Consider the following 238971-nt stretch of genomic DNA (forward strand, 5'->3'; position numbering starts at 1 on the left):
AGATGTTGGTCCATGAAGTGGTGGGAGATGGAAGTGTATAAACCTCTTTCAAGAAATTTCTTTTGTGAAGGGAGGAAAAAATAGAAGGGTAGCTGGAGGATTTTTCATAGAAAATAGAAACATCCACCAATTCTTCCCAGAGAAGTGTGAAAAATCAGCATCTACATCTATGATGAGTCCTTATCTGCTTCAGGTATTTAGCTCAGATTTTATATCGAATGTCGGGGCACACCACCTCACAGCACAAGACACACGGATGCTTGAATACATAAGAATATGATTCCAGAGACATGTCACATCACACTTGCTACTACTTGTAGACAATCAACATTTTAATTGGGTTTTTAATACTGAATGAGTAATGACTGATTACACGTTGGCTCATTAAAAGCCTCCACTGGCAGTGAGTGGGTAGGCGTGGCAATCCGCTTAAGGGCATAGAGGTAACACGAGGCAGACCCCAGAACTCAAAAATCAGAGAAATAGGGTTGCTATTAGGAAACAGACTTGAGCATTAGACTGTTCCTGGATGGTAGATAGATTTTCAGTTACCTTAATGAGACAGAATGGCTTTCAGGCTAGAGTAGAATGCAAAGAAAAAAAGACTTTTAATAAGTCATGAGCATGTTGTTCAGAAATGCAGTGCAGTAGGAGTTACCAAGGGAAGCAGTGGCTCTCCTCATCCTTTCCAGCACCACCTGAAAGAAGGCAGGCAGGGCACACTCTGTTGGGCCACACGTTCTCAGAACCCTTATCATATTGTGAAGATAAGCCGTCAGACCATCTGAGCCTAATGATAATGAATTCAAACTTACCCCTCTAACTCCATGCTCACCAAGCAACTGTTTGGATGGTAATTCTCCTTCCTTTGTAGCTTGCTGTAAAACCATATTCACATTTTAGGTAGTGATTAGTTTCAACAACATGTCATCTGACACATTGACAAATGCTGATAAGTATAATTTTATTGGTTTTGTTTCTCTCTGGTTTGCAGTTTTTTTGTTTCCTAATTTTATAAACATAATGGACTTATATTTAGTTTAATATTTGCATACATTTATCAAGTATTAAAAAATAATAAATTAAAAATTCTTGGGACCTGCAATATTTCTCTCTTAATAGGTTTGTTTATTATTAAACAGTGTCACAAATTAAAAATCTAAATGATGCTTAGAACAATCAATCCACTTTATGCCTAGGAACCACAATTTGACTAGATTTCACTTTTTTATTACTTCAAAAATTAGTGTTTTTTTCTTTTCAAATCCATTGAAAAAATTAATAGACTTTATTTTTTAGAGGAGTTTTAGGTTTACAAAAATATTAAGAGGAAAGTACTGAGAGTTTCCATATACTCCTTTCCCACACACACCTTGCTTTAGCGTTGTACGTTTGTCACAACCGATAAGCCAGTATTCCAGGCCCTACAGTGTGGAATCAAACCTCCTTCCTGGAGGTGGGCGGGCCCAACACTTTCTAGAAATGCTGGAATTTTGTCTAGTACTAAAAAAGAAAAAGGTATTTGTAATTGCTGATAGAAGCTACACATATGCTGTATTTTAAACATGTTCATTTTCAGAAGTATTTATAAACAATAACAACTTTCTTTTTACTGCAACCTTCCAGCATCTAGCAACCACCAATAGGTTCCCTGAATTTAAAAAAACAAAAGCAAAAGTAAAAATAAAACCTATTAAGGTAACTTCCTGTCAAGACTCTTGACTACAGTCATCTTGTTAAATTCTATTTTCTTCACATAGAGGGGTGAGAGAAGGAACTGACAGGAGAAGAAACTTGTTTTTAAGCTACAAATTCTCATGCTTTATGGTGGATTTTGTCAGAGTACGGATTTCCAGACTAAACAGCCACATCCTTAGAGAGTATACTATAGGCACAGATTTAAACAGAATTAATATCGATGACATTTAGAAGTGTACATGTAGACTTCGATGGCAAATGGACCTAGCCTCCCTACCAAAAAATGATATTCTCCACATTTTTTTCCTCTCAAATTCCAGGAGGATGTAGACTCCAATCTGATGAATGTTGTGGGCTTCTATCTGACATATTTGATTGAACATCATCATTATACTGGGGGGAGGGTGAGAAGCTGGAAATTTCAGCTCTCATAACAAATTTGTTAAACTAAAACCTTAGTAATCTATCCAGGATAGTAGTAATCCATTTAAGAAAAAAAGCTGATAAAAGAAAAGGTTAAATAAAGAAACAAGAGTAAAAGTGTGTGAAGGCCACATTAATTGCTGGATTTTATTTCCTAAATTTTGCTAACAAAGCAGTATTGTTTGATCCTGACCAAGGCTGTGCTAACTTGTTCTTTAGAACAGTGGTTGCCAGCTGAGGATGATTTTATGCTGGGGATATCTGGTGATATCTGGAGACATTTTAGTTGTCACAACTGAGGGTGGGTGTGCTAATGTTGTCTAGCGGGTAGAAGCTGCGCGTGCTGCCGAACATTCTACAATGCACAGGACTGTCCCCGCAACAAAGATGTATCTGGACCCAAATGTTAATTGTGCAGAGGTTGAGAAGCCCAGCCTTAGAGGAATACACCACGAAAACCACATTTTCCTTATCTTTAAGTAACTTTGGTAAGAATATAGATATCCTATGGAATGCTCTTCTCAAAACCCAAGCAAAATGCAGTTTCCACACAGAACATGTTCTGGTCAATGTACATATAAGCTGAATATTTTTTTTAAAAAGCTTTCTATTAAATTAAAAGACATAGTAGAATATATTTATTGCATCTGTTTATGAAGCATCTGCATAAGCATATTCACCAAGTAAAGCACACCAATGATACCCCCCCCTTGTTTATGGGATACATAACAGGACACTGAGTCATGATTTACTGCAGTTTATGTTCTATCACAGGGTAACTGATTAGAAAGTTGTAGTTACTTCTGTTTAAATATATAGCTATTGCTCTGTCCTCTGGCTCACTTTAAAAACTGGTGCTTCTGAAAGCTTAAGGTTCTATTTTTATTCTTCTTATTTGGCTCTGACTTGTGTGACTGTGTTCCTGCCCCTCATTCTCCTTGGCTTGGTCACACTGGACTGGTAGAGAATGAGAGAGAGAGAGAGCGAGAGCGAGAGCGAGAGCGAGAGCGAGAGAGAGAGAGAGAGAGAGAGAGAGAGAGAGAGAGAGAGAGAGAGTGTGTGTGTGTGTGTGTGTGTGTGTGTGTGTGTCTGGGATGGGTGGCAGGGTTGCAGATAAGGCTCAGATAATTTCTCTCTCAGGAGTATCTTCACTCTGAAAACCAGAATTTATAATCTCACAAAATCAGATTTTCCTTTTAGATATGTATTCTTAATTAAACGCACAATCTCTTCCTAGTAAAACTTAAAAAACAAGGAAAATGATATCTGAACATGTTGGGTACTTAAAAATGTTTTTGTCCAGGCTTTAGCTCAATTTAGAATAAAATTATTAAGTGTTCTAGTTGTAATTACTCTAAATGCAATAAAAAATATTGTTTAAAACAGTGACTTTAACTCAGTTGTTTCTCCCTGAGAATGAGAGCTAAAGTAGATCAAAGTGAAATCAAATAATATATTTTTTTAAAAAAGCATTAATTTATATGAACCATTTAGAAGAAATCATTAGAAATATGTAAAAGCTTATTTCAAAAGAGATCATAACAGAAAAATAATTTGACTTCATTTCAATATAATAAAAGCTAAAATTTGTTAATTGCTTGAAACTGACATAGAGCTTTCCTTGAAAGCAGATATTGTGTGGGTGGACATGTTGATAACCCTGTTTGGAGTGCTACAGTCTTATGAGGTTGCCTACCTATGAAGTTCAAGATTCCACATGCTAAACATGTCCAAATGACCTTTTATGTTCTATTTCGCCACTACACAATTTCATACTCATTCCATACAAAGAGAATGTCCAACTACGGTTGCATTTTTCTAGAGAATGACAAGATCTATGCCAATTAACTGTCTCTTTTCTAACATAGGGATAATTTGTCAACAACTACTATGTGCTATATTCTCAATTATTTTATCATTCAGCTGAATCATAGACTGCTAACAGCATTTCTATATTAAAGGGCATTGAGGCTGGGACTTTTAGGGGCTGAATAAGAGCCTGTGCTTGGGTATACCATGTTTTTAACTGACTCTATTTGGAGTCCTACCGTAATATTTTTCTTTTCTTCTCTGTGGAATAAAGAGAACATTTTATGACCGCCAAGTGTGTACTATTCCCAGCAAAGAAAGTTCTTATTTGCCTTCTTCTTCCCAGGAAATTTTCTTTAAATTTTATCCTGAAACTTGGCTGGCCTCTTGGTCACTTGGCCCCCAAACACCAAGTCCTTGGTAATATCATCTGCCTGTTCTAATGAGAAAACCAAGGACATACTTGTGTATTTAATACCCCTTAGTGATCAGTGAGAGCTGGTAGCACTTTTAGAGATGGTTTAATTTATAAAATCATTCACAGGTAAGGAACATGAGGGATAGAGATTTTAGTTGCCATAATCCTCAGAGCTCTTCTGTATCAGAGCTAGGATTAGAATTCAGGTCTTTAGCACTTCAAAATAGTAACGTTTAAGAGGAGTAATACAGAATAGCCCATATATTTAAAACAAGTGCTAATTTCTATTTCTGTTTGAATGCAAGATGATTAAAACAGGCTCAAATGCATGATATATTTTTATAAAATCAATGTTCCACTATTTTAATAAACATTATTAAAGGATTTCAATTAACCTGTAAAAAGATACAAGACAACCTCAACAAAAAGCCTATGTTTATCCAATTAAAAAAAAGAGTTCTATGCCTCTAGGTTCCTCAGAGCAACATCAGAATAGGGGCTGAGTTTTATCTCATCTACTTTATCTGCAAATGGCAAATCTACAGAGGACATGTAAAGTCACATCCATCATTAAAAAATTAAAATGGCAGTGAACCTTGGTTATAATTTGCTTATTTCCAATAATGTACTATACAGCCAATGTCATATAATTTAAATATCAATGATACTAATTTTTAATATACGTGTCAGTGTTATTAAAATAGCCATATAAACTTCGTACTGTGTTTGGAGTCAAAAATATACTTTAATGCTTCTAACATGAACAACAAAGTTTCCTTGGTAATCTCTACTTACAGAAATGGCAGCAATAAACATTAATAATCGTCTAAAATTTAGATTACTTTCATTGCAAAACGTTTAAGTGATCACACTGTAACTCAAGTTTTTAGGTCACTTGAAACAGTATGCTCTGGGAACTCATTGGTAAACTTTCCAAAGGGCATTTAATGCTGGCATTGACTTGTTGGCTATTTATGCTCGTTGGCGGGACATACAACTCTGAGTATAATTGCAAGTGGTTTCTGATTTCCCGCCGCCCCCCCCCCCCCCCGCCCTGCTCCACCCTGCCAAAAGAAGCTCTTAATGCAGAGAATGTTGTCTCCATTCTGAATAAATCTTTGGCATATTTTCAAACAGAAAAGCACTTTAGTCATTATAATCTGCCTGACCTACTATGGCCCTAAGAAACTTTGTTGGCTAGCACTATGGGCTTAGAACATAGAATAGAACATACTCTTCCGGAAACTATTTTGCAGAGTTCTTGGTGGCATTGCTTAAATACCACACGTTGTCAAAACTGTCTGATTAAACATGTAATCCCTGAACCTAAATTCATTCTCAAACAGGACTCTACGGATTTCAGAATGATCCCTACCACTCTTCTTTTACTGTTTCTACTATAGAAATCTGTCAACCTATCTCAATATTCCTATGACAGTGTTGAATTTTTCCATTTTGAATCTTATAAATTTGGAGCACAGATGTCACCAACGTGAAGTTACTGCATACAAGGCTTGAAGTCTTTAGAAACCAAAGTATTCTCTAAAACAATGTTCCTCAAACTTTAATATGCATAAAAATGACCTGAGAATCTTGCTAAGACGTAGATTCTGATTCAGTAGGGCTGGGGTGAAATCTGAGATTCTTCATTTTCAACAAGCTCCTAGGTGATGCTGACACTGCTAGTCTTCTATAGCAAGGCTCTAAAAGACACACCAGATAAAATCAAGCAGTTGACTTATGGCAACTTATTCTTTAAGATGTGTAGTTCTAAAGCATTTGTGAAAAATAGTTTCCTCCTACCTTATACTAACTCTTCACTTAAAGAGAATCAGGTGGGAAGGGGAGGGGTTGCCAAGTGTGGACACACAATGGAGAAATGTTCCTCTTTTCTACCAATCTGAAACTTTGCAGGTCGGTTCAAAGAGGCTAAGTCTTAGAGGTTTACATGACCATGTCTGCATACTAAACTGGAGGAGTCATTCCTGAAGCTATGCCAGGTTTATCAGCGTCAGCTCCGATGGAATGGTCATATGGAGACAGATGATGATGCCTGGGATGACCTTCTATACCAAGTCTTTGTAAGATTTTCAGAAGATACCCATTATGAATATAGATACAATTAGATGCATTTATATGCAAGTTTGTAGATACATATGGATGTGTATGCATATGTACATTTACGTGTGTTTACTCCAGAAGAAAGGAAGAGGACACAATTTTTTTAAACCAACATCACAGAGAAGACTACTAACATAATTATAACTGGGTTTGCATTTCCTTCAATGGTTTCCATCCTTGGTCCCATCTGTTATTTAATCATATTGTTATAGCTATTGCTTGACATCTTGTCTTTATCATCTCACCTATTTATTGCCTTAGACAATATTTCCTGTTTGTGGCTGTCATGGAATTCAATTTCAGTGAATTTCACCAGCTAAGTTCCATGAAACTAAAAAATGTTTAATATGACCATTGGGTTAAATTATCTATGCAGTATACAGTTAGTTACTTAGTGCCAGGCAAAACAAATTCTTTATTATTTCATACCTTCTAAACTTTTTCCCATTAAAATTAATGACATGGTAAGAAAGTATAGGAGAAACGAATTCAACAGCTAGTTCTTTTTTCATGGTGAAAGACTATACCATAGTGAGAAACGATTATATTTGACTTTGGAAAACTGTCTTCATTTAATTTGATTACTGTCCTGTTATAATAGTGTCCTGCAGATCACTATTCTGCAATGGGATGTTAAATAGGAGTATATTCCCTATCAAATATTAAATACCATGAAAATTTTCTCTCTCGAATTGGAGCCACTGCATTCCTTAAGAGCATTTATGAATCAATATTCATACAAGAATAAATATCCCCTATCTGCAAAAGGTGTATAAGAAAATCAGATTAAAGTTATTACCTTTACAAGAATTTAACGTTAAATTACATTTTAAAGAATTCTCAGTGGAGCTAAGAATCAGGCAGGTAAATTCTACATTGTTTCCACGTACTTAGTAGACATAATATACATTTCATTATTTGCATGTATAAACCATTAGCAGTAAAAAAGAAATGAACACACAAAACATTTGTCCCTGCAGTAATCATACATGCTGTATAACCTTGAAAAATGAACTAGAAAAATCCATTTTTAAGAAGCCACATTCAGTACTTTATATGGAAGATACAAATACAATAGCCAATGGATTAAAAAAAAAACAACTGCTGCCTCCCAAGCATGATTTATGATATTGTTATTACATTTAAATAAAAGTAACCTCTAAGTTCTATTTAGAAATAACTCTCTGAATTGCTACCTAGGAGGAATTTAAATGGATTTATATTCGGAGCTGATATATTTGTATACAGACCTGAAGAGTATTTTCCCCTTGTTTATCAGTAATCTGGGAATACTGTTTGGAAACACCGGTTTTTAATCATACGTTTAAAAAACTGGAGAGTTGTGTTGAGTATTTTATCTTGTGGCATGCACATAAATATATGTCTGTATTATACCACTGTTAAAATAAGAAATGTCTATTTTAACTCTTGGTCATCAGTTCCTCATGGCACTGGTACCATTAACAAGAGGTGTTTTCCTAACCTGATTAATCATACATCACCTGGGAATTTTATATATTACCTAATTCATATGGATAAGAACTCATACTAAGAAATAGGTGTACACACACACACACACACACACACACACACACAAACACATACAAAGCACCAAGATCCAAAACTCTTGAAAAGGTTTTTATTAATTCACAATGACATTAATGACATGTGACACACTGTGCTGCATAACTGCTACCAACAATTTCTCACATTTAAAGAAACCGTATAGATTTTCCTAATTCTGAGGTTCTTTGTGAGATGGTGCCATCCCTTAACTTACTGAATTTTTACCTATGATGGGATAGAGTCAGAGCACAGAAGAATGGGATTCAACTGTCAAGAAAACCAGCCCCATAACCTTAGACTGTGGTCATGACTCCCACATGTACATTCTGTTAAGCCTGAGTCATTCTTCATGGTTCATGATCCATTTTTAATTGTAATAGTAAATCAATATTTGTGCAATTATATAATATGCTGCCATAGATTTGAACTAAAACTATGACTGCTTTGCTTGCATATCCATTTATAAGTCCTGGATGGAGTCGTAACAGGGCTTCATTGTTTATATGATTAAATTTATAAAGCATTTGATAAAATGTAAGTTTAATACTTGGCCTTTGTGGTATGTCAGTTAGTTTTCTTTTAAGTGGTAATGTATAACACCAATTACGTTTTAGACAAATGATATATATGACCAAAAATTACCTTCAAGAACATGGAAATGAAGAAAGTACTTACAGTTACCATCTAGAAAATACAAAATGATTAGTTTCATTGAAGTTTCCTGTTAGATGTAGGTACCAAAGTAGTCATTTGTTTTCCATCTTTTAATTAATTAATAGACCAATATATGACTTTATGAAACTGATTACTTTTGAAAGTATAATATAATGGCTGACATATTTTAGCTCTGATTTCTATCAAGAAACCTTAGAAATATACTAGCAGCGTGAGTCCATCCTTGCTGATAGGAAAAGCACTTATCCACGGGAGATACATTCATTCTTGTAGTGCAGCACAGTACCAACTGATAAATCATCCACTCTGGGATTTGATGTCAGAGGCTAAAAGGACTCCTTTTGTTCTAACATTAATATGTTATTGTTGGGGAAAGCTCAGCTTTACAACATTGTAATTACAATGTCTTTCTAATTTTTCTCTTTCAGTGATAATGACAATGGCAGCAAACGATAAAGTTTATGTTCCACATCAAATATTCCCTTGCTCTGTTGAGCACTGTCTCCTTCTAATAATTTACCTCTCTCAAAACCCCCCAAAATAATGCAGGAAGCTGCAAGAAAAATAAAGTGTGAGATGTTGCAACTAGATTACAAGTATCCATGATGTCTGTAATCAATTGTTGGAAAGAGACAAATTCAGGTTGCCCACCTTTTGCCTTGGCCTCAAAAGATGCCTGATTCACCATGATTCTTTTATTGCTAACTCCCTGCCTTTCTCCTGGATACCATTGGTGCAGGCCTTCTGCTTTTGGTGAACTTGCTATATTTATTTATTAGTTCTAAGAGTTTTTGGAAGATTCTTTGAGATTTTATAGATAGAAAATCATGCTTTCTGTAAACAAAAGCATTTTATTTCTTCTTTTCCAATCTACAGAACTTTTGTTTCCTTTTCTTGTCTTATTCACTAGGTAGGACTTCCAGTACAATGTGGGCTGAGAGTGATGAGAGAGGACATTCTTACCTTCTTCCCAGTCTTGGGGTGAAAGTGTCCAGTCTCTCACCATTAAGTATGATGTTAGTTATAGTTTTTTTGTAGATGCTCTTTATCAAGTTGAGGAAATTTCTTCTGTTACTAGTTTTCTGTGAGTTTTAAAAAAATTATCATGAACACATATTGAATTTTCTCAAATGTCATTCCTGAAGCAATTGATATAATCATATGATTTTTCTTCTCTTGCCTGTAGATGTGGTGGATTGATTGATTTTTGAATATTGGACCAGCTTGCATACCTGGAAAAAATTCCACTTGTATGTGTACGTTTATTTATTCACTGTTGGATTGGATTTGTTAGTACTGTGTTGAGAATTTTTGTGTCTACATTCATGAGTGATATTGGCCTATAGTTGTATTTTAATATCTTTATCTGGTTTTAGTACACTGTGGTATACTTAGGGGACAATGTTCATGTAGAAGATAAATAGTTGCTGATTGACTGAAATATACCAAGATGATCCCCTAAACCAAGAAGAGAACTGAGGCCTTGCAGCACAACCTGGGAGTGCTTATTGGCAGCACTGGTTGCTGCCTATTAGTGAATGTCTCTGGGAATTTTTTTTCCAGAGAAAGACGTGTATGGATTTTTCTAAAACATTTTGCATTGGTTTCCTCAGGCTGCTGTAACAAAGAACAGTCGGTCTTCAGTAGCTGCTGATGCAGAACCTGTGGATAAAGGAGGGTCCCACTGCACCATGCTATTTTATGTAAGGGATTTGAGCACTGGTGGATTTTGGTATCTGTGGGGGGAGGAGGTATCCTGGAACCAATCCCCCAGGGATACTGAAGGAGGACTATACCACAAACTGGATGGCTTAAAACAACAGAAATTTCTTCTTTCTCAGTTCTAAAGACTAGAAGTCCAAAATGAAGGCATCAGTAGGACCAGGCTTTCTCTGAAGTCTCTAGGGAAGAATGCTTCGTTGCTCCTCTCCCTTCTGGTGGTGGCCACCTCTGGTGTTGTACGGCTTGCAGCAGCTGCATTACACCAACCTGCTTCTGTCATCACTTGGCCTTTTCCCATGTGTCTCTTCTGTGTCTCCAGGTCTGTCATGGCCTTCTTACAAGAACACCAGTTGTGGATTTAGGGCTCACCCTGACACTTCAACCAGTACAGTCGTCTAATTGAATAACAAAAAATGTCATGCAGACACATTTTATTGTGGCCTCTAACTTCCTCTCAGGGAGCTCCCCACATATGTTTCCTAGATGTGTAGAAAATTCATACTGCAAGGAAGGATAACAAAGCTGACTCAGTTTCCTCATCCCGATGTTTGGCTCTTTTTCCCCTCTGGTCCTATATTTCCCAACACTTAGTGGAACACAGCAGACAAATCTTTCAGGTTCCCACATACCCCATTTCCTCACAAGAATCTGTCGGGGATTTTTGGTGGGGGAAATGTTCTTATTTAATCTGATAACCTAGACCAGGATGTGAGGAGAAATTCTATTACTCCTTTAAAAAGAATAGAAATGAATAAATGTGCGTTTAGGAGGCATCTTCTAGAGCTGCGTTAACTTGAATCAAAGGTAGGCCTTTGAGGGTCGGCATGGCAATGGCTGCTAGAAAAGACACTTTGGAGCAGATGGGCCTTTAGCCTTTCTGATCCTGCCAGGTACCTGGTTTCCTACTTTGCATTTCCAGCTGCCCTGCTTGCCAACAGCCTGTTTGTATGGAGGTTTGCATAATACTTATTACAAAGAAAGGAGGCTTTCTGGCATCATTAGAATAACAAGGGTTAGAGATTATTTGCCATGGATAAGCTTCCTTTGTATTTCATCTTGTGAATTTTTATCTTCAGAAGATTTTATTATATGATTTTTAATACTAATATAAGATAAAATGTCATTTTGTAGTTATTGGATCAATAAAGTTCTTGCAAAAGAACAGTTGCTGAATGACAAAGGGAAAAGTTTATTTCATTAGCCAGCTCTGGAGCTGTTATTTCACAAGTATTGTTATTAAGTGAGTTCTAAATGGGAAAAGAGACATAGCAGGGAGCCATCAGAATACAGATGGGAAACTTCAAATTATGTACCTATTATTGTTTTGGTTTAAAGAAAAGTCATCAATTTTTCCAGCAATGCCTATAGTTAAAATATGTTTTAATTTCACTAGGTTTTTATTACGTTAACTGGAAATATATGCACACAAACGTTCTTGTCTATACAATTCTTTCTGTCCCCTTGTCCTCTAAGGAGGATAGGGTGTTAATTTTATGGTATAAAAAAGAGGATCCAAAGAAGTGGATTTGCCAAGTCCTGGCTTAAACAAATGAAATTTCTGTTGAACAGAAGGAAGAGCTATCTGGCCAAGCAGCCTCCAGAATCAAAGACTTGTTCATCTGGAGGAGTGTCATGCATCCAACTTTCACCCCCAATTTTGGGTGGTTCATGATGTTATATAAACTCTCACCCACATAAGGAATAATGGTGTGGGGATTCTTGAGGAAAAGCCAAATTAGCAGCTTTGTGTTTCCATTTTGAGGCTGAATTCATGCACAGCTGATAACATTCAAATCTCATCTCATGTGAAGACAGAGGAGAAAATGAATTGTTGTTGCTTTGAGCAGGACACTGTTTCATTTCGTGAATACAAATTTTTTGGCTGTTTGATGCAGCTCAAGATTCTGCTTATTATAAATGGAAAACAGTCTGTCATGCTTTGGCATTTGCATTGACATGCACAATATCAGAGTGTACTAGGAGGAGATATTTTATTTTGTTTCAGCTAACTTACTTCATGGACACGCTTAAAATACTGTACCTACAACAGGAATGTCAAAAGCTTCAGATGGCAATTTCTAGTAAGGCACGGTCATGAATAAAAATAAACAGAGTGGAACAAGATGCAATATTTTTTCCTTCCTTCATTTGGAATTCAAATAATCTAATTTTTTGGATTTGGCTGTTTTTAGATTTACACTTATGAATGAAAAGCCGGTTTTAAATAAGATCTGTTCGCAACCAGATGACTGAGCTCCAGCTACAATAAAATATTGATAATTTGTGCAATGTTCTAAAGAAGTACATAAATTCTGGTTTTGGCAGTTGGGACTTAGTCACTGAGAGGGGAGACACCCACTTCTCCACTCCACTGCCAGAGCCAGCCTATATCTTTAAGTTTAAAGTTTCAACTGGGGTGCAGCCCAGAGGCTCTGGAGGATTCTCACTTAAGTGTGGTAGGCTAGGTGAGGTTAGAACCTGATTCTGACTGGTCAATGTCCATAACAAGAAAGAATAATCAGGCGACAAATAATATCTTTCTCTTTTGACATTCCCCCACCCATCTCTCCAAAAAAAAAAAAAAAAAAGAAGAGACAAATCAAGCTATGCTTATCTTTGCTTACCTCTGACAACAATTCAAGAAATATTGAGTGTGTGACTATGTCTTAAGTGCTGGGAGTATGATGACGAACGGGGCTGTCACAGATTCTGCTGATAAGGATCTCTTGCTCTAGCCAGGAGACAGATGCTCACATGTGCAATTCCAGTGCAACTATTAAGGGACGTGACATGGTCAGCTCAGGTGCTGACAGGGCACATAGCAGGAACATCTACACTGGACTTGATGGGTCAGAAGGCTTCCTGGGAAGGTTGTGTCTCCAAAGGACCTGGAAGGATAAGCAGGAGTTAAGCCACATGAAGTTGGGTAGAATAGAGTAAGGGAGTTCTGGGAAGGAGGGCTGGAGAGAAGTAAGATCATGACAGGGTAAAACCTGAAGTTAAGTATCGCTTTATGGGGGGATTGGAAGGGATGGAACAGAGGCTGGGAATGGAAGCATAGGTACTAAAGGACCTTGTGTGCTACTTGAAGAAATTTAAGGGTGAAGTGGTTAGGAGGTTCTTGCAATAATTTACTTTAAGCCTGTGTCTTAACTATAAGTGATGGTTAGCATTATTGAATGAAACAGCTAAATTTTCCTGCTTCTTTTTCCAAATACTTTAGATATTATAGAATATGCAAAGATTCAAATGTAAGGATTCCTATGGTAAGTTTCTCCTGGAATTGAATGTAAAAAAACTTTACCATCAAATGTTTATACATCCTTTTATCAGAAAATAAAAACTGGAAAAAATAATTTTGCCTTATAGGAAGCTCAAAACACATTTTGTGTTGCATTCCTTCAAGGTATCGAGTATATATTCTTTAAAATTTCTTTTCATTTTCTTGTTGAAAAGTGTTTTGATATTGCTAACTGTCCAGAATTTACTCTAGAAGTAAACAGGTATAAATCATGTATATATCTCAAAATAGAAACACCATGTCCATTTCCTAAGTTTTTCATTTTTAACCAATACTTTTGGTTCATACTTTCATAGGGGGAATTTTTGATCAAGACAAAAATGTTAACAGAAAGGATAATCACACTGAAATTAAAGTATAACCAAAAGAATAACTGAATAGCTAATTATTCTTCACTGCTGTGGGGATTACTAGATAGTCAATAGCCCAGAAGAATATGTAGGTAGGTAAGTGGGTGGGTAGGTAAATGTATGGGTGGATGGATGGATAGATGATGGATAGATAAACAGACAGACAGATACACAGCTATCCGAACTATAACATGAATATCAGCATAATGTTTTATCCCAACATTTGAGCTCTCGGTGTATATGTATACAAATATATGATATATATAAGGTATATACATAAGTTATATATCTCAGATATATGTATAAACCTTAAGCTTGATATAGAATTCAAATATATCAGGGACTTTATATGCCTTCTTTGGTCATCACCATGGATATATGTATATCCCATCCTGCTCCCCAAAGGATTAACATGTACTGGCATGCAACAGGTAAAGCAAACCAGTAATTCCCAGGCCCTAACAACCCCAAACCAAAAATTCAGCCAAGCTGGAGTTACTCAGTTTTCCTGGGTCTCTCTGATGTACACATGCTATTAAACTTCTGTTTGATTTTCTCCTGTTAAAAGAAACTCAACCAAGCTGACAAAAAGGGATGGGAGATCCCACTAAATTAACAAGAAAGAGATAGAGTGAGACAAGAATTTGTTACCTGGTCCTGCTGGCCCTCTTTGGACATAAGTAGGTTTTACTCTTTAGCTTCAAATGGGAATAGCAATTTGGCAAGATATGCACAATACTTGAAACTGGACGAAAAGGACAGGAGAATTAAGAGACTATGAATTCCCTAGGATGCTGTATATATAAGCTTTTAATAGGTTTCTGTCAAAATTTTTAAGAAAATTAAGAGATTAAATTTTTTCATTAAATTGAATACACAGCACAAGAAAATATATGCCAACTTTTTACTTAGCCACACATTTCACATCTTTGGTTAATATCCAGTAACTTTTTAATACCAACTTGAATATATTAAATTTAAATATTTTTATTATTTGTAGACAGGCTTTACAGCAACATAATTAATGCCTCCCCTTCATCAGAAATCTATAATGAATATTCTTTCAACTAAAGATTTTACCCTAACATGACAAGACTACATTTAAAATCTAAAAACAAATGCCTCTCTTACACATGTTTATTTTTTAAAGGCACTAAAATGATGATCCTCTTTTCTGAATAATATATTTCAGAAAGGCATAGAACATTCTTCAATATTACAGTGGTAATTATAAGAAAAGGATAGAAGTTATCTTGTCATCCTATTATATACTTTTTCTCTCCCAAGATCTTACTAAATGTATCCCCCTGAGTTTAATTTCAAGTCTTTGAAAAAGATATAGTCTTAAGAAATTAGAAAGGAATTTAAGCTCCAATTCAGAAAACATCATTTTCCTATATGGAAATAGTTGGAAATCACATACTAACACCATCCTTTAAGTTAATATTCAAAAGAAACAATATCTGAAAGAAAACAGTGGGCAGAAGGCAGTGTGATGACAAATTACAGTAAGCAATACAATTACCCTTAGTCTTCATAGAGTACTTTCCATTTTCCAGATCTTTACAAGACATGAAATGAAAACCTTCAGTTGCCCAAGAGGTAGATGATGAATCCATTTGCCAAATGGGAAACTGAGGCACTACTATGCCTTCCCACAGGCTGTAAAAATGGTCAGCAACAGAATCAAGATTAGAAGCAGGAGAAGCCGGTTGCAGCTGTATACACATGGCTGCCCAAAACATGTCAACGGAAGGACAGGAATACTGTTGGTCCACCTCTGCGGCTATGCTCTATCTTGCTCTGTGACACACACAGCTGATGGAGGTTTCAAACTCCATTTAAGGCTAACAGCACATCTATTCTCCAATGTCAAACCCATGAGATGAACAGGAGGAATGATTATTTGCAGTGCCATCCTCAGACTCAGGAATGTAGGCTATGTTGAAACTATATAGAATGTATTTCAATAAATGAGATCAAGACATGAAAAGCAAAATTAAAGGACATCTTATGCAATAATGAAAATTACAATTTTAGTTCAACATTTCTACTCTTATTCTACAAAGAGATGTTTATGCGTACAATTAAAAATAGATTATCAAACAGTTGGATTTGAAATAAAACACATCTGCATGCTGATGTGAGACTTGATCTGAATGCTCTTAAATTAGGAGGGAATAAACATAGTATAATTTGACTGTGTTTTGTACTGAACACATCTCTTTTGAGAATACAAAATGTATCCTTATTCGCTGCTAATGATTTACTGAGCTCTTCAAATACATTAAAGCACTAAAGAAAATTGGATTATTTCACCAAGCAGTGGTATTCCAAAAAAGCAATACGGCCAGAATGGAGGTACACTGGGTGGGGGATACTTGGTTGGGGATGCTTGGTGGGAGATGCAGGAAAATAAACAGCAGTATTGTTGTCCTTTAGGCTCATAAGAATGACGCCCATTGGTGCCAACCGCGCAGTTACTGTGTGAGTAGCCAGTACATTAGGGACACGCTAACATAGATGACACTCAGCAGGATCCAGTTTATTCTGGTGATGGGCGGCCTGCGGTCACCTGTCACGTGGAGGATGATATTGGAAGAGAGAATGCCACTAGAGTTTTGGGCCCGAGCCACATAGAGGCCTGCATCTGCCTCGCATACCTTCGGAATGAACACCGAATGTCTTGTCTCCTTGTGTAAAACCTGCAAGTGCCCATCTGCAGACAATTTCTGGCCCTTCTTGTACCTGAAGCAGAGAGTCAGTTTTTAGAGTCAGGATCACTGTTTATTCACATCATTTCCAAGTTCTAATAAGCACTGCAATTCGGCCCATGACTACTGCAATATTCTCTAGCATTAGCAGGAACTCTGCAGCAACCACAAATCCCAGTGGGGCTGTGTATCCTTCAAGCAGAGGCTGTCAACTGGTAGCCATAGATGTGCTTGATGGGCTCAGACTGTGTTTTTTAAAAACTGAATTTTTGGACGTTTATCAATTAGAATATTGCATACGAAAATTCAGATATCCAACTCCTCTTAAAAAAACTGGGCCATCTGGTCACACTGGGCCACCATCTGCTCATGGCAACAATTACCCCAAATGGGAAATGGCACCTTCTATTTGACCTGTGTCATTCTTTCAGCCACTATGAAACAGCAGCTTGTGACTCCCCATCAGACTCATCCCGCAAGATCCGCAGGAGAATGCCAATGCGCCGCTTTAGAGGAAGGTACTTACATAGCACTTCCTGGCGAGATGAGTTCATTTAATTTTTGTGAATTAATTTCATTAGAAGAAAATAATTTCTAATTATAAAAGGCATTTATTCAATTGGATTACTACCGTTAATGACACGTTTCTAAGAGTTTCCTACGAATATGAGCACTTAGCTGCATCATTATACAAAGCAAATGATTTGTTTATTTTGTATACTCTAGGTTCTTGTTTATTTATTTATCCCCATGTTCTTCCACACAAGAAGTGGTGACAAACCTGAAGCATTTTCTATTCCCGTTGCCTAGGTGATAATTTTGCATTTTTCTGAGTGTCCTAAGAATGATTCCCTGATAATTTGCCAGTTGTTAACTGAGCAAAATTGTTGTAAATTCGAGGGCAAGGTATTTTTTCACAATACTGCAGCAGTTCTTCAACAGTAAATACTAATCAAGTCATTTTTCGTGTGGACCAAAACAAGAAACACTTCAGACAACATTTTTCTTTGGAGTGAACTAATATTTAATAATGAATTAAATGATAATATTAAATAATAAATTTACTGATATTTAAATTCCTAAATACAAAATTCCTGATCTGTAGAAAACATGCAATTGTAAAAACAACAAAATAAGATAAAAAGCATAAATGGCTGCACTGTAACCCAAGTGCAATTTCTTTTAATAATCTGAGAAACGAACATTTTCTCATAAACTCTTTAGAGAGCTGATCCACACTTCAAGTACCATCAACAGGCACACACAATAATTGAAAGAGTTAATTTAATGTTTACTGAAATAGTATGATAAATAAATGCTATTTTACTTAGTTTATAAGTATAAACTCATGCTCACGTATTTGTAACTTTGTCCTCAAATAAATATACTTAAGGTTGAAAACTTGAAAAATTTCTAAACGTTTAAAAGTAACCCACATATTAAGAAAGTTAGAACTGCTTTTATGATAACAGTGATATAAAACCTGTGTTCTGCCGTTTACTTTTATTAAAACAAATTGGCTAAAAATGGTGATGTGTCTAGAGTAAAACCACATTGTTCACAGCTCAATTATTACATCACCTTTCAAAAATGGCTTTATTACCTGTCACTAGAAGCAACTGGGAAAGAAATATTTTTATTCCATCTTTCACATTGAAGAAATGTAAAAGAAGAAATCTTAGTGAGATAACCAAATATTACAAAAGTGGCATGTGTGACTCTGTTGGAAGAGGGAAAAGATGGAATTGGTAAATTCCATTGGTAAATGAGAGAAAAGAGAAAAACCCAAATGCTTAAGTTTTTTAATTGGATGTTAAACCAAGTAAATGTCATGCTTATGTAGGAATAAACAATAGGAAAGAAGTTCAAGCACAACCTTTAGAAATGCGGAATGTTAAACTGAAACCAAAAAATAGCACAACTAAGTTGCAGTGCTTTTGGAGTTGGTTAAATCATTATTTTATATGGTTACCTTTTCTTTAAGGGTATCAGCCATGCGGCTACAAAAATGAGAGTTGGGGGTTCGATGTGAGATTGAATCATGCAGCGTTGCAGTGACCTAGAATATTAATCAGCTACCCCTAAACCTTTAAGTTAGTGCACACAGAATGATTTGCTCAGTGATTCAGTTTGTTTCTGTTTATGGCTTGTCGTTATAGGCTACCCACCATGTCAGTGTAGGCTCTGGAAATCCTGTTACTTCAACTTCCAAAGTCACTGGAGAACCTTCCATGACAGTTACATTAGACAAGAGCCTGGAGAAATTAGGGGCCTGGCCAGCTAGGCTGACCACGCTGTTCTTTGCTGAGGTAACTTTAATCTCTTCTCTGGGAACCATTTGCCTCTGACAGGCCTGGCTGGGGCCTGGCTGAAACCCGAGGCCCGAGCATGCATCCTGGGGAGCATGCAGCCTATGTCGGGTTTTAGTGACGTTATTATCAGCATGCGTTTTCTCCGGTGTTTCTAGCAAACTTCCCTGAGCCTGGGGGTGCTGTTGCAAAGCTCGCGCATGCACTTCACCGCACATGCTCTCTGGAGGTTTAACACTGATTCTGTGGAAGTCAGTACTCTCTTCCGGAAATCTTCGGGATGTTAACGGGGGCTCAGCTTGGAACTGGGGGGAAGGCTTCTCAAAATGACTCGAAAATGTTTCTCTCTTATCATCGCAAGCATCAGCAAAAGCAGCAGGTGGCGGAAGGCCAGATTCCGGGGCCTCCCCTGGACCGCTGGTCCCTGTCTGCATCCCGTGGCTGCTTAGGTGCCGGCGGAGAGACGGGAGGGCACGCGCCTCCAGCTCCATGTCAGACGGAGCAAGGAGGGAATTGGGGCTTCCCGGGAGCGGAGGCAGGGAGACGTCATCGGGCGAGACACAGTCATATTCTTCTCCTGAAAGCACATCCACGGGCAGGAGCAGGCCTTGGACAGCACCCTCTGGGCTGGGGACCAGCTGCTTCACTTCCCGTGGAAGCTGACCCTCTCCTGCTCTATTGACCGCCAAGTCGTCCGCTGGCTTGGCCTGCTCCTTCAAAATGGAAAAGTCAAAGCTTCCAGTTAGTGGTCGAGTTTTCTTTTTCCAGATCTCAAAGTCAACCTCAGAGAGACAACTTGAGAAGACCTGCAGTGAGTGACAGCTGGGGCCCTGGCTCTGGCCTTACAGAACTTGAAACTGTTTGTCTGCTGAAGCTCAGCACAGCGCCGTCCCATGACTAAGGAATCGGTGTAAACCGACCTCCAGCCTCTGAGTGAGAGGTGACAGACCTTGCGACACAGAAGAGAGAAAGCCCTGGTTCTCATCTCTCATGATGCGGTCTCGACTGGATCCACGTCTTTCCAATCATGATCTGAGGAGTCTTCCTCTGCCAGCAAGTTCTGGTTTGGTTTATTTATCTGTCTACACTTCACAGCATTCGTGGTTCCCAAATATCAGATGTTCCCTTTTAGGTGATCCTCAGACCCTCCTAGAATAACCCTCCTTTTTTCTCAGGAAAGCCATTCTTTGTTTTTTTTTTTTAAATTATTGTGGTAAAATATACACAACCTAAAATTTACCATTTTAACATTTTTTAAGTGTACAGTTTAGTGGCATTAAGGACATTCACGGTGTCGTGCAACCAACACCATTGTCCATCTCCAGAATCTTTTCATCTTTCCAAACTGAAACTCTGTGCCCAGTAAAGACTAACTTCCCCTTCTCCCATCCCCCAGTCGCTTCTACTTTCTGTCTCTATGAATTTGACAACTATAGGTATCTCATATAGAGAAAGCCAATTTTAATGACTGGTTTTATTTTCTAAAAGCCCCTTAGTTTTATTCTTACGATGAAAAATATCTATTGAGCACCTATTATATACTAGGTACTGTGCTAGGCATTGCAGAGATAAATGGTGAGTAAAAGTAAATATAATCCTTCCCTCTTGGAGATGACGGCCTAGCAGGGAGGTAGATATTAAGGGAACAATCCCATGTTGTGGACTTTCGCAGGAGAACACACCAACATACAGCAGAGGAACACTTGCCACTTGTCTTTCTGTCCCATGTGGAGCATAGGTCATTCTACGAGACTGAGAAAAACAGTGATCCATCTCACACTGCTCTAGTATTTCTCTCCACTTACTGACGTCCATCTCTGGTTTGAGAAGAGGTTCAAATAACCCTTCTGGCATAGACTCAAAAGAATATTGAAGCTGAAAGGGATCTCATTGATCCCAACCTACTTGTTTTATAACCACTTCATTCTTTGCCTTTCCTCAGCATTTTGGGCACATTTTTCCTTAATTAACAATTACTGGTTTTTGTCCTGTGGCTACTACTTGCACATGAGAAAGTTATGTCTTGCCTTGACTTTGAGTTCTTCATTTTAGCCCATAGTCCTGTTCTGGACATATACTTTACAGGTGATTTTTGAGAAATAAATGTGTTTTCAGATTGAAGACTAGAAGCAAACCAAAACAATGTTCCTTCTACTATCCCACAGATATGACTTACCCTCAGAGAAAGCATAATCCCAGCTGAGAGAAAGTGGTTTCCTTCAGCCATTTAGAAAAAGTTTAAACCCTGGGTCTAAAGTCAGAAGTTCTTAAAAGTTTTTCTCATTAAAAAAATTACCAACGGGATAAAATATTTGCAAATGATGTGATCAACAAGTGCTCATACAACTCAACAACAACACAACAAAAATCTCCCAATCGAAAAATGGGCAGAAGATCTTAACAGACATTTCTCCAAAGAAGACATACAGATGGCCAATAGGCACATGAAAAGATGCTCAACATTGCTAATTATTAGAGAAATGCAAATCAAAACTACAATGAGGTATCACCTCACACCAGTCAGCATGGCCATCATTAAAAAGTATACAAGTGGGCTTCCCTGGTGGCACAGTGGTTGAGAGTCCGCCTGCCAATGCAGGGGACACGGGTTCGTGCCCCTGTCCGGGAAGATCCCACATGCCGTGGAGCGGCTGGGCCCGTGAGCCACGGCGGCTGAGCCTACGTGTCCAGAGCCTGTGCTCCGCAACGGGAGAGGCCACAACAGTGAGAGGCCCACGTACTGCAAAAAAAAAAAGTATACAAGTAATAAATGCTGGAGTGGGTGTGGAGAAAAAGGGAACCCTCCTACACTGTTGGTAGGAATGTAAGTTGGTGTAGCCACTATGGAGAACAGTACGGAGGTTCATCAGAAAACTAAAAATAGAATTACCATATCATCCAGCAATCCCACTCCTGGGCATATATCCAGACAAAACTCTAATTCAAAAAGGTGCATGCACCCCTATGTTCATTGCAGCACAATAGCCAAGACACGGAAACAACCTAAATGTCCAGCGACAGATGAATGGATAAATAAGATGTGGTACATATATATACAATGAAATACTACTCAGCCATAAACAAGAATGAAATAGGGGCTTCCCTGGTGGCTCAGTGGTTAAGAATCCGCCTGCCAATGCAGGGGACACGGGTTCGAGCCCTGGTCCGGGAAGATCCCACATGCTGCGGAGCAACTAAGCCTGTGTGCCACAACTACTGAAGCCCACATGCCTAGAGCCCACGTGCCACAACAAGAGAAGCCTGCACACCTCAAAGAAGAATGGCCCCCACTCCCTGCAACTAGAGAAAGCCTGCGCAGAGCAACGAAGACCCAACACAGCCAAAAATAAATTAATTAAATAAAAATTTTAAAAAAAGAACGAAATAATGCCATTTGCAACAACATGGATGGACCTAGAGATTATCATACTAAGTGAAGTAAGTCAGAAGGAGAAGGACAAATACCACATGATATCACTTATATGTGGAATCTAAAATATGGCACAAATGAACTTATCTATGAAATGGAAACAGAATCACAGATATAGAGAACAGACTTATGGTTGCCAAGGGGGAGGGAGCTGGGGGGAGGGATGGAATGGGAGGTTGGGTTTACCAGACGTAAGCTATTATACATAGAATGGATAAACAACAAGGTCCTACTGCATAGCACAGGAAACTATATTCAATATCCTATGATAAATCAGAATGGAGAAGAATCTAAAAAAAAAAGAATGTATATATATGTATAACTGAATCACTTTGCTGTATAGCAGAAATTAACACAACATTGTAAATCAAATATACTTCAATAAAAAAATTACTAAATAAACACATATTCCGTAGGGAATGCCCCTCCTTCTTTTGGTTTTCCTACCACAGCTTAGTGCCTCTCCTTCCATCTCTCCCTGAATGTAGAATGTTTATTTTCCTTTTCTCAGAGACTTTGATCCTACAACCTCCTGTTCAGACTAAGGATCTCCTCTATGCCATTCTGACAGTCTCTGTTTGAACACTTTTTCTGAATGGGTGCTTTCTTTGAAAAGAAGTTTATGCTTTATTTGTGTTAAGAATAACTTCCTGTATTTATCACAGATCTGCCTTCACTCAGTATCCACCAATACATCAGAATTGGCCTCTTGGAATGACATAGAAGATGTCTGACTGCTCTCCTCTTTTAACAGCCCTTTGACTATTTAGAGAATTGGTCCTGCAACCTCCAGGTCTTATTCTGCCTTAATTCCTGGAACTTTCTTCATTCTGGTCACCTTCGGAGGTCCCACTTTAATGAGCTACAAACTCCTTCATGGGAGGGCAGGGACATTTGTTGATCTGAGGGTCATGCAGGGGCAGGCAACTCCTCAATGACTTCTATGGGTAACATAGGCTCCTCTGGAAAACAATAATGTGTAAAAATTGAAGTTTTGCAACAGGCTTAGGAGGAATTTGGATAAAAGTCTGGGCTAGTTTCCCTACTCCTCACTCGCTCCTGCGGAGGAAGTGACTTACCTAATTGTGGGTTTGGAAGAAGAGACTGAGCCTGCTCAGCTCTGTGTCTTTGAGTCCCTCTCTTTTGGATGTGCCTTCCATCAAGTGGGTGCATCCACACTGGCTCTAATGCATGAAAAACCTCTGTAAGGGAAGCCTCTGTTGTCTAGCTGTGCACCCAAGTGGCTGAGGAGACAAGTCTGTCTCAACAGAGATGAAGTTTGGGGAAACCCACTAGAAAAGTCCAAGCCCTGTCCTCCAGTCCAGCTTTTACTGGTTACTGATTCCTGACTCCTGTGTCTCACTTTCAAATGGTGCTAAACTCAAGAAGGTAATCCAAGGATATTACTTTTTTTCACTCCCTATAATTCCTGAAGTAGAAAAATACTTTCCACCAAAAATACACTACCGGATAACTTCCACTGACAATAAGAGAGAGTTTTCTCAAATCTTTTTCTAGAAACATTTCAACTTATCTTTATTTCCAGGATTTACTTACTTTTCAGGTGGAAAGTAATCAGTGGAATCATCTCCTTGATCTACATGATATGTTTTTATGAAAGTGACTTTATTAGTTTTTTGTTTGTTTTTATAAGAATCACACGGGACTATGGATTCACAATGTTTTTAATCAACTAAAATGTCCTATTTCCTCTGTCTATTAATACCACTGATAAAAGTGTTGAACACTGCAGAGTTTAGGACAAAGCCAACTGTCTCCCCAGGGCAAGGCAAACTGTCTTCCAGGTTGACACCGATGAACTATTTAACATGCTTGGGCACAATTTTAACCTGACCAAACGCCCATTCAATTCACATTTCTCCACTTACCTTAAGAGACATATCGTGAGTGTGTTTATCAAATGACTTCCTGAAACCACAATAAATTTTGTCTATGGCACCAACCTAGAGTTTTCTATTAAATAATCATCTCAGAAAGCAAAATAAGGTGAATTTAACACAAGTTTTTCTGAGTAAATCCATGTTGGCTTTTGACACTTCTGTCTTTATTCTCAAATGCAAATAGGCGTTCAGTTTTTAAGTCACTATGGAATTTTACAAAAATCACTTTTAGAACTCACTGAACTATAGTTTCCTGGATATACTAATTTTCCTTTATGAAAATGGTTTCCAGACATTCACATATACCAACTATCTTTTATATTTCTCCACCATAAAGCCATTTTTTGCTATTAGGAGAAAAAAGGTGTGTTTGTGTGTGTGTGTGTTTCCAGAAAGGGGTAGATAAATCTGTGTATCTCAGCACAGACAGGGAATATTTGCATCAATCTGATGAGTTCTGGCAAAGTGTCTGGGAAACTGATTTAACTCACCAAAACATCGCTCATTCTCAATTTCTTTCTCATATAGCCTTGGCTGCTCTTTGTCTTTGTTGATTCCTTTTTCTTTTCCCACCTTCTAAAAACATGAATGATGTGTAATCTTGTCTTTAAGTTCTCTAATCTTCTCTATATACTTTTCCACTCAAAGATCTCACCCTATGAGATCTAATGATCATTAACTTTTAATTAATCCTAAATCTATAGCCTGAGATCGTATCTCTGTCAGGATTTCTGAACTTTCATTTCCACTGATGGACATAATCACTTGACTCTACAATCATTGCCCTGTAGGCAAACAAAATGAGCATCTGGAAGAGAAAATATAATGATACTCTACATCCATTGAACTAAGTGTGTAGCACCAGTTCTCCAAGTCCGTAGGGTGGGGAGCCATGTTTGTGGTAAATTTAAGGGAATTCCACAAGGCTTTATCTTCTAAAATGTCTCCACAATAGGTAATCTTATCTTGGTTTATGATTTAATGAAGGTAAGTGCGAAGTGGATAAAGAAAGATATTGAACATAGGGCTTGGTCTATGAAAGGCTTTTCTGGGGAAGGCTCTTGGAAGGGGATTTGGGCAGTCAAGGAGTGACTTGGTACCCTTAAGCACTTGGGGAGGACAAGGTAAGAGAGAACAGAAAGGTGGTGAAGAACCTTTTGCCCTTCCCATTATTTTCCAAAGCAAATGTCTCAAGAACATCTTACTCCGCCTACCAGGTGATCAGGATTACTGGAAGAGGGCCCAGGGACTGTCCTCACCCACTTTGATAAGAGCACTCCACTGAATTGTTTGCTATGAAAGCACTTCCATGCTGCTACTTTATTAATCACTGTGTAATAGATGAATGGAAAGAGGGAAAAAATTTGGCATGGGAATCTACAGTATCATTACAAAACAGCTTATTTATATGCAGCAGTTTCTTGGAGCTCCCTTTTGGTCTTGTGGAAAAAGTTACATGGCTGAAATTCAGGAGAATTGGGCTGCCTGCCCAGTTTTGACACTACTTCCTGTGAATTTTGGAGGGCAAAATATTTAATCTCTTTGGGCCTCAGTTTCCTCAACTGTAAAATGAGATTTGATCAGATGATTGTTAAATCCCTTCTAGCACTAGAATTCTGTAACTCTAAATGCTGGTATCATAAGCCTTACATAGTTCTGTGATTTTAGGCAAGGCTTTTAATACTCTGTGCCTCTGTTTAACCTTAGGGGTTTTTAGATACTCCTGCGGATTCAGCTTCAGTGCTCACCTTAGGGAATAAAACACCATCACTAATCTGTTAGCAGTGCAATGGGCACTGCATTTACTGAATTGCTTAATTCTACCAACTGTATTTTTTGGGTCAGAAAAATGAGAAGCACTTTACTATCTCCAGGAAAAAATCCTGTGATGAACATTTTCTTGTAATAGTTTGGTGGAATTGTTCCTTCTGACTCAAATAATTTTCTGAGGAAGAACAATACCATTTAAGGGTATCACAATTGAATGCAGTGATTCCCACATAAGCTTTTCACTTGGTGCTTCTTGTTATCTGCCCACATGGTGTTTCATGAACTTGTTACAGCTGACCTATAATATAAATGATAGAGACAGTAAGAGGGTAAATGTGGTTGAGCTGTTTAAAAGTGAAGATTACTGCTGCCCTTTCATTTTGCCAATGGCACGAGAACATATACATGAAATGAGGTCAATGAGAGATCATAGTGTAATTATGGATTTTCACTTTTATCCTAAATATCTGATGATCTATCATGTCTTTTAATTTATGTTAAAGTAAAAGTGATTTCTCAATGAAAGAAAATCTTGCTTTTTTATTTAAAGGAATCTGTTTCTTTAATTTTTTTCTAAGAAAAATAAATAAAAACAAGAAAGCCATTTTTACTAAGTATAAATGAGTGTGTTTGCTTTGGCAGCAATCACTTTTGTTTCTAATCTTACTAAATGTGTGTGGTTGACAATGTAGAGAAGTGTGCAGAATTAAAAAAAATAAATAATATGTTGTTGGATTTAGTATCTCTTATAACTTAGTTAAGAAAATGTGATGCATTTAATGTTATTCTTTATTATTTCGACTAGTTAGTCTCAGTCATGGTTGATTTTGCTCCCCAGGGGCCATTTGATAGTTTCTATAGACATTTTTGGTTGTCACAACTGGGTGGAGAGCGGGTACTGCCGGCCAGGAGTGCTGCTAAACATCCTACAATGCACAGGACAGCACCCACAACAAAGGATTCTTTGGGCCAAAATGTCAGTAGTACCGAGGTTGAGTAATCCTGGTTTAGACAATCAGAGTAACCAAAGATCATTTGATATATAAGGCTAAAGTCCAACAAGATGATCAAGGGTGGCAGCTTTCCTTTGCCTCAGAGAGGAATCAGGGTTTAAATGCTACAAGCCCATCCCACGAAAAAAGCCAGCTTGCTTAATTAATGGTACTTGCTGCCTGGTGGTTGTGTAATTACACTAGACCTTGACATAGATTTAACCTGCAGAAAAGGACATATAAAGAAGCTCTTAAGTACTGTATTTAGTTTAAGAAAAGGTAAGTCTTTCTCCATGAGATGACTGCAACAAGTGGGGAGAAATTTTTTAAACTCTCATGTCACAGAGTATATTTTATTTTATTTGGGAGCAGTTGAGAAAAATGTCAACTCTGCTTGCTCTTTCAGTTCCTTGGGAGAGACACAAACATTGGGAGCAAACTTGGCAAAGCATAAAGTCAAGAGCTAATTATAGTCCAGCAGCTATGAATAGATAGTGAGCAACTTATACTGAAAATCCATCATGATGTGATTTAAATAATGCTTTTGAAATGCATATGCATTTTGTGAATATTTGCAGTTCTTGCTGCATGCTTAATTTATCTGTAATGCATAGGCTTTAAAATAATTTAACATTTCTCTAAATACTTTAGTATTTATATTTCAGTTGCATTCTATGTTTTAGTACATATGAAATATCATCTTAGAGGTAGATTCTATGGCAACAAGATACAATCTATCAATAATTTCATGTATTAAGGTTTTCCAGGGGGTAGTGTAAAACAACAAAGTCATAACTTGGTGGTATGATAAAGAGGGAGAAGTAAAATTTGAAGTTGGGATTGAAAGGCAGCTAAAGATGGGAGAAACAAAAATAGTTTGGGGACATGGTGTGGTGTTTGAATGGCTGTCCCAATGCCACTGTGAAATGCTATGGCTCCAGTATTCAGTGGGAGGGACTCAGAGGGAAAGAGCACAGATGAGAGACGAAGGACTAAGTAAGGGGTAGAAAAGAAGGGAAGAGGACACTCACATTTCATTTACACTGGAAGATTCAGATCGATAATAAGGCTTCAATTCATTTTTTTTCAATGCACAATGACTCTAACCTCAAAACAAAAGTAATGAATATCTGAGGGTACATAGTTTTCTTTACCTTATTCCTTCCTTTATTGAATATTGTCCGCTTATTTCTCCCTGGTTCTTTTAGTAGGTCAATGCAATCATCGTGGAAGCCTTCCAAATTCAGATTCATCTTTAAAACATTTCCCTGATGTACAAAGTGAAGGTTAGTGAGAGCCTGGGCCAGGAAAGTTGGGGGAACAGTGCCACACAATAACCACTTGGAAGAAAACATAGACCACTTGCAATCTTTCAGTAAATGTATTCCTCAAGAGACTGGCGTACTCCCACGATGTGATTTATAAAATTATCTCTTCAAGCTCACAGTTCCCTTCCTACCTCACTCCTTTGATAAAGTTGATTGCCAGTAAAAATAGGTTGTTCAAAGGCCCAGCTGGAAAAAAGTCATTGTTATAATAGGATGCACCTACAGGAGCATTCTCTAGAGAGAAAAATCATTGTGCGTGGCAGTTTAAACCATCGCAAAAATCTAGGGGAGCAGCCATGAGGAGGAAATGACTGAAGATTCTGATGGAGAACAAAGTAGGAAATTCAGAGTGTTTAGACAAGCAAAATGTTTGGGAGACTCATGAAAAGAGGAAGGTAATATAATTGAGTATGGTAAAGAAAAAAAAACAATTGAGAACAAACGATGCTTTGTGGGTGGTGATATTTTGCTCCTACAGTTCATGGGGCTCCGTTTTAGTCATGGAAGTAGAGGGTGTTTGCTAACTGCTGAGGAGCCAGTGTAAGAGCCTTGAAGACTTTGTGAAGATGAAAGGAGCCACAGGTACACCAAGTGACAGGACACCAGTTTAGGATGAGGTTATAGGGCAACAGAAGATACTCTATACCACCTGGAATACAGGCATTAGATGGGCCTTAAAGAAACAGGCATGCTTCTCAAAGTGTACATGTTACACCAACTTGGAAGATTTGGGGAGACATTTACTGGGGAGATTTAGCTTTTACTCCCAACTCTAAAAATTAAACTGGTTTGTATTACTGGATAAATTACTCTGCTTTAGTACACACTTGATACCTAATTCCAAAGTGGAACGTATATTGGTACAACCACTATGGAGAACAGTATAGAGGTTCCTTAAAAAACTAAAATTAGAACTACCATATGATCTAACAATCCCACTCCTGGGCATATATCCAGAGAAAACTATAATTCAGAAAGATACATGCACCCCAAATGTTCACTGCAGCACTATTTACAATAGCCAAGACATGGAAGCAACCTAAATGTCCATCGATGAATGACCGGATAAAGAAGATGTGGTACATATATACAATGGAATATTACTCAGCCACAAAAAAGAATGAAATAACGCCATTTACAACAACATGGATGGACCTAGAGATTATCACACTAACAGAAGTAAGCCAGACAGAGAAAGACAAATATCATATGATATTACTTATATGTGGAATCTTAAAATGAACTTATTTATAAAATAGAAAGAGGCTCACAGGCATGGAAAACAAATGTATGGTTACCAAAGGGGAAAGGGGGGTGGGGGGAAGGATAAATTCGGAAGTTGGGATTAACATATACACACTACTATATATAAAGTAGATAACCAACAAGGACCTGCTGTATAGCACAGGGAACTATACTCAATATTTTGTAACAACATATAAGGGAAAAGAATCTGAAAAGGAATACACACACACACACATTCAGTTATATATATACAAATGAATCACTGTGTTGTACACCTGAAACTAACATGATATTGTAAATCAACTAAACTTCAATAAATAAAATAAAATAAAATAAACCAAACTGGCAGTTGTGGAAGGAGTACTAGATTTTGAATTATAACTAAGTTCATACTGCAGACCCACCACTACTGAGTGTGGGTCCCCAAGCAAAGCACTTTTACCCTCTCTGAACTTCACTCTAAAACAAAGAAAACAACATCTACCTTATTACCATCACAAGGTTATTTGGAAATCACTGAGGCAATATTTATGAAAATCCTTTGTAAATCTCAAAATGATAAACAAATAGAAAGGATTATTATCACTGTCTCAGCCTTGACAGGGATTTCTAGGTCTGCTTTTTAATAACCCCCTGCAAAACAGAGCCACAGGATCAACCTTAAAAACATAAAAACCATACATGTATGCTCTCATAGAAACATCTGTAAAGTTTTAGCAAGCATCATTTGACAGGGTTTTTGTTTAGGCCGTAACTTGTAAGGGCAATGTTGTTTTGTTCTTTAATTAAAAAAAAATTTTTTTAACATCTTTATTGGAGTATAATTGTTTTACAATGGTGTGTTAGTTTCTGCTTTATAACAAAGTGAATCAGTTATACATATACATATGTTCCCATATCTCTGATGCCCATTTCTCTTGCCAAAGAGGCCATTCCTCATTTTAATGTCCACCCAAACCAAACTTTTTTGGGCTATTGAATGATTTTTTTTTTTTTCTGTACCAATCCTTTGAGCATTTACTACAAATGCCAAAACCCTTTCGGAAGAACCTGTTTTCAGCAAAGCATAGTGTTAAATGTTGTGTGGGATGCTAAACTGAACGGGGTTTCCTCAGGTATAATCAAGGAGAGAGGCTGGGATGATCATGGTAGTTATATGTGATGATTATGGTAGGAAGAAACACAGGAGCTATAGCACAGAGATCCCCAAGCTTTTTGGTACCAGGGACCGGTTTCGTGGAAGACAATTCTTCCACGGACTGGGGGGTGGGGGACGGTTTTGGGATGATTCAAGTGCATTACATTTATTGTGCACTTTATTTCTATTTATTATTACATTGTAATATTTAATGAAATAATTATACAACTCACCATAATGCAGAATCAGTGGGAGCCCTGAGCTTGTTTTCACTTGCCACTCACCGATAGGGTTTTGATATGAGTCTGCAAACAATTGATTTATTATGGTCTCTGTGCAGTCAAACCTCTCTGCTAATGATAATCTGTATTTGCAGCTACTCCCCAGCGCTAGCATCACTGCCTCAGCTCCACCTCAGATCATCAGGCATTAGATTCTCATAAGAAGCGCACAACCTAGATCCCTCGCATGAGCAGTTCACAGTAGGATTTGCGCTCCTATGAGAATCTCATGCCACTGATCTGACAGGAGGCGGAGCTCAGGCGGTAATGCGAGCGACAGGAAATGGCTGTAACTACAGGTGAAGCTTCACTCGCTCGCCCGCACTCGCTCCTGCTGTGCGGCCCGGTTCCCCTGCGAAGTGACACAGCTAAGGAAGGAATTGTGGAGGAGGCACTATTTGGGTCTGGCTTTGAGAGATGAACAATTTAGGTCAGAGAGATAGAAGGCCATGCACATGAGGTACAGTGGCCCGCCCTTACCCATGGAGAATATGTTCCAAGACCCCCAGTGGATGCCCGAAACCATAGATAGTACCAAACGTTATATATATGTACTATGTTTTTTTCCTATACATACACACTTATGATAAAGTTTAATCTATAAATTAGGTTGAGTAAGAGATTAATTAAAATAACTAATAATAAAATAGGATAAGTATAGCAATATACTGTAAAAAAGTTACATGAATATGGTCTCTCACAATTTAAAACTTACGAATTGTTTATTTTTGGAATTTTTCATCTAATATTTTCAGACTGAGGTTGTCTTCAGGTAATTGAAACTGAGGAAAGCAAAACTGTAGATAAGCGGGAACGACTGTAAAAGTTTAGAAGCAGGAGACCTGGGAATGTGCGGTAGGAGACCAGTGAGATAGGAACCTACAATGAATGTAGAAGCACAGTGGTTTGGAAAGACAATCGGCCCCAGAACATTGGAAGGCCTTGAGTCCGAACTTTATCTGGTAAACAAGGAAGAGTTTGTAGTGAAGAGTTCTGAATGTAAAAATGACACTAGCAGGCTCATCTAGCAGGAGTGAATAATTAGCAGGCTGCTGACTAGCGCAAAAGAGAATCCAAGTGATAGGTTAGGAATGAGAAAGAGAGGGTGCAATGCTGACTCCAGGGGTGTAGAAGGAAGGGGGAAAGTGGAAGGGGGCAGAGGGAATAGAAACAGCTTTCAGTAAGAATAGCCATGAAGGGGAAAAACTGGAAAGGGCTATCACTTTAAGAGAGTCGATTTTGTTTAGTGGAGCTCACTTGGAGATGTACAGCATAAATGGGAGGGATGCTGTAGATGAGACAGCAAAGAGTCAGAGGAAGCAGCCATTTTCAGGCTGCGAATCAGAAATCAGAAGAAACATATCCTCGGGGGTGGGGTGAAGGTGGGGAGGAAACGATTAATGCTGAAAAAGATAATACAAAATATATGGTGCATTCATACATTACTGGTGGCATTATAATTGTAAAACATCTATGAAAAGCAAAGAATTTTTGCGTAGGTAATAATACAAAAGAGAGAAAAAAGCTTCATGTACAAAGATGCTCACTACAGTGTTACTGAAAATGGTAAAGAATTTGAAAAATCTAGATTCTCAACCAAAGGAAAAAGATAATTTGATTGTGTGCCCACTGAATTAAAAGCTTAGCAAACCATTTAGGGACTTCCCTCGTGGTGCAGTGGTTGGGAGTCTGCCTGCCAATGCAGGGAACACAGGTTCAAGCCCTGGTCCGGGAGGATCCCATGTGCTGTGGAGTAACTGGGCCCGTGTGCCACAACTACTGAGCCTGTGCTCTAGAGCCCACGAGCTACAACTACTGAGCCTATGCACCTGGAGCCCATGCTCCGCAGCAAGAGAAGCCAGTGCAATGAGAAGCCCGCGCACCAAAATGAAGAGTAGCCCCTGCTCACCGCAACTAGAGAAAGCCCGCGCGCACCAACGAAGACCCAGCACAGCTATAAATAAATAAATAAATAAATAAATAAATAAGCAAGCTTAGCAAACCATTTTGAATGGAATGTCACTCAAATTTATGACATGGAAATTCATACAGAAAAAATAGTTGCTGAAAATAAATATAATTCTGCTCCAAGCTGCAAGAGCACCATTATGTCTCAATACCAACAGCAATCACAACAATAACCACAGGTGTCTTCACATTCAATCCTCAGGGCTATCCTGTTATTAGCTTCCTCTATTTCCTCCATTTTATAGATCAGGAAACTGAGACTCACGGCCATTAAGGAATTTACCCCAATTCATTCACAAATCCAATAATTTGGAGAGTTGGTATTCCTAGGGGGCTGTGTTTTATTCTAGAGCCTGTGCTCTTGATTACCTTGCCATTATCTCTATCCTAAACAACTGGTTCTTTCAGCCAGTTCTGAAAACAGCACTAATGAAACCAGTTTTGACACAACATAGACAAAAACAATATATATATACATACATATGTATATATATATACACACACACACACACACACATATATATATATACATACATTTCTCTCTTTTAACCAGATTTTACCTACACATAGTCATAAACATATTTTCTCTCTATTTTTTTTACCATCAATTTATTTATTCCATGAAAGATGCCAATGATTAGTTTAATATTTCCATGAAGCTAAATGTTCAATGACTATAATACCTGAAGATTAGTTTTATTTTCTCCAGGGCCACAATTTGGAGGAGAAAAAATAACATGTTCATTATTTATGAGTGAAAACGTAAAACTACTTAATATAGACTTTGATTTTAATGGCACACATTTATCCTTTAGGATATGATCCATGAAAATATAAACAAGACACCTTAATAGTTTAGTCCTTATTCTCCGCAATATTTTTCTCTGCAGTGACGGAAAAGAAACAGAATTAATTATCAGAAACCACCATATAATTATGTTAGAAAGCTGTGAAACAAATGTGCACATTATGTCCCTTGAGAATTTCCGTTAGAACATCTTTGTACCAGAAGACACTTGATAAACACATTTTTATTTATATCACTTAAAAATACATATTCTGGTAAGAAGAAATTACCTTTTTTTCTTCAAGCTCTGTGAGAGAGCTACATAATTCAGTAACAGATTCAAGAACCTCTTTGTGTTTGGCCACTATTTTCTCAGCATATTTCTGCCCTTCTTCAAAACCTGGGGAGGAGAAGGGTTAAATCTATTTTTAAAGCTCAAATCCTTAGCAGAAAAAAAAATCCCAGGCATTAATTGATCTCCCCAGTGTCCAGCATAAGGGCTGGTAAATAGTAAGTGCTTACTAAATACTTGCTGAACAGATAAATAAATAAAGGCATTACTGGAAAAACCAAGTATTCTAGAAAAATGGTTACATTTGCTGTGCCATGTCCCTCTTATATAACCTAAATAATGTTTCTATATTAATATTCTTAAAGCTCCATTCTAACCAGTTTTCTCCTTTTCAGAACATTCAGTGGTTCTTCACTACCTAGAAAAGTATACATTCAAGGCCCTCCATAATATGGTTTTAACCTGCCTCTCTCAAAGGTATGTCACCCTAATTCTCTCACATATTTAATCTCTGGACAAACTGAACCAGCAACTTTTCTCTCAAAACCCCCATAGCCACTGAGTATTCTTTTCTGTACTGGGAATGCCCTCACCATAACACCATCTCTGCTTGACAAATCCTACCCACTCTCCAAGGTCTACCTGAAATGCCAACATCTTTGTAAAAATGTTCTTAATCTTTCCCAACTGGATTTTACCTCTTCCTATTGGGATAATGATACAAATATCTATCACGTAGTGAGTGCTTATTATTTGCCTGTGGTTAGGCATTTTATATGCATTAGCTAACATAATCCTTCTCTGGTAGGTTCTACTGCATTTTCCAAATGAGGAATGCAAGGCTCAACAGAGCCTTTTCAGGTGACCCAGACAATAACTGGAGGAGAAGGGATTTAAATTTGGACTACTGGACTCCACAGTTCAGACCAAACTAGAATTATACATTGTTATGGGCTGAATTGTGCTCCTCTCAAAATTAATATGTTGAAGACTCAACCCCCAGTATCTCAGAATATAACCATATTTGGAGATGAGGTCTTTAAAGAGTGATAAAGTTAAAAAGAGGCCATTAGGGTAGGGTCCCAATCCAACATGACTGGTGTCCTTATAAGAAGGAGAGACACCAGCAAACCAGGGGTGCTTGTGCACAGAGGGATGCCCATATGAAGAGGCAGCAAGAGAAGAGAAGCCTCAGTAGAACCAACTCTGTGAGCACCTTAATCTTGGACCTCTAGCTTCCAGAACTGTGAGGAAATAAATTTTTGTTGTTGAAGCCACCCAGTCTGTGGTATTTTGTTATGGCAGCCCTAGAAAACTAATACACACATTTTATACCTTTCTCACTGCATTTACCATATTGTGATTTCTAGGTACAGACTGTCGATTCTTGAATGATGGAACTAAGTCTTATATGTCTTTATATCAAGCACAGCTCTGAGTACATAATAGGTACTCAAAATTTTTTTGCGATAAATTTATTTGCATTAAAATTCTGGGTTCAATAATGCTATAAGAATTGATATACTATTTCTAAATTATCTTACCTGATGCAAATTCTAAAAAATGCATAACTTCCATACTGAACAGATGAAGACTCATGCCATTCATTTATTCATTCAGTGATTCATTTATTCAGCAAATATTTGTTAAGCACTTAGTATATATCATAATGCAGTGAACTCCCTTTTCTCAAGGAGCTTACACTCTAGTAAGGAGAGCCAGACAACAGACAAATAACCATACAATATGTCAGTTGGTGATAAGGCCCTGGAATACAAACAAAGCAGGATGTGGGATCTTGCATGATGGGAGGGTAATGTAACTTTTATGGTGTCATGTGAGTACTTCCCATGTGCTGAAGTTGAGTGGCACTGAAACATAGTGATTAAATATACTTCTCTTACCCTCAAGGAGCTTATGGTCAGTTGAGAAGACAGACAAATGGAAAGGTAATTATGCTACAGCGTGAAGAATACAATAACAGAGGAAAACATAAACCATCTTATAGGAGCAGAGTGCCTCCAGAATTTTTTAGTACACTTATACGGTAACTATAGTAGGAATGAAACATCACATTAGTCTTCTTTAATTTTTCAATCTATATTTTATTGTTCTTATGTTTCTACCCTTTTCTCTGGAAAATCATTAATAATTCATTCTCAGTAATTTGATGTTAGGGAGTACAGTATATATTGTTCCACAAAATTTTTATGTCTATCCATGGATAGTGCTTCATGTAATAAGAGGAAATGTCCACCTGACAGCAGCTGTGGACAGCCAAATGAAGCACCTGGTGCTACCTTCCTTTGGGGCTAGATTTGCCCTGTCACTAGGAATTACTCTTGGCCTGTAGTTAACAATGTCAGGGAATTCATGAAAGTTATTCCTTTGCACCCTCAAGGACTGTCAACCCCCAGGGGCCTTTTAAATGGGGCCTTCCCTCAGATAGAAAGACTTCTCAGACTGACAAAGTCATGGATAAGAGGAAAGCACAACCAGTGAGATGGTCGTTTGAGTTCTCCCATTTATTCCACAAGTGAGAGGAAGACAAGGGAAAATCTTCCAGCTCTTTCTCATATCCACAAACCATAACCCTCATAGAAGTGAGAGGGCTGTAGACCTCAGTCTTAGCTTTCTACCTACTTTAAGTATAATATTATGGGAGTTTTGTATTTTTTTGAGGAATCACCCTAGTGGAAATTAGATTTTTTTTGTCTACATAAGCTGAGTATTGCTCTGGTTTTATTTCCCTGAAGATGAACAACAAGAATGGGGAAGAAAGCAGAATTTAGAAGGAGGGTTTACAAATGGTCATTAAAAATCCACAGGCTTCATCTCCTACAGCCAGGAGTTCCTTCCTCTATTCACTACAGTTCACTTTTGCTCTTATCTTTAAACTTTTCCTTGAATAGGTTGGGGTAGTGAGGACCCTGAGGGCTTGCTATGCTCTGCTTTCCGCTGGATTAGGTTCACTAGAGATGTGTTCAATAGTGAATCAGTGGGTATCTTAAAAGAGACCTCACCATATAAGTGCTGAGCCAGGTCACTGATTTCCTGAATCCTTTCTTCTTGCTGAGGCACTGAGGGTGTGATAAACTTTTTGAACTGCTGAAGGAGAATCTCCACAGCTTCCTTGGTCTTGCACTCTGTGGAATATTTTCTAACTCTTACAACTGTGGCACTTGCATCTTCATACCAAAAGTGACACTAAATTAAAATGGGACAAAGCATAGATTAAAGAGACACCATCCTTCCAAAGTTCTTCATTTTGATCACTGAAATATCAAATTTCAATTTCCTCAAACTTTATATTCACATTAGTGTGAACTCTTTAAGTCCTAAGAAGGAAAACATCACAACGTGATCATATACTTTTGCACTTGGAAATTAGAGTCAGGTAAGAAAGTAGAAGTATGGAAATCACTCTGATTTTCCTGCCTTCTTAGGTTTGCCTGAAGCATAATTCCTAAGAGGAATGTTGCAGACTTACAAGAACAGGCAGTCTAAAAAAGCATGTGGGAGGAGCTTCAAGATGGCGGAAGAGTAAGACGTGGAGATCACCTTCCTCCCCACAAATACATCAGAAATACATCTACATGTGGAACAACTCCTACAGAACACCTACTGAACGCTGGCAGAAGACCTCAGACCTCCCAAAAGGCAAGAAATACCCCACGTACCTGGGTAGGGCAAAAGAAAAAACAATAAACAGAGACAAAAGAATAGGGACGGGACCTGCACCAGTGGGAGGGAGCTCTGAAGAAGGAAAAGTTTCCACACACTAGGAAGCCCCTTCACTGGCGGGGACGGGGGTGGCAGCGGGGGGCGGGAAGCTTCGGGGCCACGGAGGAGAGCGCAGCAACAGGGGTGCAGAGGGCAAAGCGGAGAGATTCTCACACAGAGGATCAGGGCCGACCGGCACTCACCAGCCCGAGAGACTTGTTTGCTCACCTGCCAGGGCAGTTGGGGGCTGGGAGCTGAGGCTCGGGCTTCGGAGGTCGGACCCAGGGAGAGGACTGGGGTTGGCAGCATGAACACAGCCTGAAGGGGTTAGTGCGCCATGGAGGGCCGGGAGGGAGTCCGGGGAAAAGTCTGGACCTGCCGAAGAGGCAAGAGACTTTTTCTTCCCTCTTTGTTTCCTGGTGCGCGAGGAGAGGGGATTAAGAATGCTGCTTAAAGGAGCTCCAGAGACGGGCGCGAGCCGCGGCTATCAGCGTGGACCCCAGAGACGGGCATGGGATGCTAGGGCTGTTGCTGCAGCCACCAGGAAGCCTGTGTGCAAGCACAGGTCACTATCCACACCGCCCCTCTAGGAGCCTGTGCAGCCCGCCACTGCCAGGGTCCCGTGATACAGAGACAACTTCCCCGGGAGAACGCACGGCGTGCCTCAGGCTGGTGCAACATCATAATCGGCCTCTCTTGCCGCAGGCTCGCCCCGCAGTCCGTACCCCTTCCTGCCCCCGGCCTGACTGAGCCAGAGCTCCTGAATCAGCGGCTCCTTTAACCCCGTCTTGTCTGAGTGAAGAACAGACGCCCGCAGGCAACCTACACGCAGAGGCGGGGCCAAATCCAAAGCTGAACCCCAGGAGCTGTGCAAACAAAGAAGAGAAAGGGAAATTTCTCCCAGCAGCCTCAGGAGCAGCGGATTAAATCGCCACACTCAACTAGATGTACCCTGCATCTGTGGAATACCTGAATAGACAACGAATCATCCCAAATTGAGGGGGTGGACTTTGGGAGCAACGATATATATATATATTTTTTCCTTTTTCTCTTTTTGTGAGTGTGTATGTGTATGCTTCTCTGTGTGATTTTGTCTGTATAGCTTTGCTTTTACCATTTGTCCTAGGGTTCTGTCTGTCCGTTTTTTGTTTTTCTTTTTAGTATACTTTTTAGCACTTGTTATCAATGGTGGATTTGTTTCTTGGTTTGGTTGCTCTCTTCTTTCTTTCTTTTCCTTTTTTATTAGTTAAAAATTTTTTTTAACAATTATTTTTTATTTTAATAACTTTTTAATTTTGTTTTATCTTCTTCTTTTGTTCTTTCTTTTCTTTCTCCCTTTTATTCTGAGCCATGTGGATGACAGGCTCTTGGTGCTCCAGCCACGTGTCAGGGCTGTGCCTCTGAGGTGGGAGAGCCAAGTTCAGGACACTGGTCCACAAGAGACCTCCCAGCTCCACGTAATATCAGACGGCGAAAATCTCCCAGAGATCTCCATCTCAACGCCAATACCCAGCTCCACTCAATGACCAGCAAGCTCCAGAACAGGATACCCTATGCCAAACAACTAGCAAGACAGGAACACAACCCCACGCATTAGCAGAGAGGCTGCCTAAAATCATAATAAGTCCACAGACACCCCAAAACACACCACCAGATGTGGACCTGCCCACCAGAAAGACACGATCCAGCCTCATCCACCAGAACACAGGCACTAGTCCCCTCCACCAGGAAGCCTACACAACCCACTGAACCAACCTTAGCCACTGGGGACAGACACCAAAAACAATGGGAACTAGGAACTTGCAGCCTGTGAAAAGGAGACCCCAAACACAGTAAGTTAAGCAAAATGAGAAGACAGAGAAACACAGCAGATGAAGGAGCAAGGTAAAAACCCACCAGACCTAACAAATGAAGAGGAAACAGGCAGTCTACCTGAAAAAGAATTCAGAATAATGAGAGTAAAGATGATCCAAAATCTTGGAAATAGAATGGAGAAAATACAAGAAACATTTAACAAGGACCTAGAATAACTAAAGAGCAAACAAACAGTGATGAACAACACAATAAATGAAATTAAAAATTCTCTAAAAGGGATCAACAGAAGAATAACTGAGGCAGAAGAACAGATAAGTGACCTCAGAGATAAAATAGTGGAAATAACTACCTCAGAGCAGAATAAAGAAAATAGAATGAAAAGAATTGAAGACAGTCTCAGAGACCTCTGGGACAACATTAAACACACCAACATTCAAATTATAGGGGTCCCAGAAGAAGAAGAGAAAAAGAAAGGGACTGAGAAAATATTTGAAGAGATTATAGTTGAAAACTTCCCTAATATGGGAAAGGAAATAGTTAATCAAGTCCAGGAAGTGCAGAGAGTCCCATACAGGATAAATCCAAGGAGAAACACACCAAGACACATATTTCTCAAACTATCAAAAATTAAATACAAAGAAAAAATATTGAAAGCAGCAAGGGAAAAACAACAAATAACATACAAGGGAATCCCCGTAAGGTTAGCAGCTGACCTTTCAGCAGAAACTCTGCAAGCCAGAAGGGAGTGGCAGAACATATTTAAAGTGATGAAGGGGAAAAACCTACAACCAAGATTACTCTACCCAGCAAGGATCTCATTCAGATTTGACAGAGAAATTGAAACCTTTACAAACAAGCAAAAGCTAAGAGAATTCAGCACCACCAAACCAGCTTTACAACAAATGCTAAAGGAAACTCTCTAGGCAGGAAACAGAAGAGAAGGAAAACACCTACAATAACAAATCAACACAATTAAGAAAATAGTAATAGGAACATACATATCTATAATTACCTTAAATGTAAATGGATTAAATGCTCCAACCAAAAGACATAGAGTGGCTGAATGGATACAAAAACAAGACCCATATATATGCTGTCTACAAGAGACCAACTTCAGACCTAGGGACACATACAGACTGAAAGTGAGGGGATAGAAAATGATATTCCACGCATATGGAAATCAAAAGAAAGCTGGAGTAGCAAGTATCACATCAGACAAAATAAACTTTATAATAAAGGCTATTACAAGAGACAAAGAAGGACACTACATAGTGATCAAGGGATCAATCCAAGAAGAAGATATAACAATTGTAAATATTTATGCACCCAACATAGGAGCCCCTCAACACATAAGGCAAATACTAAAAGCCATAAAAGGGGAAATTGACAGGAACACAATCATAGTAGGGGACTTTAACACCCCAGTTTAACCAAAGGACAATCATCCAAAATGAAAATAAATAAGGAAACACAAGCTTTAAATGATACATTAAACAAGATAGACTTACTTGATATTTATAGGACATTCCATCCAAAAACAACAGAATACACATTCTTCTCAAGTGCTCATGGAACATTCTCCAGGATCATATCTTGGGTCACAAAGCAACCCTTGGTAAATTTAAGAAAATTGAAATCGTATCAAGTATCTTTTCCGACCACAATGCTATGAAACTAGATATCAATTACAGGAAAAGATCTGTAAAAAATACCAACACATGGAGGCTAAACAATACACTACTTAATAACCAAGAGATCACTGAAGAAATCAAAGAGGAAATCAAAAAATACCTAGAAACAAATGACAATGAAAACACGACGACCCAAAACCTATGGGATGCAGCAAAAGCAGTTCTAAGAAGGAATTTTATAGCAATACAATCCTACCTTAAGAAACATCTCAATTAAACTAACTTTACACCTAAAGCAATTAGAGAAAGAAGAATAAAAAAACCCCAAAGTTAGCAGAAGGAAAGGAATCATAAAGATCAGATCAGAAATAAATGAAAAAAATGAAGGAAACTATAGCAAAGATCAATTAAACTAAAAGCTGGTTCTTTGAGAAGATAAACAAAATTGATAAACCATTAGCCAGACTCATCAATAAAAAAAGGGAGAAGACTCAAATAAATAGAAATGAAAAAGGAGAAGTAACAACTGACACTACAGAAATACAAAGGAGAAGTAACAATTGACACGGCAGAAATACAAAGGATCATGAGAGATTACTACAAGCAACTATATGGCAATAAAATGGACAACCTGGAAGAAATGGACAAATTCTTAGAAATGCACAACCTTCCGAGACTGAACCAGGAAGAAATAGAAAATATGAACAGACCATTGACAAGCACTGAAATTGAAACTGTGATTAAAAATCTTCCAACAAACAAAAGCCCAGGACAAGATGGCTTCACAGGCGAATTCTATCAAACATATAGAGAAGAGCTAACACCTATCCTCTCAAACCCTTCCAAAATATGGCAGAGGGAGGAACATACCCAAACTCATTCTACGAGGCCACCATCACCCTGATACCAAAACCAGACAAAGATGTCACAAAGAAAGAAAACTATAGGCCAATATCACTGATGAACATAGATGGAAAAATTCTCAACAAAATACTAGCAAACAGAATCCAACAGCATTTTAAAAGGATCATACACCATGATGAAGTGGGGTTTATCACAGGAATGCAAGGATTCTTCAATATGTGCAAATCAATCAACACGATACACCATATTAACAAATTGAAGGATAAAAGCCATATGATCATCTCAATAGATGCAGAGAAAGCTATCAACAAAATTCAACACCCATTTATGATAAAAACCCTCCAGAAAGTAGGCATAGAGGGAACTTACCTCAACATAATAAAGGCCATATATGACAAACCCACAGCCAACATCGTTCTCAATGGTGAAAAAGTGAAACCATTTCCACTAAGATCAGGAGCAAGACAAGGTTGCCCACTCTCACTACTATTATTCAACATAGTGTTGGAAGTTTTAGCCACAGCAATCAGAGAAGAAAAAGAAATAAAAGGAATCCAAATCGGAAAAGAAGAAGTAAAGCTGTCACTGTTTGCAGATGACATGATACTATACATAGAGAATCCTAAAGGTGCTACCAGAAAACTACTAGAGCTAATCAATGAATTTAGTAAAGTAACAGTATACAAAATTAATGCACAGAAATCTCTGGCATTCCTATACACTAATGATGAAAAATCTGAAAGAGAAATTAATAAAACACTCCCATTTACCATTGCAACAAAAAGAATAAAATATCTAGGAATAAACCTACCTAAGGAGACAAAAGACCAGTATGCAGAAAATTATAAGACACTGATGAAAGAAATTAAAGGTGATACAAGTAGATGGAGAGATATACCATGTGCTTGGATTGGAAGAATCAACATTGTGAAAATGACTCTACTACCCAAAGCAATCTACAGATTCAGTGCAATCCCTATCAAACTACCACTGGCATTTTTCACAGAACTAGAACAAAAAATTTCGCAATTTGTATGGAAACACAATAGCCAAAGCAATCTTGAGAAAGAAAAACAGAGCTGGAGGAATCAGGCTCCCTGATTTCAGACTATACTACAAAGCTACATATGGTACTGGCACAGAACAGAGATATAAATCAATGGGACAGGATAGAAAGCCCAGAGATAAACCCACACACATATGGTCACCTTATAAAGGAGGCAAGAATATACAGTGGGTAAAAGATAGCCTCTTCAATAAGTGGTGCTGGGAAAACTGGACAGGTACATGTAAAATAATGAAATTAGAACACTCCCTAACACCATACACAAAAATAAACTCAAAATGGATTAAAGCCCTAAATGTAGTGCCAGACACTATAAAACTCTTAGAGGAAAACATAGGCAGAACATTCTATGACATAAATCACAGCAAGATCCTTTTTGACCCACTTCATAGAGAAATGGAAAGAAAAACAAAAATAAACAAATGGGACCTAATGAAACTTAAAAGCTTTTGCACAGCAAAGGAAACCATAAACAAGATGAAAAGACAACCCTCAGAATGGGAGAAAATATTTGCAAATGAACCAACTGACAAAGGATTAATCTCCAAAATTTACAAGCAGCTCATGCAGCTCAATATCAAGAAAACAAACAACCCAATCCAAAAATGGGCAGAAGACCTAAATAGACATTTCTCCAAAGAAGATACCCAGATTGCCAACAAACACATGAAAGAATGCTCAACATCATTAATCATTAGAGAAATGCAAATCAAAACTACAATGAGATATCATCTCACACCGGTCAGAATGGCCATCATCAAAAAATCTGCAAACAGTAAATGCTGGAGAGGGTGTGGAGAAAGTTGGTGGGAAGTTGAGCACTGTTGGTGGGAATGTAAATTTATATAGCCACTATGGAGAACAGTATGGAGGTTCTTTAAAAAACTAAAATTAGAGCTACCATATGACCCAGCAATCCCACTACTGGGCATATACCCTGAGAAAACTGTATTTCAAAAAGAGTCATGTACCACAATGTTCATTGCAGCTCTACTTACAATAGCCAGGTCATGGAAGCAACCTAAGTGTCCATCAACAGATGAATGGATAAAGAAGATGTGGCACATATATACAATGGAATATTACTCAGCCACAAAAAGAAATGAAATTGAGTTATTTGTAGTGAGGTGGATGGAACTAGAGTCTGTCATACAGAGTGAAGTAAATCAGAAAGAGAAAAACAAATACCATATACTAACACATATATATGGAATCTAAAAAAAAAAAAAAACTGATTGTGAAGAACCTAGGCGCAAGATGGGAATAAAGACGCAGACCTACTAGAGAATGGACTTGATGATATGGGGAGGGGAAGGGGTAAGCTGGGACAAAATGAGAGAGTGGCATGGACATATATACACTACCAAGTGTGTGGTGGATGGCTGGTGGGAAGCAGCCACGTGGCACGGTGAGATCAGCTTGGTGCTTTGTGACCACGTAGAGGGGTGGGATAGGGAGGGTGGGAGGGAGGGAGACGCAAGAGGGAAGAGATACGGGGATATATGTATATGTATAACTGATTCACTTTGTTATACAGCAGAAACTAACACACCATTGTAAAGCAATTATACTCCAATAAAGATGTTAAAAATAAATAAATAAATAAAAATAAAAAGCATATGGCACTGAAAAGAATCCAAATATCAGCTAAAGGGAAGAAAAAAGCTCAAACACACAAAATCCAGCCTATGTAATTGAGATCATTTACAATACATGGATAAATTATTGCCCAAATAACACTCTAATAAATAAATTCTCTTTTAAGAATAAGATTTAGTGTATAGATTGAGGAAATATCATTTGAAGAATAGCATTTGACCTTTTCTTGATAGAAGATAGTCATATTTTCAAGGGACAGTGGAGAATTGAGAGTTTCTCACTGAAAATAAATAACTGTGATGGAAGAAGTGTCTGACCAAGGCTAGAAACACTTATGCTGAGTGAGAAATAGAAACACATGACTCTGTTAGGAGCTGGCTTTAAATAAGTGCCACAGAAGTACAGTGAACCTATACATCAGTATAGAAGAATGATCATTTCAATCCTCCTTAATGTGGTGTTACATCTAAAAGCTCTATTGCGTTAGTGGGAGAGTCATTTTGTATCTCAGAATAATGGATTACAAAGAACGCTCAATAACTTCAAGTGTAGAGCTTCTTCACTATGAAGTATGCCAATAATAACCAACTTGCTACATTTCATGTAATCTGTGTATACTTTGCCATTTATCCTCTTGACAAAAACGAAATAATATCAATAACAATTTTTGTACCTGAAAAATCCAAGTATCACCTTTCTCTCTAAACATTTTCAAATTCTGTGAAATAAATGTCATTTTTGAGTGTTTTAGCAGATATCCAGCAGTGAACATAATTCCATAATGGTTAAAAATATCTTGAGTGGATGTGGTTATGGAGAAATGAGAAAGTCTCATATGTTGCTGGTAAAAAGAGTAAATTAGTAAAATCTTTCCGAAGAGCAATTGGACAATACAATCAAAACCTTATAACATGCATCCCCTTTGGTCCAGCAATTCTGCTTTAGGAAATTATCCTAAGGATATAATCATGAAAAGAGGCATGATGCATGAGTTTAATGACAATAATAGCCAATGCAGCATTGTTTTAAAGCAGCTGACTAATTTTTAAAAACAACATTACAACACAGATAACATTACAACAAGAAGAGGATACCTCTTCTATCAACTCCTGGAGATGCTCAGTCAGGTCCAAATTCTTCCTGTAATCTGTCACAACTTTGTCAAACTCATCCACATATTTCTGCAAATCCCTCATGGCTTCCAAAAGGACATTCACTTTATTATTTGGATAATTTAAGAAAAAAGTCTTATTCTCAACTTTTCCCATTTTCCTTTTCAAAGCCTGTGCAAAAAAAAAAATATTTAAGGACATTCAATTTTTATTTTTGAGGCTAGTTAGTGATTAAATATTGCGGGAAAAACTTTTGTAGCTTCCTCCATTTAATATGTTAATATTATAATTATTAAAACGCATTTTGGAAAGAATAGGTTTTGTTTCAGATAGTTTATTGATTCAGCAGCAAACAGAGAGAAAATTTACTGCATATCAGGATCTATACCATAGTTTGAGAATGCTACTAATGACTTAAAAAAAGACAGTGATCATAAAATCAAATATTTTATTGTCCTCAGTTAGCTCACTGTCTCCCGAGAAAGGCACTCAAATAATCTAGCCAGTATAAGTGACAAGGGGCTGCAGGAACAGGGGAGGAAGGTCCTGACATAGGTGGGTACAAGGAAAGAAAGAGGGGTATACAAGAGGGGGATGTGTGTGTGTGTGTGTGTGTGTGTGTGTGTGAGGGAGAGAGAGAGAGAGAGAAAGAGAGAGAGAGAGAGAGGAAGGGGAGAGGCTGGGTAGATTTGGCAGAAATCATTTTGGAGCTGCTTCAAGAGATAAATCAATTAATTATGTATTTTACATGAAGTACCCAATTGTTATAAAAATTAAGGATGATCTTTTCAGTCCTAATGCTATAAAAAAGCCCAGGGGTTAGGCATCTAGAATTGAAATGCAAAATAATTTTGCAATAATTGCAGTAGCATGCACACACACACGTACTTTCTCATTACCTGTAATTTTTCAGCATACATATCTACTTGTTGAATTTGATATTTCAGAGCTTTTAGATTTCGAGCTTTTTCATTTTTCTTAGTGTAGTTAAACTTCAAATTGTTGAATTTCTTTTTGATGTCTTTGAATGACTCTTTGAGCTGCAGTTCAATAAAAAGAAACAGGTGATTTCCTTAAAATGAGAACACTAATATTCACTTGAAATAAATCAAGATATCTACACTTCAAAATATTCATAACCTTCGAAATGTATCCAGAGTGATTTTCATAGAAGACAGGTCTGCTAAGTGAATATATAATGTGAATTTAAACATATCCCCCAAATATAGGTAATTATAAATTGTTCTTAGTAATTTTTGATTTGTAATTTATAATTAGGATTACAGTTACGGAACATCCTTTGACCTTCAAACAAGAAAGTTTTTAACATACGATAGATTTTAAGCAACTCTAATTTTCTTATTTGTATTTATTTATTTGACATCATTTTACAACTCATTCTGTTCTCTGTGTGCTAATATTTGTTCCATATTCCAATGCTCTTATAGCCATCAAGAATAAATTTATTAAGCCTCCAAGGAGCTGTCCATGTTGCAGAGGTCAATGGAGTGTTGACATTTAGACCAACGAGGACATTAGTGGGGTGGAAGAGGAGACCCAGTATGACAGTCAGTAGGAAAAGGACTGTATTTGTCCAAATCCAATTAAAAATTATTTTTCATGGGCAGTTTCCAGAAGAGATTTACTTCTTAGATATAAGCCATTAACTTCAGAGGTCCTTAAAAAATGGAATGTAAGGTGACAGTTGTTGCCTGTGGTGGCAATGCTAACTTGTATATAAACAGAGTGTATGGCTATACCCTGAAAATGGGGCATAGATGATGACTTTCTTAAGAACAAACAGTCAAACTTTACCAGTGAGCCAAAATTCTAAGCAGTCTAGTTCCATTAACAACAACGCTTTCTGTGCCCTTCTCCAGATTCAAGAAGGATAAACATATTGTTAGGCAATTCACTCTATATTATCAGCAAAGAGAAGTACAGAGAAAATATAAACCGTCTCAGATTATATGGAAGCATTTAACAGCCAAGAATAAACAATGTCATGGTTGATAAATTTGAGCTATGACAAGAAAAGTCAGGAAGACATTAAAATTGTTTTCAATGACAGCAAGTAAATTATTTGGGAGGGAATAAAGGCTGGGCCCATGCTGGATTTTAAACTTATAATGCAGAAAAACATATTTGCCCCAGAAAATGCTTGCTTTCTCAAAATGCTATTTCAAATTCTGCATATTGTAAAAACAGAACCGTGACCTTATCTTTAACATTTTCTGAAGACAACAATCTATAAAGCCCTAGCCTATTTGCATACATGGAAATTATTATACTGATGCAATTTTTGCATTTGCCACAACTATACTTCATCATCAGTGTTGTTTATTTTATATGGTAAATGAAATAGCTGAGCATTAGCTTTAAATTATAAGCACAGAGACCATGTAAAATATTTAAATTGATAAATCAGTAATATTATAAAGGAGTGGAAAGAACTGTAACTTCAAAATTTGAAAATGATTTCTCTGTTAGAACTCAGAAAAATATTTAAAAGATAATATTCAGTTGGTATATTTATGAAATAAACAATATTTAAATTTTTTGACATTTGTTGTTTTAATATGTATGTATTTGTTATTAGTGGGAAAGGACAAATGAAGTTGATTTTATGGGATTAAGATACAGACTTCCTCCTTTGGCAGGAACTTTTGGCAGGAACTTTTTTCCCTTGAAGTCATAATCTGCAACAATAGGTGCAATAACTACCACATCTGAGGAAACCAGAGATTTTTGTATTAAAAAACATGTCCTCAATAGGGAGTTATTGTAATGAGTACAGAGTTTCTGTTTGGGATGGTGAAAAAGTTCTGGAAATGAATAGTGGTGATAGTAGTGCAACACTGTGAACGTACATAATATCACTTAACTGTACTCTTAAAATGGTTAAGATAGTAAATTTTATGTTATGTGTCTTTTACTACAGCTAAAAATACAATTTTTATTTTTAATAAAAATAAGGTAAAATAAAATGAAAGGAAAAAATACGTCCAGTCGCTAACATGTATCCACTGGAAAATAAAATTTTATATTCTTTTTTCCCCCTTACTGTAACATGACATACATTATAAACTTCAGTCTAAAGAAAGGAAGAGGGGCTCTGTCATCAACCAGATAACCACTGGGTTACACCCGCTTGTTTCAGTGGGAAAAAATCAACATCTATTTGAAAACTCTATGATAAATGAAGAAAGGCTGAGCCTTAACACTTTAATTCTAAGACATGACATTTAAAATCTACTTTGGATTAAGAAATTTAAGACTGATAAATGATGAGTACAAGTTTATTTCTGTTTGCCTCAGAATGTATGCACTTCCACTGACGATGATTTATAAAGCCAAAGATGTTCAGGCGATATGGGTATGGGAAATGGGATCAGTTTCTGACACATGAGCTCCTTTGACAAGTTGCTGGCACTTTTCTCTTTTGGTCCCACTGGAAATCTATTTTAAATCCTGTACCTTTCCCAGCTCAAATTGAGGACTATGCAGATACAAGTGGAAGGCAGCAAGCATGAACTACCTTCAGCAACCAGATTTTCAGAAGACATCCAGCCATGCCTAAGTTTCTTACCTGCACATTCCAACACGAAAACTTAACTTCCCATCTAATCTCCACATAACTTGTGATCATATTTTTAAGGGAACTGAGTGCCATGGTTGCTCGGCTGTGGTATCATTGTTCACGCAGCTGTTTCTAACTTTAGTTAGCTTGTCAACAATGAGGAATGGTGTAGATGGCCAAGACAACTGCTCAACTGGAGCACAGAAGCAGGAAAAAACACCCAAAGCTTGGGGCAAGAAAAAGTTTACCCTATTCGAAATCTTTAAATGTTGTTTTAATTCATACTGATAAAATTTCTGAAAGTCTTAAGACAATCAGGAGAAAGATATTTTTTCAAATGAACAGTGCAATTTTCCTATCTTTCCATATGTTCAGCTCCTACATGTTTGCTGTGGAAGAAGCGGACTAATTTAATACAACTATAATTAGAAAAAAAAATCATTAAGACTTTAAAACTGCAGTTCTTTTGAAACTAGCATAATGAGCATCTTCACCAAATTTCCCAGGGAGCAGTAAGCCTCTCTCAGGGTTAGGCATAAACAAAAACCTCTTAGAGAAGAAGCAGAAGGGAACAAGATGGACAACAAGGAGGCTGGCTTGCTATTTTTAGTCTTGAGGAAGCTGGCTGAGGCAACTTCGGCACAAGAATGTATTATCTGTGAGTCTGTTGCTGGCAAGGCCAATTTACGTGAGGGACATGAGACATTTTAAAACTAAGAAAATGTATTTAAAACAAGAGCTTTTCTTAGAACTATGGCACACAATTGTCCAGAAGCAAAAATACAAAACAAATAGTCCATTTCTCTTAATGTCCATTTCACGAGCTTAATTTCTTGCCCACCATTTTGCCTACTCCAGAAAAAAAAAGCTTTCTGATTCTCATTTTCAGTAACAGAAAGAAGGCTGCAATGCCATCACTTCCCAGGGATGCCTGTATTTGAAATGAAGGGACCCAAAGACTCATAACTTAACCTGAATGATTTGCTACAATTATTAACAGTAGAATATTTAGGCTTAGTGCTGGAGAGATTTTGGGGACAAGACTTTTTGGGCCTCCATCTGTCCAGCAACCACACGGCTGTCTTCCTGTGCTTACCATCAGTCTTGTAGAAGCAGGAAATGGGGCCGCTTGGAAGGAGAAGACAATTGCTCCATTTTAAATTGCAGGTGGTAGCATATCTCAGTAACGGCTATTTTATCCACTCTGCAAGTTTTGTTTGTTCATAATATATTTACATTTTATTTTCTGGACATGATAACCACGATTTTAAACTTTAGCTTTCTGTCTTCTTCAGTAAGAAGAGTCATTTTGCAGATGTTAAACACAAAACTTCTAACAGATTCTAACCCTATGGGATGGACATTTTCAGAACAAATTATAATCTTTCCCATCCTCTTACATATACCAATGAAACAGACTCACAGTGGGGCCTGGTAATGAGCAGTTGTGACTGTGAAGTCCCTTGGGCTTTAAGGTGCCTAGACTCTTAGTTTCCTGAGGACTTTCCTGTTCTTATGGCCTGGCACACAGTAGTCATATTTGTTGAATGATGATACTTTAGTTTTTTTCTTAAAATGATGAATTAAGGTCATCAATTTGGAAAATAGTAATTATCTGTACTATACCATAGTGCTGCCTCATCTATATCCTCTTTTCCTGCTTCCTTTCTTACCAGATGGTGGTTGTCCACAGTCATTTTGTCAATAGCAAAGCAGTATACAATATCAGGAGGTTTAATGTCATTGGTTGTGTATTTGTCTAAGGCAGCAGCATTCCCCTATTCTACAATAATTTATTGCTGCTAATCTGCCTTATCTCCCTGGAACTTAGATGACTGTTTTATCCAAACTGACAAAAGAACAAAAGAATCTGTGTGACTAGAACAAGAGACTCTGACATATGGAATATATATATATATATATATATATACATATTTTTGTTTCCTTCCTGATGGGTAAGATATTGCTACAGTGTAGAAATTTCAGGCTGAAGTAATATAATTATATGAAAGCTCCATTTGCAAAATTTATTTTGGAAAAATGAATAGCAACCCAATTCTGTCATTACTATACTTTTTTTTTTTTTTTTTGCGGTAAGCGGGCCTCTCACTGTTGCGGCCTCTCCCATTGCGGAGCACAGGCTCTGGACGCGCAGGCTCAGCGGCCATGGCTCACAGGCCCAGCCTCTCAGCGGTATGTGGGATCCCCCTGGACTGGGGCACGAACCCGTGTGCCCTACATCGGCAGGCGGACTCCCAACCACTGCGCCACCAGGGAAGCCCCATTACTATACTTTTCATCAAAGTAATCGTTCGTGATCCATAATGAGACTCCAGTGACAAATTTCCATTAACGTCATGTAAATGTAAAGGTAATTTTTTTGGTCAGGTTGCAAGAAGAAAACATGCTTGATATTAAATTATTACATTTCTAAAGAAGACATGTAAAGAATAAGGAACTGATGATGTTCTGTCATGTAATATGGCAGAGAATATCTATAATGCTTTGTGTATTAAAAGCTTATTTATATTGCCAGGCAAGAAAATGTACAGTGAGATTCAACATTCATGCATACAAATATATCTTTGTGTGAAATGAGTGGGAAAAAACTCCACAAAATCTGGCAGTCTGAAGGGTGTGTTTTCTAGTACACATGGAGAAAATGAGTTTTGTTTGTTTGTTTGTTTTGTTTTGAGGTACGCGGGCCTCTCACTGCCGTGGCCTCTCCCGCTGCGGAGCACAGGCTCCGGACGCGCAGGCTCAGCAGCCATAGCTCACGGGCCCAGCCGCTCCGCAGCACGTGGGATCCTCCCGGACCGGGGCACGAACCCGTGTCCCCTGCATCGGCAGGCGGACTCTCAACCACTGCGCCACCAGGGAAGCCCAGAAAATGTTTTTACAATTAACTAACTATGGCTTATATAGTATATAAAATTAGAAAATAATAATATTTTACCCAAAGAGAATCAAGGCACAAAACCATGGTTCTTTGTCGTTAAGGAATATCACATCACATTAAAAAAAAAAAAAAATCACATTTAGAATACCTCACTTTACTTTATCTTGAGATACTGAGTCCTTTTCTTTTCTTTTTTTTTTCTGTTATTTTTTGCCACACGGCTTGTGGGATCTTAGTTCCCCAGTCAGGGATTAAACCCAGGCAACAGCGGTGAAAGCCCTGAGTCCTAACCACTGGACCACCAGGGAACTCCTGAGTCCTTTTCTAAGGGCCTTTAGTGCACTTAAAACCATGCAATAAAGTAATTTTAGTTGAAATAACCAAATGAACTGTGCTATTATATCAGATCATACAAAGAGCTTGTAACGAGTATTCGAGAAAACAAAGATAGAAGAAGAAAGCATAGTAAAAGGATACATTAACATCAGACCATGCAGTGGTTGAATGGGTTCAAACGTTAACTGAATGGTGAACTCTGAGTTTAGCAGGTGACAAGCTGGTGCCCAGTAAAAGTTGGTGCCCAGTAAATGAGCCTCTGGCCCAGAGCTGACTCCCTGAAACCCCACAGTCCTGAAGCACACTGCTCAAGTGAAAACTGTATACTCCTCAGTTTCCTCATCTGGAAAATGAAAGTCCTCCAAAGCCAATTTCAGCTCAGATCAGTGAACTTCCAAGAAGCACTTTAAATGCACTGGATGCAAAATAATGCATTTCAAAATCAACTGAACAAATCAAATGCTATGCTTCGTCTAGTTCCCTGGTGGGCTATCTGACTTTATTTTTTTATACAAAAAAAATTAGTGTAACATGCAGCTTTTAATTTTACATAATTTTTAAGCACTCATACCAAATACTAATAATGATAATAATAATTAAAATATCAAATATTATTACAACTTAGAATCTGGCTCTGACATTCACAATACAAACTAGACCACACATCTCTTTATTTTATTAATGGGCACTGAAAATATTCCTTTGGATTATTTTCCCATTAAGCTTGTAGTTGGAAAATCCAGGCTGTGCATGATACACTGTGACATGCCTTGTATATCTCTACGAGGAAGGAAAAGGGAAAAGGGCCAAAAGTTTTCAAAGATCCTTTGAATATGAAACTGTGACTTATATCAAACATTAGTTGGGTTTGAAGTAGAAGCAAATGGGAAGAATCACTCTCTTAATACTTAAGATCATGTTAAAGTGATGTTTGACTCCTATATCAAACTTGCACGTATCTGGTTTCTGGTTCCTGTTACAGTACAGACAATCCTGGTGTGTCCCTACTTTGACTGGAAGGGCCAGGCTGGCTCCCAGCAAAGGCTCATCACGAGGCAGCCCTGTAAACAGAACCACTGTGGAAAGGGCCTAAACAGGGAGACCCACCTCCATAAAGGCCACCATGCTTCAGGAAGAGGGAAAGTGAGCCATAGGCAGCTGGGAATAGCCCTTAGTCTGCTCTCTCGTGCTTTCAATAAAATATGGCTGAACATCACAGCAGAGAGAGAGATCTTCAGCAAAAAAAAAAAAAGGAAGAAGAGGAAGAAAAAGAAGAAAGAAAACAACTTTGGGGAAAGATAGTAAAAAAAATTATTTCCATGGCTGTGAATCTAAATTTTATAGCCTGAGGAGAATTAAGATTGTTTTCCTTAAAGTGATCTGGCTAAAGTGGTGCTAACTGCAGTACAGGACCCAGAAGAGGCCGTTCTACTACACAGAGGGCAGACTACACTAGGGGTTTAACACTGAGCAAATTAATGAGTGTCTCGCCCACAGTGACTCCTGAAACACAGACTCAGAGCAGAAACTCTACAGTCCTGTGGCACACTCAACTGAAAACCCTCCATGATGCTGCTTCCTGTTTCCCTCCCACTGAATGGGATCCACGCGGCCCCTCCTGCTCTCGCCCTCTTGCTTTCCTTCCAGCCATGCTCCTTTCCTGCACTTCTCTGTGGGCTATGAAAGGGCTAGACCACTTGCTAAGTTTAGTTACTCATACTTAAGTCCATGCTCTAATATTGTTTGATAATATTTGATACTCACTGGTCCTAAATTGTGTAAAGAGGGCATAAACAGAAAAATCAAGAAGGTTCACCACATCTTTTTCCCTCCGCTCACTTTCCTAATGGGTTTGTGATTAATGAACTTAGAAACGTCTTGCTCTAAACAGAGATAAATCTGGAATTGTGGTACCTTTTGTTCTGCTGTCAGTTCCAGTAAGGAACCAGGACCCTCGCTAAGCTATATTTTCCTCCTAGAACAAGTAAACCTTTAGATGGAAAGTTTAACTCTGGGAGGGTGTGGCTCAAGTTCAGCATGTGTCTGGGGGTTGGGGGTTGAGTAGAATTGAGGAAGAGGAGGTGGAATTAACTGTGTATGGAGGAGGGGGCATGGAGTCTAGGCGTTGTTTTGCCAGAGAAGTCACTCAGTTTGAGTAAATATGAAACCAGCCACTTGACTTTGGTGATAATACTTTGTAGCCTCTGAAGCAACAAGCCTGCTCCCCTTAGCACCCCCTTCATCATGAGTCAATGGTACTTAAATAGCATCTCCGCAGACGGGAGCTGGCTGAACCGGGATGCTATCGCTCTGCACTGATGATGTGTATCCTCTCAAGCAAAACAACTGCTGTGAGGGTTTGGGGTGGGTTGGGGAGGAGCAAACAATAAACCCTAATGCTACATTCTAGGTTCTTCCATGTGTTGACAATATACTGACCTCAAAAAGTTTGGGAGCTTAAAGTTTACTCAATCTTTCTGAGCCCTGAGGCCATTGCTTGGCAGATTAAAGGTCAAGGGTAAAAAGAAAGTCTCCTGATTCACTGTGCGTGTGTGTGTGCGCGTGCGCGTGTGCGTGTGCATGTGTGTGTGCATGTGTGCGTTCTCACCTCACTCATCTCATCCCTTGCGGTACAGAACTCCAGGCTGCGGGTCAGGGCCCGCTCGTGGTCTTCAGCCTGGGCACGCCAGTTCAGACTGTCCCCCTCAAGGATGTCCAGCTGCTGCTGCAGGTGCTTTGCAGAAACATTAGAGCAGTTCTAAAAATGAAAGAGAAGGGGAAGTGATGAAGGGAACTGGCAAAACAGCAATGAGAACAACATGCTATTTACCTGCATTGTGAAACTCATAAATGATATCAAAAAATATGACATCCTGATTTATTTCACCTTAAGCTTCTTTGAATATAATGATTTCAGAAAGAAGCCAGACACCGAACACCCGATGTTGGGAAAGACAAACCCTTACATTTCCAGTCTTGAAACTTCAGTTTTGAAGATTTGCTCACCACACCCAACGCCTCAGAGACGCTATTCATTATAAGGTATAATTTTTACTTCAAAAGGCATAAAATATGCATTAGAAACATTTGGCTTCTGCACTATAATTTTCCTGTCAACTTGAGCGTAACCTCAGGTTTATTATGCAAGTGCTCCAACCTCTACTCAACGCAGAGGGCTGCCGAGGCCAAGGCCAGATGCGGACTGGAGAACAATTTACATTATTTGTGCAAAGTGAGACGTCTTACTTGTTTTTTTTCTTTTTAAAATAAATTTACTAATAAAACAAAACTCTTTAAAAAGAAAGGTCCTTCCTGGGAAAAACATTCTGTTATAACAGAGACAGATATTTTGTATTTGTGTCTTTCAGTTAAGAAAATACTTTAGATCCATTGAATTCCATATAGTTTAGTGGGTATCTTAAATGAACTTTGAAATAAAATCAGCCATTACGATTTTTATTAATGTTATACATACTGGATAGAATTAACATAATCTTTTCTTCCCTCAAATTAAGAATTTGGAGAAGGAGTTTTTTTAAAATCAGAGCCCAGTGTGTTATTTAGGAGAATTTAATCTGGAATTATTTCCACCTCTTTTAGGCTCCTTTGGTAAGGTCAGTCCAGTGGAATAAAGCAGATCCAGTGATGAGTGCCCAGATCCCTGGGTGGAGCCAGGGTTCTCGAGCTTTTCTACCCTGGGGTTTTATGGATAAAGCAGCTTCTCTGGGATAAGACTCTTCACCTATAAAATGAGGGCCCTGGGCCTAACGGTCTCTCGGCTACCTTTTGGATCTGACGTGCTAAAGCAGCATTGTCCAACAGAAATACAACTGAGCCACGTAAATAATTTTAAATTTCTTCGTAGCCATATTAAAAAGTAAAAAAGAAACAGTGGAAATTAATTTTCATAATATAGTTTGTTTAACCGAGCACATACCCAACATGTAACCAAATATTAAAAAACATTAATAAGGTTTTTTTCATATTAAGTCTTTGAAATCAAGTCTGTATCTCACACTTAGAGCATATCTCAATTGTTGCTAAATTTCTATCAGAAATACTTGATCGGCACTTAAATCTCATAGAGTTTAGTAGACTCACATACCCAAATTGTTCCCAATATACTTAAAAGTTTTACAATTTGGGGTATCAGTTTTAAATTTAAATTAATTAAAGTTAAATAAAATTAAAAGTTGAGTCCCTTAATTGCATTAGGCATATTTCAAATGTGAAAAACTAACTGCCATTATAGATAGCACACCTCTATGATTTTTAAAAAATTAGCATGAGAATAGATGTATCAAACAAGGCTTTTAAAATCAGATTTTTCTCCTTAAAATGTTTTTCTCTGGATGTGGTAGAAACTTACCACAAATAAGTAGCCCAATGGTTTAATGTATTTTTTAATTTAACGTATACCAGGCAATGTGCCTGGTTTCTTTCATATTACAGGCCAACTGAGAGCTATATTAGGTATAAATGGTGGCGTTCTAAGTTGCTTACAGGCCGCTGAACTGACGAGATGATGTCCACCCCCAAGGAAAGAGCCAGTTTATGGAGATGGTCTATGTGTGCCTGCTTTTCCCGAGAGCGACTGAGGAGAACCTGGGCATCGTGAGCATCAACCATTTCCTTTGGCTGTTGTAGAAACTCCAGTTCTCTTGATCTGAAGAGTCGTCCCAGCTGGAATTTAGGCCATTAACAATTAACCTTCGTATTTTTATGAAGACAGATTTTTTTACATTGAGGTATAGTTGATGTACAATATTATATAACTGGCAGGGGTACAATATAGTGATTCACAATTTTTAAAGGTTATACTCCATTTATAGTTACTATAAAAATATTGACTATATTCCCTAAATTGTACAATATAACCTTGTAGCTTATTTTATACCTAATAGTTTGTACCTCTTAATCCCCTACCTCCGTACTGCCCCTCCCCCCTTCCCTCTCCCCACTGGTCACCACTAGTTCTCTATATTTGTGAGTCTGCTTCTTTTTTGTTGTATTCACTACATTGTTGTATTTTTCAGATTCCACATATAAGTGACATCATACAGTATTTGTCTTTCTCAAAGATAGCTTTTTTCAAAAAAAAAAACTTCTTTCCTATAACATATTTAACTAGCAGGTCAACACTGACAAGCCCATCTAAAATTATTAGTATTATAGACAAATAAGTGTTACAATGCTGCAAGTCAATAGGGTAAAATTGAGGGACTAACTCTGTCAGTTCTATTAAAGAAGAAAACACTGTTTGCTCACAGCCTAAAACTTTAGCAAGATGAGGCCTGTGATCTCAGTAAATTCAGAGGCTATTTTCAAGGGATTTCAATAAGTCTCCATTTTCTGTTAATAGAGGCTAAGGACTATGAAGTTTTACTGAGCACTCTACTGATATCTGAGATATAAAAGAAATTGTTTTCTTCCCTCAAAGAGCTTACACTTGAGTTAGGGGAACAAAAGTAATTAAGAATCAAGATGTTAAAGATGACAGATGTGTGGAATAAACAATAAGAGTTCGAGGAATTTTGAAGAGAGAAAAATCACTCCAAGGGAGGTGGATTTTTGGATGGAGGGACACAGGGCCTAGATGGTAGAGAGGAGACAGAAGGACCTGTCAGATAATGGCAGCCCAAGAGTCAAGACTTGGAATTAGGGATGTGGACGCCATCTTTGAGGGACCCAAGGAGAGCTCACTTTGGCTGGAACATGGGGCAGAATGGGGCCCAGTGAGAGAGAAGTCAGGGGCCAGACTGAGGAAAGCTTCTAATATCAGAATAAGCAATCTGGCCTTTATTTATTACACAATCATTTATTTTTAATTTCATAGTTTAAAACTGAGAGTCTTCCAAACATCCATGATAAGTCTTACCTCTTCTCTGACTTGGTGGAACTGGACAATCTTATACAGGATCTCCTCGTAATCTTGGATTCTCTCTTTCTGGTTTTGATGGAGGTGAATTAGGTCCTTCAGCTGTTGAGACTTCTCTTTCACAGGGGCTCCTTTGCCACTTAACTCTTCTGACTCTTTTATAATGTATTGAGCCTCATCATTCAGTTGCTAAAAAGTTGTAAGCAATAAAAGAAATACAGCTTTTAGAGAGCTTTTTACTTTACAACTGACTATATGAAGATCTCAATAACAAATCACTCTCTTATTTGTTAACAAATACTATTGTGAGCTTCACCCCCATCCCTGCAAATCCAGGCATTGTGCATGATGCTAGGGATATATTATTCCATCCTCATCTTCTCAGAACTTTTTTAAAAAATTAATTTAAATTAATTAAATTTTAAAAACACAAAAAAGTGTTTCAAAGTTAGGTGGTGAAATGGAAAGTCATATATTTCTATGACATACCAAATATTCCGGTCATCTGTTAAGTAAACATATTCTAGATACTCTATGAGGCTGTGACCATCTGTGATATTTAATACAACCAGAATCAGGTGGTATGATAAGAACACCAAAAGAAAACAAGCATAAAAATATATTGGGGGAATTATTTGTCCTCTGTGATAAAAGAATGATCAAAATGAACCACCAGCTGAGCAGCACAGTAGCTATGCTGCATTAAAAGCAGTCATCCCAGAATCCACAAATAGCCACCACTTGTAGGGAGGGATATGGCACCTTCTTTTTACCCAGAACTGCTCAGATAGCCCTTATAGGAATCTAGATCCTGGTGCACAGCTTAAAGAGGAAGCTGCTATAATTTCAGAGCTGGATTTTACGTCAAGGATAACAGTAATGGAAATGATTTAGGCTAAGGAGATAATTTGCAGAAGAGTGACCTAGTAAGGGTCTTCATGTTGAAATCAAGTACGTGGGCGTCAAATATACGCACATCACAGTGACAGAGCTAAAGAAACTTGACAACAGTTCCTGATTTAGAGGAATTTACACACATACACTTACTCATGTGCAGGGACATGTGCACACACGAAATGCAGATACATATGATACAGAGTGTAGCAAAGAAACCAACAGATAGGCTAGGAGAATTTTCTAAGAGTTTGGAGGAAAGAGTTCACTGTGGGCCACAGTGGTGTGTGTGCTTTTTGTGAGTGGGGGGTGGTTATGTATTACATTAGTTTTGTCTTAAAGGAACATAAATTAGATATTCCCTAAAGGAATCTTCAAACTTCTGTTTCGGGGTTTCTTTAAAGCCAATACTTGCAAAGTAGTGACAAACAGAAACACAGGTATCTTAACTCTGCAGCAAAGAACACGAATCCAGATAGGAGGATAACATGACTGGCAAACTTTTTCGGCAGCTGTGTCAAGCTCAGGAATGGCAAGAGGTGTGTGGGGGGGTATGGAATGCACTAGCAATCAGGGCCTGGGAACATGACTCATGGTTTTTTCTCTCACATTCTGAGGGCTCTCTGAGAGGGAGAAAGGGAGAGCACAGCAAAATTCTTGGAATTGTGGTAGGAGCCTGGGGTGCCAGTGGGTGATGACATCACAGTGATAATTTCAGGGACAGAGGACAGCAGAACCTCTGTGTCAGAGGTTGCCCATCCTTGTTTTGAGATGTCTGAATCGAAAACATGTCTATACCCCTCAGGAAAAGAATTAGAGTAAATATATATGATAAATACATTAATAAGGAACTAATTTAAATTAAAATAATCTAAGATAAGAATATATTAAGGACCTTTTGTAGCCCAAATGTTTGTGTATCATCAAATATAGCACACTGCAGTTAAACAGGAAGAAAAATGTGTTTTTAAAGTGGATTTTTAGACAAGCAATGCTGTTGTTTTTTAAAAATTGTAATTCATCAGACTGTAAAAATTAATTAGGTGAGCACTGACTGAACAGTTTTTAATACTTTTTCATTCACCCAAGGCCATCAGTTTGTTTCTTCACCTGGAACTGAGGTTTCATTTCATTCCATTTTTTCTGTAGACCTAAAATGGTCTGGAGACTCCCTCCAAGGTCAAGTGCAGACACAGGCATAAGTGCTTCCTGAAGAAGTTTTAAGTTGTGAGTAGTCTGAAATAGACGTTAGATAGTTATGCATATGTTTTCTTTGATACCACCAGCAAATACGTCATAATCATTCCAGTGATGACATGGTGTGTCATCAAACTTTTCAATTACCATGAAAGCACTCACTACCTAGACTGAGCCTGTGGTTCTAAACCACCAATGAACAAAAGCACAGGCCCTCTTTTTATTGTGGTAAGATATACATAACAAAATTTACCATTTGAACCTTTTTTTTTTTTTTTTTTTTTGCGGTACACGGACCTCTCACTGTTGTGGCCTCCCCCACTGCGGAGCACAGGCTCCGGACGCGCAGGCTCAGCGGCCATGGCCCACGGGCCCAGCCGCCGCTCCGCGGCATGTGGGATCTTCCCGGACAGGGGCACGAACCCGTGTCCCCTGCATCGGCAGGCGGACTCCCAACCACTGCGCCACCAGGGAAGCCCCTATTTGAACCATTTTTAAGTGTGCAACTTAGTGGCATTAGTACATTCATACTGGTGTGCCGCCATTACCACTATCCATCGCCAGAACTTTCTCATCTTCCCAAACAGAAACTCTGTATTGGTTAAACTCTTAACTCCCATTTCACCCTCCCCTCAGCCCCTGGTATCCTCTATTCTGCTTTCTGTCTCTGTGAATTTGACTACTCGAGGTTCCTCACATAAGTGGAATCACAATATTTATCCTTTTGTGTTCGTCTGATTTCACTTATGTTTCCAAGGTCCCTCCATGTTGCAGCATGTGTCAGAATTTCCTTCCCTTTTAAGGCGAATACTACCCATTTGCCTGTTCCCTCACCTTTCTAAGTTGCTCTTTGAACGCTCCCCACTGCTGTTTCACGGGCTTGCTTGCAGCGGCTTTAAGTTGCCAGGCTATCCGAAGGTGGCTGAGTTCTTCCCTTTCTGCTTTCTGGCTTTCCATAGTGTTCTCCATAATGTGTACTTCATTTTTCACATTTAATATTTCATTTGCTTTTGCCTGTGAAATTAATAATTATATAATGGCTTTTCTTTCCCAAGAAATAGAACATTTTGCATACAACTATTTGAGGAGGCAAATGCTTCATCATAGCCAAAGCAGAACACAGTTCTGATATCAAGACAAGGCTGAAAAGTCTGTGCACAGGCACAGCTGGGCTCTCAGAACCCATAATCTATGCTTGGACGTCAGCTCCCGAGCTCTTCATGACCCCACTGGTGTTTGAGTCCTCTCCTTTAGGATCTGTTCATTTCCTCGGGCTTAAAGGGTGACTGAATGAGCACAGGGATCCAGAAATTTTGAAGTTGAGATTATTTTAATGCATAAGTTTTGAAGTGGATTCCACCTTTTATTTTAACACACATTAGAATATGTCAATATCTGAGTATCAGGGACCATGAGGGGGCAGATTGTTGTGGGTCTGTGTTTCTTTCTAAACTATCCCATTGTATATATTGGGTGGGCCAAAAAGTCCCTTTGGTTTTTAAATAAAACTAAAAGACACATTTTTCATTTTCACCAAGAACGTTATTGAACAACGTATTCATCCTTTTGGTCCACTACCTTCTGCCATTTTTCAGGCAGCTTCATAATTCCGTCTTCCCAAAACTTTTTATCTTTTTGAGCAAAGAACTGTTCCAGGTGCCTTTTCCAGTCTTCAAGGGGACTGAAATTTTTTCCATTAAGAGAATTTTGTAAAGACCTAAATAAATGGAAATCCGAAGGTGCAATTTCTGGTGAATATGGCGGATGAATCAGAACTTCCCAGCCAAGCTGTAACAGTTTTTGCCTGGTCATCAAAGAGGCATGTGGTCTTGTGTTATCCTGATGGAAGATTATGTGTTTTCTGTTGACTAATTCTGGATGTTTTTCGTCAAGTGCTGCTTTCAGTTGGTCTAACTGGGAGCAGTACTTGTTGGAATTAATCATTTGGTTTTCCAGAAGGAGCTCATAATAGAGGACTCCCTTCCAATCCCACCATAGACACAACATCACCTTTTCTGGATGAAGACTAGCCTTTGGTGTGGTTCATCTCACTTGCCCCATGATCTCTTCTGTTCCACATTATTGTACAGTATCCAGTTTTCATCACCCGTAAAAATTTGTTTTAAAAATGGAACGTTTTTGTTATGTTTAAGTAGAGAATCACATGAGGAAATACAGTCAAGAAGGTTTTTTTCACTTAACTTATGTGGAACCCAAACATCAAAACGATTAACATAACCAAGTTGGTGCAAATGATTTTCAACCCTTGATTTGGATATTTTGAGTATGTCGGCTATCTCACATGTGGTATAACGTTGATTGTTCTCAACTAATGTCTAGATTTGATCGCTATCAACTTCAACTGGTCTACCCGACCATGGTGTAGCGTCCAGCGAGAAATCTCCAGCACAAAACTTTGCAGAACACTTTTGCCATGTTCCATCGGTCACAGCACCTTCTCCATACACTGCACAAATCTTTGTTTGTGTTTCAGTTGCGTTTTTACCTTTCTTGAAATAATAAAGCATAATGTGCCAAAAATGTTGCTTTTTTTCCATCTTCAGTATTAAAATGGCTACACAAAAATTCACCAATTTTGATAAGTATTTTTTTAAATGACGCTCATATGACAGCTGTCATATACAATCTAACAAAATTGTTTCAAATGAAGTTAAAGACAACTAAGTGCTACTAGAGCCATCTTACAGAAAAAACCGAACAAACCTTTTGGCTAACTCAATACAATTATTTAAAATTTTCCTTGTGAGCAGTTCCTCAAGTTACTCTGTTTTGTGAGAACTGAAATGTACCTCTATATACAGTTGTCCCTCGGTATTCATGGGAGCAGGGTGGGAGGCAGGGACTGGTTCCAGGACTCACCACGGATACCAAAACCAGTGGATGCTCAAGTCCCATTGTTGGCCCTCCATATCCGCAGGTTTCAACCAACTGTGGATGGTGTACTATGTTTAGCTCTGAGGTTGGTTGAATCCAGGGATTTGGAAGCAGTGGATATGGAGGGCCAACTGTATCTCTATATTTGTATCTCTATTGTGCACCAGAAGAACAATATCTAAATTCCAAGACTTCTCTTGCCAACTTTCATATGTTCTAGATCTCTGATTTGAAATCCTTTAAACAATGATTTTAAACTACTGGAAATTCAATCAGAGGCAGAAGGATAAGAGAGGTAGAGAGTAAGACAATAGGCTTTTTTTATGTCAAACATCAAAAAAATGCAGAAGAATATTTGTTTGGCAAAACAGCAATTTTTACTTTGATGGCCAGCTTTTCTCAGTAAATCCTTGAATTTCTAAGGAGCAATTGCACATGGATTTCTACAATGGCAATGACAGCTGGGTATCTAAAAGTCACGGGACTTTTTAAGATAGTCAGAAGATAGTGCCATGAATATGTAACAGGATATTTTAAATCACAGGCCATTTTATTTTAAAATTATTTTAAATGACATTAATATTGCACATTTATATTTTTATATTAATGTAGACATTATAAAGTGTCATTTAATTGAAAAAATACCTGCAGGTGCTAAATGTGACTTCTCCTATGAATTTGGGGATCTAGTAGTAAAATGATGTATTCTGTAATTATGATGAACAAGACACACATATTATGAAAGGCATTAGACAGCCACAGCAGGCCCTAAAGCAAATCATATTTTTATCTATGCTATAAATAAAGATAGGGTATCTTTCACATATTATTAAGAAAATATTAATCAAAATGTTATATAATACACAATTTAATGTAAACTTGGAATTTGCAGCATGTCAATGTCAACTACAATCGGAAGAGTATATGCTCTGAATGAAGCCTAGAAAAGAGAGCTATGGTAGGATCTGTTGATGCCTAGCTAGCAGGATTCAAGAAGAGTGATTATGCATTTGGCAAACAAATATTTTGGCCACTCAGAAAGATTAAATAATTTGCCTGAGGTCTAGTTAGTAAACACGCTACTCATTCTACTTCTGTATAAGGTCATTGGAAAATTTGCCATAATCTAAACAGGGCACTAAATTATCCATTTTCCATGTAGATTCACACACAATGAGTGGTCTTCTGACATCTTGCTTTTCAGCTATCTTGATAACTGGAAGGCAGTATTCCATGTAGCATTCTTGGTATTTGCCACTATAAATTAGTAAATTGGCACTTTCATCAAGATGTCTGCCAGATTTCTGCCCTAAATCAGTTTTTCTGATTGTGATGATTTTTAGATGCACTGAAACATTTTTTTTAATTTCAAGCTTGAAAATCTGAGCCTCGGCAACCCAATCAAGAGCAGAACACTCAGTGGGAAATGCCAGCGGGACTTCTTCCTTCTTAGTAACCAAACTGGTTACCACACTTCAGCAATAATGCTTGTTTAAAAGCCTAATGGTCCCAAAGATATGAAGAGAATAAAAATTGTGTTATAATATAATAAAAATATTATAAAAATAATATTAATATATTATATTATATTTATAATATAAATATTTATGATTTATATTATAAAAATAATTTTTATTATTATAATAAAAATATTTTATTATATTTATAATATAATAAAAATGGCTTTACCATTCATATCGCAGAATGTCACTGAACCAATAAAGTTAAGCATTATGTGGACCTTAATTCTCATCAATGAGGAGGAATTTATTTATCATATGACAGTGGTAAGGACCTTGGGGTAAAGTAGCCATGTTTATAATGTCAAGATACAAGACCACCAAGGTATGTAGTAAAATACACACTGTTGCTGAAAACTCTAAATGGACATTTGAATATCATGAAACCTAAGTTTATTTAGACAAAGATACAAAATATAATTTTGAATGGATTCCTGCTACAGATCTTAAATGAAAATCTGACTGTACAATCTTAAACATTCTAAATAAGTAATAAAGGACTTCTGTTTCTGGGTAGGATGGAGTAGATAGTGGCAGAGCAGTGCTTCTGCCTAGAACAACTAGAAAAGCTGGAATAAATGCAGAAAGCATCTATTTGAAGGCAAAAAGAACTAAAGAGGCCAAGACTCCAGAGAAGGACGAACCTGAGAGTGGTGAGCTCACCTGTCACCTCCCCTACCCCAGTCAGGGGCATTTCCCAATTCTGTATGCCAACAGGAGGCTGATCATGAGGCTTTACTGGGGAACAGAGGAAACAATAGAACTTCTGACAGACACTAGTGGGGATGGGGGTTCAAGCACACAGCTCATCTTCATCTCAGAACATTGACAAAATACTGGGGCTGAACAGGGCAGTGGATTAAAAAACCCAAGCAAAAGCCTCTGAAAAGCAGAGTGGAAGTTTTTCAGCTATCTCCCAAGACTCCCCAAATTGGAGACCTGCCAGGGGGAGAGACCTCAGAGAAGGCCCCAAGCTCTAACTTGAAAACGCTGAGAGCCCAAGGTCAACAGAATAGATGGAGCATTGACAGGACTGTACTCCGGACTCAACTCCACCAGCTCCTGATTGGCTTAAGTGATCTTCAACCAACACCCACCTAAGGAAAGAAGATAACACCATCTGGAACTCCTACAATTTTTTTATACATAATGCTTGGCATTTGATAGATATTCTCTCATCATCCCAAGATAGGACGACAGAGCTGGAAACCGAGAGAAAAAGTAGACAATAGAAACAATTCCAGATCCAGATGTTGGACTTAGCTGACAAACACTTTAAAATACCCATGATTAATACGGTCACGAAAGTATAGGAAAGATGGAGAAAGAGAAGATAAAAAAGGAGAATTTCACTGGCAATATAAATCTAATAAAAAAGAACCAACTGGAAATTCCAAAACTGAAAAATATAATTTCTCAAAAGGAAGTTAGTAAGAAAAAGGATAGACAAAAAAAGTGCAGTTTGCAAATATGTAAACTCCCTTATGAGTGCAAATTGGAGAAATACACAATGAAGAGATGGATATAAAGATATACTTAAAAAGAGTAAAAATATTAAAGATAGATAGATATGTTCTAAATGTTCCAAGTAAAAAATAACAATTTTTTTTAACAGTAAAGCACCAATATAACATAAGAACATAGGTAAAATACTCAGCAAATTTTCTCTGATGCATACGGATAGTATTAGATAAATTAGAATTATTTAATGCATATTTTGTTTCCATATAGATTTAAGAAGACCGGTCTTTAAACAACAAAGTTTGAAACAATGAAGATAAAGAGGAAATTGCAGCTCAAAGTAGATGAGGGTAGTTAGAGCCCAACTCTTCCAAATGAATTCAGGCTCCAGACTGAGATTCATCACATGTCAGAGTACTGAGAAAATTGCAGATGTCAGTCATCTTTGCAAATCTACAGAAAATAGGAGAAGGGCCAGAAAATTAGAGAAAGGAAAATGCCCTGATTTTCAAATGGGGGAAAAGATGGCCTATGTGATTTACCTGTCAGTAAGCTTGACATTGAAAACCAGGGCAATAAAGTCATCATTGATCAAGCAGATTGTGAGCACTTTGGAAAGAACCCTATGATCACTAGGAGTCAAACTAATTTTTGCCAAATTATATTATACAATTGATAGGATACTAGGTAGATAGACCTTCCTTCGAGCAGTGTCTTCCATTATAGACTTAAGAAAAAGTGGTTAAAATAAAGTACTATTGGGAATGTCCACGATTGTTTAAAAGACTGGTTAATCAACTGATTGCTTAATGGATTGGGGTAGCAATCTGCCCCTCAGACACTTTTATCAAAGATCTAATTGCAGCCACAAGAGGCTTACTTATTAATATACAGAATTAAACCCAGGAGAGATGGCTAATGCAATAGATAGCAGGCTCAAAATTAGTTTAACAAGATGGAATCATGAGTCAAAACTAACAAAGTGATATAAAATAGGAATAAATATAAAGGTTCACATTTGTATGTGAAAGATAAATAGGCGACATGGATATAAAATGGGAGAGACCTAGCCTGGCAGGAACTGCAATAAAAATGTAATGCAATTGCAGTTTTTCCATCACAGGCTTAATATGAACCAACAAAGTGAAATTATTGCTAAAAGTGCTAGTACAACCTTAGGTCTCATTAGTAAAGAATGACGTACACTTTGTACTCTGTGTTGAAGTTGTACTTTACTTCTTGTTTACATGTTATGAATGATATTGACAAATCATGGAAAATTCTGGGAGGAAGGATTAGGATGAAGAAAGAGAGAAAGCTACCTCCTAAATGATAGAAAGGATTTATATCTAGTTCACTGCAGAAAAGACTCAAATTAGATTTTGCAACTGTTTTCAAGGTTTGAAAAACTTTCGTGTGTAAGAGAAATGAAATATGCATACATTTTTCCCCCTGTGGAGCTACAGAGGGTTAGAATCAGATATGAAGACAGCTTCGACTTAACATTAAAAAATAAAAAACTTTCCTAGCAGCTGGCATTTTCTAACAATAAAATGAACAGTTTCGTAAGGAAGATACTTGAGATATTGAAGGAGAGGTGGATTAACCATCTTTCAAGAATTCTGTGGAGAACTTTATATGGGCCTGAGGTCGATTCTAGGATACTTTACAGACATAACTTAACAACTAAAGTTTAGGGTACATTTCTAAATATAATGGAGCTTTGCTATGAAAAGATCTGGTATTGTAAGAAATTCTTTGAAATGAAGATTCATCCTAGATGTTATCTTTCGCATCTGGAAATCTTGTAAGAATCTTGTTGCATGCTTTCAACATAACTCAGAACTTCTGGGTGATCTTCTGAGGACTCTATGTAATAATAATAATGTTACATTTGGATTATAGTCACTCTTTCTTGTTAATAGATAAACTAGCCTTCATGTGATAAACTCACAAGAGGTCTAGGAGCAAAGAAGCACATAAATGCTGGGCTTCAGGACTATTCTAGGTTGAATGGAGCTAAAAAGAACTTCCTAAACCAGCACAGCTGAATAACAGACAACTGAACTTTTAAATGTATGATTCTGACTTTGAAAAGTGATCCTTGAAGAAGGTATGACTCATTTAATGTTATTCTCACCATATTTATTAAATTAAGGAACTTGAGCCCGAGGTCTTGAGTTAAAAAGCTCCTCTTTAAAAACAGCTGCCACTGCTTCTCCACTGAGTCTGAGAGACGCTCAGCTTCAGCAACACCCTCTTCCTTTCGCAGGATATCAGTTTGGTAAAACTCCCTTAGGCCCTGACATTGCTCCTCTACCTTAAAAAAAAAAAAAAAGAATATAAATGAAAGTTAAGAACACTTAAAAACATTTTTAAAGACAAAAAATACTAGATTCCAATAAAAGCCTATATAAAACTTAATTGGAACCTACACTTCCGAATTCTTTAAATAATTATTAAATATTGTCAACTTACTGAAAAGACATGAAAATCTATTCAGGTTGTTGACAGATCAGACTGACTGCTACTGGGTAGTAACTTGACCTGACAAGTTTATTATCCAGAAGCCCTATTTACTGTAGCCAAAATCATATTTATGTATTATATATGTGTATGTTTTGCAATTGGAGACAGCTTATGTCAAAGACCAATGTGGTTCCATTTAAAGCTGAGTTTTATAATTCAGGAGAAAGATAAACATATACAATCAAGGAATACAAATCAGAAAGAAATGTAAGTCAGTGGAAAGTTATTCATAATTAGCAAATCACAATTTGCTTCTCATCAGTGATAAACCAGAACAAAAGAGTACAAATAATTATGAATTTTCTGTACATGTATTAATATTAAACTGCCTCCATGAGCAAATCTTACTGAGGTTCATTACTTCACCTCCCTAGAATTATATTTTCTCATTGGCTAACCAAGGTAAGCAATACTAGATTATTTTAAATCACTCTCTTTGGACAGAGCTTATATAAAATCAGATGTGCCTGCAGAACCAGATCATTTAACTGGGTATTGTAGAAATGGTAGAAAATTTTTGACACAAGTTTTTATGCATTTTGAATAATACTTAATGGCCAATAGGATAAGACTCAAAGAGCTCATAACTACTGAAAGCAATATAAATGGGATAAGAAATTTCAGGCAGTGGTTAGTCACTATATTTTCAAGATTTCAATATCATTCTTAATTTAATGAGTGCTGCAAAGGGCACTTAGAAACAGAAGTTGTCTCCTCTTTTTCCATAGTCCATTTATTCATGACTGTTTTCCTGATACTTGTTTCCTCAGCCCTGGATAATCTTTCCTCAGTTTTCTGCTCCTACATAATCCATCATGAGACAGTTAAAATACTACCTCCTCCATGGAGTCTCCTAAGATTCCGTAGTAAGAATTTAGCAGTTATTTCATTGGGTTCCCAAAGATAATTCTGGGAGAAAGAGAACCATAAACAGATTATTACAACACAAAGGCAAGTATGCCCACAGTGTTCTGGGCACACTGAGGAAGGACCACCAGCTCTACATAAAGTAAACAGGCAAGAATTTCCCAAAGGAAGCGACATTTGATCTGTGTCTTTCAGAATTGTCTAGGGTGAGAGGGAACAGGAGAAGGGGGCCCCAGATGGAAGGAATAACACGTGTGAAGGCACAAGTGTGAAACACTGGCTGGTTCAGAGCACGATAAATGATCTTGGTGTGGGTGACGTCCAGATAGCACAACCTGAGTGGTAAGAAAGAAGTGAGAGTGATCATTGTGTTGGCATAAAGCTGTCAGTAGGTTTCAACTCGTTTGCTACTATACTCAACAAACTGTGACACACCCTCGTTAGTTTGAAACAACTGACAGCTATCACAATGACTCGGAATCGGCATGACAGCCATCAGTACTTCAATGGGATAGTATGCTACAGGCGGGGGTGTCAATACCATGGGCTGTCGGTTAAGTGAAATTCTTAAAACATAAACTTTAATTCATCCTCCTTTTCCAACTGCTCAAAAAAGCCTCCTTGAATGTAAGTGAGCATGATGTCATTATAGGAATTTCCTTGAATCTGGACTAGTTTCTTTTTTTAAGTGAACTAATGATCAACTTTAATACATTACCCATTTTGGGGTAAAAGTTATAACTTGCTTCATAAATTACATTTGTCATATAACCTGAATTTCAGGAAGTGACATGATCAGATTTGCTTTAGAATGACCATTTTCTGAAAGGCATAAAGGGGAGAATTATAGGAGGCAGAGAGAACAGGCAGATACAATTTCTTTAAGCTGGGCAAGGGATGATGAGGACCTAAACTGAGAAGGTGATGGTACAAATGAAGAAGGGGAATTCAGAAATCTCTTAGGTTTTCTCTAAAGACAGACATGGGATAGCATGGCGTTTTTTTTTTTTTTTTAGATGTTGGGGGTAGGAGTTTATTAATTAATTTATTTATTTTTGTTGTGTTGGGTCTTCGTTTCTGTGCGAGGGCTTTCTCTAGTTGTGGCAAGCGGGGGCCACTCTTCATCACGGTGCGCGGGCCTCTCACAGTCGCGGCCTCTCTTTTTGCGGAGTACAGACTCCAGAGGTGCAGGCTCAGTAGTTGTGTCTCACAGGCCCAGTTGCTCCGCAGCATGTGGGATCCTCCCAGACCAGGGCTTGAACCCGTGTCCCCTGCATTAGCAGGCAGATTCTCAAATACTGCGCCACCAGGGAAGCCCCTAGCATGGCCTTTGATGTTTGAAAAAACAAAAGGGAGGAGATTGGGAATTAAACTTCAGCTCTGATGTTTACCACCTGTTTGGTCTTACATACCTAACTTCTCAGAGCCTCAGTTTCCCTCATTTGCAAAGTAGGGATAATAGTAAATAAACATAGGGATATTATAAGGATGAAATGAGATCAGGAATGAAAAGTTCAGGGCCTAGTACAAAAACAACTGCTCATTAAGAAAGGGATCGGAACGGACTTTGAGCTTCTACATAGGACTTTTGAAAGACAGTGGGGTCATTAATCCAATGCCAAAATACAGAAGGAAACACGTTTGAGGAAAAGATAACCAGTTGTGTTTTGTTGAGCTTCAGGAAGCTACAGAATACATAGGTAATTAGTATGATTGGAAGTTGAAAGCATTGGCCTGGAGCTCAGAAGAGCTGGGGTTGAGGAACCAGTTTTGAGTTACTGGGAAATTGAAACTATAGGTGTGTTTGTGGGAGGGTGGGTGATTTTTGTAGGGAACATGTATAGAATGTACAAAAGAGGGAGCACAGGCAAGAACTCTGTAACCCACCACACTTTAGGAGCAGAGAACTGAATCAGGAAAAAGAACAGATAAAGAAGTAGATGGGCTAATTTCACTTATGGGAAATAGCCAAATAAGGCACATCTATAGGGACAGAAAGCAGAGTAGGGCTTGCCTGAGGCTGGGGGCAGCGGGGAGGGGTGGTGGAAACCAGGATTGGTGAAAAGTGTACCCCACGCCTCTTTTTGGGGTGATGGAACTATACCAAAACTGGAGTGCAGTGATGGTTACACAACTCTATAAATATACCAAAAATCATTACATCCTAAAATAGGCGAATTTTATGCTACGTAAATTATACCTCAATAAATCTGTTTAAAGTCAAAGGAGGTGAATGTGAGTAACTGGGTTAAATAAATACAGCAGAGGGATTAAGTGGGATAAAGATTGACCGTTTCACCTGTCAACTGGTAAGTAGTAAGTATAAGCTCATAAGAATGGAGTGAAGAGGTGCACACGGCAGGATGGAAAAGGGGATAAACCAAATGGCAGTGGGATGAGGATTAGGGAGGATCAGGAAGAAGAGGAAAGAAATGTCATCTTCCCATCCCAAGAGTCCAGTTGTGAATGGAAGGAAAATTACAGAGTGGTAGCCTCAGTGAGGGCAAGACTATTTGGGCAGAACTGTAGACCAAAGAGAAGGAAGCAACAGAAAAAGCAAATTTTTAAAATTAGAGGATGGATGCTGAAGCCAGATTCTGAAGGATGTAGGAGCAGACAGGGAGGGACTGATGGCTGATTAGTGCAGCACACATGCAGAAGCTCCACTTTATTGGTGACAGTGGAGGAAGGGTGAATATGTCAGTGGGTTTGGAAGCTGAAGGAAGTCAAGGCAGTTAAGCTCAATGGACTCATGTTTTTCAGTCACATACAAGGTAAGGGCATAAGCTGACATTTAGGAATGGAAACTGCAGTAAGAAGTTTGCGACTCACTACTGAATGGGCATCAACTAGAGAGCATATGGGGGGCTCAGCTGAGCCAAAGACCCATAACTTTGTAAGAGCACCAATAAGCACAATTGTATGATTTTCCACAGGAGCGTCTGGAAGCTTGGAAAGAGAAGCTGAGTAAACAGAGTGTTGGAGTGATCTAGTATTGGGAGTTGGCAAGTCAGGGTAGAAGGCAGGGAGTTGAGGACATGGGGAATGGAATGGAATGGAATTGAATAAGCACAAGCTGGTGAGAAAAGAGAGAAAGACTGAAGGTGTAGGAGATTGACAGACTGAGAGCACTGCCAAGGTGAGGACACAAGACTCTGTCAGGTAAGAAAATAGATTAAGTGAAAGCTGGGAAGATGAAAGGACATGAGGTCCTTCTTGGGAAAGTTCTGTTTGCAAAGCTAAGGTTCCAGCCCTAGTCCCAAAAATCCTGGTCCCAGAGGCCAGAGGGGGCCATGGAAGTAGGCGCTGAGCTAGAAGCTAAGAAGGTACATTTTTGGCAATGAAGATGCAGAAAACCAAGCACTACTTTGTACCCTCTCCACCATTTCAAGTTGAGACAAAAATGTTCATCGAGGGACTTCCCTGGTGGCGCAGTGGTTAAGCAGCCACCTGCCAAGGCAGGGGACACGGGTTCAAGCCCTGGTCCAGGAAGATCCCACATGCCACAGAGCAACTAAGCCCATGCGCCACAACTACTGAGCCTGCACTCTAGAGCCTGCGAGCCACAACTACTGAGCCCACATGCCACAACTACTGAAGCCCGCGTACCTAGAGCCCGTGCTCTGCAACAAGAGAAGCCACCGCAATGAGAAGCCCGCACACCACAATGAAGAGTAGCCCCCGCTCACTTCAATTAGAGAAAGCCCACGTGCAGCAATGCAGACCCAACACAGCCACAAATAAATAAACCAGATTAAAAAAAAAAGATTCTTTCTTTTTTAAAAACAGTGTTCATTGACAGAACAACCTGTCGGCTATAATACCTCTGCCTAACCCTGAGAGTTCCAGGATAAGAAAAAATTTAAAAAATCCAGAATAAAGAAAGATGTGGAAAAGGAGGCAGTGGTTCCCTGAGATTTCCAGGGCCTGTGCGTGGCCTTCCTCCAGAGTGGTGAGAACTCAAGACTCTTAGAGAACGAGAGCTGGCAGAGGAATGTGGGCAGGCAGGATATGGTCGTGCGAGGTAAGGGTGAGAGTATTGGGAGGGTGGCGGGAGAATGCTACCTAACTTGGGTTGGCTTTACCCCTGAGTGAGCCTTGATGGCTCTACCTCCCACTCAACCAGCAGCCCCTCCCTGAAAGGAGAGTGAACACGCGCGCCTGGGAGCATTGGGACCAGAGTTAAATGAGGTGGGACTCCAGTGCTTTGCTATGACTGATGTCACCTTCAAGAACCTGGGACCTTTGAGAGATGGAATTCTAGTCTACCAGAGGGAATTTTACAGATTATTTAGTACAAACCAGTCAAAACAATGCCTCAGAAAAAGCTCTCAGAGGAAAATTATTAAAAAGCATCAAACAAGACAGATCTGAGACGGGACCCAACAGCCTATAACTTCCAATTGTGTGGATTTTAAACAAATCACACAAATTGCTTAAGTATTCAAAGAGATTCATGACTTATTTTTAAATAGAAAATGACTTATTTTTAAATAATTTTGTTTTATGTTTAGGATATTGTAAATATTTGTAGTCCAGGGGCTTCACTGGTAGCGCAGTGGTTGAGAGTCCGCCTGCTGATGCAGGGGACATGGGTTCGTGCCCCGGTCCGGGAAGATCCCACATGCCGCGGAGCGGCTGGGCCCGTGAGCCATGGCCGCTGAGCCTGCGCGTCCGGAGCCTGTGCTCTGCAGTGGGAGAGGCCACAACAGTGAGAGGCCCGCATACCGCAAAAAAAAAAAAAAAAAAAAAAAAAAAAAAAAAATATATATATATATATATATATATATATATTTGTAGGCCATAGTAAAAAGGGTTTCAACACAGCCACTTTGCTTATTTGTCTGTATCTACACATACACACTTGTATTATGTTTTTAGTAAAATAACTTACTCTTTGAGCCTGTGTATGGTGCCTTGGAGAATAAAGGAGCTCTAAGTGAGTATGTGCACTGGGGTGGAGGATCTGGAACGATCCACGAGGGTTCTATCCCCTTAGAAAGCAGGAAGATGGGCAGAGGCCATTCTGTCAAAGAGGTCAGCCCACAGGTACCGTACCTCCTCTGATGACTTTAGAAATGCCACATAAGTTTGCAGGACTCGTGACCTGGAGCTGAGGCTTTGGCCAAGTATGTTTAATTCTTCCTCTAGCCACTTAGCTTTAGAAGAAAGCGATGCCACTTCATCAGGTTCAAAATCATTTTTCTCTGTCAAGAGTTTTGCAGCTGCTTCTGATTCATGTGATGTCTCCTATAAAAACAAGGCACAGGAGGTCAGAAGCTGACAGGGAAATCATGAACACTCACATTCCAATACCTTCTGTACAGCCATCTATTACAATTATTAATTGAACTTGTACCAAAACTCTCCTCAATGAAAAAGGCACATATTTTAAAATTTGAAAAAAAAAGGCACCTTAAAATGAAAACTACCTCAAATTATTCTTTCAGTCTATCACCTATACGTCTTATTTAGAACATTCTATTTTCTGTGTCACAAATAGAAGAAAGTTTGTTTAGTAAGAAAGGTTGTAAAACACATTGGCAGAAATGTTTAAAATAATTTAAATAAAATAATTATACATGATGATTGCTTTATGAAATTTACCAGTAGCTCTAGAAAATTCTTAAACTAATTTTGTTATATAAGAGATGACAAGTTTATAGAAATTGTTCACTCATTTTTTAATTTACAAAAAATGCCATATCAAGTATGCAGTCTTCTTAAAGTCTCCATCTACAACAGTTTTTAAATAAGTGTAGGGAAAATGGTACAGATGAGGTGTGAATAACCTAAAGAGTCAGTGAATTTGACTTGCTAGGGTTGCTCTCCTATGTCTTCTTTTGAGTGCAGTTTTTGGCATGTGAAATCTAACCACTGATTCAACGGATGAGTAGGTATTGTAGGCACTATTTACACAACTGCCGCAGAGCTGTGTAAAATTTCACGTGAGACCAAGCTAGGATTCAAGCAAACATGAAAGACAGACGCTCCACTCTCATTTAGAGCAAGGAGGGATTGCTCTCCTACTTGTATTTAATATGCTTCCCAGGTACTCTACTGAATGGAGGTAATTTTAATTTACAGGAGCTGCTCCCAGAGAGCCCTCTGGAAGGAGGAAGTGGAGGAGTTTCTCCCCTTGAAATTTCCTCCTTCCCTCTAAAATTTTTTAAATAAGAAAATGAAGGGACTTCCCTGGTGGCGCAGTGGTTAAGAATCTGCCTGCCAATGCAGGGGACACGGGTTTGATCCCTGGTCCGGGAAGATCCCACATGCCACAGAGCAACTAAGCCCGTGTGCCACAACTACTGAGCCTGCGCTCTAGAGCCCTCGAGCCACAACTACTGAGCCTGCATGCCACAACTACTGAAGCCCTTGCTCCTAGAGCCCGTGCCCTGCAACAAAGAAGCCACCGCAATGAGAGGCCCACGCACCGCAACGAAGAGTAGCCTCCGCCCACTGCAACTAGAGAAAGCCCGTGCACAACAACGAAGACCCAACGCAGCCAAAAATAAATAAATAAAGAAATTTATAAAAAAAGAAAAAAGTACTTCTCTAAATAAAATATATGAGGCTTTCTTTTTTAAAAAAATGAACTTGAGTTCAGGCATGCATTTCATTTTAGACATTTTAAAAAATGAATTAAAAACAGCCCATTAATAATTGGTTCATCTGTGAGTTTCAGGTGGCAGTGCTGTCTGTGAAGGAGACTCTTGGATAAATTAGGAGTTTTGGATTAACATATATGCACTACTATATATAAAATAGATAATCAAGAAGGACCTACTGTAGAGCACAGGGAATTCTACTCAATATTCTGTAATACCTATATGGAAAAAGAATCTGAGAAAGAATGGATATATGTATATGTATAACTGAATCACTTTGCTGTATACCTGAAACTAACACAACACTGTAAATCAACTGTAGCCCAATATAAAATAAAAGTTAAATTAAAAAAAAAGAAATGATTGAATAGCGAGGCTGTTTCCTAGAGACCTGGGCACTTGCCTCACCTTCCTAACCACCTGCTGGGGCAGGCAGGGACTTCATGAAGGTTTGGAGCTGCTAGCAGGAATGTCTGAACCTAAGTCCCATGTGAAAGGGGTGAGAGGGTGCTAGAGAAGGTGCCAGGCAGAGGAGGGGGCAGTTTCTGTCTCTAAACATTGGGTGTGCAAACAACATTGTGATTTTTTTGCCTCCTGGAATCTAGCACTGATGCATGTTGCTCTTGGTAATTTTCTCTTGCAACTTACTCTAGCAGAAAATCACAAACAGCCTTGAAGAGGCGCTCTCCCGGCCTCAAGGAGCTGCTAACATCTCCTAGGCTAGGAAAGAGGGCCAAATGAGTGTTTAGCACCAGGCTATAATGCTGAGCTTCCGTGAGCTCAAACGCCCTAATAAATGCACCTGTAAATATACTTTAGATACACATAATGGTAGCCGTTTTTAAGTCATTATCTGCCAGAAGACTAATTTAGAATTGCAGCCCTCAAGGGAGTTAGGATTAAGTTTTATAGCTACTGAAAATAAAGAAAAATCATATTTACAAAACCATAACCACAATAATAACTCATTTTATTTACCTTAGCTTGTTTATCTAGTTCCAGATATGTACTCAAAATCTTCTCTGATTCAGAAAGGCTGGAACCGACATCCATTGCATTAGAAATTACTGGGCTGATTTTCTGAATGGACATTTCCACCTTTAGGAATAAAGAATATATTGCACCCTTAGTAATATATATTGGCATATATGTATGCATATGTGTAGAGGAGATAAATATTACTCTCTACATTCCCATTATACTTTAAATGTATATCAATTTTAATCTAAAAATAGTTTAATATTTCAGTATTTCCTACTTAAATTCATAATGCTGCTCTTCATATGAGGTAATACTACTGACTCACCAATAGAGGATATATGTTTACAGATATTTCTTTTATTAACAGCGATGAGATGTAGGCAATAATCCACATTCTCTAAGAATTTATTATCTATATTACGTAGAAAGGATAATTCACTTGTCAACACATCAGTAGAAATGAATTTTTCTGGTGCAGAAAGTCAAACACATCAGTAGAAATGAATTTTTCTGGTGCAAAAGTCATGATCATACACTGTACACTGAAAGGGGCCCAATTTACAGGTATATTTTGAAGCAGAGGTCCAGCATAGGTATTAGATCACTTTATCGATTACTATATTTAGGGCTGAGGGGCCCCGGGACAGCACCACATGCTGTACATGTAATAACAAAACAGAAACATGCTTAGGCATTTAATTGATGAACGTGGGGGATTATGATTTGATCTTCAGTACACATGAATTAGTGAATACAGTGAGGTTTAAGGGGTTCTATTCAATTCAAGTTACTGCCTTGCTCTGACTAGAGTTCATACTTCCCAAAGTCAAATTGGCTCTGACTTGGCAGTAGCCACACAAGCAACAGCAGCTGTTTGAGTTTCTACTGTGTTTTCCACCACCACCAAATTCGCTTGAATCTCAAGCTCCAGGGAATGCAGCACTACAGCTGCCGCCATGTTTGTAATCTCCCTGGACCCAGGCATCAGAACAAGGTTCCAATTCCCATCTCTGGATCAATAACAGGCAAGGAGGCAATTTAGATAGAGACTTGGTTATTTAATGACCTCTCCTGTGAAGTCTATTAATTCTACTTGTGTAAGTCAGGTATATAAGTCCATTGTAGCTAATGAAAAAACATCATTGAAAATTTGAGACCCAGACTTTACAACATGGTTCATTAGCATTAATGTAATTGAGATATTACTAGTTTTTGCTATAACCCCATCTACAGACAAGTAATTTTCTTTTAAATTTATTTATTTTATTTATTATTTATTTTTGGCTGCCTGGGGTCTTCGTTGCTGCGCACGGGCTTTCTCTAGTTGCAGCGAGCGGGGGCTACTCTTCATTGCGGTGCACGGGCTTCTCATTGTTGTGGCTTCTCTTGTGCAGGATAGGCTCTAGGCTCACGGGTTTCAGTAGTTGTGGCACGAGGGCTCAGTAGTTGTGGCTCACGGGCTTAGTTGCTCCGAGGCATGCGGGATCTTCCCAGACCAGAGCTTGAACCCGTGTCCTCTGCATTGGCAGGTGGATTCTTAACCACTGCGCCACCAGGGAAGCCCCCAGACAAGTAATTTTTTTATTTAGTCAAATAGTAGCTGCCTGGTTTCATTCCTCTTTGAAAATGGGAAATAAAATTCTTCAAACCACTATATTCACTTTGTAGAAAGGATTTTCACACATATGGTTTTATTCAGAGTGGCCATGTCCTTTGCACTGTCTTGGTTCAATAAATTATGATAATGGCAATTTATTCCTGGAACCCCTAAAACTCATCATTTTTGGTATCTACCTGCTGTTCTTGTGTTGTGTGGTGCCATGTTAACCAAAATGTGCATATTGGAGCCACGCACAGAACCACATAAATCAAAGAGGACACAATCACAATATACACATGGTTCAATTAACACAGTTCTGTGCAAAATGAGAACTGCCTTTGTGTAAACATGTTCTGGGCTGGGAGGCAGGGAGGATGACACTTTTAGTTTTGGCAACCTGGGGCAGGGATGGTTGATGAGCAGTAGTGAATTACAATTTCATTTTGTTTGAATATAAAGCCTAATGTGGGATGAAGGGAATCCTAAGGAGACACACCCCTATCCTCCCACCGTGCCCGCATGCTGCAGTTCCCATACCATCATCTATTATCACCAGGTAAGGAGCTGCATCTAAATAGTAGCTTATGCATAAAATAGATAACCAACAAGGATCTACTGTACAGCACAGGGAACTATACTCCACATTATGTAAAAACCTTTAATGGAAAAGAATCTGAAAAAGAGTATATATATATATATATATATATATATATATATATATATATATATATATAAAAAAAACTGAGGGCTTCCCTGGTGGCGCAGTTGTTGAGAGTCCGCCTGCCGATGCAGGGGACACGGGTTCGTGCCCCGGTCCGGGAAGATCCCACATGCCGCGGAGCGGCTGGGCCCGTGAGCCATGGCCGCTGGGCCTGCGCGTCCGGAGCCTGTGCTCTGCAACGGGAGAGGCCACGGCAGTGAGAGGCCCACGTACCACAAAAAAAAAAACTGAATCGCTGTGCTGTACACCTGAAATTTACATATCGTAAGTCAACTATACTTCAATGAAAAATTAAAAATAAAGAAACTTATGCAAACCAAGAAATAAATAGTAGCTTAAGGAGGACACATTTTATGAAATTACCTTTCTTAAATAGCCCTCCACTGAGGCTGTTAATTGCTGTCTATTAAGAGCAAATTCCCTGTGCGCTGAACACTGTTCAGTCAGATGATCAACTCGCCTCTTGATGCATTCCATCATCTCACGGACACCGGTCACCCGAGAGCTGAATGGAACAAACCAGCTGTTAGTTCACTCCACCCTCATAGAGAGGCCCCAGGAACAGGGAACATTTGAAAATGAACCTTTCATGATAAGTATGACTTGATAAAAGTTACTAAGCTTCAGGTTTTAGGATAATAGAAGTTAAGAAGCTGTAGTCCTGGTACAGCAGAGACCAAAACCAAATTATGTTGTTTTGTTTAAGTCGGTCAGTCCCGAGGGAAAAGATGAGTTATGGGTTTTTGTAACCAGGTCTAATCTTCTCTTCTAAAGGTTCACTTTTTAATATTTCTTTAAGATATTTTGAGAAGCTTAAGGCAAAAAATACAGTATGTTTGCCAAGAGTTTTCCTGGGGGTGTTATTTAAAAGCTTCATTTATCTAAAGATGCTCTTTGAATAGAAGTGTAGATCAGCCAATTAACAAAACACTGAATGATCCAATAGGGTAAAATATTTATGTAACACTAAGGTCCTTGTTCTGGATACTTACGAATGCTCAAGCCTGTAATCATTAGGTGAAAACCAAGGTATCACCAACAATGAGGAATCTGATGTACTTGTTCATAAAAAGAAACCAAGCCTCACACTGTCATTTTGTACCTGTGCTGGCCTCATGAGAAAATGAAAAGTGACATGACAGCTCATAAAATGAAAATGTCTTTAAAACAACAAATGAACTTTGAGTTGGACCCCATTTGCTGTGGTCTAAAGACACATTAGCAAGTTTCCTAACCATTTCCAACATAGGCTTACTAGCAATGCAAGACAATGAAAGGACATTGCTGATCCAGTGAGCACTTTAAAATTTTTCAACCTATCCCTGAGATAGAGCCTCTCCCTGCATATAAGAAGTTGAAGTCTTTAATCTCCTATCAGTCATTTCCTTCCAATACTCATAAAGATGAGCTGATAACTCTCACATTTAATTACCCAGAGCTTTAAAAGATCTTGAAACAAGATACAGATTTCAGTAGTTTTACCTCAAAAAATTAATTTATGACTCAGTAAAAATGAATTGAATTAGTAACGAAATGAAGGCAGGATCCCAACTGCCTGAGAGGGAACGGGACTTCACAGGAATGACAACGAGGCTGCCAAGAGTTTAGAGGTCATCAGGCGGCTTGAGAATCTTGTTGAATGCACATGGGATTCAAGTGTGTCCTGTGGGACCACCGGAGTCCCAGAGAAGTTTAACTGGAGGGGAAACCTTATTCCTGACGCCTAAGGTCCCACAGACATTACACTTGAAACAACTTGTTTCACATTTTAATAACTCAGAGACAGTGAAGAGTATAATCAAGAAATCAGGAGAGTTTAGCAAATAATCCTGTACTTATATCCACAAATTCTGTAAAAATATTATATTGGTAACAGTAATCATATTTTAACTACATTTTAGACTTTGCATGCTAAAAAGGCACTTAAAAGCCCAGCTGTCCTACATGTTATGGTTTTTCTGTAGAACATGCAAATTTGGAATGAGAAAGGTAAATAAAAAAGAAAAGGTGAATAAGCACTGTGGAAAATAGGTACAGAGAATAAAGCTTGTCATAGTAAATGGGTAAACATTTTCTAAAAATAATCCACTTACTGTGACAAGGAACCATTTTTAATGTTTTAAGTAATCTCTTCTAATTCTCATAACTACCCGATGATCTGGCTATAACTGTTATCTCTGTTTTGCAGATGAGCAAAGTGAGGTACAGAAATGCTCAGTAACTTGCCCAGGTCACATTTATTAAATGGCAGGGCTGGGATTTGAACCTATTCATCTGATCCCAGAGTCCACACTCTTTACCACCTCATAGTACCTTTTCTGGGTCCATGACACATGACAGGGGTGGGGGGGAGTATTCTAAAATTTCACTTTCCCTTGCACTCAGTGTTGATGGAAACAGGATTAGCCTGGCTGGCATGCTCTTTTGAAATTGGCTGGCTTCTCTAGGTAATGAAATGTCTGTCTGTAGTTTGCAAAGTGACCACTAGAGGGGCACGACATCTTATTCAAATTCACATCTTGAAGGCCCCTCCAGCAGAGAAAATGGAAACGGGGAAACAAAAACAAATCAAGCATTCCTTCCATAAATATATTGCTCTCTAGCAACTCACAATTTTAATTTAGATGAATCACAACGGGCCAAATAGGATCTCTTGCTGTCTTTGGATGGATCATTCATTTTTAATTTTCCAATGACCTACGAGATTAGTCTTATTTTGTGGTGATTTATGTCTTATCCTGTATATCTATTGCATTATAAATTAAGGGAAAATACAACATTCTTTTCATTCGTTTATCCTCTGTAGCCCTGAGCTACATAGCCTTGTAAGAAGCAGATCAATGCATATTTTCAAATTAAATAAAGTACACTTTGATCAATATTTAAGGGAAGACAAGACACAGATTTAAGGAAAAAGAACATATGCACAGATAGTTACTGTATTAAAAATGTCACTAGTAACGGTTTCTAATTGTTTTTAAACAAAGATGACTTTGCGGGCTTCCCTGGTGGCGCAGTGGTTGAGAGTCCGCCTGCCAATGCAGGGGACACGGGTTCGTGCCCCGGTCCAGGAAGATCCCACATGCCGCAGAGCGGCTGGGCCCATGAGACATGGCCGTTGAGCCTGCGCATCCGGAGCCTGTGCTCCGCAACGGGAGAGGCCACAACAGTGATAGGCTCACATACCGCAAAAAAAAAAAAAAAAAAAGATGACTTTGCCCTTTGCCCACTTACAGAAGTTTTAGGCTATCCAAAGACTGCCCAATTTCTTCTTCGATGGTTTAGGATTCATAGTTAGATTGACTGATACTTCCCTCCACTGTTTCAAGCCTTATAGGGACAGACTGAATTGCCTGTCCCATGTGCATTCCCTTCTTATTTGTCGCTTAGACCGCATCCTTAGTACAAGAAGTTCTCAATTATCTTGCTTACCCTAGCCAGCTCCTATCTTCCTCTGTCCTCAGCTAGATCATCTCTGTCTGATCAGGCATTAATCCCTTCCTTCTACCTGATTCCCAGTTGGAGTATATCTGTCACACTCCTAACCCCAGGGCCTCTCCCTCTCCATTCCTCCTTGGTGAAAACCTAGTCTGCAGCTTACAACCAGCCCTATTCTATCATTTTCAGTTGGAAACTTGAAACACTGATTCCAGACATTTCTTCTGAACATTCCAAAACATTTTAAAACATGTATAGCATGCATATTGCCAATTTCCTCAGAGAGTGAAATGCAGATGGTTTGATCAAAGGAAAAATATGACCTCACACTCTGCCAGCAATTCTTACATTAACTGAAAATAAATTAATAGAATTCCATCAGCCACCCAGAAATGAGTCCTATTACTTCACAGTAATATTAAATAAATGATGGGACAAGAACTGGGGACTGATAACAGAAACTTGGTTGACGGGAGTGCCCAGGCATTTTGTTCTGACTCTGATGAAGCCGCATTGCTCATGTGCTGCCTGATGGGGTGGGAGAGGAGCTACCAGTGGACCAGCTTTCTAGGCCCAACAATCTGTGGCTCTGTAACTTGCATTGGAAATACTGCTTGATCTTTGGGCTGCCTGTTTATGAATGGATTAGATGGTTCCTGCCTGTAGTATGAGCATGGGATACATCAGATTATTCCTGACATTGACTTTGACTTCTTCAAGCATCACAGATACTCTGGAGTGACAGACTGTGAAGGTTTCTTTAGACATTTGTTAGAAACTCCATCATGGGAGTATTTTCTCCCCTATTCATTGAGCCAGGAGAGGGGAGGGAAGGGGGAAAGAAAAATGATTGATTTTTTTTTTCCCTCCCAGAGAGCAGAGGCATATTGACTTCTGGCTCAAAAATAGACTGTTACATTTGCTCTATGGAAGCGGTTGCCCTGTCTTTGCATCTGTTACAAACCAGGGCTGCGAGAAGAGAGTAAATTCCAATGTTGATGTGTTCTAATGATTCTTTCCTGGGAGCAGCAAGTTGCTTTCAAACCTTTCACAAATTACTATTGGGAGCCCATCTGGATTAGCAGCTGAACCAGATGCTAAGCACGCGCCAGCTCACTCTATCTCATCAGAAGGGATCAGCTGATCATATTTTTCTTTCTGTCTATGGACAAATTATACTTTGAAAATGGGAAAAAATATCTTCCTGATCTCTGGACAGGAACGCTTCATGTTTATCATCTCTATTTTGGAGGAAACAATCGCCACCATCTAGTTTTCATCCCTACTTTGAAAAAGTGCCATTCGAACTGTGGAAGGGATATGTATGTTTTTACAATAATTTTTTTCTGACTTAAGTTGTACACATTGAGAATCACTGCCCACCAAACATCTCACACCCACATGTACCTCTTGTATACACATGACAATAAAGAAACAGCAAGTAGTAAGTGGGGCTGAAACTACAGGGTTCCTGGGTTCTGGTCCAGATCCATGCAGAGATGCCCACATGTTCCACTCCTATGAGGCCAGAGAGACCAAAACATGTCCTCCATGAAGGGTCCCATAGCTGGGATTCTCCCTGAAATCAGTAACAGGGATGGGATTCTCCCTCTTGTAAAAGGAGTTTGAAAAATGCTATAGCCCACTGCTGCTGAAGCCAAGGAATCAGACATAGCAGAGCAGTCAGGAACCCCGACTGTGCCCCAACCTGGATTTCTGGCTGCACCTCTGAGAGCCCCAGTAGCTCTATGGGAGCTCGGGTGACCCTGATCAAATAGCAGAAGACTGATTCTGGACAGGAGACCCTGTGAGTTCAGACGGAAGTCATTGCAAAGCTGCTAAGGAGGAAAAAAAAAAGAGTAGAGAACAAAGCAAGGAAAATAAAGCTGAAGAACAAACACTTCCCATCCAGAAGGACAATCTAAAATTTCAAAACACATGAGGAAAATGAATCCTAAGAAAAGACACTCAACAATCAAGAGCTAAATGTGCTCTACCGGAAATGAAAATAAGTAGAGCAATCTGAAAGTGACTTTATAAATATGTTTCACATCACCAGAAAGATAAAGGAAAAATGAGCACCCATAATAAAGAAACAAGAAACTCTGAAGCAAAAGCAGTCAGAAGTAAAACGAAATTGGATAGGAAAAAGAATGAGTTAGGAATCCTAGAAATGAAAACAGTATAGTTATGAAAACAAACAAAAGAATTCAATGGCTGAAAACAAAGGGAAAATTAACAGAAGAGAAAACTCAATATGAGGGATTCATTGGGAACGCAGTGCGAAGAGATAGAGGAATGAAAAATATGAAAGATAGTTCAGACATCTAAGACAGACTGGGAGCCTCCAACATTCTTCTACTGGGAGTTACAGGAGGAGAGAAAAGAGAGAAAAACAGAAAATCAATATTTAAATTGCTGAACATTTTCCCTGATTGATGACATAAATTCTCACATAAAAGGGGCACAGTAAAAGCTAACCAGACAAATATTCTCTTTTGAGGTAATTTAGAAGATATAAAAATACATTTTAATGTATTTCCTTCCAGAAAGTTTTTCTCTTGGCAGTCCTTTCCACCCCTTCCCCTCCAAAGTTAGTAAGATGCCATATATGTGATTTGGATCCTACTTTATCCTCTTAACATTTTATTGTGAGGATACTCTCTGTCTTCAAATATTCCTCAAAAACACTCTTCTGATATTGGCTTAGATTATTCCATACTGTGCTTGCCCTTAAACTACTGGAACAGTTTCCTATTTTCTGAAAATATTTAGGTGGTTGCACTATTATAAACAACACTGTAATGAGCAGTTTATTCATGTATTTGTCCACTCACATCTCTTCCTCTCTTCTTTCTGGTGTTCTTTCCTCTCTAAGCCCTCTCATTGGAGAGTACTCCCCCCCTCAGCTGTCCAAGGCACAGATTTCTGCCCCTTTAGTCAGGCTTCCTCTGTAGACCCTGCAGTTTCAGAACTTCTAACTCTGGGATCCTTGCTATTTCACATCACATCATCAGTATTATAAATGAATAAATTCATATTGCAATGAGTGACTCCTAGATATTTTACAAGAACCTAATCTAATTAGTCCTACATTTAATAGAAAGGGTAAACTTTGGGTGCATTCCATACTAAGAGTTTCAGAATTATACAAGCCTTAACAATGGTAACAGATTCAGACTGCAATTATGACATTTATTCAACCCCTAAAGAGAACAACTTAATACAGACATGAAAATATTTGGAAAGCGGCTGAGTTAACACTGTCATAACTCAACTTTGCAATTTCCTGAATTTCAGCATCTGATATTTACCATCTAAATATATCATCAAACTTTTTTAAGAAAAGTTATTTTAAGTTCTTAAATGTTTGGTAGAATTCCTACAAAATGTGACAATAGATGACTCTGATACAAAGGGATTTCTGATTTTGTTTCTTTGTTTTGTTTTATGTTGTTGGAGGGTGGGGATTATTTTTGTTTGTTTTCCACGTAAGATCTTTTAAAATATTTTTGCTATGACATAAACTTTCCTTTATGCCACACCAGCCCCTTAACATTTCAAATCAAGTCACCTAGTATGTAAATACTGAGATAAGGAGCATACAAGAGGCTTCCTACATGGTTGACCTTGAAGGCTGACCTCAAGTTGATGTCATGGTCTGGATGGGGAGATGATGCTGTCACAAGTCAAACAACTAAGAAATGAGTCAGAACACCACAGAGTAAAAAGTGAGATAGAGCTGACAAAGACAAAGGAATTAAAAAACTATTGTGTGGTAGGTTTTGATTAGGTTCATCCTGGCTGGAAGATGTAGACCCTTCTTCACCCATCTTAGATGATCAAATTCAACAATGGCCTTCTCAAGTCTCACTCCTTCACTTGACCCATCCTGGTCACAGGAGCTTGGGATTGTGTCTCTCTTCTCTGAAGATGTGGCCCAAACACCCACTGTCCCAAGGGCTTCCTCAGACCTAGATCACACTCCCTTGACATGTCATTCCCTTACTGGCCGTTAATGAGGTTCTGAAGACTCAGGGCCAGGTTTATGTATCTCTGACTATCCTTGAAGCCCAGTGCTGGTATGTCATATGGATGTTCAACAATGTTTCAAATAAACAGAAAGAAAGAAAAACTTTGCAGGGAAGGTGAGATTTGAGTTGAAATTAGAAGATAGATACAGCACATTTCAAGTGTGTTAGAATGAAAAAAAAAAATCCACATTCACTAAGTGGTCAGCCTCCTTGCTAATGACTGAAGTTGAAAGAAAGGAGACAGAGCTAGCAACCTAACAGAGCAGTTCAGACCTGAACTCCACCCCTTACCACTGTGTGACAGGTAGTAGGTAAGTTATTTGAACCTCTCTGAGCCCCAGCTTCTACACCTGCAAAACAGGAACAATGGTAATAGAAGTATCTGTATAACAGGGTGGCTTGAGGATAAAATTTGTTAATGTAGATAAAGCACACAAGCGTTGCCTTTATTGCCAATGAGCACTTGGATATAGTCTAACTCCCTCCTAACTATTTTATCTTGTCTTATGCCTTTTCCCCTTGTCACGCTCTCCTCCAGCCACACTGTCCTTCTTTCTGCTACACCTTTGCTGTTGTTCTTCCAGGTCCACTCATCTCCCAGCCACTTGCATGGTAGCTCCTCTCCTTAATCTTTCCCCGACTACAATGTCTAAAATGGTCCCCTCCCCACAGTCATTCTCTAGCCCATTTCACTTTTTTTTTTTTCACAGTTCTCATTGCTGTGTAAGAGCATCTCATCTGTTGATTTATTTGTTGGTTGACTCTTTCTTCCCAGCAGAATATAAACAGCATGAGGGCAGGCACTTCACCTATCACATTAGATGCTTGGGAGCACCTGATCTACAAAGACACTCAATAATATTTTGGGAATTAGCAAATGAATGACTGAATGAACCATGCTCTAAAGTTCATTATCATTCGCAATATCAAACAGGGTAAGTAGTGGTAGTCAACATAAAAGAAAATCGTGAAAAGAGAATGAAAAATCCCAACTTACCCCTGTTTCTATTTCTCTGTAAAATATGAAAAATCAACATTAAATGAATAACAATAAATGTTAGAGCAAAAGGGCAATACTTAAGGTTATATGAAAGCGAAGTATTCAGTCAGGATGTTTATAAGCTTAAGTTCACCACAGCAAGGTAGAATAAAAACTGGAACAGGGGCTTCCCTGGTGGTGCAGTGGTTGAGAGTCCACCTGCCGATGCAGGGGACACGGGTTCGTACCCTGGTCCGGGAAGATCCCACATGCCGCGGGGCGGCTGGGCCCGTGAGCCATGGCCGCTGAGCCTGCCCGTCCGGAGCCTGTGCTCCGCAACGGGAGAGGCCACAACAGTGAGAGGGCCGTGTACCACAAAAAAAAAACAAAAACAAAAAACTGGAACAGTCTTTTATGCAGGAGCAGAAATTGAGTCAATGCTGAAGCAAGTTTACCTGTAAATCTTAAATTAATTTTAGGGACAGGAAAAGCCAAATGAATACTTTATATAAAGTAGCCTGGTTTTAGTGGGTGTTTCTATGTTTTTGAGTTTTGTATCTTTTTGAATTATAGTTTTGTCTGGATATATGCCCAGGAGTGAGATTGCTGGATCATAAGGTAGCTTTTTTCTTTAGTTTTTTAAGGAACCTCCATACTGTTCTCCATAGTGGCTGCACCAATTTACATTCCCACCAACAGTGTAGGAGGGTTCCCTTTTCTCCACATCCTCTCCAGCATTTGTTATTTGTAGACTTTTTAAATGATGGCCATTCTGAATGGTGTGAGGTGGTAACTAATTGGAGTTTTGATTTGCATTTCTCTAATAATTAGCGATGTTGAACATCTTTTCATGTGCCTGTTGGCCATCTGTATGTCTTCTTTGGAGAAATGTCTATCTAGGTCTTCTGCCCATTTTTCGATTGGGTTGTTTGTTTTTTTGTTATCGAGTTGTATGAGCTGTTTGTATATTTTAGAAATTAAGCCCTTGTTGATCTCATTATTTGCAAACGTTTTTTCCCAGTTCATAGGTTGTCTTTTGTTTATGGTTTCCTTGTTTTTGAGTTCTGAACTGGTAGCTCACTGAGAACACAAAAAAGGAGGTTCCTCGTTTTTGCCCAATTATGGAAAACTTCACCCTCACACAAGGTCTCCGACCCAGCACTTCCAATCACCACAGCTTCCTGTGGCTTAATAAATGCATTATTCTGCTTGGCAGCAGGGTACCTTTGGGCTACCTTTACACTCAGTGCTCAGAGATGATGCCAAGCAAGGCCTAAGAGGAGGTGAGGGGGCCGGAATCCAGAGCTTTCAACCTCACTGTAAGCCTGGTTTGACCATTATCAGATCCCATGATAGGTAACTCGCATCATAACTAAATGCAAACGAATGAGCTAAAATGCCTTTGATGTTAAAGTGTACTTAGGTTATGTCACAGATATCACACTCTGAAAAGATAATAAACAATTTAACAATGACTCAGAATTATCACCTGAGCATTAGGGAGGAAATAGAAGGGCAAGGAGACAGGTAAATAACCATCATTTATCTTGTGAGGCTGCTCCAATTTCAAAGGTATTTGATTCCAGGTTAGAAAAACAATGTGGATCTGTTCCTAAAATAATTACAAAGTTCTCAGATTTACTGGGAAGCTTCATCTTAGATAAATGTGAACTTCTGAAGTCCTATTTTATTAACTAACTGGAAAAAAATTAGATCTAAGGGTCTCTGAAATTCCTATCTGCCCCAGTACTAAATTTTACCTTTATTACCTCAAGATAAATGTTTATCTGCTCTATTTCTAATATAACCTCCCCAGTTAGTGAAAATGAATATGATTTGGTACAGCTGACTCTGCCGTAGTCATATGAAGCAACCATGTAACTCTTAATATTTTGCTTTTAAAACTCTTTGTATAGAAGGTAAATAAATAAGTGAACCAGTTATTTATCGGGCACTTTCTATATGCCAGAGTGGTGTTATCGCATTTGATTAAAACATCCTCTATAAAATGCATATTTCCATTTTACCGATGAGGAAACTGAGGTTCAGAGAAGTTAAATGCATGGCATTATTTTGGCTCTCAGAATGCATGAAATAAAATTCCTTTGATACTAAGTCCTAAGCTTCTTATCCACACCAGTTTTCAAATGTCTGATAGTAGGAATTTTAGTGTTTTGTGTCCTAGTAGTGTGGCTGGCATTCAGAAGTCTAGGAAGCCATTGTGATGTTCAGTAACACATACTTTTCTCTGTGGAATTTATGTTTATTTCCATTGTCATTATTCTAAACTCCAACTTCACTCCAGCTGTGGCTGCAACTTGAAATCTCCTTCTGCTTCTCTCCCATGGCGGTGACCCAGGTCGTTGGACAGATAAATCATTAGATGAGGAAGGGAAGCAAGTCCCAAATGGTATGCATGGGATTGAGGTCAGTGACTATGTGTGGCTCTGGTTTGCGACTGAGATTCTAATGCGTTTCAATTCAGCTTCTAATGGATTTCTATTCTACATCTACCCTCTGAATCAAAAATGTCCTTTGCCAAGTAACAACTGCACTTTAACTTCAGTTCCTCCTGCAAAATGGAAATAGTATTGATTTGTAAAATATTGTGAAATCTCAGGGCAACCAAACACCTTGGAACTACTATGAACGCTCATATATCTAGGATGTTGACAGAAATCACACTGCTAATTTTTCTTTCTTTAATCCAGTTATCTACCATTAATTCAAGTTTCTTGAAATGGTCCCTAACTATTGCTTCTTCTATTAAGACTCAGTCTGCAACCTGACGAACAGAACTATAGATGTCCCTTTGAAAAACAATATATATGTAAAATTTAAGACTAGAAGGAGCAAGGAAGGCAAAAAGAATGAGACTAGCTAAGTAAACAAACATGTCGACCATTACAAAATGGATGGCCAAAAAGAATCACTAGAATCCTGAAAATAGACTGTAATGTAAAATAAAAGCACTTCTCTTATATTTAAGTATTGAAAATAAAGCATTACTGATTAGAACAAACAGGATAAAGTTTAGCAGTAATATGTTGTGACCAGCTTTCCTGCTCTTAAGACTTAAGCATCAAAACTAAATACGGAACTTCAGTTTCTGGTCAAGAAGCAGGGACTGGATTTACCCTCATGCCTTAAACAACTCAGACATTGAAGGACAGGTAGCACAGGACAGTCATCCCTGAGAGAAGGGAAATGAATGAGGTGAGCCTTATGATTGCATCAGCCTGCTGTCTGGGAGGTAATTTCCAGACCAAAGCTCAGGGAAGTGGAACAAAACAGAGTCCAAAGGATGTACTGTTTTGAAGATACAGAGATCAGACTTAGGGGAGGCCAAGGCATCTAGAATTTCTGGGGCGGCGTATCAGTGACAGATCTTCAGATCTGGGGAGGGGTCTCTGGCTGCTTCCTGATCCACCCACGCATGAAAGGAAACTGTCTAAGGTCAGGGAAAGTACCACAAGTAAAGAGTGGCCTGAACAGAGAAACAGTATGTATCTGTGCTTTGAGACCTACTTACTAAACTGACATGAGACCAATTACAACTGGAGACCTCACCACTTAATCCATCATCACATGACTCAGATCAATGTCAAACAGGTACACTGAGTCCAGGCACAACAAGTCCAGGCACCCCATAGGATATCTTCTGCCTGGTCCAAGATTCTTATACATTCTAGAAGACTGGACCTGTAGCAGGGGAGGGAAGAAAGGAGCTCTCATACCCATAGGGGCCAGACATGAGCACACTGGTTCTCCTAGAGCCCAGTGGACACACCATTACCTGATGCATGACATGGAGCCAAAGTAGGGAAACTTAGTAACTACAGCTATTGTTAGTTTTCCAAAGGTGAGAATTATTTGCCCTTTTCATAGCCTCAGCTTTTTAGCTCCTGCTGGAATATCTTGGATTATTTCTGATCTTGACTTTGCATGGTCCCAAAGCCCTGGTTAAATGTATCTGTCTGGACTCAGATTATCTTCTGAAAAGAAAATTCCCTAAACCCAAATTTACCAAATCAACACTTGTAAGCATGTCTAAAATAGAGCAGAATGAGGGTTTTAACAGAAATAAAATAATTTTTACCACATTTGACCTATTTCATTGTTCCTCAAATTGAATGTCTTTGAGTTTCAAGGGGATTGTGGATATGGAAGATAAAAACAGGGCTTACCCCATTTGCAGAATTTTTTTTGTCTCTCTCTGTCAAAACATAAGCCCTGCCATCATTTCTTCCCAGTCAGTATCTGTTCCATCATCTGCTCTTTCTGTCATCTCCATTTTTGTCTTCCAATCCCTATTCTTGATCATACGTTCTCACTGCATTCTCTTTCTGCTTCTCAAGGTCCTTCTCTCTCCTCATTCCCACCCATCTCTAAGATATACCAGAGTATATCACACCGATATACTCACTGAATGTGCTCATAAAAACAACCCACCCTAGCATACTGGTTAAGAGCAGGTGGTCTAGGATGCACTAGACCATTACTCTGGATCCATGCACTTGAATTCAAATTCTGGCTCTGCCACTAACTAACCAGCTGCATGACCTTTTGCAAGTTACTTAACCTCTCTGTGTCTCAGTTGCTTGTAAAAAGAGAACATTAATAGTATATTCTATGCCTTGTAGAGTTGCTGTGAGGATTAATGGGATAATGCTTCTAAGGCTGTTGAGACAGTGCCAGGCATGTGGTGGGCTCTCCATTTTTAAAAATGTAATTATTATTAATTAATAATAATGTCATCTTTTACTTAGGGTTTTGCTTGGTGAGCCATCAAGCTCAAAAATGAAAGGGAATTCTAGAACTTTATTTTTTCCAGAAAGCAACAAAGGGACAGAGTAGACTCAAGGCTTACGAATTAAAAGGGAGGAAGAAATCCCACGGAGATACTAGGATATAAAAAGTATACAGAAGGAAAGTTCTGTCTCTTCTTTTGTTCTTTCCCTCCTCCCTCCTCAGAAACTCATAGAAAGAAAGCTTTGGCATTTTCAGGTCCTCAGGTCAGAATATAGCCTCACTTCTGGATGAGCAATGCTGTGTTCTGAATTACTGTTGACCAAAATTCAATAGATACTTTTAAGCCATGTCATAATGCAGTAAAACATCAGAAGTAGGGGAAAAAAAATCATGCAACTTATTTTTTAACAGACTGTGGAAACTGTGAAAAAGCTTGTCACACTGAGGAAGAAATAGACTTCACTTACCTGCAGGAGGCTAGTTGGTTGATTAAGGCTTGTCCCTCCTGCAAAGCATCAGCTGTGCAGTCTTTAATTTCTCTGTGTAATTCCTCATGCCTCGCTGCCAAGACAGGCAGACTTAAACCCTCTGATTTAAGGAGCTTAAGGTAAGCTTCAACTCTTCCAAGTACATCAAATGCCTGCCAAAGAAAACATACTTTCATTTTCTGCTCATCTAGTTTAAAGTCTACATCAATGTGCACACAAAATACTAGAGATTAAACCAGCCTGTTTAATTTATTGGTTTGCACATAACCAAAAACAACAATCTGAGTCTTAGAAAATAGCTGTGTAGCTTTAAGGCTCCGTTTAGGGAAACTGATCGTAGTTTAGTTCAGCACAGATAAATGTCAACCCCATAAAATTACCAAAATGATTTACATTGAGAATGTACCTATACAACACAGTTATAACTATATAAAATTTGGAGAGCCAGGTTTATTTTTTGCACATTCTGTACTGGATACAACTAATGGATGAGATGTTTTAAAAATATTATGCAGACTTTCATAACCTGAACATCTCTGTAATCTTCTTTTAAAAAAATTCCCAATAAATTGCACTTTGAACCTGAAACACCATGGGGAAGTATTCAAAAAATTTTGGGACTTTTGTCCCTTGCCTTTCTGAGTAAAAGATCTTCTGCCTGCTCCATCCAAGGCATCCGTCTGTCTATAGAGAAGATTGGAATTTGGTTCTGAAACAGTGCAGAGACTAAGACCAAGGTAATATTTAGCTTCTGACATGTAAAACAGGATTATGCAGGAAGAAACATCACCTTGCAAACCAAGATACTGTCTTGAGAGAAGATTTTTGAATTTCTTTATTTTCTTCCTTTATTAGCAGATCAACAACCAGGTATGGGGGATTAAGCTTATAGAATGAACACAGTAGAGGCCTAGTTGGCATTAAGAAGGGGGAATATATGATATAAAAGCAGTAAAAGAAGACTGTGGCAATATGAGGAAAAGAGAGATCAGAGTGCCATGGTCTTCATAGATCCCTGATAGCCCACTTGTGAACTTCGGCCTGGAGAGCAGGAGATGAGTTAGGTAAGTTGAAGAGAAGATGAACAGCAAGGGAGCTCTTGCCACGTTGCCCTCTGGCTGTACTGGAAGAAGCCACCTTACAGGGTGTTCCACACCACTCTGAAGAACAGTCCTATCCCAGGAAGCTTGACTGGGCCACCGTCAGCAGAGGCGTGAAGCCTAGCCTTCCTGGGTTGTTACAGTGGAAGCCAGTGAGCTCATCAGGGGGCCACCAGGTGAACTAGGAAGACCCCACAATGAGAGCAATGGTCTCGTGAGTCGACTACCACTGAGAACTGAGAGAGACCAGAGAGGGGAGCAAGGCTGGGTTGATGCTGAGGGAACACAGTTTAAGCCAAATGTAGAGGTTACAGCCGTGGACCTGTGTAACAGCACCCATACCTCTGCACCTGGCCACCTTTGAAGGGAGTGAGTTTTTTTTTTTTTTTTTAACTTTATTGAAGTATAGTTGATTTACAATGTTGTGTCAATTTCTGCTGTTCAGCAAAGTGATTCAATTATATATATATATGGTTTATCACAGGATATTGAATATAGTTCCCTGTGTATATAGTAAGAACTTGCTTATCCATGCTATATACAATAGTTTGCATCTGCTAATCCCAAACTGCCAATCCTTCCCTCCTCCACCCCCCTTGCCCCTTGGTAACCACAAGTCTATTCTCTATGTCTTTGAGTCTGTTTCTGTCTCATAGATAAGTTCGTGTGTCGTATTTTACATTCCACATATCAGTGATATCATATGATATTTGTCTTTTTCTTACTTACTTCACTTAGTATGATAATCTCTAGGTCTATCCACATTGTTGTAAATGGCATTATTTCATTCTTTTTTATGGCTGAGTAATATTCCACTGTATATCTGTGCCACATCTTCTTTATCCATTCATCTGTCAATGGATATTTAGGTTGTTTCCATGACCTGGCTATTGTAAATAGTGCTGCTATGAACATTGGGGTGCACGTATCTTTTCAAATTATTGTTTTGTCTGGATATATGCCCAGGAGTGAGATTGCTGCATCAGATGGCAACTCTATTTTTAGTTTTTTAAGGAACCTCCATACTGTTCTCCATAGTGGCTGTACCAATTTACATTCCCACCAACATTAGGAGGGTTCCCTTTTCTCCACACCAAAGGGAGTGAGTTTTAATGGCAGAATTGGAACTGGAGAAAATTTGAATTTACAAATGAAATCTTTCAGATACTGTCATGTGACTTATATGTTGAGATTCTGTTTTCCCACCAATGCCCTCATGTCTTCTGAATCTGCATTTACTGAGAGTGTATAAAGCAAATTCATTCCCATTTATTTAGTAGATAGGAAATAATACAAATAATCACTACAGTTTAATGAGAACTATGTGCTTCTTCTCTACTTCATGTTTCACAATTACTTTTCATTTCGTCAACAAATATTTCTGATCGTCTGCTGAGTTCCAGGCATATTGTTCTTAAGAGCCATGGGAGGCAGCAAGAAATTATCCCCTTATATGACTGAGGAAACTGTGTCTCAGAGAAGTTAAATAAATTTCACCAAGTCATACCTGTGCTAAGGGACAGATTTGGTATTTGTACTCAATCTGTCTGGCCCCGAGGGCTCTGCTCTTAAATCCTGGGATATGGTGCTATGTAGCAAAGGATTTCTATGGCAGGCTTATGAGAGAGGGGCATTTCCAAGAAGACCGTTAATCTTAGGTGGAAAAGGTAGGATTTAAAAACTTACTTTTTGTAAACAGTGTCTACTTTTCCTTCTTACAGGTGAGAAAGGATACAGAGAAAGATCGAGCTATTTCTCTTATGTTTATAGGACTGTAAAAGAAAGATAGCTTTATTAAAGAAACTTTGAACCTGAAGAACTCTTCCTTATCTGATCCTTTTTCTTTCCTGCAGTTGGCAACACAGCCAAGTGTCTCAAGATGCTGATGTTAGAAAAGATGATTTGAATTGCTTCCTGGATCTTTCCATAACACACTGAAACACCACTAGGCAATAACCACTGTTTCTGGAATTTTGTTTTATATTTTTAATTTTATTGCTTATTTTGAATAAATTGGAGTCCCTTGTTAATCAAGGGTTAGTTTTAAAGCCCCTAAAGCAAAAATCTGGTGTAGTCAAAATAATCATGAACTCCCTTATGTCATGCTTAAAGTTTAATATATGCTTATAGTAATACATACCCACACCTAGGACTGAGAGCCACCAAGCTAGGATAAAGGAAGAAATAAGGATAAATCTATACTTAGATGTCAGGACATTCACTTCATTCTTTCTTTAAGATAATTCTCAAGTTCTTACTGTGAATGGGGAAGGGATACAGACTTCAAAAGTGCTTTTTCTTGCCTGTAAGTTTAAGTCCATTCTATCTTAATATTAAGCCATGATAACCTTAATAAATATCATGTTTATTGTTGAGAATTAAAGAAGGAAAACATATGAAAGTAACAAGGGCATGATGGTGGAAATGTAGTAAGTACTCAGAAAATATTTGCTGGTTCTTACTCTAAATCTTGATTGATCAGACACATCTTTGAAAAATCACTGAGAAGAGCATGGCCACCTGCTGCCTGTCACTCATCCTACGTGGCTTTTTCTCCTTGTGTCCCCACTGAACAGCTGCTACTCTCAGATCCTTGGTCACTGGTCTCATCTTCATAGGAGTTAGATTCTAAAGCCACTTGTACATTAAACGCATGTGTGATGTGACTCCACCCTATTCCTGAAGGTTGTCATAAAAGTATCATTTCCTAATGGCACGGAAATAAATTGAAGAGCTAAACATTCACTAGAAGGAGGAGGTGGTAGATCAAGGACCAGTATAACCCATAACTTAGAATTAAAATAGCCAGATTTTCTTCCAGAGCTTTTTCTCAGAAATATCAAAGTGTCAGGAAAGTATTTATGAATTCCTCTATGTGTCACACTTAAGAGAACTATAGCAGTAGAAAGGAGGTGAGCGATTTCTTTCCTTCATTAGCTCAACGAATATATTTACAAAGATCTACTATAGGTAAGATAGGCTGGATGCTGTAAGAGAGCTGATTCCTTACCCTTAATCCTAACTTAACCCTAATGGGAATAATCTACAGACACAGATATAGTTAAATTTCTTAATTTTAAGAGGAGACCTCTTTCAAGATTCTACTGTCTGTGATTGTCTGAATCATATGCAAAGCTTGTTTCTCTTATTCCCACATAGAAAATGATCTAAGTATCATTGTTCTCACTTAATCTACCCCCAGAATAGAACTGACTGCTTGTGTATTTACCAGATCCGTAAGGAACCTGATATACTGGATCCAGCCTGGAAAGAGTCTCTTTGTTGCACACATGGTACAGAACAGGTTATTTCCAGCAAGAACGCTGTGGCCTCCACATCAACACCTTTCGAATTCATAGTTTACGTTTAGGTTTTTGTCCTTCACATCCCCCTCTTTCTTCAAACCTTGTGTGAAGGTCAAATAGAGGTTTTATGAGTGGACTGGAATAAACAAGGATACAGGCACAAGGATAATAGTCTCTCCCTCTGGGTTCTAGCTCTTCTTGACCATTTTACATGGCACCACTCAGTTCTCAAGCAGACAAGGAGGAGATGAATCAGCTCTTTTGGCCCTGGCTTGGGAAAGAGTAAGGAGTTGCTTAGGTTTTGTGTTCTAAGATGCTAATAAATATCTTTCCTTTTTCCCTTGTGAAGCACAGGATCCCAAGCAGGCTGCAGCACATCACACAGAGATGATACCAAGACTTGGCACATTTGATTCCTTTAAAAACATCTATGAGATTAATATGTTTAGCAGGAACCATGAATCATGCAGCATAATTCTTATATCGTGCTGTTTCACAAAGATGTTTAATAAGTAATATTGTTTACTTCCTGCTAATTTGAAGAGAATCAACATTAAAAGAAAGAAAACAAAAACCACTGTAGAACCCTGAACATTTCCTTTCACGAATCCCAAGGCTGGAGAATGAGTTTGGTCAGAACCTTTATAATTACCAAGGATGCAAAACTTAACTCAGCTTCTAATTAGAGCACTGAACTCCACTATCTGCAGAGATTCAATTGTCCTCTGGGTTTAGTTTTTTAAAAGACCAAAAGCTTCAGTGTCTTTTCCTAAACATTACCTGAGATAACTTCTGGTGGCTCCCAGTTTGGCAAGCTGATTCCTAATTCAGGTCCTGTCCAAGATTTCAAATGCCATGAAGACGGGGGCAACAGGGTGATGTAATTTTCAGCTCCTCATACTTGCTGCCTCCCACTACTGCTCTGGCTTATTCCTTGCCTCTTCAAAGTTGTTGTATCTGGTCCCCAGAACTCCCTCCGTGTTATAAGTGTTACAAGGTTGATCGGTGATGTTACTGAGAGGTGTTTAAAATCACAAGTACCTAAAGCAGGGTTTTACCTCACAATTTGAAAAGCTAAAAAAAACACTGGACAAGAAGGCGTTTGGGATTGAAAGTGGAATGTATCTGAAGCCTTGATTAACAAGGAATTGGAGGAACTTTATATATTGACCATTTCTTACTTTTTCTGAGATAAGTCCATCTTAGAGATATATAAACTAGACCCATAAGTAGAACTTTAGCCAGCTAGTCACTTTATAATTTCTGGTTTTCTTTTACGTAAATTGACCCAAATGGTTTTAGGATGATCTTGGGAATATTAACATGGAATATGTCCATTTGCAATGTGCAAAGCACTTTTTTTTTCATTTATTCAACAAACGTTTATTGAAATCTATGGAGCAGGTATGAAAATGAACAAAAGCACTGAGGTCATGTTAGAGTGGCGAGTGCAGTATTAAATGCATATATAATGACAAATGATGGCTAGCACGTAGGAGTGCTTGGCTGTTCTATGCACTAGTCATGTATTAACTCATTTAGATAAAGCAAGGACTCTGTGAGGTACATATAATTGTTATTTCTATCTTACAGATTAGAAAGCCAGATGCACAGGAAAGTTAAGTAACTGCCCAAGGTCACAGAGCTAATAAATGTCTGAGACCAGATTCATACCTAGGCAGCCTGGCTCCAAAATCCATTATATTATGTTACAAAAGTGTCATCCTAGCAAATGTTTCTATATATTCACTTAATACTCCACAATTCCATTTATTTATTTACACTCCAATTCTCCCCTGCAAAGATTGTGTACATTTATCACTGATTTTAAGAACTTTCATTACTGAATGTTCCCTGAAGTAGAATTGTTAGACCATTTTATTTATTTTTATTTCTTTTCCTGTTGGGTGATACAGTTGATTGAAAGGCAAACTCACTTTCTCCAGGAGTTCACTTACACGGAGGTAGCTCCTTAAGAATATCTCTTCCCCATGACAAACCAAGGCAATCAAACCATACCCCAAAGCAGAAACCCAACAGAATAAGTCTATCGGCATTGTCAGATGACACTCAGAAGCAGGAAAAAAAATTATAAAGCTATATGATGACTGTCTCTTCAGCACTGCATTTGGCCACATACTTGTTTATTAAGTATTTTTTTTCTTTTTAAACTAGCTAAAGAAAATACTCTCGAGCAGGGTTAGTTCTTAAAGCAACAAACAGAAAAATATACGTATGTGTATATAGTAAAATCAAAGAGGGACAGCACGTCAGAGCTGGCGAGGACCTTGAGCCAGCTCAAGGCCAGTGGCAGGTGACGTCCTCATCAACGTCACCTGCCACTCCGAGCGCAGGACTCTCAAAGTCACCCCGTCAAGGTGTTAGACCATTTTAGAAAAGAGTAAACTCAAGCTCAAAATGTAAATTGATTCGTCACATTGCCAATCATTTATTCATTCATTCAACAAAATGTTTTGAACACTCGGTGTCATAAAGCTGATTAAGACAATATCTCTCTAAGGACCACAGAGAAATACTATGGGAATAATAAGAAATAAGCAATGAATGCTGCCTGAAGACCTCTCAGAGGAGGTGATACAGGTGATGACAAGTCTCTTTCTACATCAGTACCCTCCTTCTCAGATATGACACGGAGAATGAACTTGAAATTTGTGTTCCTGTGTATTAAAGTAATTAACCTCTTCTCTTTCAAAATGATCTAATCCCAACTACCTTGGATCAATATAATCTCTTATGAACAATATAATGTAGTTAGTTGGCCTTGAACCTCCACAGTTTCTAATATTCCACTGCTTTAACTCATTCAAATAATTATTGAGCATCTACTACCTGGAAGACACTGTTCTAGGTGTTCTGGGGAACACGAAGTAAAATGGACATGTTACTTACCCTGAAGGAATTTTAATTTAGCAAAGGGAAGTAAATCTACCCAGAAATATCTGTAATACAAGGAAGAATATACTTACTGCCAATGGAGGGGAGCAACAGACTGAAATTATGCATAGAAGGGAAACAAATTAATACATTCATACCTTAGAATTCAGTTGATAGCTTTATTGTGAAAGATATTCATGAGTGAGTGACAACAAAACTGATTGTCTGGATGATAAGACTATTAAATGTAGACTGAGTTGTGGGCTTTCATGAGAAATGTAAGATGTTAAAGGTATTCCTTGATTTTGATATTTTTTCTACTTTAGATAGATATTTAATAATTGTATGTTAACAGTTTAGCCATCTTTATCAAATGTTTACTGTGGTTTAAATAGCCTGTCCCTCGAAGTGAGAGTGTGGCATCGACATATATACATTACCAAATGTAAAACAGATAGCTAGTGGGAAGCAGCTGCATAGTACAGGGAGATCAGCTTGGTGCTTTGTGATCACCTAGAGGGGCAGGATAGGGATGGTGGGAGGGAGATGCAAGAGGGAGGAGATATGGGGATATATGTACACATATAGCTGATTCACTTTGTTATACAGCAGAAACTAACACAACATTGTAAAGCAATTATACTCCAAAAAAGATGTTAAATAAATAAATAAATAAATAGCCTGTCCTTGAGCTCAAAAACCATGAGTTTTGAAACCATACTCAGAGGGATCACAGGAGCAGATTAAATTAAGATATCATCTGCGTCTACAGGAGGAGGTTTGCCTCTTGATGATTTTTGCAAGACCTTAATATCTCTGCATATTTAAGGATAGGTTTAGCGTAAGATAGAAACTTCCTAGCATGCTATTCAAGACCGTTCCTGACCCCTTGCCTCTTCTACCACTTTTTGCCTCTCATCACTCCCAGCTTATACCCTACACTCCTGGCAAAATAAATTATCTGAGGTTCCCCAAACAACATTGTACCATGTAGCCTTCCCCTAATTCCTTCTTGCCCAGCCTTCCAAATTTAGCTCACTGGTCCCTCCTCTAAGAGAAGTCTTGCTTGACACTTTCCCTGGGTCAGGTTAAGGATCTCTTCTGTGTTCCCTAATGCTCTAGGCTTACTCCATCATGGCTTTTCCCACAGCACACAACACTTCTGTTTCCTTGTCTCTCCTCTAAACAAGGTTGATGGGGTCTTAAAGGCAAGGATTGTATCTTTCACTGCTTTAGCTCAAGCACCCATATGACGCATGACAACATACTAGCTGAAGGCAAAGGTGGAAGAAGGGAGGGAATAAAAGCAAGTTGCTTTTCTAAGAGAAACGGAAGTTGTTCTGGAAGTGAGAAGTTGGAGACAGGCTGCTTAAGAGTTATGAAACTGAAAGTAATTATACTTTCCTTGATGTCTAGTGACAATTAGCTTAATTTCTTGAATTCATTTCTGTCACTTCAAATTCCTTCTGGATAATATTTTTTGGATCTTCTACTTGGACAGGTTTCTTCTTTCAATCTGTAGTACAACTGGTCCATTTTAGTTAATTGTTTCTCACATCTTGGCTAAAATGTATCTATTTTGAAAAAGGTAGAATAGTGTGTATATAAATTTTTAAAAATGTATCAAACTCAGTGCTTAATTATTTTGTTTTTATCTGAAACAATAATGTTGCTGTAGGCATTACTGTTTTGTAACCCTGTAAATATCTTAAAAAAGCAACATCATCTTTTTAAAAGACATCAACTTTTCAGCAGTGATGGCAGAAGCAGTAGAAGCCATAACAATTATTATATTTCAAAGTGCTTCTGTTATGTTCCTCTGGCTGACCCAACTTTTGCTTCACCTGTGCTTTAAGGCTGATCACCCAAGAACCAGACCATGTAGTTTTGACCTCGGTCTCCCCTGCTTGCTTTCCCCAATGGAATCATATGGCTGGGAATGGAAAGCATGGGAATGAAACTTTGTGACCCATCAGTCATGTTTTACAGCTTAAGGTTCAATCATCGTTGTCATACAAATACAGGCTCATACTGTTCTTCTCTTGAAATATATATATATATTTATCTCTGATTCAAACCACATTCCCTAAACAATGATAAATAGATTTTGGGTGATCAATACATATTAACCACAGCTTCATTTTTGTGAACATGCTAGAAATATAATAAATGAGATCATCTATAATCATGAAAGATGAAAATTTGAGGGGATCAAGACGAGTTACGATAACAGGTGCTATGTTCACATTTCATGCATGTCCTCATAACTCTTAGCAACATCTGGTAACCAGAGAAACTCTTCTCCAATCAGCTATCATCCAGTGTTGACAATCAACCCGTACTTGTATTTGTGGCTAAGTGATTTAGCAAATAGGTTCACGGAATGCAGCAGATAACTCTAAAATGAAAAGGGAATATATCGGGTTCTTTGAGTTACATGGCTCAATCTCCACTTGAATCTGGTTTATGAAAAGCATCAGCAGCATTCAGTAAAGTTTCAGGAAACAAAATTAATACAGATAAATCTGTTGCTTTTCTATACACTAATAATGAACTATCAGAAAGAGAAAGCAAGAAAACAATCTCATTTAAAATCACATCAAAAAGAATAAAATACCTACGAATAAACTTAACCAAGGAGGTGAAAGACCTATACTCTGAAAACTATGAAACACTGATAAAGGAAATTGAAGATGCTACAAAGAAATGGAAAGACATTCCATTTTCTTGGATTGGAGGAATTAATATTATTAAAATGTCTATACTACCCAAGGCAATCTACAGATTTAATGTAATCAATATGACATTCTTCACAGAACTAGAACAAATAATCCTAAAATTTATACGAAACCACAAAAGACCCTGAATTGCCAAAGAAATCTTGAGAAAAAAGAACAAAGCTGGAAATATCATGCTCCCTGATTCGGACTACATGTTACAAAGCTGCGTAATCAAAACAGCATGATACTAGCACAAAAACAGATACATAGATCAATGGAACAGAATAGAGAGCCCAGAAATAAACCCACACACCGATGGTCAATTAATCTACAACAATGGAGACAAGAATATACAGTGGATAAAAGACAGTCTCTTTAATAAGTGGTGCTGGGAAAACTAAACAGCTGCATGCAAAAGAATGAGATTAGAACATTTCCTCACACCATATACAAAAATAAAATCAAAATGGATTAAAGGCCTAAATGTATGACCTGAAATCATAAAACTCCTGGAAGAGAACATAGGCAGAACACTCTTTGACATAAATCATAGCAATATTGTTTTGGATCTGTCTCCAAAGGCAAAGGAAACAAAAGCAAAAAAAAAAAAAAAAAAACAACCGAATTGGGACCTAATTAAACTTAAAAACTTTTACACAGAAAAGGAAACCATCAACAATAGAAAAAGGCAACTTACTGAATTTGGAAACGATATGATCGATATGAGATTCACATCCAAAATACATAAACAGCTGATATAATTCAATATCAAAATAATCTGATAATAAATGGGCAGAAGACCTGAATATACATTTTTCCAAAGAAGACATACAGATGGCCAACAGGCACATGAAAAGATGCTCAACATCACTAATCATCAGAGAAATGCAAATCAAAACTACAATGAGATATCACCTCACACCTGTTCAAATGGCCATCATCAAAAAGGCCACAAATAACAAAAGTTGGTGAGGATGTGGAGAAAAGGGAACTCCTGTGCACTGTTGGTGGGAATGTAAACTGGTGCAGCCACTATGGAAAACAGTATGGAGGGTTCCTCAAAAAACTAAAAATAGAAGATGGCAGAAGAGTAAGACGCGGAGATCACCTGCCTCCCCACAGATACATCAGAAATACATCCATACGTGGAACAGCTCCTACAGAACACCTACTGAACGCTGGCAGAAGACCTCAGACCTCCCAAAAGGCAAGAAACTCCCCCATGTACCTGGGTACCTGGGTAGGGCAAAAGAAAAAAAGAATAAACAGAGACAAAAGAATAGGGATGGGACCTGCACCAGTGGGAGGGAGCTGTGAAGGAGGAAAGGTTTCCACACACTAGGAAGGCCCTTCGCGGGCGGAGACTGCGGGTAGCGTAGGGGGAAAGCTTCGGAGCCGTGGAGGAGAGCACAGCAACAGGGGTGCGGACGGCAAAGCAGAGAGACTCCCACACAGAGGATCAGGGCCGACCGGCACTCACCAGCCCGAGAGGCTTGTCTGCTCCCCCACCGGGGCGGGCGGGGCTGGGAGCTGAGGCTCGGGCTTTGGTCGGAGTGCAGAGAGAGGACTGGGGTTGGCGGCGTGAACACAGCCTGCAGGGGGTTAGTGCACCACGGCTAGCCGGGACGGAGTCCGGGGAAAAGTCTGGACCTGCCGAAGAGGCAAGAGAGTTTTTCTTCCCTCCTTGTTTCCTGGTGCGCGAGGAGAGGGGATTAAGACCGCTGCTTAAAGGAGCTCCAGAGACGGATGCGAGAGCCGCGGGTAACAGCGTGGACCCCAGAGACGGGCATGAGACGCTAAGGCTGCTGCTGCCGCCACCAAGAAGCCTGTGTGCGAGCACAGGTCACTATCCACACCCCACTTCCAGGGAGCCTGTGCAGCCAGCCACTGCCAGGGTCCCGGGATCCAGGGACAACTTCCCCGGGAGAACGCACGGCGCGCCTCAGGCTGGTACAACGTCATAACCGGCTTCTGTCGCCGCAGGCCCACCCCGCACTCCATGACCCTCCCTCCCCCCACTGCCTGAGTGAGCCAGAGCCCCCGAATCAGCGGCTCCTTTAACCCCGTCCTGTCTGAGCGAAGAACAGACGCCCTCCGGTGACCTACATGCAGAGGTGGGGCCAAATCCAAAGCTGAACCCCGGAAGCTGTGCAAACAAAGAAGAGAAAGAGAAATCTCTCCCAGCAGCCTCAGGAGCAGCGGATTAAATCTCCACAATGAATTTGATATACCCTGCATCTGTGAAATACATGAATAGACAAGGAATCACCCAAATTGAGGAGGTGGACTTTGAGAGCAAGATTTATGATTTCTTCCCCTTTTCCTCTTTTTGTGAGTGTGTATGTTTCTGTGTGAGATTTTGTCTGTATAGCTTTGCTTTCACCATTTGTCCTAGGGTTCTATCCATCCGTTTTTTTGTTTTTTTACTTAAAAAAATTTTTTTTTCTTAATAATTATTTTATTTTAATAACTTTATTTTCTCTTTATTTTATTTCATCCTCTTTCTACTTTTTCTCCCTTTTATTCTGAGCCATGTGGATGAAAGGCTCTTGGTGCTGCAGCCAGGAGTCAGTGCTGTGCCTCTGAGGTGGGAGAGCCAACTTCAGGACACTGGTCCACAAGAGACCTCCCAGCTCCACGTAATATCAAACGGCAAAAATCTCCCAGAGATCTCCATCTCAACACCAACACCCAGCTTCACTCAACGACCAGCAAGCTACAGTGTTAGACACCCTATGCCAAACAAATAGCAAGACAGGAACACAACCCCACCCATTAGCAGAGAGGCTGCCTAAAACCATAATAAGTCCACAGACACCCCAAAACACACCACCATACGTGGACCTGCCCACCAGAAAGACAAGATCCAGCCTCATCCACCAGAACACAGTCACTAGTCCCCTCCACCAGGAAGCCTACACAACCCACTGAACCAACTTTAGACACTGGGGACACACACCAAAAACAACGGGAACTACGAACCTGCAGCCTGCAAAAAGGAGACCCCAAACACAGTAAGATAAACAAAATGAGAAGACAGAAAAACACACAGCAGATGAAGGAGCAAGATAAAAACCCACCAGACCTAACAAATGAAGAGGAGATAGGCAGTCCACCTGAAAAAGAATTCAGAATAATGATAGTAAAGATGATCCAAAATCTTGGAAATAGAATAGAGAAAATACAAGAAACATTTAACAAGGACCTAGAAGAACTAAAGATGAAACAAGCAATGATGAACAACACAATAAATGAAATAAAAAGTACTCTAGAAGGGATCAATACCAGAATAACTGAGGCAAAAGAACAGATAAGTAACCTGGAAGATAAAATAGTGGAAATAGCTACTGCAGAGCAGAATAAAGAAAAAAGAATGAAAAGAACTGAGGACAGTCTCAGAGACCTCTGGGACAACATTAAACGCACCAACATTTGAATTATAGGGGTTCCAGAAGAAGAAGAGAAAAAGAAAGGGACTGAGAAAATATTTGAAGAGATTATAGTTGAAAACTCCCCTAATATGGGAAAGGAAATAGTTATTCAAGTCCAGGAAGCACAGAGAGTCCCATACAGGATAAATCCAAGGAGAAACACGCCAAGACACATATTAATCAAACTGTCAGAAATTAAATACAAAGAAAACATATTAAAAGCAGCAAGGGAAAAACAACAAATAACACACAAGGGAATCCCCATAAGGTTAACAGCTGATCTTTCAGCAGAAACTCTGCAAGCCAGAAGGGGGTGGCAGGACATATTGAAAGTGTTGAAGGAGAAAAACCTGCAACCAAGATTACTCTACCCAGCAAGGATCTCATTCAGATTTGATGGAGAAATTAAAACCTTTAGAGACAAGCAAAAGCTGAGAGAGTTCAGCACCACCAAACCAGCTTTAAAACAAAAGCTAAAGGATCTTCTCTAGGCAAGAAACACAAGAGAAGGAAAAGACCTACAATAACAAACCCAAAACAATCAAGAAAATGGGAATAGGAACATACATATCGATAATTACCTTAAAAGTAAATGGATTAAATGCTCCCACCAAAAGACACAGACTGGCTGAATGGATACAAAAACAAGACCCATATATATGCTGTCTCCAAGAGATCCACTTCAGACCTAGAGACACATACAGACTGAAAGTGAGGGGATGGAAAATGATATTCCATGCAAATGGAAACCAAAAGAAAGCTGGAGTAGCAATTCTCATATCAGACAAAACAGACTTTAAAATAAAGACCATTAGAAGAGACAAAGAAGGACACTGCATAATGATCAAGGGATCGATCCAAGAAGAAGATATAACAATTGTAAATATTTATGCACCTAACATAGGAGCACCTCAATACATAAGGCAAATACTAACAGCCATAAAAGGGAAAATCTAAAGTAACACATTCATAGTAGGGGACTTTAACACCCCACTTTCACCAATGGACAGATCATCCAAAATGAAAATAAATAAGGAAACACAAGCTTTAAATGATACATTAAACAAGATGGACTTAATTGATATTTATAGGACATTCCATCCAAAAACAACAGAATACACATTTTTCTCAAGTGCTCATGGAACATTCTCCAGCATAGATCATATCTTGGGTCACAAATCAAGCCTTGGTAAATTTAAGAAAACTGAAATTGTATCAAGTATCTTTTCCAACCACTATGCTATGAGACTAGATATAAATTACAGGAAAATATCTGTAAAAAATACCAACACATGGAAGCTAAACAATACACTACTTAATAACGAAGTGATCACTGAAGAAATCAAAGAGGAAATCAAAAAATACCTAGAAACAAATGACAATGAAAACACAACGACCCAAAACCTATGGGATGCAGCAAAAGCAGTTCTAAGAGGGAAGTTTATAGCAATACAATACTACCTTAAGAAACAGGAAACATCTCAAATAAAGAACTTAAACTTGCACCTAAAGCAATTAGAGAAAGAAGAATAAAAAAACCCCAAAGTTAGCAGAAGGAAAGAAATCATAAAGATCAGATCAAAAATAAATGAAAAAGAAATGAGGGAAACAATAGCAAAGATCAATAAATCTAAAAGCTGGTTCTTTGAGAAGATAAACAAAATTAATAAACCATTAGCCAGACTCATCAAGAAAAAAAGGGAGAAGACTCAAATCGATAGAATTAGAAATGAAAAAGGAGAAGTAACAACTGACACTGCAGAAATACAAAAGATCACGAGAGATTTCTACAAGCAACTCTATGCCAATAAAATGGACAACCTGGAAGAAATGGACAAATTCTTAGAAATGCACAACCTGCCAAGACTGAATCAGGAAGAAATAGAAAATATGAACAGACCAATCACAAGCACTGAAATTGAAACTGTGATTAAAAATCTTCCAACAAACAAAAGCCCAGGACCAGATGGCTTCACAGGCAAATTCTATCAAACATATAGAGAAGAGCTAACACCTATCCTTCTAAAACTCTTCCAAAATATAGCAGAGGGAGGAACACTCCAAAACTCATTCTATGAGGCCACCATCACCCTGATACCAAAACCAGACAAGGATGTCACAAAGAAAGGCCAATGTCACTGATGAACATACATGCAAAAATCCTCAACAAAATACTAGCAAACAGAATCCAACAGCACATTAAAAGGATCATGCACCATTATCAAGTGGGGTTTATTCCAGAAATGCAACGATTCTTCAATATACGCAAATCAATCAATGGGATACACCATATTAACAAATTGAAGGAGAAAAACCATATGGTCATCTCAGTAGATGCAGAGAAAGCTTTCGACAGAATTCAACACCCATTTATGATAAAAACCCTCCAAAAAGTAGGCATAGAGGGAAGTTACCTGAACATAATAAAGGCCATATATGACAAACCCACAGCCAACATCGTCCTCAATGTTGAAAAACTGAAACCACTTCCACTAAGATCAGGAACAAGACAGGGTTGCCCACTCTCACCACTCTTATTCAACATAGTTTTGGAAGTTTTAGCCATAGCAATCAGAGAGGAAACGGAAATAAAAGGAATCCAAATCGGAAAAGAAGAAGTAAAGCTGTCACTGTTTGCAGATGACATGATGCTCTACATAGAGAATCCTAAAAATGCTACCAGAAAACTACTAGAGCTAATCAATGAATTTGGTAAAGTAGCAGGATACAAAATTAATGCACAGAAATCTCTGGCATTCCTATACACTAATGATGAAAAATCTGAAAGTGAAATCAAGAAAACACTCCCATTTACCACTGCAACAAAAAGAATAAAATATCTAGGAATAAACCTACTTAAGGAGATAAAAGACTTGTATGCAGAAAATTATAAGACACTAATGAAAGAAATTAAGGATGATACAAATAGATGGAGAGATATACCATGTTCTTGGATTGGAAGAATCAACATTGTGAAAATGACTCTACTACCCAAAGCAATCTACAGATTCAATGCAATCCCTATCAAACTACCACTGGCATTTTTCACAGAACTAGAACAAAAAATTTCACAATTTGTATGGAAACACAAAAGACCCCGAATAGCCAAAGCAATCTTGAGAATGAAAAACGGAGCTGGAGGAATCAGGCTCCCTGACTTCAGACTATACTACAAAGCTACAGTAATCAAGACAGTATGGTACTGGCACAAAAACAGAAAGATAGATCAATGGAACAGGATAGAAAGCTCAGAGATAAACCCACGCACATATGGTCAACTTATCTTTGATAAAGGAGGCAGGAATGTACAGTGGAGAAAGTACAGCCTCTTTAATAAGTGGTGCTGGGAAAACTGGACAGGTACATGTAAAAGTATGAGATTAGATCACTCCCTAACACCATACACAAAAATAAGCTCAAAATGGATTAAAGACCTAAATGTAAGGTCAGAAACTATCAAACTCTTAGAGGAAAATATAGGCAGAACACTCTATGACATAAATCACAGCAAGATCCTTTTTGACCCACCTTCTAGAGAAATGGAAATAAAAACAAAAATAAACAAATGGGACGTAATGAAACTTCAAAGCTTTTGCACAGCAAAGGAAACCATAAACACGACCAAAAGACAACCCTCAGAATGGGAGAAAATATTTGCAAATGAAGCAACTGACAAAGGATTAATTTCCAAAATTTACAAGCAGCTCATGCAGCTCAATAACAAAAAAACAAATAACCCAATCGAAAAATGGGCAGAAGACCTAAATAGACATTTCTCCAAAGAAGATATACAGACTGCCAACAAACACATGAAAGAATGCTCAACATCATTAACCATTAGGGAAATGCAAATCAGAACTACAATGAGATATCATCTCACACCAGTCAGAATGGCCATCATCAAGAAGTATAGAAACAATAAATATTGGATAGGGTGTGGAGAAAAGGGAACACTCTTGCACTGCTGGTGGGAATGTGAATTGGTACAGCCACTATGGAGAACAGTATGGAGGTTCCTTAAAAAACTACAAATACAACTACCATATGACCCAGCAATCCCACTCCTGGGCATATACCCTGAGAAAACCATAATTCAAAACGAGTCATGTACCAAAATGTTCATTGCAGTTCTATTTACAATAGCCCAGAGATGGAAACAACCTAAATGTCCATCATTGGATGAATGGATAAAGAAGATGTGGCACATATATACAATGGAATATTACTCAGCCATAAAAAGAAACGAAATTGAGCTATTTGTAATGAGGTGGATAGACCTAGAGTCTGTCATACAGAGTGAAGTAAGTTAGAGAAAGACAAATACCGTATGCTAACACATATATATGGAATTGAAGAAAAAAAATTGTCATGAAGAACCTAGGGTTTAGACAGGAATAAAGACACAGACCTACTAGAGAATGGACTTGAGGATATGGGGAAGGGGAAGGGTAAGCTCTGACAAGGTGAGAGAGTGGCTTGGACATATATACACTGTCAAACGTAAAACAGCTAGCTAGTGGGAAGCAGCCGCATAGCACAGGGAGATCAGCTCGGTGCTTTGTGACCACGTAGAGGGGTGGGATAGGGAGGGTGGGAGGGAGGGAGATGCAAGAGGGAAGAGATATGGGAACATATGTATATGTATAACTGATTCACTTTGTTATAAAGTAGAAACTAACACACCATTTTAAAGCAATTATACTCCAATAAAGATGTAAAAAAAATAATAAAAACTAAAAATAGAACTACTGCATGATCCAGCTATCCCACTCCTGGGTATATATCCAAAGAAAATAAAACAGTGTTTTGAAAAAATTCACACACCCTAATGTTCATAGCAGCATTATTTACAATATCCAAGATATGGAAGCAACTTAAGTGTCCATCAACAGATGAATGGATCAAGAAGATGTGGTATGTATATATAATGGAATACTACTCAGCCATAAAAAGAATGAAAGTCTGCCATTTCATCAATGTAGATGGATGTAGAGAGTACTATACTTAGTGAAATAAGTCAGAGATAGAAAGACAAATACTGTATGCTATCACTTATATGTGGAATCTAAAATGTTAAGCAAAGGAATGTATATAACAAAACAGAAGCAGACTCACAGATACAGAGAAAAAAACCAATGGTTACCAGTGGGGAGATGGAGGGGGACCGGCAAGATAGGAATATGAAATTAAGAGATACAAACTACTATGTATAAAACAGATAAGCAACAAGGATATATTGTACAGCACAGGCAAATATAGCCATTGTTTTGTAATAACTTTAAATGTAGTATAGTCTTGAAAAACGCTGAATCACTATGTTGTACACCTGAAAATAATATAATGTTGTAAATCACCTATACTTCAATTTAAAAAAAAGACAAGAAAAGCATCAGTAGCAACACTACTCCTGAGGTCCTATGTGCTAACATCGCCACCTATTGCTCATTCCAGGTACAAACGGTCACACCTCAAGCCAAAGACTAGACATTCTCTAGGTAAGAAACAGACTCTTGAGCTTTGGGTAATCATTAACCCCTAGCAGGATTAAAAGGTAATCAATTTCACTCCTGAAACTACAGAGTAAAGGCAGTGGGCACTCTTGCCAATGTGGACAATTAGGTGATAATTATATTTTATTGAATTTCACATATTGGAATTACATTGGCTTATCGATTTTTTTGTATGTTTTATTCTCTGCTATATCCCCAGCATTTAGAACAGTCCCTGACACATAGCAGTTGCTCAATAAATATTTATTAAATAAATGAATCCGTAAAGAAAAAGGGTAATTATTCTCATAAATTTGCCACACTACTTATTTAGCAACTTCAATTTAAAAACTTATTGTGACTTTTTTCTAGTAAATAACAATATCCCTAGATATTGATAGGATTGGTAGAGAGAGAGGGACAGGTGACAATAAAAGGAAAGAAGGGAAAAAGAGGAGGGTTTCCAGATGATTGCAACAGAAAATACCAGAAACATATGATAAAAATCTGGATGAAAAAGAAATAAATATGATACGGAAGACATACTAACAGTAGTCCATTCTGCAGATAAGATTATGACATTCATTTCTTTTTATTTTAACCAAATTTTAAAAAGTTAAAGGTTATCTTAAAAATCATATGTTTTGCATTTTACTGAGCAAAAACACTCAAGCTGTTACATTCACTAATTCATATATTACCCATGGCACTAACATTTTTTCACACTGGCATTTGACACAGAAATTGAAGAATATTGACCTAGCTTTAACAAATTTGGAACAAGACGTTGTTTGCTAAAAAATGATTCCATTTATCAAGAGTGAAATTGGTTTTCGAGGTACGTTTCTTTTTTTAAAGCCCTGACGCTCTCTTTTTTTTTTCACAGTGCTAACATCCTTATTTGCATGTGTGGGGCGAGTCTCCACTGCTCCTACCCATCTTACTGGTGTGTCAAGAATGCCTGGGGAACTGGGACTTGGGGAACTGATGTGACATTTGACACTCTGGTTACCTCTTTTGCTGGCTGGAAAGTTGGGTGAAAAGTCTCAGACACCTCACAACTGTTGGCAGCACGGCTTCACCAAGGATGTAGACGATCACAATCAGAAAAACCCAGCGCCCTCAAGGCACAATAAAGTGAATTCTCAAAAGGAAAGTTCAGTGCTTCGGAGATAAATTGAAGATGTAAACTGAAAATACTCCTTCACTAGTGAAAACAAAACTTTCAGACTAGAAAAAAATATTTTAAGGGATTTTGAATTTATATTAATACCTTAAATCCAGTGCTTTATTTTAACTAGGATTATTTATGAGTGTTATGCCCAGAAAGGGGTAAAATGGTAATTTTATAAAATTTGGAGATTCTACAATATAAATCAAAAAGAAAAATGCCATTTACAAGCCTTGAGAAGAATTTCCTTCTTTAATTTAAACGGATTTATTTACTATATTATTTCATCATTTATTGCTTCTTAATAATATGGTAAATAACTCATTTCAAGAGTCATGATTTAAACATCTACTTTCTAAACTCCAGCTTCCATTTTTGCTGAGGTAAAAGTATATATCATCTTTCAAACTGAATTCTTAGATTTGGAGTTGGAAATTATTTCCCTGATGCTTTGAAAAGGGAAAATAAATTCTAAACCTTTCTAAGTACTACTTGGTTACAAAGAATTCTATAGTATGGGTAAGTCCCAACTGAACTAATTATAATTTGAATGCCATGGGCATTCAAATGATGAAACAGGAACTAGAAGTCAAGTGTTTGGGGTTAAGAAACAGGATTTGTTAGGATTTGACCTTAATTATCGTATAAGCTTGAAAAAGTAACCACTCCGTTCTTCAATTTTTTAAAAATTACTATTGCAAGAGATATCATTCCTCCTCCTTCAAGGCCCAAGAATAATGTAAAAAGAAAAATTTCCCTGGCAAGCTACCAGATAATGACAGCAGAGAAAGCAAGAGTGAGGGAGTGAGAATGAGACAGAGAGAGAAAAATTCTCCATTTTGCAGGACTATAATGTATAGGGCTTATGCTAGAAGCATTTTATCATAGCAACATGTTCTATAACTGTTTTCCTTAGAAACAGCATTAACTAACTGGGATGACCCACTCATTTTGTAGAATGAGAGTATAATGTAAGTTTAAAAATCTTTTATTCAGGGCTTCCCTGGTGGTGCAGTCGTTGAGAGTCCGCCTGCCGATGCAGGGGACACGGGTTCGTGCCCTGGTCCGGGAGGATCCCACATGCCGCGGAGCGGCTGGTGAGCCATGGCCGCTGAGCCTGTGCGTCCGGAGCCTGTGCTCCGCAATGGGAGAGGCCATAACAGTGAGAGGCCGGCGTACCGCAAAAAAAAAAAAAAAAAAAAAAAATCTCTTATTCAAAATCAGGACTATTGAAGAGAAATTTAACCAGCACTTACCATTTACTTAGCTCAACAGATCCAGAAACTATGTGTTTCTTCTCTTAAAACAAAGAAATCCCAAACAATAATAATTTGACAAATATTTCTTTGACATGTGTTTTTTTCCTACCATAATTCTACCATCTCTATTTTGGAACTTTACTATTCAAGTTTTCCAAGTTTCCCATTAGTAAAAAATTAAAAATTAAGTAACAATTTTGATACCTACCAGGACACTGTATTCAGATTGCTGATGTTATTACTTTAAATCACAATATACCTACCCTCTGTAGGTTCCCATTCATTTTCTGTCACACTACCCAGTTTTACATCAGTGAAATTTAAGGTATTAATTCCAATAAGGCAGTTTGAAGGTGTATGTTCAATTGGGAAAGGCAGAAATTTTTTCAAACATTATCGCCATCCTCAGATACCCAAGTGATGTGAACACATGAACAGTACCACGCAGTAAGAACCACCTGCTACAATCAATCTTAAATGAAAATAGAGCACTTCTCCCACTCAAGAAGGCCTGGAAACAGTCCAAATCAAGATCTCCCTTTGGCTGATTTAAAGTGTGTGGGGAGAGATAAATTAGGAGTTTGGGATTAACATATACCCACTACTATATATAAAACAGATAACCAACAAGGACCTACTGTATAGCACAGGTAATTATATTCAGTATTTTTTAATAACCTATAAGGGAAAATAATCTGAAAAAAAAGATATATGTGTATGTATAACTGAATCACTCTGCTGTACACCTGAAACTAACACAACATTGTAAATCAACCATATTCCAATTTAAAAAAAAAGGCAAACCAAGGCAGGGCAGTCAACCAGAGCCTTGTGGTTCATGTGCCAAAAGCCTGCAATATTTATGTATCTTCACCTGATAAATGAAAGAGGATTTTTAAAAAGAGAAAGATTTTTTTGGTAAAAGTTTCAAGGTTGTTTTTTGGTTAACCTTGATATATTTTATGATAATTCCATTCCTCCGGGAGAAACACTACCATGTTGGCACAAATGTCCACCTCAAACAGAACAATGAGAGCTCTAAGATAAAAGTCTCCTGTTTTTTTTTTTTTTCAGTGACCTTTTACATGTCAAAGCACAGAATCTCTTAGTTTTGAGTACAAAATAATGGCCAGAGTAGGAATATATTTTAAAAGCTCCTTTTTGCTGCTATCAATTTTGAAACTCTAAGTGGAGTCGAGATTTCTGTGACGTGTTCCAGCCTGTTGAAGTCATGGGTCTCTTACTGGTTTGCCCTGATGACCTAAAATTACCAGCTTCACCTCACACTGACCTTGTTCGCGCTGTTAAAAAAATCATTTGCCTTTTTTAACCAGGTTTTCCTTTCCACCATGAGCCGACCAAATTCCTCTTGAAGCCAATTCAGTTTCTGGTTAGACAGCTGTAGGTGTTCTTTCTCCACATACTCCTTGGAGAGCAGAATCCCCAGTGCCTCACTCTTCAGCTTCTCCACTGCGGAATTCCATTCCTACAAGAGATCACTCTTCAGTTTATTTTACACATCCTCCCCTCTGGAATCTCTGGTAAGACTCAGAGGACATTTACATGTGTTGAATGTATCAGCAACCTGTCATTATTTTCAAATCATAAAGGAGTCAATGCTACATTCCAGGTTTGAGTAACAAGACGTAGGTAAAAAAAAGAAAGGGACACAGAAAAGAGGTTAAAAAGGGAGAGGGGATGATAGTAGAAAGGGGCAGGTCAACTGGGATGTGTCTGGTTGCCCTGAATTCAGGTCACTTGCCATTTCCCTTAAAAATACCTGAAAATATACCCAAAATATGGTCATCAGTGTTTTTCAATCTCTAACTCATTTTTACCTATTTTTATTCATTTAAGTATAAAAACATTTCTCTCCCACAATTTATTCTCACTGGCAATGTGGGCAAATATGCACAAGAAAGGAAGGGAAATCTCATAGTATATGGTTGTTTGTGCATCTGCCTACACTTAGAACTGAAATTAAGACCTGTTACTCTGCACAAAGTTAATAGCTGTTATTGTGCAGTATTCTCTCCATCCTGACCCCAGTTTCACCTCTCAATGTTTCACTATTAACGATTTATAAACATTTCAACAAAGGAAAAGAGGTAGTTTTTTACTTTCTGTTGCATGAGGGTGAAAAACAGTAAATAGAGAAGAAAGAAAATAATAAGAGTTGAAGTAAATCAAACATATTAACATTCAATTTATTTGAAGGGAAATTCAAATTTCTTGCAAAAGAACTGAAGACAGATCTAGTTTCATAATATAATGCTTATCTCTAACATAGGAGTCTTGTTAGCAAATTTTCTGGTACCCATCTTAGCTGAGACTGAGAAGTGAGCATATGCTGTTTGTTAAAGCATCAGAAATTTATCACCAAATTTAAAAAAATCACAGTCTGATTCCATCCTGGCTTGCTCCCCAGTGCAAAGTGTCCTATTATTAAGTTACATTTGTTACATTATATTGTATAAAATAATACAATTTTAGTGCAATTTACCGCTATCATTTCCATTCATTTATTTCACAAGACAACTAAATACTGTGTACCTGGGACCATGCTGGGATAGATGTCTTGGGGAATATAAAGAAAGAATAAAATATAGTTATTTTCTTTAACAATACATAAACTGCTATTTTATATAATTTTATATATACTGCATTATGAAGTGTATTAAATACATGCTGTTTCTACAAACACACAAATACACGTACATACACACAAAATGGTAGCATTTCAAATCACAGTTGGTAGATGCTGAAAATAGAAATTGTACATATTATTTTATGGACTTCATAGAATCTGTTCTAGTAATTGTGTAAGAGAAAAATATTTTCATCAATGGACGCAAGAATAAGTATGGTAGATTAAGGCATTGGCATTTTTTTGAGCACCAATTACGAGCTTATGTTTTGTAAGTAAAACCCTCACAAACTTAGGTTAGATGTTATTATTTTCCTAGTATTTACACAGGCTCAGAGGAGTATGTTATTCAAGGTTACATATCCAATACGTGGCAGAACTAGGACTATTCACAGGTTTGTATACAATGCTACATTCCAGGGAACTGAGGGTAGAGAGACTCCAGAATCTCCAAATTTCTCAGTGAGTGCAAAAGCAATACTCTTAGGCATGAAGATGGGCTACGTGAGTTCTCAAGATCCTTCATTTCTTAAAGAGCTATTTGTCCCCATTTAAGGACTGCTAATATGTGCCATGACATTATTTCGTAAAGCACTGTAAATATCCCTCCCACTTAAAAACCACTATTTAACCTTATCGGGAAAAAGCAAATATTTCTAAAGCAGTTAGCCTAATTTCTGGCATACATAATAGGCACTCACTAAATATTAGTCCCACTTGTCTTCCCGTCAGTTTTATCACGGTTCATTAGTGCCCCAAAATTTGTTCATTATTTATGGGAATTCCTGTTTCCCAGTTCTAAAATAACAATAGTGGAAGCCTTCTCCAAATGTACTGGTCAGTGTTATGTATTGATCAATAATATGAGATAAGCAAAATAAAGCAGGTTTCTTTACTGCAGTACTCCTTAGAATTTTTACTGTTAACATGCACTGAGACTCCTAGAGGAAAACGTGGTGTGAAACGTTTTGGACAAACTCCTTTGACCAAGAAACCATTTGTTTGCTAATCATCTCAGGGGACCAATGCTCTGGCTGGAACAATGCTGAGAAACACTACAGTTGTGGCTAAAAGGAGCTGAACCAGCTACAGGTTCATTTGCTTTCACAAGTCTTTGTTTCTTTTTTTGTTTTGTCCCAATCCCTCCAGCTACCCAGTTAGTCCGTTTCCTGTCTTTTGGATCCATACTCTATTTTCTGTCTGTTAAGATCTGTGGGGCATTAATCCTCAATGAACTCAAGTAAGAAATGCTCAATATGTGAAGACATAGAGTAAAGCAGGTAATTCTTTCAAAAAATTGGCATTGACCAGAATCTTCTGTGCTCGTTAGAGGAAGAACACTTAAATATGGAGAAACTAGGGGAGGCCCAGAGAGCTGGGGGAAGGAAAGTGGAGAGGAGGTTAGGATATGGAGAGATAGGTTACAGCCATTACGTGCTCAGTCTGGACAAAACTAAACTCTACAGTGTTGGTATCTTTAACTGTCTGCAAGAGCGTAAGGGTTGATTCTTCCTCCCGTATGCTAGCACTGTGCTAAATGCTTTACATATAGTATCTCACTTAATCTTCACCACACCCCTACAAGGTAGGAACTATTATTATCCTCATTTTACAGATGGGGTAACTGAGGCTCAGAAGGGTTAAGAACTTGCCCAAGGTCTCAACACTAGTAGGTGAAAGAGCCAGAACTCAAATTCAGGTAGTTTGACTCTAGAACCTGCTTTCTCAACCAGTATCCTGGCCTCAGCTCTGCAGAGAGGTGATAAACAGTGCTTTTTACACCACAGAAAGATTAAACACATTAACTTAGAATTACAGACATGAAACTTCCATAAGGTCTGGATAAGACCTGAAACTGATAAAAGTCCTTATATGACCCTGGGATTTTCTGATTTGAAATTAGAAGCCTTATTATTTCTAAATAAACACAATGCCTTACATATATAACTGAGAATTTACAGCCAAACTCAAGCTATATTTTGCAACTGGACCAAAATAATAAAGTTCTTCTCTATGAATAAGAAGAGAAATACTTGTTCTCTAACAGAGTTCATAAATCTGCCTTTAGTATAAATTTTGTAAACAACATTAAAGAGAGACTTCTGGAGTAGAGCCAAGTCTTTGAAAACCCACTGTAACCTTGTGCTTCATAATGTGTTATATAAAGTGGGCTGTGACCTTCCAAGGAAACTGTAAAGGACCATTTTGTGCCTCCTAACTTTTCTTATTCTCCATCCCCAGTCTTTTTAATTACATTTTCAAATGAACTCTGTGGGCAGTAGATGAAGCTAGGTCTACTCAATATTTCTATGCAATCTTCTCAGAAAATTGGTTCTGTTTTCTTTGGGCAATCTATAGGCAGTTTCTGATGCGCTTCCATACCGTTCTGATGACATATTTCCCCAGCCATTTTTCTTTGGGGATGCTTCGCCTATTTTATTTTTGAGACAAAACTTTCCAGAGTCATCTGAATCCAGCATGCTGTTTAAAAAACTTAGTTGTCCCTGTTGTCCAGGCTGGAGGAGCCCAACAGAGAAAATCTTGGTCCTTTTTCTCTAAGCCACTGCTGCCTGCCTGCTAAGTATTCAACCTCTGACTGGGTTTCAGTCACTTTGCAATAAAATATTTCCAGTACTTGTCCCCACCAGCAGAAAGTCAAAGACTGCCATTTCCTTGGCTTTTCAGTTTGACAGATGGACCTGTGTATCTCTGAGCCAATAAAGACGTGTGGCACTGTGTGTTCCTGGGCTCAGGGTGTGTCCACAGGTCACTCCATTACTTTCCTTCTTCACTCACAGTAGTAACCCTTTTAAACTGTACCTTTCAGTATTCCATTTGCCGAGGAAATGGAGCTTCTCTTGCATCCCTTGATTTTAAGGGTACTTTTAAGAGGATTAGCACTGATAGACAAGAAGGCAAAAACCGTTTCTTCTCCCCCCCACTTTTTTTTTTAACAGTCCCAGGTTAGCTTTTCAAATAAAATTATGGATTGGTATAAAAATTATCCAGCCATTCAATTTAAAAAATAAAAAAATATTAGCTACTCCAATGGAAAAGAAACAGAATACTCCCAATATGTTTAGTAAGCCTTTATTCACTTCCCTGATGAAGTGGATGGGGTGTGTTTAAATGACCCAGTACCACGTGGTAAATTATTTTCCTTATAAATTTGACTTCAGAATATAATTTTTAAGTGGGAGAAGATGGACAAGAAACAATAGGGAACATATTTATAAACTGCTAAGAAACTATCAGCTGTGGAGATGACTGGCCCAAATCACATGTGGCAGAAGCATGTGTCTGGCTCACGTGTAGGACATGGCCGCTTTGGAGGACATCTCATTAGATATAGCTCATTTCTCGTTCAGTCTTTTAAGTCTACAGTCCCATTTGGTTCAGCACCGAGAATTAACTCACTGACAGCACATCATAGAATTTTACATGACTGCATTAACAGATGGGACAAACAAAATAAACCTGGCGATTTTAATCAGAGAGTATTTGAAAGTCTGCTTTGAGCAGAGAATTTTTGAGAAGAAATGTTTACGCTTTTGGAGAGTGGCAGTGAGCCCTTGAAAAGCTGAAAGTCTCTGATCATGCCGAGCTGGATGGCCAGCTGGGCCACAGTTACTTCTTGTGCTCCTTTCCCAGGCATTTCTCGCCGACATACATAAAAGCAAGGGTCATCTCACTCTTGGATGAGTACCGAGTTCAGTGTCCACAGGCCATCTGAACTCTGCCCTCACTGTGGTGCATTTCAGCAGAGACACAGACAGACTGCAAACAGGGAAGAACTGTGATTTTGTGTATCACCTAGAGATGAAAGAATTGCGGTGTTTCGCTTCCCGGCCATAAGGAAGAAATCATAGCTACTGAATCAAGGAGAGCCTGTGGGCAAGAGCAGAGAAATGGAAATACACTTTTTACTCCAAACTTAGTAAGTGGCCTCCCGCAGGGCATTTTGCTTTCCTGAGCCTTACTTCTCTGCAGTGCAGTAAGAGTCACCACCATTTCACATATGCTTCGGCTTCTCTAGTGAATCAGATGTAAATTCAACGGTGAGTTGGCTGTGCTTCAAAGTCCTGGATTTCAGACCCTACTAAAATTTGGGTTTTTAGCTATATTTTCCATAATTACCCTACTGGATTTGGGACCGACAGTTTACAGCAGAAATGACAGATGTCACCAAAGCAATCTTTGAATAATAGTTGCTGCTTTCTTTCTTCTCAGTCCATTCAAATATTCCAAAAGAGGCAGGAAAAAACATGGCTTGGAAGCTTCTTGTTTCCTTTATTCTGTTCAGTGCTTGGCCACCAAGTGGAGCCTGTGGTTCAGGCACACAGAGCAGGGTGCTTGTTGCTAATACTGAAGCAAAAGGATGTGTGGCAGAATAAATTTTTTAAATCAAATAAAATCATAACAAATTACACTCATAAGCAAGTCTTCAAAATAACGTTTGGAGCAGAAATACATTTATTTCTTCCTCCTTGGTTCAACATAGTTTTTGGCTAAAAATTTAATTACACAGGAAGTCGGGAAGAAATTGTCCCAAGATTTGTGTTTTCTGAGAATCACTATTTTTTCTTTAGTGTCTTGCCCTTGTTTTTCTTAGATTTTTGTTCCTCTTAATCACATTTTCTTCAAGTTGATTAAGTAAGGAGTAGAGCCAGATTGGGGGCTATTGATGTTTCCAATTTTTAAATCAAAATTAATAAAGTCTAGCTGGCCAAATTATTTTCATCTAACACAATTTGCCTACAATCAGTGTGCCACTGGCTGACTAGGTGATTGCAGTTTATATTAATGTCATCAAAAGATTTACTTTTTAATTTTCTAGAGAATCTGTTGGAGATATCTTCAGGATCTCAACATGTAATTCAACCATGGGGAGAATTACTAGGTTTTGATGTTCACTTCTTATGAAGATTTCCCTAAGTCAAGCAGATTAAGTTGGGAAGGGCGTATCTGTATATCTTACCCATAAGGAACATCAGATATAGATTAGAACAATGACTTTTAGTTGTTATGTACAAGATCAATGTAAGAAAACCAATAACATTCCTAGATAGCAACAATAGCCAATTATCTTTTCTAATAAAGATCCCATTTATAAGGGCAATAAACATTATGAGGCAGTCATTTGTTCAACTATGTATTTGGCAGGTCTAGTCTATGCCAAGCATTCTTCTAAATACACCATCTAGGCCAGTGAATTTAGCTCCAGTGTTAGTGATGGTGGTGGTGCACCATGTATTTTATTTTGTTTATAACCAATAAACATGGTAAATCAGTACATTGTCTGGTGAGTTTGAAGATGACCGCACTGTAGAATAGAGACAAGTAGAGCAGGTTAGGGGACTCTCAGGTGCCACGCAGGGCGGGAGTTGTGTGCAGTATTAAATATGGTGGTCAGGGTAGGCTTTCTGAGTAGTGAGATTTCAGCAAAGATGGGCAGGAAGTGAGGGGATGAGCCAAGAGGATCTCTGGAGAAAGAACTTTCCAGGTTGAGGGCACAGCTACAGTAAAGGCTCCCAGGTGGGAGTTTTCCTGCTTGGGTGGAGGAACAGCAAGGACACAACGCGGTAGAGCTGAGTATGCCACGGAGGAAGCAGGGGGAGAAGCAGTAAGAGGGCCACGGTGGCGGCAGACTGGGAGGATCCAGAGGCAGGGCCTTGTAAACACTGAAGTCTTTTATTCTGAGAGAAGTGTGAAGCTGTTGGAAGGTCTGGGGCATAGGGTCTGACATAACTTTAAAAAAATAATAATAAATAAAAGTACAGGGCTGTCGTTTGAGAATACTTTGCTGGTGGAGGGGTGCAGGGTTGCATGCACAGTGATTCCTGAGGAGGCTACTGCAATTAGCCAGGAAAGATGGAGGTAGGTCATTCCCCAGGACAGCAGTGGAGGTCATGAGAAATGATAGGATATTCTGGATCTACTCAGATGACACAGCCCAGGTGATTTCCTATGAGTAAGAGGAAGAAGAATCAAGACTCTTTTCACCTGAGTAACTGGATGGATTGAGTTGCCCTTAACTGAGATATGAAGAACTAGGCAGAAGAGATTTTGAGTGGGAAGAAGAAGAATTCAGTTGCTGACATCCTCTTGAGCCTGTCTCTCTGGAAAGGCTGTGCATAAGCTCCTGAAGTCAGTACCCACCACCCACTTCTACACACACACACACACACACACACACACACACACACTCACACTCACACACACTCACAAACTGACATTCCATTAGCAAATACTCTCACAGATTCCTCCCAAATATGGCCTAAGCCTTTCAGACTGGAACAGTCTATTTAAAGGACTATGAAGAATAAAGGCTTCAAGTTGCCTATAAGGAAAATAAGATCCCAAAGCTAAAGTAGCAAGAAGAAACTAAATACCCAGGAGTTTCAAATACATTTTTAAATGCACAGACATGCGTGTAACATACACAGCCAGCGGTTCTTCTTGTTTCTGGAATGCAGAAGCAAAATGACTACAAAAGCCAGCTACCACGAGGTGATGCTGCACCTCAATCCCAGGTAGTAGGAATGTCTCAAAGAAATGGTGTCAAGCCAGTAACATATTCAACACACTCAGTTTTCAAAAGTACTGCATAGTGATAGGTAAGAAGTGACAGTACTTTTCAAAATGTGAGGGTTCGGGTAAAACATACTGGTGACATCAAACAATTTCCCTTTACTGTTTCTTGTGATAACTCATACAAAGTGAGATGTGTCTAACCTTTTCTGATTACCCCCTAAAAGCCCCCTTGTGAGCAGTTCCTTTTTGTCTTTCTCAGTCTGGGTTCTCAGGGGCTTACTGAATATGTGAAGAAAAAACTTTAAGTCTCTTCATCACTTAGATGTGGAGTCTAAAAAAGTCAAACTCATAGAAAAAGAGTAGAAAAGTGATTGCCAGGGACTGGGGGGTGGAGGAAATAAGGAGACATTGGTTGGAGAGTAAAAACTTTCATCTATGAGATGAATAAGTTCTGAGGATCTAATGTAAAACGTGGTGATTAGAGTTAACGCTGTACTATATAATTGAAATTACTAAGGGAATACACTGTACTATATAACTGAAATTTACATATCCACAAAGATAAATATGTGAGGTAATAGATGTGTTAATTAACTAGATGGAGGGAAATCCTTTCACAACATATACATATATGAAATCATTATGATAAACACTCCAAATAGCTTACAATTTTGTGTCAATTATACCTCAATAAAACTGAAAAAAGAAAAAGTTTAAATCTCTGGATTCATGATGCAGGGAATCCCTGTATACAACTACCAGGTTTACAAAGAATCCAAACAGCCTGCATCACCCTTTCTGTGCCTGTACTCCCCGTCAACACCCTGTTACCATCATGGGAGTGTGCAACCGTGCAGCTTCAGAAGAGAAAGTACCGTGGTGCTTTATCCTTAACAGCAGGTGCAACTCAGAGGCAGTGTTGGCTTTGGCCACTCTGCAGATCACTTTACTTTTCAACATTACCTGAAATTGCATTCTTGTGTTTGGGTTAATAAAACTTTCACTTCCAAAAATCGGCGGTGGGGTGGTGGAAAAGAAAAGAAAAACAGAAGTCAAGGATGGTTAAGAAGTGGGCAGACATTCACACATTAGTGTGAATAGATTGCTTTCCTCTTAACACTTGAGAACTGCAGCATTGCGTCCATCATCACAAAATTCTACCCATTATTTCTCTGTTGCCTCAGAATCCAGAGAGTTCCCATAGAACTGTGTTTAGTGTGTAGTCTCGATGATGACCATGCAGTAGACAGAGAGACACATGACTTCCTAGCCAAACTGAATGTCACTTATGAACAGCAGTTTAGAAGTCCAGCCAGGGCTGACTCAGGGTAACATTTTGCTGCCAGGTTCCTGTCCAATGGAGTCATCCACTGACCGAACTAACACTAGCTGCATTTAACTCATGTCCCAGACCCATCTACTGGGTGTTACGGGGAATCCAGAAATGAATACATCATGGCCCTTGTTTTTTAGAATTTCACAGCTGTGGGGAAATCAGACATGTGAACGACTGAAATGCTAGGAAGGCATTAATTGCTTTAACTGAGCAATAAGCAACACTCTAAGAAGGGAAAGACAAGTACTGGAGAGATCAACAACCATTTCAGAGAAGGAATCTGGACCAATGCTGAGCCTATAGATCATCAACTAAAATCACTCCCTAGGCTGAAGTAGATACACAGAGCTTTAGACAGACTCTCTCTGCCCAATGTACTGACCTCAAAATATTATCCAGACATCCTGAATGTGGGTGCTTTGTCTTGCTTCTTAGCCAGTTTCTGTTGGGTCCAATCTTGAACTACATACCAAATTCTGTCCACGGCTTCTGTTTCTGCTTAGATTTTCTGCCTCAGTTGCTAACACTTTGCCCTGACTTCTACTCCTCCCTCCTCCTTGGTAACCAAATTGTGACCTCAGGCTTGCCTGCTTTTTAGCTTTATTCTTCCCATGTCAACTCTAAGATTATAATTAGCAACTAACTTTGAAAAAGAAGAGGAAGAAAATAGGGGAAAAGAGATTCTCTGTGAGGGGTCCAACTAACCCAAGTCTCAGAGGTGAGAAAGTCTGTGGTATGCAAGGGAGTGATAAGCAGACCAAGGAAGCTTAGATTCACAGAGACGTACAGGCTTGGGGTCAGGCAAAGGGCAGGTCACGGGGGGCTTTAAAAGTCACAAGAGTCTGTATTTTATTTTGTATCCAAAGGGCATTTTAGGAGATGCTTGAGAAAAAACTGGCCTAGTCTCAGCTTGTCCAAAGGTAACTTTGATGATGTCATAAATGATTAACTGCAAAACAGAAAGACAGGAGGCCCAGATGCCAGTTAGGCGTGTGGCAGGATAATTTATTGTGTTCTTCCTATATTGTCCTATCTGCCCTGTTTCAAGAAGAAAGTCAATTATTTTCTATGCCCCTCTTGCCTTAGTGAAGTTTATATTAAGACCAAAAGCAGAACTTATCTGCAAGTCATTTTCCCTCCTGCCTTTTGTAAAAAGACTAAGTCCAATAAAGACATTATGAGAGATGTGGTAAATGACAAGGAGATAAAGGTGAGGGCCATACGAAGACAGGGAGATCTGGCTGGTGCCGGAGAGAAGCCTGGATGTGAGGTGAGGCATGTGGAGGAGATGCAGGGTCCTCTCAGGGCAGTGCCATGAACACACGCACGGCTTCCCTGGGGACGGCTGTGTATTCCCTCCAGGGAGACTGGAAGTCAGAACAGCCTGGCACCTCAAACAGGCACAGAAGCAGCAGAGCCACTAAAACTGCGGCCTCCATACAGGCTGAGACAATGATTGCCTCAGAGGGAAGCCAAGTGAATTGATGACCACAGTGGCTTTCCCAGTGCTGTGGTGCTATATGGACCCAGGCACATTCACAGAACCCTGGAAAGGGGCTCCAACAATGACAGATTGAATGTGTCGCCAGTCATATGATGGGAGCTCAGAATCAGGCTTAAGTTGACTAAAAAGCAGTTTTTTAAAAAAGCCAGAATTTCATACAAATATTATAGTTTGTAGGCTCAGATTCATAGTACTACACAATGTAATTGTAGTGGACCTAGTGAAAGATTCTGAGAAACTAAAGTAGTAGGCCTGGGATGAGAAGGCAAGAAGGAGATAGAGGTAAGAATTGACTAAATTTGAGAGATGATCTGAAGTGAGGGGAGAGGAAGAATAATGTGACTTTGAGGTCTCTAATCTGGATGACTGAAGGGCTGCAATTTCTTTAGCCAAGAAAGAAAAATGGGGGAAGGTTTGGAGGAGAAAATAATAATTTTAGTTGAGTTAAAGTGCTGGTAAGAAATCTATAAGTCAATCTTCCACAGGAACTTCTAAAAAGAAGACTGGAGTTGACAAGAGATGTAAGAGTTGGAGATCTTTAGATCTAGAAATCATTAAGATAAAACCTATATTGTCACTGTGGGATTGGATAGCTCCACATGAGCAAAGTATGAAATGAGAAGAGAAAAGAGCCAAAGGTTAAGCGTTTCATGTAAAGGGAGACTGGAGGAAGAGATGACATTGAAAGAGATTTAGAAGGAGCCAGGAACCATCAGACAGATGGGAGAACCAGAGAAGGTGGTGTCTCAGAGGCCAAGTGCACAGAGAGCTTCAAGTCATCTGTTACTTGAGAAAGAGCAGCTTCTCCTAATGCAGGTAAAGGATTAGTGGGTGGGGAGGCCAGGGAGGCAGAAAATGAAGTAGTTGTATTCATTTCCTAGGGTTCTTGTAACAAAGTACAGTTGACCCTTGAACAACATGGGTTTGAACTGCAAGGGTCCACTTAAACACAGGTTTTTTTTTAATACATATACTACTATGTTTATGATTTGTGGTTGGTTGACTCTGTGGATGGGGAAACCATGGATATGGAAGGCTGACTATGAGACTTGAGCATCCACAGATTCTGGTATCTGTGGGGGTCTTGGAAGAACCAATGCCCCAAGGATACTGAGGGACATCTGTACAACAAAGTCAGTGGCCTGAACAAGAGAAATATATCTTCTCACAGTCCTCTGGTTTAGATTTTAGAAGTCTAAAATCAAGGTATCAACAGTGTTGGTTCCTTCTTGGGGCTGTGAGGATATAACCTGTTCCAAGCACCTCTCTTGGCCGTGTAGATGGCTGTCTTCTCCCTTTGTCTCTTCACATCATCTTCCCTCTATGGGTGTCTGCCTCTGTGTTCAAATTTCTCCTTTTTATAAGTCATACTGAATTAGGGTACACTCTGATGACCCCATCTTAACTAATTACATCTGCAATAACACTATTTCCAAATAAATCACATTCTGAGACACTGGGGGTTAGGACTTTAACATATAAATGTTGGTAGACACAATTCAACCTGTTAGTCATGAAAAAGGTAGAATAGTGTCTTAAGGGTTGAGAAGCAATGTTTATGTTTTCTATTTTATGAGAGACTAAATGAGGTATTAAGAATGAAGAGAGAGGGGCTTCCCTGGTGGCGCAGTGGTTAAGAATCGCCTGCCAATGCAGGGGACACGGGTTTGATCCCTGGTCCGGGAAGATCCCACATGCTGCGGAGCAGCTAAGTCCGTGTGCTACAACTACTGAGCCTGTGCTCTAGAGTCCGTGAGCCACAACTACTGAGCCCGCATGCCACAACTACTGAAGCCCACGCACCTAGAACCCATGCTCCACAAGAGAAGCCACCGCAATGAGAAGCCCGTGCACCACAACGAAAAGTAGCCCCCGCTCACCACAACTAGAGAAAGCCCACGTGCAGCAACGAAGACCCAATGCAGCCAAAAATAAATAAATAAATAAATAAATTTATTAAAAAAATAATGAAGAGAGATACAAAATGAAGAGATGGAAAAGGTAGGACTTAGAAGAATGGATGAAAGCTTAAATTTGGAACAGAGGGGAATGGGAAACACACTGGGAGAAGAAAAGTGAAAAAGAGACAAAAAAGGACTGAGAAGAAAAGAGTCAAGTGATTTCGCTTTGAATGACTAAGTGACTGTGAAGTTAGGTTAAAGCCTCGTTGAGAATTTTAAAAGAGCCTGAAAGTTTTGTACTGGTTGTTATGGGGACAAAATAGGGAATTAATGGCTGATAAAGAAAAGAATTTGTAAGGCTAATTGATAATAGATCATTTGCTTTTTAAATAGATCTAATCAGAAAAAGTGTGCTAATTGTTTCATCTTCTTTGAGAAGTAGGAAGAAACAGAGACAATGGGTGATTGAGTTTACTCACAAATAGCCTTGGTCCATGCTGAATCGTACAAGGAGGGAAACCAGGAAAAGGTGAAAGGAAAGGGGGGTGGGAATAAGAGCACTTTTGGGTGATACCATGGACACAAGTGTGGCCACAGGAGTGGGAAACTGAAGTAAAGGCCTTTGGAGTAATGAATGTCACAGAAATCTAAGGCCACTGCACTGAATGCCACCAAGTGGACGCTAAAGAGTAGCACAGGAAGGTTGTAGGGATTTAAGGTGTGACTGGATTAAGACATAAGAAAATGTCTTTTTAGGTGTCCACCTCAAAGACTCAACTTCACTATTATTATTATCATAGTAATATTACCTTGAGTTGTGATAGCAACTACAAGAAGCCATGCTTTGTGGGAATTTTTATTTAAGGGCTGACAAATGACAAGAAGGAGGAGAAGCAGGAAAAGGAAGAGGAGTAGGAGGAAAAAGAAAAGGAAAGAATATATGTGAAGAATTTTTATAAAAGTCATAACTAAAAAGAAAAAATTTTTCTAAGCATTTAAACTTAACGAGCTGGTGAAGGTTTCATAAGCAGGTGATAGCAGGTAGATTTTCTGAACTCATCCCCTTCTTAGATGAGCATAAACATTCTGAGAGACTCTCTCAGTTAAATTTCTCTTGGAAATGAAAGCATATGGTTCACTAAGCTTTAAATTAACCCATAAGTTAAGGCGGAAGTAGGGTTACCAAGTGAGAAATCCCATCATTTTATAGATTCTTCCCAATGCTTGCAGGCAAATTCAATACTATTTAGACATGTTTTGCCTGCTAGTAATAAAATTGTTTATAATTTATGTTCTGTGAAAAATGACATCTGCTTTTAATTGGGAAGTTCATTAAAAAATCAGACAAGTAAAACAAATTATTTGTTAAAATGAAGACAGAGGATTTGAAATGCACTAATGCAGATGTCTCTACTGTTTAGAGACTCAGTTAATTTCTGCCTTGAGACATTTCAGATTCAGACCTCATTTTATTTTTTAAATTGGATGAAACATTATAAAAGTAACAAACTCTGCTTCATTTTGTAGATTTTCCTTAGAGATGCTGTGAGCTGATTTACTGAAGCAATATGTTTTAAAGTGGTTTTGCCATTTTTTTGCATACCTTCAGTGAAGGAATTTGGGGATGTAATGGAAGTTCAAATATCAGAATAGTCAGCTTCTTTATACAGGTTAATACATACTGAAATGAAAAGAAAATCACTCAACAATGATTGTGAAATACTCTGAAAATATTTGGACAACCTGGGAACTATAATTATACAAACTCTAGATATTGCTACACACTTCCTGAACCACCCAAGAGACCTACAAGTAGCTCCTTTTGTACTAAATAGTTCATGTAAGTGCTATTCCTGTGGAAATATTTCTATTTCAAAAAAAGGAACAACTGAGCAATTTAAACACTTGTCTTTTGATCTTCAATTACCTGAGTAATAAATACAAGCAACAAAAATAAATCAAGTTCTAAGCTCAGACAATCTTGTCTACACCTTAAGAGACTCAAAGATTTATTTAGACTTAAACCTTCCAAGTTCTTACAATGACCCAATATTTCAACTCCATCACTTAAACTCTCTTTCATTCTTCTGCAGTTCTTTCCTCCATAACCTTTGCTACCCAAAGGGTGATCCAGAGACCAACAGTATCAATGTTACATTGGAGTTTGTTAGAAATGCAGATACTCAAGCCCCACCCCAGACCTGGTGAATCAGAATCTGCATTTTAAGGTCCCCGGGTAATTCACGAGTACACTATAGTTTGAGAAGATCTGGTCTACAATACACTGAAAGAATGGCTTTTTACAATCAGATAGATGAATAAGAGAAAAATGATTACGGAAGGGGAAATTTGCAGATGGTATGATCTTATACATAGGGAATCCTTAAAAAACTATTAGAGCTAATAAATTAATTCAGCAGAGTTTCAGGACACACGATCGATGCACAAAAGTCAGTTGTGCCTCTATAGACTAGAAATGAATAATCTGAAAAGGAAATTAAGAAAAAACAATTTCGTTTACAATAGCACCAAAAAGAATAAAATACTTTAGAATAAATTTAACCAAGGGGGTTCAAGACCCATACACTGAAAATTATAAAACATTGTTGAAAAAAATAAAGAAGACCTAAACAACTGGAAAGACATCCTGTGATCATGGATCGGGAAACCTAATATTGTTAAGAAGGCAATACTCCCAAAGTCATCTACAAATACAATGCAATTCCTATCAGAACTCAATGGCATTTTTTAAAAGAAATGGCAAAGCTGATCCTAACGTTTTGAACTGCAAGGGAATCCTGAATAGCCAAAACAATCTTGGAAAAGAACAAAGTTAGAGAGCTCACAGTGTCTGATTTTAAAACTTACTACAAAAACTACAGTAATCAAAACAGTGTGATACTGGCATAAGGACGGACATATAGATCAATGGAATAGAAGTGAGAGTTCAGAAATAAACCTATACATCTGTGATCAATTAGTCTCAATAAGGGTGCCAAGACCATTCAATGGGGAAAGAATAGTCTCTTCAACGAATTGTGCTAGGGTAACCAGATACCCATATGTGAAGAATGACCCTTACTTCATACCATACACAAAAATTAACTCAAAATGGAGCAGGGCTTCCCTGGTGGTGCAGTGGTTAAGAATCCGCCTGCCAATGCAGGGGACATGGGTTCGAGCCCTGGTCCAGGAAGATCCCACATGCCACGGAGCAACTAGGCCCATGCACCACAACTACTGAGCCTGTGCTCTAGAACCATGAGCCACAACTGCTGAGCCCACATGCCGCAACTACTGAAGCCCATGCGCCTAGAGCCTGTGCTCCACAACAAGAGAAGTCATCGCAATGAGAAGCCCACGCACTGCAATGAAGAGTGGCCCCCGCTCGCCGCAACTAGAGAAAGCCCGCGCACAGCAATGAAGACCCAACACAGCCATAAATAAATAAATAAAATTGATTTTAAAAAAAGTTAATTAAAAAAAAATGGAGCAAAACCTAAATGTAAGAGCTAAAGCCACAAAATTCTTAGAACAACCACAGGAATAAATCTCCATGACCTTGGATTTAGCAATGGTTTCATAGCTTTGACATCAAAAGCAAAAACAAGAAAATTTAAAATAAATAAATTGGACTTCATCAAAATTAAAAACTTGTGTTCATCAAAGGACACTACAGGCAAAGGGGCTGAATAGACATTTCTTCAAAAAATATATTCAAATGGCCATGAAAAGATCTTCAACATCACAAGTTATTAGCTATTACGGAAATGCAAATAAAATACTACAACTGATAGTACTTTACACACACACTAGGATGGCTAGAAAAAAAATTTTTTTTAATATAAGAACAAACACAAAAAGTAAGTTTTAGCGAGGATGTGGAGAAATTGAAAGCATTGTACATTGCTGGTGGGAGCATGAAATGGTGCAGCTACTGTGAAAAACAGTATAGTGACTCCTCATTAAATTAAATGTAGATATATCATATGACCCAGCAATTTCACTCCTAGGGATATACTCAAAAGAACTTAATGCAGGTATTCAAACAAAAACTTCTATGTGAATGTTCATAGCAGCGTTATTCACAATGGCCAAAAGGTGGGAGCAACCCAAATGTCCATCAACTGATGGGTGGATAAACAAAATGTAGTATATTTATACAGTGGAATATTATGCAGCAGTAAAAAGCAATAATGTACCAGTACAGGCTACAACATGGATGAACCTTGAAAACATGCTAACTGAAAGAAATCACACACAAAAGGCCACTCATATGATTCCATTTATGACATATCCAGAATAAGTAAATCCATGGAAAGTTGATTAATGATTGTCAGAGGCAGAGAGAGAGAGGAATAAATTGACTGTTTAATGGGTATGGTGTCCCTTTTTAGGGTCATGGAAATGTTCTGGAACTACAACATTGTGAATTTACTAAATGTCACTAAAGTTAGATTTTATGTTATGTTTATTTTACCATCATTAAAAAAAAGTCTCTATTATGTTGTGCTTGTATGAGGCATTGTGCTAATTGTGTATTGCATGAGAATACAACTAATCCTCACGATGACTGCATGAATTAGGTACAATTATTACCTTCTTTCACAAAACGGGGAACCTAGGCTCAGATATACAAGAAGTTTGCCCAAGCGTACATCAGAAGTAAGCAGAGATGCTAGGATTTAACTCTAGGCACTGGGAGTGTACCATTCATTCCACTGCCATATTCTGAGATACTATGTATTGCTGCCTCAAATAATGTATGATATATCTACACAGTTTAATAACATGTAATCATTAAGAAAACATATTTAAAATATGCATTTGAATGGAGAAATGCTTATGACATAATGCTAATTGGAAAAATTACACTGCAAAACAATACATACACAACTTTGTACACAAACACACACATACAGTGTATACATACACACACAGGTTTGGAATACCCAATTTTTTGTATGTTTTATATTTCCTTCTCATTTTCATATACACCTATGCACTATGGGTGATTTTAATTTTCTTTAGTTTTACGTATTTTCTAATTTTTCCAAAATGAGAATGTATTATGTAATCAGAAAAATCAAACAATAAACACATTTTTAAAGAGCCACATTCCTGTAGTGGTTCTGTTGATGATAATTATGCATTTAAATTATTCAAATAAGCTTGCAAGAGACTCTTCTACTTCCTTATCTCATAGTTATAAATATTTTGTAACTTTAAACTTGACTTTTTCCTCTGAATAAAGTTTGCTTGGGACCTAAGCATTGGTATTTGTGTAAGATCTCCAAATAATATTATTTAAAGGAACCTGAGGCTAAGGTCACAAATCCAATTTATGAAATCACTCAGCAACAACTGGAAAATATTTTCAATGACTTGGAAAATCGGATTAGATGATGAATCATGGAAGATTATTTTAATCTTGAAGCTGAGGAATGTGAATTCTACTATAGTAAAACATTGAAGATGATGTTTCTTTACACTATTTTCAGTTTGTTTCTCTGGCAGAACTTCAAAGATTATTTGTTAATCAAGGAGTTTACAAAAAATATATAGCCATCTATGAAAATTAAGGAGAATATGGACATAAATGAAATATATGGGAAAATCCTCTAAGTCAGTGTCTCTTAAACTTTTGTGTCCATACAAATCTTCTGAGAGAAATTTGTTAAAATGCAGATTCTGACCCAATAGGTTTGGTGGGTGGAGTCTGAGATTCTGCACTTCTAATGACTTCCAGATACTGCTGTCTGGGAGCCACAACTGGAATAAGTCTTTTAAATGGGCATTAATAACCTCCATCTCAAAAGATATCATGCCCCATCTAAAGTTACTCTCATTCAAACTTCAGCAGTTTTCTAAAAGATTATTCTGTCTTCAATATCACTTCTTCCCATTCTTATCATTCACATTTTTTCCAAGGTAATCTTCTAAAATGCAAATCAGCTTAAGCTACTACTCCACTTAAATTGCACCTCACTGATCATCAGGTCTCAAACCCAAATGCTTACAGGGGACAGGCACGTAATGTAAGTGAGTAAAGCAAAGGTGGAAGAGGAGGTAATGAGGAACGGTGGGGACTGTGGCAAACCGAAGTACACATGCCTTTTCTCAAGGAAATAGCTATTGTTAGGCTCCAGCCAAGAGCTGCAATGTCTATAAGGAAAGATGAGGCTGACAATGCCAGGTCTTCCATTTTTTAGAAGGAACAGGAAATCTGGATTCCATTTTGATGAAAATATCAATATCTTAAGATTGGCAGTGAATTTTTTTTAATCCCGATTCCCCAAACAAACTACATAAAATCTCTGGGCATGAGATCCAGATGTCAGTATTTTTTTCAAAGCCCCTGTGCGAGTCTTGTGTGTACCAACTGTAAAGGGCCTGAACTGAAGCAAGAGTTGACACTACAGAAGTGTGGGGATTTATAGTCCACCATGGTGGTATGAAAATTACTTTAAATTGAAAACAGCTAAACAATTAGCAGCCACAGAAAGAAATACTACCTACACTTAAGTGGAGCCTCCTGAAAGTACAGTTGCCATTGACCTCCTCCCGGGGAGTTTCCTGATTTAAAGAAGATTGATACTTGGCATCAGGAAGTATAAATTCAACTGCCATATACCTTCCCACTGGGAAACCTCCAGCCAGGAAGAAGACAGACTGCTCATTCCTTTATCATCAAGAAGCCCAATAAAACCTTCCATACTCTCCCACTGAAGCCCTAAAAACTTTTCTTTTGTTGAATTGATCTTTGTAAGACTTTACTTCGGGCTATTCCATGAGTCGTCCATTACTGGGACTGCCCACGTATACTGTGTGAAAATAAACCTTGTCGTTACTCCTGTTAACCTGTCTATTGTCAGTTAATTTGCAGGGCCCCAATCACTGGAACCAAATTGGAAGAGGAAAAGTTTTCCTCCCAACAGAAGTAAAGGTTGACTCCTGAAGGCAGTTCTTCGATAGACATTATTTCTGATGTGCAGAAGAAGGAATGATTATGTCTCCTCAAAGGAGATAATAAGGAAGTGTTTGTTAACATATTTTAATATACCCTACAACCAACTCTGAACTCCAAACTTTTTTTTTTTTTTTTTTTTGCCGTACGCAGGCCTCTCACTGTTGTGGCCTCTCCCGTTGTGGAGCACAGGCTCCGGACGCGCAGGCCCAGCGGCCATGGCTCACGGGCCCAGCCGCTATGCGGCATGTGGGATCCTCCCGGACCGGGGCAGGAACCCGTGTCCCCTGCATCGGCAGGTGGACTCTCAACCACTGCGCCATCAGGGAAGCCCTGAACTGCAGACTTTGAATTCAAGCCTTGGAGCATCAAATTGATACAGGATAAAATCTAAGAGTATGTAAGATTCTTAACCGAAGGGTCGCTTATAATCATCCATGTCTGTTATTTCTTTAACTGTTACATATGTAAGAGGAAAATATTTTTTCATATTCAGTAAAGAAAGTATAATTTAATACAAAATTACTCATACTTAAAGGCTGTATTAAAAAATCTTTTAGTTCAGTTCTTTCAACACATTCTGAATAAGGTATCACAGTTATTAAGAGATATAAAAGTTGCCATATTTCTTATTTGAATGCGTTCCAGTAAGAAATGAGAGGAATTTTCAAAGATTATTTAGCAATAATTTACTGGTAGACTAACAAGCAATACAGAACAGCTTGCTACCATTGGACTTAGCTTACGTTCTCTATGTTACCAGATTATTTATATGTGTCTCACTAATGAATCCCCAGCTTGAGGCCTTATTTCTACTTTAAAACTTCTTTGAAAGAAACAATCCCCCTTCCTCTCCTCATACCCACACTCAAAAAAAAAAAAAAAAAAGTGTAATATGCTGCTCCCTGTTTAAGGAGATCTAAAATTGGATTCCTCCTCCAGGAACAAGGAATGATATTGTTGAAAAACCACAGACAAAAACTATTTGAATGTTTACACCATGGATGGGAAAGGAAACATTTTTGGATGCACTACTAAAATGTGGGCACCTTCACAAATATTTTCTAATTGAATTATTCATGACTCCTCTTTACAGGTCAGGAAGGTGAGGCTGAGAGAGGTCAGGTGTACCCAAGATTGCAAAGTGAGCGACAGCAGGAATTCAAACCTGTTTTTTCTTATGTAGATATAACCTGAGATAGTATTGCAATCTTTATTTTTAGAAAACTTGCTAATCCAGGTAGGCAGAGGTTAGTAAAGATGGTGAAGGAAAATGTTTGAAGCAAGGTTTCTAAGTCCTTTCAAAAATCCTAACATTGTAAATAGGACCAGCATCATGGGCAAGTGATCTGTATCATCACAGCGACATTTGTTTAGAAGTCCCCATGCTTGGTTTAAGGTTCTGCTGTTGCTGTATTGAAATCTCAATACCTTTTAAAGAAAGGCCTCCATATTTCCATTTTAAACTGGGTCTCACAAATTATGCAGCTTGTCCTTCCTGCAAGGGCCAACAAAGTGACGGTAAAGTTTATAGATAAGAGAACCTTCCTTGAGGAGACAACAGGTGGTTAGCTCTCAGTGTCAGGGCCACATGACTTTCTGGAGCAGAATAAGGTCGATGCCTTAGACAGGAGATATGCTAGGGGATAACTTTCTGGGTGTGTTGCTTTCTTTCCCCATCTGCCTGGTCACTGTTTGTCAATGTATCTTTTCAGGAAAGAAAATAGGAGCCCCAACCCAGCACCAGCCAGAGGAGAGAAACAACATTAGGACAGCACTGGAATCTGACCAGGTGGACAGCTAATATATGAGAGGGAAGCAACCTGACCTGTTTCTCAGTGCGCCCTCTTCAACTCTCCATCAAGTGAGCTGGGAAGAGTATGGGAAATGGGTCTTGGAACAAAGCAGGGTCCAGACTCCAATCAGTGGGAGGTTCTCCAAGGGGTCCCCCTCCTTTGTGTGTATCTGGGGTAGAGGGGCAAACCAGAAATGGTGGAGCCCTAATTCTAACAACAGAAGCACTCAGGGGCATCTCCCCGCACCTTGACCCCAATTCACCCAGAAGAGGACAAGTTAGAGAACTGGCTTTCACACCTCCCATGCCTTACCAAGTGAAGTTGCTGGTATCCAAGGGAATATTAACTCACAGGGAAAAATAACATCTGATGAGCACAAGCAACACACCGAAATACCTAAATCAGAATTAATGCACTGGACAGACCAACAATTTAATATATGAATAAAGCACACCTTAGGATATAACGAAGAACGTTAGACAGGTGAAGCAGGAAAAAAGTTATGAGGAAGAATCAGTGTGAGGAATGGGGTATGAAAAACGTAATAGCTGAAGTTAGGAACTCACCAGAAGGGCTAAATAGAAGAGTCAGTGGACTAGAAGCCCAGGTATTATAAGGGATAAAAAAATGGGAGGCTGTTAACATTATGAAGGATAGAAGTAGGACATCAATATCTACGTAATAGGACTTTCCAAAGTTATGCGGCATCTAGGAATTACCATAGTGAAGATCACAAACGACTACTTAAGATCACAAACAGCTACTAGATGCAACCAGTGTTGTGGGAAGAAACACAATGAAAGCTATGCCTTAATACCATCTATGCAAATTGAAAACATGTAACTCCATATATATTTTAAGAATGGGAATATGTCTAAAGACACATATTGAACCCATTAGAGTAGGTGCCTGTGAGAATGGGGATGTGAGGAAGATAGAGAATGAAGGGGGAAATAATAAAATAAGACAAGAGAATAGCTGACCCGGAGATCTAGGATGAATTAAAGAGTTTGTGTAACTCTATACTGAGGACCAAACATTTAAAAATAAATAAATAAAGATAATGAATGGCTAGGTAGGCAAAAGGAGGCTAAATCACTATCTAAAGTCATTAGAGTCACAGAAAGACACTAGAAGAATGTTTCTTTCTTCTGGAAAGAGGATTTAAAAAACAGACATGGATCAAACAGCCTTTTTTTAATACCAGGCACTGTCCTAGGTGCTGGGAATACCAAGATGAGTAAGATACTATCTCCACATTTAAGAAATGTTGCTATTTTCCCAATCTAGTCCTATCATTTCAGCCATCTGTGAAAAGGTGTTTTTCACACTCACATTGCTTTAAATTTAACAAGCATAACAGTTATTATAATCTAAATCCTGTCTCTTTTATGAGACTGAAACTTAAAGGGAGTTTTAAGGTCACTTAGGCCCACCTTCTGTGGCCTCAGAATTCTCTTCTATTTTCCAACCTGCAAAGTTTACTTCCCTGTAATGACCATGCACTGTTATCATTTCTTCTCTAGGGAATGGCTGTGGATAAGTATGACCTCTGAGACAACTCCCGTTGGTCTCTTGTCTCTGGGTTGAACATTGCTAGGACCTTTAACTCTCATCACAGACAAATTGGTCTGATCATTGTTTTCTCTTATTCTACCTTATTTAGGAATGATCACCCTTGCCTAACCAACCACTCATACTCCATCCATCTGCTCAAACCCCACCCTTCTAGAAAGCCAACCTGGATCACCCCAGAACAGAATGCCACTCCCTCTTCTGCATTTATACTGATGGGGTCTCTTTCAACCCATGTGACTCAGGGACCCCTGCTGCCTTGAATAACCAGTTATCTTGACATTGGACTATCTAGTGTCCCAAATTGATGACAATTATCTTAAAAAACCTTTTCATCAATAAGTTATGTTTGAACTTTCATCTCTAAATAGATACTCAATATTTGATAATCTCTAAAGATGCTATTGAGATTAGGGGTTCCAAAGGCCAGACCATAGTTGAAGGAAAATCTTATATCATACAGAATGCTTCATGGGAAGTAATAAAACATGAACTCCCAACAAAGCAAACATACAATTTTTTTTTTTAGAAAATAAATTTATTTGCAAGGATGCTATAGATGCTATAGGAAAATAGGCTTCTCTGCCTCAGTTTCCAAAACCAATTCAGCCCCAAAACTACTTACTGAGTACATGGGGCAATACACAGCTTCTGTATGAGATCTGTAACTGGCTCCTGAGTGGCTCAGGACCCTGAAAGGAAGTAGTCATCTTGTCTGAAATATAATGGTGTTTATCAGGAATTCATACCCTTTTCAAACAATATTTGCTTGGGTATTCATATGGCTTAGCTTATACATATAACCAAAATGTGTAACTCTGTTATATACATTTATCCATATAATGAAATATGCTGCAGTTAAAGGATATTAGTTTACATAGGAAAATATTTATGATAAAGTTGTAAATGAAATAAAGCATGACTCTAATGCTATGTTTCTAGGGTTGTGTATGGAAAGACTAAAAGGGAGTGCACAGAAATACTAATACCAGTTATCTTAATAATGATTATCTTTGGGTTGAAGAATTCACTATTATTTTTCTTATAGTTATGAAATTTTCTATGATGTACTTTAATAATAAAATATGTATTATTAAAAATTTATTTCTTAAACCACTTAGGTGTACAACAACATAGGAATAATGATGGAAAGAATATCTATGTTTTTCTATTTATACACATCATCAGAGCTACAAAGGTAAACTGTAAACTATGATATGAGCTAGACTGCGGTTATACATTAACAAATATTCTACTCCAAACTGTCCTCAGGGCTGTGAGAAACCATAATAAATCCACAGTTACAGTAAATATAAGCCCAAAGTATGTCCAAGTTATGTGAATATACCATTTTTATTTATATGTTTTAAGGAAGCAACCATCCTATGCAATTCAGGTCATCTCTTGTGCTTAGCATTTAGGAATTTTTATAGACTTTTCACTGATAAAACTTGAGTATCACACGCACAGAATAAAATGCTATATGACTTCAATGAAAAAAAAACTAATTTCTCAAACAGATAAACCAAATGCTGAAACATTTTAAAGAATTTAAAAAATCATCAGCCATAATAGTCTTTTGTAACCGAATCTTTATCAGTCAGGCAAATATTCAAACCATACACTGTGAGTACCAATGTATCCTGTAGTGTTCAAAGAGAAGCAAAAACCAGCAAATGAAAACATCATGATCCCTATGAGGAGATTTCGGTCTAGATAAACGCAACCTGCTGCCTCCCCTTCCCCCACCACTACAAATCCCATCCTCCCAAACATGTAAATATTTATTTGCTTTGTATTCCTTATGTTCAACCGTTGTCTGTTAGTGTTGGGCCACTGTTTTCCTGAGCTTCATGACCTAGCTGTACGTACAACTATCAACCACCCAAGATATTAACAACAGAAAGTTCTCTAAATCTTGAAACTGATTAAAGTATTCACTGCTCCCACTCAATCTACTACAACTGGACTTTCATTTTTCTGCAGATAAAAATGGAGCACCTGTAAGGAACTTTGGAAAATATTTATAGACCCCACATGTACAAATGAGTCAATTTCCAAATAACAAGACACAATGGCGAGAGGAGCACTGCTGTGTGTCTGCTTTGCTCCCCTGGCTCTCAGCACTTTATGGTTCCATTTTGCACATCCACACACCTACAAGTTGTTGCCTGGCTGGTAGTTATTACTTTTTGCAAAACTAAGGAATGTGAAGCAAGTTAAGGAACTAGGGAAATATAAATGGGAACAGCAAGCAAACTATACAAAGAGAGTTTTTTAGTACTCCACTAAATTACCTACAGAAGTGTATTCAAGAGAAGTCCATGCAGTTTTCAATTATTTTTTTAATGTGTCTCTTACCTTTGCTTTTATTATCAGTTCCTCATGCTTACGAATTAGTTCCTCATTGTCTGAAAGTGATGAACCTAGACTTTGTTCCTGTAAATCTCTTATGGTTTTCTGAAACCAACAAGTAACCTAGGTAAGAAGCAACACAGACAGATCAAATTTCAAATAATTAGAATAAATGAGTAAAAATCCAGAAATCCTTCCTTAAGCTTTCAAAACTTAAGCTACTTCAATTTCTTTTTATATAAACTCATGTGTTAAGTTAATATAATCAGGGTTTTTTTTTTCTTTATTTCAATCTCTACATGCTTAAGAGAAAAAACAAAATAATACCCTAAAATCATGAGAACAATATATCATTTCATTGGATTACATAGCATGAAGAAAATAATTCAAAATCTCCTAGCAAAGAAGAACCAAAATAGATTCCCAAATTTTGGGAATATAATTTCCCAAATTTATATTCCCCTATAAACCATGCATTCTTTTAGAATATAAGATTATGAATCTGAGTGTAGTTACACAGACTCACATGAAGATATTAAATAGCATATGTAGAATTATGTTTCTACTATTAAAAGACAATGCAGGGCTTCCCTGGTGGCGCAGTGGTTGAGATTCTGCCTGCCGATGCAGGGGACACGGGTTCGTGCCCCGGTCCGGGAAGATCCCACATGCCACGGACAGGCTGGGCCCATGAGCCATGGCCGCTGAACCTGCGTGTCCGGAGCCTGTGCTCCGCAACGGGAGAGGCCACAGCAGTGAGAGGCCGGCGTACCGCAAAAAAAAAAAAAAAAAAAAAAAAGACAATGCAAAAATACTTATTTTGTTGCAATTGCTGAAAATCTGTATTCAGAAAATGACATGGAGAAGTTATTAAAATTCCATTGACATTATAAATGTCTAAGGGCATAACTCACTTGATTTACAATACGTGCCTTACACAGTGTTAAAACAACAAATAACAAAAGACTTGAAAGAAGCTGTGCTTTTAAAAATGATGATGTAAGTTGACGTGAGACTGATAACATGTGGCCCCTGGATGCAGATTCCTTATCCCAATTAAAGAAAAGAGAGTTGGAGTTTTACTCTCAAATCTTATACAGCATTATTCTCATGATCACATCATAGCTACTGATTCGTAAGAACCCCACTACATGCTAAAAAGTTTGCTAGTTGATTTTCGGGCATCATCTCTTTTTCTCTCAACAACTCTATAACAAGTATGATATCGACACTGTAGAGATGAGGAGAGGTTAAGCAGCTTATCCAGGGCCATACAGTAAGTGGCAGAGCCAGGATCTGTCCCCACACCCACATTACTCCAAAGTCCATGCTCTTTCCACTGTGCCCTGCTACCATCCCTGGGTAACTTAAAGTCTGTGGTCATCAGGGGAAATTACTTCACATCTGAAAAATGAATCCCAGCAGCCCACTCAAAGTGGTGGCACTGCCCAGGATATGCACTAGGTCTTTCTCCAGCCTAGCTTGTCTTGTCTGTCACAGCCTCAGGATTTCTCTGAATTCTTATAACATGGAGAGACATGTGAAGCAGGTGGTCAAAGAGAAAGCTACGTTAGTCCTGAAGCTCCACACAGCAAACATACATCACAGGGCTTCCCTGGAGGTGCAGTGGTTAAGAACCCACCTGCCAATGCAGGGGACATGGGTTCGAGCCCTAGTCTGGGAATATCCCACATGTTGTGAAGCGACTAAGCCTGTGCACCACAACTACTCAGCCTGCGCTCTAGAGCCCGCGAGCCACAACTACTGAGCCCACGTGACGCAACTACTGAGCCCACGTGCTGCAACTACTGAACCTGTGCGACTAGAGCCTGTGCTCCACAACAAGAGGAGCCACCGTAATGAGAAGCCCGCGCACCACAAAGAAGAGTAGTCCCCGCTCACAACTAGAGGAAGCCCGCGCGCAGCAACTAAGACCCAACGCAGCCAAAAATAAATAAAATAAGATAAATAAATTTATTTTAAAAAAGATGGCAAACTTAATGGATAAATGTTAAAAAATAAACATACACCACAAACACACACACACACACACACACACACACACTACACACACTACACAGAAGTCGTTAGGGTTTACGGAGAATAATACACTCCTTTACCATTACAGGGCTGATATCACAAAGCTGATTATGAGATCAAATGTCTGTACCAACACTTAGCATTTTCCAGCATCGAACAGGCAGTAAAATAGGCAGCAACGGGGTTTCTCCAGCTTTCTGCTAATTGGAAATCTTTGTTGACCAGCATTTTAGGCTACTGTCAGTGCAAAGAAAAGAATAACGGTGACCCTGTAGCAGTTTTCATGTGAAGTACGCCTCATTCTCTTCAGAACATTTGGTGATCTGTGCACAATACACATATTAGCCGGTCCCCATATCTCAAGTATGGTGTTTATTTGCTTACAATTATTTGAGGATGGTTTGTCTTTCTGGTATCCCAATTAGAACTAAATGATATGTATTATGTGCATATCAGAACTCCCAGAGAGTATTTTATCAAGAGCTATAAAATTTGTACATTAATTTATTAAAATTTCTCACAAAAGAGGCAGTAGGCCCATATAAAAACACAACTAGAGGAATGATTTAAGGGTTTCATCAAAGAAAAATGGATCCTGAACATAACTAACTTTCAGAGATCCTTTATTTTATTAAGTACTGGGAGTGAGCTTTATTTTTAGCTAACGTGGTAGGAACTCAAAAATCTCAAGAATGCTTTAATAGGGAAAGTTAATATAGAATCTGAGTGAAGAAAACATGGATACAAACAGGTGTTCACTAATCTCTAAAAACAGGTGAGAAGTCTGAACCCTCAGATAATCTTATTAAATTCTGTGAGTCAAGGCTTGTTATCTAACATATGCCAGCAGTGATGAAAGCTGGGAAGGAGCAAGATGTTTTGATTTTTTAAAGGTATTTACTGACCTCATCCCCTAGATTTGGCAAATACTGTTTCAGCTCCCCCCAAAAGGATACTATCCCCTTGGGCATGGCAATACTAAATATTACCTATAAGAGAATGTAAGATCTTTGGTGGTATTCCATATATCCTGATCACATACCTGCCTGATAAAGCATACTGACTCTCTAGATCTACACATTTTTACTACCAAATGCACCCTGGGAAGAAACATAAAAACAGGTTGGCATAACACTCAGAAGAAAATGGTTCATCCTCAGGGTGTTACATCTCATCATGAGGCAGTCACATACATGAGCAGCCTCTTAGATCAGATTTACTTTGTGTGCTGGGAGATGCACGCAGAATAGACTCTCAGAGTCCATCTGATGTCAAAGCAAGACACCTTAAATAACCGACAGCATGTCAACCATAATGTAAATCAGTCATTGAATCCCGTGAGTAGCTATTGCAGACAGCTGCACAGATATTCCAAGAGCACTTTTTATAAGCGTTTAAATTATATCAGCTGCTGTTCGAAAGCCTCAGTGATAAGTACAGTAAATGATGCATCAGGACATTCTATTCTATAGAACACGGTCCCTGCAAAAGGATAAAAACATGAGCCAAGGGTTGGGGGCATGTGGAAAGAAAGGAAGAACACAAAGCATTCAGAGTATGGCCCGGAAATTGGTTCTGGGCAATGATGGATTAAAAGGGAAAACAAGAATATTTTTACTTTCTCTTCGCAGTTCCTACCTTTCAGATTGATCTAAGTGATATGTTTGTGGCCATCCCACCTGTCTGACATGACATTCTAAGTACTCAGTACTCAGAGGAGGTAGAACTAAGGTAGAGAAGGAGTGGGGTAGATCTGTTTTTGCGGAGAGGAGGTGGAGATTGGAGGGGAAACACTTACTAGAGGTTGAAGGGAGCCAGAGAGAAAGGGAAGGGAAATCAACAAAGACGCAAAGAAGGAGCAATCAGGGATGTTCAATGAAAACCAAGAGCTGCCTTGGAAGTTAAAGAGAGATGCCAGGAAGACTCAGTCAAATGGTGTAGATGTGCTTTTTCCTATACTGTAGCTACTAACCACAAATGGCTACTGAGTACTTGGAATGTGACAAATCCAAATTGAGATGTGTTCTAAGTATAAAATAGCTGATTTCATAGACTTAGTGTAAAAAATAATGAAAATATCTTGCTGATAGTTAATATTGATTAAACGTTGAAATACTATTTTAGATATGTTGGCTTAAACAAAATATATTACTGCTTTTCTTTTTTTACGTGACTTTTTTCTCTTTAAATTTTTTTTCACTTTTTTAATGTGGCTACTAGAAATTTAAAATCACATTTATGGCTTGTATCATATATTTTATTGGATGATTCTGTAATTCAAGGATATTCAGAATATCCTTATTTGTTAAATGTAGATCTACGGACTGAGTATTAATTAAGGGTAATTTAAAATAGCGGAGTCAAGACAATGGTGGGATGAGATTATGGTTGGTAAACATGAATAGACCACTGAGTGGTGGTGAGGAAGTAGAGCTAATGACTCTTTCAAAGAAGCTTATTGGATAAGGAAAGGGGGGATTGGTTGACAGCTTCAAGGAAAGCAGAGGTAACAGAGGGGTTCTTTCCAATTTTTTCATTTGACTAGATGAGACGTAAGCATTTTTTGTAGGTGCGGGGTACTGAAGATGCATTCAGGAAAGTTGAGGCAGGAATGTACTGATACCAGAAAGAGTGGGAAGGTGGGAAGAAAGCACTACTGATCTTATCAGCTTTGGGCAAGAAAAGGCTAGTTTTTTCTTGTTGAATGATCCAGTCTCACCTGACCCCTACTGGGAGATAAGAATGAGGAAAGTGAGAGAAGTGAATAGGACCTTCCCAGAGCGGTGTCAGGTACTATCGGCAGGTCTCAGGTTACCTCACCCAACCCTTATACCTCCTATGGTGGAGGCAGTTGCTTTTTCAACAGATAAGGAAACTGAGCCCCAGTCCCGGTAAGCAATTCATCTAAGGTCACACAACCAACAAGAGGAAAGTCCTACAGGTCAAGGCAGAAATGCCATAGTCAGAATTCATGCTTCCTTGTCTAGTGCTTTTTCTTCTCATCATATCCATCTGTAGAACAAAAGGATTCCAGGGAAGAGGAATGTTACTTATTAGACTATGTTCTTAAGATAAAACTAAAACGCAACACTATAGTTACAGAATCTAATTCTAACATGGAAGTAAGCCCTGTGAATAATCGCGGAGGCTCAGTGGACATACTGCGTTAGAGAGGAGAACGGACGTGTGGGCCAGGTCTGCCAGAAGGAGTGCCTTAGAGGAAGAGGCCAGCTGCGGGCAGAGGTGACAGCAAGGACAAACTGAGAATTCCAGTTCCCAAACAGCACGTGCCAAAGACAGGACTAAAACACGGGGGATACAAGCAATAGAAAAATGCTTTCTGACAATCAAGGATAAACAACTCAGGTGGCAAGAAGGTGAACTTTTGCTGCAGCCCAAAGCTAGGCATCACACTGCCATAAACCATCACGGTCTCTTTTTCTGCAATTTGTTCTACAATCCAAGATCAGATCTTATTTTTTGATCTTTGTTTAAAACTATGCTGGGGGAGGTGAACTAGCAATAAGTAATTCAAACATCTTAACAGAAATGCTTAAGGGAAGATGAAAATCTCTCCAAATCACTTTCATTTTCTTTTCCATGTGCAGAACAGTTGTTTTTGGTTTTGTTTTTTTTTGCGGTACGGGGGCCTCTCACTGTTGTGGCCTCTCCCGTTGCGGAGCACAGGCTCCGGACGCGCAGGCTCAGCTGCCGTGGCTCACGGGCCCAGCCGCTCCGCGGCATGTGGGATCTTCCCGGACTGGGGCACGAACCCGTGTCCCCTGCATCGGCAGGCGGAGTCTCAACCACTGCACCACCAGGGAAGCCCCAGAACAGTTTTTGACGAATAAACAGTTACTATTAGAGACAAAAAACTGATAAAGGAGGAAAAAGACATCAGTTATGTATCTTCTTTAACTCAAGATGTTTTGATAGTCTCTTTTCCAATTATCAAAGATGCACACATATACAAAGGTATTTTCAGTTATAGTTGATAGCCTCAGGTGACAGTTCTAACGTCTACTTTGATTTTGAAGGCATGTTAGTATTATAACAACTATTTTAGCTCCTGTAAGATTTTGTTCTTTTTCTTTTTTACAGTAGGGAAACCAGTTGTCATTATTTTGTATTAGGAAACCTGGTCAAATGTGCTCTGTATTTAACTAGGCAATAACCAGACTTCAAATAACCATTAGCTCCATTAGGTGATAACGCATATTAGGAGAAGAGGCATGGAAACGTGTCTCTGATGATTGTACTTGAGGGCCTGGGAGCAGAGAAAGAAAAAGAATTCCTGCCTAAAACGTGGCTTGGGATGTATTCTGGGACTGATCTAATTATTGGCTTGTTATTATTTGGACTTCATCTCAGAGACTCTAGGAGGACAAAGCTCACAATCTTCTTTTGTGGAACTTGAAAGCCCTCCATGACTTACTGAAGTCAACTGGAAGGTATTAGTATCTCCTCAACAAATGATCAGATCCCAGTATTCTCTACTGATGTGCAGTAGGAAAGCTAAAATATGTTGTTTGTCTTGAGGCAAAATTTTTGTTACTTTAACAGCTTCACAGATAATCTAGCTCCCTGTCTGGAACCATAATTTTATGTATTTAATTATTCTACTTGTGCTAACATATTTGTCTTCTGATTATTTTGACTTGGCTTAATATATCATTTCTCTTCTCACATCTATATTTCAAGAAAAATGGCACTAAGGGCTTCTTCCCTTCCCAAGATTGCCCTCAACTCTTGTTTGTGTTTAGGCAGCTTCTTAACCTCCAGCTACTTAAACAGTGGAAACTATTTAGTCCAATGAATAAAATCAATACAGTAGTAGTCTCTGGACCTAAATTCTATTTCTAGCATTAACTCTGAGTCATTGGTAAGAATCTTACCAGCAGTGGAAGGAAGTCTTTTTTTCAAGAAGGAAACAGAGACCCAGCCGACTGTCCTGTTGATGTGCATCTCTGCCTAAGATACCTAAGGCATGGTTTTCCCAGTATAACTTAGTGTTCCACCCTAAATGATCTGGAGCCATTCACTGTGTGTGTGTGCGTGTGTGATAGAGAGAAAGAGAGAGGGAGAGAGAGGAACATACAGGGCTACTTGGGAGTGAGACCAAAGTCTGACATTTTCATATTATCATCCCAGATCCTAGGTCATGCAGCCTAAGGGAGTTCATACTGAAGCTTTGGCCTAAACACCTAGTTGTCAGGAAAAATGAGAGCCAGAAACTATCATATTGACAGGATAAATAACTGTTACATTTTACAGGATGTTTTAATCCTTTTAAAGTGTGCCATTTAGTTTGTTTGCTTTTGAGTTGCCCTATAAAAAGCATTAAAATTAATTGGGCCTCTTTGCTTGTCTTTGGGAACCATGAAAATGAGGGCAGAGGAGAGAATGAGTCCCACTCCCTGCCCAGTATGGGGTGGCAGTGGTGTTGAGAAAAGGAAAGCCAACCATCTCCAGCACCAGAGGCAGGGAAGAAAAAGAGCTCAGGATGGTAGAAAGATACACAGGCAGCCCTGGGGCTTAGCAGACAGCTCAAGTAGCAGCTGCTAACTTTGTCACACAATGGAAGGTGCATACAATGGGAGCAGTGAAGAGCCTTTTCCAGGTAGCACACACGTCAAACAGCTTTGTCATCAGTCTTATCACTGCTGAGAAGGTAATTTAGTCACAGTGTGTGTCCCCCAACCCTCTTACCAACTTAAGTAACTGTGCCCAATTAAAATGTTGTGAAGCCATCAGTCCAACTGAATGGTATACTGAAGTGAAAAACTAAGCTTAATGAAAATGTAATCAATTACAATAGGTATAAATGAGCTAAAGAAATAGCTAAAGCGTGGAGAAAGGGAGAGGAAAATTGATTTTTAACTTAATCTTACAAATAAAGTTGACCTTTTGAATAAAGTAGGCTGGATACCAAGCCATGAAATGGCATTTATTCCCCCTCCACATAATTTTAGAAAGCTAAGATTATCTAGTGATTTAGAGAATTGGTATGGGATCTGGGTAATATGTAGGATTTTAATGTGCTGGTGATTATCCAGTAAAGCTCAGAAACTAACCATCGAAAGATGTAGTGATATGGTGAACATTTATTGAGCACTTACCATATGCCAAGCCATGCTCTAAGAATATTTACATATATAATCTTGTTTATTTTTATAACAAATTTATAAATAGACACTATTATTATTCCCATTTTACAGAAAAGGAAACTGGGGCACAGAGGCTGAGTAACTTGCCCAAAGTCATAAAGCAAGTAAATATAAAAGTTGGGATTGATATCCACACCATCTATACCAGAGTCCTCTGTTACTACCTTTGACATGCAGTGTCATTGAAAGTAATGGTAGTAGCAAGCATTCTAATTAGGAAGGGGTTCTATTGCTTTCAAAATCACATTTCTCCTACAGACACTTTAAGATACTTTGTATTTACCCTGGCATAACTTAGAGTGAATTCTAGAGGCAGCCTATGTGCTAAAATGAAATTCTGTGATAAATTTTAATCTATGAGTGGTTGGAAAGTCATGTATATCTGTTACTGGATTGAACTATCAGATACCAGTATCCAATAATAAGATAATTCAACCCTTATTTAAGTTTTATGCCCCCCAATGTTAAAAAGCTATATTCACGGGAAGCGGGGGGAAGATAAATTAGGGGTTTGGGATTAACATATACACACTACTATATATAAAACAGGTAAACAAGGACCTACTGTATAGCACAGGGAACTATACTCAATATCTTGTAATAACCTATAATGGAAAAGAAGCTGAAAAAGAATATATATATATAGAGAGAGAGATAGACATACACACATATATATGTGAATACCTTTGCTGTACACTTGAAATGAACAGAACATTGTAAATTAACTATACTTCAATTAAAAAATTAAAGCTAAATTCAAAGAAAGATAAAACTTTGCTATGTTGTAGCCACTAAGCTAGGCACTTTTGTTACCTCATATTAATTTAAGCTGGTCAACCATTCAAGCTCTAAATCCTAGTTAGAGGGTAGCATCATACAAAGGAGAATATACATGCATGTGCACACATCTGTGAGCACACACACACACAAACACACAGAGTTTTACAGTTGCCCAGCAGGTACAAGACTGGTGCTCTGAGGCTGTGCTTATACGAGTCATCATTGATATCATTTAAATTACCTATTAACAAAGAATATGATTACATATGGTTACATGATTATGATATACATGGTACTCAAATTATAAAAACGTCCAAATGTGAATTCTATTACCCATTTTTCCTCCCACAAAGATGGGTATCTTGTAAGCATATGTGATCTGGGTAGTAAAAATATTATCTGCCTTTATGTCTTATTTAATTCTCCTAGATGTCCTTGATACTGTCTTGTAAAAAGAGACCATGAATAACCTAGTTTTAATTTATTTGTTTGTCTCACTTATTCCTGACTGGAGCAATTGAGAAAAATTACATTCATAAATCTTCTTGCCAAGATAATTAATTATGCATGAAATACTCCAAGCTGCTTCTGATTTTCATTAATGAAGCAGATTATCTGCAAAATAAGACGAGGCTGGAGCTGGGAAAAAAGGTCAGCTGCTCATCTTTAAATGTAAAACAAGTGCACTTTTTTACATCTGAAAACAATGACAAAGAGAGGACATGCTATGATTATGTTTTTCAGGCTGTCACATCCCAATTAAGATAGAAAACTATGTGGTCTTCATTTGCCTTTTTTTCTGCAACTGATGTAAATCTTAAGTCGCCATCATTCTGGTCACCTAATTTCTTTTCCAAAGGAGAATTAGCTAAACTACTATAGTTCAAAAGCATTAGGCTATAAGCATTTAGAAACAGAGAAGCACTAAATGCATCTTTTAAATGGCTCTTATGAGAAGATGCATTAGATATTCAGACATCCACATTATTATTCATTAGCAATCTTTGCTCTAATTCTCCGTTTAATTTTCCTTATTTTTACATGGTTAAAATGATTGACAAAGCTGATATTTTATTAATGGAAGGTTTGACAGCTTCTATGTTCCCTTAAAAAGCAGTACAGGGGCTTCCCTGGTGGCGCAGAGGTTGAGAGTCCACCTGCCGATGCAGGGGACACGGGTTCGTGCCCCGGTCCGGGAAGATCCCACATGCCGCGGAGCGGCTGGGCCCGTGAGCCATGGCCGCTGAGCCTGCGTGTCCAGAGCCCGTGCTCCGCAACGGGAGAGGCCACAACAGTGAGAGGCCCACGTACCGCAAAAAAAAAAAAAAAAAAAAAAAAGCAGTACAGAACTGACAAAAATATCTTTACCCTCCAATGAAGCATGTGCCTCTGTGGTTCCACAATGTTCTAGGCTTATCAGGTAGATCTTCCGGGAACATGATAATCATAGAACTCAATTATTAACAGAGTTACACTCAATTTGGTGTCCCTGCTGCTATTCTTCCCCATTGCATCATCAACAAAACTTTAAAATAGAACATTCAGGAAAAACTTGAAAACTTAGGTAAGTTAATTATGCTTGTACCTATCTGGATTTAAAAATATTTCCTTGCTCACATAATTACCAACACAGTAAACGTTAATTATTGTTTCTAATATTGAGAAACTGAAGAGACTCTACTTCTTCATCAGTAAGATATTATTTAAATTGTGCTATATTCAAATAGTGACATACTACATGAAAATTATCTATGGTACTTCTGACATAAGACTATGTCTATGACGTGTTCAATTTGATATTAGGTAATAAGATAGTATGCATAGGTTAATTCCATTAGTTTTTGTTTGCTTGTTTTGTTTTTTCTTTAATAAATGTGTGTGTGCCTGTGACTACGATCATGCTTGGATAAAGGTCTAAAAGGTGGCAGCATGTCAAAGGCTAATCGCAATTATCTGTATGGATAGTAATCTCATCTACAGTTTTAACTCATTAATAAGTGAACATTATTAAGTCACAAGCAGAAAATAATACAACTATATTCTTGTTTTAAATCATTAATTGAGTGCCCATTGAACAGTATGGCTAAGATTATAAAAGTGACTTTTATTTGATCACACCTTGTGAATGCAAAATAAATAATGAAATTAGCCTTTAATGCGAGTGTTTATGTGAGCAAAGAAGGCTAGGACTGGGGGGGTATGTAATGGGTTGGGCCTTCACTGTTCTTTTCAGACATGATGATAAAAAATGTTAATACTAATATAGCAGTTTTCATGTGCCAGGTACAGTTCTAAGCACTTGACATATAATAACTCATTTGATGATTCTAACACTATGGTGCAGGTACTATTACATCACATTTTACAGAAAACAACCTCAGGGAGGTTAAATAATTGCTCAGTTACTCAGCTGGCAAATGGTGCAGTCAGGATTTGAACCCAGCAAACAATCTGGCCCCAGGATCTGTGCTCTTACAAGCACACAGAAACAACAGTGACAGTGATTATTTACTCGAGCTGCTGTCACTGGTATTAGCAAAAGAAAGTGTAACATGGGACGTTTTAAAATTAAGAGCCTTAAATTTTATATTTAAGGAAATGACTTATTTATTGACCAATTTTTAACATTTATTTATTTATTTGGTCTCATGATCTTTTAAAATTTTTTATTGAAATATATTTGATTTATAATGCTGTGTTAGTTTCAGATGTACAGCAAAGTGATTCAGTTATATATATATATTCTTTTTTAGATTCTTTTCCATTACAGGTTATTATAAGATATTGAGTATAGTTCCCTGTTCTATACAGTAGGTCCTTGTTTATCTATTTTATTAGTAGTGTGTGTATTTTATTTTATTTTATTTTATTTATTTATTTTTTGCGGTACGCGGGCCTCTCACTGTTGTGGCCTCTCCCGTTGCGCAGCACAGGCTCCGGACGTGCAGGCTCAGCGGCCATGGTTTACGGGCCCAGCCGCTCCGCGGCATGTGGGATCCTCCCGGACCGGGGCACGAACCCATGTCCCCTGCATCGGCAGACGGTCTCTCAACCACTGCGCCACCAGGGAAGCCCAGTAGTGTGTATATTTTAATACCAAACTCCTAATTTACCCCTCCTCCCCCACCTTTCCCTTTTGGTAACTGTAAGTTTGTTTTCTGTCTGTGAGTCTATTTCTGTTTTGTAAATAAGTTCATTCGCATCATTTTTTTAGATTCCACATATAAGTGATACCATATGATATTTGTCTTTCTCTGTCTGACTTACTTCACTTAGCATAATAATCTCTAGGTCCATCCACGTTGCTGCAAATGGCATTATTTCATTCTTTTTAAGGCTGAGTAATATTCCATTATGCATACGTATCACGTCTTCTTTATCCATTCATCTGTCGATGGACATTTAGATTGCTTCCATGTCTTGGCTACTGTAAATAGTGCTGCAATGAACACTGGGGTGCATGTATCTTTTTGAATCATAGTTTTCTCCCGATATATGCCCAGGAATGGGATTGCTGGATCATATGGTATCTCTGTTTTTAGTTTTTTAAGGAACCTCTACACTGTTCTCCATAGTGGCTGCACCAATTTACATTCTTAGCAACAGTGTAGGAGGGTTCCTTTTTTCCACACCCTCTCCAGTATTTATTATTTATAGACTTTTTGATGATGGCCGTTCTGACCGGTATGAGGTGATACCTCATTTGTAGTCTTGATTTGCATTTCTCTAATAATTAACGATGCTGAGCATCTTTTCATGTGCCTGTTGGCCATCTGTATGTCTTCTTTGGAGAAATGTCTATTTAGATCTTCTGCCCATTTTTTGATGGAGTTGTTTGTTTTTTTGATATCGAGCAATACGAGCTGTTGGTATATTTCTGAAATTGACCAATTTTATTTAAAATAATATTTATCCTTAAGATTATTACTAAATTGATTTTGGTTCTAGACTATTAGGAGTAGAGTCTAAGTGAAAGCCTGGTTCTTTTAACCACAACTGTGTATCTTAAAGCCTTACTATACCTATGGCAGCCTCCAAAAACTAAACAGTATTAAGAAACTTAACATGTATAACAACAGTAATGCTAAACTCAGGGGAAAGAATAGGAACCGAATGAGAAAGAATTCGTAAGTTTTAAGGTTTAACCAAGCAGAGGGAGGACAAGGAAACTAATATTTATTAAGCATCTTTTAAAATGGTAGGCATTGTACTACATGTTTTACACATGTTATTTCATTTAATCCTTAGAACAACTCTGTGAATTAAGTGTTATTATTTCCAATTTAAAGATGAGACTTATTAAAATAACAATGAGGTACCACAATGCACCTATCAGAGTGGCCAAAGTCCAAGACACTGATAACACCAAGTGCTGACAAGGATGTGGAGCAACAGAAACTCTCTTTTAAAAGTGGTACAGCCACTTTGGAAGGCCATTTGGCTGTTTCTTATAAATATACTCTTAGCATATACCATCCAGCAACTGTGTTCCTTGGTATTTACCCAAATGAATTAAAAATTTATGTCCACACAAAAACTTGCACATGGATGCTCATAACAGCTTTATTCATAATTGCCAAAACTTGGAAGCAACCAAGACGTCTTTCAGTAGGTGACTGGATAAATAAACTGTGGTCCATCCAGACAATGGAATATTATTCAGCACTACAAAGAAACGGTTATCAAGCCATGAAAAAACATGGAGGAATCTTAAATGCATATTAATAAGCAAAAGAAGACAATCTGAAAAGGTTACATACTGTACAATTTCAGTTATATGACATTCTGGAAAAGGCAAAACTATGGAAACAGTAAAAAGATCAGTTGTTGCCAAGAATTAGGCAGGGAGGGATGAAAAGGAGAACAGAGGATACGTAGGGCAGTAGAATTATTCTGTATACTGCAATGGTGGATACATGTCATTACACATTCTTTCAAACCTATAGAATGTACTGCACCAAGAGTGAACCCTAGTGTAAACTATGGATTTGGGGTGATAATGATGTGTCAATGCAGGTTCATCAATTGTAACAAATGTCCCACTCTGATGGGGAATGCTGATAATGGGAGAGGCTGTGCACCTGTGGGAACAGAGGGTACCATGTACTTTCCACTCAATTTCTCTGTGAATCTAAAACTGCTCTAAAAAATAAATTCTATTTTAAAAAAGCGCACACACTTTCACTGAAACATGAGACCCCATAAGTTAGAAAACTCACCAAGTCAAAAACCTTCTGTAATACCTTACTTTAGTTATTATCAAATCATCTTTCTGATTCTAGGGTTGGCAAGGTATCTAGATCTCCCTCAAGTATATGACTGGATTAGATAGTTCATTTTGAATCTTCATGTGATTTTTTTTTTTTTTTACTGCAGAGGATAAGTGGATGAGTATTGCCACAGTCTTGAAGCAGAATGGCAAAATTACTACCTTAAAAATAAATAAATAAAACTTACTGTAGCTGCTTTTTCAATCTTGGGAAATTGTCCTGTGTTTGGGAAGCCTCTTTGCAGATAGAATGTCTCTGAATAAGAGAGGTCGTGGTTTAAAAGGGATAAACTACTCTGTATGATAAAGTAAGAGGAGTTTTTAGTGTATTCTTGGAAGCACTAGAGGCAGGGGTTGGGGGTTATGAATTCAATAGAAAGAAATAAGAGGAAGGTTCTTTTTAAGGGGACAGCAGCTCTGGGAACATGGTGTCAGGTCAGGATTAGGGGAGAGAGAAAAGGACAAAGAGAGAGAAAGAAAGAGAGGGAGAGAGCGCCATATGATATGGAGGACAAGGAACTTTGGAAACAGTTGTCTGATAAACAACTTTAAGTTTATTCTTGTCCTGAGCATTAGTTCTCCTTTGTTATGCCAGAATCATCAGTTAAAGACTATTGCATTGGATAATAGCATTCTGGGTAATGAGCATATGAAGGTGGGGTGGGGGAAGAACTAAATTGGTGAGGCGCTATGGCTTGGCAGGCAAAGCACAGAAGAAGCAGGATAGTGAATGACAGCAGTCAAGACAAAAGGGCTGAAGGTGGAGGGGGGTTGGAAAGTATATAGTGTCTTAAAGGAGGAGATGACAAAATGCAAGCCGACTGTATGTCTGGAGGTGTCTGCATTGGGTGTCTGCTCTATGTCACCTCCTCAGAGAGGCCTTCTGTGATTCCTTCTCTGATTAAAAGTAGACCAACACAATCAAAATTCACTGCCCTAGTTGATCTTCTTTACGGCACTTGTCATTGTACATTTGTTTATCATAGGCCTTTCTCATCACACTAAAACAGTGGTTCACATCTGGGGGTAATTTGCCCCCCAGGGGACAGTCAGCAATGTCTGGAGACCTTTTTTGGTTGTTACAACTAGAGTATGTTCTACTGGCATGTGGTGGGTAGAGGCCCTGAACGTTGCTCAACACCCTAGAGTGCCCAGGACAGCCTCCCCAAAGAAGTTACCTAGCACTGGCTATCAATAGAGCTGAGGATGAGAAAATGCACTAGAAAGAAAATTCCTGGAGGAAAAGGACTTTATCTTGTGTGTTACGTATCCCTAGTACTTATAATAGGATCTGGGTACACAGTAGGTACTCAATAAGTATAAGTTGAAAGGTTAATCATTTAAATCCTCATTTTTCCAGCTTGAAAGAACCAGTTTCTCCTGGACTCATATTTGCTACCAGCTGTATGTCTATCTCTCCAGATCGGATCAGAGCAATAATATAAAATATATGAAGAGAGCCCTTTCCTATGCATCCAGACCAGGAGATGTCCTTCCACATCATTTCTCTCTGAAAATTCCCTCCAGTTAATCTGTACAGATTAAAGCATGGGCTTGGGGCAGTTATAAATATAGCCATAAATATCCTACCTATTTGAGTTGGGGGTTTGCAAAGAGAGTTCTATCCACGCTTACTCTCAAGTGATCGGGACACAAGGAACGCACAGCAAACACATTGACAACTGACCAGAGCTGGGCCTGCAGTCTGAGTAATGAGTTCTAACAAGCCTGCAAACTCATCAACCTCCCACCCCAAAGCCCTCTAACCACTGAGCATCCAGACATAGGCCAAGGTCATATTTCTTCATTGGTTCCAGGCTACTCTTCTAAGAACATTATCTCTATTTCGGGCTGACAGACTTTTTCACTGGCATTAGCAGCATCATGCCTCCCCAACATTCAAGAAAATTGCAATGAACTTTTCAGAATTTCAAAGAAATGTAACTAAAGGTAGTGACCTGGACAGAAGCACGAAAGAGAATCCAACAGTAGAACCTAGTCATTTTCAAAACCGCTAGGGGGTATTCTCCCATTTAAAAAATCAGTATTATAATGAGAAGAAATAAAATCTTTGTTTTTATATTACTTGCTTGGGAAAACAACATGGTAGTCTGAATCAAAGACCAAAAGATTTGACCATGATGACTGAAAAGCTGCCCCAGGAAATGGCTCATCCACATAACAAGCAAACTTCATTAGACAAGGTCAGGGCACCATCAGTGCCCCTTTGTGTTACCTGACTTTCTTGTTGGTCCCACTGACATATCTGCAGCACCTGACTCAATTCCTGCTGCTGTTGCTTCAGGTACTTGTCTAATTGCCGTCTCCTGTCTTGGAGAAGTTCAAGAAGACTGTCAATCTTCAGGCAGCTGTTTTGAGCTCCCTGAATCATCTCGGGATTCACAATAGGTCCATCACACTTGATTTTTTCTATGAAGTCAGTGAGTTGTTGACTTTTGTTTAAAAGGGCTAGAGATCGTTCTAAGAGTTCTAGAAGAAAATTAGAAAAAAGAATAGTGATATGAGCAAGTTTTTATATAGTAATATTTGGATTCATCATATAATTTAAAATATATGTAACCTTCTATTAAAAATAAGGAATTCAAATGTGTAAACATAAAATGCCTCTAATACAACCGGTCAAATACCTTGGCCTAACTGCTATGGCGCTAACTGCCAAACGGTAGGATGCCGAAGTTCAGTGATGGTATAAATCAGTACAGGGGAGTGGAAAGACTGTGAGATTTGGGCACTGGTTCAGTTGGTTTTTAGTGGTGATATGCTGGTTAAGGTGCCTACTCTCCTTGTAGCGCTCTACATCCTGAGGTGATTGGACTAAATCTGAGGTTTAAAGGCTAATGCCTGCAGTAACCAAACAAAAGCTCAGTGAATATGCGGGCCAGGTACCCAGACGTCAGGGACTATGACAAAGTGGAAAATACATGACCAGTCTCACAGGATCTGCTGTCACCCAGTGCTGACCAACTGTGGACATGAGGGAATACAGGGTCAGTGTTGATGGGGCTTCCAATTTTTAAAGAATTATAAACACGGATTTTTATGTGAAAGCTTCTGATTTTTAACTGTTGTGTAATTGGTATTTTTTAAATTAAAAAATACTGAAGGATCAACAAAACATGGCTCTCTGGCAAATGGGCCACTGGTTTGCGCTCTCTGGAGTAGACAGCATTATTGGTGTGGGCAACATCTGGTAGAAACGGGAGCTTAAGCCTGAAAACTGAAGGACTACCAAGGGAGAGAGTATAGACGGGGGAGTTGAGAGTAGCACTTTGAGGGTCCCCAACCTCACTTGGGGATCCATTGGAAGAGCCCTTGGGAAACTACCCATTCCCCACAAGCCAGAAAACGTCATCTGTTTCCTGGATTTGTGCAGTCACCTCTTAATTGCATCTCCTCTCCAATCCATTTCATCCATTCTCCATATATTAGAAAGATCGTTTCTAAACACTCTCTCTCTCTCTCTCTCTCTCTCACACACTCTCACACACACACACACACACACACACACACACACACACACACCCCAATGGCTTCCCAGTGTCTTAGAATTAAGGACAGACCCCTTAACATGATTTCAGTTCTGGCATGGTCTGGTTCCTATTTTCCCTTTCAGACTGTCTCAATCTCTTTACCTCTATCTGTATCTTCTTTAAATACCTCACACATGGTATACTCCTTGTTGCCCCAGAACTTTTTACTACATTCTCTGCCAGGGATACCATTCTCCTCAACACATTCCTTCTCCACCTTTATTCTACTCATACTTCAGGTCTTAGTCAATTGTCAATTCCTCAAAGGACAAACCAGACTGGACCAAATCCTCCTATTAAGTGTTCTCATAGCCGGATGTTCCTCTCATTCACAGCTGTTATCACAGCTAGTTCTACATTTATGCATTGGGTTAGCTGACTAAAATCTGTCTTTGCCACTAGGCTCCAATGCACATATGAGGACAGGGACGGTGACAGTATCCTCAGCAATAGCATAGTGACTGGCACAGGGGAGGTATTCGATAATTTTGTATAATGCTAGAATGAAATCAAATGTATTAAAAGAGGGGGAAGAATTAGAGCTATAGGTGCTAGAGATCAGCAGTCTGCCAGAGATGTAAAAAAAGAGATGTTGGGAAGACTTGGGGTTTTGTGACGGGTGAGTGATAGAAACAGAAGCCAAGTCACCAGGTTGAGAAGTGGGAAGGCAGTGATGAAGTGAAATCAACAGGAAAGGACAATCTTTGAGACATTTGTTGTTAGAAGAAAAAAAAAGGATAGACTATCAGCAGGGTTGAATACACTGCTTTTTATTTTTAGATGGGAGAACTATGAAGAACACCCAGAAAATATAAGTATGTCACACTATTAGAAATGGACTTATCAGTGCTAAAAGCCATGCATTCTGGTTAGTAGCTCAGTGTTCTTCCCACTACGCTGTGGCACTCTCTTTAGCATTCTAGCATCTGACAGCTAAACAACACAGCAATGACTGTGGTATTTGGGTCGATTGTCTCTTTAAACTGACACCTTTTTTTGAGAGATGAAGAGAGACTGAGATAAGGGAAGATGCTGTAAAGAGATATTTTGAGATAAAAAGGAAAGAATTTCAAATCGTTTATGCCATATGACCTAGATCTGTCCAATAAAGTATTAGATGGTGCTATCTGCTCAGAGTAAGAAAGGTGTGATTAGGTGCACTGGGCAATTTGATTGAGGATTAATAATACAAAAAAACAAACAACAAAAACAACCATATTCTTGGAAGCAGGACAGGGAATGGGATAAGTCAAGCAGAAGAAGAAAAGTCAGGGAGAGCATTCAAATTAAAGTAAATCTCTTAAAAGGAGAAGTGGAAACAAACATGAACAAGATGAGAGGGACAGAGGCAGACAAAACCTATCTGTCTAGAAAAAATTCTTACGTGCAAGGGAAAGAAATAACTTGAAAATGAGGTGAAAACAAGTTATAGAAGTCCTTGGCTATCAAACTGAAGAGTTTTGATTTGAAGTCTTAATGTAATCATCAGTATAATTGATTCTCCATATGTAGGTATACATATTTCCTTACATTCAAGAATTTGTTATGATATTGTGAACAGTTACATACATACACACACACGTGTGCGCACACACACACACACATGTGCGCGTGCACACACACACACACACACACACACAGGAAGTATGGGCAGGTGGCGGGGTTTCCACGTAGTACTTCTCTTCTTCCTTTCATTAACTAGCTCTTTCACAACAGACTTTTCAAATGAAAGAGGGAAGCACAGCTTTCCATGCTCAGGGTATTGCAGACTGACAATGGGTCAGGCCAACCTGTTCTAGTCCCCACAAAATACATATAATTAGCGAAAATTTCCATTTGCAATCTTTTTCTGGTTTTCTGTTTCAACTTTTGCCAAAATGGTATAACCACCACCATGGTACCACCAGGCATGCAGCCTCCTGAGCCCAAGTTAACATGTACAAATGCACCCAGCCTATGGTCAGTCTGTTACCTGTTACTACAGTGGTGCTTAAAGTGGATCAATTGTTCTCTAAGTTTCCTCTGTCAGCTTCTTACATCTTACCATTTTTTTTCACTGTTTATGCTTTCCTAGCTATTTATTCCATCAGTTGGTCATACAAAGTGATGTATTTTTCCTCAGGGGTAAACTACCTAGATATATCATGAACTTCAAGAAATATAAAATCTCTACAGTGCATTTATTTTAATGATTGTATTGTTCTCTATATACAAGCCCCGCTTATGACATAATACCTTGTGATGTAAGGCTAGTAGACAGTCAATAAATTTTTGTTGTTTAACTGTTTTAATTGTAATTATATCTAAAAAAATATTAAAGTATACTTTATATTAATAACTTTACAGTTTGTCATCAATATTAAGTATAAATAACTAACTTAAGATGGATAAATGAGAGATATACACAAGTCAAAGTGAATTTATAGCTTGCTAACCTTTCCAAATGAGTATTTTCTAAAAAGCATCAAGGTCACATTCTGACACTGGGAACATGGGTGACATTTCTTCCAAATACATTTTTAAATATTCCAAATATTACTCAATGAGATGGTATTTCTTAAACTCATTAATGGGTATTTTAAAATATACACAAACATAGAGAAAATAGTATAATAGACCCCAAAGTACTTATATCTCAGCTGCATTTAAAATATACATAGAACATCTAAGAAAAAGGAAGTAATAATATGATTATTCCTGTGAGGAAGCTTCTTAGGCGCTATGTTCATTTTAAAAAGGCCATTGGGGGCTTCCCTGGTGGCGCAGTGGTTGAGAGTCCACCTGCTGATGCAGGGGACACGGGTTCGTGCCCCGGTCCAGGAAGATCCCACATGCCGCAGAGCGGCTGGGCCCGTGGGCCATGGCCGCTGAGCCTGCGCATCTGGAGACTGTGCTCCGCAACGGGAGAGGCCACAACAGTGAGAGGCCTGTGTACCACAAAAAAAAAAAAAAAAGAAGGCCATTGGAAAACTGGAAGGTGCAATTGTGATTCTTCAGGGTTTATAACCAATTTTCTCCTCCTTAATGTCCCTGTAGTACCTTGTTTATTGCTCATTTTGCATCTGCTACTGAGTCTTAAATTGGGATTATATACAAATAACACTCAATAAACATACTTTGAGTTGGATGTTATTCTAAACCTTGGAGATTAAGAGATGTAATAATCCCAGTCCTCCAGAGTCTCATAATCTGGTGATGAAGAACAGGGAAATAAATTATTACTACACAGTGTGCCGGGTGGTGTAACAGAGGGACCCACAGAAAGAACAGAGAGAATTCACCAATAAATGTATACATGCCCCATCAAATTGTAGGCTTCCTGAGGACAAGGGCATGTACTCTTTCAACACACATGACTCTGGTTTTCTCACCTGGCACGGGTTCAGAAAATACTGTTTAATTATGTGTTGTTGAATTGAAAGCAAGCAGTCTGATAAGTAGTCTGGAAACTATGTTTGCTGGGAAACACTTTAACTAACTAGGCATGTTCCACCCAAAGGAGAGAAGACTAGAGAGGACACGTTAGAGGACACGTCAACTATTTCAAGGATTGTCGCATAGTGGAGGGAATGAACGTATTCCGTAACTTTCCAGAAGGTAAAACCTTCAACCCATTCACCCTGGTTCGGATCTCTGAAATGCTACAGAATAAGTCTCTGACATGCAACATAGCCTGAGCATTGCTGAAGAAGAAAAAAGTATAGATTTTGACATAAATTGAAATACCATGAATATTAGGGATAAGTTTGATTATAGTTTTTCCCGTCATGTTATTAACCTTCATTATCCTAACATTCACATTTTGTGCTACTCACTGATCAACATCTCACTTATCATAATTGCTAGCTGTAGTTATAGCTATAATTTATTTCCTTAAATTTAAAGATAATAGATATTGCTGTGATATGAATGTCTGTCCCCCTAAAATTCATATGTTGAAATCCTAATGCTCAATGTGATGACATTAGGAGGTGGGAACTTTGGGAGGTGACTAGGTCATGAGGATGAAGTCCTCGTGAATGGGATTAGTGTTCTTGTAAAAGAGACCTCACAGAGCTCCCTAATCCCTTCTGCCATGTGAGGACACAATGAGAAGTCTGCAACCCAGAAGAGGGCCCTCACCGGACCATACTGCACCCTGATCTCAGACATCCAGCCTCCAGACGGGGAGGAATAAAATTCTGTTGTTGACAAGTCACCTACTCTGTGGCATTTTGTTAGAGCATCCTAAATGAACCAAGACAGAAACGACATCCTTAACTGAAAATCAGAGTTTTGTTCTTGAATATGTATTTCAAATCAGGTAATCTTAATCATATTCCGCTGAATTAGTTGATTAATAAATTTCACCAACTCCCATATTATGAAAACGAAGCCCTTGAAGCTACCCTTTACCCTTGGGCATATGAATTGGGAGCCAAATATCCTGACTAGAGTCTCCTGCAATCCCTGTGCTTCACGTATCACACAGAGGGACACAAAAACATCATGATAAACATGCCACCAGGATGGAAGAATATTTTGTCATCACAAAAATAAACTATGCTTCCTGTCTTTGGCTAGCACTGTTATCCATCTTTCTAGATTAAGAGGAGGCCCCGTGGACACCCCTGAAAGGCAGGGCATTGGTCCCACCATCAGCTGGATGCCAGGGCCCTGTAGCCTAAGCCCTCCAAACAAAGCAGCATGTGCCCCATGAAAACCGGCTCACTGAGTCACAGATCCTAGTAATTGAAGGAGCCAACATTAACAGCAGCATTTAAGCATTCCCCGCTTCTAGCTGCATCCCCAAATATTTATGGAAAAGTCCCTACTTCCACAACCTCCCCCTCCAGTCCCTCCGGAAAATGCTTTCATTTGACTGCCTCAGTACTGAACCTCTTCATCAGAAGCATCAGTCACTGTCAGGTTTCTGGAGGTGAAATTGCTTTGTGATGATCTTGTTGGTGGCATGAAGATTGAATTGAGGCCACAGAACCCATCTCAGTGGCCTGGACTCAAGTCACTTTCCAGTCTCCTAAGAGGAATTTCATGTGCTTCTGTTTACCCACTTTGGGCACAGCTAGATTGCTGTCGCTGTATAAAAATGGGCAGGCCGTTGCTCTAATGCTGATACTTTTTTTTTTTTGCTGTACGCGGGCCTCTCACTGTTGTGGCCTCTCCCGTTGCGGAGCACAGGCTCCAGATGCGCAGGCTCAGAGGCCATGGCTCACGGGCCCAGCCGCTCCGCGGCATGTGGGATCTTCCCGGACCGAGGCACGAACCCTCGTCCCCTGCATCGGCAGGCGGACTCTCAACCACTGCGCCACCAGGGAAGCCCCATAATACTGATACTTTTGATGCTGTTTATAACCCCTGTTAGTGACAGGTCCTACAGAACAGTAATCTGTTAAAATTATAGGTATATATGTAGTCAGATCTCAAAAAATTTACACAGGAAAGATTGAGTCCTTTAATCTTTGAGTTTTAGAAAAATAATGATCTACTCTCTAGGGTCCTTTGGAGGGTGATATAAACACAATCTGTCTGTGGCTTTAAAAACACCTTTTGTCCCTGTCTAGCACGACCAGGTTTGTGAAGCTAGAAGGTGAGTTAGAACTAAGACAAATGAATTCAGGAAGCCATCCACTTGTACTCAGTAATAATTGGAAGAACCCATTAGGAAGAAAAGAAGTGATTGTTCCTATCTATTTATCTAATCTGCTTTCACGGAAAAAGATTACAGTAAACAGGTGTTCTTCTACAAATGCCTTTCTTACTACAGCCCTGGTCCAGCCCAAATTCTGGTGGAAAAGGCCTAGCATACAAATTGTTGGTTAACAACTAGACAATCTTTACAGTTGTTTTGGGAGGAGTTGAAAATAATTTTATATAGTGTTTTATTAGATTTTTATCTGGAAAAAGTTCACTAATCCTTTTTTTTTTAAAGTCCAATAGTGAAGGAAAATTTCCTTATTCAGAGCTGTTATTGAAAGGGTGACCTTCATTTCCTGACCCTTAGAAGAAACAGTCACTGAATTCAACCATTTATTCAATCAAGAAATATTTCATGAGGGGCTTCCGTGGTGGCGCAGCGGTTAAAAATCTGCCTGCCAATGCAAGGGACATGGGTTTGAACCCTGGTCTGGGAAGATCTCACATGCCGCGGAGCAACTAAGCCCATGCACCACAACTACTGAGCCTGCGCTCTAGAGCCCACGAGCCACAACTACTGATCCCACGTGCCACAACTACTGAAGCCCACACGCCTAGAGACCGTGCTCTGCAACAAGAGAAGCCACCACAATGAGAAGCCCGCACAACGCAACGAAGAGTAGCCCCTGCTCACCGCAACTAGAGAAAGCCCGCGTGCAGCAATAAAGACCCAACACAGCCAAAAAAATAAACAAATAAAATTAATTAATTAATTAAAACTTTATAAAAAAAGGAAACATTTCACGAGGATCCACCAAGTGCCGAGACCTCGCTAGATGCTGAGGATATGTAAGGATGAGCGAGGTGGAAATGGCTCCTCCTCAGGAACTAAGATCTAGCAGACTGCATAACTGAACCTCCCAGAGGCTCTTCCTCTACCGCCCCTTAGAATCATTTACAACCAGTTCTTTCTTGCAGAATATGACCAGAAATAAGGCTTTATTTAACCTTACTTGGAACAAGTTGAGGTATACATAATCAGATAAATTAAAAATATACTGTCATGCATGAGCATTCCCATATTAACAGCTTTAAAAGCTTATGTGAGGAAGAAATAGTTCTTGCCTTTGGTATGATGTTCATGAAGCTGAAGGAGTGATTTCAAGGACTCGGCACTCTCAAACTCCTGAGTGTTCTGGAGGAAATCTTCCGTTTGGTCTATTTTAATGGCAAACTACAACAGAAATGCAGGGGAAAGACATATGAAAAACTAAAAAACACTGTGCCATTTTTAGTTATTTGTAAACATTTTTCATGAATTAATGGCCTAGCTGATTGTGTATGTGTTTGTGTGATGAGCTGTGTGTTTGTGTGAGCATGTGCTGGCTCACGTGTTTGTATGAGGTTTTGTGTTTGCATGTAGTCAGTTTACAAAGTACTAGGATAAGAACTTCCTTCTCTTTCCTTTGCATTCTTTTCATACCTGGAAATATGTTATCTGTGCTGAAGTAAACCAATTTGTTTACTATTCTAATGTGTATTGAAATTTTAAACAAAATTATTGTGTCCCATAATACAAATACAGCCACTGTCAACATTCTAAAGCAGTTTCTCAAAGAACAACCAGAAAGTTTGTTAAAAGAAACCAACAAAAGTTTGGTTAGCCAGTAACCTACATAATTATTAGTAAATTTAACTTAAGAATCCACTTGAGGTTGAAATATAGTTCATTTTTTTCTCTATAATTAGACCTAGAACTAAAAAAGGTAAGTTTCAGAATAATACAAAGTCTAATCCCATCTCTACACTTGATTTTAGCCCGAGTGAGGAGAAGTAATGTGTAATTACTTATACAAAGCAAACATACATATATTTGTACAGAAAGTGGTCCAAAAAGATACATAGCAAAGGGTTGCCTTTGTGAGAATGAATAGGATTAGGGATAGGTGAGGGGTGGTAAACTTTTAGCTTTTAAATCTATAACTTATAATTTTGTTTGCATTTTTATCAATGATTTTATGTACTTTTATAGAAATAAAAATGAAATTAGATGTAGCAAGAATGAAAAATAGAAAATTTCTCCTCTGTTTCAAGAAAAAAAAGGAAGAGCAATTTGACACCCTAAGTGGTAAGGAACATGACCAGTCTCTCTTTTTGTGTTTCTCCATAGAGGAAGTATGAAAGGGAGATGCTTGAAGTGATGTCAAAATTCTCAGGGGAATAACCTTAGATACAAATTTTAGAAAAGGGAAAAGTATACTTGGTTATGCTAGTACAGTATATCCATAGTAGTGGACAAATAACTGGTTTGTTTTAGCACTATGGTTCAAAGGAAATTATTATCGTTTATAAGAGCATTTAAATCAACACATTCACCTTTGGATCAGGTGTAGAATAAACTCATAAAGGTGAAGTATCAGTGAGAAAGACACAGAAGTCTATCATAGTGCTTGTCACCTTTTTTCAAGTTTTATCCAAACTCTCATCTTTGGATTTAGTGATATTTAATATTTTTATGTGACTATTTGATTAACAAGATTTACTACATTATGATTATTACAATAGCCATATAAAATTCAGTTATAAATGGCATGAAAAGATGAGAGAGCAACTGATGAGCACGTCCCCTTTTGAAATGCAGAGAAGGCTTCTACCATCCTGTTAGAACCAGCAGATGGACACTGTCACTTGGGGACACTGTTTCTAAACTGAAGCACAGTGTTTGAGAAGCCTGTGAGCCTGAAGCCATCGTGTACTATCAACCACGCAATAAGAAGTCATTTTGTATTTCTAAAGAACTCCTGCGTGCACATAGTTCAGTAAGTGGATCCTATCTACATATCATTTACATCTCTAATTCATTCTATTTCTAATAGTTGACTTTAAAGACATTCTTTGAAGAGAAACTTCAAAGAAAAAGAATAAAACAAAACCCTGGTGGGTAGTTTGGTTCTCCCTGTAGATCACTACAAGAAGTTTTGGAGTCACTGTGTAACTTATATCTATATTTCAACTGGTTTGACACTTTTAAAAAAACAAACCAATAAATAAATAATGCTTTACTCAGAAAAAGCTTCCTTCAAGTTCTATTAACTTTTATCTCGGGGATATTTTCTTTTCCCTACTTTTCTTCTTTCTGCAGGTAGTACAGGATAGAAGTGGCAACAGGGGACACTTTTCAAAGACACTATTCTTAATTTTACCCTCATTCTTTTTTTTTGAATCACTAATGAAAATTGCTTTGGCATACACAAGGGGCAGGGAAAATCATGTAGGAGTTTTCCATCAGCTAAGTATGAAGTAGTCCACAAAATTGGAAGGAGGATAATATATGAAACTTCATCTTTTCATGAGGAATCAGAATGCTGGGTTGAATTACAGGTTGACTTACACTTCCTTTTATTTCATGTAATATCTGGAAGTCATTTCTCATCATATAGAAAATCAGCTAGTATTAATGCTCCTGCCCAGTGAGAAACAAATATTGGACTTAATGTTTAAAAAAAGATAACTTCCTATGCTCAAATGACCTGAATTTCAAGGGCACTAATACTTATACCCCACTTACTAAGATGAAATGAATCAGATGTATCTATAATTTGACCCCTGTAGGTGTATTTTGCTTGGTTTATTTCTTTTCAGAAAAGAAAACTGTGTGTGGAACTTTTCCCCGAGATGATCTGTGAGTTGGACTTCAGTGTTCAAATTGTGAAAAACAAACCTTGAGAGTTACAATAAGATTTTTGCTCCTCCTTTTAACTTTTAAACGAGTTCATGATGTATGAAATTATCTACCTCAATTTTAATGTTCTATTACTAATCTTCTTTCCTTCATTATTTTGGATTTAGGTCCTGAATTTTCAGTTTGGAAATGTCATATTTTTCAACCTAGTGCTTTATCATAATGAAGCAGTGCTTTCACATCAAAATGAATGTAGTGAAATTTCCAATAAGTATCTTACACTAAATATAACACCTCTTTTGATAATGTTCTTTGAATCTTACATTTTGAAATTGGGTTCCTCAAAAAAACTTAGGCCCAGGACTTTTTCCTTCCCTTATATTTTAACAAGCTTAAACTATGGAAACTCAACTATATGGCTTAGGAAAGTTCTCTATCATATACTATGCTTACAAGTCAAACATTCTATGGAATATTCTGCAATTTCTTTTTCATAAGCAGTAGAAGAAATTGTATCTTCCAACTTTCAGTTAACAAGAACAGGCTAGACCAGCATTTCCTAGTAATCCTATCATCAGGGGTAATTATTTGATTTAGTAATTGTATTACTATTATCTAAAGAGGGAAATATATCAAAATGACTTATGGGTAAAAGATCCCATTTTTACTTAATATTTATCAATTTTAATTAACTGTACTTAGTTTTTGTTTGAAGGCCTACATTTAAAATATTAACAATTTTATTTTTTGAAAATTAAAGATTAAATGTATATATCTTGCTTATTCTACCATTTTTTGAACTGACTACAATGTCTATTTGCAGAAAGAAAACATTTTCAGGAGTGCTCTGATGTGGAGAAGGGGAAAGTTTTTTAAACACAAACCTCCAAGGCATTTTCAAAAAATTCAGAGGTCAACCTGAGAAGCTCCCTCCTTCTCTCAAGCATGGAGACCAGGGCTGCCCACGCTTCACCCAGAGTTTTGGCCATGGCATCATAGACCTGGCTCTGATCCTTGTTCTCTTGAGCCGTCTTGTCTGCTTCCTGCAGGAGTTCCCATACTCGGTCTTCCAAAGCCTAAGTCCAGGCAAGAAAAGACAGAGTGTCACTCAATATAAGAACTTGGGATCGTATTTTAAACATTTGGATTTTTGAAATTATATGCACTCTAGGAAGGTCTAGAAGAGAATTTATAAACACAAACTGCTGTGCAGGCAGGTAGATCAAGCAGGCAGGAGGGAGCAATGGAGACTGTGGTGAACTGCGGAGCATGGCCAGGCTAAAGACATCCACATTTAAACATTGTTCAAACACTCTAGAGATTTATCAAAAATATACAGCTACAGGGACTTCCCTGGAGGTCCAATGGTTAAGACTCTGTGCTTCCACCACAGGGGGCATGGGTTCAATCCCTGGTTGGGGAACTAAGATCCCGCATGCCACGGCACAGCACCCCCCTAAAAATACAACTACATACCCAGGGGTACAGAATACTGTGTTGACCTCACATTTCAAAAAAGGAGAACTAATTGGAATACATCTAGAAAGGAGTAATCATGAAAAAACTATTGTGAGAAATGAACCCAGTAAAATTTATTATTTATTCTAAATAGTTGTTATTGTTAATATACTTGTGAAGCTTAGTGTAAATGTTATGAGTAAGTTCTTGAAAGTGAATAGTCATAATGTAAAAATTAGAATATCTGTAACCAACACTACAAATTGTTTCAACAAAATATGGAAGATGAAGGGCAACATGTGCTTCCATAATTGTCTCATTTGGGGATAGAAGAAGGATCCCACAGATCCCGTTTTGTTCTTGATATTGGCACCAAAATCAAGGCACAATTTAAAAATATAATAGACTAACAATAACATGAATAAATTCTAAAATGTCAACAGAAAAGGAAACTAAACATGTGCTAATGCAAAATACAACAAAGAAAACAGAAGACATAAGAACGCATTTATTTGGGCACACAAAAACCCAAAATATAATGATAGGAATATGATTAAATATCAGTTAACACCCAAAAAATGGATGTTAACTTTTCAATTAAAAGACGAACATGGGCTTCCCTGGTGGTGCAGTGGTTGGGAGTCTGCCTGCCAATGCAGGGGACACGGGTTCGTGCCCCAGTCCGGGAAGATCCCACATGCCGCGGAGCGGCTGGGCCCGTGAGCCATGGCCGCTGAGCCTGCGCGTCCAGAGCCTGTGCTCCGCAACGGGAGAGGCCACAACAGTGAGAAGCTCGCATACCGCAAAAAAAAAAAAAAAAAAAAAAGATGAACATTATCAGATTAAGGGGAAAAAATTCAACTAATTTATGTTTTCTGGAGTCATAAAACTAAACTGAAAAGACGTAACATTTGAAATAAACTGAAAAGACATAACATTTGAAAAGACATAACATTTGAAAATAAACTGAAAAGTCATAACATTTGAAAATAAGAGGATGAAATATATCAGGCAAAGACAAAAAAGTAAAGAAGGATTAGCAATGTTAATCTCAGACAAATTAGAAATCAAAACAAAAATCACTGTGATTAAAAAATGGTACTCTATATTGATAAATTACACAATCTGTAGGGAAAATAAGGTACTTATGATGTTTACATTTATGACATTTAAATATTTCAAGTAGGTATACCCAGTCAGATCAAAATGCAATAAAAGTAGAAATAAACAACAAAAGGCCAGATGATAAAACAAATCTCTTAGAAATTTTAAGAAAACAACTTAAAGAATAATTCCTAGATCAAATGAAGGAAAAAAACTACAATTACAGACTATTTAGAAAAAAATAACAATGAGGCTACTATGTTTAAAACCTAAGATATACAGATGACTTTATGCTTAGATGAAATTCATAGCATTAGACAACTTTTTCATAAAGAAAGAAAAAATATATTAATTAAACATTCAAGTCTAAATTATAGAAAAAGATTCATAAAATAAAACAAAAATTAAAGGGGATTAATTGATTAAATACAAAATCAGAAATTAACAAATTAGAGAAAAATATAAGGAGTTTTTTAAAATGTTGATTCATTGAAAAGCCAAATGAAATATAAAAACATCTGACAGGTGGGATCAAGATGGCAGAGTAGGAAGATCCTGAGCTCATGTCCTCCCACAGACAAACCAAAACTACAACTAGATATAGAACAACTCTTTCTGAGAAAGACCTGAAGAACAGCTCTTCCAAAATTAAGGACAATTTTTAAAAACCACATCAAGATGGGTAGGAGGGGCAGAGATGTGATGTAGTCAGGACACCACACCCACCCTGGTGCAGTGACCCACAAGTGGGAAGGGGTATCACAAACTTGAAGGTCCTCTCTAAGGAGTGAGGGGTTCGAGCCCCACACTGGGCACCTCAGGCTTTGGTACCAGCACTGGGAGGACAAGGCCCCTTAACTAGCTTTGAAAACCAGCAGGGCTTATGCAGAGCTAGAGCGCTGTAAGAAACAGAGTCTTAGAGGGCTTGCACACAGACTCACTCATTCTGAGTCCCAGTGCAGAGGCAGCAGTTTGAAAAGTGCCTGGTGTTCTAGCCAGCCTGCCAAGGTTGCCCCAGCATGCCCCTGGCCCATGCCTGCTCCAGCTCCAGCTGGCCTGCCAACGCTGCCCAGCACATGCAGTCTACATTGAAGATGCTCCTACTCAAGACCACACCTTAAAGACTGGGAGAAGTAACTATTTTGTCTAATCCATAGAAAAAAACACAGAAAACCAAACAAAATGAGGAGACAGAGGAATTTATTCCAAACAAAAGAACAAGATAAAACCTCAGGGAAAAAAAAGCCCTAATAAAATGGAGATAAGTAATTTACCTGATAAAGAGTCAAAGCAACAGTCATAAAGTTGCACATCAAACTCAGGAGGGGAGGGCTTCCCTGGTGGTGCAGTGGTTGGGAGTCTGCCTGCCGATGCAGGGGACACGGGTTTGTGCCCCAGTCCGGGAAGATCCCACATGCCGTGGAGCGGCTGGGCCCGTGAGCCATGGCCGCTGAGCCTGCGCATCCGGAGCCTATGCTCCGCAACGGGAGAGGCCACAACAGTGAGAGGCCCGCGTACCGCAAAAAAAAAAACAACAAAACCTCAGGAGGGGAATGCAGGAACACAGTAAGAACTTCAACAGATTTAGGAAATATAGAAAAGAACCAATCAGAGCTGAAGAATACAATAACTGAAATAATACACTAGACAGGATTAAACCACAAATTAGATGATACAGAAGAACATACACACAGCCTGGAAGACAAAATAGTGGAAATCACCCAATTAGAACAGCAAAAAGAAAAAAGAATTTAAAAAAAATTAGGATAGTTTAAGAAACCTCTGGGACAACATCAAGAGTATTAACATTCAGACTTCCCTGGTGGCACAGTGGTTAAGAATCCACCTGCCAATGTAGGGGACATGAGTTCGATCCCTGGTCTGGGAAGATCCCACATGCCGCGGAGCAACTAAGCCCATGCGCCACAACTACTGAGCCTGTGCTCTAGAGCCCGCAAGCCACAACTACTGAGCCGTCATGCCACAACTACTGAAGCCCACACACCTAGAGCCCGTGCTCCACAACAAAAGAAGCCACTGCAATGAGAAGCACGCACACCACAAGGAAGAGTAGCCCCCACTCACTACAACTAGAGAAAGCCTGTGCACAGCAATGAAGACCCAATGCAGCCAAAAGTAAATAAATAAATTTATATTTAAAAAAGAGTAATAACATTCGCATTATAGGGGTCCCAGAAGGAGAAAAGAGAGAGGGGCAGAAAACTTATTTGAAGAAATAATGGCTGAAAACTTTCCCCAAACTAGGTAAGGAAACAGAGCTTTCCTCCAAGATCAGGAACAAAACAATGATGCCCATCCTCATCACTTTTATTCAATATAAAATTGGAAGTCTTAGCCATAGCAATCAGACAAGAAAAAGAAGTAAAATGTATCCAAATTTGAAGAAAAGTAGTAAAATTCTCACTATTTGCAGATGACATGATACAATATATACAGAAAATGCTAAAGACTCCACCAAAAAAACTATTAGAACTAATAAATGAATCTAGCAAAGGTGCAGGATACAACATTGATATGTAGAAATCTGTTGCATTTCTATACACTAATAATGAACTATCAGAAAGTGAAATTAAGAAAACAATTCTATTTATAGTTACATCAAAAAGAATAAAATAAACTATGAATAAATTTAACCAAAAAAGTGAAAAACCTATACTCTGAAAATTGTAAGACACTGATGAAAGAACTTGAAGATGACATAAATAAATGGAAAGATATACCATGCTCATAAATCGGAAGAATATTGTTAAAATGTCCATAATACCCAAAGCAATCTACAGATTCAAGGAAATCCTTATCAAGATATCCATGGCATTTTTCACAGAACTACAAGAAATAATCCTAAAATCTGTATGGAATCACAAAAGACCCTGAATGCAAAAAGCAATCTTTTTTAAAAAAATAAATTTATTTATTTATTTTTGGCTGCACAGGGTCTTCGTTGCTGCGCATGGGCTTTCTCTAGTTGCAACGAGCAGGAACTACCCTTCATTGCGGTGCATAGGCTTCTTATTGCAGTGGCTTCTGTCTGTTGCGGAGCATAGGCTCTAAGTGCACGGGTTTCAGTAATTGTGGCATGCAGGCTCAGTAGTTGTGGTTCACGGGCTCTAGAGCACAGGCTCAGTAGTTGTGGCACATGGGCTTAGTTGCTCCGCGGCATGTGGGATCTTGCCGGACCACGGCTCGAACTCGTGTCCCCTGCATTGGCAGGCAGACTGTTAACCACTACACCACCAGGGAAGTCCCAGAAAAAGGAGTCTTGTGAAAGAAGAACAAAGCTGAAGGAATCACATTCCCTGATTTCAAACTATACTGCAAAGCTATAGTAGTCAAAACAGCATTGTAATGGGCACATACCCTGAGAAAACCATAATTCAAAAAGAGTCATGTACCACAATGTTCATTGCAGCTCTATTTACAATAGCTGGGACATAGAAGCAACTTAAGTGTCCATCGACACATGAATGGATAAAGAAGATGTGGCACATATATACAATGGAATAATACTCAGCCATAAAAGGAAATGAAATTGAGTTATTTGTAGTGAGGTGGATGGACCTAGAGTCTGTCATACAGAGTGAAGTAAGTCAGAAAGAGAAAAACAAATACCGTATACTAATACATATATATGGAATCTAAAAAAAAAACAAAAAAGGTTCTGACGAACCTAGGGGCAGGACAGAAATAAAGACGCAGACATAAAGAATGGACTTGAGGACACGGGGAAGGGGAAGGCTAAGCTGGGACGAAGTGAGACAGTAGTATTGACATATATTCACTACCAAATGTAAAATAGATAGCTAACGGGAAGCAGCTGCATAGCACAGGGAGATCAGCTGGGTGCTTTGTGACCACCTGGAGGGGTGGGATAGGGAGGGTGGGAGGGAGACGCAACAGGGAGGGGATATTGGGATATATGTATACATATAACTGATTTACTTTGTTATACAGCAGAAACTAACACAACATTGTAAAGCAATTATACTCCAATAAAGATGTTAAAAAAAAAATGGTGGGGCCAACTCTATGTAGCTTCTCAAGTCTCCTATCCCATTTGTGTGATATTCTGTCTGCCTCTTCTGCTCTTCCTCATTTCATTCCTTGTAAACTGTTCCTCCTTGAAGGAGGCCACCTTTCTTGAAAAGCTACCCCCAGAGTCCCTCAGGTAGACTTTGGAGCACACTTCTTACGGTTCCACTTGTTTAGATTCTGCTCATCACATTACATTTAAGTTACCAGTCTACAAGCCTATCTCCTTGTCAGACTGTTACTTTTGATTTTGTATTCCTGGCACCACTACATTTCAACCTTGGCTGCATCCCTAGTGCCTAGAGTAGTAATTTTATTGAAGACATTCGAAAGTTATTTGTTGAATGAATAAAAAGCTACTCCAAAACATGAAAGAACCTAAATTGCTAATGATGAAAAAAGGCAAACAATGTTTCAGAGCATATTTTCCTTAGGGATTGGCCACAAACTAGCTTAGGCAAGTTGCTGCATTTTCAAGGGAATTAGCTTCTTCATTAGTAAAATCAGGATGGTGGTTAATGATGATATTCTATATTCTATGACGAGTTCTATTTCAGCAATTATTTTATTTATGGATTTCAATAATCATTTTGATTGAAAAATAAAAAATAGGAGACTGAACCAAGATGGTGGAGTAGAAGGACGGGCTCTCACTCCCTCTTGGAAGAACACTAGAATCACAACTAGCTGCTGGACAATCATCGACAGGAAGACACTGGAACTCACCAAAAAAGATACCCCACATCCAAAGACAAAGGAGAAGCCCCAATGGGACGGGAGGTGGGGCTAAATCACAGTAAAATCAAATCTCATAACTGCTGGGTGGGTGACTCACAGACTGGAGAACACTTATCCCACAGAAGTCCACCCACTGGAGTGAAGGTTCTGAGCCCCACGTCAGGCTTCCCAACCTGGGGGTCTGGCAACAGGAGGAGGAATTCCTACAGAATCAGACTTTGAAGGCTAGTGGGATTTGAATGCAGGACTTCGACAGGACTGGGGGAAACAGAGACTCCACTCTTGGAGGGCACACACAAAGTAGTGTGTGCATTGGGACCCAGGGGAAGGAGCAGTGACACCAGGGGAGACTGAACCAGACCTACCTGCTAGTGTTGGAGGGTCTCCTGCAGAGGCGGGGGGTGGCTGTGGCTCACCGTGGGGACAAGGACACTGGCAGCAGAAGTTCTGGGAAGTACTCCTTGGCATGAGCCCTCCCAGAGTCTGCCATTAGCCCCACCAAAGAGCCCAGGTAGGCTCCAGTGTTGGGTTGCCTCAGGCCAAACAACCAACAGGGAGGGAACCCAGCCCCACCCATCAGCAGTCAGGCAGATTAAAGTTTTACTGAGCTCTGCCCACCAGAGCAACAGTCTGCTCTACCCACCACCAGTCCCTCCCATCAGGAAACTTGCACAAGCCTCTTAGATAGCCTCATCTACCAGAGGGCAGACAGCAGAAGCAAGAAGAACTACAATCCTGCAGCCTGTGGATCAAAAACCACATTCACAGAAACATAGACAAGATGAAAAGGCAGAGGGCTATGTAACAGATGAAGGAACAAGATAAAACCCCAGAAAATCAACTTAATGAAGTGGAAATAGGCAAACTTCCAGAAAAAGAATTCAGAATAATGATAGCGAAGATGATTCAACCTTGGAAAAAGAATGGAGGCAAAGATCGAGAAGATGCAAGAAATGTTTAACAAAGACCTAGAAGAATTAAAGAACAAACAAACAGAGATGAACAATACAATAACTGAAATGAAAACTACACTAGAAGGAAGCAATAGCAGAATAACTGAGGCAGAAGAACGGATAAGTGACCTGGAAGACAGAATGGTGGAATTCACTGCCGCAGAACAGAAAAAAGAAAAAAGAATGAAAAGAAATGAAGACAGCCTAAGAGACCTCTGGGACAACATTAAATGCAACAACAAGCGCATTATAGGGGTCCCAGAAGGAGAAGAGAGTGAGTAAGGACCAGAGAAAATATTTGAATAGATTATGGGAAAGGAAATAGCCACCCAAGTCCAGGAAGCTCAGAGAGTCCCATACGTAAACCCAAGGAAAAACACGCCAAGACACATAGTAATCAAATTGGCAAAAATTAAAGACGAAAAATTATTGAAAGCAGCTAGGGGAAAACGACAAATAACACACAAGGGAACTCCCAAAAGGTGAACGGCTGATTTCTCAGCAGAAACTCTACAAGCCAGAAGGGACTGGCATGAAATACTTAAAGTGATGAAAGGGAAGAACCTACAACCAAGATTACTCTACCCGGCAAGGATCTCATTCAGATTCGATGGAGAAATCAAAAGCTTTACAGACAAGCAAAAGCTAAGAGAATTCAGCACCACCAAACCAGCTCTACCACAAATGCTAAAGGAACTTCTCTAAGTGGAAAACACAAGAGAAGAAAAGGACCTAAAAACACAAACCCAAAACAATTAAGAAAATGGTCATAGGAACACACATATCAATAATTACCTTAAACATGAATGTATTAAATGCTCCACCCAAAAGACACAGGTTTGCTGAATGGATACAAAAACAAGACCCATCTATATGCTGTCTATGAGAGACCCACTTCAGACGTAGGGACACATACAGACTGAAAGTGAGGGGATGGAAAAACATATTCCACGCAAATGGAAATCAAAAGAAAGCTGGAGTAGCAATCCTCATATCAGATAAAATAGACTTTAAAATAAAGAATGTTACAAGAGACAAGGCAGAACACTACATAGTAATCAAGGGATCAATCCAAGAAGAAGATATAACAATTATAAATATATATGCACCCAACACAAGAGCACCTCAATACATAAGGCAACTGCTAACAGCTATAAAAGAGGAAATCGACAGTAACACAATCATAGTGGGGGACTTTAACACCTCACTTACACCAATGGACAGATCATCCAAAATGAAAATAAGGAAACAGAAGCTTTAAATGACACAATAGACCTGATAGACTTAATTGATATTTATAGGACATTCCATCCAAAAACAGCAGATTACTCTTTCTTAAGTGCGCACAGAACATTCTCCAGGATAGATCACATCTTGGGTCACAAATCAAGCCTCAGTAAATTTGAGAAAACTGAAATCATATCAAGCATCTTTTCTGACCACAAGACTATGAGATTAGAAATGAATTAGAAGGGAAAAAAAGGTAAAAAACACAAACACATGAAGGCTAAACAACACCTTACTAAATAACCAAAAGATCACTGAAGAAACCAAAGAGGAAATCAAAAAATACTTAGAGACAAACGACAATGGAAACACGACGATCTAAAACCTATGCAATGCAGCAAAAGCAGTTCTAAGAGGGAAGTTTATAGCTATACAAGCCTACCTCAAGAAACAAGAAAAATCTCAAATAAACAATCTAAACTTACACCTAAAGGAACTAGAGAAAGAAGAACAAACAAAACCCAAAGTTAGCAGAAGGAAAGAAATCATACAGATCAGAGCGGAAATAAATGAAATAGAAACAAAGAAAACAATAGCAAAGATCAATAAAACTAAAAGCTGGTTCTTTGAGAAGATAAACAAAATTGATAAACCATTAGCCAGACTCATCAAGAAAAAGAGGGAGAGGACTCAAATCCATAAAATTAGAAATGAAAAAGGAGAAGTTACAAGAGACACCACAGAAATACAAAGCATCCTAAGAGACTACTACAACAATTCTATGCCAATAAAATGGAAAACCTGGAAGAAATGGACAAATTCTTAGAAAGGTATAACCTTCCAAGAATGAACCAGGAAGAAATAGAAAATATGATCAGACCAATCACAAGTAATGAAATTGAAACTGTGATGAAAAATCTTCCAAAAAACAAAAGTCCAGGACCGGATGGCTTCACAGGTGAATTCTATCAAACATTTGGGGAAGAGCTAACACCCATCCTTCTCAAACTCTTCCAAAAATTGCAGAGGAAGGAACACTCCCAAACTCATTCTATGAGGCCACTATCACCCTGATACCAAAACCAGACAAAGATACTACGATAAAAGAAAAGTACAGACCAATATCACTGATGAATGTAGATGCAAAAATCGTCAACAAAATACTAGCAAACAGAATCCAACAATACATTAAAAGGATCATACACCATGATCAATGGGATTTATCCCAGAGATGGAAGGATTCTTCAATATACGCAAATCAATCAATGTCATAAACCATGTTAACAAATTGAAGAATAAAAACCATATGATCATCTCAAGAGATGCAGAAAAAGCTTTTGAAAAATTTAACACCCATTTATGATAAAAAAAAACTGTCCAGAAAGTGGGCATAGAGGGAACCTACCTCAACATAATAAAGGCCACATAATGACAAACCCACAGCAAATGTCTTTCTCAATGGTAAAAAACTGAAAACATTTCCTCTAAGATCAGGAATAAGGCAAGGATGTCCACTCTCACCACTATTATTCAACATACTTTTGGAAGTCCTACCCATGGCAATCAGAGAAGAAAAAGAAATAAAAGGAATACAAATTGGGAAAGAAGAAGTAAAACTGTCACTATTTGCAGATGACATGATACTATACATAGAGAATCCGAAAGATGCCACCAGAAAACTACTAGAGCTAATCAATGAATTTGGTAAAGTTGCAGGATACAAAATTAATGCACAGAAATCTCTTGCATTCCTATACACTAACAATGAAAAATCTGAAAGAGAAATTAAGAAAACACTCCCATTTACCACTGCAACAAAAAGAATAAAATACCTAGGAATAAACCTACCTAGGGAGACAAAAGACCTGTATGCAGAAAACTATAAGACACTGATGAAAGAAATTAAAGATGATACAAACAGATGGAGAGATATACCATGTTCTTGGATTAGAAGAATCAATATTGTGAAAATGACTATACTACCCAAAGCAATCTACAGATTCAATGTAATCCCTATCAAATTACCAGTGGCATTTTTTACAGAACTAGAACAAAAAATCTTAAAATTTGTATGGAGACACAAAAGACCCCGAATAGCCAAAGCAGTCTTGAGGGAAAAAACGGAGCTGGGGGAATCAGACTCCCTGACTTCAGACTATACTACAAAGCTACAGTAATTGAGACCATATGGTACTGGCACAAAAACAGAGACATAGATCAATGGAACAAGATAGAAAGCCCAGAGATAAACCCACGCACATATGGTCACCTTATCTTTGATAAAGTAGGCAAGAATATACAATGGAGAAAAGACAGCCTCTTCAATAAGTGGTGCTGGGAAAACTGGAAAGCTACATGTAAAAGAATGAAATTAGAACTCTTCCTAACACCATACACAAAAATAAACTCAAAATGGATTAGATACGTAAATGTAAGACTGGACACTATAAAACTCTTAAAGGAAAACATAGGAAGAACACTCTTTGACATAAATCACAGCAAGATCTTTTTTGATCCACCTCCTAGAGTAATGGAAATAAAAATAAAAATAAACAAATGGGACCTAATGAAACTTCAAAGCTTTTTTACAGCAAGGAAACTATAAACAAGACGAAAAGACAACCCTTAGAATGCGAGAAAATATTTGCAAACGAATCAATGGACAAAGGATTAATCTCCAAAATATATAAACAGTTCATGCAGCTCAATATTAAGAAAACAAACAACCCGATAAGAAAATGGGCAGAAGACCTAAATAGACATTTCTCCGAAGAAGACATACAGATGGCCAAGAAACACATGAAAAGCTGCTCAACGTCACTAATTATTAGAGAAATGCAAATCAAAACTACAATGAGATATCACCTCACACCAGTTAGAATGGGCCTCATCAGAAAATCTACAAACAACAAATGCTGGAGAGGGTGTGGAGAAAAGGGAACCCTCTTGCACTGTTGGTGGGAATGTAAATTGATACAGCCACTATGGAGAACAGTATGGAGGTTCCTTAAAAAACTAAAAATAGAGTTACCATATGATCCAGCTATCCCACTACTGGGCATATACCCAGAGAAAACCATAATTCAAAAGACACATGCACCCCAATGTTCATTGCATCACTATTTACAATAGCCATGTCATGGAAGCAACCTAAATGCACATCAACAGATGAATGGATAAAGAAGTTGTGGTATATATATACAATGGAATATTACTCAGCCATAAAAAGGAACGAAATTGGGTCATTTGTTGATACGTGGATGGATCTAGAGACTGTCATTCAAAGTGAAGTAAGTCAGGAAGAGAAAAACAAATATTGTATATTAACACATATATGTGGAACCTAGAAAAATGGTACAGATGAACTGGTTTGCAGGGCAGAAATTGAGACACAGATGTAGAGAACAAACCTATGGACACCAAGTGGGGAAAGTGGTGGTGGGGGGGTGGGGATGGTGGTGTGCTGAATTGGGCGATTGGGATTGACATGTATACACTGATGTGTATAAAATGGATGACTAATAAGAACCTGCTGTATAAAAAAATAAATAAAATTAAATTTAAAAATTAGAAAAAAAAGAAAAAAATATATAAAAACACTGGATGGAGAACATATTGAGGTCCTTGCAGGAATGAACAAAATGACTTCAAACCCCTAATAGAAAACAAAAAGCTATTTCTGATTGAAGTCGCTATATGACATGCCAGTGAGCATTTCAAAACATAAGATATTTAAATGTTAATTCAAATAACAGTGATCTACCTCCAAGGAACAAGTATGTTAGAATACATTTTAGAAAGAATTGTTCTTTCAGAAAAATTCTCAATTGTTTATTTTGTCCGTAAATTTTACACTAGTTCCCTATGGTGAAATGATTATTTTTTTTAATGTATGAAAACAATTGTATGACACATACAGATGAGATGGACAGTACAAACATTTGCTAGTTAAAACTGAATGTAGAAATGTAGCAAACTTGACAAAGGTCTATGTTTTGTAAAGTTCAAGTCAGCATTTTGGACTTCATGGTAAATCTAATTGTCTCATTAAATTGAGTCCATTAGTTTCTGAAACCCAGGTTTAAGTAAGAATGCATTCTGGGATTTGTAGTTCCCATGGGCTGAGGACTGTATGAATGACTAGGAAGATATCAACATATTCCTTTTTATGCATCTCTGGGGTATGCCTCACTAAAACAAAGTAAACATATGTGAAAGCAAACATGTTCTGTCATTATCACAACCACATTGCCAATGCTGATATAAAATGTATTCTAAATCAAAGTTTATAGTGATCTCTTGTTATTTCTTCTAATGCTAATAACTGTCCTGACAAATTTGTTTCAAAACTCATCATACAATCCATACTAATGACCAGTATTTTAAGAATAATTGCCATTTGCTGATGGGTGAGTTGTGTTTATCTATAAATATAACAGTCTTAGAATTAATAAATATTACTAGTTTACTGTCAATCTGATTCTAATTCTACTGCCAAGCATTTTGGTTATTAGATTACATTTCAGAGTCAGGATGAAGATACCATCTGAAATTTCCTTCCTACAGATGAGATCTGAATTTTGATTTTCTGAAGTTTTCTTGAAACCACACCTCGCCCTCTCTGTCAGGTAATTTAAAATACATCCAAGTAAAGAAGAGCATAAAATCTGGTTTTAAAAGCCACAGAGGGCTTCCCTGGTGGTGCAGTGGTTGAGAGTCCGCCTGCCGATGTAGGGGACACGGGTTCGTGCCCCGGTCCGGGAAGATCCCACATGCTGCGGAGCAGCTAGGATCCGTGAGCCATGGCCACTGAGCCTGTGCGTCCGGAGCCTGTGCTCCACAACGGGAGAGGCCACAACAGTGAGAGGCCTGCGTACCGCAAAAAAAAAAAAAAAAAAAGCCACAGAATGTCTTTTGGCTTCTTTAGAGTTTTGAAATTACCAAACATACAAAAATTCAGAGAATATTTTAGGGTATTCTATTTAAGTCAAGAACAGAACAAAACAAGTTAACCCAAAACTGGGATGTATTTAGAAATTGCCTACATGTTGGATTTATCTATGGAAAAAATAATAACAAGAAAAAACTAATACTGCAGTGAACAAGCACAGCACACAGCATTCTAAATAACTTTCATTACAAGAGGTAACAAATAATACAAGAGGAATGGGATGTTTGCTTCCCATCCCTACCCCTGCTTCAATACAGTGTGTGTCTCTTAATATAAGATACTTCTCTGGGATACTTTGTACTTTCCTATCTTCCAGATGAGCAACACCTCATTTCCCTCTTCTCTGTAACCCCAGTGAAAATACACTACCACCAGCCACAAGGAAGCCCCCCAGCTACTGGCCCAGATGTCAACTACCCAGTATTACCATTACTGCAGCCTTCCTCTCCGACAGCTCCAAGGCTGCCCTTGAGGGGTCTGTTCCTGAAATAATGCCCTGTGGCCTCCTTCTCTATCTCTCTTCAATCAATTCCTTGGCCAGAATCCTCCCCAAATTTCCAACAAAGTCCAGCTTGTTCATTTGAGTTTCATGGCAGGTAATATTACTTGAGATATCACTTAATTATAACTTGTAACTTAATTGTAACTTGTTATTTGTGTTTTACATGCATGGGGCATGGGTGGAGAGAGAAAAAGAAAAGAAATTAAACAATGTGAATGCACCTTTGTTCAATGTTATCAGCTTCTAAATACTTCATAAGATGTTAATATACAGCAAAAAACCACCCTGAGAGGAAAACAGTGGGGATTTTCATATGAAATTGTTCAAATAGTATTCAATGCCCACTCTTCAGGATATTGTAAGGGATCTCCACAACCATCTAAGAGATTAACTAGATGACTTTTAAGGTCCCATCAAATTCCATGGTTTTGTGATACAATAATCCATTAATTCACTCAACTTTATTGAGTACCTACCACTTGCAAGGTACAAGGAGCAGCTGAAATCTAGACTTTGTATGCAAAATGTTCAACTTTGTTTTCTACCACATTTCATACAAAGGGGTTAATATTAAAGCTGGTGTTGGTAAAAGGCTTATGATATCCAAGTTCTTATTGAAATACAAAAATAAAACCATTGTTCATACTATTGAAGAAATGTATTTTTTCTCTCTTGATAGGACATAATTTGTTTTTGCTATTGAAGACTTTACTTTTTCTTCCTTTCTTAGACACACAAACACTAATGAGAAAATTAAGTTGTTATGGCAGGCTTGTTGGTTTTTTTTTCTTTTTGCCAATAGAATAGCTTTTTTCTTCCCTGTCAATAGTACCTTTCTTTCATGTGAGAAACCCTTGATATGTGACTTTAGGAAGGGCCAACCCTGCTTCCTCACCCATTGACAAGGGAAGGCAATGATATAGGGCTAGCTCACAGGAGTTACCCACCCCAGTTATGAATTGGTCGATAGATGCAAGGACGAAAATGTGATTGATTCATGGATGGAAGATGTTCCAAGCCTGGAAAAGCCTATTCCTCCAGAGTCCTTCTGTGGGAGCTATCTAAAAAGACCTTTCACCAGAGTTACTAAGTTGGTAGAATGTGAACCTAAAGTAGCTGGTTGGCCATCCTACCAGCCATGTGTGAAAGCTCATCCAAGAGATGGAGAGACAAAGCCTTGACAACATTACTATGTTCCTGATCCAGCTGTGCCTGACCCTCCTACTTACACAAATAAACACATTCAGCAATTTAGTTCACACTTCTCATGGCTTCTCCAAACTGAACCTACTTAATGAATACATGAGACAAATTAAAATCACCTCTGTCTTTGAACTGAGGGTTAGCAAAAGAACTGTATGTGATAAACATCATTATTTAGCCACTTTAAAAAACATGTGACTCTGGAATATGGTTTTTGAACAGAGTGAAGTGTCAGTCCCTGAAGATCAGTTATTTTCCCCAGCACCCCCTTTCTGACTGCCCATTCAGCCCCTCCCCACGTCCACAATGTCTAAATAAAACTGTTTTACTTTAAATAGTTGAGGATCAGAAATAAAAGACTTAAATTTTTAAGGTCTAACAAGAATCTTGGTTTTGACATCTATAATGAAACATTAACTAATAATTGTGCAGTAATACTATCCCTTCTTTTAGTAAGTAAAATGATAAAATATTTCATAACACTTATTTCAAAACACTTTTGAAATAAACATCATGGGATCACTGTCAAGTTCAGTGTTCAATGATTTCTCCTGTCTCCACTACTTAAAATATGTCTGGATTAACTACCATTTATTACATTCACCTGTCATCACTTAGCTTATCTGTCACAATCACACAGTAATGATAACTGATTCAGAAGGAGTCCCAGGAAATACATTTTCTTAGCTTAGCCCAGAACATCTCAGTGTGGCAGTATGCACAAAGTGACTGATGTCATCTTCTGCATTCTGTTATCTTCTTCGGAGCAGGTATTTTATCAAAATGGCTGAGTCTTGATTTTTAAAAAATTAACAGAGTTGCTGAAAAGTCTGAGTAAATCTGAGCTTTAGGTTATCTATGTCATTGATTTTAGTAAATTGTTATTTTTAGTGTTTTGGCCAAAGTTACATAACATACTGCTAGCCATCTCCTTTGCTAACATTAGGGTTGAGCAATGCTCATTCATCAGATATTTGTGGAGTCCCTACCATGAGCCTGACTTTGAGATATTTTCCAAGGTCACAGAGAGACATATGACATGGTGTCCTAACAATACAGGCTAGTGTGATGTATATATTCCCATAGCATTTGGTAGGGTTGTCCTGGGCATTAACCAGTTCTAAGCCCTTTGCAACCACCTCTGCAGCTGAATCCTCCCTATCTTCCTCTACTGCTCAATGCTCCCAAACCTCAGGCAGTGAACTGGCTGCACAAGCGCCACCTGGGGGAGATTTGGGAAAATGCAGGTTCCCAGGCCCTGCTTCAGAGGAATCTGACTCAATAGATTTGTAGTGAAAAAATGGGGATCTATGTTTCTTAAAAAAAACTACCCCTTGAGTATGATGTGCAACCATGTTTTGGAAGCACTTTTCCACATATCCATTCTTCTGAGGATGGAAAATAGGACAGCTATTCATGGGTCAGTATTAGGGCTTTTAAAAACCCACCAGTTCCCAAAATATTTCTATCACTGGACTTACCAGGGCGCCTGATAATTTCTCCTTTATAGTAGTTCTTTTAACTTTAGGCAGAGGTCATTCTCTACCTAAAATATAGCAGTGATTATTCATTAGCCATAAGATAAAGAGAAACCTCCTCTCTGTGGCATACCTGGCCCTCCATGATGTGGCGACTGCCTACCTGTCCGTCCCTATTTGTCTCAGGATCTTTTTCTCAATACCCCTCTCCCTTGCCTGTAGCCCAGTGATGCAAAATTTCTTACTGCTCTCCTAATGCTCCACACAGGCTCAGCTCTGGGGCCTTGGTATGTGCTCTTCCTACTGCTCAGCTGTCTGCCACACCTTTTATACCTAGAAAATAATCTTATGAAGAATGCCCTGATTCCTTCCTATACTCTCCTTTTCCCCTGTAACTATATTTTATACAGGTTTCTGCTGAAGCCTCTCTAAACTTACTGGACTTAACTTGTTTAAATGTTCATCTTTTGATGTTTGAAACTTAACTTTAAATAGTCCCCTCCCTCCCCCAAAAAAAGAAAAGGGGAGGGGGAGAGGGAGAGGGAGAGGGAGAGGGAGAGGGAGAGGGAGAGGGAGAGGGAGAGGGAGAGGGAGAGGGAGAGGGAGAGGGAGAGGGAGAGAGAAAACTGCAATGTTAATGGAAGAATGTTAACAATTAGTAAATCTAGGTGAAGGATCTCTGTAGGATTGAAATTTTTCAAAATGAAAAGTTAACTACCCCAAATGGCTTACCTTTGTGTAAGTTTCTGGAGTATGGGAAGCATCGTACTCATCTTTTTTTTTTTTCTTTGCGGTATGCGGGCCTCTCACTGTTGTGGGCTCTCCCGTTGCGGAGCGCAGGATCAGCGGCCATGGCTCATGGGCCCAGTCGCTCCGCAGCATGTGGGATCCTCCCGGACCGGGGCACGAACCCGTGTCCCCTGCATTGGCAGGCAGACTCTCAACCACTGCGCCACCAGGGAAGCCCCCATACTCATCTTTTATTGCCCACATCTAATACCTGCTTTCATTAACTACTGAATGAATCAGTGAGCGAGAGGAATAGCACATTAATATCTTGATCTCTTTTGATGCATGAGTTAAATTTTACCTTGTGGAAAATAGTTTGAATTCCAGCTGAGGTTGGAGGGGTTGGGGGTTGGGATTGTGGTGGAGGGTCAGGAGCAGAGGAGGCTGGACTTTCTAAGCTGCTGAGACTGTTTCTACAGGGTAGAAGGTGCAAGAAATGGTGAAGTTGGGATGAACTGTCCCCCAGGCAAAACTTGATTACAAAACGTATTCCCTGTGTCAGGCCCCATGCTTTGAGAATTATTATTATTTTTTTTAGTAGGGGCTGAGGAAGATTTTGCACACCCATAAAAATGTAGCTGTCTATTCATTTGGAATTTCAATTTTCACACAGCAGAAATACTTCTAAGTTACAATTATCAAACTTTTAATTTTATCAGACATTCTGAACTTCTTAATTATTACTTACAACAAAAATAAGTGCCTACCAGTGACCTATTAGTCCAACTTTCCCCACATATTACTTTCTTGATTTGTATCGAAATAATAGTTGATCTTTCCAAAATAATAATAATAATGACTGTAGTTCTATCTTTTTACTAAGATATCTTTCTATCTTTACACTAATGTGTCTCTTTAGCACATTTACTAACGTGCTAAGGAGACACATTATTCCCTTGTAAACTGGAGGACCCATCCTACAAATGAGCTTCCAGTTTCTACTTATGTCTTAATTTGGGAGAAAGTTGCCCTATCAGGGTGTTCCTGGGGAGTTAAAAACACCTGGGCCCTCACCTCATGAGTCTTGTCTGAGCCCTTCTTTACACCCTCATTCCCTGTTACTTGCTTTAGAGCATAATAAAGCCCTCCCTTCACCTTGATGCCTTCCTTAAACTGGAAAAAAGAGGCAGGTGGGTTACACAAAATATCACAGAGAAAAATTAGTTAGACCCTATCTGAAGTGCAAAAAAAAACCCCCAAAACTACTTCAATTTTTCAAACTCTAAAGAAAAAAGAATCCATTTCTTGTCCTTACTTTGAAAAAAAAAACCATATTCTCAGATATAAAAAATCCATTGTCAGGTTAAAGAAGCCTCAGGGCAGTCACCAAATACAACACTTAGATTAACTGACAGTAGCAGTAATAACATGTTTTGGTTTTGCTTAGTTTTTTTTTTTTTTTTTAAAAAAGCTAGTTGTTAAACAGAACAAAATGGAATGCCCAGTTGACAGTGTAAGCAGGCTTTGTGTTGACAATGAGATATGGAGCCTCTAAGATGAGCAATAGCTTGCCTCAGGACTCGGTCAAGGCCAGCTTAATTGAAGTTTTCCTCTCCCACTTGTTTAGTCATTAAACTCAGGAAAGTATTTTGGAATTGGATCTGAGAAAAAGACACTCTGGCCAACATCATAAAGCTGGTTATTTAAAGAGATGCTAAAAGGCACTACTTTCCCTTTGGGTTCCAAAAGAATAGGAAACCAAAGCTATTCTGAGATACCTGAAAAATGCACTCTTTTTAAGTGTAGCTTTGAAATCGCTGGTTTTAAGTATAGCATATTTTATGGACATTATACCATCTCAACTGCCATGCAGCACACAAAAAGGATTATGGATTTTCTCTTCAGTGGAGCACTAAATAGTCCTCTGAATAGCAATTTTCTAAAAGAGCAAATATAGGTGGCATATCCTGCATATGTTTTCCTGATACTGCAGAGTCTATCTGTAACACACACTGCAGGATACAGGTAACAGTTTCTGGTTCATAGAAAAAAAAAAAAAACAAAAAAACAAAACTCAGTTTTACCGCTAAAGTGAAAGCAATTAATTTAGGATACTTAAAAGCAAAGAGTGAAATTTTTGGAAACTTTTGAGAATAGTAGATTGTTAAGTTCATTACTTTTGTCAGTCTCCTGCACATAACATCACAGATTTGTTCTGGCTTTTGCTGTTCTTTTTAACTTACTTTGTTCTTGTTCTTTTTAGAATACTTACACTTTCATTTCTGCCTACCCACAACCTCTTAGCCTTCACATCCCAATTCCAATGCTGCCTCTTCCGTGAAACCTTTCTATTCACCCCAGCCAAAAGCAATTCCTCCTTTGCCTGGATTCCTTTGTCACTTTATTTTCACCTTTCTAATTTGCATGTTACATTTCACTCTATAGTACAATTGTGAAAGAGCAAGTTGTAAATTCTGTCGATTATAAACCAGATGAGAGCACTGACTTTCTATAGGACAGTACAATATTTCTTTTTTTCAATTTGTTCAAGTTGAAGCTACCGCAAAAGGTAAATAGCAAAAAAATAGTAAAATCAGTGCCTCAAAATTCATATTCTGAAAAAGTTTTGACTTAAAAAGCCAACAGAATTAGATGTTCCATGTGCCATTTTAGTGATTCATGGGCTTCTTATAAAGTAGCCCTTTGTGTTTAGAAGACTAAGATACTAAAACAGTCACTGAGACATTAGTGAAGGATGTTTGCTTACAAATGCTGATGAATCTGCAGTAAAGAAGGGAGGTCAGGTACATTCCAATGACACCACCGCTCGACATAGTCAGGTACTGGCTAATGATACAGAAAGCCAATTCAGAGAACAAATAAAGCTAGAAAATAGGCTTATTGAAACTTGATTATTGCACAGATATTGCTAATATGATAATTTTTTTTACTATACATGCAATGTAAATATGGTGATATGAAGGAAGAATTCCTTTTTTCTGCTTTATTGTTGATAAACACAACTAGCTCTGAAATGTAGAAAATTGAATTGGATTGCATTGTCAACAAATATATTTTGAAATTTAAGTTTTGTGGGGGTCTATGTTCTGATGGCACAACTGAAATGACAAGAAAATATCCTGGACTCATGCTAAGGAGATTTGCTGCAATGAAGATCAACATCACGCTTCCTTCATCAAGAAAGTCCTACTCTGGAAAAGAAACTACAACTGCACTACACGGTGTGCTTAGTGACATAATGAAGATCGTAGATTTATAAAAGCTAACGCATGACATTTGATATCATTTTCTTTATTACGTGATCAGATGAAAGCTGGTGATGGCCAACCGCTATTGCATGCTGAGGTACGATGGTTACTGAGAGAAAAATTTTTTTCAAAAACGTGTAACTACAAAGTAAACTTCCAGTGATTCTGTAAAGTAAAAATAAATAAATAAATAATAAAATAAAATTCATATCCTGAGAAGAAAGGTCATTAAAATTTTCTTTCAGATAATAATTCCTTAAAAGCCAATTTTTAAAAAAATCCAGTTTCCATTAGATTATAAGTTCCCAAAAGCCAGACCACGCCCCACTTCCTTTAGCCTCCCACTGCTCCAAGTTCAAAACCTTGTGGTTTGTCAGTGTTAACTATTATTTGGTGATTCAAAAATACTACTGTGTCTACCAAGCCAACGCTACAGTTTACATGGCTCTATGTACTTGCCATTTTAAGATTAAAATCTCCTTGGATCCCAGTACTTAATACAAATCCAAAAACGTAATACATATCCCAAATATTTCTATTATCTTGGTGTGTGTTTTCCTAGAGACTTCAGGAACTGATAAAATATATTCATGATCTACACCACTGATGAGTGAGGTACCTTCATATTTAGAAAAATAAATGACTCCTACAGCCTTATTTTCATATACGTAGAACATGAATGGTGAGAGAGATGCATTCATTATAAAGACCTATCAATACTGAGGCCTCACTACTGCATACTTCGATTACTCAATACTACATTTTGTCTTGTGTCAGTAATTCTAATTTAACTACATAATGCTTTTAGCAGTGTTCAGGTAGGCAAAGCTACTCAGAACTATTACATATTTTCTTTCTCTATTTTCTTTATTCACACCTTGCTTTATATCAAAAGTAAAATGATTATTCTACAGTAGGAGACTACACTTTAATAACTGCAACACACTCATCAGAAGAACTAAAATAAGAAAGTAATGCAATACTAAATGCTGGTGAGGATGCAGAAAAACTGAATCCCTCAACATTGCTGGTAAGAATATAAAATGGTATAGCCACTCTGCAAAACAGTCTGGTACTTTTATATAAAAATAAACATAAAATTACCATAAGACCCAGTATTTATCCCAGAGAATTGAAAACTTCTGTCCACAGAAAAGACTGTACATGAATGTTCATAGCAGCTTTATTTGTAATACCCCAAACCTGGACACAGCTAATATGTGCCTGAATGGGTGAATGATTAAACAAACTGGTACATTCATACCATCGAATGCTATCTAGCAAAAGAAAGGATGAGCTATGTTACATACAACTTGGATGAATCTCAAGGGCTTTATGATGTGTGAAAAAGACCAAATGCAAAAAGTCAAAACTGTACGCTTCCATTTATATAAATAACATTCTTGAATAATGAAATTATAGTGATGGAAGACAGATTCGTGGTTGCCAGCGTTTAGGGGTTGTGCCTGGGAAGAGATACAAATGAGTATAAAGAGGTAGCAGAGGGAGATCTTTGTGATAAAGGAATTCTTTGATTGCAGAAGTGGTTACACTAAATCTACACATGTGATAAAAAGATAGAGTACTATGCAAATACATTGTATCAATATCAAGTTCCTGGTTTTGTATTATACTATAATTGAGTATGTTATAACCACTGGAGGAAACTGGGTGAAGGATACCCAGGTCCTTTCTGAACTAACTTTGCAACTTCCTGTGAGTCTAAAATTATTTCTAAAAATGGTTAAAATTAAAAATATATAAAAAGAAAATAAAATCTTGTAAATATGTAAAACTGGATGGAATTCAATGACAGTAAGCATATACTAGGACTCTTCTGGGCATCTAGGTCTATATTGTTGCTCCATATTTATTTTTTAATGTTACTTGTATGCTATCAGTCTTCCTCTAGATTGTAAGTTTCAGGAGGGCAATGATTTTCATCTGTTTTGTCCACTGATGAATCCCAAGAGCTTAGATCAGTGTTTGCATACATAACGTATTCAGTCAAAATCTGTTGAATGAGACAAGTGAGACAGTAGATCTATTGCTTTAGCATGTATATGCAATAACTTACGGTAAAAGATGAAAAGATACTCACAGTCTCAGATCCTGATCATGAGAATTGTAATAATCATACCAAAACATCTTTTTATCTCCTTAACTTTCCATTTGATCTTGTCTTTCATTTACTCAAGTAAGTGCAGACACACAGTTACTCTAACTGTTGCTTATGTAAGTTCTCAGTAAACAAAAAATGCCTTGTTAGCCTTGAAGTATATAACTTGACATTGTAAAGCACAAAAATAATTTTAAAAATATGAAGTTCTATTATATTTTTAAAAAATAATAATAGTTAGGACTTCCCTGGTGGCACAGTGGTTAAGAATCCGCCTGCCAATACAGGGGACACGGGTTCAAGCCCTGGTCCGGGAAGATCCCACATGCCACGGAACAACTAAGCCCGTGCGCCACAACTACTGAGCCTCCGTTCTAGAGCCCGTGAGCCACAACTACTGAGCCCACGTGCCACAACTACTGAAGACCGCACGCCTAGAGCCCATGCTCCACAACAAGAGAAGCCACCGCAATGAGAAGCCCACGTACCACAATGAAGAGTAGCCCCCGCTCACCACAACTAGAGAGAGCCCACGCACAGCAACGAAGACCCAACACAGCCAAAAATTAATTAATTAATTAATTAAAAATAATAATTAACATTGACTTTAAAATGTTGTAACAATATAGTTCAATATATCAGTATAGCTCTTAGTCTCATAGTGATGGGAAGATTATTTAAATAGATAAGACATGAGAAAATAATTTTGTGCTATTTTATCATTATAATAAGTAACTTTATTATAACAATATAATAATAATACTTTATTATTATTATGATCACTTAGAATCCAAAGAATTCCATAGAAAGCATTTGCGTGTCTCAATACAAGGCTGTATCTTGTCCTGCTACTCTAACCATATGAGGATCTTTAGAACTAAAATATAAAAGTTTAATTTTACCTAATTTTGTCCTTAGCCTGTATGTGAATTATGTGACGTCCCCCACCAGGTGTTCCTCTGGCCAATCCACACTGCCTCCGCCAGGGGCCCTAAGGATCTGCACACCAGAATCTTCCATGCTGGCACAGGACAAGACTTAAGTCACTTTTCCCCATTGGGGACCAAGGTACCTTCATTGTAGGCTGTGATGTAAAGCACTTTTTGTGAAATCAAGTGTACACTTCTAGATAGGATGAGGCCTGAGTGCTCAGCTTGTGCCAGGAGACCTCAGGATCCGGCATAGTGGAAAGATCATGACAAACTGGATTTTAATCAGAGTGGGAGTCCCAGCTTAGCCAGTTACCTGCCCTGAGCAAGTCATCAAACCTCTCTGAGAACAGACTGGTGGCTGCCAGAGGCAATGTGCTTTCCTCATAATATTGTCATAAGGACAAAATGAGATGATGCATGGAAAGTGTTTAGCACAGTGCCTGGCCACTGCAGTCTTCTATAAGGTTAGTAACTGTTAGCATCATCATCATTACTAACAGTTGCCAAAATGTAAGATAATGGTAAGGTCATAAATGTTCTGGAAACCACACACTTCCTTTTATAGGCAGTTTACACCTTTATTTCACTATCAACATAGGATATATACCCTCCTCTGTAAACCATACTTATTGAATTTAAGTTTTAGTTTATACATACAGTATGGAAACAAAATGGCTTTCTGGCTTAAAATATTTTCTGATGCAAGAGAAAGGAACATGCCATACCTAATTCCAGCTGTGAGAACCTGACTGCACATGCCTATTTGATGGTGTTATCACCCTGCCCTGTTTGTAAGGCACACACATAACTGGCACACACATAACGGAACTCGATGTCTGGTTGGCTTCCAGTTTGAAACAGAAGCTGCAGCTAATGGGCTGCTGAAAACCCTGAGGGCCATAGCTGTCCAGGGTGGAAACAGCCTCTAACTGAAAGCTTGCCGTGGCCCTCATTCAGTTAAGAATTCTTGGGGCAACTCTTTAACTTTCAGTGGTTCCTGTGCTAAAACCAAATTAGTAAAATATCAGATGGTTCTGCTGTTGCTAGGAAATGTCAGTAACATAAGCCATGACAGAAATGGACAAAATTAAGAAAACTAACTTGGAAAATTCTGACATTGTATTGAATCAGTCAATGTGGATTAAAAACAAAAATAAGCAGGTCTTTTTTTTTTTTTTTTGGTCACTTTTCAAACCAGAGCCATTTACTAAAGACCCATAAAACATCCATTTTAGCAGAAAATCTACTCATAAAGGAAATGCCAGAACCACCTTTCCCTTTCAAAGTTACAACTTATTCCCTTTATAATTATATGTAAACAGAATCAGATATTTTCTTTTCCTCAATTTACTGCGAAAAAATTTCTGTACAAAGATTTCTTTTGTACAGACCCAATAAAATACAGTATTTTAAAACAGATTTAAAATGTATCCAAAGGGCTCTACAACATTACTTTTCATAAATGAATTTTCTTAACTTTTCCTTCTTGGGTATTTGCATACAAATGACTCTTCCATGTCTGCTCCATGAAATGACGTAAATAATATAATTAGAAATAATCTACAGGTGCATGGATTAGATTATTAGCAGTGGTTTCTGTTGTTTGAGGGGTGTGCCTGTACCCTTGGATTTGTTTAGATTTTACTATCTTTCCCTCAGATCTGTAGCTTTTTATGTGACTGAAAAAACAGAGTCCTGGAGGCTTATCAAGAATGTCATTGTGTGTTTTACTGGAGAACTTGAACTCTACCATGCTTGAATAAAAAACCAAAATAACAACAAAGAGAATGACACATTCCCTAAGACTTGATGAAAGCTAGGACATTGGGAAGTTTTTGTACCAAACAGAAGGATAAATAAATACAAGTACTAAACTAACATTTGTTCACAGGATGAAGCCAAAGTAGAGGAAAGAGACAGCTACTTCTGTCTTAAAGAGTTAGCTCTCTTCCCTGACCCAGAAACAAAACTTCTCACGCCCAATACTCCCACAGCCCCATATTTCAAGTTTGACCTTAAATTCTACCTTCTCCATGAAACTACTCCAGCTAAATCAATTTCTCTTTTCACCCGAACTTGCCTATTGTACTTTCACTATCATCAATTTTCATCTGGGGACCTAATTAATCATCCAGTGCCTTGATGTTGTGATTTCACTGCTTCATGGGTCTCCTAGGGTCATTTCCCGATATGTTATTACGTATTATAAATTTCTAGAGGCCAAAGATGTCTCTTCCGTTTCTTTTGTGCCTCCCCACCCTGAAATGCCAAGTACAGAGCCAGGAACACAGCAGACAGGGAGGCCAGTCCAGCAGAGCAGAGCCATCATGGTGCTAAACAACTAGACTCTTGCAAATCCTCTAAGATCCACGGCCGTAACATTGATAAGAAATTACAGAGTGGTCCTTTTCAGTCAATTGAGAAGTCACATCCTTACAACTCTCGAATGAGTGGGATTTTATACTCCAGCTAATGGCCGAGGCATGCAGCATGCTGAGTACAGACACAGCACAGAGGCACACCACGGCAGTTGGAGTCCCAGCTCCACTGCTTCCCAGCTGTATGGCAAATGGCTTGTGTGTTCATTAGTTTCCTCATTTGTAAAATGGGGATTAAAAGTAATAGTAGCTGATAATCATTCAACACTTACTACGTTGTGAAGCACTGTTCTCAAGTCTTTAAATGTTTTAACTCATTGAATCCTCACACACACCTTATTAGGTAGGCACTATTATAACCCCATTTTACAGGTGAAGAAACTGAGACAGAGAGAGGGCAAGAGTGTAACTTTCCCAGAGTTACACATCTGTGCAGCAACCCTGGGATTCACATCTAGGCAGGCAGAGCTTACATGCTCACCTGCAAGGTGTATTGCCTCTCATAAAATTTACCCCTCATGATTATTTTAAGGATTAAACAAATTAATAGTTTTAAAATATTTATTAATACTTGATATTAAATATTTTAAAGTGGTTGACACATAGCAAGTACTCAATAAAAGTCCACGGTACTATGTTTATAGGTATGTCATAATTTAGGCTTCAAAACTCTACAACTAATTTAAACAAAAATGATCTAGATAATAATTTAATATATGCTGACACAATCTGTGCCCAGAAGGAAGCTTACACTCTTAGGAGAAATATATATGCATGTAGAAAAACTAAGCAAACTGATGTTAAAAGTGACACTCCCTGATGAGGAAGAAGCCATTAGACCTGCAGGTGGCAATTGTGGCTTGCCCTTGCCCCATCCAGCGTCTTATCACATAGGGCTCTAGGTAGCTCCTTTTAGCAGGTACCCAAGATGATTCTGGTGTAAATACTCATAAACCACACTTTCAGCACATTTATATAGGCCACACTTGAACAGGTACCATAATAGAGTGTGAGACTATACTTATATAAAGAGGTGCTGATTGAGAAGCCCAGCGGAAACAAGTGGAGAGAGATGGGCCCAAGGTGGGGCTGGAGCCCAGGGAATGCTTCCCAGAGGAGGGAGACTTAGCATTCTAAAGCAAGGACATCAATGATTCACTCGGAAACTCATCCTCCAGCTCAGTTAAAAGAAGAATAATGACACAAATCAGAAAAACTAAAAGTATGAATAATTTATCAGTTCCACCCTGTTCTCTTAGGAGCCCAAATGTTCTGTACATTAATAACTGAGTCTTCTTAAAACCCTCAGAACTGCTGTGAGCAAGATGAACACGGTATGTGAATACCATTAAATCATCACTATTGTCTTTACCACAGTCCTTTTTTACACATTTCCTTTTTTACTACACAGAGATGAATGGTTCCTGAAATTATGTAAAGGATACATGTATTCACTCATCCACTCATTCATTTATTCACTCATTCTATAAACACAATTTGTTGAATGTCTAATCTACGCACAGTGCTATAGGTCCTAAGGGGAAACACGTTCAACAGTCTAATGAAGAAGACAAAAATGAAACATAGACGGTTTTCCATGAAACAGATGATATAGTAGAGGTAGGTAGTCTACAAGTTGCAGAGGGGCCTCAGAGGAGAATGTGGTCAATAGCATAAACGGGGAGGATTGCAGACAGGTTTCAGAGAGCAATAATAACTTCCTCACTGTCAAATCTCACGGCACATTCCTCAAACACGCTGCTGCTTCCAACACTATCCAAGACTGTCTTGAAATTTCCTTTTGCCCAAATCTTGTGATGAGACCCTGATTATTTTTGCCTCTAACCTTCCACGGCCCTTTCCCAATTCCATTGATGGCACCTCTGTTCAAGCCTTTTAATGTGGTTGTTTGATGGTAGTTGTTTCTCCTGGTTTGGGCCAGAGTTTCTTATTCTTTACTGTGCATGAGAATTATTGCAAAATCTTTTTAAAATGTACAGGTGTCCCAGCATTTCCTTGACTTGGGTTTTCGGGCCTGGATATATGAGCCATGTGCTTTTTTTTTTTTTTTTAAAGATTCTTATGCCAGTCAGGATGAGAACCACCTACGTAGGCCTGCCTACCTCTAACTGTCCCATGTGGAGACTGTTCATTTTCACGTCATTCCCTCTCACCGGTTTCCTGAACTGCCTCAGTTCTGGGCCTGGAAACAGTCATCAGACTGAGAACTATGGAGCATGAAGTCAACGTCCCAGACTTCTCCACCCAGGATACCATTTCTAAGACTATTTCTACTGGGACCATTTGGAATCTGAGAACTGCCTCCTACTCCTCTTGCCCTTGGTCACTTGTGAAAGACCCTCTGATCATCTATCCTCTTTATAATCCTCTCCCTGATTCCTTTCCTTCCAAACTTCACCACTGTATCTCATGGAAATTCAGATTCATAGCAGGTAAAGTCTTCACTAATTCTCACACTCCACTACTTAAGTGAAGGCTGCTCTTCTCCCCTAACACTGGTCTCTCCCACTGTAACGAAATCATCTCTCTCAATCAGCATCACCTTCTTACTTCAGTCAAGTTTGTTGGAGAATGGCCTACTTGTGCTATCTCTGATTCTTCTCTTTACATTTGTTCCTTCATTAAACAACCACAACTTGGTGTCCAGCATCATTGCTCCCCTGAAACTACTCTAGTAAGTGATACCAGTAACCTCCAACCTGTCAAATAGAAAGAACATTCCAATTAAAATGGCACTCCTTTGGCAATTACATAATAACATCAGGAGGACATCTACTTTTCTTATCTGACAGGCGTTAAGATTTGGCATTATCATGGACTTTTCCCTCACTCTCTACATAAAATAAATGATCTGATTCTATAATATCTTCTTCACAACTTATTAGTTTAATTCATCAAAAATATATTTCTATTATACATAATATACTGTGCTACCTGCCAAAACAAGGACTTTTAATTAATTTATTTATTTTAACATCTTTATTGGAGTATAATTGCTTTACAATGGTCTGTTAGTTTCTGCTGTATAACAAAGTGAATCAGCTATACATATACATATATCCCCATATCTCCTTCCTCTCGCGTCTCCCTCCTACCCTCCCTAACCCACCCCTCTAGGTGGTCACAAAGCACGAAGCTGATCTCCCTGTGCTGTGCAGTTGCTTCCCACTAGCTATCTATTTTACATTTGGTAGGGTATATATGTCCATGCCACTCTCTCACTTTGTCCCAGCTTACCCTTCCCCTTCCCCGTGTCCTCAAGTCCATTCTCTACATCTTTATTCCTGTCCTGCCCCTAGGTTCTTAAGAACCATTTTTTGTTTTTTTTAGATTCCATATATATGTGTTAGCATACGGTATTTGTTTTTCTCTTTCTGACTTACTTCACTCTGTATGACAGACTCTAGGTCCACCCACCTCACTACAAATAACTCAATTTCATTTCTTTTTATGGCTGAGTAATATTACATTGTATATATGTGCCACATCTTCTTTATCCATTCATCTCCTGATGGACACTTACCCTGCTTCCATGTCCTGGCTACTGTATATAGAGTTGCAGTGAACACTGTGGTACATGACTCTTTTTGAATTATGGTTTTCTCAGGGTATATGCCCAGTAGTGGAATTGCTGGGTCACATGGTAGTTCTATTTTTAGTTTTTTAAGGAACCTCCATACTGTTCTCCATAGCGGCTGTATCAATTTACATTCCCACCAACAGTGCAAGAGGGTTCCCTTTTCTCCACACCCTCTCCAGCACTGATTGTAGACTTTTTCACGATGGCCATTCTGACCAGTGTGAGGTAATACCTCATTGCAGTCTTGATTTGCATTTCTCTAATGATTAGTGATGTTGAGCATCCTTTCATATGTTTGTTGGCAATCTGTGTATCTTCTTTGGAGAAACGTCTATTTAGGTCTTCTGCCTAAATTGGGTTGTTTGTTTTTTTGATATTGAGCTACATGAGCTGCTTGTAAATTATGGAGATCAATCCTTTGTCCGTTGCTTCATTTGCAAATATTTTCTCCCATTCTGAGGGTTGTCTTTTCATCTTGTTTACGGTTTCCTTTGCTGTGCAAAAGCTTTTCAGTTTCATTAGGTCCCATTTGTTTATTTTTGTTTTTATTTCCATTACTCTAGGAGGTGGGTCAAAAACGAGCTTGCTGTGATTTATGTCATAGAGTGTTCTGTCTATGTTTTCCTTGAAGAGTTTTATAGTGTCTGGCCTTACATTTAGGGCTTTAATCCATTTTGAGTTTATTTTTGTGTATGGTGTTAAGAAGAATTCTAATTTCATTCTTTTACATGTAGCTGTCCAGTTTTCCCAGCACCACTTATTGAAGAGGCTGTCTTTTCTCCATTGTATATTCTTGCCTCCTTTATCAAAGATAAGGTGACCATATGTGCGTGGGTTTATCTCTGGGCTTTCTATTCTGTTCCATTGATCTATATTTCTGTTTTTGTGCCAGTACCATACTGTCTTGATTACTGTAGCTTTGTAGTATAGTCTGAAGTCAGGGAGCCTGATTCCTCCAGCTCCGTTTTTCATTCTGAAGATTGCTTTGGCTATTCGGGGTCTTTTGTGTTTCCATACAAATTGTGAAATTTATTGTTCTAGTTCTGTGAAAAATGCCATTGGTAGTTTGATAGGGATTGCATGGAATCTGTAGATTGTTTTGGGGAGTAGAGTCATTTTCACAGTGTTGATTCTTCCAATCCAAGAACATGATATATCTCTCCATCTGTTTGTATCATCTTTAATTTATTCCATCAGTGTCTTATAGTTTTCCGTATACAGGTCTTTTGTCTCCTTAGGTAGGTTTATTCCTAGGTATTTTATTCTTTTTGTTGCAATGGTAAATGGGAGTGTTTCCTTAATTTCTCTTTCAGATTTTTCATCATTAGTGTATAGGAATGTAAGAGGTTTCTGTGCATTAATTTTGTATCCTGTTACTTTACCAGATTCATTAATTAGCTCTAGTAGTTTTCTGGTAGCAACTTTAGGATTCTCTAAGTATAGTATCATGTCATCTGCAAACAGTGACAGCTTTATTTCTTCCTTTCTGATTTGAATTCCTTCCATTTCTTTTTCTTCTCTGATTGCTGTGACTAAAACTTCCAAAACTATGTTGAATAATAGTGGTGAGAGTGGACAACCTTGTATTGTTCCTGATCTTAGAGGAAATGGTTTCAGTTTTTCACTATTGAGAACAATGTTGGCTGTGGGTTTGTTATATATGGCCTTTATTATGTTGAGGTAAGTTCCCTGTATGCCTACTTTCTGGAGGGTATTTATCATAAATGGGAGTTGAAGTTTGTCAAAAGCTTTTTCTGTGTCTATTGAGATATCATATGATTTTTATCCTTCAATTTGTTAATATGGTTTATCACATTGATTTGCATATATTGAAGAATCCTTGCATTCCTGGGATAAACCTCACTTGATCATGGTGTATGATCCTTTTAATGTGCTGTTGGATTGTGTTTGCTAGTATTTTGTTGAGGATTTTTGCATCTATGTTCATCAGTGATATTGGCCTGTAGTTTTCTTTCTTTGTGACATCCTTGTCTGGTTTTGGTATCAGGGTGATGGTGGCCTTGTAGAATGAGTTTGGGAGTGTTCCTCCCTCTGCTATATTTTGGAAGAGTTTGAGAAAGATAGGTGTTAGCTCTTCTCTAAATGTTTGATAGAATTCGCTTGTGAAGCCATCTTGTCCTGGGCTTTTGTTTGTTGGAAGATTTTTAATCACAGTCTCAATTTCAGTGGTTGTGACTGGTCTGTTTATATTTTCTATTTCTTCCTGGTTCAGTATCAGAAGGTTGTGCTTTTCAAGGAATTTGTCCATTTCTTCCAGGTTGTCCATTTTATTGGCATATAGTTGCTTGTAGTAATCTCTCATGATCCCTTGTATTTCTGCAGTGTCAGTTGTTACTTCTCCTTTTTCATTTCCAATTCTGTTGATTTGAGTCTTCTCCCTTTTTTTCTTGATGAGTCTGGCTAATGGTTTATCAATTTTGTTTATCTTCTCAAAGAACCAGCTTTTAGTTTTATTGATCTTTGCTATTGTTTCCTTCATTTCTTTTTCATTTATTTCTGATCTGATCTTTATGATTTCTTTCCTTCTGCTAACTTTGAGGGTTTTTTGTTCTTCTTTCTCTAATTGCTTTAGGTGTAAGGTTAGGTTGTTTATTTGAGAAACAAGGACTTTTAAATTTGAGTCTCTTTACTCTCACACTCAGAACTCTAGTCCAAGTTCCAATGTCTCCATAGACATCTCTTAACTCCAGTGGTATTTCCATTTAAGTTCACCCTGTATATTGTTTTAAAGGTAACCTTTCTCAAACTCCATTTTTAGCAAACTTTCCCCTACTTTAAGAACCCACTCTTGGCCACAATCAAATCTAACTGCATAGCCCAACATGTCCTGCCTTTCAGCCCAAGCCCTTATCCTCCATACAAGTGTTTTGCCTTATCTCAATATTTCCTGGCAGTGTTCTTCATGTGCCTATGTGTATCTTGCTTACACTTGTCTCAACAGCTTTGCTAACCCATTCTCTGATCTGGAATGTCATTTTGACAAGCAATCCTTACCTGTCACTTGCTTTGAGATCCAAATAATATTCTCATCTCTTGGGCTGGTAACTCTTGCATGAGCCATCTGTCAGCACCTTGTATATAGTTTTTCATATATTGATATTACCTGGCAATGGATATATTCTGAATATTAATCCTACCTCTTTAAATAAATTAGAGTGGCAGTAATACATAGTGACATAAACTATTGTGGAACTTGGGCAAAAGCCACTACTGAACTTGTTTAACCATCTGGTAAATGTGAATATAACCTTGATGTAAGGATTAAATACTTAATGCTAGTATGATGACTGGCACATAAAAATGGCCAATAGGTAGTAAACATTATTGCTTCTGCAAGCCTTTCAAGGGGTAGGAACTTGTCCTCATTTTGTAATGTTTCATGGCCATAACCCTTTGTGCACTCAATTCTGATCTGTGTACACAGAGGATGACCTATAGTATACATTGGGTCCCTAAGTCAATGATGAAAATTCTGGTAAGTATGGTGAAATTCTACATGTAAGTTTAGTTGGTTGTCTTGTAGAAATATAAACCTGAGTTATTAAAAGTAATCTCTCACAATGACTAATGAATTGGGCAAAATGGGAATATCAGGATTGAAAATGTTGCTTGGTATTCCTGTGTTTACTTAAACTTTTTTGCAGGCCAGTTGTAAGTCTCAGATAATATGGAAAACCTTATTGTTCTTGAAAGAGAAAGAAAATCCAGAATTTATAATTATTTGTCCTCCTCATCTTGATGAATTATCCAACACTTTTTCCAGGGGGGTGGCTTAGTTCTGAAAAGCAGGACTTACCAGAGATTTAAATCTTTACCACATTTACAGACCGTGTATGTCCTTTTCCAAGTACAAAACACTAAATGACAATAAAAACTGGTGGACCACTCAAGTTACTAGAGATCGTATTTTTTCAGTAACATTTGCATCCTCTCTTTTGTTTATTATTCAGAATTTAGGCCATCGCCTACAACCATAAAGGAAAACTAGTCATATGTGAAATACTTATAAATGAATTAAGCAACACAAAGAAAAATTCTTTGTTAGTCCAAGTTTTATAAATATGCTAACAAAAATATATCCTTGCTCTATATTCATCACTCAAGTAACAAAATATATAGTCTTTAATGACCTGTTAACCAACATTAAGCAAAATTAACCAAGGCATATTAACAGAATCCTTTCAGCTGTTTTTAGAATCTGAATTGCATTTGGCCGCCCATGTTATTAGCACTACTAAGCAACAAAACCATAAGAAGTCCACTGAGCAATATCTGAGAAATGGATGAACAATGAACAACAAACTAATTACACATAAAATCATTAACGAAATGTGCACTAATGCTTTCAGAACTCACAACCAGACAATTCACCATTTAATTACTGCCTTCTACTGTCAGCCTTTCAAACTAGATTAATATTGATACAAAGCTTTCTTTTCATTCTTTCAAAATGCTTATGTAATTTGTTTTAAAGAAATCACTCTTTCAAGTAAAATCAATTGCAATAGCTAAAACACATGTGCAAATGCAATTACACTCCTACATTTTAAAAAATATTACACTGGGAAAAATATACCTACTCCTGTGAAAGTATCTAATAACACTGCTTTATTAATCACCTTCAAAAAATTACCATTAGAAATATTTTGGCCTACTTTTCTTTCATTTCTTGTCCCTGAAAGAAATCTCATCTCATAATTATCCTTTTCAGATTCTCCATACATTGGCTTGATTATAAGCAGACTTCTCCTGAGCTAAAAAATAAACTATTTTCATTCCCAGAAGATTTAACCTCCTTTAGTCTCTAAATATTCACTGTCTAATACGGTATCCACTAGCCATTTGAAATGGATAGTTCATATTGTGATGTGCTATAAGTATAATGTACACACAGGATTTTGAAGATTTAATACAAAAATTAAAATATCGCATTAATAGTTTTTATAATGATTACATATTGAATGATAATTTAGATATATTAGAATAAATTAAACATATTACTAAATTAATTTCACTTGTTTTTACTTTTATTATTGGGTGAGTTTTAGTAATTTGTGGCTTTCAAAGAATTGGTTCATTTCATTTAAATTGTTGAATTTATGTGCACAGAGTTGTTCATAGTATTACTACATTATATTTTTAATGTCTGTGGGGTTTATAGTGATGCCCCATCTTTCATACCTAATACTCGTAATTTTTGCCTTCTCTCTTTTTACCTTTCTCAGTCTGGCTAGAGGCTTATCAAAATTTTACTGACTTTTTCAAAGAACCATGCATTTCTCTGTTATTGTTCTGTTATCTGTTTCATTAATTTCTGCTCTTATCTTTATTTTTTGCTTCATTCTGTTTGCCTCAGTTTTAATTTGCTCTTATTTTTCTAGTTTCTTAAGGCAAAAACATAGATTGATTTGAGACATTTATTCTTTTCTAATGTAAGTGTTTAATGCTCTAAAATCTACATTAGGCTATTAGAAAATTTAAAATTACATATATGTTCAATAAATGGTGCTGGAATCCCACTACTGGGCATATACCGAGAAAACCATAATTCAAAAAGAGTCATGTACCAAAATGTTCATTGCAGCTCTATTTACAATAGCCCGGAGATGGAAACAACCTAAGTGTCCATCAACAGATGAATGGATAAAGAAGATGTGGCACATATATACAATGGAATATTACTCAGCCATAAAAAGAAACGAAATTGAGCTATCTGTAATGAGGTGGATAGACCTAGAGTCTGTCATACAGAGTGAAGTAAGTCAGAAAGACAGAGACAAATGTCGTATGCTAACACATATATATGGAATTGAAGAAAAAAATGTCATGAAGAACCTAGGGGTAAAACAGGAATAAAGACACAGACCTACTAGAAAATGGACTTGAGGATATGGGGAGGGGGAAGGGTAAGCTGTGACAAAGTGAGAGAGAGGCATGGACATATATACACTACCAAACGTAAGGTAGATAGCTAGTGGGAAGCAGCTGCATAGCACAGGGAGATCAGCTTGGTGCTTTGCGACCGCCTGGAGGGGTGGGATAGGGAGGGTGGGAGGGAGCGAGACACAAGAGGGAAGAGATATGGGAACATATGTATATGTATAGCTGATTCATTTTGTTGTAAAGCACAAGCTAGCACACCATTGTAAAGCAATTATACTCCAATAAAGATGTTAAAAAAATTAAAAAAATAAAATAAATGGTGCTGGGATAATTCGATATTCACATGTAGAAGGATGAAACTGAATCTGTATCTTACACCACTTACAAAAGTTAACTCAAAAGGATTAAAGACCATGAAACTCCTAGAAAACATAGGAACAAAGCTCCTTGACGTGTGTCTTGGTAATTATTTTTTTGGATATGACATCTAAAGCACAAGCAACAAAATTAAAAATAAACAAGTGGGACTACATCAAACTAAAAAGCTTCTGCACAGCAAAGGAAACCATCAACAAAGTGAAAAGACAACCTATGGAATGGGAAAATAATATTTTCAAATCATATATCTGAAAAGGGGTTAATATCCAAAATATATAAAAACTCCTACAATTCAATAGCAAAAAACCCCAAATAACCCAATTAAAAAATGGGCAAAGGATCTGAATAGACATTTCTCCAAATTAAATATATGAAAGGCTAACAGGTACATGACAAGATGCTCAACATCGTTAGCCATTAGGCAAATGTGAATTAAAATGACAATGAGAGGGGACTTCCCTGGTGGCGCAGTGGTTAAGAATCCTCCTGCCAATGCAGGGGACATGGGTTTGAGCCCTGGTCAGGGAAGATCCCACATGCCGCTGAGCAACTAAGCCCGTGCGCCACAACTACTGAGCCTGCATTCTAGAGCCCGTGTGCCGCAACGAAGAGTAGCCCCTGCTCGCCACAACTAGAGAAAGCCCACACGCAGCAACAAAGACCCAACACAGCCAAAAATAAAAATTAATTAATTCATTTAAAAAAAAGAAAAAAGAAAAAAGCACAATGAGACATCACCGCTCACCTGACAGAATGACCATCATCAAAAAGTCAAGAGATAATAATGCTGGCATGGATGTGGAGATAAGGGAACCCTTGTGCACTGCTGGTAGGATTGTAAATTGGTACAGCCACTATGGCAAACAGTATGGAGGATCCTCAAAATGTTGAAAATAGAACTATCAAATGATACATTTCTGGGAATATATCCAAAGGAAGTGAAAACAGTAACTCAAAAGATATCTGCACCCCCATGTTCATAACAGCATTATTTACAATAGCCAAGACACAGAAGCAACCTAAGTGTCCATTGATGGATGAGTGGATAAAGAAGATGTGGTATATACATACAATGGAATATCATTCAGTCATAAGAAAAACAACGAAATCCTACCATTTGCAACAACATGAATGAACCTTGAAAGCATTGTGCTAAGTGAAATAAGTCAGAGAAAGACAAATAGCTGTATGATCTCACTTACATGTGGAATCTAAAAAGAAAACAAACAAACATCAAAACTGAGCTCATGGATACAGAGAACAGATTGGTAGTTACCAGAGGCAGAAGGTGTGGAGAGGGGGAATTGGAGGGAGGTGGTCAACAGCACAAACTTCCAGTTATAAGATGTAACATACAACACAATGTCTAGAGCTAACACTGCTGCATGATACAGGGGAAAGTTGTTAAGAGAGTAAGGGAGTTCTTATCACAAGGAGAATTTTTTTTCCTTTTCTTCTTTCTTTTTTTTATTGTACCTGTATAAGAAGATGCATCTTAGCTGAACCAATGTGGTGATCATTTCACAATATATGTAAATCAAACCATCACGCTGTATGCCTTAAATTTATATGGTGATGTATGCCAATTATCTCAATAAAACTGGAAAAATAAATAAATAAAAGTAAATATGAGATTGCCTTTGTGGTTCACATTATATGTTTCTATTTATTGCTGCTCTCAGAAATATAACACATTAGCAAAATATTTTCTGTCCGACACATTAATAAAAGTTTAATAGCCTATGGGAACACTGAAGCAGAAATCTCAGGCTTTCAGAAAGCAGCTGCAACAGCCTTCAGTGGTTTGGGTTTCTCTAGTTCCGATTATGTAAATACTTCGGATATGTTTTGAGCTGAACTTAAAGTAAAAAAAAAAACATGTCCTACAAAACTGAATCTAACAGCTCATGGTTTTTAGAGTTCCCTCTCTACTGACAGAGTAATTAGGATTTCTTTAAGAAAATCAGCCATCTGTATAACGTGAGTTACTGGGCTGAACGGTGAGACTGCTCTCTCACCTTCTCTGTCTTCTCAATTCACTGGCTTGACCCAGTGCCTGAAATTTGTACCATAGAAGCCCCCTTACTGGTCCTCTGGCCTGAAACCTGGGGCTTTGGTTTCCTTCCCACCACTGTGTCTGCCGGACCAAGCAGTGGGGAGAACAGAGGGAGGAAAACGCCATGTGAATTTACAACAAGCTCAGGGACCACGGGTCCTCTGGTCAGAGAGGACCCCCTACCTCAGAGATTCAGGCACCTGCCTGTTGCCTCCATCTTCACCATCGCTGGGGGATTGCCTGGGCTGGGGAAGAGAGAATAGAAAAGCACAAAGCAAAGGCAAAAGCACAGTATTTCCTCCCTTTCTGTCTGACTCACAGAAGTCCTCTTTCTAGTGCTCAGATCTGAAAGAGAAGATTTTTCTGGAACTTTTTCTGTCCATATCTGATGCATACTTCAGAGTGTCAACTTGCTTTTGAATCCAAGCTGGGTAATATTGAAGAGAGAAAAAACAATACTGCTGGCTTGGTGGCCTTTGGAATTCTGGTCTCTTTCCCTAATCTACATGCTAGTCCCTCCTTTTCAGCATCCTCAGCACACATACATACTGCCAGGGTTTATAGTTGCATTTAATGGAGACAGGGTGGAGGCTATTTATTCCATCTTTCCTGGAACTGGAACTAGTATCCAACTTTAAGACATTAAAAAAAAAAAAGACAAAAATTCTAATCTCACTCAAGTCCCTGAACTTCAAATATGTGTAAGGTGGGAGATAGAGGATACAGGTAATTTGAAGATCAGAGCTAAGCACAGAATTAGAAGTTTGATGTATTCTCCTGAGGACTAATAGCTAGATGAACTTGTCATGAGAATGATATAGCCATGTTATTTGAAAACATCTTGAGTTTTACACATTTATACCTATAGTATATCTAAGATAAGTCTAGAGTTTCGAAAAGATGCATTCTGGCTAAGGCTAATCAGGTAGGAGTCGTACTAGACTTAAAACAAATAAACAAAACAAAATCCCCTCATTCTTGGTTAAGTACAATACTTACTTATGGCTTTTCTGGAGCAGAAGTATCTGTTGCCTTCTGTATAGAATGAAAAAGGTATATTTTTACCCTGACATTTAATATAACTCAGTATATTGAAGATTGGGAGTGGGGGTGAGTGGGTCCTATGCTACCAGCTACAATCTTACCTCTACTACCCCTCACTTATATTTCTTGAACTGTCAGAGTTCTGCCTTGTCAGTCCAAATCTTGGACCAAGACCCTCTTTTCATAACTAATAAGGACTATGGGTTCTACTTTCCATTAAAAATTTTTGCTTGTAGATTTATATTTTAAAGGAGTATTTTAAAATAATTAACAGCTTGGAAACTACAGGCCTATGATCTCAAAAATGTTAGTTGTGATCCTGACTTTTGACCAAGTTTTCAAATAGGAATATGTTGGTGACAAATAACATAAAGCCCAACCAACACTGGTTTAAACACTCACAGGTTCATCTATGTCACAGCAATAATCCTAGGGCTCAGCATACTCTTCCACAGTATAAAAGTAGCATAAATAATCAGCTTATAAATTTATTCCCCTATTGTTGGACATTGTTTTGTTTCCAGTTAGGTTATTCTACCAAAAACATGTGAAATGATGCTTAATATCATAGCAAAGCATCTTCATATCTATATCCTTACTAGCGCTTTCATTTCCAAGGATGAATTCCCAGAGGTGAGGTTGCTGAGTCTCAGGATGTGAGCATTTGACATTTTAATGCTTGCTAGTTTCCAAAATGATTGTGTTAATCCAAATTCTCACCAACAGTATAGTAGAACGCCCCTTTCCTCACATTCTCACCATCACTGAATGTTATCAATATTTTAAACTTTTAATGGTGTATAGGCAATTAAAAATTTATCTTTTTATCATTATTTAGTTTCATTTCTCAGGCCATTATTGACATTGAGTTTCTTTTTACATGTTTATTGGCAATCTGCCTCTCTTCTGTGAATAGTCTATTTTTTATTTATTTATTTTTGGCTTATTTGTCTTTCTTATCAACATGAAGGAGTATAACCCTTTGACTGTCATATAAATTGCAAATATTTTCCTTCCAGTTCATCGTTTGTCCTTTAAATTGGTCAGTGGTGTCTGGAAAACTCATATTCACCTCCGGGACAACTCATAAGTCACTTTCTCTGTCAAGCTTCCCCTAGTTTTCCTGGCAGAATTAGTCATTCCTTCCACAATATACCCATAATATTCTGTGCACACCCCTGTGTGCTGAATTATAACTACAAACTTTTTCCTCCTGATCAAGAAAGTATATTAAAATTCAAGTCAAAGAGACTAACATTATAATAGATATCTTTGCATCTGCTTTTCAGAATCATTTTTCCAAAAGTAGATCATTCACAAACTTTAAAATTTTCTTTTTATTTATTTACTTATTTATCATACCATCTTTCATTTTAAAGAATCTTAGTTCTGCTTCTCAACTATCTCTCCATGAAAACTCTTGCTTTCTTCTGCCTGTCTCTTCATTCATGAGCGTTGCCTTCAAAATCCCTAGAGGATGCCACCATTGCTCTTGCCCTCTGTTCCAGTTATCTACTGCTGTGTGACAAACCACTGCACACTCTAAAGACCTAAAATAACAATTATTTATTGTGCTCATGATTCTCAGGCAGGGCTCAGTGGGTAAGACTTGTCTCTGTTCCGCATAGGTCAGGTTGAAAGCCCAACCAGGTCTGGAGAATCAACTTTCAAGATGGCTCAAATGGCTCGCTCACAGGGCTGGCAAATTGGTTGGCTGTTGGCCAGGATCTCAGCCAGAGCTGTTGCTGGGACCCTCAGTTCTTCTCCACATGGGCCTCTCCATAGTGCTCCTTGACGTACTCAGTTGGTTAGGTTCCAGGAGCAACTATTTGAAATTACAGGAAGAGAAAGCAGCCAGTCTCTTGAGACTGGACTGGAAACTGGCACCACATCATCTATGCTGTATTCTTTTGCTCAAAGCAGTCCCAGAGTCTGACCAGTTTTAAGGGAATGAACATAGACCCCACTTCTCATTGGGAAGAGTGCCAAAGACTTTATGGCCATTTTTAATCTACCGTAATCTTCTTGTATATTGGGTTCTTCTAGAGTTGTCAAAAAAGTTGTCAGTATCTGCTATAACCAAGCCCTGCTCTGTTCCTTGCAGAAGTGTGGAAGATGCTTCTCTTCTTGTGGACTCTGTGTCACTTGGTGTCCCAGCCACAAAGCAATACGATGAGTGCTTCATGTTTCCCACAGGCCCTTCAGCTTCAGCCAAGGAGCCCAACCTTGACTGCTAAACCAAGACAGGGATAAGATAGAGAGCATCCTTTCCAAATTTTGTACTCTTCAGGCTCTGTGCCAACAAAATTTTCTCCTTATAGAACTCCTTCCCCTCTAGTAAATCAACTCATATCAACACTTCATTAAGTATGGACATCCTCTGAACTGCGGCTTGGCCCAAACTAGTAACAAATTATTTGTAATATCTGCGATCTTAATGTGCCTTAACTCCATGTCTGAGAAGCCTATTTCATGGACTCTCTAGCCTCTTAAACCAACCTATCTTATAAAAACAATATTTTATAAGATTGCCCATGACACTTTCCAAATACAGAGAATGCTATTTGAATTTTATTTCGCTCCACAGCTCCATACTGTTCACTGGAACTGAACATCTGGGAAAAGAAATACCCTGTACACTAGGAAAGTGTTAAGTCAGCCAGGGAAAATCACTGGGAAGTTTTGCTGTTTCATAGTTGTGAGAATACTATTTTTGTTTTTTAAATATAAAAGTTCTCTATTCTCAAAAGCCTAAAAGAGAAATTATACCACCCACTAGTTCCCACTCCCTCAGGAACCCTGCATTGTTCCTACATTGTTTCAGTGACCTTTGTCAAAATGATCAGTGAAAATATGCCAGGTACTTTACATGTATAGAACACTAAGACACAGATCCCTTTGAACCAAAGATCAATTAAGTGTTGGAATTTGGAAGGTGCCAATTAATTTCACCTCTCTCTCCTCAAGATTCCAAATCAACTGAGAATCAGACATCAAGGTCAGATATGGATCAAAATATCTGCTCTTATTACTGGTAAAGCTGGACTGGAGGGTGGGTTTGATTTGACTTCCTACTTTTTCTCTTTAAAAATCTAGTCCTTGTGACCTGCCTATGGAGACAACTGGGTCTGAGGTACAGACACATATTTGGCTGCTCTGTGTAGGTTGGATTGTGGCCTTCCTCTTCCACATAGGGACATCTGGCCAAATCATGCAGAAGCAGAGAGACTAGAGAACCTGCAGCCCACGGGTAGTCAGAGTCTGCAGAGAGAGCCTTTGAGGCTGGCTTCCCCATGGTGGCCACTTCTTCCCCTAGTCTCACCAACTGGGTAACACCCCCCGCCCCCTCACTCCTAAAGGAAGAGAAGGGAAGAGAAAACATGGGTGAAAGCATCGTCCACAACATTTCTGAGAGAGTAGAATTCCCTAACTTGTGGGTCTATAGGAAAACACGAAGGAGAGAAAACAAATCTCCTATATGAAGTAAACATTTAGGGTAAAACACTGCTACGACATAGATAATGTAAAATAGGTTAGTCCTCTTCCAATACTGTTCTAAAGCGTTCCATCACATTCACAACACACATGCTATAAAATTTTCTCTAATATGTAAATATATATAATTCAAGTCACACAGACTTACTTTATTAAAATATATTATTAAGACCATCATCAAGAAAGTGAAAAGATAATCTACAGAATGGGAGAAAATATTTGCAAATCCTATATCTATCCTATATATAGGATCCTATATATAGGATTCTATCTGAATCCTATATTCAGAATATGCAAAGAACTCCTACAACTCAGTAACAAAAAACAAGCAACCCAATTAAAAAATGGGTGAAAGACATTTGTCCGAAGAAGATATACAATTGTCCAGTAAGCACATGAAAAGATGTTTAACGTCATTAGTCATTAAAGAAATACAAATCAAAACCACCACAAGATATCACTTCACACCTAATAGGATGGCTATAATTAAACACACACACATACACACACAGAGAAAATAACAAGTTTGGGCTTCCCTGGTGGCTCAGTGGTTGAGAGTTCGCCTGCCAATGCAGGGGACACGGGTTCGTGCCCCGGTCTGGGAAGACCCCACATGCCGCGGAGCAGCTGGGCCCGTGAGCCATGGCCACTGAGCCTGCGCGTCCGGAGCCTGTGCTCCGCAACGGGAGAGGCCACAACAGTGAGAGGCCCGCGTACCGCAAAACAAACAAACTAAAAAACAAGTTTAACGGGGATGTGAAGAAATTGGAACACCTGTACATTGCTGATGGGAATGTAATATGGCGCAGCTGCTGTGAAAAACATTTTGGTGTTTCCTCAAAGACTTAGCACAGAAATGCCCTATGACTAGGCAATTCCACTCCAAAAGAATTGAAAGCAGGTACTCAAACAGATACCTGTACACCAACATTCACTGTAGCATTATTTACAGTAGCTGAAAAAGTGGAAATAACCCAAGTGTCCATGGACAGATGAGTGAATAAATAAAATGTGGTATATCCATATATTTGAAAATTATTCATTCATAAAAAGGAATGAAGGTCTGATACCTGCTACAATATGGATGATTCTTGAAAACATTATATGCTAAGTGAAATAAGCCAGACACAAAAGGATAAATATTACATGATTCTATTTACATGAAATACCTAAAACGGACAAATTCATAAGGGCAGAAAGTAGATTAGAGGGAACCAGGGAAGGGAGGAGTGGGAGTCTTTGCTTAATAGCTACAGAGTTTCTGTTTGGGGTGATGAAAAAGTTTGGGAAATTGATAGCTGTGATGGTTGCACAACATGCTTAATATAATTAATGCCCCTGAATTGTACACTTAAAAATGGTTGAGATTGGGCTTCCCTGGTGGCGCAGTGGTTGAGAGTCTGCCTGCCAGTGCAGGGGACACGGGTTCGTGCCCCGGTCAGGGAAGATCCCACATGTCGTGGAGCGGCTGGGTCCGTGAGCCATGGCCGCTGAGCCTGCGCGTCTGGAGCCTGTGCTCCGCAACGGGAGAGGCCACAACAGTGAGAGGCCCGTGTACCACAAAAAAAAAAAAAAAAAAAGTATATATTTTTTTACCACAATAATAATTTTTTTAAATAATGTATTCACACTAAATATTCCAGCTTACAGCAGAAAATCACATTATTCCTTATTTAAGGAATAACTTTTAGTAAGACTTTAAACTTTACTACTAATACATTTTGACTATTCATTTTTAACTAAGTAAAGAGAAACAGGACAAAAATAAACATTCACTGGGTCAGAGATTTAGTCAGAATCAGGGAGTTGATAGATTTATGAGTCAAGTCAGAGGTGAAATTTTTCAGTTTTTTATACTTTAAAAGGTCATTCTTCACTGAATGCTAATATCATATATTAAATACAAATACAGGAGCTAGGGTCCAGAGGTTTTCTTGGTTCTTACAGTTGCAACTCCTTTGCACAATAGCAATGTAGTTACTTGCAAGATGGATACTGAGGGATAGAACGTTCTCAGCAACATTCGTAAGGCATTTCCAACCCCTCTTTTCCTCTTTGACCATCTGAGGATAGTGTTGACAGTGGCCACAGACAGATTTTTGTTACCTGCTTACATCTCCCTCTCCCCTCTCCTGAACTTCTTCTTTCTCATTAAAAATAATGAGTCTGGTTTGGGAATCTAGATGCCTTTAGGGAATGAATGCTTTTTCCACATGACTATGTTTTCCCCACTGAAAATAGGGAAATATTTTTTCTCTGGACACTCCACAGGAATGGTTAAGTACCCTGCTGAAAGGAAAATCAGATCTCTGGGGTATAAGATATTACCAACATTAGAAACACTCATAAAAATTCTGTGTTTCCAGAATTTTTCCCTTTAGTCTAAATTATTATGGTCTGAGATATTTTTCAATGGAAGGTGGAAAATAGCTTTTCTATCAAATTAAACATCCAAATTTCTCTGATACATTAATTATCAACAGCAAGCACTTCTATAAATCATTGCATGTCTCCCCCATATTTCCTTTTTAGGTGTTTAAGGGTGTCTGTTATTATCATAATTTTTCAAATAAAGAACCTGAGACAAGAGAGTCTATCTGCTTTGCCCAAAGCAGAGAGGACTCAGCACAGAACTCCTACACCCTCCCGACACTCCTAAGAGTACATTCTTCTTTATAATTAGAACAAATCCCAGGGCCCTGTGCATAGGAAAAGGACTGGAATGAACATTAAATATGAAATATTATTGGCTTATTGAACTACTAATGTTCCTATCATTCAAAAAGCTCATATTAAAAATGACTTGGTACAACAATTTTCTGCTACAGGTTAAGACTGTACCTACCCTAACAGCATAATAACTAGTACACTGATTAAATTAGTGCTCTATCTATTTGCAATATGGAAATCACATTTTTCTTATTTAAAAAAGTATTTTGTCAGCAAATCTGAAACAGACTTCAGACCCCTTGATTTTTTTTAACCAAAACGATGCTACTACTTAAAATTTCTTGGGGGTAAGTGGCTGGTTTGTTGGGTAAGGTGGGGTGGGAGAGAGTATGGGAGATAGACATTAAGAGGTCATGGTTAGAGGCCTGCGTGAAGCCAAAAGGCTTTTTTGATCCATTAGATCCATGTACAGAGAGGCAGAATGATCCCACTATTCCATTGCTTGTTATGGTAAGATCCGCAATAGATATGAACCTTTGATTCATCCTCTCCCAATCATTTTTACAGATAAAAGTGTGAAGTCCAGAAGGCTAGTCCATAGCCAGAAGACTGGCATTAAAGGACAAGACTTTAAAATTGAGAATCACAAGCACCTTCTAAAGATGGATCCTGTTGATGGAAAACACTTTTCCAGCTGAGCTCCTGAATGGATGTAGGTATGCAAATTTCAGCATAGTCGTTAAGGAGAGATGAACTGCTCTGCTTACAAAAGAATTCTCCCTGGAGTTGTGGGCCTGGACAGGAATAGGATTTGCGGGGGAAAGAGGTAGCCTGAGAGACCCAGACTGCTGTGAGCTTCCCCACCACTCACAGTTCATCAGTGTACCTGAAAGTGCTGGCTGGGCATGAATTGCTAGCGGGACCTGGGGAAGGGATGTAGCTTCAAATCCAGGTTAACTTTAGAAACAGTCGGCAGGTACACATGAAGGGGCTGGGGACACAGGAGACCTTGAGAAAGTAAACCTCTGTGGATGGGCAAGAATTGCAAGGAAGTGTTGGGTTTCCACAATTCATAATATAAGCTTTTTGTGTAGCAGCAAAACCTTGAATTGTTGGCCAAACGACACTAGTTAGCAGCACAATTAGTGCTAAAACATAGGTCTTTTGATTCCTGGTTCAATGACTGTTCACATCATTGTGTTTTTTAAGATATACCAAGGACTTCCTGGTCGCCAGGGATTTCTTCCTTGAAAGACAGCCCAGAGCCCAGCGCAAGGAGCTCTCTACACAGGAGAATAAATTCTGGATTCTAATAACCCCTTGCTTCAGTACTAATTCTTTCTTCAACTTCTCAGTCTGATTTACCCTTTTACTTTTACTACTGCTGTTGGTATATGTCAGAAGCAGAACAGATCTGCCTCTAAATCTAGGAAGCAAGTGGAAATTCCAGCCTAGATGTTCAAAGAAGCCAGTAATATTAAAGTACTGAAGACACAGAACATCTAGTCATTGCAGCCTTCTGAATCAAACCTCTTTGATCTTAGTGATGACATTCATTTGCTTAAGAGGGTTATTACTCACAGAGCTGGCTGCTGCACAGGGCTCCGTTCTCAGACGGAGAAACCACTTGTAGTTTAACGTCTTACCGGTCACTGTCTTGAAATTCTTAACAATTTTATCTTTGACTGTGTGTTTTATAAGTGAAGTCCAATGGGACAACAGAGGAAGTGCTGGGGGATGGGAGCTTCATCTCGCGTGTGGTCCTGCCCTCCGGGGAGAGAATCTCTTTGCTATCCTGTCTGCTCTCCCGCCCCTGCTCAGTGACCTCTGTCATCTGCCCTGGCAGGGGTCAGGGCACAGCTCAGGAAGGGTTGGGGTTAGGCCCACACCCTCTGCACTGAGCTGAGACTGAGGCCCAGTGCCTGTGAGGGGTGCACTCACCCCACATATATCCCCATGGCTGAAGGAGCCAGACATTACATAGCAGATTTAAAAAAACACCATGACAGGCCAAGAAAAAGCTTTTTCCTGCTTTTTGAACAAGGAGTCCCACATTTTCACTTTGCACAGGGCCCCACAAACGACATTCTTGTCTCTGATTAGATACCTTATCTGGCAATCTCAAACCAACACTGTTTCTAGATTCTTAACTAAATCACAACATATAGGTAATAATAACTCTATTTATTAAAACCATTCTTTGGTTTCAAGAACTCTTAATATTAAATATAAAATCAGATATTTTCAATAGTTCGAGAGGGAAAAAGCCTCTATATTATTTTTGCCAGCAGGTCTCATTAACAATAGGAAGTTTGGATCTGTTGTTGTGGCTTGACAGTATGTTGCATGAAATGGAAAAATGAAGGAATTTTTTTTTTTTCCACCGAGGCAGCCAGGAAAAAGAAGGTACTTATTTCTCCACAGTGAAAATATTATCACTCCATATTTTCTATCACATTAGGGAAAGTTGAAAACAATCTTGTTCATTCTTTCCAATGTTGGTGTTTGCTCATAAATAACTATAGTGTTTTTCCATTACCTATCTGGCACTATGTTAACCTGGACATAGGCCAGTGGCATCAGGGGAAACAAGAGGAAGTGTAAGAAACAGCTTTTTATTTCTTTTTAATTTTGTATCTGCTTCATATCTTAATATCTTACCTTAAGCTTGGCCAAAAGAAGTTCATGATCATGAAGAAGTTTTTTGGTTTCATCTTGATTGCTTCCAATTTCCAGAAGATTGGGCTGTGATTCAGCCAATTGAAGTTGTACCCACTTGCCACACTAAAAATAAAAATGAAATAAAATGTACTTTTAGTTCCTCTTGTTCCTTTCCTTTCACCCTTCTCCTTTTTTTTCTTTTCTTTTTTTTAAGTTTCCAGTTACACTGTGAATACTTTATTCTTTCCACAGAGATAGATAGGCCTTACATAAATTGAAATAGAACAGGTCTAACATAAATCCATGCCCTGTCTTTCCTTCTTTTTTTTTATGCTTAGGATAAATTCCTTTCTCTTAGCATACTGGATATAAATTCAAAATTCCCAAATGAGGAATATATACAGTAGATTATGTATTATTGAAGAGTACAAAATTATAGAATAATTCACACACTTTTACATTCTCTCACTCACAAAACTGAACTCTATAAAAATAGTGATCTGAGCAAGTAGGGTGCAAACTACACCAAAGGGAAAAGGTTTCATAAATGTAATGTAGGCTGATTAGTGTCTTTACACTGACCTTGCTGATCCAACCAGAAAGAATAAACAGCAGATGAAGCAACTGATTTTTCGCTTATTCCAAAATTAAAACAATATTTTCCAAATTTTGTTGTTGAATATTCAATAAAGTATGTATAAAAGTGTCAGTGAAATTAGATGTGTGACAACTGCTATTTGAATGCAGCCAGCTTGTTTTCCACACTTAGGACCCTTTCATTGCTCCAAGATATAATTCATCATTGCATTTCCTAAGGAATTGCTTTTCTAAGAAGAAACAACCGATGAAGCAAAAGGAACCGCTATGAGGCATGTGCACGTGGCTAAGTGAATTGCTGAAGAGAAATGAGAAACCACATGTCTATTCTAGATCATTAGTGCCCTGAGACTGTTTAGAAATGAGAAGTCCATATAGAGCAGACACAGGCACTTCTACTCCCTTCAGATGGACTTCCCACTTTGAAAAGCTTGGGGTTTATTCCATATGGGATGGCAGTGAACTAAGGGAGCTGGGGAGGGAGGACGGAGGGAACATTCTTAGAAACACAGTTCAGTTAAAATAAGAGTTTCCAGTACAATTTTAGAGGTTTTATTTTCTTACTGTCAATTTACCTCTGATTCATCATTTACTCTGTATGCATTCTTCCTCATCCTACTCTAAGAAATGTTTCATATTTAAGGGAAAGAAAATTTAACTTTTTTACAAAACAGTAATTTTTCCTCTTTTCCCTCTGTGCTGAAATTTGCAGTTACTCAAAGCATCATAGAATCAAACACAAATTATCAATTTTGCTACTTTTGCTTCAGGCTTCTTTCCATGTCCACTCATTGCCCTTGAAAAGAATAGAGGTCAAGGGACACAGCAGAGGTTCTGTTTATGTACACCAAGTCTTAAGAGCCCTGGGGAATCGGCCTGGGTAGGCACACTTTGCATTCAGTGCTTCTAGAGTGAATCATTTTGCTCAATGTCAAGTGCTGCTTTCCTGTTAATAATTTTCACATTAACATAAAGTTCGCAGCAATTAAGTGAAAGTAAACAGGCCTGTCGTCTATGCTTCTTACAAAAGGCCAGAAAAGTCATTCAATTAAGCTTGGTGGGGCTCTGAAAGTAACAGGCTGTGGTGAGCACCAGCTTGTTTGCTAAATTCCCTTCATTAAACACTGAATTCCTGAGGTGGTGAGTTGTCTAAATCCAAGCATAAGGCTTCAGGGATTTTTACAGGACATATTCATAGGAAATAAAATCATGGATGCCTTCTTCAACCTAAAGATGTGTGGTCACCTTTGCAAATGAGCAAACTGTTTGACATAAAACATGCAAAAACCTTGAAGGGAATTGCTTTTATAAATTATTTTCCTTGTAGATTTTATTTTTAATTTATCTCTGTGACCTGCCAGGGAGAGGAGAGAGAGATGCTGTGAGCACATGACAAAATAAAATAAAATAAAATGGAAAAAAAAAAAAAAAAACTTTAAGTCCCAAGTGGCTTCAACTTCCTGCTGTTAAGGGCAAATTTGACACATGTCCTCAGCACTTTCCCCGGTAGGGTCTTTATTCCCCCAACCATGTGACAAGGATTTACTAGTGTCTTTACCATGTCAGAACCAAAGCTGCAGAGGGCACGTGTCACAGTCTCTTATTAGGTGTTCCCTGCACTCATCATGCCAAAACAATGCCACCCCTTATCTGCTGGGACCCTCCTCTTCCCTCCTTCATCACATCCACTCTCAAAAATCACAGACATTTCCCAGGTCCACTGGACTCCAGCCTGGCAATCACGAACTTTTAATCACAAATGCTTTGTCTTTAAAAACCAAACTGAAAGTATATGGTAAAGTTTGTTGTTGCTTTTTAGAAAAATCAAGCTGCTTATAGATGTTTTCTGGCTAACCGAAAGAGAAACTAGCAACTGGCTGAAACTTAGAGGTTTTTCTCTTAGTTGCAATTTAAGAAAGCAATAAGATGTACCTGCTGGGTTTTTTTCTATGTGCCGTGTACTGCCGATTGTGTGGAATGTTCTTTAGGATTATCAGCACACAGCAAGAAGCCCACAGCTACACAGAAAAAAGGAAGTTGTCAGCTTACCTTTATGATGGCTATAACGATTTTGGAGTCCCCAGCCTGCACAGCTACTGAACTGACTGTTGTCGTAGAAGACTCCTCACCAGGGCTTCCTTGGCTGGACATGGTACATTAGAACCAGAGTTTACGCTTTGGGTAGCCTCCGTACAGTTGTGTGTCTGCTGGTCATTTCAGAAGGCAACCACCGGGGTTACTTGGATTCATTCAGGGCAAGAGCTCCCCTCGCACTGATTACTCTGCCAAAAGGAAAGAACAGGAGGTTAAAAATAGACAACCCCATTGAGTTTATCATGAGAGAGAGAGGAAAGAACGGGAGAGAATAGCCACACCCCTAGTATGGTAACACTGAACGCCTGTTATTTTGGCCATTATCTTAAATGCAGAGGGCAGCTTCTAGCTCTCTATCAGCTGATGTTTGATAGCAAATGGAAAAAGAATACATCCTCACAACCCAAATTACTTTAGCCACTGAATCGATACAGTTTTGGTGGGCTTTGAAACCAGCCAGTCATTAACCTGGGTATCAATCTTTTCAAAATTTTTGAAGTCTCCTCCATGCAAAGAAAACTCCCAAAAATGTACTTTAAAAATAAGTTCTGGTATTTGTTTTGGGATTAAGCCACAAAATTGTTTGAAATATCTTTTTGGATTAATCTGTTTTCCTAAAACTTACTGCCTTTTGTCAAATGAAATTTATATGAAATGGTCACATTTTCTCAGTCTCAGATTTCTTAGGGACATTTTAAAAAATATTTCAATGAGCAGTTATCAATAGATATCTACCAAGTCAGGATTTCTTTAAGACCATCTACTCCACTGAACAGTATATTCAAGTCCAGTTGCCACAACTACTAGGAAGTAATATACTTTGCTGTTACTTTTAATTGCAGCAGGAAAATGTTTTGGGTTTTTTGGATTAAAGGTTAAGACTATGTATATTTCGCTACACTTTTTAAAAAAAGGATAACATTGTACTTCAGATTCGGTTTTTACTTTCCCCCCATGCCTTGTGCAGGAAAATTATAGACAGTTTAAATCAGAGCCCAGGATCGGCAGATTAATCCTATTGCTAGAAACTCAGTGTGTGTTACAAGTTGTCGGTGGTATTAAACAGCAGCTGTTGGATTCCCTGTCAAGAAACAGCTGAAAATAACCCTGAAGCTTAGGTCAGAGGTCAGATGCAAACACATCAGAGATACTGACTCCAGAGCTGCTGGAGCCATCGGAAATCTCTGGAACAAAGCCAGAACAGAGGATAGAGCAATAAACAGAGTTAAATGAGTCCACTCGCTGTTTAAACCCTTAGCTCAATTTAAAAGCACGATCAGGTTCAGGGCCAATATTCAGAAGGCTGAGTCAGCACCACTGTTTTGTTCTGCTAAGGTTCATGATAATATTCTTGAATCAAAGGGGAAATAGTGCTTTTACATATACTTTGGTTTCAGCAACTATTTTTTTTCCCAGAGCATATCCTGGCTGCTCTGCAGTTATGCAGCCATGACCTAGTTGCCTGCTGTTCCAGCGAAAGGAAACCACCCTGGATCCCAGTTCCTGGGCTCTGGGAACTTTATTTGAGGCCAGAAAGGGAGCATCTGGAACAAACTCGGGAGAGCAGATGACAAGAGACACCATGATGTAGGAAATATTGTAAATGGTTTCATTTTATGGCAGGGATGGAGAGCTTGCAGAGAACCAACCCAGACTCTCTGTAGGGGCTGCCTCAGTGTTGAAGGCGGGCTCCTTCTGCTTTAGCAAATAGTTGGTCCAAAAAAACCAAAACAAATTGAGTAAAACCAGTTTTCAGCTAATTGGCCTGAAGGAAAACCAAGAGTTGACAACTGCGTCACATAATCTCCACACCCTAAACTAAAATGCCCAGAGGAGCCTTGTTTAAGCCTTTGTGTACACGGCAAACCAGAACAGCAAACAGTGACCCGCACCCAAAATACACAGTGCACTTTCGCCCAAAGTTAACCCTACTGTTAGAAACTCAGTGTGTGTCAAAAGTTGCCTAAAGGCCCTCAGGAGGCGAAGGGAACTTTTGGCAGCAGGCTGCACAGACCACGGCTAGAAATGAGTGGTTATGTCCACAGAGCCCCACTTCAGGTGGATGATTATGTAAAGGGTGTGGAGGGCCGTGTGGACTGTGTGGAATCACCGGCCCACAGGAAGGGAAAGGAAGGAGAGAGGTGGGGAGGAGAGAGAACACCGCTGAAAGTCTGATTAATTCCAAGGCTTAAGGGCAAAGGGAATTAGAAATATTTAAGACTTTGTTAAAAGATTAATCCAACAATTCAGCAGCAAAGGTAGTATCTATCTGTGTATAGATGACCTTTCTTTCCAAGCAGTCCCAGAGTGTTGCACAGAAAATGTTTTCTGCATTGGTGGACATGAGCAATAATGTAAACTGCAGATACGAATTTAAGTGGTTTCTAACTAATTTTCTTTTAATTCAAATTCTTGGCTTTAAAATCTTGAAAAGACTTGAATCACTTTTCTCTCCCCTTCCCTTGCTTTCTATTTCTTTCCTCTTCAACTCTTTAGTCCTTCTCCCTTCAGAAGCTCTGTTTTTCAGACCTCTCCATCCACATCTAGCTCATTTAGAACCTTGGTCTGTATGTCCCTTTATCTAGCATAATATTTAATTGTAAGTTGCATTATTTGGAGAAATAGTTTGGAGAATAGTAAATATATTGTACTAAAGAAATTGCTACACTATAATTAGACTTTTTAAAGCTTTTTGAGCTTGTTTATACTCCACCTCCCCTATCATCACCAAAAAAAAAAAAAAAAAAGACAAAACAAAACAAAAACACTTACAGGCATTCTCATATTCTTTGCAGTTTATAGAGGATCTTGCAGAGGTTATTATGTCTTCTCTGTTTATCCCTCTGGGAAATGTCTGTTTTTATACCAGCTGAATTTTAGTGAAAAATCCTCTGTGGGGAATCAAAAAGCTATAATTGGATTCTGTAGAATTGCAAATAGCACTTCTTTCCCCCAATTTTTCTTTATTGTGGGAAAATACACATAACAAAATTTACCATCTTAACTATTTTTAAGTGTACAGTTTCAGTGATATTAAATATATTCATAATGTTGTACAACCATCACCACCATCTATCTCCATAACTCTTTTAATCTTATAAAACTGAAACTCTATACGCACTAGACAATAATTCCATTCCCTACTCCCCCAAACCTCTGGCAACCACCATTCTACTTTTGTCTCTATGATTTTGACTACTCTAAGTATCTCACATAAGTAGAATCATATAGTATTTGTCCTTTTGTGACTGACTAATCTTATCTAGCATAATGTCCTCAAGGTTCATCCATGTGGTAGTGTATATCAGAATTTCCTTTCTTTTTAGGGCTGAATAATATTCCCTTGTGTATATATTCCACATTTTGCTCATACTTTCAGCCACTGATGGACACTTGAGTGGCTTCCATGTGTTAGCTATTGTGAATAATAGCTAACCTTTGTTCTCTACCTTAATTCAGTTATTCTATCCAGAAATATCATTGTCTTCTTCCTTTCATCTATCCGATTCCTCCCATTGCTTAAGACCAAGATAAAGAATCAACTCCTTTTAAAAGTTGAAATACCTACTTATATTCCCCTTTCCTCAAAATTTAATTGTAATTCACAATTTAATAATTGCCTTGAATTATAAACTTGTATTGTTTTCTATTTATTTCACTTCCATTGGTATTATTTCTTAACTAGATTTAAGGCTCCTTACATAAAGGAGTTATGTCTTAATGTCTTTTTTTTTTTAAATCTTTGCAGACCGCCTCAAGGGGTTATCATAGAGAATAAAAGAGTTGCTTTACGTAAAGCACTTAGAAGAGGACCTGACATTTAGCAAATACTATATACACACACACACATATATAAATATGTGTGTGTGTGTGTGTGTGTGTATTAGTATATATATGGAGCACAGTACTAGGCACAGAATTAGTGCTTATAAATACTGGCTGACTGATTGAATCACATTAGTCATATAGAAAAAAGTTTTGATACAATTCACTCATTCAGTATTTACTCATGCAACCAATAGTTATGAGCATTTGCTACATACCAGGCACTTACACATTAGGAATATAGCAGTAAGCGAAACAGGTCTCTACTCTTGAAAGGGTGACATTCCTGTGAAAAAAGACCATAAACAATGAAAAACATAACCAAGACAGAAATCCACAGTGATAAAAGCTAAGGGAAAACAACTGGTAGTGGTTAAGTAGGCTGAATCACAAAAGGTTACATTTAGAATTTGACAGAGAAATCAGGGGATACTTTCAGGGTATTTCTATTGGAATACAGAGATTAACAGGAATAATAAACTGATAGTGATTCCAAAACAACAAGAAAAAGTAAACCATACAAAATGGCAAAGGCAATGGGTTAGGGGCTCTGAAGTCAGACTGCCTTTACCTCTCTGTGCCTCAGTTTCCTCAATGCAAATTGGAGATAATGGGAATACCTATGTCATATAGGTTTGTTGAGAGGATTAAATAAAATAACATTTGTAAAACACTTTAATGCCTGGCACATAGGTGGTGTTCGGATAGTTATACATGATCATTTCTAAGACAACATCTGTTAAGGGATTTCCTAAATCTAGTAACTGTCACAAAATTTGAAATAACTTTTTAAAATTAAGTTGAATTACAACACTTGGTAGGCAACCCAAATGGATGAAATATATTAGAGAGACATAAAATATGCATTACCAGGGAGGAAATATTTCAGTATAATCAAACGGTAAAAAATCTCAACGAGTCAGCATTTCTCTAGAATACCGTCTTTAACGCTTCACTTTAGACAAAATTTTCCCTAACTCATCCTTTGTATTATGTAATACTCTTCCTGGCACCTCTCATTTATTTCTTGGTTTACAAGCACTGTCACTTAACATCCATAAGTAAAGTGAAGCTGCTCTTTCCTCTTAAAACAGCCTCCATTCTGGCCATCAACTTATTCTTCTATGTAGGTATTCATTTGTTCATTCACTGAGTATGATTAAATATCTAGTAGGTGTAAGGCACTGTTCTAGATGCCAGGCACAAAGCAATAAGCAAAACAAAGTTCATCCACTGATGGAGCTTGCCTTCTGGTGGGGGAGGCACAACCAACTAGAAAACAAACAAACAAGAATACATATATAATGATGTAAAGATGTAATCAGTGTTATGAAGAAAAATAAGGCAGAGTAAGAAGGTGAGAGTGAACAGGGGAAGAGGGATACTACTTTAGGAAGGAGTCAGGAAAGTTCTCCTGAAGAGATGAGATTTGAGTAGAGACCAGGATTAAGTTGAAAAGAGCAAGATATGCAGATATCTTAGGGAAGAACATTCCAGGTAGCTGGGCACACTTGCTATATCTGAAAAACATCCAGTAGGTCAATGTGGCTGGAGCTAAGTGAGGATTGAAAGAAGAGGACACTGATAGAACATTATATCTACCAGGTAGGGGTCCGGTTTGCTTGGACAATCATGGTTTACATCTGTTTCCCTGGCAAAATTACTCTTAAGGCAACTTCCACTCTTTAAAGAGTCCTGTTTGGATGATAAATTATGTGGTAACCCTGCTATTATGCCAAGGTAAGGACTTTGGATTTCATTCTGAGAGAGATGGGACATTAATGTGAGGTTTTCATCCAAGGAATGACATCATTTGACTTAACATTGTTAAAGAAGCTCTTCATGGTGAAGACTGTAGGAGTCAAGAGTGAAAGCAGAGGTAGGATGAATTCCGTAGCACCCAAAACACAAATGCCAGTACAATTCTCCTTTGGGATGTTTCTTTACAGACACTTAAGTTTTACTTAAGAAACATCATGACTCTTTTTTAACAGTTTTACATTCTGTGTACATTGACTGCCATAGAATTCCTTACAATTAAATGTATGTAATGACATAAATCCCTAGCTCCTCCATAAGACCTAGGAGAATAATTATAAATAAGCAACTTCAATATCCAGCAAATTTCCCTTCTATAAGTAGTAAGGAAAACAAAGCAAAACAAAACTTGGGAAAGTTCAAAGAATACCTAGCGTGGTCAAAGATCAAAGACGGCTGTACTTACTATAATTTTAAGCCATAGTTTACCAAAATGATGTGTGAAATGACAGCAGTATCTGTTCAACTATCATGTACATATTTTCCTAAAATTCTCTATTTAGACCAATGTATGATCTGGAAAACTGTCAAATACTTGTGTAGAGTTTAGTTAAAATAATCAGCAAATGTGGCTATGATTGATTTGGCAAAACTTTCTTTTCTGAGTGGGAGAGATGTATATGATACTTCAAGCCAGAAAAGATTTTTTTTAAAAAATCACTGAAAAGCTTTCATGTAGAAAGTTTATTTTTAAAATTTAAACTCACAAGGCTTTCTACCTGCATTGGGCTGTGCACCCAGGCTTCAGTGTAGCAGGGTTCTTTCTCTGATATAATTCCAGTTAACATAATGAAGTGTCCTGAGAGTTACCCTTTAGAAGGGAGGGTGAGTAAATGAGAAGACAAGAGTCTTCGTCAACTTGATTTTGGAAAATTACACTTCTTTTGTTTTTCCATACTGCTGCTAAACTCCAGTTGAGGCTGAGAATTTCCATCCCAGAGTAACTCCCAGGGAGGCCTAAAGAGCAGCAGTCCTTCCAGCTGCTTGGGAACCCAGCAGTGACACTAAGGGTGAGCTGCCACTTCTCCATGCAGCTATAATTTTTGCCAAGGAAGGAAAAATAGTATAAAACTCAAGAACACAAAGATCACATAACCTCAACAAGATGGTGTTATCCATGGATTCTAAGCAGGAAGTATGCAAAGAATTAAAAAGAGAAAGTTTCTTTTTTTTTAATGACGTTTTATTAAGAAATACTAAGACCTAAAGAACTTAATGTATATGTGCATATATTTTGTATACAATATACATATGTGTGCAGATGATTATACGTAATAAGACTCTGATAATAGTGTTATAATGGGCTTTCTCAGTTGTATGAGGTGATATTTCATCATTTACTGACAGTTTATTGGCAACAGTTTAATGACAAAGCCCTTTTTAATAGAATTCCCCTGTAGATTATGTTTTTAAAAACTTAACTGAGTTTCTAAAAATTTACTGTATGGTTTTTGAGATCTGCATCCTCAGTCCAAGTAAGAATGCCTCACACCAGCATTCAGAAGAAGTCCCTTGCTATCGTTATCTTCATTTTTGTTAATACATCACTCACCCTAGTTGTGGAACCCACCTGAAAGGCAATGATTGTTGAGAATGTCCGGAAGGATAAAGAAGTTACTAACACCTGCAGGAAAAAGGATATTCATATACTCAGGCTTTTAGGAAAAGCAGGAAACAAGATGAGAGAAACTCAGAGAAATCTGGAAATCAAAAATGGAAACAAAAGTAGCAGGTCGTTTGTGCCCCACCCCATACAACTCACACCACTCTGAGCAAACCGGTTTCCTATCACAAATTCCACTCTCACAAAGGAAGGACTTCAAAAGCAAAGTCAATTTACTTTATGCAGAGTTTAGATTCTGCTCTGGCATGTCCCTGCCTTAAGCTCCTGCTATCAGGGTGAGTTGAAGGCCTCACCACTAATGTCTCTTGAGCACCTGCTGTACACGGGCCCTGATTTCCTTTATCAGCCCCATCCTCATTAAATCCCTTTAGGTTTGTAAAATTTATAACCAATTAATCTGGCTGGACCTCTCAACAACCTTGTACAGTTGGCCCTCTGTATCTGAAGATTTTTATATAAGGGACTTAAGCATCCGTGGATTTTGGTACCCACAGAAGGTCCTGGAAGCAATCCCCTGTGGATATCAAAGGATGACTGTACTATAGTCAAGGCAGGACTGTTAATTCTGCCATATGAGTTGGAGAATTGAGGCTAGAGAAGTTAAAATGGCTTATTCAAGTTCATGAAGTGAGTGAGTCTAGAACCCAGCCACTTCCCTCTTACTCCCTTGCTCCAATGCCACAGGGAGTAAGTTCTATCCTAATGTTGGATGAAAAATTATACAGATGTCCATACAAACCAGCTAGTCCGCAAAAGTTGAGCATTCTCTGACAGAGCCCTCTGAGTCAGAACACTACACCAACCACCCTTAAAAGGCAACAACAGAAGTACAAAGCCACATATCTATTCTCAGCTTTCCCTATTTGAAAACTAAAGATAAAATACACACATGAAGCAATTTGGCCAGAAAAGCTTTATAACATAGGAAATATACAAAACTAAAATGTCCTGTAAATGACAAGAACCCTTTTAAAGAATTTTCCAAATCAACGTGAGCAATCATTAGACAGAACAGCTTTATGCATGGATGTAAATTAACATTATAATAAAACTGATTTGGGTTTGTGTCATAGTTCTTTTTCTGCTCTTGTTAAAATGAAATCACATTAAGGATTTATCACATAGACGAATGGAAATCACTTCTTTAGTAACATACACTATAGGATTGTTTAGTGATTTGTTTAGCCATTTGTATGAATTATGCATTGATATTCATCTTTCTTGGACTTAAAACATGAAAGTATCTGCTTTTCAAATGTCTGTTTAAAATCTATCTTATGTACTTTCAACTTCTCAGGTTCCTAATTCTATTTTATTAATTTCTCCATACATTAAACAGTGTAAATAAGTGTAAATATAAATAATTAAAATAAGATGTGGTTTCCTTGGATTTTCTTTTTTCCATGTACCTCACTGATATTTAAGAAAAAAAATTCATGGGGAGGGGAAATAGCTGTTTTGAGCATTCATTTTGAAATTTACCAGTATGTTGAATATTCAGTCTATCTTTACTTGCCATTTCATTGGATTATGTCAGATAGATAAATTTAATACAGATAAAAAGTAGAGGCATATATGACCATGTTTAAACATGGGCTGACTCCCTGAATACCTGAATCCACTAACTTTGGCCTTTCCACTAGTTTTTCAGAACATATTTTGATGCAATGATTTCCAACTTTTAAACTACCACACTCTGGTCTAATCTGTGAAATTACTAACCCATCACTTCCTTCTTCTTGCCAATGGCATATCATGGAGAAAATTGTGTTGTAATATTAATTAGGTTTTAAAAGATGTTTGGGGAAAATATTTATATTCCTGTGGAGATGTTTAAAGATACTTTGAGGTATCACAAATTTTAGGCTTAGAAATATTAGTATTCCAACTATTTATTTTTTCCAGGCTTATTGAGATACACTTGACATACACCATTGTGTAAGTTTAAGGTATACAATGTGTTGATTTAATATATATACATATATATATTATTAGACCCCCAGAATTCATCTTCTAACTGGAAGTTTGTACAATTTAACCAACATCTATCCATTGTCCCAATCTCTGAGCCCCTGGTAACTACCATTCTATTCTCTGTTTCTGTGAGTTTGGCTTTTTTTTTAGATTCCACATATAAGTGATATCATACAGTATTTGTCTTGCTCTGTCTCACTTATTTCACTTAACATAACACCCTTGAGGTCCGACCAGGTTGTTGTAAATGACAGGATTTCCTTCTTTCTCATGGCAGAATAATATTCCATATATATCACATCTCCTTTATCCATTCATCCATTGACAGACACTTAGGTTCTTCCTGATATTGGCTATTGTGCATAATACTTTAGTAAACATGTGAGTGAAGATATCTTTGATATCCTGGTTTCGTTTCCTTTATATATACACCCAGAAGTGGGGTTGCTGAATCATATGGTAGTTCTATCTTTAATTTTTTGAGGACCCTCCATACTGTTTTCCATTGGCCGCATTACTTCCACTTCTACCAACAGTGCACAAGGGTTCCCTCTTCTCCAGATCCATGCCAACATTTGTCATCTCGTCTTTTTGATGATGGCCATTCTAACAGGTGTGAGGTGATATCTCATTGTAGTTTTGATTTGCATGTCTCTAATGATTAGAGATGTTGAACATCCTTTCACGTATCTGTTGGCCATCTGTATGTCATCTTTGGAAAAATGTCTATTCAGTTCCTCTATTTTTTAATGGGATCAGTTTTTTGGGGTTTTTTTTTTTTTTGCTATTGAGTTGTATAAGTTCTTTATATATTTTGTATATCAACCACTTATCAGACATATGCTTTGCAAATAACTTCTCCCATTCCATAGGTTGCCTTTTCATTTTGTTTATTGTTTCTTTCACTGTGCAGAAGCTTTTCAGTTTGATGTCACCCCACTTATAAATTATTGCTTTTTGGTGCCATACCTAAAATTTGTTGCCAATACCAATGTCAAGGAGCTTTTTCCCTATGCTTTCTTAGGATTTTTATGGTTTCAGATCTTATGTTTAAGTCTTTAGTCCATTATGAGCCACTTTTTGTGAAGGGTGTAAGATAGGAGTACAATTTCATTTTTATGCATGTAGTTATCCCAACATCAACTATTAAAGAGACTATCATTTTCCCATTGAATCTTCTTAGATTCCTTGTCAAATATGGGGCAGTTTATTTCTGGGCTCTCAATTCTGTGCCATTGGTCCATTGTTTTGATTACTATAGCTTTGTAGTATAGTTTGAAATCAGGAAATGTGATGCCTCTGGCTTTGTTCTTCTTTCTCAGGATTGCTTTAGCTATTCAGGGACTTTTGGAGTTATACAAATTTTAGGGTTGTTTATTCTAGTTCTGTGAAATATGCTATTAAAATTTTGATAGGGATTGCACTGAATCTACAGATGGCTTTGGGCAGTGTGGACATTTTAACAATATTAATTCTTCCGATCCATGAACACATATCTTTCCATTTTCTTGTGTCTCCTTCAATTTCTTTCATCAAATCTTGTACTTTTCAGTGTACAAATATTTCACCTCCTTGGTTAAGTTTACTCCTAAGTGTTTTATTATTTTTTTTATTATTATTTTTTTTGCGGTACGCGGGCCTCTCACTGTTGTGGCCTCTCCCGTTGTGGAGCACAGGCTCCGGACGCGCAGGCCCAGCGGCCATGGCCCACGGGCCCAGCCGCTCCGCGGCATGTGGGAGCCTCCCGGACCGGGGCACGAACCCGTGTCCCCTGCATCGGCAGGCAGACTCTCAACCACTGCGCCACCAGGGAAGCCCTGTTTTATTATTTTTGATGCTAGTGTAAATGGAATTTTTTTTTCAGAACAACAAAGTTGTTGTTCATGTATAGAAATGCAACTGATTTCTGTATGTTGATTTAATATCATGCAAATTTACTAAATCTGTTGATTAGTTCTCATAGTTTTTCTGGTGGAGTCATTAGGGCTTTCTGTATATAAGATAATATCATCTGCAACAAAGGCAATTTTACTTCTTCCTTTCCAATTTAAATATTTTTTCTTTCATTTTCTTGCCTGATTGCTCTGGTTAGACTTCCAGTACTATGTTGAATAAAACTGGTGAGGGTAGGCACCCTTGCCTTGTTCCTGAACTTAAAGGAAAAGATTTCAACATTTCACCACTATTATGTTAGCTGTGGGCCTGTTATATATGGCCTTTATTATGTTGAGGTATAGTCCTTCTATATTCAATTTGTTGACAGATTTTATCATGAAAGGATGTTGCATTTTGTCAAATGCTTTTTCTGCATCTATTGAGATAATCATTTGATTTTTATCTTTCATTCTATTAATGTGGTATATCACATTTATTGATTTGTATAGGTTGAAATTTCTTGCATTCCAGAGATAAATCCTGCTTGATCATTATGTATGATCCTTTTAATGTGCTCTTGAATTCAGTTTGCTAATATTTTATTTAGAATTTTTGCATTTAAATGCATATTTTTATTATTATATAAATTTCAGGTGTACAGTATTATAATCCAGCATCTGTATACACTGCGAAGTGATCATGACCATAAGTCTAGTTACCATCCTTCACCATACAAGTGTGACCCCCTACCCCTACTTTGCCCACTCCCCAACCCCCTTCCCCTCTGATAACTACTAATCTGATCTCTGTATCTGTGAGTTTTTGTTTTATTTTGTTTGTTCATTTGCTTTGTTTTTTTATAGATCCCACATATTAGTGAAATGATACGGTATTTGTGTTTCTCCATCTGACTTATCTCACATAGCATAATACCTTCAAATGTTGTCACAAATGGTAGGATTTCACTATTTTTTATGGCTAAGTAGTATTCCATTGTGTGTATGTATGTATATATACACACATCTTCTTTATTCATTCATCCATTGATGAACACTTAGGTTGTTTCTATATCTTGGCTATTATAAATAATGCTGCAATGAACACAGGGGTGCATGTATCTTTTCAAATTAGTGTTCTCATGTTCCTCAGATAAATACCCAGCAGTGGAATAGTTGGACTATATGGTAGTTCTATTCTTAATTTTTGAGGGCTCTCCATACCATCCTCCATAGTAGAACACATTGTATGAGGGTTCCCTTTTCCTCACATCCTCTCCAACATCTGTTATTTCTTGTCTTTTTGATAATAGCCATTTTATGTTATTTTATTTATTTATTTTCTGTGGTATGTGGGCCTCTCACTGTTGTGGCCTCTCCTGTTGCAGAGCACAGGCTCTGGATGCGCAGGCTCAGCGGCCATGGCTCACAGGCCCAGCCGCTCCACGGCATGTGGGATCTTCCCGGACCAGGGCATGAACCCGTGTCCCCTGCATTGGCAGGCAGACTCTCAACCACTGAGCCACCAGAGAAGCCCGATAATAGCCATTTTAACAGGTGTGAGGTGGTATCTCACTGTGGTTTTGATTTACATTTCCCTAATAATTAGTGATGTTGGCCATCTGTATGTCTTCTTTGAAAAAATGTCTATTCATATGCTCAACCCATTTTTTATTTTACTTTTTTATTTTTCTACCCATTTTTTAAATCTGCAAATATCTGCAAATAGTAACAGTTTTACTTCTTCCTTTCACTTTGAGCTTTTCACTGTTGAGTATGATGTTATCTGTGAGTTTGTCATATATGACTTTTATTATATTGAGGTATGGTCCCTCTATACCCACCTTGTTGAGAGTTTTTATCACAAATGGATATTGAATTTTATGCATCTATTGAGATGATTATATAAATTTTATCCTTCATTTTGTTAATGTTATGTATCACATGGATTGAGTTGCAGATCTTGAAACATCCTTGCCTCCTTGGAATTTAAATTCCACTAGAGGGTGGCGTATAATCCTTTTAATGTATTGTTGGCTTTGGTTTGCTAATGTTTTGTTGAGGATTTATGCATTTATGTTCATCAGGGATACTGGTTTGCAATTTTCTTTGTGGTGTCCTTGTCTTGATATCTGGGTAATGCTGCCTTTGTAAAATGTGTTTGGAAGCTTTCCCTCCTTTTCAATTTTCTGGTATAGTTTGAGAAGGAGAGGTATTAACTCTTCTTTACATCTTTGGTAGAATTCTCCTGTGAAGCTGTCTGGTCCTGGAATTCTGTTTGCTGGGACATTTTTATTTATTTATTTATTTTTATTTATTTATTTTTTGCAGTACGCGGGCCTCTCACTGTTGTGGCCTCTCGCGTTGCAGAGCACAGGCTCCGGACGCGCAGGCCCAGCGGCCATGGCTCACGGGCCCAGCCGCTCTGCGGCACGTGGGATCCTCCCAGACCGGGGCATGAACCCGTGTCCCCTGCATCGGCAGGCGGACTCTCAACCACTGCGCCACCAGGGAAGCCCTGCTGGGACATTTTTGATTACTGATTCAATTTCAACATTAGTCATTGGCCTGCTCAGATTTTCTATTCGCTGATTCAGTTTTGGAAAAATGTGTATTTCTAGGAATTTATCCATTTATTCTAGATTTCCCAGTTTGTTGGCATATAATTTTTCATAGTAGTCTCTTGTGATTCTTTGTATTGCTGTGGTATCAATTGCAACTTCTCTTTCATTTCTGATTTTATTTCTTTGGGCCCTCTCTTTTTTTCTTGGTTTGGCTCGCAAAAAGTTTGTCATTTCTGTTTATCTTTTCAAAGAAAGCAGGTCTCAGTTTGTTGAGCTTTTCTAAATTTTTTCACTCTCTATTTCTGCTCTGATCTTTATTATCCCTTTCTTCCAATAATTTTGGGCTTTGTTTGTTCTTCTTCTTCTAGTTCTTCTAGGTGTTAAGTTAAATTGTTTATTTGGGATTTTTCTTGTTTCTTGAGGTCAACCTGTATTGTTTTGAACTTCCCTCTTAGATACACTTTTGTTGCATCCCATAGATTTTGGTATACTGAATTTGTTTTCATTTGTCTCTAGGTATTTTTTTATTTCTCCTTTAATTTCTTTGATGACCCATTGGTTGTTCAGTAGCATGTTGATTAACCTCCTATTTTGTGGTTTTTCCTGGTTTTATTTTTCTCATGATTGATTCCTAGTTTTATAACATTGGGGTTGAAGAATATGCTTGATATGATTTCAATCTTTTTGAATTTATTGAGACTTATTCTGTGACCTAATACATGATCTAGCCTAGAGAACATTCTACGTACACTTGAGAAGAATATGTATTCTGTCTTTGGATGGAATGATCTGTATATAACTGGTCTGATGTGGAATTTAAATCCAATGTTTTCTTACTGATTTTCTGTCCGAAGGATCTATCTATTGATGTAAGTGAGGTGTTAAAGCTCCCTACCATTATTGTATTGCTTTCAATTTCTCCCTTTAATTCCATTAATATTTGCTTTATATATCTTGGTGTTCCTCTTGGTGTTGAGTGCATATACATTTATAAATGTTATATCTTCTGCTGCATTGACTCCTTTATCATTATGTAATGCCCTTCTTTGTCTTTTATTACAATCTTTGTTTTGAAGTCTATTTTGTCTGATATGAGTATGGGTACTCAAGCTTTCTTCTTATGTCCATTTGCATGGAATATCTTTTCTATTCCTTCACTTTCAGTTTGTGTGTGTCCTTTCTTCTGAAGTGAATCTCTGGTAGGCAGCATATAGATGGATCTTTTTTAATCTATTCAACCATGCTATATCTTTTGACTGGTGAATTTACACTTAAAAGTAATTATTGATAGGTATACACTTATTGCCATTTTGTTCATTATTTTCTCACTATTTTCATAGTTCCTTTCTGTTTCTCTCTTCTCTTGTGTTTTGGTGGTTTTCTTCAGTGTTATGTTTAGATTTCTTTCTCATTTTCTGTTGTGTATTTACTATAGGTTTTTTTCCTTGTGGTTACTGTGAAGTTTATATATAACACCCTATGTAAATTGTAGCCTGTTTTAAGTTGGTAGCAACTTAAATTTGAACATTTCCCAAAGCATTACCTTTTTATTACCCCCCCCCCACATTTTATACTTTTGATGACACATTTTACATTTTTTATTTCATGCATCCCTTAACTAATTATTAGAATCCTGGTTAATTTTACTATTTTGCCTTTTAAGCCTCATGCTTGCCTTAAAAGTGACTGATCCACTATCTTTATTATATACTTATCTTTTCCAGTGAGATTTTTACTTTTGTATGTTTTCTAATTATTAATTAGTGCCATTTATTTTTAGCTTCAACATTTCTTATAAGGCCAGTTTAGTGGTAATGAACTTCTTTAGCTTTTGCTTATCTGGTAAACTATCTTTCCTTCAATTCTGAATGATAGCCTTGCTGGGTAGAGAATTCTTGGTTGGACTGTTTTTTCTCTCAGCACTTTGAATATGTCATGTCACTCCCTTGTGGCCCGTAAAGTTTCTACTGAAAAATCTGCTGATAGCCTTATGAGATTTCCCTTGTATATAAGTTGTTTTTCTCTGGCTGCTTTTAGGATTCTCTCTTTATCCTTAACTTTTACCATTTTAATTATAATGTGTCTTGGTGTGTTTTGCTTTGGGTTCATCTAATTTGGAACTTTCTTGGATTCCTGAACCTGGATGTCTGTTTCCTTTCCTGGATTATGAAAGTTTTTGGCCACTAATTCCTCAACTGAGTCTTCTGATCATTTCTCTCTTCTTCTAGAACCCCTATAATGTGGATGTTATTCCTCTTGATGTTGTTCCAAAGGTCCCTTAAGGTATCTTTGCTTTTTAAAATTCTTTTTTTCATTTTGCTGCTCTATCTGGTTGAGTTCCACTGCTTTGTCTTCCAGCTTGCTCATTTGTTCTTCTACCTCATCCAGTCTGCTGTTGAACCAGTCTGGTGTATTATTCAGTTCAGTTTTAACTTCCGTTTGGTATTTTCTTATATTTTCTATATCTTTATTGTAGTTCTCACTGTGTTAATCCACTTTTTCCCTGAGTCTAGTGAGTATCTTTATGACCATAACTTTGAACACTTTATCAGGTAAATTGCTTATTTTCATTTTGTTTAGGTCTTTTTTAAGGTCTTTTTTTCTGAGGTTTTCTCTTGTTCTTTCTATTGTAACATATTCCTCTGTCTTCTCATTTTGTGTAATTCTCTGTGTTTCTTTCTGTGTATTAAGTAAATCTGCAATCTCTTCCAGTCTTGAAGGAGTGGCTTTATTTAGGAGATGTCCTGTGGGGCTCAGAGGTACAATCCTGCCTGTACACCAGAGCCTGGTGCTCAAAGGGTGTCCTCTCTGAAGGCTCTGTTTGCCTTCTTGTTGTGGTGGAGCCACAGCTGCTGCTGTGATGCACTGGTGAGTGGTGCTGGCTCCCAGACAAGCTACGGGGTCCAGCCATGGCTGCTGCACTTGATGGTAGGTGGGGCTACTGGTTGGCTGGCTGAGAGGACTAGCTGAGGTGCAGAGGTGGGTGATGCTCTCAGTGGGGCATGCCTACTGGCACTAACAGGTTAGAGGGAGAATTTCAAAATTTGCCTGCCAGTGCTGCATTAGCAAGGTAACCTGAGGTTGCAAAAATGTCTGCAGGGAGAATTCCAACTGGTTCCTGTCTCTCTGGCAGATGCTTCAAGATAGTAAGTGGGTCCCCTTCACCTATGATCCATGCACTTTTCAATCTGGTGGGTTTTTTTTAATTTTTTTGGTGGTGGTTTTCAAGTTGAGTGAGTCTGCAGGTAGGCCCCTTAAGAGTGAGTTTTCCATTCTCTGCAGTCTATAGTTTTCTTGGACATACTCCCTGTTGGTTTTCAAAGCCAAACGTGCTTTGGGGGCTCATTTCTCTGGTGCAGGATTTAAGGGTTGAGATGCCTAGTGTGGAACTCAAATCCCTCACTCCTCATGGAAAGGATCCATAATGTTGTGATCCCTCCTGATTGTGGACTGCTGTGGCTGAGGTGTGGTTTTTTCCCCTTGGTGAGACCTTATCTCAGTCCTCCTACCTGTCTCAATGCTGTCCTTTTATCCTGTGTTGTGGAGGCTCTGCCCATTCAGTTTTCAGGTAACTTTCTGAGGGAATTATTCCATATGTAGTTGTAGATTTGTTGTGTCCATTGGGAGGAGGTGAGTTCAGGATCTTCCTATGCTGCCACTTTGAACCCTCTCTTCTTGCATTTATATTCATCAGGGATACTGCCCTATAGTTTTCTTAAAGTGTTTTTTGCAGTATCCTATAGATTTTGGCATGTTGTGATTCCACTTTTTTTTTTTTTAGGGCATTTAAAAATTTCCTTCTTGATTTCTTCTTTGACTCATTGGTTGTTCAGGAGATTCTTATTCCTACTTTTTTTTTTAATTTACATTTTTTTTCCATTTAGACCTATGTTTTTCTTTTTCTTTTTTTTTATTTTGGCTGTGTTGGGTCTTCGTTTCTGTGTGAGGGCTTTCTCTAGTTGTGGCAAGCGGGGGCTACTCTTCATTGCAGGGCGCGGGCCTCTCACTATCGCGGCCTCTCTTGTTGCGGAGCACAGGCTCCAGACGCGCAGGCTCAGTAGTTGTGGCTCACGGGCCCAGTTGCTCCGCGGCATGTGGGATCCTCCCAGACCAGGGCTCAAACCCGTGTCCCCTGCATTAGCAGGCAGATTCTCAACCACTGCACCACCAGGGAAGCCCGTCTTCTTCCTACTTTTAAAATCACTTTTGTCTACTTTGGTTTATAGATACCTGGACAAGACAGGAGGGTGATTTGGCTGTATCATCAGCCACCCATAGGTCACAGGGAGATTTGACTGAATGGGCCAAACAGTCCAGGTCAAACAGGTGGTAGAACAAATAATATGGTTAATTTGAGTTATTACTCAATTCAGGAAATTTGATATCCCCTCTCACCATTAGCATCCACAGACTGGTTAGGTTTGAGGACATATGAGTTATGTATTTGGACAGTTTCCTTAATTTTCTCCTTCATGGCTGTCAGGAGGCCTGGAAAAGTAACACGGCTGAAGCAAAGGCACATTTTAATCAAACTGAAGTATGAATTCAAACTCATTTCTTTAAAAACAGAACTTTGAGATTAAGGAATTGGAAGGAAGCTTTTTGGTTCAGAATGTATGCTCCAGAATAATAATGAAGAGGGTGTATTTTATTTAGAATCTCTCCCCAGAATTCCATCTCCTAAGTATATTTGGATGTGAAAATTTTGCAGAATATAACAGGCAGACCAGCTCATGGGGAATTGCAAGGCAGAGGTCTTTGTACCTGTTTTTGTAGCCTCACAGTCTCTGCTCCTTCCTGGTCTCCTCTGCCATGGGCCCCTTGCCTCAGTGCCATCCACTCCTGCCCTTACCTGCTTATTAACCGTTTCCCATCAGGGGGTTCGTAATCT

The 238971-nt window shown here is 38.4% G+C and overlaps 1 protein-coding gene across 3 annotated transcripts; it reads right to left on the bottom strand.

Moving 5' to 3' along the window:
* Positions 1–8093: 8093 nt before the first annotated feature.
* On the bottom strand, positions 8094–220796 carry CCDC141 (coiled-coil domain containing 141). 3 transcript variants are annotated; one of them, XM_004267379.3, is made up of 25 exons: positions 220360–220796; positions 217714–217836; positions 169698–169889; positions 166257–166365; positions 158183–158436; positions 141697–141813; positions 116367–116561; positions 93685–93857; positions 80378–80519; positions 77691–77810; positions 75163–75354; positions 68849–69028; positions 61667–61846; positions 60746–60871; positions 58742–58930; positions 57367–57546; positions 55472–55621; positions 46948–47088; positions 46031–46219; positions 37262–37445; positions 34237–34346; positions 28354–28467; positions 18966–19819; positions 13057–16831; positions 8094–10827 (listed from the first exon to the last, which is right to left on the bottom strand). In XM_004267379.3, exons 1-24 carry the CDS (start codon positions 220459–220461, stop codon positions 16564–16566), a joined length of 4584 nt encoding a protein of 1527 aa, XP_004267427.1. In that variant the 5' UTR covers positions 220462–220796; the 3' UTR covers positions 8094–10827; positions 13057–16563. The 3 variants fall into 3 exon arrangements, with proteins under 3 accessions (XP_004267427.1, XP_033279545.1, XP_049568541.1); XM_033423654.2 differs by lacking the exon at positions 28354–28467 and having other exon boundaries at positions 220360–220795; XM_049712584.1 differs by lacking the exons at positions 18966–19819; positions 28354–28467 and having other exon boundaries at positions 220360–220794.
* Between the last annotated feature and the right edge of the window lie 18175 nt (positions 220797–238971).

This window comes from Orcinus orca, chromosome 7 (assembly GCF_937001465.1).
Source record: "Orcinus orca chromosome 7, mOrcOrc1.1, whole genome shotgun sequence".
Taxonomy (NCBI): Eukaryota; Metazoa; Chordata; class Mammalia; order Artiodactyla; family Delphinidae; genus Orcinus; species Orcinus orca.

Bases quoted from the DNA above. Each gene is read 5' to 3' on its own strand.
- CCDC141 (XM_004267379.3), bottom strand. From the start codon at position 220,461: ATGTCCAGCCAAGGAAGCCCTGGTGAGGAGTCTTCTACGACAACAGTC. The intron at 93,858-116,366 runs GTCAGTGTGAGG...TTTCTTTGGCAG, and splicing joins TTTTTAACAGCGCGAACAAG to GCATTTGATGTACTTGGAAG. The intron at 60,872-61,666 runs GTGAGGGAACAG...CGTCTATTTCAG, and splicing joins TCAAAGAGCAACTTAGAAAG to ACTACTCACAACTTAAAACT.